Source organism: Rhinopithecus roxellana, chromosome 13 (genome assembly GCF_007565055.1).
Source record: "Rhinopithecus roxellana isolate Shanxi Qingling chromosome 13, ASM756505v1, whole genome shotgun sequence".
NCBI classification, from domain to species: domain Eukaryota; kingdom Metazoa; phylum Chordata; class Mammalia; order Primates; family Cercopithecidae; genus Rhinopithecus; species Rhinopithecus roxellana.
This window is the reverse complement of record NC_044561.1, coordinates 20,485,195-20,722,921: the sequence shown is the minus strand read 5'-3', so window position 1 is coordinate 20,722,921 and position 237,727 is coordinate 20,485,195. Positions and strand designations below refer to the sequence as shown.

The 237,727-nt window shown below is 42.0% G+C and overlaps 1 protein-coding gene, 1 non-coding gene and 1 pseudogene across 7 annotated transcripts; 1 reads left to right on the top strand and 2 right to left on the bottom strand.

The window, feature by feature from the left end:
- Positions 1-46,512: 46,512 nt before the first annotated feature.
- MTMR3 (myotubularin related protein 3) lies at positions 46,513-189,917 on the top strand. Of its 6 annotated transcripts, XM_030914144.1 has the most exons (20): positions 46,535-46,742; positions 115,831-115,883; positions 130,023-130,109; positions 137,468-137,557; positions 137,949-138,065; positions 147,000-147,082; positions 150,026-150,192; positions 157,608-157,704; positions 161,395-161,508; positions 165,636-165,841; positions 166,717-166,848; positions 167,830-167,941; positions 171,463-171,658; positions 172,458-172,643; positions 175,920-176,090; positions 177,341-177,486; positions 178,893-180,297; positions 181,439-181,549; positions 182,013-182,101; positions 185,051-189,917. In XM_030914144.1, the coding sequence occupies exons 3-20, from the start codon at positions 130,107-130,109 to the stop codon at positions 185,220-185,222; spliced, it is 3,597 nt and encodes a 1,198-aa protein (XP_030770004.1). In that variant the 5' UTR covers positions 46,535-46,742; positions 115,831-115,883; positions 130,023-130,106; the 3' UTR covers positions 185,223-189,917. The 6 variants fall into 6 exon arrangements, with proteins under 6 accessions (XP_030770003.1, XP_030770005.1, XP_030770004.1 ...); XM_030914146.1 differs by lacking the exon at positions 181,439-181,549 and having other exon boundaries at positions 46,537-46,742; XM_010359501.2 differs by lacking the exon at positions 115,831-115,883 and having other exon boundaries at positions 46,538-46,742.
- Positions 62,580-62,682, bottom strand: LOC115892977. Its single transcript, XR_004052942.1, has one exon. It is a non-coding gene; the product is annotated as a U6 spliceosomal RNA (small nuclear RNA).
- Positions 189,918-204,682: 14,765 nt separating the features above from the next.
- On the bottom strand, positions 204,683-205,717 carry LOC104659443 (annotated as a pseudogene).
- Between the last annotated feature and the right edge of the window lie 32,010 nt (positions 205,718-237,727).

Sequence of the window (237,727 nt, the reverse complement as noted above, 5' to 3'; positions counted from 1 at the left end):
AGGCTTCTCCAGTGTAAGCAGCCTACTTCATCAAAGCATGAAAGCCTAAAAGTTAACAGGGAAGCCAAGAGTGATGGCACATGCTTGTAGTTCCAGCAGGTTGGGAGGCTGAAGCAGGAGGATTTTTTGCTCCTAGGAGTTCAAATAGAGCCTGAGCAACATAGCAAGACCCAGTCTCTAAAAATAAAAATAAAAAAAAATTCAAAGAAAGCATGAAAAAATTCAAAGAGGCTGGGCACAGTGACTCATGCCTATAATCCCAACCCTTTGGGAGGCTGAGGTAGGAAGATTGCTTGAGCCCAGAAGTTTGAGGCCATCCTAGGCAATATAGCGAGACTTCGTCTCTACAAAAAATAATTAAAAATTAGCCAAGCATGGTGGTGCATGCCTGTAGTCCCAGCTGCTTAGGAGATTGAGGCAGGAGGATTGCTTGAGCCCGGGACTTCGAGGCTGCAGTTAGCCGTGATCACACCACTGTACTCCAGCCTGCACGACAGAGCAAGACCCTGTCTCAAACAAACAAAAGGAGGCAATGGGAGAGTCTACTAGCAAGAGAGAAATTACAATATCATGTAACCTAATCATGAAAGTGACATCACTTTTACCGTGTTCTATTTGTTAGTAGCAAGTCACAGGATTTGCCCACAGGGGATTACACAAGAGCAGGAATACCAAAAGATGTGAATCAATGGAGGCCATTCTAGAGTCTGCCTGCCACAGATACTTAGAGGACACATATCAAGCCCAGGTCTGCAGCAGAGGAAGTAGAGGTGCAGAGAGATAAAGACAATTGTGATAGTAATGATCACATTTGTCAAACCCTTGCTTCATCCCAGGCACTGGAATAAGCATTTAACGTATATTATCTCTTTGACTTTTTTTTTTTTTTTTTAATGAGATGGAATCTCACTCTGTCACCCTGGTTGGAGTGCAGTGGCACGATCTTGGCTCACTGCAACCTCCGCCTCCCAGGTTCAAGCCATCCTCCCTCCTCAGCCTCCCTCGTAGCTGGGACTACAGGCGCATGCCACCACACTGGGCTAATTTTTGTATTTTTAGTAGAGATGGTGTTTTGCCATGTTAGCCAGGCTGGTCGCGAACTCCTGACCTCAGGTGATCTGCCCATCTTGGTCTCCCAAACTGCTGGGTTTACAGGTGTGAGCCACTGAGCCAGGTGCTCCTTGACTCTTTGTAAGAATGATGAGGTAGATGCTATTATTACCCCATTTTAAAGAGAGGTTTAAAGACTAGACCAGAGTCACAGAGCTGGTAAGTGGGTGGAGTGGGGATTTGAATTCAGCCCTGTTTAACCACAGAGCCTATCCTCATAACCTCCCTACCAGGAGCCCTTCCCAAGCTCCAAGAGATCTCAAGTGCCACAAGCTGTGTCAGAACAGTGAATGTTTCCCTTTGTTGCTGTTAGTATTATTATTTTATTTATTTATTTATTTAGAGATAGGGTCTCCCTCTGTCACCCAGGCTGGAGTGCAGTGGCGCGATCATGGCTCATTTCAGCCTCTGCCTCCTGGGCTCAAGCAGTTCTCTTGCCTCAGTCTCCTGAGTAGGTGTGACTACAGGCATGTACCACCGTGCCTGGCTAATTTTTAATTTTTTTGTAGAGATGGTATCTCAATATGTTGCCCAGGCTGGTCTTGAACTCTTGGGCTCAAACAATCCTCCCACCTCAGCCTCCCAAAGTGCTGGGATTACAGCCACCATGACAGCCTGTTGCTGTCATTTTTGGAAAACTGATCTTCTGCTGACATGGAAGGGACAGAAAAAGGTGCCAGAAACTGTGTGTTTTGTTTTGTTTTGTTTTGTTTCTTCTCTGTCATCCACACACACTGGACGCATGGAAAATGCAATCTGTATCCTGGTGACTGGTTGGGAGAAAATCACATACAGCAGTCTTTGGTCCAGGAAAAACTTAAAATAATAGTTCCGGAAAAAATATATGCACTGATTCCATCTTTTCCTATGGGTACAAAGATATTCGTATCACAAAGGTTTTGGAACTAAATAACATGACTGTAAGAAGTCAAAACATCCAATAAGTCACTAACTTCTCCAAATGTATCTGTTTTCTCATCTGTTAAACAAGATAGTTAATATCCACCTCCTCATTAGAAGGCTTAAGGCTGGATGTGGTGACTCGTGCCTGTAATTGCAGCACTTTGAGAGGCTGAAGTGGGAGGATTGCATGAGGCCAAGAGTTCGAGACCAACCGGGCAACACAATGAGACTTAGTCTCTCAAAAAATAAAAATGAAAAAACTAGCTGGGTGTGGTAGCACACACCTGTAGCCCCAGCTACTCTGGAGGCTGAGATGGGAGGATAGTTTGAGCCTGGGAGGTGGAGGCTGCAGTAAGCTATGGTTGTGCCACTGCATTTCAGTGTCAAAACAAAACAAAACAGAAGGCTTAAATGAGATAATATAGACAATGCCAAGAACATAGTAGGTGCTCGAAAAATGTTAGTGAAAAGGAAGGAAGGAAGAAAGGAGACTCCCTATCAGCTGGAGTGTTAACTTTTACATTTCTTTCATCTTTCTCCCTTGCCGAAAGAGCTTAATGAGGAATGTTGGTTTACAAAGGACACATTCTTGTCTCAGCTAATATGTGTCCAACTGAAATTAAATTTAAAAGCCGGGTTAACAGGAGAGGACTCAAATCATGCATAAGTCATTTGCAAACATGCAAATACAGAGTAATTTCTTGGCCTGGCTTCTCCTCTAGATTAAAAGAAAAACAACTAAGAACAACTATTTGGGTTGGCAAAAGAGAGGAGTGTCCGTGGTTCGTATAACCAACAAAGTCTAGGGGTAACTAGGGAGAAAACTGTCAATATTCGGTGCTACAAAATAGACATTGAAATATCTAGGTCTGAGTCTTGCCTGGCCCAGACACTCTGAGTCACCTCAGATGAATCAGTGTTCCCTTCTTTTGCATGTCAGTCCTCCAGCAAGCATGTGTTTGCAGAGCACTCATTGTTGAGATTAGCTGTTGTTTGGCGTCCAGTGTTTATTTCCTCTGTTTTCCTACCAATAGCAACTTGATCACTCCTTAGGGAACCGTCACTCCCATTTCAATATGTATGGAGTGGCATTGACCCTTTACCCAGAGTTTGAATGTCCAAAATTGTATTAGTCATCTAGGGCTATGCAACAAATCATCCCAAAATACAGCAGTTTAAAACAGTAATCCCGGCCGGGCGCGGTGGCTCAAGCCTGTAATCCCAGCACTTTGGGAGGCCGAGGCGGGCGGATCACGAGGTCAGGAGATCGAGACCATCCTGGCTAACACGGTGAAACCCCATCTCTACTAAAAAAATACAAAAAACTAGCCGGGCGAGGTGGCGGGTGCCTGTAGTCCCAGCTACTCTGGAGGCTGAGGCAGGAGAATGGCGTAAACCCGGGAGGCGGAGCTTGCAGTGAGCTGAGATCTGGCCACTGCACTCCAGCCTGGGCGACAGAGCGAGACTCCGTCTCAAAAAAAAAAAAAAAAAAAAAAAAAACACTAATCCCAGCACTTTGGGAGACTGAAGAGGGAGGATTACGAGGTCAGGAGATTGAGACCATCCTGGCTAACATGGTGAAACCCCGTCTCTATTAAAAATACAGAAAAACTAGCCAGGTGTGGTGGCGGGTGCATGTAGTCCTAGCTACTTGCTAGGCTGAGGCAGGAGAATTGCTTGAACCTGGGAGGCAGAGGTTGCAGTGAGCCAAGACCACACCATGCACTCCAGCCTGGGCAACAGAGCAAGACTCCGTCTAAACAAAACAAAACAAAACATTAATAATAGTTTTTTAGGCCAGGTGCAGTGGCACATGCTTGTAATCCCAGCACTTTGGGAGGCCAAGGTGGGAGGATCACTTGGGCCCAGGAGTTCAAGACTAGCCTGGGCAACATAGTGAAACCCCATCTCAATTTAAAAAAATAGTTTATTATCCCATACGGTGTCTGTGGGTTGGGAGTTCCAAAGTGGCTTGGCTGGGTGGTTCTGGCTTAGGGTCTCTCAGGAAGATGCAATCAGATGTCAGCTAGGACTGAAGACTTGATTAGAGCTGAAGGATTCACTTCTGCGGTGGATCGTTTACTCACATGATTGCTGGGTTGGTACTGGCTATTGGCAAGGGGTCTCGGTTCCTCTCTACAGGGCTAGTTGAGTGTCCCCACCACATGGCCCCTGGCATCTCTCAAAGCGAACAATCTAAGAGATCAAAGCAGAAGTACCAATGTCTTTGTGGCCTAGCTTTAGATGTCACAAACTATCACTTCAGCCACATTTCTACTGCTCACATAGGCCAGTCTTGATTCAGTGTGGGAGGGGTCTTACTATACAAGGACATGGATATCAGACGGCAAGATCACTGGGTGCCATCTTGGAAGCTGCCACATCAATCTAATATGAGCCTGGATAAATGGCATGTTCTAAACCCTCAGTCACAGTGATTGGCTCAAGAGTGGATACTTGATGTTCAATTGTTTTTTTTAAGAGACAGGGTCTATATTGCCCAGGCCAGTCTCGAACTCCTGGTCTCAAGTGACCCTCCCACCTCAGCCTCCCAAAGTCCTAGGATTACAGGCATGAGCCATTCCATCCAGTCTACCAAATCTATCCAGTGATACCCAATTTTGGTATCTTTATTTGAAATCAAAAGGAAAGAGAAGCTCTCCCTCTGATGAGATTGTTAGTAGTAAGAATAAACTTATGCTGGCTGGAGGCCACCACCTAGAACCTGAGAATGAAGCCAACTCAGAGAACTGCAGAGCCAAGAAAATGAATGATAAGCAGAGAAAGAATAAAAGAGAGAGATGACATCATTTGAACCCTGGATCTAGGCAAACCTGAATTCAGGTACCCTGAAGCTTTTCTCATGCCTGTTTTGCTTAAGCCATTTTGAGTTGGGCTTCTGTCCTAATACAACTTTTAGATGCTCAGTCCTCCTCCTGTTTAGTTGACCAGCCTTTTCTAAAGATTATGACTGGTACCCACTGGGGCAAGAGGGGTGAGATTGTTAACTGTTCAAGATCATGACCAGAAACAGTGGCTGGCATTTCAAGTTGCTAGATTAGGGATAAGGAGATATTAGCTTCTGGATAGACCAGGTATACCTTGGGTACCCACCAATTGGTATTCTTTTATTAGATCAGTGGTGTTCTGGAGAGGTACATGGTAAAGAGGTAGCTGATGGATTGGTTGTACAGTCTAATGATGTAAGTGTTAAGCCCATTTATATCCCTTAATTACAAGGCAAACTGGACAAGTTGCTTAGCTTATCTAAGCCTCTGTTTCCTTAGCTGTATAATAATGTTTGTTCAACCTACTATAATCACTCAGCAACAAATATTCATTGAGCACCTACCATGTGCCAGTTATCATCAATAAAGTAATGATTCAATTCCAGCCTTCAAGGTTTTCAGAAGTCTTGTCAGAAATATGAATAAAACATAAATTATATAGCACGGTTTAAGAAGTATTGTGATAGGCATATACATAATGTTTTGCGGTCATAACGGAAAAACCTTTTTTTTTTTTGAGACAGAGTTTTGCTCTTGTCACCCAGGCTGAAGTGTAATGGTGCAATCTCGGCTCACTGCAACCTCTGCCTCCCAGGTTCAAGTGATTCTCCTGCCTCAGCCTCCTGAAGTAGCTAGGATTACAGGCACCCACCACCATGCCCTGCTATTTTTTTGTATTTTTAGTTGAGATGGGGTTTCACCATGTTGGCCAGGCTGGTCTTAAACTCCTGACCTCAGGTGATCCACCGGCCTCGGCCCCCCAAAGTGCTGAGATTACAGGCATGAGCCACCGTGCCTGGCCAAAAGTTTTTTTTTTTTTTTTTTTTTTTTTTGAGACAAAGTCTCACTCTGTTTCCTAGGCTGGAGTTCAGCGGCACCATCATTGCTCACTGCAACCTGGGACTCCTAGGCTCAAGTGATCCTTCCACCTCAGGCTCCCAGCTGGTATTGCAGGTGTGAGCCACCACACCCAGCCAGGAAAAGCATCGTATGTAGTAGGATATACATGGACTCTCTGGGGAGGATGCTGTTTAATCTGAGTTTTCAGGAAATCTAGGAACTGACAGGTTAGTAGAACTTAACAAGGAAAGGAGCAAAGACCCAGAGGTGTAAAAGAAGATGGACCATTCAGGTAATTGCAAGTAAATGTGTATAGCTTGAATCTCAGAGTTTAAAGGCATTTTAAGGAGAGGCCAGATTATGGAGGGCTTTGTGGACCATGCTAAGCAACTGATGGTGGGGAAGGTCCTGGAGGGTTTGAATGGAGCTGAGAAATTTTTAGAAAGATAACTCTAGTAGTCAATGGTAGGCAGTCTTGTGAAAAGAATAAAAGAAAAAAAGGTAACTCTAATAGCCATGACAGTGGACAGAATAGATGATAGCAAGAATGGAGCTAGGGCTGGTGCAGTGGTTCACGTCTGTAATCTTGACAGTTTGGGAGGCCAAGATGGGAGAATCACTTGAGCCCAGGACTTTGAGACCAGCCTAGGCAACATAGAGAGGCCCTGTCTCTTCAAAAAAATATAAAAAGTTGGGTGTGGTGGCTCATGCCTCTAGTACCAGCTACTTGGGAAGCTGAGGCAGGAGGATCACTTGACCCCAGGAGGTTGAGGCAGCAGTGAGCCATGATGATGCCACTGCACTCCAGCCTGGGTGACTGGCTGACAGAGCAAGACCTTGACTTAAAAAAAAAATAAAGGAATGGAGCTAGGCCTGTGTCACAGTTATCTGTTGCTGCATAATAAACTACCCCCAAATTTAGTGGCTTATAAAGATGTATTATGTCTCATGATTCTGTGAATTGGCTGGGCTAAGCTGAGTGGTTCTTCTGCTCCACGTAGTGTCAGCTGGTGTTATCATTTGGTTACATTGAGTTGCGTGCTCATTTGAGGCTGGAACGTCCCAGACAGCATCATTCATATGTCTGGCATCTGAGTTGGGGTAGCTGGAATAGCTGGCAGCTGGGTGGGGCTCTCTTGCCACATGGTGTCTCTCATCATTCAGTAGTCTAGTCCAGCAGCTCTCAAGCAGCGGTGATTTTCTCCCACAGGGGACATATGGCAATGTCTGGAGACATTTCTGGTTGTCACTACTAGAGGAACTAGGAATTAGAGGCCAGGGATGCTGCTAAACATCCTGCAATACACAGAACAGCCTCACCACAAAGAACTATCTGACCCAAAGTATTAATAATGATGAGCTTGAGAAATGGTGGTATAGCCGGAGCTTCTGTGTGGTGGTTTAGACCCCAAGAGGGTAAAAAATGGAAAACGTATTTCTTTTCTTTTCCTTCTTTCTTTTCTTTCTTTTTCTTTTGAGACTGAGTTTCACTCTGTTACCCAGGCTGGAGTGCAGTGGCATGATCTCAAGTCACTGCAGCCTCTACCTCCTGGGTTCAAGTGATTCTCCTGCCTCAGCCTCTAGGGTAGCTGAAATTATAGGCACTTGTCAACGCACCCAGCTAATTTTTGTATTTCAGTAGAGATGGGGTTGTACCATGTTGGCCAGTCCTCACCCTCCCAAAGTGCTGAGATTACAGGTATGAGCCACTGTGCCTGGCCTGTTTTTTGTTTTCTTGAGACAGAGTCTCACTTTGTCTGTCACCCAGGCTGGAGTACAGTGGTGCCAACATGACTCACTACAGCCTCGACCTCATGGGCTCAAGCAATTCTCCTGCCTCAGCCCCACCAAGTAGCTGGGACCACAGGCGCATGCCATCATGCCCGACTAATTTTTGTGTTTTGTGTAAATATGGGGTTCTGCCATGTTGCCCATGCTGGTCTTGAACTCCGGGGCTCAAGCAATCTACCTGCCCTGGCCAACCAAATTGCTGGGATTACAGGCAGGAGCCACCATGCCTAGCCAAGAAACTGCCATATTTCTTTTCTTTTCTTTCTTTTTTTTTTTTTTTGAGATGGAGTTTCTCTCTTGTTGCCCAGGCTGGAGTGCATTGGCTCCATCTTGGCTCACTGCAACCTCCACCTCCCATGTTCAAGCGATTCTCCTGCGTCAGCCTCCCAAGTAGCTGGGATTACAGGCATGCACCATCATGCTTGGCTAATTTTGTATTTTTAGTAGAGATGGAATTTCTCCATGTTGGTCAGGCTGGTCTCAAATTCCCAACCTCAGGTGATCCGCCTGACTTGGCCTCCCAAAGTGGTGGGATTATAGGCATGAGCCACGGCATCTGGCCGAAGCTGTCATATTTCTTTTTATGTATGTATGTATGTATGTATGTATGTATGTATGTATGTATCTTTGTAAGACCTCTCAGGGATGAATGAAGCTGCCATTTTTCTCAAGCCCTAGGCTCTGGAACGCCACACTATCAATTCGTCCACATTCTATTGGTCAAAGCAAGTTACAAAGCCAGCTCTGATTCAAGTGGAGAGAAATTAGTCCTTCTCCCCCATTCATGGGCAACTACTGGTCTGTTTTCTGTCTTACAGATCTTTGGTGACCGTTTTAACAGGAAATCAACCACAGCCAGCGAGATCATTTAATAAAAAATATTCATGTGAGAAGTAATAGCGGTGTGAGCTCAACCATTGGCAAAGTGTCCTCATGAGAAAATGAAATAATGGCAGTTGAAATCTCTTTGCAAAGTGTCACATAAATATATTAATTTCATAATCCACACTGTCCTCAGCCAGGAACTGCTGTCCCCAGCAGCTTTCTGTTAAGCCAGGTTTTCTTTCAATAGGCCTCCATTCTGTGTCTGTCCAATCCCCTGGCCTCTGTCGGATTCATCAAAGCTTCTGCTGACTCCAGAAGATTCTAGAGAATGATCACTGCAGTGAAAAGTCTCAAATCATCCTCCAGGGCCCCTAATAACAAAACATCTGCTTGTCATTGTCTCCTACCCCTTTTGGTTTTAGTGAGAAAACAGCGTTAAGTGATGATAATGGTAAACAACTTAAAAACCAGGTCTCCTGGCTTCCAGGAAGAGAGCTTTAATTTGAAGGCAGCTAATTATCCATTCATTATAATTTACAAATAGTGGTTGTCTTGCCTCCTGTCACTGGTCTGTGAACAACAGTCAGAAAGATGAAAAAAAAAGTCAGAGTTAACACGTTTTAGAAATCAGAGGGCAGAGAATCCCCCAAATCGAAGAAAACGCTTACAGAACATGTAATTCAAACCTCTCATTTTATGGATAAGGAAACTGAGGCCCAAAGAGGGAATGGGACCTTTCAGAATTACCTAGCAGTGGGGGAGATGGCAGAATGGGCACCGGAACCAAAGTTTCCATGCTGGCTCTAGCCTAAAGCCCCACCCAGGGAGATGAAAGGGTGGTTCTGTCTGCTTCCATGCAGCCTGGAGACTCTGCACTCAGACCACCCATCAAAGTGGCAGTTGGCATGTTCAGGTCTCTCTATAATCATCAGGGTGGGACAATAAAGCCACAGAACCAGGAGGTAGAAACAATTCCTCAAACGCTGGGACGTGGTTTAAATTCAGAGGGGTTTGGGGCAGAGAGCATTTTGCTTCACGTCAAGATTTAACATTTTTTATTTGGTAGCATCTTGTACATTCTTTTTTTTTTTTTTTTTTGAGACAGGGTCTTGCTCTGTTGCCCAGGCTAAAGTGCAGTGTCAGTGATCACAGCTCACTGAAGCCTTGACCTCCTGGCTCAAGCAATCCTCCTGCCTCAGCCTCCTGAATAGGTGGAATTACAGGTGCAAGTCACTCTGCCCAGCTATTTAAAAAAATTTTTTTCTTAGAGATGAGGTCTTGCTCTGTTGCCCAAGCTGGTTTCAAACTCCTGGACTCAAGCGATCCTCACAGCTCAGCCTCCCAAAGTGTTGGGATTACAGGCGTGAGTCACCATGTCCAGCCACATCTTGTACTTTCCATGCAGGATCTGAAAGGAAGGAATTTCAGGAGGTCTCCGGCTACCCTGGTGATGGGAAAGATTGATACTTGGCAGTTTTGGCCATCAAACCTGGGGTTTCAATCCAGTGGAATATCGCCAGCTCTTCAGATTTCCTTGAGAGAGTTTGAAAAGAAGTTACTGGAAGATTTACCTTGACCATCATGAAAAAAAGGGAACCCTACTTTCTCTTCTTGCTAGGTATCTACTCTCTGGGCTTGCACAGTCCCCAGAGATTTCAGTATGCCGCTGCTCTGACCTAATTCCTTGAGTGCAATGGCCCCTTCACACCTCAGGGAACTAGCCCATGCTGCTTCCTCGGCCTCAAATAACCCCCTGCTCTCCTTGTCAAGGAAAAGCCTCCTCTTCATTTCATCTTTTCCCAGGCTATAATCACTTTCCTGATACACGCATTTCTGGCCAGCTCCCTTCACTTCCCTTGTGTATCACTGGTCACAGCTTATCTCCCTGTATTTATGTGTGGTCAATGAATGATTGACTCCTTCATTAGACTATGTGTTCTGACAAATTAGAGACCTCATCTGTTTTGTTCACCAACCTTATCCCCAGTGCTTGGCTTGGTACCTGGCATCTTATAGTGTGCAATAAATATTTGCTGACTGAATGATTGAATCAAAGTGTTAGGATAATCTAGACCAACTCTTCCAATTCTAAGTAAGAACTGTAGTCCAGAGACGGGCAATGAATTGCCCAGGGTCACATAGAAGGTGTCTAATAGCTCCTTGTTGATTACTGACTTCCTTAAAATACCTTGGCCCTGAGACAGGGCCATTTTGAGGAGAGGCAAGACTGAGAGACTGAGCTGTTTTCCATGCTGTTTTAGTCCATTTGTGTTGTTAATACAGAACACTTGAGATTGAGCTATTTACAAAGATCATCAATTTATTTCTTTTTTTTTTTCTTGATTCAGAGTCTTGCTCTGGTGCAATCTCAGCTCACTGCAAGCTCTGCCTCCCAGGTTCACGCCATTCTCCTGTCTCAGCCTCCCAAGTAGCTGGGACTACAGGCGCCCACCACCAGGCCCAGTAAATTTTTTTGTATTTTTAGTACAGGCGGAATTTCACCATGTTAGCCAGGATGGTCTCGATCTCCTGACCTCGTGATCCGCCCACCTTGGCCTCCCAAAGTGATAGGATTACAGGCGTGAGCCACTGCGCCCAGCCTACAAAGAACATAAATTTATTTCTAACGGTTCAGGAGGCTGGGAAGTCCAAGATTAAAGCACTAGCAGCTTTGGTTGTCTGGTGAGGACTTGCTTTCTTGCTTCCAAGATGGTGCCATGTTGCTATATCCTTCAGAGAGAAGGAACACTGTGTTCTTGCATGGCAGAAGGAGGAAGGGCAAGAGGGTTGAACTTCCTTCATCAAATCCTTTTATGAGGCCGGACATGGTGGCTCATGCCTGTAATCCCAGCACTTTTGGAGGCCGAGGTGGGTGGATCACCTGAGGTCAGGAGTTCAAGAGCAGCCTGGCCAACGTGGTGAAACCCTATCTCTGCTAAAAATACAGAAAATTAGCTGGGCATGGTGGCAGGCGCCAGTAATCCCAGCTCCTTGGGAGGCTGTAGCAGGAGAATTGCTTGAACTCGGGAGGCGGAGATTGCAGTGAGCCAAGATTGTGGCCCTGCGCCCCAGCCTGTGCAACAAGACAAAAAAAAAAAAAAATCCTTTCATGAGGGCGCCTAACTCAATCACCTTGTAAAGGCTCCGCCTTTTAATACTATCACATTGGCAACATCTGAATTTGGAGGCGACCCAGTCAAACCATAGCACACATTCTGAACAACTGTAATTCCTCTCCTTAACAGAAGGCTCCCCATGAGCCACGAATTCTAAACCCAGGTCCATGAAGGGGCTCCCAAGATCTGTGTCCCTCTTGAATTGTACACAGTTGTGTTTGGGGAACATTTTTCAGAAGAGGGGCTGAGAGGCTTCATCTGATCTTCAAAGAAACATCCTCAAAAGGCTAAGAGCCACTCACAGCAGCACCCTGGTGAACTTCTTGTTCCCTTCTAGTTAGAAAAGCCATCTCAAGGCCCAAGAATCTCTGGTGATAGAAACATGGCTTAGTGTGAGGCTGAGAGGCAGGCAGTGATCAGGGCAGTGGTCAGGGGTTAATACATGGAATCAGAAATACATTTTCAGCTTCAATTGGTTAGGGATGTCAGGGAAAGCTTACTGTAGTAGGTGCCAATCAAGCTGGGCTGTAATGGACTGTGAAAGTTCAAGAGGCTGGAAGTGATGTGGGGAGGGAAACACAGTTCAGAATTCCCTTTAGGAAGTCCCAATGTCTTCACCAATGCCCATTCCCAAAAGGGGGGCTTGTTTAAATTGTCCAGTATTGGTGTCATTTTCATCCAGAGATCATCCTGGATGTAGAGTTTCTTTTCCCCTTTCCCTTTATTTTATTTTTTATTTTTTTGAGTTGGATTCCCACTCTCGCTCAAGCTGGAGTGCAGTGGTGTGACCATGGCTCACTGCAGCCTTGAACTCCTGGTCTCATGTGATCTTCTTGCCTCAGCCTGTCAAGTAGCTAAGATTATAGGCATTGGCTATTTTTTTTTTTTTTAAAGAGATGAGATCTTACTATGTTGCCGAGGCAGGTCTCGAACTCCTGGGCTCAAGTGATCCTCCTGCCTTGGCCTCTCAAAGTGCTGGAATTACATTATAGGTGTGAGTTGCTGCACCTAGCCCCTTCTCCCTTTATTTTTTATCATTTTATTTTCTTTTAATTTAATTTAATTTATATTATATTATATATATATATATATATATATATATATATATATATATACTTTTTTTTTTTTTGAGACAGAGTCTTGCTCTGTCACCCAGGCTGGAGTGCAGTGGTGTGATCTCGGCTCACTGCAAGTTCCTCCTCCTGGGTTCATGCCATTCTCCTGCCTCAGCCTCCCGAGTACCTGGGACTACAGGCACCTGCCACCACGCCTGGCTAATTTTTTCGTATCTTCAGTAGAGACGGGGTTTCACCTTGTTAGCCAGGATGGTCTCAATCTCCTGACCTCGTGATCCGCCTGCCTCGGCCTCCCAAAGTGCTGGGATTACAGGCTTGAGCCACCATGCCCGGCTATCTATCTATATATACATATATATATGTGTGTGTGTGTGTATATACAGAGTCTTACTCTGTCACCCAGGCTGGAGTGCAATGGCGCAATCTCGGCTCACTGCACTGCAACCTTCACCTCGAGGGTTCAAGTGATTCTCCTGCCTCAGCCTCCTGAGTAGCTGGGATTACAGGCATGAGTCACCGCACTCAGCTATTTGGCTATTTATTTGTTTTTAATGGAGATGAAGTTTTGCCATGTTGCCAAGGCTGGTCTCTAATTCCTGGGCTCAAGCAACCTTCCCACCTGGGCCTCCAAAAGTGCTGGGATTACAGGTGTGAGCTACTGCGGCTGGCCCATTCTTTCATTTTTTTGAGACAGAGTCTTGCTGTGTCACCCAGGTTGGATGGCAGTGGCACAATCACAGCTCACTGCAGTCTCAGCCTTCCAGGCTGAAGTGATCCTCGATGCTCAGCCTCCCAAATAGCTGGGACTACAGGAGTGTGCCACCATACCTGGCTAATTTTGTATTTTTATTTTATTTCATTTTTTTGAGATGGAGTCTCACTCTGTCACCCAGGCTGGAGTGCAATGGCACGACCTCGGCTCACCACAACCTCCGCTTCCTGGGTTCAACCTGCCTCAGCCTCCCAAGTAGCTGGGGTTACAGACGTGCACCACCACACATGGCTAATTTTTACATTTTTTAGTAAAGACGGAGTTTCGCCATGTTGGCCAGGCTGGTCTTGAACTCCTGACCTTAGGTGATCCACCTGCCTCAGCCTCTCAAAGTGCTGGAATTACAGGCATGAGCTACTGTGCCCAGTCCCCTCTCCCTTTAGAAGAAAACATAGACTGATTTTGTGGTGCCAACCACTGCCAGTGGCCCTTTGTCCTCTCTGCTGAATTATTCATCCTGCAAAATGAATTATTAATTTCCAATTTTGGAGAGCAAATGCCAGGCAAATAGGTAGAAATGGAATTGGGACCTTGGGCATGGAGCCACAGACCTCCCTAGGTCCTCCGAAGCACAGGCCACCAGGGCCAAGAAATGAAGCAGGAATCCACAAGGGGCTCACCCTGGAATGCACTTGATAGAGGGTGAAGTTGGTACAAGATTATGGTGCCCCTGAAGTGGCCGGGCTCCATTACTCCTGAGCTCTCAGACCTCTCTCTTTCCCAAGTCTTAGCTGTAGCCACCCTTTGACTGGCTCTGGCATAGGGATGTATTGCATATTTAGAGTGGGCTCAAGCAGCATTCTGTGGAGTGACTTGGGTTTGAATCTGAGCCTACCATCCAAGTGACCCTGGATTAATCAAGCAGGGTTTCTCAATGTCAGCTGTATTGACATTTTGGTCTGGATAATTCCTTGTTGTGGGAGACTGTTCCATGCATTGTAGGATATTGAGTACCATTTCTGGCTTCTACTCACTAGATGCTAGTACCATAGCTCCCTCCTTCCCCTTCCCCACTCCCAAGTTATGACAACCAAAAATGTCTGTAGACAGTATCAAGTGTACCTGGTCCCCTGGGTTGGAGGGGGGCAAAATTTCTTCTGCTTGAGAACTACTGGGTAGGTGCCATTACTTTTTTGAATCTTTTTTTTTCTCATCTATTAAATGGGGATCCGAATGGTAGTCACCAGTATGAGATGACAATCAAATGAGATCATGGATGTAAAGCCTCAGCTTATTTGCAGTGTCTCTACCCTGTGACTTTTCTTTTATTTATTTATTTTTTGAGACAGGGTCTCCCACTGTTACCCAGGCTGGAGCGCAGTGTCAGGATTTCGGCTCACTTCAGGCTCCACCTCCTGGATTCAAGCAATTCTCCTACCCCAGCCTCCCAAGTAGCTGGGATTACAGGCATGCGCCACCACGTCCAGCCTGGGACCTTTCTATTACATGAACTAATGGTTCTCTTTTAGGTTTAAGTTCAGGCTTGGTTAGGTTTGCATTCAGCTTGCAGGTAACAAAATATCCACCATAAATGGACTTAAACAGTGAAGGGGAATGATTGGTGCACATAAGTGGAGATCCAGAAGTAAGTTGAGCTTCAAGTTTGGCTGATCCAACAACTCACCTGGGTCCTCAGGGACCGGTTTTATCTTTTTGCTCTGCCATATATAGTGAGGTGTTCTACTGAGAATGGTTCACCTTGGGGTCTTAAGATGCCCTCCAACGCCTGTAGTCCCAGCTACTTGGGAGGCTGAGGCAGGAGAATGGCATGAACCTGGGAGGCAGAGCTTGCAGTGAGCCAAGATCGCACCACTGCACTCCAGCCTGGGCGACAGAGTGAGACTCTGTCTCAAAAAAAAAAAAGAAAAAAGATGCCCTCCATCCGCAGCCGGCACCATAGGCTTCCTTCTTCCCTTGAGCACAGAAAGAACACACGTGTTTCAGCATTCCAAGCCAGTCTTTTTTTTTTTTTTGAGACGGAGTCTGGCTCTGTCGCCCGGGCTGGAGTGCAGTGGCCGGATCTCAGCTCACTGCAAACTCCGCCTCCCGGGTTCCCGCCATTCTCCTGCCTCAGCCTCCCGAGTAGCTGGGACTACAGGCGCCCGCCACCTCGCCCGGCTAGTTTTTTTTGTATTTTTAGTAGAGACGGGGTTTCACCGTGTTAGCCAGGATGGTCTTGATCTCCTGACCTCGTGATCCGCCCGTCTCGGCCTCCCAAAGTGCTGGGATTACAGGCTTGAGCCACCGCGCCCGGCCCCAAGCCAGTCTTGAGAGGCAGGCTGGCTGGGCCACTTTGGTCACATGTTCACTCCAAAATTAGTGTCTTCATTCAGTGGAATGGATGTACTTAAACTGGTTAGTTTAAGCCTCTCAGGTCCTATCCATGGGATGGAATTGTATTCCCAAAATACATGGCTGTGTGAATACTCAAATGAAGATCTAAGCACCTACGATCCAAGGACTGGTCCTGAACTAATCATTGTAGCTGGCAGGGAGGAACAGGCTGTGTTGATTGGCTGGAACTGGGACTTGGGCAACCCTTGGAGTTGGTGTCTTGGGAACAAGGAGAGGTTAGCCTCACCCAGTCACAGGGACTGGAATTGAGAGGGTAGTTTCCCAATCCCAAAATAGAGATGCTGTTCCCAGAAATGGAGGGAAGGATGCTGAGCACGTCTTAGTCCATTTTGTACTGCTATAACAGAATACTGAGACTGAGTAAATTTTTTTTTTTTTTTTTGAGATGGACTGTCACTCTGTCGCCAGGCTGGAGTGCAGTGGCGCTGCCTCAGCTGACTGCAACCTCTGCCTCCCAGGTTCAAGCGATTCTTCTGCCTCAGCCTCCCAAGTAGCTAGGAATACAAGTGCGCACCACAGCGCCCAGCGAATTTTGGTATTTTTAGCAGAGACAGGGTTTCACCATATGGGCCAGGATGGTCTCTATCTCTTGACCTCATGATCTGCCCGCGTCGGCCTCCCAAAGTGCTAGTATTACAGGCATGATCCACTGTGCCTAACCAATTTTTTTTTTTTTTTTTTGAGACGGAGTCTCGCTCTGTCGCCCAGGCTGGAGTCTGGAGTGCAGTGGCCGGATCTCAGCTCACTGCAAGCTCCGCCTCCCGGGTTCCCGCCATTCTCCTGCCTCAGCCTCCCGAGTAGCTGGGACTATAGGCGCCCGCCACCGCGCCCGGCTAGTTTTTTGTATTTTTTTAGTAGAGACGGGGTTTCACCGTATTAGCCAGGATGGTCTCGATCTCCTGACCTCGTGATCCGCCCGTCTCGGCCTCCCAAAGTGCTGGGATTACAGGCTTGAGCCACCGCGCCCGGCCTTTTTTTTTTTTTTTTTTTAAAGACAGAGTCACTCTGTTGCCCAGGCTGGAGTGGAGTTGTGACATCTTGGCTCACTGCAACCTCCGCCTCCCGGGTTCAAGCGATTCTCCTGCCTCAGCCTCCCGAGTGGCTGGGACTACAGCCATGTACCACCACACCCAGATAAGTTTTGTATTTTTAGTAGAGACAGGTTTTCGCCATATTGGGCAGGCTGGTCTTGAACTCCTGCCCTCAGATGATCTGCCTGCCTCAGCCTCCCAAAATGCTGGGATTACAGGCATAAGCCACCCTGCCCAGCCTCATACTCTACTTTTAGGGGAATCTAGGATAAGTCAAAGATTTTAGCTGGTCTGAGATTTAGATTTGTCTTTATACTTTTTAGACATGTGAGAAATAAGTACGTTTTGTGTTTTTAAATTGGCCTCCTGCCTGCTGATCAGGAGCTGTGTTCAGAGGACGCTGCACGAAGGGACTGAAAGTCAAGCTTCTGGAATCCCAGTGAGGTCCAGACCTTTCCTGGCAGGAGGCAACAGCCCGCCAGCTGCTGTGCCTGGGGTGTACAGGAGGGTGGCAGAAGCGTCCCAACATGAAGCGTTGCCCAGAGAAGCTGTCAGAGGCTGACTGCAGGACTTGAGAACTTTATCAACCTGTCACCAGCCAAAGAGAGAAGGCGGCTATGCCTCCAGCTGAGCTCATGTGATTCTGACCAATGTATCAGGCTACTACTGATGTGTTCTCAACACCACTCGGTCATTGAGTGTTTCATTGGGGTGGCTTGCCAATGACAAGGCACAAAGCAGCTTTTGCAGTGATAGTAAGAGGAAGCTGGAGAATGGGCTGTCTCCCTGTCTCTAGTGGCCTTGCCGCTTCCCTACTGACTAGAGATAGACATATGTCACAATACGTCTCTGCTCCTCTGGGCTCTGTGCCCTCTATCAATGCCCACGGATAATCCCTGACACTGTTTGGATGAGTGCCTCATTTTCTCAACCCTCTGGCCCCTGTCCAGACACCTGTGTCATCTTCCTAATAGGGCCCTTGGATGCCTCCCCGGGCTGAAATCTTGCTTCTTGTTGATTGCCAATGAGACCAGGAGACCCAGAACTTTTTTTGCCTTTGACAATCCGTTAGCTCCCTATCAGAAAATCAGCAGTGCCAGCAGGGCATGAAAACAGCCCAGTTTATACATATTTGTCAGTATCTCAGTTTATGGTCAGCCATATCTGGGGAATTAAAACAAAATTGAACGGTTACTGACTAGCCCCAGATTGATATTTTGCGATGGTTCTCCATGGCAGTTCAAGGAACTGTGTGGGGTATTTTAACCTCTTAAACTGTATCTTATCTTGTCCCACAAACACCCACAGTTGACTCAACTGTGGCTCCATAACCATCTCACCCCTCTAGCTCCCATGTCTGTATCCCAGCTAGTCCCACTGCAGAGGATGCTCTTCCCACTCCTGTTCCCCTTGTACCTGGTGTACTTAGAATCATCTTTCAGGTCTCAGCTGAGTGCCATGTCCTCCAGGAAGCCCTTCTGACTTTCTCAAACTGAGTAAGGTTCCTCCTGTGAGCTTCCAAGTTGCCTAAAATAAACCTTAGCACATTGCCTTGTACTTGTCTATTGATGTGCTTGTCCCTTGCAGCAGGTGATAAATTCCTAGACATTCAAGTCCTATGTCTAGTTCACCAATCATGTCCTCAGGGCCAAGCCTTGTGTCTGGCACAGAGAAGGTGCTCAGTATTTCTTGAATAAATATTAGTTGGCTTCAAAGTGTCTAATAATTTGAGTTGATGGTATATCTGGAGTTAATGAAATCTCAGGTTTTATATTGTATATGAAAGTGAAAGCCACGTCTATAATTCCAGCTGCTTGGTAGGCCAAGATGGGAAGCCATCTTGAGGCCAGGAGTTTGAGGGTGCAGTGTACTATGATCACACCTGTGAAGAGCAATTGAACTCCAGCCTGGGCAACATAGCGAGACCCTGTCTCTAAAAAAATTAAAAAATGGAAAAATAATTAGTTCATGTGCTATGGTATGTTAATATGGCATGCTAATATTATTATGTTAATACATCAAATATATATTTACATACACAAATATTTTAGACTCATATAACCACAAATTTAAAAATACTGTATTATTAAACATGGAAAGAAAATAAATATGCAACAATCTAACAATATAAGCATTGTTTATTTTCCTCCAGCCCTATATTTTCCCAAGTGGCAGCATATGTTCTTTCTACCCTTTGACTTTTTCTTTTTTTTCTGGAGGCAGTCTCATTCTGTTGCCCAAGCTGGAGTGCACTGGTGTGATCTCAGCTCATTGCAACCTCCGCCTCCTGGGTTCAAGCGATTCTCCTGCCTCAGCCTCCTGAGGAGCCGAGATTACAGGTGCCTGCCACCATGCCAGGCTAATTTTTGTATTTTTAGTAGAGACGGAGTTTCTCCATGTTGCCCAGGCTGGTTTTGCACTCCTGAGCTCAAGTGATCTGCCTGCCTCGGCCTCCCAAGGTGCTGGATTACAGACGTGAGCCACCGTGCCCGGCCTCTATCATTTTACTTAACATTACAACATCAACATTTTTCAAGTTGGAATCATGACATTGGGAACTAAAAAGAATGTTAGAAATGAGCCCATCCATTGGCTTTACTTTAAAGATAAGGAAACTGAGGCTCAGAGCAGTGACTGACTCCAAGTCTCCCAAGAAAATGACCATTCTAATTTCTTAACTTCCTGACCTCTGATGTCATCTTCCTGCCCTGAAGCCTTTGAGATTTTCTTAGACACTTTCTCTACTTTTGCGTTTGAACAGAAAAACACTTTGAAATGAGAATTCTGAAGAACAGATAGATCATAGTTGGACTTGCAGGCAATCATTTGTCAGAGTTTAATGACATAAAATTTTATACTGCCATGGAATTCTCATACACTGGTGGTGGGAGGATAAATCAAATTGATACAAATTGGAAAACTTGTTAGGAACATTTCCCAAAACTGAACATCTACCTACCCTCTTACCAGCAATTCCTTTCCTACATATCAGAAATGGGTGCTTAGGGCTGAGCATGGTGACTCATGCCTGTAATCCCAGCACATTGGGAGGCTGAGGCAAGGGGATCACTTGAGCCCAAGAGTTTGAGGCCAGCCTGGGCAACATGGTGAAATCCTGCCTCTGCAAAACAAAACAAAACAAAACAAAAATTACCTGGTCATCGTGTCTCATGCTTGTGGTCTCAGCTGCTCAGGAGGCTGAGGAAGGAGGATTGCTTGAACCCAGGAGTTCAAAGCTGCAGTGAGCCATGATTGCACCCCTGCGTTTTAGCCTGGGTGACAAAGCAAGACCCTGGGAAGGAAGGAAGGAAGGAAGGAAGGAAGGAAGGAAGGAAGGAGGGAAGGAAGAGAAGAAGAGAGAGAGAGAAAGAGAGAAAGAAAGAGCAGAGAAGAAAGAAAGAAGAAAAAGAAAGAAAGACAAGAAAAAAAAAAGAAAGAAAGAAGAAAGAAAGAAAGAGAAGTAAAGAAAAGAAAGAAAGAAAGAAGAAGAAAGAAAGACAAGAAGAAAGACAGAAAAAATTTTTAGGGAGGAGGGAGAATGAACGTAGAAGGATAACCGTCAAAGGTAGGGGGGGTCGGGATGGAGAGAGGGAAGAGATGAGTGCTTAGGTTCAACAAACAACATGTACACACAACCCCAACATCTATCCACAGTAGAATGGATAAATAATTATGGTCTATTCATATAATAAAATACTGGACAATGAAAAACAATAAACCTCTGCTACATGTCAAATCATGAATGAGTCTAATAGACATAATGTTGAGTGAAAGAAGCCAGGTAGGCTGGCACGGTAGCTCATGCCTGTATTCTCTGCACTTTGGGTGGCTGAGGAGGGAGGATCACTTGAAGCCAGGAGTTCAAGACCAACCTGTGCAACAAAGTGAGACCTGGTTTCTATAAAAAAATAATTTTTTTTGAGACTGGGTCTCACTCTGTCACCAGGCTGGAGTGCAGTGGCATGATCTTGGCTCACTGCAACCTCTGACCCCCAGGCTCAAGCAATCCTCCCACTTCAGCTTCCTGAGTAGCTGAAACCAAAGATACGCACCATTATGCCTGGCTATTTTTTTGTTGTTGTATTTTTAGTAGAGAAGGGTCTCATCATGTTACCCAGGCTGGTCTCAAACTCCTGAGTGCAAGCAATCCACCTACTTTGGCTTAATTTATATATATATGTATATACATTTTTTTTTTTTTTTTTTTTGAGATGAGTCTCGCTCTCTCACCCAAACTGGAGTGCATTAGCACGATCTCAGCTCACTGCAACCTCCACCTCCTGGGTTTAAGTGATACTCCTGCCTCAGCCTCCTGAGTAGCTGGGACTACAGGTGTGCACCACCATGCCCAGCTAATTTTTATATTTTTAGTAGAGACGGGGTTTCACCATGTTGGCCAGGATGGTCTCGATCTCTTGACCTCGTGATCCACCCACCTCGGCTTCCCAAAGTGTTGATATTACAGGCATGAGCCAACGTGCCCAGTCTAAAAAATATTTTAATTAGCTAGACAAAGTGGCACATGCCTGTAGTCCCAGCTACCCAGGAGGCTGAGGCAGGAGGATCACTTGAACCCAGAAGTTTGAGGTAGTAGTGAGCTGATTGAGCCATTGCCCTCCAGCCTGGGCGATAGAGCGAGACCCTGTCTCTAAAAAAATATATATGCGTATATATATATATATATATATATATATATATACACACACACACACAGATATATATATGCCAAAAATAAAAGAGAATATACTGTACGATTCCATTTATATAAAGTTCAAGATAAGGCAAACTAATATACAGCAATAAAAGAATAGTGGACCAGGCAAGGTGGCTCATGCTTATAATCCCAGCATTTTGGGAGGCTGAGGCAGGTGGATAGCTTGAGTCCGAGAGTTTGAGGCCAGCCTAGGCAACATGGCGAGATCCCCATCTCTATAAAAAGTACAAAAATATTAGCTGGGCATGGTGGCACATGCCTGTAGTCCTAGCTACTTGGGAGGCTGAGGTGGAAGATTCACTTGAACCCAGGAGGTCAAGGCTGCAGTGAGCTGTGATCACACCACTGCACTTCAGTCTGGGTGACAGGGCCAGACCCTGTTTCAAAAAAAAAAAAAAAAGAATAACAGTTATGTGGGAAGGCAGTTATTGACTATAGGGAACACGAGGGAGTTGGTAACATTGGGGGCTGATAACATTCTATATCTTGATAGAGATGTTGGTTACATAAATGTTTACATATATAAAACTACATCAGGCTGTACACTTAAGATTTGTGTACTTTATGTGTAAAATAAAATTGTAAACATATATTATGCTTCCTAAACTAGTGTAATCTGAGTAAGTCCGTTGTCTTGTTAATTGCCAATTAATTTCTTGACTTTGGTAATGCACTATAGTTATGTAAGATGTTACCACTGGGGGAAGTTGGATGATGGGTACACAGAATTTCTCTGTACTGTTTTGCAACTTCTTGTGAGTCTATAGTTTTTTCAAAATATGAAGTGAAAAAAATCTTATCCTTCCTATTCTTCATTTAAAAATCAGACAGTTTAAGCATACTGTTCTTTCCATCATAATCCTTCTTGCCTTCAACCAAATTTGTGGATCTAATTAATTTATTTTCTTTTCTAAGTGATTTCAGGCTCGCCCTTCCCTCCCTCCCTCCCTTCCTCCCTCTTTTCCTTCCTTCCTTCCTTCCTTCCTTCTTTCCTTCCTTCCTTCTTTCTTTCCTTCCTCCTTTCCTTCCTTCCTTCCCCCCTTCCTCCCTTCCTTCCTCCCATCCAGACTTTCCTTCTTTCATTCATTCATTCTATTTGCCTGTCATCCATCCATCTATTATTAAATCCTTCCTTCTTTCCTTTTCTCCCTCCTTCCTTTCCTTGAGTATCATTGAATCTGGTCTGTTTCTCCTTTCTGCCTCCTCTAGATCACCCTACCTCAGTGAACACCTGCTCTGAGAGGGCATCTCCACTTTTCTGCCCATAGACTCTTACTGCCCCATGCCTTGGTGAATCTAAGAGCTAGGAAGTCTAGAAGTCTTAATTCCACTACCCTCCCTGCTCTAAACCCTGTTGACCTATGGGCAGGCCTCTAATTTCTCTCTCTTTCTCTCTTTCTCTCTTTCTCTCTTTCTTCTTTCTTTCTTTCTTTCTTTCTTTCTTTCTTTCTTTCTTTCTTTCTTTCTTTCTTTCTCTTCTTTCTTTCTTTCTTTCTTTCTTTCTTTCTTTCTTTCTTTCTTTCTTTCTTTCTTTCTTTCTTTCTTTCTTCTTGCTTTCCTTCCTTCCTTCCTTCCTTCCTTCCTTCCTTCCTTCCTTCCTTCCTTCCTTTCTTTTTTCCTTTCTTTCTTTTTTTTTTTTTCAAGACAGAGTCTTACTCTGTCACCCAGGCTAGAGTGCAGTGGCACGATCTCTGCTCACTGCAGCCTCCACCTCCCAGGTTCCAGCAGTTCTCCTGCTTTAGCCTCCCGGGTAGCTGGGATTACAGGTGCACACCACTATGCCCAGGTAATTTTTATATTTTTAGTAGAGACGGGGTTTCACCATGTTAGCCAGGCTGGTCTTGAACTCCTGACCTCAGGTGATCCACCCGCCTCGTCCTCTCAAAGTGCTAGGATTACAGACGTGAGCCACTGCACCCGGCATAATTTCTAAGTCTGGGTTTACCTGTTTGGAAAATGGGTTGAATAATAGATGTCTCCTTTACAAGGATGTTGAACTTTAATTACTGTTTGCAACGTTGCTTAAGGGAGGAGATGAAAGGCATTTTTCAAGTTCATGTTACTGGCATTAGTAGTAAAGCTGAGGAATTTGTTTGTGAGTTTGTAAGGTTGTTATAACTGGGAAAAGGGTGAAAAAAAGGTTGATTTTATGTGGAAAAACCTTACCCAAAAAACAGCCACAGATTCTGGTTAGTATAAATAGCAAGAACACGTTGTACCTCAAAGTACTTTGCAAATTTCACATTCTTCCATGCCCCTGGAAAGATAGAACCCACAATTCCAAAACTGAAAATAAGAAGTTTACCTGGGGTAAGGCAGGAAATTCAAGAGCTGAGTTTTGGCTGAGACCATTCTGAGTTCTCTTCATAATTTGCAAGAAAAACGCAGTTAAAGCACAGAGTTCTGTATTTTTACCATCAATACTTTTCTTTTTCTTTTTGCATTCTGATCACATTTCTATCAATAATACAGGTCACAAAAACTTTTGGAAATCTACCATTTTGGGGGAGCACTTTATAAAGGCGAGGTTAGGATAAAATAAAAGGCCAAAACTCAGCTCAAGCCTTCAAAGCATTTACCATCAAACCAGAAGATAAATAGGAGTGAGTGGCCTATATTTAGAATTTACTTCACAGTGCCCTGTTATTAATAATAACTGCCCCCTTTGGAGTGTCCAAAGCCCTTTAAAATACATTACTTCATTTGATCCACCGACAGTGCTGGAATTACAAGCTCTGGTTTAAAGAAGAAAGACTGAGGCTCCCACAGAAGTGACTTTTCTAAGGCTACAAAGCCGCCAAGTGATGGCATCGGGACTTAAACTTAGTCTTGGTAATTGGAATGGTCTAGAGGAATCTAGTGGAATGAGGCAGTGTTCTTTCCACTGTACTGCTATCCTAGTAGAACTCAAAGGAGAACCTTGGTGTTTTGTCTTAGGTTCAAAGCTAGTCTGTGCCAAAGATCAATGCCATGTGGCATCTAATCAGAGAGGAGGTATAGTGTAGAGGGTAAGGGTGTGGATTTGGACTCAGAGGCTCTGGTTTTTTTCCTGGCTTTTAATGGCTATAAAGATTGGAGCATATGACTTGACTTTGCTGAGCTTCAGTTTCCTTGTCTGTTAAGTGGGTATATAATAACAATGTTTGCAACTTTACTAGGTTCTATTAACAGAGTTAATCTATGAAGAGCACTTAGCACTGTGCCTGGCAGACATGGGCTTTGCCAAAAACTATGAGGTGATCTTAGTAGACAAATGAATGGCCAGTGCATCTTAAATCCTGAAATGAACCATCTTGGGCCAAAAACTCAAAAGAATTAAAACCTAAACCAAACCAAAACAAAACCAAACCCTTTTATTTTATTTTTAATTTAAGTTTTTTTTTTTTTTTTTTTGAGACGGAGTCTCACTCTGCCACCCAGGCTGGAGTGCAGTGGCACGATCTTGGCTCACTGCAACTTCAGCCTCCCGGGTTCAAGCAATTCTCCTACCTCAGCCTCACACGTAGCTAGGACTACAGGCATGTGCCACCTTGCCCAGCTAATTTTTTGAATTTTAAGTAGAAACAGGGTTTCATTGTGTTAGCCAGGATAGCCTCAATCTCCTGACCTCGTGATCTGCCCACCTTGGCCTCCCAAAGTGTTGGGATTACAGGCATGAGCCACTGTGCCCAGCCTATTTTATTTTATTTATTATTGTTGTTATTATTTTGAGACAGTCTCACTCTGTAGCCCAGGCTGGAGTGCTCACTGCAACCTCTGCTTCCTGGGTTCAAGCGATTCTTATGCCTAGTCACCCGAGTAGCTAGGATTACAAGTGGGCGCCACCACACCAGTTAATTTGTTTGTATTTTTAGTAGAGATGGGGCTTCTCCATGTAGGTCAGGCTGGTCTCAAACTCCTGGCCTCAAGTGATCTGCCTGCCTCGGCCTAACAAAGTGCTGGGGTTACAGATGTGAGCCACCGTGCCCAGTCACAACCCTTTTATTTTGTGATAATTGTAGATCTGTGTGCAGTTGTACGAAAGCATATGGAGAGATCCCCTAGGTCCCTGTGTCTTTTGCCCATTTTCCCCCAATGGTAACATCTTCTATAACTGTAGTATATTATCACAATCAGGAAATTGACATTGATACAATCCATCAACCTTATTTAGATTTCCCCAGTTTTATATTCATTCGTGTGTGTGTGTGTGTGTGTGTGTGTGTATGTATGCCTAGTTCTGTACAATTTTATCATGGGTAGATTTGTTTAACTACCACCCACAGTTTCATCACAAGGATACCTTGTGTAACCCTTTTATAGCCACAGCCTCCTCCCTTCCTCCCTGCCTCCCTAACTCCTGGCAGCTAATCTGTTCTCCATCTCTATAATTTTGTCATTTGAAGAATGTTACATAAATAGAATTACACAGTATGTAGCCTTTTTTTTTTTTTTTAATTTTATAAGTAGAGATGGGGTCTCACTTTGTTGCCCAGGCTCATTTTTGAACTACTGGACTCCAGTGATCCTCCCACCTCAGCCTCTCGAAGTGCTGAAATTATAGGCTTGACTCTATAAACCAAAAGGCCATACTCAGCCTTTTTTTTTTTTTTGAGACAGGGTTTCACTCTGTCACCCAGGCTAAAGTGCAGTAGTGTGATCACGGTTCACTACAGCCTCGACCTCCCCAGGCTTAGGTGATCCTCTCATCTCAGCTTTCTAGGTAGCTGGCACTAGAGGTGCACACCACTACTTTTTTAATTTTTTTGTAGAGACAGAGTTTTGCTGTGTTGCCCAGGCTGGTCTCAAACTCCTGGGCTCAAGTGATCTGCCCACCTTGGCCTCCCAAAGTGCTGGGATTACAGGCATGAGCCACTGGGCCCTGCCCTATGTAGCTCTTTGAGACTGACTTTTTTTTCACTCAACATAATTTCCTTGAGATCCAACAAAGTCGTTGCAGGTGTCAATAGTTCCTTCCTGTTTATTGCTGAGTGGTAGTCCATGATACCATGTACCACTGTTTGTTTTACATTCACCCATTGAAGGTCATTTGGTTGGTTTCCAATTTGGGACTATTACAATAAAGCTGCTATGGATAATCATGTATAGTTTTTTTTTTTTTTTAGATTGAGTCTCACTTTGTTGCCCAGGCTGGAGTGCAGTGGTGCAATCTTGGCTCACAGCAACCTCCACCTCCCAGGTTCAATGGATTTTCCTGCCTCAGCCTCCTAAGTAGCTGGGATTACAGGTGCCCACCACCGTGCCTGGCTTCTTTTTGTATTTTTAGTAGAGATGGGGTTTCACCATATTTACCAGGTTGGTCTCGAACTTCTAACCTCGAGTGATCCATCTGCCCTGGCCTCCCAAAGTGCTGGGATTACAGGCGTCACATACAGATTTTTGTGTGAACATTACGTTTTTCATTTCTCTGGAATAAATGCCCAAGAGTATAACTGCTGGGTATTGGTAAGCATGTGTTTAAATTTTTAAGAAACTGTCATATTTTTTCCACACAGTTTTTGCCATTTTGCATTCCCACCAGCAATGTATGAGTGATCCAATTTCTCTGCATCCTCACCAGCATTTGGTGTTATCATTGTTTTTATTATTTTATTTTATTTTTGAGATAGGGTCTTGCTCTGTCACCCAGGCTGGAGTGCAGTGGCAACGATCATGGTTCACTGCAGCCTCGACCTTTTGGACTCAAGTGATCTTCCTGCCTCAGCCTCTAGAGTAGCTGGGATCACAGGCATGCCCCACCATGTCCAGCTATTTTGTTGTTGTTGTTAAAGACAGGCGCTTGCCATGTTGTGCGGGCTGGTCTCAAACTCCTGGGTTCAAGTGGTCCTCCCACCTTGGACTCCCAAAATGCTGGGATTACAGGCGTGAACCACCTGGTCTATTTTTTATTTTAGCCATTCTGCCAGATGTGTAGTTATATCTCACTGTAGTTTTAATTTGCATTTCCCTAATTACTAATCTGAGCATCTTTTCATGTGTTCATTTTCCATCTGCATATTCTCTCAGTGAAATGTCTGTTCATGTCTTTTGCCCACTTTCTAATTGGATTGTTGGATCTTTACTGTTGGGTTTGTCATTGTTTCAAAGATGGGGTCTAGTTTTATTGCCCAGGCTGAACTTGAACTCCTGGGCTCAAGCAACTCTCTCACTTCAGCCTCCTGAGTAGCTAGGACTATGGGTGTGCACCACTGCGCCTGGCTTACCATTGAGTTTTCATAGTTCTTTGTCAGATATGTAGCCTACAAATATTTTCTCCCAGTCTGTAGCTTGTCTTTTTTTTTTTTTTTTTTTTTGAGACAGAGTCTCCCTCTATCACCCAGGCTGGAGTGCAATGGTGCGATCTTGGCTCACTGTAAGCTCTGCCTCCCACGTTCACACCATTCTCCTGCCTCAACCTCCCGAGTAGTTGGGATTACAGGCACACAGCACCACACCTGGCTAATTTTTCTATTTTTTTTTTTTTTTTTTTGTAGAGACGGGGTTTCACCATGTTGGCCAGGCTGGTCTCGAACTCCTGACCTCATGATCCACCCATCTTGGCTTCCCAAGGTGCTGGGATCACAGGCGTGAGCCACTGCGCTTGGCCTGTAGCTTGTCTTTTCATTTTCTTCACAAGGTCTTTCACAAAGCATCAGTTTTACATTTTGATGTAGTACAATTTATTTATATTTCCTTTTATGGCTTGTGCTTTTGGTGTCAAGTCTGAAAACTTTTTGCCTAATCCTAGCTCCCAAAGATTCTCTCCTATGTATTTTTCTTAAAAGGTTTATAGTTTTATGCTTCACATTTAAGTCTTTGATCCATTTTGAGTTAATTTTTTTTTTTGAGACGGAGTCTCGCTCTGTCATCCAGGCTGGAGTGCAGTGGCCGGATCTCAGCTCACTGCAAGCTCCGCCTCCTGGGTTTACGCCATTCTCCCGCCTCAGCCTCCCGATTAGCTGGGACTACAGGTGCCCGCCACCTCGCCCGGCTAGTTTTTTGTATTTTTAGTAGAGACGGGGTTTCACCGTGTTAGCCAGGATGGTCTCGATCTCCTGACCTCGTGATCCGCCCGTCTCGGCCTCCCAAAGTGCTGGGATTACAGGCTTGAGCCACCGCGCCGGGCCGAGTTAATTTTGTATATCATCCAGGTTATTTTTTTTTCCATGGATGTCCAATTGCTCTGGCATCATTTGTTTAAAATGTGATTTTTCCTCTGTTGAATTGCTTTTGTACCTTTGTTAAAAATCAGCTGGGCATATTTACATGAGCCTACTTCTGAGTCAAGAACTCAAAGGAATTTTGACTCAAATATTGAACTGAGGTGAATAAAACATAAGAAATCAATCCACAGAGAGACTGAATGAACACTAACATGTGAAACATTTATCAAACAATCTAATGCTCTAGTAATAAAGTATGAAATTATAAGAAATTGATTGTGAGTACCCTGATCATTAAAACATAGGCTCAGGGTAGTGGCTCCAATCAGCAGGGTGCATTGGAATAGATACTGACTTTGGGGCAAGGAGACTTGGAAATGGACTGTGATTCCATCATTTATCACCTGAGCGACACTAGGCGGGTAGGTAAGTTAACGAACCTCATGGAGCCTCACCTTCTCCATCACTCACTGGAGATCACATTACTTGCTTGCAGGATTAGTTTGTGGACCAGTGAAATGGGTGCCTACAAAACGGCAGACACTAAGCTTGGTCCACAGTAGCTACAGCAGGGGCAGATCTGAGAAATGGTTTGGAGTTTTTATCTCAAATTCTCTATCGGTCCCCTCCCAATTACTAAAAGTGAATATCCACTGTAAGTAAAAAGTGCATGTGTGGCCAGGCGCGGTGGCTCACGCCTGTAATCCTAGCACTTTGGGAGGTGGAGGCAGGTGGATCACTCGATGTTAGGAGTTTGAGACCAGCTGGCCAACATGGTGAAACCCCGTCTCTGCAAAAAATACAAAAATTAACTGGGTGTGGCAGCAGGTGGCTGTAATCCCAGCTACTCAGTAGGCTGAGGCAGGAGAATTGCTTGAACCCAGGAGGCAAAGGTTGCAGTGAGTCGAGATGGCACCACTGCACCCCAGCCTGGGTGACAGAGGGAGACAGTCTCAAAAAAAAAAAAAAAAAGTGCATGTGCTATACAAATGTGTCCTGCAAAGGCAAATGAACAGTTTCCTAGTCCCTTTTTCCGACCAGACTACTGCTCTTAAACCCTTGTCTTGTCTCATGGAAATTGCAGAGAAGGCAGGGCATGGTGGCTCATGCCTGCGATCTCGGTACTTTGGGAGATTGATGCAGGAGGATCACTTGAGTCCAGGAATTTGAGAGCAGCCTGGGCAACATAGCAAGAACCTGTCTATAAAAACTGAAAAAACTTACCCAGTTTTGGTGGTACACCTGATCACTTGAACCCAGGAAGTTGAGGCTGCAGTGAGTTATGTTCATGCACTCCAGCCTGGATGATAGAGTGAGACACTGTCTCTTTAAAAAGGAAGCAAGAAAGAAACTGTAAAGATGCTACAAGTCTACACCATGGGTTAGGCATCTCTTCTGAGCATCAGAGCCATTGAGTGGCACCTTCCTCTTGGCCATTGAGTGATTCTGCAAATGAGATTTTCCTTTTCTTTCTCTGGACATCAGCTGTTCCCTAGAAAGGAGAAGAAATTTGGTGCCCACCCCCTAAGGTGGCTTAGAAGGACCAAAATGTACAAAATGCAGAATACCTGCTAGATTTCCTCACACTTTATGTGTATGGAACACTGTTGAGCATGGCTTGGCAATCTACAGCTTGGGCCAAAATGCTGCCCCAACTCTTCCCTCCATCCTGTTCTCATGGCCTGACAGCCAAGAATGGTTTTTATATTTTGAGGCATTGTAGAGGTTATTATCAAAAAGATGAAAGGTAAAGTGTTGGCAAGGATGTGGAGAAAGGGAACCTTTGTACACCGTGGGTGTTACTGTAAATTAGTACAGCCCTTATGGAAAACAGTATGGAGGTTCCTTGAAAAACTAAAATTAGAGCTACCATATGATCCAGCAATCTCACTGCTGGGCACATATCCATAGGAATTGAAGTCAGTACGCTGAAGGGATGCCGGCATTCCCATGTTCATTGCAGCACTACTCAACCATAGCCAAGATATGGAAAAAACTTACTAAGTGTCCTTCAGTGGATGAATGTATTTTTTCAAATATGGCATATAGACACAATGGAATACTATTGAGCCTTAAAAACACACGAAAGTCTGTCATTTGCTGTTGCATGGATGAACCTAGAGGATATTATATGAAGTGAAATAAGCCAGGCACAGTGACAAACACTTCTACGTGGAATCTTAAAGTCAAACGCATAGAAGTAGAGGGTAGAGTGGTAGTTCTAGAGGCTGGTGGGGGTGGGGAGATGAGCAGGAATGGGGAGATGTTGGTAAAGGGGGTACAAAGTTATAGTTAGAGGAATAAGTTCTGGTGTCCTATTGCACAGCAAGCTGACGATAGTTAATAGTAATGTATTTGTCTATTTTAAAATAGCTAGAAAAGAGGATTTTAAATTTTCTCACCACAAAGAAATGATACATATTTGTGCTAATTCCCCTGATTTGATCATTCTACAATGTGTGAAACAGCACATTGTATCCCATAAGTATGCACAATTATCTGGTAATTAAAAATAAATTTGAAACAAGATAAAAGAGTTCAAGGAAGGAAGGAAGGAAGGAAGAAAATGCCACAGGGATGTATGTGGCTTCTAAAACATTAAATATTTATTATCTGATTCTTTTTTTTTGAGATGGAGTCATAATCTGTCGCCCAGGCTGGGGTGCAGTGGTGCGATTTCAGCTCACTGCAACCTTTGCCTCCTGGGTTCAAGCGATTCTCCTGCCTCAGCCTCCCAAGTAGCTGAGATTACAGGCACCCACCACCATGCCCAGCTAATTTTTGTATTTTTAGTAGAGACAGGATTTTGCAATGTTGGTCTCAGGATTTTGCAAGACTGGTCTCAAGCTCCTGACCTCAAGTGATCTACCCACCTTGGCCTCCCAAAGTGCTGGGATTACAGGCATGAGCCACCACGCCCAGCCTATTATCTGGTTCTTTTTTTTTTTTTTTTTTTTTTTTTCTGAGATGGAGCCTCGCTCTGTCACCCAGGCTGGAGTGCAGTGGCACGATCTCGGCTCACTGCAACCTCTACCTCTTGGGTTCAAGTGATTCTCGTGCCTCAGCCTCCCAAGCAGCTGAGATTATAGGTGTGCATCACCTTGTCCAGCTAATTTTTGTATTTTTAGTAGAGATGGGGTTTCACCATATGGGCCAGGCTGGTCTCGAACTCCTGACCTCAGGTGATCTGCCTGCCTCGGCCTCCCAAAGTGTTGGGATTACAGGCATGAGCCACCGCGCCCAGCCTATCTGGTTCTTTACAGAGAATGTTTGCTGTCACCTGTTGTACAGGATAAAAATGAAGCTCAAAAAGGGGAGAATATTATTGACTTGAGATCACCCAACAAGTAAATCATCCATCCAAAATAAACAGATTGGGTTCCCTTTATATATAAGGATATAAATACTTACAAGATCATAGAACAGTTAGTGCAGTGTTTCCCAAAGTGAGTTCCATGAACCCCAGATCCCAGAATTGCCCAGTAATGTATTCTCAGCTCAAATGAGTTCTGGAAACTCTGTAAACTCCATAAGCTCTTCCTAGGTAATTATTATGTGCATCAGCATATCAAGACTCTGAGTTCTGCTGCAAAGAATAAAATGGTTTGGTTACCTTGTTGAACTCAGCATGTCCCCATTTATTTTTCAGCTGGGAATCTTTTTTTGTGGTTTATTTTGATGATAGCTATGTAATATCTTTCCTCAGAAATATTCGAGAAATTCTGAAGACATAGGCCAATCACTTGGGTTTGAAAGCCAGTCCAGCCACCTCTTTGCACAGGACCCTGTGCAAGTTGCCCAGTCTCTCTGAGCCTCATTGGTGGGAAGTGGAGACTCATTTCCAGAGACATTTCTGATCCCCTGGTTCCTGCCTTTAGAGCTACATTTCCCCATAGGAGTGTTCACTGGCAACCTTCCACACCACTGGGCTCAGAGTAGAGAATAAGCTTTATTTTTTCTCTCTGGTTGTACATAATTCTGTAATTTACTGGAAAGACTGAGGCCTCCACATCACACTGGGGGCCCTTTTATGCAGTATATGCCCTGATAAGGGAGGACATAGTGGGTCAGATTCTAGAAGACTCGACCTTAAAAAGTCACGAACGTGGGAACCAGGGAGACAGATGGAATATGTACAATAAAAGGATTTGTCAGGCCTGGCATTGTGGCTCACGCCTGTAATCTCAGCACTTTGGGAGGCTGATGCAGGCGGATCACTTGAGGTCAGGAGTTTGAGACCAGCCTGGCTAACATGGTGAAACCCCATCTCTACTGAAAATACAAACATTAGCCAATGTGCTGGCTTGTGCCCGTAATCCCAGATACTTGGGAGGCTGAGGCACGAGAATTGCTTGAACCCAGGAAGCAGAGGTTGCAGTGAGCTGAGATCGTGACATTGCTCTCCAGCCTGGGTGACAGAGCAAGACTTGGTCTCAAAAAAAAAAAAAAAAAAAAAAAAAAAAAAAAAAAAAAGAAGGATTTTTCAACATTCAGAGACTTGTTGGGACAGGGTTGATTATTTCCTAGAGGTGCTGAAAAAGGAATTTGTACTATTAAAAGAATGTAACCATTATGGAATCCAGCCTGCACTCTGCGATTAACAACACAGCATTAGATCATAGAATTTCAGCAGATTCTCTCCTTAGAATGGTGAGCCTGCCTCACAGAAAGATGCCCCAATAAACCCATACCTGTTGGAGGAAGAGGCCGACTCTCTTTTGCTTCTGTGTATTTGCAGGTTCTGAGTCAACTTTTTCTTTGATTTTTGCCCACTTAGCTCCTCCCCTTCCTTCGAGTCTCTGTATCAGTGTTACCTGGACCTTCATAAGTCTGCAGGTTCCGCTGCACAACTGCTGCCATAAATCCTGTATCTTCTCCATTACAGCACTTACCTGGGCTTCTGTTGACTTTGTCTTACCAACTAGACTGTAAGTCTCAGGAGGCCAGGGACTGGTTTTTGTCTTGTTCATGGTTGCATGGGCAGAGCCTGTCCTGGTGCTCAACAAACATTTACAACAAAAAGATTGACTAGGCCAGGCACGGTGGCTCAGGCCTATAATCCCAGCACTTTGGAAGGCTGAGGCGGGCAGATTGCCTGGGCTTAGGAGTTCAAGACTGGCCTGGACAACACGGTGAAAACCCGTCTCTACTAAAATACAAAAAATTAGCCAGGCGTGGCAGCATGTGCCTGAAGTCCCAGCTCCCTGGGAGGCTAAGGCAGAGGTATTGCTTGAACCCAGGAGGCGGAGCTTGCAGTGAGCCGAGATCACATCACTGCACTCCAGCTTGGGCGACAGAGTGAGACTCCGTCTCCAAAAAATAAAAAATAAATAAAATAAAATAAAAGATTGCCTAAGAGAGCATTTGCATTTCTTTGGACTCCTTGGTTCTCAGACACATCGGGGAAACTGAGGCAGCTTGGCCGACTCTGTAGACATGTGGCAGGGCTGGGAATGTAAGATCCTCTGACACCAGGTGTGAGACTCTTTTTCATAGCCCTCAATCACTTCTTAAATTCCTCCCCAGCAGAGCTTCTGTGACCTTATTCTATTTTTTTCTTGTCATCTTTGCAGAGGTTAAGACTGTTTCAGAGAATTACTTTATAACAAATGGGATCCAGAGTAGAAGAAAATTTATCTAACTCTCAGGGGCAGGAGAAATGTGAGCCTTTGGACCTTGAATTTAAATGAGCCAGCAAATCCCTGCTAATTCTCTTCCCTTGCTGGGTCCTGTCTGCTTCCCATTCAGCAGAGGAGAAAGCCAGCCTGTGTCACCCATGATTTATGCCCTGCTGTTTGCTCTCTTTCTCTAGAACATTAAACACCCTGAGCAGAGGAGGAAGAGGTACTCTCAGGAGGCCTGGTTGCCAGACGGATGTCTGGGGGTGGGGAGTTCTCTGCTCTGTTGGGAAAAGGGAGAAGGTTGAGTTAAAAAAAAAAAAAAAGGCCCATGGGGCTTCCACATAAAAGGAACAAGGGAGTCTCTGTGTGCCTTGACCTCTGCAAAAACAATTGGCCTCTGAGCCAAGTGAGACCTGGGTGCTTGATTTACTCGTTTACTAAGTATCTTTAGGCAAGACTTTCCTCTTTCTGGGCCTCAGTTTCCCTGGCTGTCAAAGAAGGGTCTGGATGGTTTGAGCTCCCTACAGCTTTATGGATGTGGAGCTAGTTGGCACAGCGACCTTGCACAGAGAGAGACAGTGTAGCGCAGTGGTTAACCATAGGGACTCCAGTCTGCCTCCAGACTGGAGTCTGGGTGGGTTCTGCCTCCAGCTCCACCTCCTACTTCCCACTATGTGGCCCTGGGAAAGTTCCTCACCTCTCAGTTTCATCTGCATGGTGAGGTTAATAGCCAGGAGCTTCCTCATTGGGTGGCAGGGAACTAAAGCCAGGCTCTTGCAGTGGCGCTGGCACTGACCTAGTACTTTATAATAGAGTCAGCTGTTATTGGGACTGTTGTTCCTGAGATGGTCCCCTAATTATGACCTTGGTGTCCCTCAACCCCAGTTCTCTGCTTGGAGCTTGCTCGGTGTGGGGCAGGGTGTCTTAGTGAGCAATTGGAAGTTCTGGGCAGAAGGGAGGAGGAGCTATTTTCAGTGGGTTCTTGTTCTATTTGTAGCTGGTAAGTTGGCCCAGGCTGCAGGGAAGCTTTGGGCGCAGCACATTGGGCACTGAGAGAGGTGTGTTGTCTTACATTGGAGAGGGGAGGGAAAGGAGAGAGAGGAGACACGGAGGTCAAATGGAGAGGAGAAGGAGGGAAGCCACCCCCCACTCACCCTCCAATACCTTTCTAACCCGTTCTTTCCAATTTCATCTTCTCTATCTTACCTGGGGAAATTCAGAGGGGGCTCTGACCTTTTAAAGGTAGATTTAGTTTGTAACGCAAAGTGATCCATCAACCCGGTTACCACAGTGTTCCCAAACCTATGGCATTGATTTTTTCCAGCTGAAGTGGGACTTGTATCCGCAGCAGAATTTTGGGGTATTTGTTAAGGTAGGTGGTGCCTAAACCACCAAATACTTAAGTCATTTTTCAAAATGAAGAGGAAGCGCTCTCATTTCCCCACTGGATACTGGGGCAGAACCTGCCGACTTCCTCTCCCAGAATGGCCAAGCGAGTTGCTTACCCTCTCTGGCCCTCAGTTCTTCATTCATGCAGTGAGGCAGGGAGACACGTTTGGAGCTCTTGAGTTGTTTCCAGTTGCAATTCTGTGGCTCCCTGATGCAATAATCAAACCAGGCGAGGCTGATCCTTTAATCAAAGGATGGTTGGTAGAACCAGGAGGCTCCAAGGAGAGGATGACATTCTACCCTGTCATTATCTGGATGATAAAACTGAGGTCCTGAAGGTGTGGTCAGATCAGACAGTGAGTCAGTGGCTCAGCTGGGTCAGTAACCCAAGCCTCTTACCTCCCATTGCAGCAAAGCCTCCCTGACACTGGACAGCAGGGTGCCTCTTTCTGGGGGAATGATGGCACCCACATCTACTGAGTCCTATTGTACTATTGTACTTGTGTTAACTGATTTAACTCCCACATTAATCCATTTTCCAGATGAAGATCACCCGTAAAGAAATAAATGGTGACATCAAAAGCTCAATCAAACACTATTTATTTCCCAATGTCCAGTTATTTGGGTATCATCCTCGTGAATTTTTGACATAATTTGCTTAGCACATTTATACTAATATTTACTTCCTACTTTTATTTCTCTCTCTTACTTTTTTATTTTTTGGAGAGAAGGTCTCACTCTGTAACCCAGGTTGGAGTGCTGTGGCATACTCATAGCTCACTGCAACCTTGACCTCCTGGGCCCAAGTGATCCTCTCACTCAGCCTCCCAAGTAGCTGGGACTGCAGGCATCTGCCACCACTTCAGCTAACTTTTGTATTATTTTGTAGAGATGGGGTTCACCATGTTGTCCAGGCTGGTCTCAAACTCCTGGTCTCAAGCAATCCTCTTGCCTCACCCTCCCAAGTAGCTAGGACTACAGGCATGCCACAGGGTCAGTCTTCATCTCTTTGATAATAGCCATTTTTACAAGTGTTATGTGATATCTCATTGTGGTTTTAATTTGCATTTCCCTGATGATTAGTAACCTTCAACAGTTTTTCATACGCCTGTTGGCTATTTGTATGCCTTCTTTTGAGAAATGCCTATTCAGATCTTTTGCCCATTTTTTTCAGTAGGATTATTTATTTGCTTACTATTGAGTTCTTTATACATTTTGTATATTGACCCCTAGTCAGATGTACAGTTTGCTACATATTCTCCCATTCCATAGGTTATCTCATTACTCTGTTGTTTTCTTTGCTGGGCAGAAGCTTTTTAGTTTGATGTAGTCCCATTTGTCTATTTTTGCTTTTGTTGCCTGTGCTTTTGGAGTCATATGCAAAAAACCATTTCTTTCTTTCTTTTTTTTTTTTTTGAGACGGAGTCTTGCTCTGTCATCCAGGCTGGAGTGCGGTGGCCGGATCTCAGCTCACTGCAAGCTCCGCCTCCCGGGTTCACGCCATTCTCCTGCCTCAGCCACCCGAGTAGCTGGGACTACAGGCGCCCGCCACCTCGCCCGGCTAGTTTTTTGTATTTTTAGTAGAGACGGGGTTTCACCGCATTAGCCAGGATGGTCTCGATCTCCTGACCTCGTGATCCGCCCGTCTCGGCCTCCCAAAGTGCTGGGATTACAGGCTTGAGCCACCGCGCCCGGCCGCAAAAAACCATTTCTCAGACCAATGTTATGAAGCTTTTATGTTTTCTTCTAGTAGTTTTAATTTCAGGTCATATATTTAAGTCTTTAATCCATTTTGAGTTGATGTTTGTGTATGGTGTGAGATGAAGGTCTAATTTCATTCTTCTGCATGTGAATATAGTTTTTCCGAGCTTCATTTATTGAAGAGATTGTCTTTTCTCCATTGTGTAGTTGTCATCCTTGTTGAAAATCAATTGACTGTAAATATCTGGATTTACTTGTGGCCTCTCTGTTCTGTTCCATTGGTTTGTATGTCTGTTTTTATGCCAGCACCATGATATTTTGATTACTATAGCTTTGTTATTTTGAAATCAGATAGTGTGATACCTCTGGCTTTGTTCTTTTTGTTCAAGACAGATTTGCCTTTTCAGTCTTTTGTGGTTCATAAGAATTTTAGAATTTTAAAAAAATGTCTGTGAAAATTGTCATTGGAATTTTGATAGGCTAGTATTGAATCTGTAGACTGTTTTGGATAGTATGGATGTTTTAACAATATCAATTCTCTCAATCCATAAACAAGGGATATCTTTCCGTTCATTTGCCTTCTTCAGTTTCTTTCATCAGTGTTTTATAGTTTTTAGTGTACAGATCTTTTACCGCCTTGGTTAAATTTATTCCTAAGTTTTTTTTTTTGGTAGCTATTGTGAATGGAATTGTTTTCTTGATTCCTTTTTTGGATAATTAGTTGTTATGTTGTTAGTATACAGAAATGCTACTAATCTTTGTGTGCTGATTTTCCATCCCGAAACTTAACTGAATTTGTTTATTAGTTCTAATGGTTTTCTGGTGGAGTCTTTAGGGGTTTCCATACATATGATCATGTTGTCCATAAACAGAGACTATTTAATGTCTTCCCTTCTGATTTGGATGCCTTTTATTTCTTTCTCTTGCCTAATTGCTCCGGCTAGGATTTCCTGTACTATATTGAATAGAAGTGGTGAGCTGGGCGCAGTGGCTCACGCCTGTAATCCCAGCACTTTGGGAAGCTGAGGCGGGTGGATCACCTGAGCTCAGGAGTTCAAGACCAGCCTCAACATGGAGAAACTCTGTCTCTACTAAAAATACAAAATTAGCTGGGCACGGTGGTGCATGTCTGTAATCCCACCTACTCGGGAGGCTGAGGCAGGAGAATTGCTTGAACCTGGGAGGCGGAGGTTGCAGTGAGCTGAGATCGCGCCATTGCACTCCAGCCTGGGCAACGAGAGCAAAACTCCGTCTCAAAAAAAAAAAAAAAAAAAAGAAGTGGTGAGAGTGGAGGTCCTTATCTTATTCCTGATCTTAGAGGAAAAGTTTTCAGCTTTGTACCTTTGAGTATGATATTAGCTATGGGCTTGTTATATATGGCCTTTATTATGTTGGGATACATTTCTCCTATACCTAATTTGTTGGGAGTTTTATCATGAAAGGATGTTGAATTTTGTCAAGTGCCCTTTCTGTATCTATTGAGATGATGGGATGGTTTTGTCCTTCACTCTGTTAATGTGGTGTATTACATTTATAGATTTGTGTACGTTGAACCATCCTTGCATCCCGGGGATAAATCCCACTTGATCATGGTGAATGATCTTGTTAATGTGCTGTTGAATTTGGTTTGCTAATAGTTAAAAAATGACGCTATTTTAAAAATATCATTGTAAATCTATGACATGTTAACATAAAAGACATATTTTTATGGAAAAAATCTATATTTTCTCAAACAAAAAATTTCATGAGAAGAATGGCATTGTTTTTAACATGTTTGCAATCTTCATTAAAGTCTGACAATGGAAGAATTCTGCATTCTCGTATCTGCTTCTGCATTTAGTCTGGGGCAATTTGATTTGGTTGAAGTACATGAAGAAAATGCAGACTTATACATTTCAGTTCATTGCGCATATTCTTTCTTGATACTACACCAAAAGTTGGCAGGTAATAGTTTCTTAAAGTTTACTTGCATAAATTCATATCTGCTTTGGGAGGCCGAGACAGGCAGATCACGAGGTCAGGAGATCGAGACCATCCTGGCTAACATGGTGAAACCCCGTCTCTACTAAAAATACAAAAAATTAGCCAGGCATGGTGGCGGGTGCCTGTAGTCCTAGCTACTCGGGAGGCTGAGGCAGCAGAATGGCGTGAACCCAGGAGGCGGAGCTTGCAGTGAGCCAAGATTGTGCCACTGCACTCCAGCCTGGGCAACAGAGCGAGACTCCATCTCAAAAAAAAAAAAAAAAATAAAAAAATTAAAAAAAAATTCATATCAATGAATTTTTCATACACTAAAATCCATTGGTCTACCTTATCCTTTTTTCTTTCTTTATTTTTTTTGAGACAGAGTCTCACTCTCTCACCCAGGTTGGAGTGCAGTGGCACGATCTTGGCTCACTGCAACCTCTGCCTCCTGAGTTCAAGTGATTCTCCTGCCCCAGCCTCCTGAGTAGCTGGGATTACAGTTGTGCACTGCCATGCCCAATAATATCATGCATTGGTCATATGGAAAATATTGGTTCACTATGTAGCTCTTTCAAATGTTGGCACATTTCATTATATGATATAAAATATTCATTTTGCTAATATCACCAACTGTCTCAGCAGATGTATTGGGAAGGTATATTGGGAGGCTGTCAAGCTCATGGTGGGACATTTAAGTTTTCCAAAATTATAAGTAAGCTTGAATTTTATCATTGACAACAAATACTATTAGCTGTCTTACTAGATATGACAAACCTACTTCCTATATTTTTGAGAAAATATCTGCCAAACCCCGAAATCTGAGTAACATGTTAACCATTCTTTCAAGTAAAAATGGTATTTCCTTAAAAAAGAGGCTAGTTCATGTTGCAACTCAAACAATTGCAAAAGTGTTTTTCTTTGAGACCACTGTCCTACTTCTGTACATAGTAAACATGCTTTATGTGTGTGGGAAATAAGTGCTTAATAGGTAGAGGGTTTTATTTTAGAGTGATGAAAATGTTTTGGAATGGGACAGAAGTAGTGGTTGCATAACATTGTGAAAGCACAAAATGTCACTGAATTGTCCACTTGAAATGATTAATTTCATATTATGTGAATTTCACCTCAATTTAAAAAGTGAAAAAAGTGCTTTATGTGTAATTTCCAATCCATTACACAGAATAGTAAAAAGACTTGTATTCAAATATATAGAGACAATAAAACACAATTTTTTTACTGCTTCATCAGTGATTTTCTTAAGTGAAACTGCCATTTTGTTTACTACTAGTGTATGTTGGTGAAGAGTACAATGGCTACTAGTACATATCATATCACTGCCTTGATTTGTGATAAAGTGTCACCAATTTTACTACCACTGCTTTTGCACTATTGGTGCAAATGTCAACACAGTAAAAAGGCAAATAATTTCTTGGTATTATTATTAAAATAGTTTTAATTTTATTTATTTATTTATTTAGAGATGGAGTCTTACTCTGTCGCCCAGGCTGGAGTGTAGTAGTGCGATTTTGGCTCACTGCAACCTCCGCCTCCCAGATTCAAGCGATTCTCCTGCCTCAGCCTCATGAGTAGCTGGGATTACACGCACCCGCCACCATGCCCAGCTAATTTTTGTATTTTTAGTAGAGATGGTGCTTCACTATATTGGCTAGGCTGGTCTCAAACTCCTGACCTCAGGTGATCCGCCTGCCTCGGCCTCCCAAAGTGCTGGGATTATAGGTGTGAGCCACCACTCCTGGCCTATGAAAATAATTTTGACCCAACTAGAACCCTGAAAAAGTCTCAGGAACCTCCAGGGACCTGTGGACTATGCTTTGAGAATCCCTGCTCTAGGCTCAATCAGAGTTGAAATTACCCTCTCCTACAGCAGGGTTGCAGTATGGTGTTTGGAAAATCCCAGGAGATGTTGAATCACAGCGACATGATTCAACTCTAATTTCTGTCTGACCCATGGCAGATTGTTCCTCAAAGTCTGAAAACCACAGTTACTTCTGTCTGCTTCGCTGGATTGGGAGATGAAGGAGACGCTGAAGAGATTATGGGCTAATTCATGCAAAGTGCTCACTGAAATCAGTGACATTTAGAGTTAAGCAGTATTACCCAGTGTTGGGAAGTCTGCATTTTGGGAGGCTGAGGGACCCCTGCCTTCCAGGGGCCCTATATGACTTCAGGAAGCCTCCAACCCCCAATCAGCCTTTTAATCTGTCTTAGGCTATTTCAGAGTCCCGGTGAAGCTGGAAGAACATTTTCAGCTTTGAAGATAGGAGGGGGAGCAAGGCTGAAAGGACAGCAGGAGGAGGAGGACAAGGTCAGGCGGGTAGAGGACCTCACATGAGAAATAGGGCAGCAAGATAAAGCCAGGGTTGGTTCCCCTCTTTCCTTGACCCAGTGCACAAAGCTGGGGCTCTGTCTTCAGCCAAAGCACACAAGGAACCTGTCCACTGATTTGGCTTTAAATAAAATATAAAATGTTCTCAAACCCATTACCTCAAAGAACCCTAACATGTTTCTTTTTTCTTTTCTTTTATTTTTTGAGATGGAGTCTCGCTCTGTCACCAGGCTGGGGTGCAGTGGCATGATCTCGGCTCACTGTAACTTCTGCCTCCTGGGTTCAAGCGATTCTCCTGCCTCAGCCTCCTGAGTAGCTGGGACTACAGGCGTGTGCCACCACACCCGGCTAATTTTTTTATTTTTAGTAGAGACGGGGTTTCACCATATTGGCCAGGATGGTCTCGATCTCCTGACCTCATGATCCACCTGCCTCGGCTTCCCAAGGTGCTGGGATTACAGGCGTGAGCCACGGAGACCGGCCAACATGCTTCTATGAGGTAAGTAGGTTAGTGGTTACCACCCTACAAGGCGATGAGGAAACCGACGCATAGAAAAGGGAAATGAGAAGCAGATATGTGGAGGCGCCAAGAATCAAATTTAAGTCTTTAGACACAGACCAGCTTTCTTTCTGTTGTGTCTCCTTAGGCCCTTCTTCTTGAGGTGAGTTTTCAAGGCCATGCTGCAGTTTTCTCTTTCTTATTTATAAATAATTTACTAAAGTCTGCCTTAAAGGTAAGCAGGTGGGCAGCAGTGGGGATGAGGTATTGTAATGAAGTTGACAAGCATGCACTTGGAATCAAATTGTCTGGTTTCAAATCCTGACCTTTACACTTCCTTATGTGTCAAATGGAGGGCAGTAACAATACCTTCCTATAGTGTTGTTGTAAAGATTACATTATCTTTAAATTTTATTTTATTTATTTTTTGAGAGACGCCACCTTGGCTTACTGCAACCTCTGCCTCCCGGGTTCAAGGAATTTTCCCGAGTAAGCAATTTTCCTCCCTAGTAGCTGGGATTACGGGCACCTGCCACCATGCCCGGCTAATTTTTGTATTTTTAGTAGAGATGGGGTTTCACCATGTTGGCCAGGCTGGTCTTGAACTCCTGACCTTAGGTGATCTGCCCGCCTCAGTCTCCCAAAGTGCCGGGATTACAGGTGTGAGCCACCGCCTGGCCTAAGATTACATTAGATACATGTAAAGTGTTCACATAGCGCCCGCCACAATTGAAAGGTTCAATCCAGTCAGCTGCAGTTGTGAATACCTCTAGACCCAGTAGGGAAGCCGAGGCAGGAGAGTTGCTAGAGCCCAGAATTTGGAGGCTGTAGTGTGCTAATACCTGGTCTGCGAATAGCCACTCACTCCAATTCACGTTAGCTATTATGAAAACGAGAAGGTGCAAATACGGTGATTTCATGGGCATAGAGAAATTCCTCCCATGTCCCAAATACTGGTTGAAAATTCAATTGAAGATTACTTAGCCCAGATTAAAAGGCAAACACGATGACATTCTGTCTAAAAAGAGGCCAAAATTACATGCCATCTCCCTCTCCCACTGTGAATTCCTGGGGAGCTGTGGGATTGGCTGAGTGGATGCTGACTGCCTATTGGCAGAACTCTTTGCCCTGTACTATCTCACTGGGAGCTAGGTAGCCTATGGGTGGGCTGTCCTGGAGTCAGGTGCTAGCTTCAGTCCAATCAGAGGCCACAAACCTGTGGCACTTCACCCTATGGCCTTTCCCTGAGCAGATGACTAGTTAGGGGAATTTCCCTGCAGGAGGTGCTTGGCGGCTGATGAGAACGTTAGCTTATTAAACAATGGGAAAAAACACGTTGGAAAGTCCTTTTTTTTTTCCCCCTTAATTTTTAAAGTTTAAGGCTGGGCGCTGCGTCTCTCCCCTGTAATCCCAGCACTTTGGGTGGCGGAGGCAGATGGATCGTTTGAACTCAGGGGTTTGAGACCAGCCTGGGGAACATAGTGAGACACCGCCCCCAACCCCTGTCTCTATGTAAAGTACAAAAATTAGCCAGGTGTGGTGGAGCACGCCTGTAGTCCCAGCTTCTCAAGGGGCTGAGGTGGGAGGATGGCTCGAGCCCCAGGAGGTAGAGGTTACAGTGAGCAGAGATCGAGCCACTACACTCCAGCCTGGGCAACAGAGTGAGAACTTGTCTGAAAATAAAATAAAATATAAAAATAAAAACAGGCCGGGCGCTGTAGCTCATACCTGTAATCCCAGCACTTTGGGAGGCCGAGATGGGCAGATCACCTGAGGTCGGGAGTTCGAGACCAGTCTGACCAACATGGAGAAACCCCATCCCTGCTAAAAATACAAAAAATTGGCCTGGTGTGGTGGCGCATGCCTGTAATCCCAGCTACTCGGGAGGCTGAGGCAGGAGAGTCGGTTGAACCCGGGAGGCAGAGGTTGCAGGGAGCCGAGTTCCCGCCATTATACTCCAGCCTGGGCAACAAGAGTGAAACTCTGTCTCAAAAATAAAATAAAATAAAAAACTTTAAGTCATTCATCAATTTTATGCATTTACTGTTTCTTCTCCCATTCCATAAAGCCTACAGTCATATAAGGAGAGCCACATATAAATAAAGGTGCAAAGTTAAGGCAGGAGTGGACCTTAAGGGCTAAGAAGAGGTCATTGCTGAGCTTCACATTTAGCCCTGGGCTTTCTGGAAGCCAGAGTGAAAAGAGAGACACAATCAGCAGCATAACAGTTACCGAAAAGCAGGAAGCATACCGGTTTTTCTGGTAGTAAAGCAAGGGCTTTCCAAGCTTTTAATTCAAAGTAATTTATTTTGTTCTTTTTTCTCGCTCTGACACCCAGGTTGGAGTGCAGCGGCACAATCAGGGCTCGCCACAACCTCTGCCTCCCAGGCTCAAGCCATTCTCCCCCTCAGCCTCTCAAATAGCTGGGACTACAGGCGCGCACCGCCACACCTCACCAGTTTTTTGGTATTTTTTGTAGAGATGGGATTTCGCCATGTTGCCTAGACTGGTCTCGAACTCCTGAGCTCAAGCAATCCACCTGCCTTGGCCTCTTAAAGTGCTGGGATTTCAGGCATGAGCCACTGCGTCTGGCCTAAAGTAATTTCTTACTTGAGATTTTATTTCAGGCTACTGTGTCATGCACTGGGCAGTACAGCTGGGTGGGTGAAAGCATAGTGGTTTTTTTTTTTTTTTTTGGTCTGCTGGGTTTGAATTTTGTTTCAATACGTGCAACTTATTCTGTGCGTCACTTTCTTCATCTGTAACATGGAGATAATGGCATCTACCTATTAAAGTTGCGAAGATTCAATTAGATGAGTTGTATGAATAAATGTTAGCTGTTAGTTTTGTTTTTTGAGACGGAGTCTTGCTCTGTTGCCCAGGCTGGAGTGTGGTGGCGCAATCTCGGCTCACCGCAACCTCCACCTCCTAGGTTCAAGTTATTCTCCTGCCTCAGCCTCCCAAGTAGCTGGGATTACAGGCTCCTGCCACCATGCCCGACTAACTTTTGTATTTTTAGTAGATCCAGGGTTTTACCATGTTGGCCAGGCTGGTATTGAACACCTGAGCTCAGGTGATCCACCCACCTCGGCCTCCCAAAGTGCTGGGATTACAGGCGTGAGCCCCCGCGCCCAGTCAGCTGTTAGTTAATCAAGAAATTGGACTGCCTACTACTTACACTGCACAATTCTAGGTGCTGGGAAAACAGTGACAAACAAGACAAGATCCTTGTCTTCAAGTAGCTTTTACATTCTAGTGGAGTAAAAAGACAATGAACATTGAAAATAAATTTCAGAAAGTGCTGTGGAAAAAGTTTACAACAGATGCAGGAATAGATTTCATTTGACTAGTTCCCCCAGACAGTTTACAGAAAAGTCAAGGGTAGAATGTTAAAAGGCAACTCAGAGGAGGTGAATCTGTTAGGGCCTACAGTAATGCAATCCTGGTTTGTGGAATTCTGCAGGCTAGTGTGGGTAGGTTACAATTTTTGGGGGGGGGGGGTTGTTTTTTATTTTGTTTGAAAATTTACTTCTTCCCGCTGAGCTTTTGATTAGGAGCTGAAGTTGAATCAGTTTGAAATTGTATTCTGGACAGGGTGCGGTGGTTCATGCCTGTAATCCCAGCGCTTTGGGAGGCTGAGATAGGTGGATTGCTTGAGCCCAGGAGTTTGAGACCAGTCTGGACGAAATGGCAGAAACCTCGTCTCTACAAAAAATACAAAAATTAGCCGGGCATGACGTGAATCTGTAGTCCCAGCTACTCAGGAGGCTGAGGTGGGAGGATCGCTTGAGCCTAGGAGACAGAGGTTGCAGTGAGCCGAGATGCCACTGGGCGACAGAGCCAGACTCTGTCTCAAAACAAAACAAAACAAACAAACAAAAAATTGTATTCTGAATACAACTTCTAAAACACTATATTTACTTGCATTATATTAAACTGATTTTATCCTGACCATAATTGCAGGTGGAAGATACCACTATTGTTCTATTTTTCTGGTAAGTAGAGAGCCATGTCTTGCCCAGGGTTACAGAGCATGGAAAAGACGTCTCCTAAAAATCTGTAGGACCACCTTTGGTTTTCTTCCAGATTTTTTTTGTCATCTCTTTTCCTCCACCCATTTCCCATCTGTCGAGCCATTCTTCCTCCGCTAGGCTTTTTCGCGAGCCTCTCCCCAGCTGCGGGTATTAGTCTGGGCTGCAGCCTCGCCCATCTCCTGGGGCGTGACCACCTGTCCAGGCCCCGCCCCCGTCCAACCGGCGGAGACCCGCCCCCTTTCCCGGACACCGGGCTCAGCGCCCTAGCGTGCGCGCGCGTCCCCGGTCGTCGCCCGGCTCGGCGTCGGGAGCGCGCTCTGTGTGGCCGCTGCCGCCATGTTGTTGTGGTTGTGAGAAGGCGGCGGCAGCGGCGGAGTAGTAGCAGCCGGACTAGACGTCTCAGCGGCTCAGGCGCTACCCCGCGCCGGCCCTGTCAGGGAGCCTGCTGGGGTGGCGGAGGAGAAGACTGTGCCGTGGCGGGCCTCGCCATGTCCTGCTGCCCGGTAAGAGCCCCATCCCCGTCCTCCGTCTCCTCGGGGGGTGAGGAAGAGCTGGAGGAGGGGCCGGCCTCGGCCCCGGCCAGGCGGCTGTCACCCTCTGAGGAGGCAGCGCCCTGGGAGGGCTGGGGACTGCGTGCGGGGCCCGGGGAGGGGCGTCCCCGGCGGCCGTCGCCGCCAGGGGGAGGCGCTGGGTGTGGGAGTGGGAATGGGAGCTCAGCGGCCGAGCACGGCCCGGACCCTAGGTGCGGGGGAGGCGGGGTCCTGGGCTCGGGCTGCCTTCCCAGACCTGGTGGGGATGGGCCCGTGCGGCTCTGGGTGTGGGACGTAGCCTCGGAGCGCCCGGGGTTATTCCCACGGACTCCTGGGAGGTGGATGTGCGCCCTTCGCCCCCTGCCGGGTCTGTGGCGGTCCATCGTTGCCGGATACTGGAGGTCGGGGGCCATGGGAGCCCCGGGGCGAACTGTACGGGCCTGGGCCTTGTGGAAGGGAGTGACCGCCTGATCATGCAACAGGGCATCCTCCTGACCTGGTAGTACTTAGGTGGGAAGGATGGTTGGGGGCGGTTGGCCTAACTCAGGGAACACTGGTGAGACTGCTCCACAAATGATTACAGTGTTATTTCCCCGGTAGAAATTTTGCTTTATGTATGGCATTTCCGGACCCATAAGATGATATTGTCCGTTGTATTTTGGGCTGGAAAACTTATGTCAAAATTATGGGGTAGATTTTATGGCCACATTAATAGACTCCCCTGGAGTTTGATAATCTCACTTGTGAGTTTTGGACATGGATTACTATTACATATTGATGTTCAAATGTCCTTTCCAGACCCAGGCCTAAATTCTTACAGTTATAGCATCTTGACATCCCCTTTGTTTTCTGACATCTACTTTTCCACAAGCTAGACAAACAAAACAAAACCCCAAAACCATGTACTTTTCTAGTTGAGGTTCAGCTTTCTCATATGTGAATGATAATGCCATGAGAGGCCTGGGTTGAATTACAGGACATGAATTTTTTTTTTTAATGTCAAATGTTTGTGATTTGTCCATGGAGTGGTGGTGGAGACCTTCCCCTTTCAGATTCAGGGCGGTTCAGTAGGACAGGAGACATTGATGGCATGCAGAAAGTCTTCCCTTTATAGGGCCTATGACATGGGTAGGCTAGAAGAGTTTACAGAATGACACCTTTTTTTTCTTTCTTTCTTTCTTTTTTTTTTTAAGACGGAATCTTTGCTCTCCCGCCCAGGCCGGAGTGCAGTAGTGCGATCTCTGCTCACTGCAACCTCCGCCTCCCGGGTTCTAGCAATCCTCCCACCTCAGCCTCCCAAGTAGCTGGGATTACAATTGTGCGCCACCACAGCCGGTTAATTTTTGTATTTTTAGTAGAGATGGGGATTTCACCATGTTGGCCAGTCTGGTGTGGAACTCCTGACCTCAAGTGATTCGCTTGCCTTGGCCTTCCAAAGTATTGGGATTAAAGGCGTGAGCCACCGCCCCGAGCCAGAATGACACTGTTTTGAGTAAACCCAGTATAGTATGTGATATTAAATTTGGAGGATTCTAGAATTTTAGATTGGCTGCCTATGAAGACCTCTGTTGGCTCCAATTACTCCCTCATTTTCAGGTGACTCAGAGAACTTCAAGTGACCAGCACAGTGGTACAATCCCGCTTGTCATTAATGGCCAGCCGTGAAGGAACCTGAGTTTCTCAGCTCATAGGCCAGGTTCTTCAGTGGTTGTCTAGTTTAAGGCTGGTCATTAGAAATATTATGGACTACCTACATTCCTCGAATTCATGCAGGACCTGGTGAATTAAAAATCTCTGAGGATAGAGCCTGGGAATCTATCCTTACAAAGCTCCGTGAATGATTCTGGTCAGTAAGGCATGTGAACTTTTGCTTTAGGTTGGGTATTCCAAAGACGTCCCATTAATTATGACTTCTCAGGGTGCTTTTGTTTATAGAGCTGTAAGAATTTAAGAGGTGGAGAAGAAGGGAAGCATGAGAAAAAGAGATGCAAATTGAGCATCTCTTAAAATATAATGGATTTATGTTGGGGAAACAGATTTGTTGGCAAAAGTTAATTTGTGCACAGGTTATTAGGAACACATTTGATAAAATTAGATACTGATTAATTGGAGATATACTGTACCCAGAGACATATTGAAGAATTCAGAGGAAATAAGCAGGGAAGGAGAGGGAGTAAGTCAGCTTCTGGCTCATAAAGGGGTCCCCTGAAGATGCTTCCCACCATCATGGTTGCTCCTAAACCGTCTGACTCAGATTTCTAGTGGAGGGTAGGATGGGTGTGTTAGCAGTCATTTGAGACCAGAGTTGTGAACCAGGAATGGTTACTGTGGATTGTGAAAACTTCTTGAAATTTGCCGCAGGCCATGAGGAGTGGTAAAGTCAGTTTAAAAATCTGCTATAGTTCTAGTTAACACGTTCACACCTTCTTCAGTAAAGTGGAATGCTGTTACCAAAGGAAGTATTCATGTTTTAGAGGGGGGTGTGGTGAAGGTTCTTACAAGTTTGGAAGAGGTCGAAGAAAATGTTATAGTTGTGTAGAGTAGTGAAGGACTTTGGTAAATATCCTGTCAAATCATAGAGTAGTATTTTTAGAGTTGCACTCAGCTGTCCATTAGAAGAGCCAGAGGCCTTGTCTGTTTTGTTCCCTGGTGTCCCCAGTACCCAGTGCAGTTATCAGCATATTCTGTGCCCTCAGATATTTTTTCAGTAAGTGAATAGTATTGATATGGAAAAAAGAACAGTTATGGTGGTTTATAGCAGTGTTAGTTATTAAAAGCTACTTAATATTTTGCAATGGATTAAAGAGTCAGTTTTTGATCAAGTAGGGCTCTGGATAGGAAGGAAAATGAAAATAAAGAGCCAGCTTTCAGTGCTTGTTGTTTGGAATTTTTGAGATTCCTTTAAGAAATTGTTTTCTAAAGACTGTCGTGAACATTATTGTGTCCCCTAGTTTTTGAGTCTTAGTGGGTCTTAAGTGTTTTAGATATTAGTGACTTTTTTAAGAGCACAGTAAATGCGGAGGTAGTATAGAATAATGGGAAGTTCTGGACTGACAGACATATATTCTGATTCCATCTGTGTCATTTGTTGCTGTTGGGAATGTCACTTAACTTCTCTGGGCATCAGTTTTTCCCATCTATACAATTAAGGGCCTATAGTCTTTGACCTCAAGTGGTTTCTCTAACCTGATTCTGCAAATTTTTAATAATTTCTAATTATGTTATTTGGTATTCATCTCATATAGGTAGACGAACCTTTCTTATTTAAAAGAAACAAGATTCTGTGTTGAGTTCTGCTTTTAGCTTATGGATTTTAGACATTGTCCAAAAGTGCTTCGGAAATTGAATGTATGTTGCAAGTGTTATGTAGAAAGAACATGCTTATGCTGTTGTAATTCGCTTAGTGTTGAAATCAAATCGGGTTTTACATTGGGAACTTCATAAGTTAGTGTGAAGTCACAAGACTTGAGAATGGTTTGGGGGGAGTTTGTGCAATTTATATAGCTAGCTGTTTCTTACCACCCAATTCTGTAATTTTCTGTGGTGAATATATATATAAATTTATAATCAGTGTAACATTGATTTAAGATATAAGATGATATCAGATTCATAGTGGGTTGAACTAGGACTCCCAGTAACTTTAGAGGCTACCAAAGTTATTAACTTGTCATTGCTATTTTTAATCTTAATTTTATGATATCAATACTGATATGCTTTCATCTTTGCTTTTGTATCTAGAAACAATATACCTTTTAAGTTCGTATTTGTATCAGATATTAAAAATGAAAATTGTAGCATGAAAGTGGGTAGATAGTAAATCTTGGGTTCAAGCCTGGGTTGTTACTCTTCATTAGCCATGTTGTTTCTGGCAAGCTACATAACCCCTCTGAGCTCCAATTCCCTCATTAGTGAAAGGAAGAAGAGCAAATTCTCTACTTTTCTAACAGACTGCCGGGGAGGATCAAACAGAATTGCGTATATGAAAAGTATTCTAAAAATGTAAGGGGCTGGTATTAGAATCATATTGTATTAGAATCCTATTTTATGCCTTGGAAGAATTGGCTCGTGGAGCAGTGGTAAACCTAGTCCGTATTATCAAGTTCAGAATTTACCATTATCTGCTTCTGTACTCTGACTGGAGAAACCTTTCAGCACATGTATCCTGTCTGCCAGTCGGAACAGTCACAATGTTGCTGGGACATCAGAGGAACCTGGGTGTCTCACATTTATGCCAAAGTCTGTACTTGGAATAGACTTGGCTGGCTTTCACCTGTTTTCTTATGTTGGAGCAGTGGTAGAAGGTGGTAGGAGCAAGGAGTTTAGTACATTCTGTGTAAAGTTTTAAGGCTGTGTTTTTAAGTAACAGGTGGCAGTGTCATAGGGTAATGAAATCAATGTACTTATTTAAAAAAGCATTTTCAGAAGGAGAATATATCAGTACGTTGCATAAAGTAAAAGTAAATATAGACACAGAGGTATTGTCTTGATGCTGATAACTACAGATACTCAGAATGATTCTGGTATGACAGATGGTAGCAAGCTTTTCTGATTTCACTTATCTGGGGTCTAAATCTAATTTCTTTAGTAGTTAAGACTTTTTTTTCCCTTTTTTTTTTTTTTTGAGACAGAGTCTCGCTCTGTTGCCCAGGCTGGAGTGCAATGGCGCAATGTTGGCTCACTGTAACCTCCGCCTCCTGGGTTCAAGCGATACTCCCTGCCTCAGCTTCCCGAGGTCGTTAATACTTTTGTAACTTAGTTGCGGAAGAGAAATAGAAATTTATTTAGTTTTCAGAATTATTCATGAATTTATACTCTGGCAAAATATAAAGAAATTATAAGTGTGTTGATAAATCATGACGTAACTGGCAAGAATTGGTATAAAGACAAGATGGTTAACTTGAAATAGGGTTGTTATTTATTCTATGCCTATCATTTTTCCATGAGATAAACCAAATATTTAATTGTTTAGACTGATTCCACAAATGACATGGGAAGACAGAGTGTTTATAAAAGAGTTTTGGAAGTGATATAGTACAATAATTTGGAGTTTTAACTTAATATCATTTTAAATTTCAAAATGAAATTATTTGTTATGAAAGCTATAAAACTTTTTTTTTTTTAGATGAAGTCTCGCTCTGTCACCCAGGCTGGAATGCAGTGGCGTGATCTCAGCTCACTGTAACCTCAGCCTCCTGGGTTCCAGCAATTCTGCTGCCTCCGCCTCCCGAGTAGCTGGGATTACAGGTACCTGCCACCACGCCTGGCTAATTTTTGTATTTTTAGTAGAGACAGGGTTTCACCATGTTGGCCAGGCTGATTTCCAACTCCTGACCTCAGGTGATCCGCCTGCCTTGGCCTCCCAAAGTGGTGGTATTACAGGCGTGAGCCACTGTGCCCGGCCCAGAACAGTTTTCATGTTTTTAAAAAAAAGTAGAGATGACCTGTAATCCCATCTGGATGTAATGTTCGGTATTTTTATTTTTTTTATTATACATACCTATTGAAATAATTAAAGAACAACTTTCCATGTAAAATTGATATTCCCTTAATGAACATGTAGTTTTTATAATATGGATGCGTCATAGTTTATAGCAGTTCTGTGTTGTTAATGGATATTGTCAGTTTTTCTCTTAAAGCAATACTGTGATGAACTTGTTTGGACATTGAATTGTCCTATTATTTCCTTAGGATAAATTCTTTTTTTTTTTTTTTTTTTGAGACAGAGTCTCACTCTGTTGCCCAGGCTGGAGTGCAGTGGTGTGATCTTGGCCCACTGCAGCCTCTGCCTCCCAGGTTCAAGTGATTTTCCTGCCTCATCCTCCTGAGAAGCTGGGCGTACAGGCATGCGCCACCACGCCTGGCTAATTTTTTGTATTTTTAGTAGAGATAGGGTTTCACCATGTTGGCCAGGATGGTCTCGATCTCCTGACCTCATGATCTGCCCGCCTCTGCCTCCCAAAGTGCTGGGATTACAGGCCTGAGCCACTGCGCCTGGGCCAGGATAAATTCTTAAAAGTGGGTTTATTAGCCAGGTGTAGTGGCTCATGCATGTAATTCCAGCATTTTGGGAGGCCAGGGCAGGTGGATCACCTGAGGTCAGCAGTTCAAGACCAGGCCGGCCAACATGGTGAAACCCTGTCTCTACTAAAAATACAAAAATTAGTTGGGTGTGGCGGCGGGCATCTTTAATTCCAGCTACTTGGAAGGCTGAGGCACAGAGAATCACTTGAACCCAGGAGGCGGAGGTTTCAGTGAGCCGAGATTAAGCTACTGCACTCCATCCAGCCTGGGTGACAGAGTGAGACTCAGTCTCAAAAAAAAAAAAAAGTGAGATTATTAGGTTAAAGGATATGTGTGTTTTAAATTTGGATATACTCAAGATGCCCTTTAGATAGGATGTCTATATGAAATTCCCATCAACAGCATATTAGTATTCAATTCCATATATTCTTGCTAGTGATTTGTCATCTTTAGCTTGTTGTTGGGAGTTTAAAGTAGTTTGAAACAGTTTTTCTTCTGTTTCTTTTTCAGCATCAGGACTTCCTTCCATAGCTTAACTCTTGGGAGAGAGCTGATAAAAATGAAAGTTCAGTGCAAGGGAGTGATGTAGACCAGCGGTCTTCAAACTTTTTGGTTGCTTACCCCATCACTAAAAAATTTTGAGCATTAAGCAGGTGTGGTACATGGTCCTGTGGTCCCAGCTACTTAGTTGGCTGAGGCCAGAGAATGTTTGAGGCAAGGAGTTCAAGGCTAAAGTTCACTGTGATTGTGCTTATGAATATAGCCACTGTATTCCAGCCTGGGCAACATAGTGAGACCCTGTCTCTTTAAAAAAAAAAATGATGGGATGGGAAGAATGAAGTCAGAAAAAAAAAAAAGATACGACTTCGTGTTGTTGCTTTGAGAAAAGAGAAGAAAAATTGAGCATCAATTCTTAATCCTTAGATATTTAATTTACAAATAATATATGTATAGTAACTGATTATTGTGGACTTTATAAAATACAAACAAAAAATTAACAAGGTTGATAATTAAGAATAAAGTTCAGATATTTTGCTTTTTTACCCTGGGGTGTCTTGGTTACTCCTGGAGGTGTATGTGTGTGTGTATATATAATATATGTATATGTAATATATGTGTATATAATATATGTATAACATATATGTATATATACTGTATGTATATATAATATATATGTATATATAATACATATGTGTGTATGTAATATGTATGTGTATGTATGATATATAACATATATATATATTTTTGAGACAAGAGTCTTTCTCCGTTACCCAGGCTGGTGTGCAGTGGTGCGACCTTGGCTCACTGCAACCTCTGCCTGCTGGGGTGAAGTGATTCTTGTGCCTCAGCCACTTGAGTAGTTGGGATTACAGGTGTGTGCCACCATGCCTGGCTAATTTTTGTATTTTTTAATAGAGAGATGGGATTTTGCCAAGTTGGCCAGGCTGGTCTGGAACTCCTGACCTCAAGTGATCTGCCTGCCTTGGCCTCCCAAAATGCTGGGATTACAGGTGTGAGCCACTGTGCCCGATCTCCTGGAGATATGTTATATTTGCTTTGTGTACTACTGCTTTAGACTCTTTTTTTTTTTTTTTTTTTTTGAGACGGAGTCTTGCTCTGTCGCCCAGGCTGGAGTGCAGTGGCCGGATCTCAGCTCACTGCAAGCTCCGCCTCCCGGGTTCATGCCATTCTCCTGCCTCAGCCTCCCGAGTAGCTGGGACTACAGGCACCCGCCACCTCGCCCGGCTAGTTTTTGGTATTTTTAGTAGAGACGGTGTTTCACCGTGTGAGCAGGATGATCTCGATCTCCTGACCTCGTGATCCGCCCGTCTTGGCCTCCCAAAGTGCTGGGATTACAGGCTTGAGCCACCGCGCCCGGCTGCTTTAGACTCTTAAGGTTTAATATTGGGCATTTATAGATGCTTGTTTTTGGGTATTTCACTGGTTTTGCAGATGGTCCAGTTTAGTTGGATCTTGAATGCCTTTAAAATGTCCCATACTAGGCCGGGCATGGTGGCCCACGCCTATAATCCCAGCACTTTGGGAGGCCGAGGCGGGCAGATCATGAGGTCAGGAGATCGGACCATCCTGGCTAACACGGTGAAACCCGTCTCTACTAAAAATACAAAAAATTAGCCGGGCGTGGTGGCACGTGCCTGTAGTTCCAGCTACTTGGGAGGCTGAGGCAGGATAATCTCTTGAACCTGGGAGGCGAAGGTTGCAGTGAGCTGAGATTGCACCACTGCACTTCAGCCTGGGTGACAGAGTGAGACTCTGTCTCAAAAAAAAAAAGAAAAATAAAAGTCCCATGCTCTTGAGAGTCATATCTGCAATAAGGGCAAAAATAAATTTAAAGCATCAGTTCGATACTTTTTGCATTGTTGAGGTGGCTGAATTTGAAAAGGACAAATCGTAGGATAAGAAGCAATGTAAGTAACCTATTTCTTTTAGATATGAAGAATTAATATTGTGTAGAACATATTTTAAAAAATTATGTTTTTTGGAAAGCAGTTTGGCTATAATATATATCTCCCTGTTTTATAAGAGGTTAGGTCCTAGAGACTGAGTGAAGGGATGAATAATTGCTACTTGCTCTCCTTTGCTTTTAAAGTACCACAATTAACCTGTCACTAACTCTATTTGGATTAGCCCGAGCCTATAAAAAACTTTCCATGATGATGCTTAGATTAAAAGATAACTTTTTTCTTGAGTTAGAGTAAGTTGCTTTTGATCTGTGGCTGCCTGTCCCCCAACCCCTATAAGTTATGAAATCAGAAAACAAGGCTTTTTGTATTAGAAAAAAATGGGGAAATTAATTTCAGTTATTTCATATGGGTCATTGGCAGAGAAAGATAATATTAAAATCTTCGAGACTGTGAAAAGAGATTGTATTAAGCAACTTGAGTGATTATTTTTTTGCCAGTTAAAAGAAATGAGATAATTTATATGGAAGATGATTGCTATATACAGTGCTTTGCACAAAAGGCTACATATCTCTTTTTACTTTAGGTAACATGATTTATAAGCTACTTTTGCATATGTCTTCTTAGATCATCATAAGGATTTGAGATCATCATTTAATCAGGACTGTTGGGAATTGCTGGAGGCCACATGCTTAGTGTTTGACATCATATTTCAAGAAGTAGACTGAAAGTTGTGCAGAAATAGGATTGGTGGCTGTTCTCTCCTTTACTTCCTAGCAGTTAATACATTGCCTGGTACAGAGTAAGCTATCAATATTTATGGACTAACTGTTTAAACTCCTGCATATTTGTTTACGCATGTAAATAAGTTATAGTATTGTAAAACCAACAGTTAAGTTTTCCGTAGTGAGATTGTTCCTTCATCTTACGTGCACAGAAAATATTTTTGTGGAAGAGGTCATGAATTTTAGATCAATGTTTCACATATCCCTTTACTTTCTCTTAAGATACTTTCATGGTGACAAAAAAATACTCTTAATGTCATTCCTTTCACTGTGTGTGTAACTCCTGTGGCAAGACTGTGTATTTGTTTGTATGTATGTATGTATGTATGTATTTGTTTATTTAGTAGGCTGCTATTTATAAAGGAAACATACTCATTTGTTGGCCTTTGCATACATAATGGTTCCCAAAACATGGACTCCATGGTTTGCTGTGAGTGAATGAAAAAGAGCAGGTATGATTCCCCTCACCTTTGTCATTCTCTCTAGTTTCCTGTACATATAGTTGACTTACTCAACTGTAAGTGTAACTTCTTTACACCGAAGGAAATTAGTCTTCCAAAGAACTGGTATGTTACTTCCCCCTTGTTCTGCAGTACTTACAATCCTGTTTGTTAAATGGACTAAGACACTTCTATATACAGAAGATACCCTGGATGGCCATGAATGGAAGTATTAGTAGTGATTAATTTCTGTCTTGGTGGGATAATGTGGCTTTTTTGCTTTTCTTTTAGAGTTTCCCATTTTTCTACAGTGAGCATGTATTACTTTTATAAGTAGGAAAAACTGCTGTTTTATTTTATTTTTTATTTTTTAAGATGGAGTCTCATTCTGTCACCCAGGCTGAAGTGCAGTGGCGTGATCTTAGTTCACTGCAACCTCCGCCTCCTGGGTTCAAGTGATTCTCGTGTCTCAGCCTCCCAAGTAGCTGAGACTACAGGCACAAGCCAGCACAGCCAGCTGATTTTTTTGTATTTTTTAGTAGAGGTGGGATTTTGCCATGTTGGCCAGGCTGGTCTTGAATTCCTGACCTCAGGTGATCCGCCCGTCTTGGCCTTCCAAAGTGTTGGGATTACAGGTGTGAGCCACCATGCTCAGCCAAAAACTGCTGTTTTAAAGTCTTTATTTTTCATTGGATGTCTTGTGAAGGTTTATGTCGCAGTCACCATTGAGAAAGTGGGTGGTTAACTGGCTCCAGTTCCTAAGAGGAGTGGCAGTTATAGGAAGTAGTATGGGAGGAATGGGGCAGGTAAACTGATTTGAACTTTATCATTGTGAAATCCGCTATGACTAAAGACATTCTGGGATTTGATCACAATTAAACACAAGAGGACTGAGCCATCTAGTTTCTTTCTTCTTAATAAGATTGAGAATTATGAAAGACACTTTAAGAAAAATCAGTTTCAGGCCGGGCGCGGTGGCTCAAGCCTGTAATCCCAGCACTTTGGGAGGCCGAGATGGGCGGATCACAAGGTCAGGAGATCGAGACCATCCTGGCTAACACGGTGAAACCCCGTCTCTACTAAAAAAAAAAAAAAATACAAAAAAATACAAAAAAAAAAAAAAAGAAAGAAAAATCAGTTTCTATGAACTCTGTAAACACAGAACTCAGCCCAAACTCCCAAGTTGTATTCGTGTGTGTGTGTGTGTGTGTGTGTCTGTGTATGTTATGTGTGTGGTGTGTTTTAAATATCAAGTGGAGTTGTAGCAATTCAAACGGGATGTGGTTTATATTAATACATCTAATATGAGTTGGAAGATATTTAGGCAAATGATTTTTATTATGACAGTATAGGCTTATTGGAGTTTTGGTGTTAATATACAGCTGGGAGTTGAGCCGTTCTAAGTTTATATAGTCATCTGGTGATATTTTAGGAAGAGCTGTGTCATATATCCTCTAGAGTTTAAGTGATTAGATCTTGTTGGCTTTTGCTATTAGTTTACTGCACACTTGTGTTTTAAATGCTTCTGTGAATGGAGAACATCATTCAAAAAGGTTAGATTTCTGGGTAAAGACATTTGTTATTATCTGCCCTTACTTTATTCTTTTAAAGAGTAAGATTAGGCTGGACACGGTGGCTTGTGCCTATAATCCCAGCACTTTGGGAGGCCAAGGTGGGCAGATGAGGTCAGGAGTTCGAGACCAGCCTGGCCAACATGGCGAAACCCCATCTCTACTAAAAATAAAAAAAATTAACAGGGTGTTGTGGTGGGCATCTGTAATCCCAGCTACTCAGGAGACTGAGGCAGGATAATCACTTGAACTTGGGAGGTGGAGGTTGCAGTGAGCCAAGATAGTGCCACTGCCCTCCAGTCTGAGTGACAGAGGGAGACTCTGTCTCAAAAAAAAAAAAAAAAAAAAAAATTTGAAGAGCAGTTGAGATAATAAATGTAGGTACTGTTAGGTTGGTGTAAAATCAATCGTGGTTTTGGATTGTGAATTTTAAATCATTATAACTAGGCCCAAACAGATCTTTATTTATCAAAATAGGAACCATTACAGTCAACACATTTTTGGCGATGAGAAACAAGTTTGTTTATTCTTGTAGTTTAAAAATCCGTGCTTTGGGATTTGATGAACTTTTGGAAAGCATTTTCTGTATCCTGCTGGTTGTGGAAGCATTTTCCCTGCAAAAAATTTTCTAGATGCTTGGAAAAATGGTAGTCAGTTGGCGAGTGGTCAATTGAATATAGTGGATGAGGCAAAACTTGGTAGCCCAATTCAACTTTTGAAATGTTGGTTGTGCAATGTGTTGTCGGGGAGAAGAATTGAACCCTTTCTGTGTATCAGTGTTGGCTGCAGGCATTGAAGTTCTTGGTGCATCTTATCAGTTTGCTGAGCGTACTTCTCAGATGTGTTGGTTTTACCGGGATTCAGAAAGCTGTAGTGGATCAGACCAGGAGCAGACCACCAAACAGTGACCATGACCTCTATTTGGTGCAAGTTCGGCTTTGGGAAGTGCTTTGGAGCATCTTCTCAGTCCAGCCACTTAGCTGGTCATCACTGTTGTCCTATAAAATCCACTTTTTGTTGCACAATCCAACCAAGAAATGGTTCGTCGTTGTTACATAGACTAAGAGAAGACAACATTTCAAAATGACGATTTTAAAAATTTTTGGTCAGCTCATGAGGCACCCGCTTATCAATCTTTTTCACCTTTTGGCCGGGCATGGTAGCTCACGCCTATAACCCCAGCACTTGGGGAGGCCGAGGTGGGCAGATCACTTGAGGCCAGGAGTTCAAGACCAGCCTGGAAAATGTGGTGAAACCCCATCACTACTAAAAATACAAAAATTAGTTGGGCATGGTGGCGAGCGCCTGTAATCCCAGCAACTAGGGAGGCTGAGGCAGGAGAATCACTTGAACCCGGGAAGTAGAGGTTGCAGTGACCCCAGATTGCACCCACTGCACTCCAGCCTAGGCGACAGAGTAAGACTTCATCTCAAAAAAAACAAAAAACAAACAAACAAAAAAACGTTTTCACCTTTCCAATTGGCTTCAATTGCCAAACAAGCGTAGAAGGTCGACATTGAGTTCTTTGGCAATTTCTCGTGTAGTTGTAAGAGGATCAGCTTCGATGATTGCTCTCAACTGGTCATTGCCAACTTCTGGCTGGCCACGACACTCCTCATCTTCAAGGCTCTCATCTCCTTTGCGACACTTCTTGAACCACCAGTGCACAGTTTCTGGGCCAAATGTGTAGTTGATGTTGTGAGTTGTCTCCACTGCTTTATGACCCATTTTGAACTCAAGAAAATCATTTGAATTTGCTTTTTGTCTAACATAATTTCCGTAGTCTTAAAAAAAAAAAGTAAAAAATACGTTATTAGTAAAAAATGGCAAGAAGTGTGCATTCAAGTGGTGTATAACATAACCACATTTATTCAAGAGTGTATTCCAGTACCAAATGGCAAATTTCAACAGTGCAAAAACTGCAATTACGTTTGCACCAACCTAATAATATGATTTTTTTTTTTTATTTAGAAATTTTATAGTACAGAATAACAGGCTTGTCACACACACACACACACACACACACACAAATCCCATATAGAATCTACAAAGCCTGTCTGTCTCTGAATTCCACAACCTTGGCTTATTTTTTTAAAGTAAAATTTAAATATTTAAAAAATTTAGAAAAATATGGAGAATAATTTAACAAACACCATGTATTAATTCAGTAGGTTTCTTTTCCTTCCTTCCTTCTTTCCTTCCTTCCTTCCTTCCTTCCTTCCTTCCTTCCTTCCTTCCTTCCTTCCTTCCTCCTCTCTCTCTTTCTTTCTCTCTTTTCCTTCCTTCCTTTCTTTCTCTTTCTCTCTCTTTTCTTTCTTTCTCTTTCTTTCTTTTTCTTTCTTTCTTTTCCTTTCTTTCTTTCTCTTTCTTTCTTTCTCTCTCTCTCTCTCCCTCTCCCTCCTTCCTCCCTCCCTTCCTTCTTTTCCTTTCCTTTTTCCTTTCCTTTCCTTTCCTTTCCTTGGAGTCTCGCTCCGTTGCCAGGCTAGAGTGCAGTGGCGCAGTCACTGCTCACTGCACCCTCCGTCTCTCAGGTTCAAGTGATTCTTGTGCCTCCGCCTTTTGAGTAGCTGGGATTACAGGAGCTCCTCACTACACCCAGCTAATTTTTGTATTTTTGGTAGAGACAAGGTTTCACTATGTTGGCCAGGCTGGTCTTGAACTGACCTCAAGTGATCTTGGCCCCCCAAAGTGCTGGGATTACAGGGGTGAGCCACTGTGCCTGGCCTATATTAGTTTTTAAAAATTAAAATATGCATACAGTTGCAGTCCATTTTGTCATCCTCTTAGATCCTATTTTCTTATGCAGAAGTTATTTATCTTTTTAGCTCATGCACTTATATTCTTCTTACAAATATCTATATACATTTTATGTAGTATTGTGTTTCAAATTTATGTGATATTTTAGTACATACTTTCTATAATTTGAAAAATGACATGTCGATATATGTGTATTATTATTATTATTTTTTGAAACAGAATCTTGCTCTGTCACCCAGGCTGTAGTGCAGTGGCGCAATCTTGGCTCACTGCAACTTCCGTCTCCCAGGTTCAAGTGATTCTCGAGCCTCAGCCTCTCGAGTAGCTGAGATAATAAGTGTGAGCCACTGCACTTGCCTTACTTCATTAATTTTAATAGCTGTGTAGTATTCATATGAATGAATAGTACCCAATTTTAGTCCTTTATTGATAGTTGTTTTCAACAAATATACAAAGGTAAACTTTTTCCTCAAATTGGGTCAAGCTACATATGTTGTTCTAAATTAGCTCTTTTTCTCCCAATAATAATAGTGCGCAGGTTTGTTGCATGGGTATATTGCATGAAGTTTGGGGTACAATTGACCCCGTCACCCAGGTAGTAAGCATAGCACCCACTAGATAGTTTTAAGTTTTCTGAGACAGGGTAGGTCTCTGTCCCTCAGGCTGGAGTGCGGTGTTGCGATCACTGGTCACTGCAGTTTTGACCTCTCGGGCTCAGTCCATCCTCCCAGCTCAGCCTCCTGGGTAGCTGAGACTACAGTGGTGCGCCACCATGCCCTGCTAATTTTTGTATTTTTTGTAGAGACTGGGTTTTGCCCTGTTACCCAGGTTGCCTCGAACTCCTGGACTCAAGTGATCCACCCACCTCAGCCTCCCAAAGTGCTGGGATTATAGGTGTGAGCCACCATACCCAGCCCCTAGTAGGTAGTTTTGAACCTCATGCCTTCCCATCCCCTCCTCTCTGTTAGTTCCCTGTATCTGTTTTTCCCATGTTTATGTCCATGTTTACCCATTGTTTAGTTTAGAATGATGATCTCCAGCTGCATCATGTTGGTGCAAAGGGCATGATTTTGTTCTTTTTTATGGCTGCAGCGAACCTTTGGGTAAAGAAAATTTACAAAAATATCTTATACCGGTTTTTTTTTTTTTAAATGAAAGTAAGTAGTAGTAATCCATAGTTCAGATCTACTTTATAAGTGAGTCACTGATAAAGACAGTAGTTACACATTTTATAACATTACCTTGATGGGGCAAATGTTTCTTGTTTTTGTTTTACATGAGTTAATTTGGATGAGACTTTCTTGAATTACTTACATTTATAGCGTTTACCTCCAGTGGGGTTGAGATGAGGAGCCTTCAGTCCAACAAAGTTGTATACATGCATTCATGGAGATGACACTTGGGTTATTAAATCAAGAAACACTCATACTTGTCCACATGTAGATGCTACACATGGAGTTAGTCCTATTCTGGAAATTTTGCTATGTTGCCCATGCTGGTCTTGAACTCCTGAGCCCCAGTGATCCTCCCACCTTGGCCTCCCAGAGTGCTGGGATTATAGACGTGAGCCATTGTGCCCCACCAGAAATGTAATTTTAATTCCATAGTATATAGTATATTTTATTGTGAATAGAGTATATGTTTATTCCTTAAGTAGCAAATTGACTCCTTTAACAGTTTTAATAGTTTTCTAGTTATTTTGTCTTTAGTTTCCCAAATAATGCTGTTGTCTTCAATCACAGTATTGATTAGTTCATCCCATTCTTCATATTGATCGTTTTTTGGATATTAAATAATACCACTGTAATAATTAGGAAAGATGGAAAGCCTCACCAATTTGCATGTCATTCTTGTGCAGGGTCCATGCTAATCTTCTCTGTATTGTTCCAATTTTAGTATATTTGCTGCTGAAGCGAGCACTCCATTTCTGTAAAGCTTGGAAAACGGACAAAACTAACAGATGAGAATGGAAATCAGAATAATGGTTATCTTTGGTTGTGAGAGTGGGAGATTGTAGGTGTGCTGGTAATGTTCTGTGTCTTGATATGGGTCGTGATTTCGTGGTTGTGTTCAGTTTATGAGAATCATTGAGTAGTAGACTTAGGAAATGTGCACTTCTTTGTATGTATATTATACCTCAGTTAAAAACTTTACCTCTCACAAAATTTTAAAGAACATAATCTGCTGAGTTTGTGTTCTTTTAGCTTTTGATGTAACTTTTCCACTATTTCTCTTCATATGTGAATACACTTAATGATAAGCCATTTAACCTTTTTATTATGATATAAAACAAACATTCAGAAGAGTGCACAAATCAAATGTATAGCTTAATGAAATTTTAAAATTATTAAATTGGAGGTTTTGGGGGTGCATTATACCTGTATCTTTGTTAGGAGGGAAGGAGTTGATGGAGGGCTAAAAATTTTGGAGAGGACAAAGTTTTAAGGAATCTCAGAATACCAGAACCTCGCCTTGGCTCTGCCTTCACATTACTGTTTCTTTGGGTAAGTCATTTAACTTATTTAGACCTCATTTTTTTTTATATAAAAGGTATAATACTTAACCTTTCTTTTGCAAACTGAATTAGGTAGGTGCAATTCAGGTAAAATAATAGGAATATAGAGTACTGTTACTAAATAGGTCTTTATTTAGGCCATTGAATTTAGGCCACTTACCTTACAGAGCAGAATTGTGGTATACACAGACTACACAGCTGGTGATTATTGATATCATTCATTTATTATTAGATTAGTATTGAGGCTTAGTTAACTATGCAGGCACTACCCTGTGATTTATTATAATACATGTATTAACTCGTTTAATAGTCTAGGATTATTCCCAGAGGTAGGTAAAATTATCCCAATTTTGCTGGTGAGACAATTGAGGCAAAATTAAGTTAAATAACTTGCCTAGCTGGGTTGAGTTCTTGAGCCCGTGCTTAAAAAAAATTTTTTTTTGAGAGAGGGTCTCACTGTAACCCAGGGTGGAGTGAGTGGCGTGATCTTGGCTCACTGCAGCCTCTGCCTCCAAGGCTCAAGTCATCCTCCTGCCTCATCCCCCTAAGTAGCTGGGACTACAGGTGTGTGCCACCACACCCGGCTAATTTTTTTGTGTATTTTATAGAGACAGGGTTTCGCCACTGGACTCAAGTGAGACACGTCTGCCTTGGCCAAATCCCAAAATGCTGGGATTACAGCTGTGAGCCACTGCGTCCGGCCTAAGCCTGTGCTCTTTTTTTTGTTATACTGCCTAGTTCTGTGAAAACACTTAAAGACTTTTAGGCAAATGTTAAGATTTTATAATAATCTGTTAGAGAGTTTTTGAAGTAAAAATTTTGGTATTTTGAACCAGAATTAGGAGAAGAGTCTCATTTGTTTTGACCATCATGATTCTGAAAAAGATTGATGTTAATATTTATTACTTGGGCTTTATTCCCTTAATTTTCTCCTAAAATGACTAGGATATAAGCACTATGTAGTTTTCTTTAAGTATATATATATATTTTTTAATCTTAAAGGATTTTGTGACTAATTTACAAATATTGTTTAATTTTTAGGCAAAATGTTAATGAAAGGGAGTTTTCAGACTTGGAGGCAGATCAGACCAAAGTTTAGTGTTCTTGCTTTGGTGGTTTAAGCAGCATCTATTTGGTCTTGGTATTAGAGCAATAATTAAGATTCTATCATATATATGGTTGAAAATTATTTTTATTAAGGTATATTTGAGTATGGTTCTGTGAGGTTGGGAAACACATCTAGTTTTGCAACCACCATGATCAAGATACAGAGTAGTTCCTCAAAAAGTTTCCTCATGACCCTTTCTATAGCCAGCCCATTTCCTCACCTCTAGTCTCTGGCAACCACTGATCTGTTTTTTCTCTGTTGTATTGTCTCTTTTTTTCAGAATTCCATGTAAACAAAATCATGCAGTATTTAGCCTTTTTGTTTTAATTTTTGTTTGTTTAATAGAAATGGGAGGTCTTGTTATATTGCCTATGCTGGCTGCAAACTCCTGGCCTCAGGGGATCCTCCTGCTTGACTCAGTATGTGGCTTCTTGAGACTGATGTCTTTTATTTAACCTAATGTATTTTGAGATTCATCTGTGTTTTTATGTATCAGTAATTACTTTCTGTTGCTTAGTAGCATTCCATTGTATGGATGTACAACAGTTTCTGTATTCATTCCCCAGTTCATTTGGCTTGTTTCCAGTTTTTGGTAATTACAAATAAAACTGCCATAAAAGCATTCATGCATACATACATACACATGTGCCCATGTATTTTTTTTATGGTTTAAAAAAATATGGTGCCTAGAACTTTTAAAACTTTATTACAGAACCTGAAAAGGCTGGTGATTTTCACAGAACATTATAAATTGCTTAGGAAACTTCATCCCCAAAAAAGCCCACTCTGGAATGAGAATAATCTGTTTGTGTAAATAATCTTATAGTATAAACTGTAAGTCATTCGAATTTTTTTAAATTAAAGAAGTACACACACATACTTGTTTAATGGGTAAATTTAAATATAGAACTCCTTAGTTTATGTTTTTAGTAGCTTTTAAATTGTGAATCATTGACTTTTTTGTTCTTCTAAGTAGTAGAATGGTTATATAATTGGTTATGACAGTTGGTTTTTTTTTTTTGAGACGGAGTCTCGCTCTGTCACCCAGGCTGGAGTGCAGTGGCACGATCTCCTGCCTCAGCCTCCTGAGTAGCTGGGACTACAGGTGCCCACCACCATGCCCGGCTAATTTTTTTGTATTTTTAGTAGAGATGGGGTTTCACGATATTGGCCAGGCTGATCTTGAACTCCTGACCTTGTGATCCGCCCATCTTGGCCTCCCAAAGTGCTGGGATTTCAGGCGTGAGCCACCGTGCCTGGTCGGTTATGAAAGTTTGTAAGTAAAAAGTATTTGGGAAAAATTTTAGCACTACAGAATTCCTTTTTCTTCTCCTCTCCTCCTCTCTTCTCCCCCAAGATGGCTGGAGGTATTAATATTGATAACCAGAGTTTCATGTGAACAAGACATAAAACTTAGGTTGATTAGCTATGTTAATAAATTATCTTCTTTGTTCCTATGTAGTGAGCTTTCTTTTTGCAGCAATCTGAGGCCAAGAGAAATAGATGAGACCTTTTTACCTTAGAAAAGAGATTGCAGGCTGGATGTAATCCTAGCACTTTGGGAGGCCGAGGAGGGCAGATCGCTTGAGGTCAGGAGTTTGAGGCCAGCCTAGGCAACATGGTGAAACCTCGTCTCTACTAAAAACACAAAAATTATCTGGGCATCATGGCATGCACCTATAATCCTAGCTACTTGGAGGCTGAGGCATGAGAATCACTTGAACCAGGAGGCGGAGGCTGTAGTGAGCCGAGATTGTGCCAGTCCACTTCAGCTTGGGTGACAGAATGAGACTCCATCTCAAAAAAATAAAAATAAATAAAAAAAGAGTTTGCATGCCATTTTTGCAAGTTAATTTTTTGAGGTTCCAGTTCCAACCCTGAGTCAGACTACCGAGGCCATAGGTGGTTTGACATTTCAGAGAATAGTAGAGTGTTTTTGATTTTCTTTTTTTCTTTTTCTGTTCTTTTTTTTTTTTTTTTGAGACAGGGTATTACTGCCACCCAGGCTGGAGTGCAGTGGTACAATCATGGCCCACTGCAGCCTCAACCTCCTGGGCTCAGGTGATCCTCCCAACTTTGCCTCCTGGGTGGTGGGACTATAGGAACATGCCACCACACCTGGCTAATCTTTGTTTTTTTTGTGGGTTTGTGTGTAGAGATGGGGTTGTGTCATGTTGTCCATCTTGAACTCCTGGGCTCGAGATCTGCCTGCCTCAGCCTCCCAATGTGCTGGGATCACAGGTGTTAGCCACCTTGCCCAGCCATTTCTTTTGTGTAGTGTGGAATCTTAGTTTAAGCCCTCAGTATAAATGTATTATATAATTGAGGTGCTAGGTGTACAGAGGTACTAGAACTACAGAGCTTTTCTCATTAATGTACGTTCCTTCTGATGTTGAATATTTAGAAAACTGAATATTGTGTTTGGAACCAAGGGATATTACACTTGAAATATGGTCATTTGGTGAACAGGTATCTCATTTGTAGGCTATCATTATTTTTGGCTATTTCACATTAAAATACCTGCCTGGAAATACCTGCCCAGTTTTACCAGTAATGGCGATTGCAGGTTAACAGTTTGTCTTCTTTATGTCGCTGTCTGATGTGGACAAGACTTGTAGCTCTTTACTTTAACTGAGACAATAATGTTGGTGATCCAAGTCTAGAATTCCAGGATGGGGCTGCCAAAATTAACACCATGGGAGTATGGAGGTAGCAACTATGGGATTAGTAATACAAATAGTTTTAATTAGCTTTATCAGTTGCACACTTAATCTTCTTTGCTACCTTGTGAAGTAGGAATGGCAGGCTATATATTGTTACTCCTAGTTTACAAGTAAGTAAATTGTGTTTCATAGCTGTCAGGACTTACCTGAGGTTGTCCTGCTAGTGAGTAGCTGAAATAGTACTTGAGTCCAGACATCAAGTTGGATGCTGTTTCCACCATGGCAGTTTACTGTCATGAATAAGAGCTCAGGCTTGGGTTTGAATTGTGGTTCTACCACTTACCTCTCTGTGATCTTGGGCAAGTTCTTTAACTTTTCTGAGTCTCAGGTTTAAAATGGGGATAACAATAATACCTCTTAAGGCTCTTGTGAGAATTCAGCAAGTGCTTACGATATATAGATAACCAATAGTAAGCACTCCATATTTGCTAATTGTGGTTGTTGCTACTGTTATTACAGTGATAACACAACAGTTATACATCCTCTTTCACCTAAGGATCTGTGTTAAGAGTTGAAAGACAATACATGTAAGAAGCAAAAATATTCAAAGATGATAGAATAAGTAGCAAGGGGAGTTGATTTTAGCAGGAAGATGGACAGTGTTCAGAGAGAGGTGTGTGTGTGTGTGTGTGTGTGTGTGTGTGTGTGTGTGTCTTGGTTTTAAACATGGAAGCAGTTAGACAATTAAGTTACAAGTGTGTTAGACAGTTGGAGCTTTAGGACAGGTTGAGTAGGAGGACCAGTGTTGGAGGGAAACTTTTTAATCATCATCACAGATGGCATATGGAAATTTACATTTCTACCAAGATTTAAACATACCAATTTGCTATTCTCTATTATGGTTCTTAGAGCTATTGTTAAATCAGAATGGAGTAAGAAGCTTATCATACATTTTTTATTTTTAGTGGTTATACAGAGAATAATACAGAACGTCAGCATATATCCTACTACTGTATATCCTTGGTATACTTGGGGGATGGGTTCCAGGACTCCCACATACACCAAAATCTGGGCATACTTAAGTGCCCCAGTTGCCCCTGTGGAACCTGTCTATATGAAAAGCTAGTCCTCGGCCTGCTGTATTTGTAGGTTTCACATCCCGAGAATACTTTTTCTGTCCACATTTGGTTAAAAGAAATCTGCACGAGTGGACCTGTGCAGTTCAAACCCCTGTTGATTAAAGGACAACTGTGTAAATAAAAGGACGGTCCCTCTCCTTAAAATTTCATAGTTGATATTTGTATCATAGTTGATATATAGGAGTTGATGCTATGAAAATTTCATAGTTGATAAAATTTCATAGTTGAGCCCTTTTACCATGTGTGTAAGTCTTAGGACTAGGGAATTCAGAAGTATAAGTTACGGGGTTATATCATTTGGTGCTTGAGTCCTTTCTTTTGGTTAAGGTACTTCCTTGATGTAAGGTAATGTTCTTTCAGGCATTTTAAATTAAATGAAGTTGTTTGAATTTACTTGTTGGGGAATATCTTGCCTTTAATATAATAGCTGCTGTGTGGAATTATGTATTTCACGTATTCAGTGTTTTTGAACTTGCATCTTTTATTGCTGTATTTTTACAACTTTCCCCCTTTTGGATATTAAAACAATTTTATGGGTTTTTGGTGCATATTTTAAATTTGTGCACTAAACACTTGCAAAAGCATATTTTAAATTATGGCAAGTTTCTTAAACCTGTTAACCTTTTATATATTAGTTGTTATATATTAACTTTTTTCGAAGTTATTATCTATCCTTTTACTGACCAATGTCAAACAAGTTCTGAGCATCTGAAAGTCTAGATTCATCCGGGGCATTTGCTCAGGATGGCATTTTTTTGTTTTTCTTTTGAGATGAAGTTCTCATTGTGTTTTCGAGGCTGGCCTTTAACTCCTTGGGTCAAGCAGTCCTCCTGTCTCAGCCTCCCAGGTAACCAGCACTAGGTGCGTACCACTGTGCCAGGCTTGTTTTCAAAGTTTATAGGAAAAACTTTGGTGTCTTTTCTAAAGAGACCGGTACCACCATACACGAGTATATTTATCTCACATTTATGTATCTGTCTGTCTGTCTGTCTAGCTATCTAAGACCGAGTCTCGCTTTGTCGCCCAGGCTGGAATGCACTGGTGCGATCTTGGCTCACTGCAATCTCCATCTTCTAGTTCAAGCAATTCTCCTGCCTCAGCCTCCCTAGTAGCTGGGATTACAGGCGTGTGCCACCACACCCGGCTAATTTTTTTTTTTTATTTTTAATAGAGACGAGGTTTCACCATGTTGGCCAGGCTGGTCTCCAACTCCTGACCTTAAGTGATCCGTCTCCCTCGGCCTCCTGAAGTGTTGGGATTATAGGGGTAAACCACCACGCCTGGCCTGTCTCACTTTATATACCCTGAAAGCATTATTACTATCCATTATTTTATTCAGAGCTAGGAGCTTTTTCATTCCTGTACTGTGGAACTACTTGAGTTGCCCTATATCCACTCCCCCTTTCCCCATTCTCAACATTGTTTCACCTTATAAAATTTAAAATTATAAACCTTATAAAAATTAAAAATTTGGCCAGTGTGGTGGCTCATCCCTGTATCCCAGCACTTTGGGAGACAGAGGCTGATGGTTCACTTGAGGCCAGAAGTTCGAGACCAGCCTGGCCAACATGGTGAAACCCTGTCTCTACTAAAAACACAAAAATTAGCTAGTCACGGTGGCATGCATCTGTAATCCCAGCTACTTGGGAGGCTGAGGCAGGAGAATTGCTTAAACCAGGAGGCAGAGGTTGCAGTGAGCTGAGATAGCACCACTACACTCCAACCTGGGTGACAGAGTGAGACTTGGTTTTTAAAAAACAAGCAAACAGAAAAACCCAAAGAACTCTCTAAAAATTACAAAATGTTTTATTGATGGGCTCCTCTAAAACCCATTACTAAAGCTGCTTACTAAAGAGTAGATGTTTTACCGCTTCAGTGATAGTTGAAGGATCATCAGAGAATCCTTGGGTATCTCGAGCTTTTACTTAGCTTCAGCGTTCTTACCTGACACAGAAAAGTTGAATTTTCTTTCCTCAAGGGCATAAAACATTTTAAATGTACGCATTTGCATAAAATCTACTCAAAGAAAATTATCAAGTGATTTTATGGGATATTTTTGCATACTTGCACATAAGAGAATCTTTTAACATAGCTACTTAATCTCCTTTGTATTATTCATTCCCTCTCTTACTAAAAACAAGTGAATGGCTCGCTTGGATGTGTATCTATATCTTTTTTTTTGATACACATTTTGAAGGAGTCTTTTGAAATGCAGTGTTTTGGCCACCATTCCAGCTCTACAGGAATATGGTTTCATGATAAAGCCAACAAAGAGCACACTGGCAGCAGTCCAGCAGCTGACTCTCCAAGGAGTAACGATAGACACTTTGAAAGGAGTGACCTAGCTCGGGATCTCACATTTCAAAGCTTCATGCTATGATTACATTGGTAAAAGGCAGCCAAGAAATCTAGATGAGATCTCGCTTGTACCTCCTAAGAGTAATGGTAGGAAGGACTTCCATAGTCAGATGCAAGTAAGATTTTTTTTTCCTAGCAACCTTGTAAAACCCAGGGGTGGGGAACAAGTTGAGGATTCAGAATGGGAGTAACCATGGTGGAAGCTTTCCTTCTACGAACCTGGATGAGAACAGCCTTATAGTGACTGAGGGTGAACTCAAGAAGCTCAATGCCGTATCAGTTTTCTAGAGCTAAGGGAATATACATAGTTTAGTAGTAAGCACAAGTATCATGTTCACGTCAGGCACTGTAGCTACTGCTTCCTACTTGAACAGACCAGAAGAAACCAAAGCAAGACCAGAATCAGTTCAGTTTTGAGGAATAGACCCTTTGCTTACTAGCATTGCACACTTCAGGAGTAAAAATAGAATGAAAGTGGATTTGCTTCAGTACTGTGAAATAGATAGTAACTCTTGATTGTTTTAGTGGATTAGTGATTGCAGCTCTGTTTCTAAATTGAATTTCATGTTCTAGGTGGCAAATTAATCTTCTTTCATCAGTACCACAGATTAATTGTTGGCCCTTTGTGGAAATAGCAGGAATGTGCCTTTTTCATTTTGTTGAAGGTTATCTCAGAGATAAAAATTTACATAATCTGAAAATATTTTTCAGGGATAAGACTAAGTAACTGTATATACCGCAGTGATAGATTGACCCACTTTGATTATTGTAGAACTTTCTGTTTCTCAGTAAAAAGTGCTAAACATGATACAATTATGAAGGATTGCTTTTAGCTATTTGCTGTATTCTTTAAAGCATATTTAGGAATGAAAAGTTAGTTTCCAAAGTGCTATCATTTATTTAATACAGTTTTCTCCAGAATGTGCTTCCCAAAAGTTAAGAGTACTTTTATTTATTTAAGAAATATGTTAATTTTTCTTTTCTTTTCTTTTCTTTCTTTTTTTTTTTTTGAGACAAGTTCTCACTCTGTTACCCAGGCTGGAGTGCAGTGGCACAGTCATGGCTTACTGCATCCTCGACCTTCCAGGCTCCCACGACCCTCCCAGACTCAAGCCATCCTCCCAGTTTAGCCTCTACCATGCTCAGTTGATTTTTTATTTATTGTAGAGACTGTGTATTACCATATTGCCCAGATTGGTCTCAAACTCCTGGGCTTATTGTGCCCGGACCACAAGAAATATGTTACTTTTTTGGAGATTTTTATATAGTTTGAGAACACAGATTATTTACCCTGCTCCCCCAACCCCCAGTGATATAGACGTGGTTTCATTGCACTGAGAGAAAAAAATTAGTTTTTTAATTTATGTTGCTTTTCTGCCTTTTTGAGATTGAGTGCTTTGACTTTTCTCTTGTTTTCGTATTTGCTGTATATGTGTTGTTCCTACTTAATTTCTTATATGGTTTAAACTTGCATCTGTAAATTATTTATTAGCTAGCTTTATGACTTGGGCAAGTTACCTTATCTCTCTGCTCCTTAGTTTCCATCTTTATAAGATGAGAATAATAATATTACCCACTTTGTAGAGTTGTTATAAGATTAATGACTAATAAATGGTTAAGCACTTAGAAGAGTGGTCTATACATGTTGGCTGATAAAATTATAAGCAAGGACCTGGACTTCTCCCTTCCATTATTTGTAGCTCTTCATTTTTATAATTTTTTCATAAATAGTATGTCTCTCAGCATAGAACAGAACTTTGTATTAAGGAATAATAAATATCACCTTGTATATAATTCTTTATTATAAATATAAAGTTGCTTCTTATTAAAAACAGAGTATCATTTTCTTGCCTCAGATTGAGCTTGAAAGAAATTAGTAGAAAGTGGGCCCTTTTCTGTGTTTTATAGGTACCCACACACCACTGAATGTAGGTCATCGTTTAAATTCTGAGTGTACATCCAAATCTAGTGCAGTTATGTAGAACAAAACAGTTTGTATGGAACTAGAAGTGTTACTAGAAAGGTAAACACTGTAGTTGGTAGCAAACTGAAGAGTTAAAGTGATGGATCAGCAAAGATTTGGGGGTTGCTGGTTTTTATTTCACTCAGTTGTTTCAGAGTGATTACTCCTGAAATAGAGTAATTTAGAATATAGATGTGTTAAGAAATTTCATTTTCCTTTCCATTTAAACGTCTTGCGAAAGGAAGCATTTCTTTAGGGATAGTTAGCTATGTGAGTGCTACATGAATTTTAGTCATTACTGTGGCGACTATATGATAACCAAAAGTAGGAGTCTCACACTTTAGTTTCAGATTTGTGCTGTTACTGAGTAAATTTTTAAAATGAGATTGCCCTCTTCCTTGCTAAACTGTCATGTATATAAGTCCATTAAATTGACTTTTATGCCTCTTTTCCTTTTTTTTTTTTAACCTGTTAAGACTTTTTTTTTTCTTTTTTATATTTACCCCAGCCTAAGCAAGACCTCAACTCTCCACGGAAATCTTTAGTACAAGGCAAAAAGATCTATTCATTATTAAGAGAAACCAGAGCATGTGTGACAGGACTTTCTGTAATTGTAAGTTAGTGGTTCAGTGTCAGGGGTTAGATTTTCTTAACTTTTACATTTAGTAGGATTATGGATAATTCCTAAGTTGTATCCTTAAATCATATTTTCTGGACATTCGGGATCTGCTTCCAACACTTAATTATACTAGTAAAAGGAATAGAACATTCACTGGATTTCTCATGAGATAGAAATGGATCCCATGGCACTGTGCCTTTGAGGCCCTGGTCCTGAAGTTTTTTTCCTTGTTTCTAGGCGTCATCTCATTATCCTGTGAGCCATCAAATTCTGATTTTTGGGCTGGGTGTGGTGGCTCACACCTATAATCACAGCACTTTGGGACGCTGAGGCAAGACAATTGCTTGAGCCCAGGAGTTGGAGACCAACCTGGGCAACGTAGGGAGATTTGACTCTACAAAAAATAAAAAAAATTAGCCAGGTGTGGTAGCACACACATCCCAGATACTTGGGATGCTGACATGGGAGGATCCTTTGAGTCTGGAAGGTCAAGGTTGCAGTGAGCCATGATCACGATACTGCACTCTAGCCTGGGTGACAGAGTGAGACTGTGTCTCCAAAAAAAAATTTTTTTTTAAAAATTTTGTGTAAATTAGCTTGAATTGGGTTTTTTTTTTTTTAACTTACAACTGAGAATTTTGACCAGTATATTTAATGTTAGTCTGACCATTTCTCCAGTGCGCTTTGTACGTATTTAAAAATAGTTTGGACTTTAATCTCAGGGTAAACATTAATATACATAGGTACACTCAGTTTATATATGAGATAATATTCAGAATCAGTGGATTGAAAATAGTAAAGTATCTTCCATTTTTTCAATGGCTTAGAGGGAAAAGTGTTTAATGGGTATAGAATAAATCAGTATTCCTTTCCCATTATTTATGCTTATACAGTGTCGACGTTTCCCTTAAAGAACTTGTCACCATAATAAGTACAATAGCAAAGATATAAAGTCAGTACTTTCACTGACTAGGCATAAATATCCTCTTTGTTGTTTTATTACAAAGTAGCTGTTATAACCATATAAAAGAGTCAGAAAGAGGGGGGAGAAAAACTCGATGAAAAGTCAGACAAGAGGAAATGAAGACTTGAGTTATGTATAGTAAGCATTAGTGAACTTGTAGTAATTGCTTTAGGTTCCATGGATTGCCTACTTGTGGATTAAATGTTAGACTTCTGCAAAATGAATTGATGATAGAGATGAAGAAAAGTCTTAATTTGTTTTCTTTATGCTAAAGTTAAAGTTGATGTGGTTAATTAGGTGTTAAGAGCAGTTTTCCTGTCTTTTTATTATGTTTATGACTGAAGAAATAAATGATGAAGTCTTGCTTTGTCACCCAGGCTGGGGTGTAGTGGCATGATCATAGCTCACTGCCACCTCAAACTCTTGAGCTCAAAGGATCGTCCTGCCTCATCCTTGCAAGTAGCTGTGATTATAGGTGTGTGCCACCATGCCTGGCTAATTTTAAAATTTTTAGTAGAGGTGGGTTCCTGCTATGTTGCCCAGGCTGTTCTAGAACTCAAGCAATCCTCCTCTGTCAGCCTTCCAAAGTACTAGGAGGATTGCAGGCATGAGCCACGAAGCCTGGCCTTGTCTTGCTTTTTAGTAAGCTGTTGTCATGATGTTGTCTTTAAAAATCCAGTTCTTCTTTACCACCCCAATTGCTTGGAGGTAACGCATTCAGTGAGAATGAAAGATGAGTACCTAAAAGATTCAGAATTGGAAGCCTTTGTTTAATAGGATCAATGTGTAGGAGCTGCAGGGAATATGGACTTTTAAATGTTCCAGTCCCAAAATAAACTTGACTATTGGCCAAGACTGTGGTAAGCTAAGTATTTGAGATGTCTGTGCTACATCATCCAGCTCTTGGCCTGAGCTGTTTTAGCTGGCTTGCCCATGTAAATTGAAACTTCCTTTAATACTTAACTGTAAGTTAAACATAGTTCTGGAGCTCCTTCGAAAGGGTCTTAGTTGGCCAGGCACAGTGGCTCACACCTGTAATCCCAGCATTCTGGGAAGCCGAGGTGAGAGAATCGCTTGAGGCCTGGAGTTTGAGACCAGTCTGGGCAACATAGGAGACCCCTGGGTCTACAAAATAATAATAATAACAATAATTATCCAGCTGTGGCAGTGCTCACCTGTAGTCCCAGCTACTCAGGAAGCTGAGGTGGGAGAGTTGCTTGAGCCCAGGACATCAAGACAACAATGAGCCATGATTGTACCACTGCACTCTAGCCTGGGTAACAGCGAGACCCGCATCTCAAAACAAACAAAAACAAAGGGTCTTAGTTATACAGATCTTCTTAATCATCCCTAAAGCATACGTTCGAAGTTTATATTTGCAGTAAAGTGATCTATATCCCAGAACAGCTGGAGTGCAGTGGCCGGATCTCAGTTCACTGCAAGCTCCACTTCCCGGGTTTACGCCATTCTCCTGCCTCAGCCTCCCCAGAAGCTGGGACTACAGGTGCCCACCACCTCGCCTGGCTAGTTTTTTTTGTATTTTTTAGTAGAGACAGGGTTTCACCATGTTAGCCAGGATGGTCTCGATCTCCTGACCTCATGATCCGCCCGTCTCGGCCTCCCAAAGTGCTGGGATTACAGGCTTGAGCCACCGCGCTCGGCCGAGTCATTAACTTCTTAGAGCCCTTCTGTAACTAAGAGTTAGGGAAAATACTTGTCTTAACCAGAGCACATATGTATACCTTTGACTTTTTTGCTGCCACATGGTTAAAAAATCAGCCTTAGAGAAGTATAATTTGCACAAATTTTACCTTTTTTCTAGGATATAAATGAAATCATACAGGATGTACTATTTTGTGCCTGTCCTCTTTCATTTTAGCATAATGCTTTGAGAGTCATCCATATTGTTAAAATTAGTAGTTATTCCATTTAATTGCTAAGTAGTAGTCCATTGTATGGATATTCCATAATTCCTTTATTTACTAGTTAATGGATATTGGGTTTTTTTTTTTTTTTTCCCAGGTTTTGGGTTTATTTATGTATTTGAGATGGAGTCTTGCTCTGTTGCCCAGGCTGGAGTGTGGTGGTGAGATCTCTGCTAACTGCAACCTCCGCCTCCTGGGTTAAAGCTATTCTCCTGCCTCAGGGGGCTGAGTAGCTGGGACTACAGCTGCATGCCACCACACCTGGCTAATTTTTTGTATTTTTAGTAGAGATGGGGTTTCACAGTGTTAGCCGGGTTGGTCTCGATCTCTTGAGCTCATGATCCGCCCGCCTCAGCCTCCCAAAGTGCTGGGATTACAGGCATGGGCTACCACACCCTGCCCAGTTTTTGGCTATTATGAATAAAGCTCCTCTGAATATTTGCAACATAGATCTTTGTATGGACATATATTTTCATTTCTCTTGGTTAAAAATCCAGGAGTAGAAATTGCAGGATTGTAGGGTAAGTGTGTTTATAGTTTTTAAAGTAACGGCCTAGTTTGCATTCCCACTGGCAATGCATGAGAATTCCAGGGCTCCAAATCCTTGTTGATGTTTGGTATTGTCAGTCTTACTAACTTAAGTCGTTCTAGTGGGTCTGTAGTGATAAATCATCATGGTTTTAGTTTGTAATTTCCAGATGACTAATGATGATTATCTTTTCATGTGCTTATTTGCCATTTATATAACTTTGGTGAAGTGTTCAAATCTTTTGCTCATTAAAAAAATTAGGTTGTTTTTTGTTTATTGTGAGTTCATAAAGTATTCTGAATATGAGTCCTTTATAACAGGTTTTGCAAATTACATGTTTTGCAAATATGTTCTTGTAATTTGTTGCTTGCCTTTTTTTTTTTTTTTTTTTCTGAGACGGAGTTTCGCTCTGTCGCCCAGGCTGGAGTGCAGTGGCCGGATCTCAGCTCACTGCAAGCTCCGCCTCCCGGGTTCACGCCATTCTCCTGCCTCAGCCTCCTGAGTAGCTGGGACTACAGGCGCCCGCCACCTCGCCCGGCTAGTTTTTTTGTAGTTTTTAGTAGAGACGGGGTTTCACCGTGTTAGCCAGGATGGTCTCGATCTCCTGACCTCGCGATCCGCCTGTCTTGGCCTCCCAAAGTGCTAGGATTACAGGCTTGAGCCACCGCGCCCGGCCTGCCTTTTCATTCTTAATAGTATAGTGTCTTTCAGAGAGCAGAAACTTAATTTTTATGTCGTCAAAGTTATTTTTTTTTCTTTTTGAGTTAATGACCTTTATAGCCTATCTAAGGAATTGTCTCTAAACCTAAGGTCACTAATATTTTCTTAAATTTTATTCTAGAAATTTATAGCTTTGTTTGACATTTAGGTAAGTGAAACACTTCAAATTGAATACTGAGAGAGGTAAGTGTAGGCTTGTCTTTTTGTATGTACTGTGAATATCTGAGTTTTCCTCTGAGCAGTGCTTCAGCTGCAGCTCACAAAATGAGATATTGTGTACTACTATTCAGTTTGAATGTTTTCTAATTTCTCTTTTAATGTCTTTTTTGGCCTATGAATTATAAAAGTATGATGTTTAACTTCCTGTATGTATTTTATTGTTACTAATTTAATTGCATTGTGGTCAGAGAACGTACTCTATAGGATTTCAGTCTTTTTCAGAATTTCAGAATTTGGGATTTGTTTTGTCGTAAGGCATATGGTCTATTGTGGTGAATGTTTTGTGTCTTTGAAAAGACAAATATTTGGTTCTACCAGTTTTGCCTCATATATTTTGAAGTTCTTTTTTAGGTACATACATATTTAGGATTGTTATGTCTTCACAGTAAATTCATTATTTTATGACTTGTCCCACTTTATTTTGATAATATTTGCCATCCCCTAGGCTACTTTAACATGAATATAACTCTTGTAGCTTTATTACTACAGTATTTGCATATTTTTTTCCCATCCTTTTACTTTCAGTCTGTGTATATATTTGCAGTGCATTTCTTGTAATTAGCACATAGTTAGGTCTTGCTTTTTTATTTAGGCTGACAGTTCTCCACCATTCATTCATTCATTCATTCATTGAGACTGAGTCTCGCTCTGCCACCCAGGCGGGAGTGCAGTGGTGCGATCTTGGCTCACTGCAACCTCCACCTCCCGAGTTCAAGTGATTCTCCTGCCTCATCCTCCTGAGGAGCTGGGATTACAGGTGCCTGCCACTATGCCCGGCTAAGTTTTGTATATTTTGTGTTTTGTATATTTACCCCATGTTGGCAAAGCTGGTCTTGAACTCCTGACCTCAGGTGATCTGCCCGCCTCGGCCTCCCAAAGTGCTGGGATTACAGGTGTGAGCCACTGCGCCTGGCTGACAGTCTCCTTTTAATTGTTGTTATTAAATGGTGCTTTACTCTGAGTTTGAGTATCCATATGGTTAGGTTTTAGTCTACCATTTTGCCATTTGTTTTCTATTAATCCCATTTATTCTTTTCTGTCATTTTTTTGAATGAAAGATTTTGTAATATTTCATCTTATCCCCTCTTGTAGTGGAGATATACTTGTTTTATTTTTTTTCTGTGGCTGCTCTACAGTAGAGTAGATACCTTTAACTTTTGACATTCTGCCTTCAAATTATATACTACTTAATGTATAAGAATCCTATGGTGGTATGTCTCCAGTTTCCTATCTTCTGTTCTTTTTGCTATTGTCATACATTTTACTTTTGGATATGTTAGAAAATCCATAATTCAATGTTAGGCTTGTTTTTATTTAAAGCTTTGTTCAGGTGGGCCTGGAGAGGAGCCGTTGCCCTAGGGCTAGTTTAGCCTGTTTATAAAGGTTTCAGCTGAATGACCTGAGTTTAATAAGGTCTCTTTAATCAGTCAGAAGGAGAATGCCTGTGTAAACTCTGGTAGTTATTATCCAGTGGTTGTTCTTTGCCCACCCTCGTGAAAGCTCATCTAATGCATGTGCAGCTAGTTTAGTAAAGATGTAACAGTGCCTCACAAATTACAGCTGCCTCAGCCTTCTGAAACACATTTAAGTTTCTGATTGGGTTTCCACCCTCCCTAGATTCTCAGTTTCTCCCTTTCTGGCTGGAGTCTGGAAACTGCTGCAAAATACAAAGCTTGGACGATCATTAGGGCACAGGTAATTTGCTTGTCTTCTCTCAGGGATCACAGTTCGGTGCTGTCTATTGTCCAGCATCCAAGAATAGCTGTTTTATGTATCTTGTCCAGTTTTTTAGTAGTTTTGGTGGAAGGGCTAGTCTCACGTTACTCCATCATGGTCAGACTAATTTAACTTTTTATAAATAAATATAAAGTTTGCATGATAAAGGCTATTATAGCCTACTTCATAAATTAATACATTGCATTCTGCGGGCAATGTTTTGCACCATTTGTCCTGGCTTAGCTGATATTCATGTTCTGATTGTTCATTACAGGATTTTATGTAAATAAATAAATGTTCAGCATTTGTAATGGGATTGTTAACAGTATCCTGGATCTGCTACTTTACCAATTGCTCCCTACTGCCTACAGTTGATTGCCAGAACTATCTCACTGCCCCCTGTAACTGCAGTAGTTTGAGCTTTAAGATATGTCACTAATTAATTATGGATTATTCTGTTTTTGTTCTATAATATCCCAATATCTTCAGCAAAAGATTCTGTGTTGGCTCTCACCAGCTAGTATTTACTAGAATGTGGAAATAATTCAAACAGGAGGACTGTGCTCTTAAAAGCCTGCTTTAACATTAGAAGAGGAAAGGTGATTGTTAATGGCTATTTTTCATGTAAAGGAAGGATTAAGTTTTCATATCTTAATCCTTGTTTAAAAAAATCTGTAGCCAAAGGTGTCTGTTTTTAGTTGGGTCATTGTTTAGGACTATAGATTTCAGTTTTGCATTCTTAGTAATATTACCCCCTTTACCTCCCCTGATCACCCAGGAAAAGTTTCTTCGTGTAAGATTTTTAAAATTACACTGGAGGAGCCAGGTGGCTCATACCTGTAGTCCCAGCTACTCACTACTCAGAAGGCTGAGATGGGAGGATTGCTTCACCCCAGGAGTTCAAGGCCCAAGGCCAGCCTGGGCAACATAGGGAGAACTCATCTCTTTAAAAAAAAAAATTGCACTGAGATTTGCATTAAAAGTTGCAATACATACCTAGTATGTTTTCTAATCATAATGTGCAATTTTAAAAAAATGTGTAATTTTTACCTGCCTTCTAATTTGAACCTTTATTGTTCACCAGTACATTTATTTCACTGGAACAAGTCTTTGTGCCACATTTGGCATCACCAAAGGAATAGTGCCAGTATTTAAATATTGACAAATGAAGACAAATAGTTTTTCCACATTTTATTGCCATCACTGTTAGCAGGTAAACAGTAGAAGCTTATAAAAATATTGTGCATTTAATACCTTTTTGGTTTCCTTTTATACTTGGTAAAAGTCATTTATACGTAAATTGACATACTGTGTCCATGATATATATGGATAAGTAAGATCTTTTTGTAGCTTGAAGATCTTATGAGTAAATAGCATTTCCTAACAAATGGGATTTGAACAACTGTCAAGGGATTACTTAATACAGAGAAGCTGCTAATTTATTTTGAAATTGTAAAATACATTTCCCCTCTGAAATCACGAAATGCCTCATGTGGCTAATGCAGTGAGTTTAAGTGTTTTAATTTAGAAAATATTAGCAACTGCTGGTGTTACTTGGCATGAGATGAACCTGGAAGGGAAGTGTTGAGGGGCATCATCTGTTTAGAACTTTCTTTAGAGGTGTATAGTGCTTTCTTACACTAGTATTCCAATGTATGCCTGAATAGCACTTTTCTTGTACTGAAAAATAAGTCCATGGTGTTAAGCAGGCATCTCTAAAGTGGCCATCTGATTTAAAATAGCTTCCATAAGTTCTAATTAATTTTGCAAGTTTTAGTGTCTCTTTTTGATAGCAGGTAGTAGCTCTCTGAAGCATTCCTTCTGCCTTGAAATATCTTTCTTCATATCTTTGCCGTTTTCCTTTGTGAGACTTAGGCTTATAATACAATAAATATTTAAGTGCCACCTGTTTACTAGGCACTGTTAAGTTATAGGCTCTGTAGATGTAGTGGTGAACAAGATCTCCGTTGTTACTTAGTTTGTAGACTATGAAGGAAAAGGAATAAGGGTTGGAGAATTACTCATGTGTTAAATATATGTTGCTTTTTGGAGGCAAATTGATAAAATATTTAGAATGGTTAAGACAGTCTTCTGCTTTCTTTGGATTCACTAGGATTTTTATAATGTGTCTCATATCATTTCATATGTTAAGAGTAAAGGGAATTTTAATGAAATATGTTACTACTGGTTGTGGATTCTAAAAGATAGAGGGACAAAATATTATTTGCCTTTAAGAATACAAAGAAAGGATTGTCCGTTTGTATGGTTAGTTGAATTGTCTTATTTCCTATTTATTTTTTTTAATTGCTGAGATCTCACTTTGTTGTCTAGGCTGATTTCTAACTCATTGCCTCAAGTAGTCTCCTGCGTCAGCCTCCCAAAATGCTGGAGTTATAGGCCTGAGCCATTTCACAGCAGCCTATTTTTTATTTCTTATTCTCCCTACAAGGGACATTTTAGTGTAAGGCAAAAATATAAACTTCTCACTCATAATGTTTTTGGGAAAATATCATATGACTACATGGTTTTGTAGTTTTCGTAGCAGTCACTGGGTCATTAAGTTACCTCATTTTTTGCTTCCTGTTCTTCCTTTTTTCTGGGTAAAAGTTTTCTCTAGGTCTCATCTCTTAATTCTTTAGCAAGGCATATTTTTATTCATCATACCATAACTGTATATATACTTAAAAGTAAGTGACATTTTGTCTTACCATGGATTTCTCACATATCTGGTGAAGCGGTTTAAACTGTCCAATTTTAGGTACATTGAAAGCAAAAGCTAGCTGAGAAAGGAAAGTTTTTCTCATCAAGAGGTTGAAATTACTGTTATAAAACAGTGATAAATACTGGATAAGATATGTGATCCTTGAAGTTTAATAAATATTTTTGGACTATTAATTTATATTCACTTTTGGGCTTTTTTTTTTTTTTTTTTTTTGGAGACATGGTCTCTATAGCCCAGGATGGAATGCAGTCATGTAATCATGGCTCATTGCAGCCACTGGGGTCAAGCAATCTTCCCACTTCAGCCTCCTCGGTAGCTAAAACTACAGGCCTGTGCCACCATGCCTAGCTAATTAAAAAAAAAATGTTTTGTAGAGATGGATTCTCACTGTATTGCTCAGGCTAGTCTTGAACTCCTGAGCTCAAGCAGTCCTTCTGCCTCACCCTCCCAAAGTATTGGGATTACAGTCATGAGTCACTGCAGCCAGCCTGGTTTTAATCTTTAGGAAATACTTTTCTAGGTTAAACTCAACACAGTATTTTTACATGTATTTCAGAATCTAAATTTATTAGGATACTGGCTGATGACTCTGTATGTACTTTTTATTTTACACATGCTTTTATTAAGATTTAGGCTTCCAGCACTTTGGGAGGCCGAGGTGGGCGGATCATGAGGTCAAGAGATCGAGACCGTCCTGGCCAACATGGTGAAACCCTGTCTCTACTAAAAATATGAAAATTAGCTGGGCATGGTGGCACGTGCCTATAGTCCCAGCTACTCGGGAGGCTGAGGCAGGAGAATTGCTTGAGCCTGGGAGAGGTTGCAGTTAGCTGAGATTGTGCCACTGCACTGCAGCCAGGGCAACAGAGCAAGACTCCTTCTCAAAAACAAAAAACAAAAAACAAAAAAAAATAGGCAATTTGCTTTAAAAATTAGATACCTCGGCCGGGCGCGGTGGCTCAAGCCTGTAATCCCAGCACTTTGGGAGGCCGAGACGGGCGGATCACGAGGTCAGGAGATCGAAACCATCCTGGCTAACACGGTGAAACCCCGTCTCTACTAAAAATACAAAAAACTAGCCGGGCGAGGTGGCGGCGCCTGTAGTCCCAGCTACTCGGGAGGCTGAGGCAGGAGAATGGCGTGAACCCGGGAGGCGGAGCTTGCAGTGAGCTGAGATCTGGCCACTGTGCTCCAGTCTGGGTGACAGAGCGAGACTCCGTCTCAAAAAAAAAAAAAAAAAAAAAAAAAAAAAAATTAGATACCTCATGAACTCGTTGGTTATTCCTTATTAGCTAAAAAAAATTATTAGACCACTGTATATTATGCTAATTAAATGACTCATTTCTGCTAAACCATCTATAATAGGCTGCAGAACACATTTTGCTGGAGTCTTAGTGTGTAAAACTAAGCCCACCAGGAAGCTTATGGCTAAAATGAAACAGAATCTTGCTAACCTTGTGTGTGTATTCAGTTTTGGTATCTGAAAGATTTGTGGTATTTCGAATATTCGATTGTTGTGTTATATTTGTTTAGATGTTTATATTTTATATTTACATGACAAAAAGGATATGGTTGCTATTTAAACTTTTTGAATGACAGGAAAATAATCTTAGGCACAGGAAATCATGATAAGACCAGTGTTGTAGAACTATGATGATGGATAAAGCTTTTTTTTTTTTTTTAACTTTATGTATAAGTAATTCTCTAGAGCAGAAATTACTCAAGCTTTCAGTGGTATAAATTGCATTTGGCCTAAAGATTGATACTGACCAAATACAAAAGATTTTGTTGTTTCTCCTAATTTTCTTATACCTTTTGATATTCTTTGAAGATATCTAATGGTTATTTAATTTCTTCAGGTTTTACTAAATTTTGTTCATTCTAAAGACTTTTAAAAAGCTTACACATCTAATAAGTCAGAGCTATGACAAAAATGCCAGGTTTTTTGGGGGGCAGGGAGGGTGGCAGAGGTGGTCCTGTAGTAATGCTACAGTATCTTGATGGACATCCTGTTAATACTTTGGGGAGTGTATTAGTTTGTTTTTTATTGCTATGAAGGAATACCCAAGGCTGGGTAGTTTATAAAGAAAAGAGTTTTATTTGGCTCAAAGTTCTGCAGGCTATACAAGAAGCATGGCACCAGTATGTGCTTCTAGTGAGGCCTCAGGAAGCGTCCAGTCATGTTGGAAGGCGAAGGGGGAAGAGGCATGTCATGTAGCGAGAGGGAGCAAAAGAGAGAGGAGGAAGTGTCAGGATCTTTTTAAACCACCAGTTCTCACATGAACTAATAGAGCAAGAACTTATTACTGAGGGGAGGGTACCAAGCCATATTAGGGATCTGCCCTCTTAACCAGATACCTTCTACTAGGCCCTACCTTCAGTGTTTGGGATCACATTTCACTATGAGATTTGGAGGGGACAAACATCTAAACCACGTCAAGGAGTTTCTTTTGGGAGAGCTTAGGATCTTATTTTATTACTTTTTAATGGATGATTCATTTATTTTCTGAAATTCCTATTTTACTTTACTCTGTCTTTTTCAGTTGTACAGTTCTCTGGCATTTAAATACTTTCATATTGTGCAGTGATTACCACCATCCATCTCTAGAACTTTTTCATCTTTCCCAACTGAAACTCTGTACTTACTAAACACTAACTCCCCATTCAATCCTCTTCCTAGTCCTTGGTAATCACCATTCTACTTTCTATCTTTGTGAATTTAACTACAACTCCATATGAGTGGAATCATATAATGTTTGACCTTCTGTGACTTGCTTATTTCACTTAACATAATGTCTTCAAGGTACATCCTTGTCTTTTTTTTTTTTTTTTTTTTTGAGACAGAGTGTCACTCTGTTGCCCAGGCTGGAGTGCAGTGGCGCCATCTTGGTTTGCTGCAACCTCCGTCTCCTGGGTAGAAGCAAATTCTTGTACCTCAGCCTCCCAAGCAGCTGGGACTACAAGTATGCGGCACCATACTAGCTAATTTTTGTATCATGTTTTTTTTTTTTTTTGAGATGGAATTTTGCCCTTGTCACCCAGGCTGCAGTGCAGTGTTGCTATCTGTGCTCACTGCTACCTCTGCCTCCTGGGTTCAAGTGATCCTCCTGCTTCAGCCTCCCCTCCCGAGTAGCTGGGATTACAGGCACCCGCTGCCTTGCCCAGCTAATTTTTAGTAGAGACGGGATTTTGCCGTGTTGGCCAGGCTGGTCTCAAACTCCTGACCTCAGGTGATCCTCCTGCCTTGACCTCCCAAAATGCTGGGATTACAGGTGTGAGCCACCGTGCCCGGCCTGTATCGCGTCTTCTAAAGACTGAAAAATACTCCATTGTGTGTATACTCTACATTTTGTTTATCCATTTATCTATTGATGGATAGTTAAGTTGCTTCTGCTTTTTGGCTGTTGTGAATAATTCTCCTATGAATGTTGGTGTACAAATATCTGTTTAAGTACCCGCTTTTACTTCTTTTGGGTATATACCCAGAATTGGTATTATTTTTGTTTACTCATTTATCTGCTGATAGACAGTTGGGTTGCTTCTACTTTTTAGCTATTGTGAATAATGCTCCTATGGACATTGGTATACAATTATCTGTTCGTCTTTGCTTTTACTCCTTTTGGGTATATACAGAGAAGTGGAATTACTGGATCATATGGTCATTCTCTGTGTTAATTTTTTGAGAAGTCTCTATTTTTCTACAGTAGCTATACCGTTTTACATTCCTACCAGCAATGCACAAGGATCCGCACACCCCAGCCAACACTTAAAAAAGTTTAAAATAGCCATCATAATGGGTGTGAAGTAGTATCTCATTGTAGTTTTGACTCACATTTCCTTAATGACTAGTTTTTTTTTTTTTGTTTGAGACTGGGTCTTACTCTGTCACCCAGACTGGAGTGCAGTGGGGTGATCAGGGCTTATTGCAGCCTCAACCTCCTGGGCTCAATTGGTTCTTCTACCTTAGCCTTCAGAGTGGCTGAGACCACCGGTACACACCACCACATCCAGCAATTTTTTTTTTTTTTTTGAGACAGTCTCGCTCTGTCGCCCAGGCTGGAGTGCAGTGGCACAATCTCAGCTCACTGCAAGCTCCGCCTCCCGGGTTCACGTCATTCTCCTGCCTCAGTCGCCCAAGTAGCTGGGACTACAGGCACGTGTCACCACTCCCAGCTAATTTTTTTTTTTTTTTTTTTAGTGAAGACGGAGTTTCACTGTGTTAGTGATGGTCCTGATCTCCTGACCTTGTGATCTACCCTCCTCAGCCTCCCACAGTGCTGGGATTACAAGCGTGAGCCACCGTGCCTGGCTCGTATTTTTTTTTTATGTAGATACGGAGTTTTGCCATGTTTCCCAGGCTGGTCGCAAACTCCTGTGCTCAAGTGATCTGCCCACCTTGGCGTCCCAAAGTACTGGGACTACAGGGGTGCGCCTGGCTGACTAGGGATGTTGAGTATCTTTTCTTGTATGTATTGGCCTTTTGTGCTTCTTTGGAACAGTGTCTGTTCAAGTCTTTATTAGTTTTGTCAGGCTACCATAACAAAATATCACACTCTGGGTGGCTTAAACAACAGAAATAAATCTGACAGGGTTTGATTTTTGGTGATGGCTTTCTTCCTAGAGTGAACTCTCTGGTGTCTTGTCTTTTAAGGACACTAATCCTATTGGATCAAGGATCCATCTGCATGACCTCATTTAACCTTAATTACATCTTATATATGTAATTAAGGCCCTGTCTTCAAATATAGTCATATTAGGGATTAGGGCTTCAACATTTCAGTTTCAAGGAACCAAAAAGCCCATATCAAAGCCCTTTGCCTACTTGTGAATTGGATTGGTTTTTGTTCTTGAGTTGTAAAAATATATTCTAAATATTCCTTAACAGATACGTGATTTTTCTCCATTCTGTGAGTTGCCTTTTGTACTCTGTTGATAGTGCCCTTTGGTGCACAAAAGGTTTTCATTTGGATAAAGTTAGTTTTTTCTTTTTTAGCCTGTACTTTTGGTGTCTTATCCAAGAAATCATTGCCAGATACCATGTCATGAAGCTTTTCCCCTGTTTTCTTCTAAGAGTCTTACAGTTTTAGCTCTTATAGTTAGGTCTTTGATCCATTTGAGTTAATTTTTAAATTAACTCATGTTAATTAAAAACAGTTAATTACATATGATCTAAGATAAAGGTCCACCCTCATTATTTTGCATATGGATATCCAGTTTTCTCAGTACCATTCAGTGAAAAGACTGTCCTTTTCCCATTGCATGGTCTTGGTATCCTTGTTGAAAATCATTTGACTGTATATGTAAGTGTTTATTTCTGGGCTCTCTACTTCATTCTCTTGGCCTATATATCTATTTTTATGCCAGTTTCCACACTGTTTTGTTTACTGGAGCTTTGTAGTAAGGTTTGCAATCAGTTAGTGTGAGTTCTTCAAGATTGTTCTTTTTAAGTTCATTTTGGCTATTTGGGGTTCTTTGAAATTCCGTATGAATTTTAGACTGAATTTTTCTATTTCTGCGTAAAATACCATTGAGATTTTAATAGGGATTGCGTTAAATCTGTAGATCACTTTGGGTAGTATTGACATCTTCACAATATGAAGTCTTCCAATCTATGAACACATGATATTTTTTCATTTATTTGTGTATTTAATTTCTTTTAGTAGTAATTTGTAGTTTTCAGTATAATAGTCTTTTGCATCCTTGGTTAAGTTTATTTCTAAGTAATTCTTTTTGATGCCATTGTAAATGGAAGTTGTTAATTTCTTTTTTTGGCTGGTTCATTGTTAGTGTATATGTATATTTTTTGTATCTTGAACCAATAATAGAATTGCTAGATTCGACAGTTTGTAATTAATTTGGCTATCCATACTAATATTGGTAATATATTTAATTGTCTAAGCAATAGGCTTTTAAAATGTTTGGCATGAAATAATTTGAGAAGCATTTCCCCTTTAAATTTATTTTGTTTTTTTGGAGACAGAGCAAACTGTCACCCAGGCTAGAGTGCAGGAGCACAATTACTGCTCACTGTAGCTGGTTCCTCCCAGGCTCAAGGGATCCTCCCACCTTATCCTCCCCCAGTAGCTGGGACCAGAGGCGTGCATCACTATGCCTGGCTAATTTTATTATTTTTTGTAGAGATGGAATCTGGCTATGTTACTCAGGTCCGTCTCACACTCCTGGGCTTAAACGGTCCTCCTGCCTCAGCCTCCCAAAGTGTTGGGATTACAGGTGTGAGCTACTGCTCCCAGCCTGAATTTTTTGACGTCAGTGTTAATTTGCGTGTGCTATGTTCTGGGTGTATTGGACTGGTAGCTTGCAAACAGCCTAACCCTTGGAGATAAGTTTATTTAAAATTAAGAGTAATTATAGTAGATAATTGCAGAGGCCCTCAAAAGAGTAAATCTCATTTTTAAAAGAAGGAACCAGGAGTAAGAATGTAAAAATATTACTTACCTTTTTATTTGTTTTCCTTAAAAAAAAAAATAGCTTTGTTGAGCTACAATTCATAGGCCATAAAACTCAATCTTTTAAAGTATACAATTAAGGCCGGGCACAGTGGCTCACGCCTGTAATCCCAGCAATTTGGGAGTCCGAGGTGGGTGGATCACTTGATCAGGAGTTCGATGAGCCTGGCCAACGTGACGAAACCCTGTCTCTACTAAAATCACAAAAAAATAGCTGGGCGTGGTGGTGGGCACCTGTGGTCTCAGCTGTTTGGGAGGCTGAGGCAGGAGAATCTCTTGAACTCGAGAGGCAGAGGTTGCAATGAGCTGAGATCAAGCCACTGCGCTCCAGCCTGGGCCACAGAACAAGACTCAGTCTCAAAAAATAAAATAAAAATAAAGTATACAATTTAATGATTTTTGGCATGTTCAGAGTTACATAGTCATAACTGCTATTTAATTTCAGAATCCCTAACAGAGACCTCATGCCCTGTACCAGTTACTGCACTTTCCCACCCCTCTGTAGTCCTTCGCAACTGCTAGTTGATTTTCTTTCAATGAATTTACCTATTTTTGTTATTTTATTTAAATAGAACTGTACAACATGTGGCGTTTTGTGCTGGCTGCTTTCATTTAGCATGATGTTTTTAAGGGTCATCCGTGTTATAGCACATTATCAGTACTTAATTCCTTTTAATGACTGAATAATACTCCATTGTATGTATGGGTATACCACATATTGTTCATTCATCCATCAGTAATCATTTGGGTTTTTATTATTTTACTATTGTGAATACTAGTGCTTTTAATCTTTACGTACAGAGTTTTGTGGGGACACATGTTTTCAGTTTTCTTGGGTATACACCTAGGAGTGAAATGGCTAAATCATTTGGTAACTGTATGTTTAACTTTTTGAAGAACTACCACACTGTTTCCCACAGTGGAGCTATACCATGTCACATTCCTATCAGCAATATATTAGGATTTTAATTTCTCCACATTCTTGACTACATTGTTATTGTCTGCCCTTTTGATTTTAGTCATGCTAGTGGGTTTAAAGTGGTATCTCATTGTGGCTTTGATTTGTAATTCCTTAATGACTAATGATGCTGGGCATCTTTTGTGTACTTATTGGTCATTTGTGTATCTTCTTTGGAAAAATGTTTATTTAGATTATTTGCCCATTTTTAATTTGGAACTTAAATTGTTGTCATGGGAGTTCTTTGTGTATTCCAGATACAAGTTTCTTATCCTTGGGTTGTCCTGATTGTGCCCCTTAAAGCACAAAGATGTTTAATTTTGGTGAAATCCCATTTATTTCATTTTTCTTTAGCCCCTAAATGCTTTTGGTTTTATATCTCAAACCATTGCCTAATCTAAGGTTATGAAGATTTACTCCTATATTTTCATATAGAAGTTTAATAGTTTTTGCTTTACATTTAGGTCTCAGGTTTATTTTGAGTTAATTTTTGTATATGGTGTGAGGTAGAGGTCTTATTTAATTCTTTGCTAGATAGATATTCAGTTGTCCCACCACTGTTTGTTGAAAAACTGTTCTTTCCTCATTGAGTTGTTCTAGCATCTTTGTTAAATAACATAGATGTTAAATAAATGTTAAATAAATTAACCATCTATGTAAGAGTTTATTTCTGTACTTTAAATTCTGTTCCATTGATCTGTGTGTCTTTATGCTAGTGCCACATTTTCTTGATAATTTCAAACTTACTACTAGGATACACTTGAGAAGTTTGAGTTATTCAGCTTTGTCCTTTTTTCATGGTGGTTTTGGTTATTCTGGGTCCCTTGTATTTCCACATGAATTTTAGGATCAGCTTGTTGGTGCATGCAAAAAAGGTCACTGTTAAAGATTGCATTGAATCTGTAGATGATTTTGTCAGTTTATCTTAAAAAGTTGTCTTTATATCAATGAACAAGAGTGTCTCTGTTTAGGTGGTCTTTAATTTTTTTCAGTAATGTTTCGTAGTTTTAAAACATTTTTGTTTTAAATTCTTGTTATTTTATTTTAATTTTGAGGTGTTCAGCCGATACTTCTATTCTTAGTGGTAGTGGTAGAGGTTTATCAAAAAGAGAACTCAAATACTGATGGGCTTTCTAAAGCAGTGTGTATACAGTAAGGTGCATGCATTGGGCACAGCAACACTTATGAGAAATGATAGTAACATTCCTTGGATGAGACTCTTTAAGGAAGGAAAATGTATTATATTAGTTTCTTGTTTGCATCAGCACCTTCTGGAATTAATTTTTGGTATACAAGTAGGTGAAGAAATGCTCCTTAAAATACTTTTTTCACCGGGTGTGGTGGCTCACGCCTGTAATCCCAGCACTTTGGGAGGCCGAGACGGGTGGATCACTAGGTCAGGAGATCGAGACCATCCTGGCTAACACGGTGAAACCCCATCTCTACTAAAAAAAAATACAAAAAACTAGCCGGGCGAGGTGGCGGCGCCTGTAGTCCCAGCAACTCGGGAGGCTAAGGCAGGAGAATGGTGTAAACCCGGGAGGCAGAGCTTGCAGTGAGCTGAGATCCGGCCACTGCACTCCAGCCTGGGTGACAGAGCCAGACTCCGTCTCAAAAAAAAAAAAAAAAAATAAATAAATAAAAAACATTTTTCTTTTTTTTCAATTTTTTTTTTACCACAATCATGACTACATATCCTTATAAAATATTAAAATATAATGCTAAAATCTCTAGCCTTTTTTTTTTTTTTTTTTGAGACAAAGTCACGCTTTATTGCCCAGGCTGGAATACAGTGGAACCGTCTCGGCTCACTGCAAACTCCACCTCCTGGGTTCAAGCGATTCTCCTGCCTCAGCCACCCAAGTAGCTGGGACTACAGGCGCAAACCACCACGCCTATGTAGCCATCATTTTTAATCCTGTTCTTTTCTCATCCTCTGTATGGGTAATCACTACATTTTTTTTTCTTCTTTTTTTTTTTTTAGACGAAGTCTTGCTCTTGTCCCCCAGGCTGGAGTACAATGGCACGATCTCGGGTCACTGCAGCTTCCGCCTCCCAGGTGGCGATTCTCCTGCCTCAGCCTCCCTAGTAGCTGGGATTGCAGGTGCCTGCCACCTTGTCCAGCTAGTTTTTGTATTTTTAGTAGAGACGGGGTTTCACCATGTTGGCAAGGCTAGTCTCGAACTCCTGCCTCAGGTGATCCATCTGCCTTGGCCTCTCAAAAGTGCTGGGATTACAGACGTGAACCACCACTCCTGGCCACATTTTTTTTCTTGTAGGCTTTTCCCCCAGTGCCCTTAGGTATGTATGTACCACCAAATAATATGTAGCTTTCTTTTTTTCTTTTTAAGTATGCTGTACATTTATTCCATATATTTTTCCCCAATTGATGGATATTTAGCCTGTTTCTAGTTTTTTGTTTTTGCAACCTGTTGGTGTGAAGTTAAAAAAAAATTTTTTTAAATTTTGTTGTTGTTGTTGTTGTTGAGACGGAGTCTCGCTCTGTTGCCCAGGCTGGAGTGCAGTGGCTGGATCTCAGTTCACTGCAAGCTCCGCCTCCCGGGTTTACGCCGTTCTCCTGCCTCAGCCTCCCAAGTAGCTGGGACTACAGGCGCCCGCCACCTCACCCGGCTAGATTTTTTGTATTTTTTTTTTTTAGTGGAGACGGGGTTTCACTGTGTTAGCCAGGATGGTCTCGATCTCCTGACCTCGTGATCCACCTGTCTCGGCCTCCCAAAGTGCTGGGATTACAGGCTTCAGCCACCGTGCCTGGCCTTTTTTTTTTTTTTTTTTTAAAGAGATGAAGTCTCGGCATGTTGCCCAGGCTGATCCTGAACTCCTGGGCTCAAGTGATCGTCTCTCCTTGGCCTCCCAAAGTGCTAGGATTACAGATGTGAGCCACCATTCCTAGCTCAAAGTTTTAAAAACATGCCTCAGGGCATATGTGTGCCGACTTTGTCGAAATACATCAAGAGAAGTAGAGTTGCTTGGCTATATGGAATACATAGTAGTAGTCATAGTATATTGTCAAGATACTCTTCAAAGTAGCTTTAGCAGTTTTACCATTACCAAAAGTGTGTACAGTTACTCACTTTTGGCTGGGCATGGTGGCTCACACCTGTAATCCCAGCACTTTGGGAGGCCAAGGTGGGTTGATCAGCCTGAGGTCGGGAGTTCAAGACTAGTCTGGGCAACATGGTGAAACGCTGTCTCTATTAAAAAAATACAAAAATTAGCTGGGTGCGGCAGCACGTGCCTGTAATCCCAGCTACTTGGGGGGCTAAGGCAGGACAACTGCTTGAGCCTGGGAGGTGGAGGTTGCCGTGAGCCAAGATTGTGCTGTTACACTCCAGTCTGGGTGACAGAGCAAGTCTGTCTCAAAAACAAACAAATGAACAAAAAACACTCATTTTTCTACCAGTGCCAGTACTTGAAATTAAGCAATATCTTTTCTGCCAATCTTTTTGATGGAAAACGATTATTTAATTTGCATTTTTTCTGATTATGAAGTTGAGATGTTTTTGTATGTATGTTGAACATTTTTTCTGTAATTTTTTTTGTCTGTTTTTCAGGTTTTTTCTCATGGATTATAGAATTTTTTTTTTTTTTTTTTTTGGGACAATCTCTCGCTCTGTCACCCAGTCTGGAGTGCAGTGGCACAATCTCCTCTCACTGCAACCTCTGCTGCCTGTGTTCAAGTGATTCTCTTGCCTCAGCCTCCCGAGTAGCTGGGACTATAGGTGCGTGCCACCATGCCAGCTAACTTTTTTTTTGTATTTTTAGTAGAGATGGGATTTCACCGTGTTAGCCAGGATGGTCTCCATCTCCTGACCTTGTGATCCGCCCATCTCAACCTCCCAAAGTGCTGGAATTACAGGCGTGAGCCACCGCGCTCGGCCTTACAGAAGACTTTTTAAATGGAAATAGTCAACTCTTTTTAGATTATTATTCTAACACTTACTGGGAAGGTCTGAATTTTGACTGAACTGTTTATAGCGTTGGACAAGTGTTTGAGAGATGTGAGTGGTGTATGGAAAGAGAATGTGAGTGGAAAGAGATGTGAGTGGTGTACAGCAGGTAAGAAGAGCCCTAGTAACTGGACAGCACATAGATTGGGTTCCAGACACAAAGCCTTTCAATTTTTGTCTTTCAGTTGAATCTATTCAGTGAATTCCTTTCATACGATTTGATTTCCAGATAATTTTTTAAAGCTTTAGGAGTGTTTGTATAATGCTTTTGCTTTTGAAAGTCGATTTATTAAGGTAAATTGTATACAACAAAATTCACTTCGTATGTTTTGGAAAATATATACAGTTATAATACACCACCTGATTAAGATGTAGAATATTTCCATTACTGCAAAAAGAATTCCAGGTGCCTTTTGGCCATTAATTCTCTCTACTGCTCAGTGAACCACTGATCATATCTCCATCACTATGGGTTAGTTTTGCCTCTTGTAGAATTTAATATAAATGGTCATTCTCAGATCTTTTATGTAGACTTCTAAACTTAACATTATATTCACATTAAGAATATGAACTTGGCTGGGCACAGTGGCTCAAGCCTGTAATCCCAGCACTTTGGGAGGCTGAGGCGGGCGGATCACGAGGTCAGGAGATGGAGACCATCCTGGCTAACACGGTGAAACCCCATCTCTACTAAAAATACAAAAAAATTAGCCGGGTGTGGTGGCGGGCACCTGTAGTCCCAGCTACTCAGGAGGCTGAGGCAGGAGAATGGCGTGAACCCGGGAGGCGGAGCTTGCGGTGAGCCGAGATCACACCACTGCACTCCAGCCTGGGCAACAGAGCAAGTACTCTTGTCTCAAAAAAAAAAAATAATAATAATGATATGAACTTGGCCAAGTGCAGTGGCTCATGCCTGTAATCTTAGCACTTTGAGAGGCCGAAGTGGGAGGATTGAAGTGGGAATTCGAGTCCAGTCTGGGCAACATGGCAAAACCCTGTCTTTACAAAAAATTAGCTGAGTGTGGTGGCACATGTGTGTAGTCCCAGCTACCTGGGAGGCTGAGGTGGGAGGATAACTTGAGCCAGTAAGGTCAAGGCTGCAGTGAGCTGTGATTGTGCCACTGCACTCCAGCCTGGGTGACAGAGTGAGACCCTGTCTTGAAAGAGAAAAAAGAATATGAATTTTTGACTGGGTACAGTAGCTCACACTTGTAATTCCATCTCTTTAGGAAACTGGGGCACGAGGATTGCTTGAGCCCAGGTGTTTGAGACCAGCGTGGGCAACATAATGAGACCTGTCTCTACAAAAATGTAAAAATAAAAACAATTAGCTGGTCATGCTGGTGCATGTGAATAATGCCAGCTACTCAGGAGGCGGAAGTGGGAGGATCACTTGAACCTGGGAGGTGGAGGCTGCGGTGAGCTGTGATCACACCACTGCACTCCAGCCTGGGTATCAGGGTGAGACCCTGTCTCAAAAGAAAACAAAAAACAAAAAAAAAAAAAAAAAAAAAAAAAACCTTAAAAATGACCTAACTTTAAGAGTGGTTGGTTTAAAAATCTTGAATTTCTCTAGAGTTGAGGGTTGTTTCTGAATTGATTTGGCAACTTTTTGTCACTATTTAATAAGTAAAATTTTTTGTGTTAAATTCTGCAGTGGAAATACTGACACAACAAGGTTAACAGTACTTGAATCTCTGAAATGAGATATGGTCAGTGGAAGGAAGATAGCAGTTAATCTACCCCTATCTTTTTCCATACTTGCCTCTTAAATGTTAGTTTCATGGTACTGTTAATCATTATATACAATGATTTTTGGTTGTTCTGTACATACATATATTGCTTTGAACAGAGGAGGACAACATCCAAAGTGATAATAGTATTTAGTTTTTGCCAAAGCTGTTTTTTTGTTTTGTTTTGGTTGAGACGGCGTCTTGCTCTGTAGCCCAGGCTGGAGTGCAATGGCACGATCACTGCAACTTTCGCTTCCCGGGTTCAAGCGATTCTTCTGCCTCAGCCTCTCGAGTAGCTGGGACTATAGGCGCATGCCACCATGCCTGGCTAACTTGACCAGGCTGGTCTTGAACTCCTGACCTCGTGATCTGCCCACCTTGGCCTCCCAAAGTGCTGGGATTACAGGCGTGAGCCACCACACCCGGCTGCCAAAGCTATGTTTTAAAAAAATAAAGTCCTCTTAGAAGGGGAGGAGAATCCTTTTTTTTGAAGCAGATTAAGACCATTGGAGGGAAGGAGGATGTCTAACCTGATTCTTAGCCCTTTTTTATAAGACAGCAATGTTATAGGTTTATCAAGATTTCATGTTATTTGATAGGAACTCCTGACAGCCAGCTCTTTATTCTTCTTTGCACATGTGCATTGAAGAATACTGTACACCTTCTATTCAAAATTCTGGAATGGTTTATTCTTAAAAAATTCCCATCTCAGAGATACACTAATGTTGATCAGGATTATAAGGACTGGTTATAAATCTGAATGCCATTGTAATCTATTTCAGTCTATTACATTGTAGATTTTTGACTTGAACCACTAAGTTCTCTGTTCTCTAAGTGCTTCTCTTTTGTTCTTAATTAAAAAAATTGAGACATAATATGCATATAAGGTATAGTAACCCTAAATCAAAGCCTGGTAGCTTTTTACATATGTATAGACCCATGTAACTACACCCATATTAATATACAGAACATTTATAGCTCTCTCCCTACTAAGGTTCCCTTCCATCCTTTCTTAGGCAGTACATACTCTGAGATAATGACTGTCTTGTCCTCTGTCACCAGAGTGCTTTTGTTTTTGTTTTTGGTTTCATAGTAAAAGTTCTTTTCAAAATGTTCCTTTTTTTTGGTAGAAAGTTAACCGGGCACTAAGTTGGTCTAACTAACTTACTAGGAAAGTTATAATCAAAGGTTGCTGGGAAGGCACGGAAGTGATCAAGACTAATTATGAGTCAGATTATTAATAGTATCATTGAAAGATAGTATTAGGCAGCATTCCTCATGGTCAGAGGGTACTTCACTTGGGACTAGAGTACAACATTTTTAAAATTTGGATTTTACCATAAGGAAAATAATGAAAATTTGCTTTTCAATAATGAAGTGATATGATGAATGTTCATGTACCTACAACCTAATTTAACAAATATTTATCCTCGTCATGTTTGTTTCAGATTTTAAAAACGTTGTTATAATTTGAAAATAATAGTTACAGAAATAAGGAACTCCCAATATTCTTCACCAATTGTTTACATTTTGTTTCATGTGCTTTATTATTTCTCCCTTTCTCCGTATTTTTTCCCTGAATCATTTTAGAATAAGTTGGAAGCACTGTGCGCCTTTGTCTCTAAATACTTGAGAGTTTACTCTTTTTAAAATTTCAAAATTTTTATTTTTTGAGATGGAGTCTCACTCCGTTGCCCAGGCTGGAGTGCAGTGGCGCGATCTCGGTTCACTGCCACCTCTATGTCCTGTGTTCAAGCGATTCTCCTGCCTCAGCCTCCTGAGTAGCTGGGACTACAGGTGCATGCCACCACCTCTGGCTAATTTTTTGTATTTTTAGTAGAGATGGGGTTTCACTGTGTTGGCCAGGATGGTCTTGATCTCCTGACTTCATGATCCACCTGCCTCGGCCTCCCAAAGTGCTGGGATTACAGGTGGAGAGTTTATTTCTTGAGAATAAGGACATTATCTTTTTTTTTCTTTTTATTATCCAGGCAAAAAAACTGTGAAGAACATTATTTTACATAACCACAGACAATCCTTCATTGTTTTTTTTTTTTTTTTTTTTTTTTTTAGGCGGAGTCTCGCTCTGGCGCCTGGACTGGAGTGCAGTGGCCGGATCTCAGCTCACTGCAAGCTCCGCCTCCTGGGTTTACGCCATTCTCCTGCCTCAGCCTCCCGAGTAGCTGGGACTACAGGCGCCCACCACCTCGCCTGGCTAGTTTTTGTATTTTTTAGTAGAGACGGGGTTTCACTGTGTTAGCCAGGATGGTCTCGATCTCCTGACCTCGTGATCCGCCCGTCTCGGCCTCCCAAAGTGCTGGGATTACAGGCTTGAGCCACTGCGCCCGGCCCATGGGTTTTTATAGATTAATTTTGAGGATGCTTTTATATCCAAGCTCTTGGATACACGTCACAGTTGACAAAATATTTTGTGTACTATCTCAGATTTGTATACCATCAGAATTTTTAGTATATTTTTAATCTTCTTAACTAAATGCAAATGTAGCTTATTTTACTATCAGTCAAGTTATTTTAAAATTTGAGAATTAAAATGCATCTTGCTGGCTTCATTTGTATTTCACTGGGTGGTTGTCACCAGGTATGCTCCCTTCCATTATCTTCATATAATTTTTGAACTGAGAGGTACTAATCAGACTTGTTGTCAGTGGTAGTCTTGTTCTTTGCACATAAAGATGATAGTATAAACCCAACAGAGCAGTTCTGTGTGTTCCCCCACCCAAGAGACTGGGTCTCACTGTGTTGCCCAGTCTGGACTTGTACTCCTGGACTCAAGCCATCCTTCTGCCCCAGCCTCCCAAGTAGCTGTGCACCATTGTGCCCAGCTAAAGTAGGCATTTTTAGTTTTGCTTTCTTACCACCTCACAATGAGATGATGCACTTGTGCTTGTCCAGCCATACATATTCTTCTACTTATTTCCCTATAATAGTACATGTTTTTAGGATAGTTGATTTATGGATAAAAACATGTTTATATTATGTATAATATCTATGGAAGTGAATAAATTTGCTTATGAAAATTTAACTGGGCACGGTGGCTCACGCCTGTAATTCCAGCACTTCAGGAGGCTGAGGCGAGTGGATCACGAGGTCAGGAGATTGAGACCATCCTGGCTAACACGGTGAAACCCCGTCTCTACTAAAAATACAAAAAATTAGTCGGGCATGGTGGCGGGCACCTGTAGTACCAGCTACTCGGGAGGCTGAGGCAGGAAAATGGCGTGAACCTAGGAGGCGGGGCTTGCAGTGAGCGGAGATTATACCACTGCAGTCCAGCCTGGGTGACAGAACAAGACTCCATCTCAAAAAAAAAAAAAATTAAGCTCTGGACATTAAAGGTGTTAGCACACATCTAATCAAATGAGTAACTGTGTATTAGATTACTTGAAGAAGGTGGTATCGCATTTGGCTATGAACCCGCTTTTTCTTTTATATGTGTAATTTCTGGAGTTTTCTCTTGCCATACTTGCATTTTAATATAAAAATCTATACTAATGTGGTCTCTTTTCCTTAGTATCTAAGTTGTTAATGTCATTATAGATTATAATATTTGGAGAATTTGAAGATTCTATTTTAGGGGAAAACTAGGGCATGCAGGTTGATCTTGTCACATTATGGTGAGTTGTTTGTCCTACCCTATTATATTAGAATCTAGAAACATACTAGCTTTGACCTTGGGCAAGTTATTGAATCCTTGGGAACCTTGAAGTCCTCACTGTTAAGTGGTTTAAGTGGCACCTCCTTCAACAGCTATGAAGATTGAATGAGATAATGCATAAAAAGTACATAGCCCAGTGATTGGCACATAGTTCAGTAATTACTAGCTTTAAAGTATGAAAATAATGGTGTTTATTCAGAGTTTGGTTTTGCTTAACAAAATAATTTATCCATTTAGACTACTTTTATTAAGCATATATTTTTCTATTGTAGTATTTAAGTAGAGCTTTGTGTGTAGTGTATTTTAACTATAGATGTCTTGTGAATTAAGAAATGGGTACTTCTGTAATGAAGACGTTTTAAGAGCTTTTAAGTTGTGTGTTAGTTTGTTCTTTGATAAACCCATGAGATTGTTTTGTCAGGGGAGATAATTCTATTTCTTTTGAGAGGTAAAAACAGCTTGTACTATAGTTATTGATCAATTTACAACAGGACATTAGTGGTAGAGCTAATATGTATGTGATTACTAAATGGCATGTACAGTTCGAAGTGTTTCTGTTTATTAGTTCACTTAATTCTCACAGTAACACTATAAGATACCATTGGGAGTGGAAGCATGAGAAAGAAAAAGTGACTTGCTCAAGATTACAGAACTATTAGATGCCTGAACTGGGTTTTGAGGCAGGGTCAGGCTGACTTTAAAGCTAAGAATGTGTTAAAAACTAACATTTAAAAAAGTGCTAGTGTATGTTTTCAGTTCTAACACACTAGTATTCCTTTTGAAAACCTTGTTTAAAACAGCAGAAACTGAAATGATATGGCAGAGTAAAATGAGGCATCATATTTCTCCACTAGGTCAAAGAGGTAAAGAATAGAAGTAACGCTGCCACAAATTGTGGGGAATGGAATAAAGGAAGGAAAGCAGGAGATCTATTCCTCAGTCCTGACCTTTACAAAATAATTTGCATATCTGATGCGGTTTACTGTCTGGTTGAATGATCTCTTCTCTCTGTGCCCCCTTTTTTTTTTTAATTATTATTTTTTGAGATGGAGTCTTGCTCTGTCTCACTTTGTCGCCCAGGCTAGAGTGCAGTGGTGCAATCTCGGCTCATTGCAAGCTCCACCTCCCAGGTTCGCGCCATTCTCCTGCCTCAGCCTCCCACATGCCTGGCTAATTTTTTGTATTTTTAATAGAGACGGGGTTTCACCATATTAGCCAGGATGGTCTTGATCTCCTGACCTTGTGATCCGCCCACCTCGGCTTCCCAAAGTGCTGGCATTACAGACGTGAGCCACTGCGCCCGGCCTCCATGCCCACTTTTAGGGGAAAAGTTTAGAAGATGGAGACAAAACCAACTATCCATTCTGCTATCTCTATTCTGTAGCCTACAATCGTAATGTAGACCAAGATTAGGCTGAAGAATAAAATATTCCTTAATGTATGTAATATTTTTATAGTACTGAACTCTAACCCCATAATAATTTTTTTTGGGGAAAGTCAGATTATTTGGTTATGCTTGGGAACTTTTAGGTAGTTGCAGCCTCATTAATAAACTGATCACATGGACCAGATTGTCTTATCCGGTCAGCTTTTTGCTTCCTTGTTCTTATATTTGCTCTATTGTGCTGGTGCCCATAACAACATAAACTTACAGCTCAGTAATGCAGGGCAAGTAGACTTCCTTCCTGCTCTGGAGCTTTTTCCTGTACTAGATGCCAGTTCTGAGGATGGTGAGCCTGAGAGTTTAATGGAAAACCTGATTTCTTGATTTTCTGTGGTTAGATTAGATTTGTTTCAGTGCTGAAATAAAGAAACTCTAAGAGTGGGTAGAAAGCAGTGCCTGGCTGGAGGATATTTAAAAAGTGTTCAGCTTTAGAATGAATGCATTTCTTGCTTTGTTAACTTCTTGAAAATGCCAGTGTCTTTAATGATCCAATTTAATAGAGGTAATCTGTAGTAGAACATTATTTAGTGATACCACGTTTTCAATTCATTAGCCATTTATTTGCTTTTGTAAATTCTCTGTATTTTCTCATATTCCCAAAGACTTTCTTCAGTTTTCTAAGTGAATTAATTTCTTTGAGTAATAAAATAGTAGTGTTAAAAAATATGGCCCTTCATGCTATCAACTTGAGTTTTAAGATGGTTAGGTTTTTTTCGTATTACTGACTGGCTAAAAGGAGAATTTGATCCTGGAGAATTTGATCTGAGTTTTGGATTTAAAGGCTTATATTTTATCTCCCTTTTCTTAAATTTTTTTGTCAAGCACCCCCTCTTCTGCAGCTGACAAAACTAAGATACTTCTTAATATTGGATTAAGCTTTGTTATTATGTATTAGTTTTCTGTGTTATCTTTCTAGTCATATCTAGTAGCGTTAAGCTTCATTTTGTCTTGTACTTATTTGGATTTGCAGCTTTAAGATGCTTATCAGCAGGGCTGAATCTTATTTCTCTGGAGGATATGGACTCTTTAAATGGTTACAAAAATAATTTTTTGAGTGCCTACTCGATACCAAGACATTCTCTTCTAGAGACTTCTTTCTTTACCATATACTGTCTACCTTTGGTCACAGCAGTTTTGAGGCTTGGGAGCTATTTGTTCTATTCCTTTTTTTGTGCTTGTTCACTTTTTTCTCTGAAAAAACTTTGCAGATCTTCTTTTTTTTTTTTTTGAGTCGGGGTCTTGCTCTGTTGCCCAGGATGGAGTGCAAACAGCACAATCATAGCTTACTGCAGGCTTGCTCCTGGGGTTAATTAAGATCCTTCCGCCTCAGCTTCCCGAGTAGAGGGGACTATGGGCTACAGGCATGTGCTGCTGCACCCAGACTTGATTTGTTTTATAAAACACTAGTTTTTAGAATATACAGCTTGGTGAATAGTAGTAGCACCATGTATAATTCTTGAGTTTCAAGGAAACACATCAAAATGCGTTTCATGGGGAGTATATATTCAGGGCAACTTGAATCTATGCTCCCAAGAAAAATAAATTTAGAAAACTGACAAAAACCCAAAATACATTTCATAAATTGTAAGAAGATTTGAAGTAATTAAATGATGAAACAAACTTTCACAAGCCTGTTTTTTTAGTTGTTGGTTCCTAATTTGGCATCAGTCTGTACTGAGTTGATGCTTCAGTAGGTTTGAGACAGGAATAATACAGGGTGGTCACAGGAGAACTGAAAATTCCAGGCAGCAGTTTTACATGACTAGCATAAAGGAAACTGTTGAAATAGCTGCATAAACTAGGGACTGACAAGACCTTAAACCAGGATGTGGGCCAAGCTGGCTAAGACTGACCCAGCATGGCACTGGATTTGACCTAGGTTTCACCTAGGACCTCATTATGTGCTCATTAACATACTAAATCACATACCCACCAGCACCATGCAATTCCAGGAACACCCATATTTGGTGTAGAAATGGGTGGCACTACAGTTCTGAGAAATCATCACCGGTTTCCTGGAATCTTCCTGAATATTCCATGCTTTGGCTAAAGAAACCCATAAAGATGGAAGTACCAACCCGCTTGGTACAACCTTCTCTTGAGTATACTCGCACTCCCCTTTCTTGAGTTTATAATTTTCGCTTTGTCATAAATCTCCATACTTTCACTGTTTCTGACTCATTCTTGAATTTCTCCTTGTGATAGTGTCAGGAGCCTGGACACCGGCTGAGGGAGAGGTCTCACTGCTGTTTGGGACTTCCCCCAGCCCACTGGTGTTTAGACCTTTCTGAAATCTGAGTCTCTGATGTGGAACCGTATAGAGATAAATTTTTCTTGGTCATTAGAGTAAAGGTATATGCAAATTCTTTTCTTTTCCATAGACTCTTTGCTCAGGACCAGCTGTATAATTTACAGGACCTCTTTAAGAGGTGATTTAGAAAACTATACATTTTCTTTACTTTTTTTTTTTTTTGAGGCAGAGTCTCACTCTGTCGCCCAGGCTAGAGTGCAGTGTTGTGATCTCAGCTCACTGCAACCTCTGCCTCCCGGGTTCAACCAGTTTCCTGTTTCAGCCTCCTGAGTAGCTGGGACTACAGGCACCCGCCACCACGCCCGGCTAATTTTTGTATTTTTAGTAGAGGCAGGGTTTCACCATATTGGCCAGTCTGGTCTCGAACTCCTGACCTCAAATGGTCCACCCACCTCAGCCTCCCAAAGTGCTGAGATTACAGGAGTGAGCCACTGTGCCTAGCCGAAAACTATACATTTTCTAATTGTGCTGCATAATTGTATATTTTGTGATTTTTATGTGATGAAAATATGTCCACCCTGGAATTTAAAATAAACTGTTTTACAATGGTATTTTTGTTTCCTAACTTAAGATCTGGTTAAGGAGTGTCATGGTTCAAACTGTTTTTATTATAGGTTTAAATAAAATAAAAACATAAAACATTGTAGGTCCAAAAGATGGGAAAGGGACTTTATTGGAGCTGATAGTTTTATTTTCAGACATCAAAATCTTGTAGAGGTAGACTTTTCAAATTAATCCTGAGTTGTTAATTTTAAGCTTTGTGATTATCTCACTCTTGAGATAATCCTGCAAACCTTTTCAGACATAATCATTGAGGTTAGCCAAAACTACTTTTAGCAAAAGCCATATGCTTGTTTTCCCAGTGAGTGAAATTGAGCACTGACTTTTGGAGTCACAATGTTTTAGTGAAAATGCTTAAATTTCAAAGTAGACCTTAGTGACTTTCTATGTATATGAAGGTATTACTTGACTATTTTATAAAATAAGAACAATAATTGGTGTAGACTTTCAGACAAGATTAGGAACATTCAGGGTGGTATGGCCATAGACAGTATGGACTTTCAGATAGCAGCTGTAATTGTTAATAATACGAGTATGACTGTCAGGCCTCTGAGCCCAGGCTAAGCCGTCATATCCCCTGTGACCTGCCCGTGTACATCCAGATGGCCTGAAGCGACTGAAGAACCACAAAAGATGACATTTCACCATTGTGATCTGTTCCTGCCCCACCCTAACTGATCAATTGACTTGATGACAATACACCTTCCCCGCCCTTGCGATAATGTACTTTCTGATATTCCCCCGCCCTTAAGAAGGTACTTTGTAATACTCTCCCTGCCCTTGAGAATGTACTTTGTGAGATCCACTCCCTGCCCACAAAAAATTGTTCCTAACTCCACTGCCTATCCCAAACCTGTAAAAACTAATGATAATCCTACCACCTTTTGCTGACTCCTTTCTCGGACTCAGCCCGCCTGCATCCAGGTGAAATAAACAGCCTTGTTGCTCACACAAAGTCTGTTTAATGGACTCTTCACACGGACACGCGTGACAATGACTATACTTTTAACAGATGAGAGGTTTGATGGGAGTTGAAACTAGAACTTTTTTTTCCTCCCTAGTGGGAAAAATTGGAACATTCTTTAAGGTCCGGCTTTTCTCCCCCTGCCCCACCTTTAAAAAAAAATTGTTGCTTATTGCCAGTAGACTAGCAAGTGGTTGAACAGTTTCCTTGGCAAGAGGTGCCAGGTGACTGACTAATGCCATCATAAAGCACATGCCCTTGATCATATCATATGGACTTGATCTTGGAGGCTAATTATATTTAGGGACATTTTAGTACTTTCGAGGAACCTCAGACTTTGCTGAGGTTGAAAATACTGGTAACCTCCCTCTCTCTTATAACCTCCCAGGTTGTAAGAGAGAGCAGGAGTTCATATGTATTCCTTAAGAAAAATATTTGAAAAATATAACACTGACCTTGGGAGATAAGTGCATATGATCTTGATTTTATGATCTTTTCTAGAGACACTGCAACACTGCTTTTGGATCAGGATCAGTGTTAGAGCCTCTTTGGGATACTATTCTAGGATTTTAAAAGTTAAAATAGAATTTACATGGTGAAATACACAAATGCAAGTGTGCAGTTTGAGTTTCAATAAATGTTTACAGCAGTGCAGCCACCACCTCAATCATGATACAAAACTTTTACATCATAAGAAAGTTCCTTTATGCCCCACTTCTGGTTAGTCTTTCTCTCCCCTAACCCAAACTACTATTCTCTTTCCTATCACTAAAAATTAGTTTCGTCCTTGAACTTCATGTAAATGGAACCATACAGTATTCTTTTCTAACTTGTTGCTTTGAGTCAACATAATGCTTTTGAGACTTATCCATGTTGTGAGTATCAGTAAGTTGTTCATTTTTCTTGCTGAGTATGGCAGTGCATTTTAGAAATATACCACAATTTGTTTATCTGATCACTTATTGGATATTTGGGGTTGTTCCAGTTTGGGGCTATTATGAGTAAAGTTGCTATGAACATTTGTGTCCAAACCTTTTTGTGATTATGTGCTTTCATTTATCTTGGGTGATACCCAGGAGTAGAATTGTTGGGTCATAGGATAAATGTATGCTTAACCTCATAAGCAATTGCCAAACTGTCCTCCAAAGTGGTAATTGCCATTTTACACTTCACGAGCCATGTATGAACTCCAGTTGCTCGACATCCTCACCAACATTTGCTCTTGCCAGTTTCTTTAATTTAGTCCAGTGGATGTAAAAGGGTATCTCATTGTGGTTTTCATTTTGTGTCTCCCTGATGATTGATTTGAGAATACTTCTCCTACATGACTTTCCTTTTCATTTTCTTAATGGTGTCGTGGATAAGTAGATATTTTCAAAATAAAATTTTAATTGTGGGAAAATATGTATAACATTTATTACCATCTTAACCATTTTAAAATGTACAATTCAGTGGCATCTCTACAAAAAAATTAAAAAATTAGCCAGACGTGGTGGTGAGTGCCCGTAATCCTACCTACTTGGGAGGCCATGGTCGGAGGATCCTGTGAACCCCAGGAGTCTGAAATTGCAGTGAGCTATGATTGTGCCACTGCACCCCAGTGTGGGCAACAGAGTGAGACACCATTTCTTAAAAAGAAAAAACAAAACCAAAAACGGTATTTTCTATCTTGAATGCCTTTAGTTTTTGGATATGTTGACCCTTCTGTGACACCTTGGTCCACATAATGTGTGTATTTTTCTTGTCTACATTTGCCACTCTTTTAGTATGTAAGTTTATAAGTTCATAGAAATTTTAGCTAGTTTTTGGAGGAATTGTGTTGGGTAAGGTGAGCTTGTCAGGAAAGGAAGGAATTAGTGTGTTATGACTATTCCAGATCTTCTACTTTGAATCTGTATCCTATGACTTAAAGGATTATTTTGCCATGTCTCATATAGCAAAATGAGACCCTTATAGCCTTAGAACATGATAGACTTTTAGTTTAGGCATTTTGCTTACCCTTCCCCACTCCCAACCCCCCACACCCAACACCACCTCCTTCATGTGCACAACTTTTTTATTTTATTTTTTTCTTGAGACAAGGTCTGGCTGGATTGCCCAGGCTGGCGTGTAGTAGCACAATCATGGCTCATTGCAAACTCTGCCTCCTGGGCTTATGCTATTCTCCCATCTCAGCTGCCCAAGTAGCTGGGACTACAGGTATGCACCACCATGCCTGGCTGATTTTTTTTGTTTTTTTTTTTGTAGAGACAGGATTTTGCCATATTGCCCAGGCTGATCTCGAACTTGTGAGCTCAGGTGATCCTCCCCGCCTTGGCCTCCCAAAGTGGTGGGATTACAGGCGTGAGCCACGGCTTCCGGCCTCCATGTGGACAACTTAAGGCAAGAGCTAGAGGGGTCTTAGAGTCCAGAAGAGCGAGAACAGTGTTTGATGGTTCCTTTTGAGATCTTAATATATTTTAGATTGGTGCAAAAGTAATTGTGGTTTTTGCCATTAAAAGTGATGGCAAAAACTACTATTACGTTTGCACCCATCTAATACTTATCTCCACTACTCTTGTCTACCCCAAGAACTTGTCATTGTCTTAGGGGAGCACTAACTTTTACTTCTTTCTGACTTACATGTTAATTTTGTGATGTTTTATTCTGGATTGAGTATCCTTACTTGAAGTCCTGTTTTTGGTAATAGTAGGGGGAAAAGTCAGACTTTTACTTTTGTCTTTTCTTCCTACCCCCACAAGAAGACAGGAAGTAGATAGAGATCAAATTGAGTTGGAAGAGGATAGTATTTGTGGACTTCCAAACAAATTCTGTTATCCTCAGGACATAAGTAGCTTGGCATGCAGAGGCAGCATGACTTTTGGAAATTAGGTGTCGTTCTTTTTCTTCTGTTACATTTTAAAGTTTTGCAAGCTACTTTGCTCAGTTATCTTTAATGTTGTATGTTAGCCACTTGATTAGTGACTTTTTATTGTGATAAAACTTTATTTGCAGTAGATCTTTGCAAAGTCTGAGATCACAGAACATATAAACTCATTAGAACTGCTATTTTCAATTGATGTATTTCTGATTTAAGTTTTTCTTATTTTTAGAAATGTTTACTTTTATATTTGCTAAATAGATATCATTTCAGTCATCAGTTACAATGAATGAACTATATAAATAGGTTCATTGCTGAAATTGCTGCTGTGTGTGATTTATAATAGCAGATTTCTCCATAATCAAAGTAAATACATTATCCACATTTTATTTCTGGAAATGAATTGTTTAAATATTATTTTTTAGACAGGGTCTCCTCTGTCGCCCAGGCTGGAGTACAGAGGGATGATCACCACTCACTGCACCCTCAACCTCCTGGACGCGGGTGATTCTCTAGCCTCAGCCTTCTAAGTAGCTGGGACCACAGGCAAGCTCCATGAGGCCTGGCGAATTTTTCGTAGAGGTGGGATTTTGCCATGTTGCCCAGGCTGGTCTTGAGCTCCTAGGCTCCAGCCGTTCTCCTGCCTTGCCCTCCTGAAGTGCTGGAATTACAGTTGTGAGCCACTGTGCCCAGCCTAGATATGTAAATAATTATAATGACATGTAGTAAGTGTTATAAATCAAAATAACTATATTGAAATGGCACAGTGAACTCTGCAGGGAAGCTTTTGCAGTAAAAATACTTTTAAGCTGGCCGGGTGCGGTGGCTTACATCTGTAATCTCAACACTTAGGGAGGCCAAGGTGGGCGGATAGCTTGAAGCTAGGAGTTTGACACCAGCCTGGGTAAAGCAAGATCCCTGTCTCTACAAAAAATTAAAAAAAAAAAAAAAAAAAAATGTAGCCGAACATGGTGGCATATGTCTGTGGTCCCAGCTACTTGGGAGGTTGAGACAGTAGGATTGCTTGAGTCTAGGAGCCTGAGCCTGCAGTAAGCTGTGATCCTGCCATTGCATTCCAGCCTGGGCAACAGAGTGAGACTCCTGTCTTTAAAATGGGGTGCGGGGAGGGGGGAAATTTTCAAGCCAAGAATTGAAGGACACATGGGCCTTATCCAGGTGTATAAAGTGGGATGAGGGAATCAGGCAAAGATAATGGTTAAAAAAAATTCATGCATGAAAAAATTTTAAAAGCAGTCTCAACTTGTTTAATTTGGAAATGGAATGTCAGAGGGTTTATTTTTTGGAGAGAAATTTTAGGAAAACTTCTATTGAAGGACTACTACAGGGAGTGTTAAAAGATTTGACCAGAGTAGTTCTGTTACAAAGTCAATTGTAAAACTTGTGTGTGTATGTATATGTTTTTGTGTGTCTAAAGTAATCAAGGTCTAATTAAATTTAAGCAAATGTTTGCCAGTCAATTTGATAGAACAAGTGGCGGTCATACTGATAACATGCAATGGAAAGATGAGAATTAGGCATTTCAAAGAAAGCAGTGAAAATTGGTGTCAGATTTTGTCATTGGAAATAGAGTCAAATGGTTTCTAGACTGGAATACCTAGATCAACTGTGATTCCCAAAGGAGTATTGAGGAGCTGTGGTGGGGAGAAGAGAGAGAGGAGAGGGAGGCAGATGATGGATTCTGTTTAGGATAGAGGTAAAGGTGCTAGATTGACAACCCAGAGGTGATCTGGTCATCTGGTCATCTGTGGTCCTGTGCTAGCAATAGCAGTCAGGGTCGAGGAATATTTGGGGAGCTCTCTGCTAGTAGCTGAGGACTCGAGAGAAAGGCTTATTTCGGTGGGAAGGACTGATCCTATTGCGTGTGCGCCAGGTCAAGCCTGTTCATGAATGGTTTCAGACTGTGAATGGATTGGAAAAATGTCTTATGAAGAAAAAGGAGGGAACAAAGAATCCTGAGGAAATGATTTTTGTAGCAGTTTCTGTATATGAAGAATTTATATTAGTATTAGGGCAGTATCATTCAAACCTTTCATTAATGTACTACCTGCATATTTTTTTTTGCAGTATCTGTATAGATATTATATTATAGTATCTGTGCATCTTAAAGACAATGGCATGTTATAGTTGGAAAAGTTTTTTTTTTTTTTTTCCTAGCGGTGTGTAAATTAATAGTGTGTCCTGAATTTGATGGCATCTCAGATTGAATAAAAGGTAAAATTTTAAAAATGCTCATTAACGGCCGGGCGCGGTAGCTCAAGCCTGTAATCCCAGCACTTTGGGAGGCCGAGACGGGCGGATCACAAGGTCAGGAGATCGAGACCACCCTGGCTAATACGGTGAAACCCCGTCTCTACTAAAGAATACAAAAAACTAGCCAGGCGACGAGGCGGGCACCTGTAGTCCCAGCTACTTGGGAGGCTGAGGCAGGAGAATGGCGTAAACCCAGGAGGCGGAGCTTGCAGTGAGCTGAGATCCGGCCACTGCACTCCAGCCTGGGCGACAGAGCCAGACTCCGTCTCAAAAAAAAAAAAAAGCTCATTAGCCCAAATATAGTTTTTTAAGATACTTGTTTATGTTCTGTTTAATCTCAGATATCACCAATGATAATATATACCTCAGCATGGAAACACTGTTAATAGAGTACTCCCATTGAAAAAATAACTATATGCTTTAGAATATAGGGTTTAGGTTAGATGTAAGGAAACTGTTGAAGATGTAAATCATTAGAAAAGAAAAAGTGTAAGTTCTTCCCAAGGTTCTTACGTTTCCAATATTTTAACGTATATACATGTTTTGACTAAACACAATAGTAGTACAGAATCCGTTATCCAATTACAGGTCTGATTTTACCAGTGAGATTGGATAAACATATTATTTCTTTCTCCTCCTTCGGACATTAGCTCCTTTGACAAATGATTTTTATGTTGGAAAATGCAAGAAAAATAAGTAGCTCAGATTGACTTTGGAAATGTAATATTATTCTTAATTCACAGGCTTGTTGGCAACTTGAGAATTCCAATTACTTGTCGGTGTGGATTGGTTTTTTAAAATGCTGAATTGTATAGTGCTTACGTTTTTGATGTATAAACAATATACTTAGTATACTCCATAATGTATGAGGATAGGTTTCTATTAGGCTGTATGTTTGAGAAAGTTTTTCCTCTTACGAGAAAAGTAATTTAGCCAGTATGCTTTTTTTTTTTTTTTAACAAGCAAACAACCCTGCCTCCCAGTTTTCTGGAGTTAAGTAAAATGATAGTGTAAGAATTTTTTAAATTCAAGGTTTGGTCTGTCTGCATTTTTATGAGTCATTGATTTAAATGCAGTTACTTAAAAGTATACGGGGAGAAATTCCTTTTACTACTTGTTAGCTCTGATTTAACTTGTTACTTTTGCCTTCCTTAAGTAAAGCATGTTGATGAATTCTACTTTTTGGCTTTAGCTGAAAAAGTTCATTTTCTTACTGTGTGTATTTGGATGGCAGTCAAAAAAGCTTTTGCTTTCTCACATTTTGGGGTTTACATCTGGAAAAGCCTATAAATGAAGACAAGTGATTTTTAAGCATTAATCACTAACCTACTGTTTGATTCTGTCTATTGCAGAACTTCTTTTGAAGAATGTATTTAGAACCTTTCCCACATTAAAAAGGTCAATTTATGTAAAAGAATAAACAACATACTCTGTACCTTTACATAATTATATATGATTGATCTTTTGGTCATTGTTAAAAGAGAGTTTTCACTTTTTAATAGTGGGAATTATCTTAAGTGTTGCTGGTTCAAGTGATTTATTACCAGCAAAGGTTGCTTTTTTTTTTTGAGACAGAGTCTTACGCTATCAAGTGGAGTGTCGTGTAGTGGCTCAATGATGGTTCACTGCAACCTCTGCCTCCTGGGCTCAAGTAATCCTCCCACCTCAGCCTTCTAGTAGCTGGGTCTACAGGCATGTGCCACCACGCCCAGCTAATTTTTGTGGGTTTTTTGTAGAGATGATGGTTTTATCATGTTGCCGAGGTTGGTCTCGAACTCCTTGGCTGAAGCCATCTACCTGCCTTGAGTACAGGTTTTTTGATACAGAAATGATTATCACTTGGAGTTCAGCTTGGATTCTGACAACTTCCTAGATTTTCTTCCCCCTGGGGAGAAGACGGTTATTTCTGGCTTAGGAAAGATAATATTTTAGCTGCTTATCTGTGCCCCACGGCTGGCAGAGAAATGCAGTACACTGATCGTGAAGTTGCATCTGGAACCCTGAAAACTCCCAGACCTTAATGTTTCCAAAGAGATGGAAAAGACACATAGCTTCTGGTTTTCGTTTTTTTTTTTTTTTTTTTTTAATTACTTGGAGGTCTCATTGAACCAGGACAGTGACAGAATTTTATATTTACCATTTGTTTTATCTTTTTCAGTGCATGGTAATCAATAGGGGAAAAGTCACACTAGGAGCATTGAGCCCTTTGAGGATATCACAACTGACACTGGAATGGCAATTGTGTAAGGGTAGAAACTTTGTTTTGTTCATTGCTGTATTTCTAGTTCCTAGAATAGTGCCCATCGCTCAGAAAAACATGTTGAATGAACATCCACCACTTACCACAGTAGCTGAATGTAGCCATGCTTTTAACTCTCTCCTTGTCTATTTTCATTTATAGTTGACCTCGGTAACGAAGGTTTTAGAAAACTGGAGCAGGGAGTAAGACTAAGCTATAGTAGTTTTACACAGTGGGTTTTGGTTAATGCTCATGATTAATTTATCTTCCCACCATAGAATGGTCTTACCTAACATGCTACAGAATTCTAGTTTCTGATATGTGAAACGTTAATAGACATAAAGGAAACACTAACAAGCTGAAAAAAATGACCTAAAATTGTGGCAGTTGTAAATCTACTTCTTAAAATTTTGCACCTCTTGAATTTTTAAAATATTGCCTGTATACTCAAATTTTTCTCTGGATCTGTTTCTTAATATTAAATGCATGTGTAAAAAAATCTAACATCAATGAAAGTGAAAAGATTGTTTTAAAATTATTCAGTGTTGCCTTCTTAAGGTTTTGACTCTTAATTATCCTTCATTTGAAAAGTAAGACAGGATGTAGAAAGTATTCTATTGTTTTTTTCAAGTTAACCTGTATCTCAGCCAAAAAAGTGCTGCTTTAGTCCCTAGTACCCCTCAACATTTTAGGAGGCCTGGCCAGAGCCTCTTAGTTTTTCCTCATGAATTTGGTTCAGACTTACTAGTTTTTGTAGCTGGGGTTCTTTTATTATGTAAATGGTACAAATTGGTGTGTCTCTTTGCCCTTGTTGAAGCTGATGTGCTAGGTGGTACACCGATGGTCACATAAACAGTTCTGTGTAGGTGCTAAATATGTCCATTCCTTTTTGGCCTTCTTAGGACCTCTGTGCCCTTCCTTTTAGTCATTACCTCATTATTTTACAGAAAGGGACTTAGAGTATATTGTTAGGTCTCCCTCTCCAGTGAAAGCTGCATGATGGTATCCAATACTGTAGTATTTAATAATTTAGTATATTTTTACTCCCTTTAGGGTTATCTTTTACAATGGAGAAAATCCTATCCATGTGGGACAATATGTGTACCAATATGTGATGGTAAAAGTTTTACCCTCTTATTTCAGGTAACTTCCAGAAAGGTGTATTTATTTATACCCATCTTGGAGATGGAACCTAAGAACCCTGCCCACCCCTCTTCCCTGTTTGTCTGTTCATTAGTGCTTAATGTGTTTTAAGCATCCTTTACTACCTTTTAGGTAATTGCTTAGATTTAACGTAACCACATTACATTCTACTACCTCTACATATACGTGAATGTTCAAGGTTACTCAAATATAACTACTCTTATTCCTTGAGGTAGATATATGACTGGTATCATAGGAGATCTTATGGTACCAGAGAGCTTCTTTCAGACTCACCTCTACTTGGCCCTTTTTTTTCTTTCTTTCAAATAAGTCGTGTGTGTGTGTCTTAAATTTAAAAGAGACAGGGTCTCAATGTCATCCAGGCTGGGAGTATAGCATTGTAATCATAGCTCATTGCAACCTCGGACTCCTGGGCTCAAGCAACCCTCCTGCCTCAGCTGCCTGAGTACCTGTGACTACAAGTGTGTGCCACCATGGCTGGCTAATTTTAAAAAATTGATTTAATTTTATTTATTTATTTATTTTTATTTTATTTTATTTTATTTTATTTTATTTTATTTTGTAGAGATGGGGGTATTTCTTTGTTGTGTAGGCTGGTCTCAAACTTCTGGCTTCAAGCAATCCTCCCACCTTGGCCTCCCAGAGTGTTAAGATTATAGGCATGAGCCACCACACCCTGTCTACATGGCCCTTATCTGACAAATAGTCCTAAGAGGCATAGGCAGTTTTTAATTTTGCTCCCAGTGTTTCACAATGACACACTAGTTTCTAACCAAGCAGAGTTTGATTGTGGCTATTGGGAAGAAGTCTTTGCCAGCATTAAGCCCACCTACCCGAACCCACCTACCCGAACCTTTTTTGTTGACTCTCACTTGTTGTTTGATCCATCTCTTGGAAGTTAATCGGCACCTGTGGAAACTTTACACAAACACTTCTGTATTACAGAAGATGTCTCATCTTTTTGACAGAATAATTTATCGTGTAATTTTTAGAACATGTCAGGTAACTTTTACAGCAGATACAGTGATTTTCCTGAATTAAATCTAGCACCATCAGTTCATTCTTGCCCTTCGACTTGACCTGTCTCTTGAACCATTTCTCCCCTGATTTACCTGTGGGATGTACATCTACTTGGGATGTCACTGTTAAAGCCAGCTTATCATAGCTCGATAACTTCGTTGGAATCTCCCCTTCATTTCTTAATGATGATATCCTTTTTCTAGTTACCATAGGCCTTACAATTTTTCAGTTATTTTTGACAACTTGCTCTGCTTCTTTTTGTCCATTATTTTGTTGTTTGTTGTTGTTGTTGTTGAGACAACCTAGGGTCTTACTTTGTTGGCCAGGCTGGAGTGCAGTGGCACCATTATGGCTCACTGCAGCCTTGACCTCCCGGGCCCAAGCCATCCTCTCATCTCGGCCTCCTGAATAGCTAGGACCACAGGTGTGCATTGCTACACCCAGCTTTTAAAATTTTTGTAGACATGAGGTCTCCGCATGTTGCCTGGACTGATCTTGAACTCCTGGCTCCAGTGATCCTCCTGCCTCAGCCTCCCAAAAATTGGGGTTACAGGTATGAGTCATTGTACCTGGCCAGATAAAATTTTTGAAAAGAAATATAATGTCCTTGCTCTAATACAAAGGAAAAATAAAAAGGAAAATAATAGTATGTATTTCATGCAAATACTCAGGTAGAATTACACTCTTGCAGGAAAAGGTTCTACAGATTTACAAATCCCCCAACTCTCCTGCTGTACTATGTTGTATTTAATACTTAACTAACTTAACAGCAAGAATGGTCTTCATATTAAATACAGTTCATCTTTGAAGTTGCAAATTATGAGTAGCTATTTTCATTGTCATATAGTGTGTGTGAATAATATGGCCTGAGTTATAAAACTTAAAAGTTACTGGGGAGACAAAAATATTATGTGTAAAATGGTTAAGATACTTTATTGTTGCATATTTAGCTTTCCTTTTATGGTTCTTAGTTAATAATGTACCATATTTTACTGACTTTTTTTTTTCTTTTTTGAGACGGAATCTCGCACTGTCGCCCAGGCTGGAGTGCAGTGGTGCAATCTCGGCTCACCACAACCTCCGCCTCCTGGGTTTGAGTGATTCTTGTGCCTCAGCCTCCTGAGTAGCTGGAACTACAGGTGTGCGCCACCACACCCAGCTAATTTTTGTATTTTTAATAGAGCTGGGGTTTTGCTGTGTTGGCCAGGCTGGTCTCGAACTCTTGACCTCAGGTGATCCACCCACCTTGGCCTCCCAAAGTGCTGGGATTACAGGCGTGAGCCACCCCACCTGGCCTTGACTTCTTAATTTCAGAGTTTTAATATTCTGAGCAATCTTGTTCATTTATGTGACTTCGTATCATTTTAACAGTTCAAATGGACGAGTCATGTTTGCACAACTTTAGAGAAATTATCACAAAGGAACCAGGTCGATTAGATATTTTGTGAAGTTCAGATTGTTGCCTAGTGGTGACAAGAATTATTTGTTTTTGTTTTGTGTTTTTGAGACAGAGTCTCGCTCTGTGGCCCAGGTTGGAGTGCAGTGGTGCGATCTCCGCTCACTGAAACCTCCACATCTCATGTTCAAGTGATTGTCCTGCCTCAGCCTCCTGAATAGCTGGGATTACAGTTGCATGCCACCACGCCCATCTAATTTTTGTATTTTTAGTAGAGACGGGGTTTTGCCTTGTTCACCAGGCTGGTCTCTAACTCCTGACTTCAAGTGATCGGCCTGCCTTGGCCTCCCAAAGTGCTGGGATTACAGGTGCGAGCTAGTGTGCCTGGCCAATTCTTTGTTTTTCTACCATATTCTTCTTACCCTTTTTCTTAAAAGGACAGATCCCTTGATAGAAGCCAATTATGTGTACAAAACACCTTAAACTAAGTTCAAGCCTAGAGTGTCTGTGATCTTTTTAGTTTTGTAAAGTACCTGTTCCTGTAGTGGCAATGATTTACCCAAGAAGCCATCAGAAATGATGCTTGTTTGACTGAGGAAAAACTTAAATAAGCCTATCTGTGGGCTTTGGAAAGCTCTGTTCTGTACAATTCTGCAATTTCTGAAGGCATGCTAAGGCTTGACTGGGTTGGTTCTGTGCAATTAAACATTCTAAAATCTGTGGTTGATTAAATACTCCATGTTGCACCAATTTTTAAGAATCTTATTGTCATAGCATTATGACTGGTAGAGAAAGGTCTTGGGAGATCTAAGTGGCTTAAGTTGATTCTTAGGATATTTGTCATTATAAAATTACTGATTTTTCTTTTGCAGACTTCCTTATGAAACCTCCTAGTAGAAAAAGTTCTTGGGACAAACTTCATTTGGTAGGTTTGTTTCTCCCCTCCTGCCACCGCCCCGCCCGCAATACTCTCTCTGCTGTTTCGAGGCAAGGAAAAATTAATTTACAGGTTGATTTTTGAGGATCTGTTTGTCGATGTTCATGATTATTTAGATGAATTTTTCTGTGTTCACTTTAATGTCCTTACATGTGATGGTTTTTTTTCACTAGGACTCATACCAGGTCACTTTTTCTATATATAATTGCACTGTAATAGTGTACTGGAAAACTTGTATTTAAGTTGAGATTTTATGAGTTGCAGCACTAATCATTTGTCTAAAATAAAAAGTTGTCAATCTCCAGTTTTTGTTATTTATTTTATTTATTTTTATCTTTTTTTTTTTTTTTTTGAGACAGTCTTGCTGTGTTTCCCAGGCTGAAGTACAGTTAGGTGATTATAACTCACTGCAGCCCTGAACTCCTGGGCTACAGCAATCCTCCTGCCTCAGCCTCCCAGTTGCTGGGACTACAGGTGTGTGCCATCACGCCTGGCTAGTTTGGAAACTTTTTTTTGTAAAGACAGGAACTTGTTCTGTTGCCCAGGTTTTAAATTCAAACTTGCTTCTTGTTTTGAGTTTTCTTAAATTGGTATAAATCTATATGAAAAATAAGGCCTCTTATTACTAGAGTTAGTTCAGCAGTTCCCCCTTGTCTTCTTTTGCTTTTCAAGGTTTCAGTTATCCAACGTCCAAAAGTACTAAAATATCGAGAGAGAGCAAGAAAGAGAGACACCACACATTCATATAACTTTCATTACAGTGTATTGTTGCTTGTTCTATTTTGTTATTAGTTGTTAATCTCTCACTGTTTCTAATTTATAAATAAAACTTTATCATAGGTACATATATAGAGGAAAAACTATATATATAGTTTTCAGTACTACTTGTAGTTTCAGGAATCCACAGGGGGTCTTGGAACATATTCCCTGAGGATAAGGCAGGGGATTACTGTAGTGCAAATGTGAATTTTAATGAGAAAAACAAGTTCTGAAAAATTTGCGAGTTCTTTCTCCAGTATGGCTGCCAAACCTTGTCCCTTTTCATAGACCTTTGTGTGTCTCTTACTATGTAAATCTTTCACTGCCTCTTGTTTCTGCCACTTGTTTAATTTAGGGAACTATAGTACAGTTTTATTAGAAGACAAGTTATTGCCTTGGTTTTAAGTTCCTAAATCCAGATCATTTTCTTGTTCAGGAACTGTTGCCTTGCCAGTGCCTCTAGAACAAGGATCAAACTCCTTAGCATAACATTTCAGGTTCTTTACAGGTGGGCTTCAAACAGCTTGTCACCTGTTTTCAGTGTGTACCAAGTTCATCTTTTGTAGCCACACTGACCTACCTTCTGTCTCTCAAATACTCTCCAACGTGCTTTTTTGTCTTACTCTGCCGCCATGCCATTCCTGTTCCTCTAGTCTCAGTAGCTCAAAATTTGGCTGGTTCAGTTATTAAAAGCTTGAGTCTTCCAGAAAGTCTTCCTTAAGTGTCCAGCTCAGAATCTTTCTCTGCTTTTTGTATTACCATGGAATTAAATTTCTATATCTTTTAACATACTCTATCTTACTAGTTATATTTGTCTGTCATCCCCACAGGATTGGGAATGCCCTTGAAGGCAAGAACTGTATTCATATTTAAACTGTCAGTTCACAGAAACACTCCTAAAGTCCTGGGATACCAGTGCCTTCTCAGTGTAAATTTTTCTTGACTAGGGTTTTTGTTTTGATAAGAATAGGGGAGGAGAATAGATTGTTTTTAGTAGAGATTGGTCAGCATAATCTTGTTGGTTTAGGTTACTGTTTTTTCCCCACTTTTCTGTATAGTGAAGGATCATAGGGTATATGTAATCTGTGCCCTTGTAGTCCAAATTGCTCAGTATATTATTTGAGGTATTCTTTTTTGCAAGTATAAGTTTTAGTTTTTGAGTAAGGAATTGAGTAATTTTTCTTTAACAGGTGCCTGAAAGATGAGATTCCACGTTCAATAGGAAGATTAAATGTTGCTTTGTTTCTGTAAAGATTTCTGAGAAGTCATATCATGGGGCGGTACTGATGATGGAGCTGAGAGAAGCATGCAGGTTCCAGTTGTCAAATTCTCATATATTAAGAAAAGAAAGATTATTTTACCTTGAGGCTTGGAATAGGAATCTTAATCTTCATTTAGCCTAGGGGGTGGGGGAGTGTTGCAGATTAGATCTGTAGAGAAGGAAATGTCATCCTTTTTAATTAATTAATTAATTTATTTTGAGACAGTCTCATTCTGTCGCCCAGACTGGAGTGTGGTGGTGCGATCTTGGCTCACTGCAACCTCCAGCTGCTGGGTTCAAGCAGTTCTCCTGCCTCAGCCTCCTGAGTAGCTGGGACTACAGGCATGCTCTACTACTCCTGGCTAATTTTTGTGTTTTTAGTAGAGATGGGGTTTCACCATGTTGGCCAGGCTGGTCTCGAACTCCTGATCTCCAGTGATCCACCTGCCTCAGACTCCCAAAGTGCTGGGATTACAGGCGTGTGCCACTGTGCCGACCAGAAATGTAATAACATAGTACTTGGCTCAGTAGCATTTAATATTTGTATTGCCATAATGTAAATTTGTAAAAGTGTTGTTATTATTATTTTTTTTTTTTGACACAGGGCTGACTCTCTTGCCCATGTTGGAATGCAGTGGTGTGATCATGGGTCACTGCAGCCTTGATCTCCTGGGCTCAAGTGATCCTCCCACCTCAGCCTCCTGAGTAAATGGGACTACGGGCATGTCCCACCTTGCTGGGCTAATTAGTTTTTATTTTTCTGTTTGTGGAGACGGGGGTCTCATTATGTTGCTCAGGCTGGTCTTGAACTCCTGGGCTCAAGTGATCCTCCCACCTTAACCTCCCATAGTGTTGGTCTTACTGGCGTAAGCCACTGCCCCAGCCACATTCTTATCTGAAGAAGCAAGATCTAGGTTTGAAGAGAAAGATGTGAATGTATTTAATTTTGATGCCAGGAAACATACTGTTTAATTAATATGTGCCCCAGATTAAAGGAGACTAAAGAGATATAAAAATAGCTTCAATATATGATCCCAGACTAGATCCTTTACCAAAGCGGGGAATATTGCTGTGAAGGATAAAGGATATGATTGGATTCATTGACAAAATTGGAATAGATATGGTAGGTTATTATAGCACTTAAATTTTCTGAAATTGAAACTAGAACTGTGGTTATATAAGAGATTATCTTTCTTAGGAAATGCATACTGAAAGTGTAAGAGTTAGAGATATTTGTATGCAAACCTCTTTTTAAATGGTTCAAAAACAGTGTGCATGTGCATATGCGTGAACAAAAAGAAGACAGCGTTGGAAACTGTCCTATCCAAATTATCTGTAATGAAACATTTAATGAAGTACAGTCTTTATATAACCATGTGTTGTCATATGTATGAATACATGTACATACTAACTTAAAAAGTGCTTATTACATGCCAGTAACTATTCTAAGCATGTTATATGCATTAATATCTTAATTCTCACAACTCTTTGATGCAATGATTGTTCTCTTTGTTTTCTTGATGAAGAAACTGAGACTCAGAGAGGTAGTATGATTTGCTGTCAAGGTCATAGTTAGCATATGGCAGCCCTGAGAGCCATTGCTTTACATTCCTGATTGTTTTTCTTGAGGTTATTGCCTTAACACTCCGAGTTTAAATGAAAATCTTTCATTAAAACTTATTTTGAGTTTTGAGTTTTCTGTTTAAAAGCTTTTTTAAAAGTTTTCTGTAGAAAAATTTGTTATCCTAATTGCAAATGTTTTAAAAGTTTAAAAACTGAAAGTCGCTGCTCCCAATCTCTTCCCTAGAGGGGTAAATTGTTAACAACCATTATATGATTTTTTTGTATGTGTATAAACATACTTCGGAATTAATACAGACAATGCTTAGGCATATTTTTATTTTAACTTCTAAAATTACAGAACACTGAAAACGTATGGCAAGTTGATAAATATGTGTTGGTGTTTTTTTTTTTTTAAATAGAAAAGTATGTATGTACAGTCTTTGGCAATAATCCCTCTGCATCCCCTCCCCCAAATTTATATGCTTTTACCTAGTATATTTTTAAGAATAATTAGGGCTACATAAATAGTGACTTGTGCATACATATGGATAAGGGTGGTTATGGTGGCTTTTTTGGTGGTAATAGAAAAATGGAAACAACCTGAATGTCTCACTAATTGATGGATGGTTAAGTTATGATACATTGGGGTATAATGGAATACCAAACTGCCATATGTATATACTGACATAGGAGAGATCTGTTATATTAATTGAAGAATATATACTGAAGAAACTACAGTATGGCTTCCCCACCCCACCCATTTTGGGGGGTAGATAATGTGTGTCTTTGTACACTCATTTGCCACATAATGACGTTTTGGTTAGCAACAGACCCAAGATACAGTGGTAGTCCCAACAGGCCCAAGATACAGTGGTAGAGATTAAAATGGAGTTGAAAAATAACTATCACCTAATGGAGTTGTAGTTGTCATAATGTCTTAGTACAATTGCTTTATTTTCTTTATAAATTTAGTGTAGCCTAGTTGTACAGTGTTTATAAAGTCTATAGCAGCATACAGTAATGTCCTAGGCCTTCACACATTCACTCACCACTTGCTGACATACCCAGAGCAACTGCCAGTCCTACAAGCACCATTCATGGTAAGCGTTGTCCTATACATGTGTACCATTTTAATCTTTTGTATCATTTTTACTGTATCTTCTCTGCTTATGTATATTTAGATATACAAATAGGCAGCACTGTGTTACAGTTGCCTGTAGTATTCAGTACAGTAACATGCTGTGCAGGTTTGTAGCCTAGGAACAACAGGCTATATACCATATAGCCTAGGTGTGTAGTAGACTGTCCCATCTAGGTTTGTATAAATACCTCTGTGATGTTTGCACAACAGCTAAATCTACTAATGAGGCATTTCTCAGAACATGTCTCCATCTTAGTTAAGCGAAGCTTGACTGTATGTGCATAAACTGTCTGGAGAGACTTATGAAATAGTTAACAGTTGCTTTACTTACATTTAGAGGAATTAAAGGGCAGTAAGGAGTGAAAAGCGAACTTCTGCTTACCAATCTTTTTTTTTTTTTTTTTAAATAAGTTTAACTGAGATATGTTAATATAAAATTAACATACTATACAGTTCACCCATTTAAAGTGTACAGTTCAGTGGCTCAGTATATTCACGAAGTTGTGTAGCCATCACCACAGTCCATTTTAGGACCTTTTTCAGGTCAGGTGTGGTGGCTAATGACTGTAATTCCAGCATTTTGGGAGGCCAAGGCAAGAGGATTGTTTGAGATTGAGAGTTCGAGACCAGCCTGGACAACATGGTGTGAGACTTCCCCTTTCCCCGACAAAAATAAAAGTAAATTAGCCAGGTGTGGTGGCTTGCACCTGTGGTCCTGGCTACTCTGGAGGCTGAGGCAGGAAGATCGCTAGAGCCCAGGAGTTCGAGGCTGCTGTAAACCGTGATCCTGTGATTACAGCACTGCAACTCTAGCCTGGGCAACAGAGCAAGACCTTGTCTCCAAAACAAAACAAAACTTCATGTTCCATAGCTCTCTCCCCTCAATCTCCCCCAGCTCCTGGCCCCCACTAATATACTTTCTAAGATTTTCCTGTTCTGGACATTTCATATAAATGATATCATACAATATGTGGTCTTCTGTGACTGGCTTTATCATTTAGCATAATGTTTTCAAGGTTCATCCACGTTGAAGCATGTATCAGTACTTCATTCCTTTCTCTTTTTTTCTTTTTTTTTTTTTTTTTTTTGAGACAGGGTCTCGCTCTGTTGCCTAGGCTTCTGGTGTCCAGTGGCATGAAGATCTGGGCTCACTGAAACCTCGGCACTGCATCCTGGGCTCAAGTGATCCTCACACTTCAGCCTCCCGAGTGGCTGGAACCACAGGCACATGCCAGCACGTGCAGCTAGTTTTTGTATTTTTTATCTTTTTAAATTTTATTATTATTTTATAGAGTTGGGGTTTTGCCATGTTGCCCGGGCTGGTCCTGAACTCCTGGCCTTGAGTGATCCACCTGCCTGGACCTCCCAAAGTGCTGGGATTACAGGTGTGAGCCACCATTTACGATACCTGGCTCAATTTTTGTGTTTTTTGTAGAGATGGGGTTTCACTATATTGCCCAGGCTGGTCTCAAACACCTGGGTAAAAGTAGTGTGCTGACTACATCTTTTCAAAGTGTTGGGATTATAGGCATGAGCCACTGTGTCTGGCCACTTAATTACTTTTTTTTTTTTGAGACAGAGTCTCGCTCTGTCGCCGGGCTGGAGTGCAGTGGCGCGATTTCTGCTCACTACAGCCTGTGCCTCCTGGGTTCAAGCGATTCTCCTGCCTCAGCCTGCCGAGTAGCTGGGACTATATGTGTGCACCACCACACCCAGCTAATTTTTGTACTTTTAGTAGAGATGGGGTTTTGCCATGTTGGCCAAGGATGGTCTCGATCTTTTGACCTCGTGATCCACCCTCTTCAGCCTCCCAAAATGCTGGGGTTACAGGTGTGAGCCACCATGCCTAGCCTACTTAATTCCTTTCTATGGTCAAATAATTTTACATTGTTTAGATATGCCACATTTTGTTTATTCATCCATCTGTTGATGGACATTTGGTTTCAGTGAGCCAAGATCTTCACGCCACTGCACACCAGCAACCTGTGTGACAAAGAGTGAGACCCTGTCTCAAAAAAGAAAAAGAGGAAATGAAGTACTAATACTTGCTTCAAAATAGCCCATCCCACCTTTGGGCTATTTTGAATAAATCTACTATAAACATGTATTTACAAGATTTTACATGGACATATGTTTTCGTTTTCTTGGATATATACCTAGGAGTAAAATTGTTGAGTCAAACGGTAACTCTGTGTTTAATTGAGCAACTCTCAGGCTATTTTTCAAAGAGGCTGCACTATTTTACATTCTCGCCAGCAGTGTATGATATTACTTGTTTGCTTTTTACACCTGTATCTTAAAAATTCACTGAGCGCATGCATTATTAGTGTAACTAAAAAGTTAAGTATTACACTGCTTATCAGACTAATTAACAGTAATGACTCGATTTCTTCCTTTTGTGCTGTTGGTATAACTACCACTGTGGGGTTTACATTTTGCAAGTCAGGTGCTGTAATGAACCCTGAATATTGGTCACATCTGCTATTTGTAGTGTTTTTTTGTTTGTTGTTTTACATAATACCCAGACTGGTCTAATGCTCTTTCTAGTTTTAAAAGGAACCTTTAGCAAGTACTTAATTCTGAGTGGTTGCACGGTTTCCTGTGATCTCGGCTTTTTCTTATGGATTTGAAATTCCTATAGCAATTTTAACTTTTCTCAGATACTTAAAGCACCTCCTCTTACTTTCAGCTATTTTAACTATTTTCTTATCTCCTCTGGACTGTAAATTCTTTAATCTCCCTTTGCTGCCACATCCAGGCCTCTACCTAAACCTATACACCAGGATATCTTTCACATACTTAGGCTTTTATCTATACTGCCTCCATTCTAAATCAAGCCACTAGTCTCTTACTTTAATTGTCTCCTGGTTCTCTTCTTCATTCTTTTTCTCTTTTAATCCATTCACCCCACATCAACCAGGGTGATCTTAAAATCAAATCATGTCACTCTGCTATTTAAAACCTGTCAGTGGCTCCCTGTTGTATTTGGACTGTATTTTAAACTTACTACTATTCACGTGATCTTTTCCTTGTACATTTCTCCAGCTTCAAGTTGTGCCACTCTTCTTTCTGATTCAGTACAGTTTAGCTACAATGGTTTCCTTCTCTTAGTTCTTCAAAATTATCAAGGTCTTTCCTGTCCGAGGAACACATGCAGTTCTGTATGTTAGAAGCTGGCCTTGCCCCACAGAGTAGTCTTTTCTGATCACTTTATCTGAATTAGGTCTTTGGTACCCCCAAACCCCAGTCCCTGTCTCAGCATCCCATTTGTTTATCACATTTAGCACAATTTGTAATCATTACCATCTTTTTCTGTCTTCTGCAGTGGTATATAAGTCGAATTAATGCAGAGCTAACAGTGTCATACTGTCTAACACATAGTAGATTATTGGTGAATTTTGACTGACTGAAGGGCAGAACATCATTTTACAGAGTCTATTTGTTATAGAAATGGAAGGCCTTATTTCTGGGTGAAGACTTTGTTTAAATTGAGACTTTTAATGCCAAGTGGCAAATCTCTGTCTTGGTATTTCTGTACTCATTAAAAAATTAGAGTAGGCCAGGTGTGGTGGCTCACGCCCTTTCGGAGGCCAATGCAGGCAGATCACTTGAGGCCAGAAATTCAAGACCAGCCTGGCCAACATGGAGAAACCCTGTCTCTACTAAAAATACAAAAATTAGCCGGGCATGGTGGCACATGCGTGTAATCCCAGCTACTTGAGAGGCTGACACCCCAGAATCACTTGAACCCGGGAGGCAGAGGTTGCAGTGAGCTGAGATCGCACCACTACACTCCAGCCTGAGTGGTAGACGAGACTCTGTCTCAAAAACAAAGCGAAACAAATTAGATTTGACTGGGAAGATAGCTTATGTATGTATATAGATAATGTGACTGCAGATTGAGAGTTTATTTTGTAATTGAAATTTGATTTCTAGTTCAGTGTCACTGCAGATGAGTACATTTTAGTTGGGACATCTGGGATGCTTGTGAGTTTTTCTCTGAAAAACTGAAGGACATAGCAGTGCATGTTGATAGGCTTACTGTATAAACAGTGGTTTTATGACAGCTTAAGCTCTGACTCTTTAATTCTTCAATAACTGGAGGTTTTAAGGTAGAAGAATTGCCATTGTGGTTAAAAAAAAACTTTATTATGTGAAAATTTCAAATATATTAAAGTAGAGAAAATCGTTTAATAAATCTCCATTAACTTATCTCACTGGTCTTCGAAAGTTACCAAGTCATGACCCATCTTGTTTCAGAGGTACTCCTACTCATTCTGCCTACTCCTTGGTATATAACTTTATGTATTTTATAGTTAAAAGATAAATTATTTTTAAAAACCCATCACCACACACAAAAACCTATAACCATAGTAACATTGTCAATCATATAGAAAATTAATAACTCCTTAATATCATCAGATATTTAGTATGTGGTCAGATTTCCCTAATAGATATCTCAACTTATACTTTGAATAAGGATCCAAATAAGATCTATATATTGCAGTTGGTTGACGTGGTCACTTATGTCTCTTAATTCTGTAGCTTTTCCTTCTATGTTGACCTTTTGTTTTGCTGTTTACTTAAAGAATAGGGGTTATTTTCCTGTAGTTTTCCATAGACTAGATTATTATTTGCATTTTATATTTCATTAGCAGTTGTAAAATAATACTACCAAATTCTGTCTTCTTTGTATATTAGGTAGAATTCTTCCCTCATCAACTACTTGATTCTATACTAGCTCATTTTGTGTAAGAAAGGCAGGATAAATACTTGATTCTTTTCCCTTACTTGCTAGCTTTCAAAAATAAAGGTTAGTTCCTTAACATCTTCCACTGGTGACTTGTAGGGGAGTGTGTGTATGTGTGTCTGTCTGTGTGTGTGTTTGTGAGAGAGAATATTTCTTCATGAACTCATATTTAAACATACTGAAACCCAATCCATTGCATTTAACCATTTTTGCTTAAATTGTTTCCTTTTTAGCTAGTGAGTCTCCAGATTGACTCCCAATTATTTTTTGACTTACCCTCAGTAGTCTTTTATGTTTCTTACTTTCCAGTTTAATATGATGTTTCAGAATCAAATTGTACATTTTCTGTTCTAGACCTGGAATTGGCTATGTTTTTTTTCAGATGCCCCATCTCCTTTTGAAGTGGGAATTAGTCTTTAGGGACCATAGTCTAGGGGCTTAGAATGCTCATTGCTGCTGGGTTGATACTGTAACTTTTTTGCAGCGTGTTTTTTTTTTTTTTTTAATTTTATGAAGAGTTTGATTATATTGTTACTCTTCACCTTGGGTGTGTGTGTGTGTACGTACGTACGTGCGCACGTGTGCACACACGCATGTGTTTTTTAGAGACATGGTCTTGCTCTGTCACTCAGGCTGGAATGCAGTAGCATAATCATAGTTCACTGCAGCCTTGAACTCCTGGGCTCAAGGGATCCTCCCACATCAGCCTCCCAGGTAGCTAGGACGACATGTGTGTACAACTACCTAATTTTTTTTTTATTTTTTCAGTAGAGACAGCCTTGCTATGTTGCCCAGACTAGCCTTGAACTCTTGGGCTCAAGCTGTCTTCCTGTCCTGGCCTCCCAAAGTGCTACGATTATAAGAGTGAGCCACTGCACATGGCCTCTGTAGTTTTTTTTTTTTTTTTTTTTTCACTATAAGTCACATCACATAAAATCCACCCTTTTAAAGTATACAATTCAGTGATTTTTAATATAGTCATAATGTTGTAGAACCATTACCATTACCTAATTCCAACATTTCATCGTCCTGTTACAAAGGTACCTTGTACCCATTAGCAGCCACTCCCTATTCTTCCCTCAACCTAGCTCCTGGCAACCACTAATCTATTTTCTGTCTTTGTGGATTTACCTTTTCTGGACATCTCATAAAAATGGAATCAAACAATATATGGCCTTTTGTGCCCAAGGTTCTTTCACTTACCATGTTTTCATCCATGTTGTATCATGTATCAGTATTTTATTCCATTTTATTGCTGGATAACTCCATTGTGTATACATTTTGTGTGTGTGTGTGTGTGTGTATTTTTTGTTTATCCATTCACATTGTGTTTGTCCATTCATTGATTGATGCATATTTGGATTGTTTGCACTTTTGGCCATCATGAATAATGCTGTTGTGAACATTTGTGTACAAGTATTTATGTGGACATACATTTTCAGTTCTCTTAGGTATATACCCAGGAGTGGAACTGATGGGACATATGATGACTCTGCAACTTTTTTGGGAACTGCCAAACTTTTCCTCAGAGGTTGTACCACTTTACATTCCTGCCAGCAGCATATGGGGGTTTCACCTTCACATTCCACCTACATCTGACAGTAGTGTCTTCCTCACTGGAGTTATATTTTGTTATTTAATAGTTTTGCAAAATGCATTAAATTTACTTCCATTTAAATTGTTTAAGGTACAGCAGTTTGAGTGTATCTATGATGCTATCTTTAGAAATTTTATTCTAGGCCGGGCGCGGTGGCTCAAGCCTGTAATCCCAGCACTTTGGGAGGCCGAGACGGGCGGAGCACGAGGTCAGGAGATCGAGACCATCCTGGCTAACATGGTGAAACCCCGTCTCTAATAAAAATTACAAAAAACTAGCCGGGCGAGGTGGCGGGCACCTGTAGTCCCAGCTACTCCGGAGGCTGAGGCAGGAGGATGGCGTAAACCCGGGAGGCGGAGCTTGCAGTGAGCTGAGATCCGGCCACTGCACTCCAGCCTGGGTGACAGCGCGAGACTCCGTCTAAAAAAAAAAAAAAAAAAGAAATTTTATTCTAAAACAAATACCTTTTATAAAATATTAGGACAGTTTTTTAAAAATAATTCAGTGTGTTTCTTTTTTGAAAAGGTTCTTTATAACAGTATCTAGTTCTTTTAATAAGGTCATACCCTCAAATTTTCTTTGCCTTTGCCCTTCTCATTTTTAATTAATTCCAACAAGTGCCTTTTTGCACATCTTTACCTATCTAAAATAGCACTTCTGTTACACCATCACCAAACCCTGCTTTATTTTCTTTCCAGCAGTTGCCTGCTGCCTAACATTAGTTATCTGTTTCTAATGAGAAAAACCAAAAATAAAATTAAGTTCCATGAATTTTTGTTGACAATGGTCTCCCCAAAGTCTACAACAGTGCATGGAGTGTAGTAAATATTGAATAATACTGAATACATATTTATTGAAAAGAATGAATAAATAAGATGATTTTACATTAATTTCAGTTCTTGAGCTAGGCCAAATCACAAAAGTTTGGCTTGGTTTGAAGAGGGGTAAGAATGATGACTCCAACTTGGTTTGTTACTGAACCATAAGGTTCTTCCTCATCCTTCCAGCCTCTAAAAAATGGCGTACCCAAAACCCCTGTCCTTAGTCATCTTTAGCCTCTCCATTTATACTTGCTCCTGCGTTTGGCTTTAATGCCATTCACACACTGATGTCTCCCATTTATGTTTATATCTCTAGATTCCATCTTCTTGATCTCCAGTCTGGTTTAACTAGTACTTTACTTGGCATCTTTGTTTCGATATCTGATAGGTTCTCAAACATAATGTGTCTAAAATGGAAACTTTAATTTCTTGTTCCTTGTCCGTGGAGCAGTTTTTCTTACATGAGAAGAATTTTTCTTCTTCTTGGCATGAGAAGAAGCAATTTTTCTTACAGTGCCCTTCATCAGTAAATAGAAAATCTTTGCTTCTGGTTGCTGACACAAAAAGCTTGACTTCTCTTTTTCTGTCCTATTTAATTCATCAACTCAAATCCTATGGGCAGTATTTTCAAAGTATATCCAGAATTAGTGACATCTTACCACTTCTATCTCTACTACCTTTTCATTGCTATATTTTCTCTTGCTGGGATTATTGACGCCTTCTAATTGGTCTTCCTTTACCCCTTACCCCCAATAGCCTTGACTATTCCCTTGCCCAACAGCCAAAATGATTTTTTTGTTTTTGTTTTTTTTTTCGAGACAGAGTCTCACACTGTCGCCTGGGCTAGATGTGCAGTGGTGCGATCTCAGCTCACTGCAACCTCTGCCTCCCAGGTTCATGTTACTCTCCTGCCTTAGCCTCCTGAGTAGCTGGGACTACAGGCACACACCACCATGCCCTGCTAAGTTTTTGTATTTTTAGTAGAGACAGGGCTTCACTATGTTGGCCAAGCTGGTCTCGAACTCCTGACCTCATGATCTGCCTGCCTGGGCCTCCCAAAGTGCTGGGATTACAGGCATGAGCCACTATGCCCAGCCCAAAATGATTCTTTAAGTCATCTCAGCCAGTCCTCTGCTTGAAACACCTCAGCATGATTTGGGCCTGCTACTGCTTTGATGTTCTCTGTTCCCTTGCTTACATTGCCCTTGAAAGAGTTTTATGCTGCACGTTGAAGCCCAAGCTCCCTGAAATATCCTGTTACAGAAGCTTAGCAAACTAGAAATGTTGGTTTTGCATGAGACTGTTCAAAGAAAAGAGCAACTTACTTACTCTTTGTATAAGCCTATCTTTGGGTTTCTCGTTGGGTATTCTTTACTCCTTTTTTGTTCTTTATAAAACCAGATAAAGGTATTAGTACAGATTATAAGTTTTTAGAAGAACATAGAATATATGGGTAATAAGGCAAATTTATTTTTCCTATTTTGCTCATAAGTCAGTTTGGTTTCCTCAGATAAGGGATCCATTTTGAATTTAGAGATAACCACAAAAACATCCTAAAATACTACAAAAATAATGATTTTGCATTTGCAGGTTGACTTTATTTTTTTGAGACAGGGTTTTGCTCTGTTGCCCAGGCTAGACTGCGGTGGTGTAATCACAGCACACTGCAGCCCTGACCTTCCAGGCTCAGTTAATCTCCCACCTCAGCCTCCTGAGTAGCTGGGACTACAGGCATGTGCTGCCATGACCAGCTTTCTAAAATTTATTTATTTATTTAATTTTATTTTTTAGAGACCGAGTTTCACTCTGTTGCCCAGGCTGGTCTTGAATTCCTGAGCTCAGGCCATCTGCCTCAGCCTTCCAAAATGCTGGGATTAGAGGCATAAGCCACCTTGCCTGGCCTACCGGTTGATTTTAATTCTTGCTTTATTCATCAAAGTTTTATGATATTTTTTGTTTTACTGTGAACATTAGGAATGTTAGCCTTTGATACTGTTTTTGCAGAAACAGGTTAAGACTAACAGGATTTTTACAAAGGAATTGTCAAATTGGGATTTGACTAGTAGGAATTGGCTGGGTGATAATCAACTTTTTCTTGGCTGACTCTGATCAGCTGCTTAGGCCTGTGTGTATATATAATACCTTTATTAGGATATGGCCGATTAGGGGAAAAACTATTGCCAATTTTGCCTCCCCCCTCCTTTTTTTTTTCTTTTTTTCCCCCCACCCTCAAAGACCTCACCATAAGGGAAAGAAGAGAGCCTTGTTGGACACTGAAGAAGGAACGGGGATTTCTCCTCCTAATCTGGGCCTCCTGTCATGGTAAGTACAAGGAAATAAGAAAAAAAAAAAAAACCTCTGTCCTGACAGTTAAGTGAACACTAATAAATTCATACCCATTTTTGTTTTTGTAAGAAATTATTTCTTTTTCTTTCCCAGATCTTGTTTCCTTTCTTTTCTTGTTTACTTAGTGGTAATAATTACAGACTACTCCAATATACAGAGCAGTTTCATTTCTATTAACTTTAATCCTGTGAGCTAGATATTGTCTCTTATTTTTCAGTCAGCAAGTAAATGGAATCAAGACTAAAACATACAGTTCTTGGACTCCAGGTTTTTAATTCCTTTTCTAGGAAGTAGCATGTAGTGAAAACTTTGTATATGTGTGTTTGTAGACAAATTGTAAATGGTAATCTGCATATTTATTTTAAAAATGTTTTAAATTGACAAATTATGTATGTATTGTGTAAAACATAATGTTTTGAAATATATATATACCTTGTGGAATGGCTAAATCAAGCTAATTAACATATGTATTACTTCACATAGCATATATGCTTTATGAATTTATGGAAGCAATTCCCTACCTTCCCTGTTCTGTCTCTTTAAGGCAATGTTTTGATCCCATAGTAGGTGGAGCAGCCCTGCACACCCCCTCCTGTATCTTTAACCAGAAAGAGAATTTAATGGACAATTTAATGACTTATGGGTCATTTTGGAGCCCAGCTCAAGCAGAGAAGATGGAGCAACGAGCCAGCCACATTTTCATCAATCCCAAGGAAATGTAAACAGTGCTTCAAGGCTTGAAAAAGAAATGGTCCTCTGTAATATTGTCCTTCTTCTACCTTGTGATGTTTCCTAGATCCAAACTCGGTTTTATGCTGATGCACAGAGAAGGAATTGAAAAGGCTATGTTAATTTCAAGCTTCATTAGGGATGTATGAAAAATGCTTTTCAAAATTAAAAAAACAAACTAGTTGTGCAGAAATGTCATATTAAAAGGAAGAGAAAGGTAACTGCCCTTATCTTAAAGGCATGCCAGTTTTTTCTTAGTTTGTGGGCATTACAACTTTATGATTTATCTTATACCTAAACATTGAACTTTTTCTGTTATTTCTTGATTATACTTTATTTTATTGGTTTTCCCACAGAGTTTTCAATGAATTGAAAAAGTGCTTGTTTAGTATTTCAGCCAGTGCTAATGAATAACAAATGATGGGCTTATGAAAGCAGCTCTGTTCTGTATTGAGGGTTTGTCCTTCATTGTATACCACACAGCTAGTAACAGTGTGGTCCTCTTCCTGGTGCTGCTGGGCTCTCCATGGTGCGTGGCAGAAAGTCTTCCTGGTGTTGTCCCTGGCCTGATGCTGTAGACAACGCTCGGGAGTTGCTTCTGTGTGTACTAGTTGGGGAGTAGCATGGCAATGTATGTATCTTTTGTTTTTGTTTAATTTCTCATAAAGTAACATTGTAACAAGTTTTTACAAATCCTCATTTATAATTCTACCATCAGAACCCATGGTTGTATTCCTTTTTCTTTTCTCTTGAGACAGAGTTGCTCTGTTACCCAGGCTGGAGTGCAGTGGTGCAATATCGGCTCACTGCAACCTCCGCCTACTGGGTTCAAGCGATTCTTGTGCCTCGGCCTCTCAAGTAGCTGGAATTTATAGGCGCCTGCCACCATGCTTGGCTAATTTTTGTATTTTCAGTAGAGATGGGGTTTTGTCATGTTGGCCAGGCTGGTCTCGAACTCTTGACCTCAGGTGATCTGCCCGCCTCAGCCTCCCAAAGTGCTGGGATTACAGGCATGAGCTACCGCACCGCGTCGGTTATATTCCTTTCTAACTAGTTCATGTCTCATATATATGTTTTATATAGTTAGAATGATACAATAATTTTCTATTTTGCTGGTTTCACTTAATGAATTAAACATTCTCCCATGTTGATTCTTTGGATTCCTAATGATCATTTTACTAGCTGTAAAACGTTCTGCAAGTTGTTGGACCATTGATTTTAATTATATACTGTATTGTAGCATTTAGAGTGTATGTCCTTAATCCTTAGTTTTTGTATAGACAATTCAGAAGCATTGAACATTATTTTTGTTTTTAATGTAAACCCCTGTACTAATTTGAGAGTAACATTTCCCCCATCTTTTATACTCTTAAAGGTTCTTAAATGAGATTGGAGTCTGTCTTTGAGAGGTTAAGCATTAGCAAAATATATTTTCATGTTTTGTGGAAAATCTGAAGCCTATGCAGAGAGAAAAGTACAGTGCACTCATATACACATCATTCAGCTGCAGTAATCATAAATTCATGACTATTCTTGTATTTGACTTCTTTTACCCTTACCCCTTGGGCAGTAATCCCAAGCATTTTATCAAGGGAAATGTATTGTTTGTCTTTTAACACCAGTCTTAAGAATATGACTGGAAATGACAGTAGGACTGGTAATTATTTTCACTTCTATGCTTTGCAAACACGAACACTAGATATAAATTCAGTTAGTAGGATTAATTGACTGGTCATCAGTTTCTCCTTCCCATATACTTTATTTTTTTTGAAATGGAGTTTTGCTCTTGTTGTCCAGGCTGGAATGCAATGGCATGATCTTGGCTCACTGCAACCTCCCCCGCCTGGTTACAAGCGATTCTCCTGCCTCAGCCTCCTGAGTAGCTGAGATTACAGGCGCCTGCCACCACGCCCAGCTAATTTTTGTATTTTAGTAGAGGCGGGGTTTCACCGTATTTGTCAGGTGGTCTTGAACTCCTGACCTCAGGTGATCATCTGTCTCAGTCTCCCAAAGTGCTGGGATTGCAGGCGTGAACCACCACACCCGGCCCTTCCCATGTACTTTAAATATTTATCTCTGTGGTTGACTTCTGCTCTGAGGCATGTACTTTCCTCTCCTAGCTGCATAATTTAGCCAGTAGCAGAAACTGGTCTGGAACTGTGGTAATTGGCCCTTTTTCAGTATTTTGTGAGTGACCACTCTGACTTTATGGAGGTGGATGGAGACTACAAAGTGCCAGATGCCACAATGCCTGGTGTTCCTCAGCAGTACCAGGAAATTAATGACATGGAATACATCTCTTTAATAAGTTACTGCTTATAGCCTAGGAGAAATTTGTTTCCAAAACTTACCAGGCCAACATTTCCCAGTTTGTCTCCTTCCAACTTCTCACCTTATTAACCATCTCAAGTTTGGTCTTCTTCACCTATAAAACTCACAGAAACTATAATAAATTCAGGCTAATTCAACTGCTGAATTCAACTGTTCAGCCACATGGGATCACCAGTCCCCTAGATTCAGTGAGTCCTAATGTTATTCCTTTTGGAATAAATGTATTTTTGTGTACAAGGGGAGAAAAGTTCTGAAGTTTTACAGGTAATGTGAACTGAGACAGTAGCTTTTAAAAAGAACATTTGTTTGATTTATGAAAAATAGGTATTTCATTCTTGCCTTGCTGGCCTAATTTTCAGTTGTTTTATGTTGAAAATCATCCATTTTCAGTCTTCAGTAGCTATTTTGGTGATATATATTGGTCTGGATTAGCACCCTGGTGAGTGTTCCAGCAAGAGTGAATAGGTAAATGGCTTCTTTTTGTTCTTTACAAGCCTGCTACGTTATTTCAATTCTGTGCTAAAAGTCAGCAGAAAACTAGGTCAGGGAATCACTTAAAGATTAATAATGGGTACCTCTGTAAAATGACCTTACAGAGAATAAAAGTCTAGGTCTTATGAATTTATGTGAGGTAAAAAGCTAGTTAATGTGATGCTGAGAAGATATGTTAAAAGTATACTTTTATGTAAGATTTTTGTTCCCCTCCATGTTTATATAGCCTTTCCTTACTATCCCATATTGGTTTATGAGAAAAATCTCCCTAAATTCAAGATTCTTCACATCTTTAATTTTGTCTCTTTTTTTGGAAACTGTATCTCACTCTGTCACCCAGGCTGGAGAGCAGTGGTGCAATCATGGCTCATCTTTCATAGATAGCACTAGGAGAATGGTTTTAGGAAAAACCTGACTTTTGGAGTGAAGCAGCTTTAATTGGTATTTAGTATTAGAGTATAGTAGACAAGCAGCTCTGATGGTTTCCAGACCTCTTTTTACATTCGTAAATTATTGAGGTACTCCCAGGAGGGTTTGTTTATGTGGGTTATGTCTATTTATACCGTATTAGAAAATAAAACTGAGAAATCTTTAAAATGCTTATAAATTCATTTAAAAGTAACAAACCAATTATATGGTAGCATAAATAACATTTTTTGATGAAAAATATTTTTTCCTCATCCGAAGATAGTTTTAGCGTTAACATTTTTGCAAATCTCTTTAATATTTGGCTTAATAGATGACAGGTGAATTCTCATATTTACTTCAGCATTTAGTCTGTTACAATGTTTTCTTTGAAATATAGGAAGAAAATACAGTCTCAGGCAGATACATAGTTAGAAAAGTAGTTACAAAAAGGAAGAGTATTTTAAGTTTTCCCAGATAATTTATATTTTTCTTTAATACTTGACAAGTGGTGTGTTTTTTTGTTTGTTTTTGACACAAGGTCTTGCTCTGTTGCCCAGGCTTGAGTGTAGTGGCGCAATCATAGCTCACTGTACTCTCTACCTCCTCAGGTGCAGGTGATCCTCCCACCTCAGCCTCTTCAGTATCTGGGACTACAGGCATGCGCCACTGTGCCCATCTAATTTCTCTGTTTTTTGTAGAGTTGGGGTTTCACCGTGTTGCCCAGGCTGGTCTTGAACTCCTGGGCTCAAGCGATCTGCCCACTGTAGCCCCCCAAAGTGCTGAGATTACAGGTATAAGCCACGGTGCCTGGCCAGTGGTGGTTCTTTAAAGGTTAGTTGCAGTATAGAATCTGAAACCATATCAGTGAACTTTTTGTATTATATTACATTAAAACCGTTGGTCTGTCTTGCACTTCGAGTGAATCTTTATTCACGTATGATTTTTGTAACATCATGCATTGGTCATTAGGAAAATAATGGGTTCATTCATTGAGGCAGATCTTCAAAAGTTGACATATTTTATTATAGTGTGTATGTTTTTTTTAAATCACACTTGGTAGTACCTCCACTTTAAAGATAAAAGTCCTAAGTACTGGGAAGCTATATAAAGTTCATGGTGGGAGATGAGAGGTTTTCCAAAATCTAATTTTTGCACAAAAGCTTTGTTATTGGCAACTAATACTATTTTTTGTTGTTATTGTTTTTTTCCTAATACTGTCTTTTGGAAAAAAGGCCTGCCAAATGTCCAAGTCTGTATTACATAGTTTTTCCATCAGTTGTTCTTCCAATTAAGAATGATATTCAATGAAAAAAATGGCTAGTTCATCTCTTAATTGAAGCATTTGCACAAGTGCTTTACTTCTTGACACCATAATACTGCACCGTGCATCAGAGGTGTTTTACTTGTATTTCCTCTGTAAAAAAGACTTCTACTTAATGGTCAGGATTTAATAAATAGAATTTATAATATTTCCTTGTTTTATCAAGGTCATTCTTATGAAATTGGTACCACTGCCTCAATTGTGCTAAGGTACCAGCAGTTTTACCTACCAGTTATTTTTTGTACTATTAGTATAGATGTCAATACAGTGAAGAAAGGCAATAATATCGTATTATTGGGAAGGTTTTGATCTCACAGGGCCCTTGTAAGCATCTCAGAGTCTGTGGACTTCATTTTGAGAATCTTGCTAGTGTAGAGTATTACCATTTTATGATTATGGTTGCTGTTAGTAAAATCTTAAGTGTTGTTTATAGATAAGAGGAAAAACTTTTTGGGGGAGGATTTACAAAATTATTGGAATCGTGTTAAGTAATATATACAGAAGCAGCCAGTAACCACTGGTTATAATTCTTAATGCTGTCAGTTGAACATGATGTGACTTTTGCTCTTTTAAAAATTGCTGTGTGGGGCTGGGCTTGATGGCTCACACCTGTAATCCCAGCACTTTGGGAGGCTAAGGTGGGAGGATCACTTGAGCCCAGGAGTTTGAGACCAACCTGGGCAACATAACGAGACCTTTTCTCTACTGAAAATAAAATTAGTCTGGCATGGTGGTGGGTGCCTGTGGTCCCAGATACCTGAGAGGCTGAGGCTGGAGGATCACTTGAGCCCAGGAGTTGGAGGTTACAGTTAGCTGTGATTGTGCTACTGCACTCCAACACGAGTGACAGAGCAAAACCCTGACTTAAAAAAAAAAAAAATTGCTGTGTAAACAGATTCTATTATAATTTAGTCAGGCTTTCTAATAGATGACATTTTCCTCATGTCTTCCTATACCATAAAAATTCATAATGCAAAAGATTACTTTTTAATACAAATTATAATTCAATTCACGTGCATCTAGATGAGAATTTATTGCTGCTTCTTTTGAAATTGTCTTATCAGAAATACGTTTTGTCATATAAGGCAGAATAAATGAAGGATAGTCTTTCAAATATTTTCAACTTGGGAAATTCAGTTCTTAAGCTTACTTTTTCTTAGAAATTGTTTTCAAGCTTTCTATTATGAAAATTTCACATATAACCAGAGTAGACACAATGATAGAGATAATGAACTCTCACCCAGTTTCATGAATTATTAATTCAAAGATAGTCCTGTTTCACTTACGTCCCACTTCTTCCTTACTCACGCCCCAATTATTTTGAAGCAAATTTCAAATGTCACCTTTCATTTTTAAATATTTCAGTATGTGTCTCTCAAATAATTTAAGATTGTAACTTAAAGAGAAAAAAAGCGTTATATCTTGGTTTCTCTTAAAAGTAATGTGGGGCTGGGCACAGTGGCTGAGGTCTGTTATCCCAGCACTTTGGGAGGCTGAGGCAGCTCTATCACCCTGAGGCCAGGAGTTGGAGACCAGCCTGACTAACATGGCAAAACCCCATCTCTACAAAAATAGTAGCCAGGTGTTGTGGGGCACACCTGCAGTCCCAACTACTCAAGAAGCTGAGGCAGGAGAATCGCCTGAACCTGGGAGGCCGAGGTTGCAATGAGCCGAGATTACACCACCACACTACCTGTGCACTACACTACCAGTGCACCACTGCCTGGGTGACAGAGTGAGACTCTGTCTTAAAAAAAAAAAAAAAAAAAGGAAGAAGAAATGTATTAATCAACCTGTTAGTGCCTAAAAGAAATATTCTAAACTTTTTGACATGTTTTTTTTTCTTTTTTTGTATCAATGTGCTTTCAGACCAGTTGTACCTAATATAATGGATAAAAAACTTTTTAAGATCAGTATTGTTTCCTCGAGCTTTTCTGCCTGTTCACCTTGGTCTTCGTACTTTCGTTGTGATTATGCTAGCAGACATGGCAGAAAAACCAAATATGGATGATTAGAAGCTTTGAAATTATTTTAAGGTTTTGGACTTTTCCAGGATGAAGAGACTCGGCACAGCCTTGAGTGCATCCAGGCCAATCAGATCTTTCCCAGGAAGCAGCTGATCCGGGAGGATGAGAATCTTCAGGTAATTATAGGCCACTTTTAAATGTAAAATATTTATTTAGCATTAACTGTATAGCAGAGTTAATGGATTGAAGTGTAGTGTGATAGATAGATAGGTAGATAGGTAGATAGAAAGAAATGCAAGCTGGAAAACATCTCATTTTAGCCAGACTTATTTCCTGAGAATCCACTGTTTAAGATGATCTTCTCTGTATCATTCCTTTAGTAGTTCAGAATTTGAATAACTAGATATATTTGAATTCGGTGGGTATAAACCCATCCTCTTTAGGTTCCTTGTCTACTTATGTGCTGTGTTTTCAACTTCAGTGGCAGAGGTTTTATCATCCATTCAGCCAACTAATGTTTGAAGCCTTTTTTTTTTTGAACTGTGAAGGGTTTCTTTCATTTTGAAGGTTCCTTTCCTTGAACTTCATGGAGAGAGCACAGAGTTTGTGGGCCGTGCTGAGGATGCCATCATTGCCCTTTCCAATTACAGACTTCACATCAAGTTCAAGGAGTCTCTTGTTAATGTAAGTGATTACCAACTGTTCTTCCTCTAAGGTAGATGGAGAAAGGAAGCCAAAAAACTTAATGCTCTCAAAGAGAGTAGAGGCATACAGAATTGGGAGTGAAAGCATTAATAGCTCTGCTTTTCTCACTTAATTTAGCACTCAAGGAATACTAGGTCAGCAAGCAACTCTTATGCTTGATTTAAAATGATGTGTGTAGTTGTCAGCTGAGGTGTCCATTGTTTAGTTAACAGTGAATGATTTGCACTAGGTAATGCTGTACCATTAAGCTTTATAAAGGTGTAAAGGCTGAATAGGCTTTTATTCCCCAATCTTTAGTAGTTACCAACTGCCTTAGTTGAGGTAATTCCCTGGGCCTTAATGTCAAATGATGAGATGTACTTTGAGCTCACTGCAGACTCTCATTACAGCATGAAGTTACTCTAATGACTCCTTGGTGGTATAAGTGTAGATGTTAAGTATAATGTTTATTTGCATAATGGACTATGTATTACTGAAGAAAAGGCAAGGCTCTTGATTCTCAAGAGTACATTTACCCTTTTCAGTTATGAATGTCCTCTCAGTGAACTGGTTCTTTCAGTGCTCTGCTACCATTAGTCTTAAATGAAAGCAACAAAGGCCTGAAAATTCGTTTACTTACAGCAAATGCCTTCTTCCTTCTTTACTTGCCAGTGTTGTGGCTTTCTACACTCCACTTCCAGCACAGAGAAGTGTGTATTATGACACGTTAAAACAGCTCAGAACTGTAATTCCATGCAGACTGTGTTTTGGGTTCATTTTGAGATTCTTTGAAATCTATTGGGCCGGGCGCGGTGGCTCAAGCCCGTAATCCCAGCACTTTGGGAGGCCGAGACGGGCGGATCACGAGGTCAGGAGATTGAGACCATCCTGGCTAACACAGTGAAACCCCGTCTCTACTAAAAAAAAAATACAAAAAACTAGCTGGGCGAGGTGGCAGGTGCCTGTAGTCCTAGCTACTTGGGAGGCTGAGGCAGGAGAATGGCTTAAACCCGGGAGGCGGAGCTTGCCGTGAGCTGAGATCCGGCCACTGCACTCCAGCCTGGGCAACAGAGCGAGACTCCGTCTCAACAACAACAACAACAACAAAAAGCTTTTGTTCATTTGTTTTACTCAGTAATTAAAGAAAAGCTCAGTGGCTGTCATTTATTTTTTTTGGTAGTTGACATTTTTTACTTGTTACTATCATTCTTCTTTGTAGTTAAGCATTTATGTCTAAGAGCAGTTTTGGCCTGAATCCCTTCTGGCTTCTAGATTTGGGCCGTGATTATAGCAGTTACATCAGTTTCTGTCAGCTAAAGATACACACCAGATTCATTAAGGAAAGAGCCAATGCTGTTCTTTCATACTATGTAGCACTCTGTTCAGAAGGGTCCACTTGGATTTGAGTAGTCGTAATGGGGAGGGGAAAGGGGTTCTGGAAACACCTATAAAATCCCAGCAACTGAGAATTCCCCACCAGCTACTGTGGAAGTAATGATAGTAATGTTCAGTAGAACTGCCCAATTTAACTCTGTGTTCTTTCAGTGTTTGAATTGCTGGAATTATAATTAAATTGCATGTGAGAATGATAGTTTTATATCATTGCGTTTTCTCATATACTGTATTTATCAGTTTATTGGTTGATGGCCAGGTATTTCAGAGACTATTTTTAGAACTATTTGAGAATAAGGTCTGCCGGAAAGCATGAAACTGATTATGTCATTCATCAGCTTAAAGCCCTTCAGTGTTTCTTCACTGCTTCTGTGATGAAGATCAAATTATTTAGCATGGCATGAAGCTGTTTGTGATCCTTGGTCCCTGCAATGTTGTCAGCTTCCCTCCTTTCCCCATTTTCACGTTTTTTTACTTGTAAAAGCAGCCTCCTTATACTCTTCAGCCATACCTCACATCTCTCTATTCCCTTTTCTGCCCAGAAACTTCTATTCATCTGTCAAAATTCAGTTCAGGTGATAACTTCTGTGAAGCCTTTCTTAGTCCCAGTTCCCTCTATGAACGTTAATTACACTCTTTCTTTACTTTGTCTTTATCTCATACATTCTTTTATAACATTTACCAATTAGGTTGTAATTTTTGGTTAATTGTCTTTGTATCTTTAAGATCCAGCATGTCTCGTGGTGCCACAATATTCAGTAAATATTCAATGAATTGAAGTCAATGTGGGTTTGAAGTGGGCATTAGAACCTTTTCCCCCTTTGGCGTTTAAAGCTTATTTTAAAACAGTACATATCTGTGTGAATAGGCTGTGTCTTAATTGTCTCTAAGGATAGCTGTGTGAGTAGGTTGTTGACTGGAATTGCTGATCCCCATTGTGATTGAGAGATAATGCTTAAGGAAACTTGCCACTGTTCTTTCTTTTGATCCATTTTCTTTACCTGAAAGTGTTTTTTCTGTTAGCATCATAACCCTCTAAAGCATAGAGCCTACATGTTACTTAAAAAGCCCAGGGTAGGCCAGGTGCAGTGATGCACGCCTGTAATCCCAGCACTTTGGGAGGCTGAGGCGGGCAGATCACCTGAGGTTGGGAGTTCGAGACCAGCCTGGCCAAAATGGTGAAACCCTATCTCTACTAAAACTACAAAAATTAGCTGGGCATGGTGGCATGTGCTATTCAGGAAGCTGAGGTAGGAGAATCACTTAAACCCAGGAGGTGAAGGTTGCAATGAGCCGAGATTACGCCACTGCACTCCAGCCTAGATGACAGAGGGAGACTCTGTCAAAAACAACAACAACAACAAAAAAAAAAACCCACAAAAACCCCAAGGTAATGACTTTGTACAGAAAAATGATGGTGTAAAAGTATTTTGGCATTGCAGTGACTTAAAAAATTTCAGATTGAGAGAGACTAGAACTCCTCCATAAAAATAAATTAATTTATCACAACTAGTACTAAGAGATTCCTGAAACCTGAAATCTGGAGGTACTTAGGAAACAAGGATTCCTCCTGCATCAGGTCCTGGGTGGAGATCAGACAGTTGGTAGTGGTGTTGCCCCTCCCTCTTTCCTTTCTCAGCAAATAAGTGTTTCAATAAAATGTTAGATCAGGAGGCTCTCTTTAAAGGTTATTTTATCTATATCAAACACATTTAAACCATCAAAGCCCAAACGTACCAGTATATGTTGTGGCATGCCCCAGTTTGCGTCATTTTGTATGCTTAAATCAAAATACTTAGCACTTTAGAAAATGACTTACCATCATGTTTTAAATAGCTACCTGATATCATGTATTCTCTTTTAATTTCACAGCACATTGAGTAAAATGTGTCTGTAGGTTTTGATACCATAAACATAATTACTTTAATTCACACATTCACTGAATATCAAGTTCCAGTTCCTGTGGTAAAGAATCTCTGTAGTAGTTTATGTGTAGCATTTAAGGTATAAACTGCTTCTATTCTGTGCTTTTCCCAAATTATTACATATTTACAGATGTAGTTCTTTGAAGCTTAGATAATTTATAAACAAGTTAAAGTGTTCAAGTGGAATTCATGAACATTTAAAAGTGTGCGTGTGTGTGTGTGTGTAATTTAATAGACTCTTTCTCAATCTGCTGCTTCTGAAATCCCAGTAAGTAGCATAAAAATTCTAGGCGGTTGCTGCACCTGTGCTTGGAGCTAATTGATTTTGAGTGTTAGATGCTGACTTTGCAAATCAGCAGAATGTTTCCCCTCTGCATGAGTCCTTTTCCTTTTACTGGACCAAATTCTAGTTGTATGCTACTATGAGAACAATTTGTAGGGTAAGGAAAAAGCCCTATAGTTTATACATAAGCAGATGGAATTGTGACCTTCAAAAAAATGTAGAACAAGTTTCTATTAGAAATAATTTGTAAAATCAACACTAGTATTTTTTTCTTTCACTTTGTTTTTGGAGACGGAGTTTCACTCTGTCGCCCAGGCTAGAGTGTGGTAGCACAGTCTAGGCTCAGTGCAGCCTTAGCCTCCTGGGCTCAAGTTATCCTCCCACCTCAGCCTCTCAAAGTGTTGGTACTACAGGCATTAGCCACCACACCCTGCTGCAAAGGAGGTTATTGTTAATACTTAATGCACTTTTATCTAGCATTCATATAATAGTGAGAGCCTCCGAAAGCAGTGCTGGAGGCTTGTAATTTGTCAAAGGTGAACAACAGAGTTTGAGTCTTAAACCAGTGACAGTCTTTTGCTGGTTAGCGGATTTTTGGTTGTTGTTTTTTGAAACAGGGTCTTGCTCTGTCGCCCACGCTGGAGTGCAGTGGCGCCATCATGGCCCACTGCAGCCTCAACTTCCTGTGCTTAGGTGATCCTCCCACCGCAACCTTCTGAGTAGCTGGGTCTACAGACACGTGCCACCATGTTCAGTTAATTTAATTTTATTTTTCGTAGAGATGTCTATGTTGCCCAGGCTGGTCTCAAACTCCTGAGCTCAAGCAGTCCACCCACCTTGACCTCCCAAAGTGCTGGGATTACAGATGTGAGCCGCTGCACCCAATTTTTTGTTTTGTTTTATTATTTTATTTTATTTTTTTATCCTTATTTTTTAATGTTATATTATTGTAGTGACAGGGTTTCACCATGTTGCCCAGGCTGGTCTTTAACTCCTGGGCTCAAGCGATCCTCCTGCCTTAGCCTACCAAAGTGCTGGGATTGTAGGTGTAAGCCGTTGTGCCTGGCCCTGATTAGTTTTTAAATGGAAAGATTTTGCTCCCAGATATTCCACTTTATTACTGATTTTAGATTTAGACCCATTTTTACTCTGTTACTGGCATTTTAACTTCAGGTGTACAAGTACAAGGTTAGTACTTCACATTCAGGCTATAAAAAGGGTGTTTGTTTTTAAAAAGGTAGAAATTATCCCACTCTAAATTCTGGTGTTTAAAAATAATGCACATGTATGCACACACACCCAGAATGAGTTGAGGAGGTAAATATAGTAGGGTATGATGGCATCAGATCCCTCTGAAATGTGACAGTACTTTGGACATAACCTGTGCATGTCTGTTAAGTTTTTAAACTGCCGCTCTTCTGCTTTTGTTTTTGTTTTTTTGGATTGATGCTCTTAAGGGTGTTAGTGTCTGTGATATAACTTTTGGCTTTTTGAGGAATTGGTTGTAGCACTGAATGTGTTTGATGCATTGTTTGAGCCTGAGTTTGGTGAAATTTATATTAGGAAAAGCATTTTAAAGTGAGATTGTGTTACCTGGCAGGTGGAGATAGAGGAGAGAGGAGCAAAAAGAAAATGAGTTGTTACAAGACATTGAATCAGTAGGTTTGAGGGATTTGAAAGTGAGTTTATCTTGCTACTGTGTTACAGAAAGAATTGCATCTGAGGAGTTTTGATTTAAACTCTATTTTTCTCTTGAAGATCCCTGGTGGAGAAGCTACTTATTTGTGCAAGAAAAACTAAAGTACAGCTCATATGGAAGAGAAGTCCAAGTGTAGGGGAGGAAAGAAAGGCACACCATGTGTGGTGGAAGGAGCCCAGGCTGGAGGACAGACACGGATTCTGGTCCTGACTTTACTACTATACTAGCTTATAGTGTAGTAGTTTAACCTTCCTGGGCTGTAAAGTGGACTGGCTCTTGAATCTGTAATTTGCTTTTGAGTTTGAATGTAGGGTATCTCTAGTTATAGAAATGGTAAGAGATCATTTTCTTACATGAGGAAATTTGAACCTAAAGCAATGGAGTGGGCCTTAAGAAAGTAGGGAAACAGTATGTTTTGGATGGAAGTATCAACAGGAGAAGGCCAATTCTGCCTTTTAGAAAAGTCATGATGGACTTGGCGCAGTGGCTCACATCTCTAATCCCAGAACTTTGGGAGGCCGAGGCAGGTGGATCACCTGAGGTCAGGGGTTCAAGACCAGCCTGGCCAAATGGTGAAACCCCATCTCTACTAAAAATACAAAAATTAGCTGGGTGTGGTAGCAGGCGCCTGTAATCTCAGCTACTCAGGAGGCTGAGGCAGGGAGAATAGCTTGAACCTGGGAGGTGGAGGTTGCGGTGGACTGAGATTGCACCATTGCGCTCCAGCCTGGGCAATAGTAACAAGACTGTCTCAAAAAAAAAAGAAAAAAGGCAATCTGTGGACGGAGCGCTGAAGGGAAACACTGGAGTAGAAAGGAGAAGAAAAGGGAGACATTTGTTATAAAAATCATGTGTTTCTCTTTTATAGGTCTCTATTCTTGCTGCATATTAAACTTTCCTGCTTGTGACAATCTGCATGAATATTAAAATCTGTTCTCCATATCTGTGACCTGTATACACATGGTTGATTTTGGTGACTTGCTAGTGTCTGCAATCTGATTTCAACCCATAGAACCAACATTTTAATTCTTCTTTCTTAAATTTATGATGTTAAAATACAGAAAAAAATGTGTGTATATATTGCCTGAATTTTAGGTAGCAAATGTTTTGCATGCTCTGAGATACTTTATTCTATTAAGTTTGGGCACAGGCCATTGGGCTCTGATTTAGTAATAAGGATGTAAAACTTACTTGTTCTTTGTAGCAAAGTAGCAAAGGCTAATCCATTTCCCCCAGCAGCTGCTAAGAGCATTAGCTGGTTTTCATGTCTTCTGTCCATAAAGTCAGTCAGTTGCAGGGGACTTGGGATGCAGGTGACTGACTGCTGCAAGAGCAGCCTCTTCATGTGGATTTCTAAAGCTCACTCTAATCGTATCCGAGACTCTTCCCAGGCCCCATGTCTGAGATTTCCTTAGTTGTGACTGAGGTTCAGAAAGCAGAGGCTGATGGCACATGGGAAGGCTGGAGGCTTGCCCAATGAAGCTGGCAAAATTTTAATTGGTAACATTTTAGAAAATTGAGATTAGAATTCATGCCTCTTAATTGCCGGTCTGCAGCCACATTTTGGGGGGATATATAGGGAGTAAGGTAGTTAGCAGGAGTATATACAAAATAAAAAGCAGTAAGTGTCTGTTACAGGCTACCCAGAGGACTGGCCTCAGGACAAAGCAATGTTGTCTTCTAATCTCTATCTTCTTAATCTCAATATTTCTTCTTTATAGTGTATCTCTGATAAATTGTAGGTTTGTTTTTTTTTTCCCCTTAGATGCACAGGTCTTGGAAGAATTCTTAGTTGCATCAGTTGCAGTTTCTAACAGCACCTTGGGGTTAAGGACGTAAACAAAAACAGAGGGCCAAAAGCTCCTTTTGTTCTCAGAACACAGGCAAGATTTTTTTTTTTTTTTTTTGAGATGGAGTTTCGCTCTTGTTGCCCAGGCTGGCGTGCAATGGCGTGATCTCAGCTTACCGCAGTCTCTGCCTCTGGGATTCAAGTGATTCTCCTGCCTCAGCCTCCGGAGTAGCTGGGATTACAGGCATGTGCCACCACACCCGGATAAGTTTGTATTTTTAGTAGAGATGGGGTTTCTCCGTGTTAATCAGGCTAGTCTCAAACTCCCCACCTCAGGTGATCTGCCCACCTCAGCCTCCCAAAATGTTGGCATTACAGGCGTGAGCCACCGCGTCCAGCCAAGATTTCTTAGTCTTTCTCTGACCCCCAGTCCTATTACATTTGTAAGGGAATTTTTGTAGACTGTAGACTTAAAAGCAAGAAGACTTTAGTCCTAAGGTAGAAACTCCCAGTCATTTATGTGAGTAATATTATTTTGCTTTCTTCTCTTCTTTAACCCCTGCCCCAGTTTGTTTCTTTGTCCATCACTGGGCTTCTTTTTGATCCCTGCATCCTCATTCTGAGAGTTCTCTGCTGACTGGCAGCTCCGTGGTGGGGCAGAGTTTGCAGGAAGCTTGTTCCTGAAACTGGCTCAGCTAACACGAGGGCCAGCCTGTGCAGACAGCACTCTTGTTCCTGTCTGCATTGGAGGAGACTGCCTCCTCTTTGCATACTAAACACAAGTTGTTGGAATGCTATTTGCAACTCCCAGAGCCACATTTTGGCTAGGCTTGATACAGTGTAAGAGGCAAATGGCCCACTCCTTTTTCAAGGAGTGAAAGTATTCACTATTATTTTACCAGGTTTGCCTTGAAAGCCTGGAAATTGCTTTTTGAAGCCAAGGGTTGAATTAGGATGATTTGAGGGATAGGACGACGATCCTCATATTGTCGACGATCCTCATATTGTCCTGAAGATTTGGCACCCTGTCTAGATGCATTTGCTTCTATCTGTCTCCCTTCTATCTGCTGTTATACATAATCCTGTGTCCAGTAGAGTCTGCAGACCAGATTGGCAAGGAGGAACCATTCCAGCTTGTTCAAACCTCAAGCCCCATTTTGCAAACAGGGCTCCTAACTGATCTTTTGAAGCAAATCTGACATAGTTATTATAGTTTTAGCATCTTTGATCACTGTATGGCCTTCTCCCTCCTTTTTGATACCTTTGAATCTATTCTACTTAGTAGAGAGCCTGGCCAGAAGTTATTGTCTTTTCTGTGCAATCCACAGTCAGCTTAGAACTCTAGTCTTTTTCAGGAGCCTCATTGGCTGACACTAAGCCATAAGCCCACTCTGTCATTTGGGGCAAACAGTAGTTTCCCACTGGTGTTCTGATCTGTAGTTCTTTTCTATAAGCAAGAAAAGATTACTGTTCTGGCTCCCTTCAGCTTCTGTGTCATTGCATCATTGCAAATCATAGTCAGTTATAGCATCTAAAAGTAGTACTCTGATCTTGTGAATTCAGTGCCTGAGAGATATATTCTCCCCTTCTTCCAAAGGTGGTGCCACCTCTTTGTTGCCTTCATGCTATGACATGACTTGAGACCACTGATTTAGAGAGAAAGGGAAGTCCTAATTCACTTTGTAGTAAATAACTTGAGTACTGTTGATGCAGATAAGTTTGAAGTTCTATTTTTGTTGCTTTCCCTTATAGATCTTTTTAATTAGTCTTGTTGGACACATTGAAGAACTCCAGGGTCAAAGTCTTTTTGACTAAGAGGACTTCATTTTTTTTTTTTAAATTGCAGGTTCCATTACAGCTTATAGAAAGTGTTGAATGCCGAGATATATTTCAGCTTCATTTGACTTGCAAAGACTGCAAAGTTATCAGGTATGTGGTATGTTTGTGTTGCTGTTTAGTGTGGAAAATATTTTTTAAAGAATGGGTCCATTATTTGGTAACTTAGTAAAATACCTTTTGATGATTAACGTCATTAGGAATATTTTCTGAGTAGTTTTTGCCTGAAATATTTTATCTGTAGGATGTATACTTTGCTATGTTGAAAGATTTTTTTTTTTAATTTGGAAATAATTTTAAATTTACAAAAGTAAAAATACTAAAAAGAACATCAGTACACCATTCACCCAGATTCACTCGTTAACATTTTACCATTTGCTTTATTATTTGCAGAGGCCTGGGGTGTGTGTGTGTGTGTGTGTGTGTGTGTGTGTGTGTGTGTGATTCTTTTTCTGAACAGATTGAGAGTAAGTTACATAATCATGGCTCTTAATCCCAAAATACTTTAGTGTGCTTTCCTAAGAATAGGGATATTTTCTTACATAACCATAGCATCATCAATTTTCAATTTTACATTGATAATACATATATCCAGTCTACTATACATGTTCCAGTTTTGTCAGTTCACCTAATGACCTACTGATATTTTTTTATAGCATTCTCCCTCACCTCATTCAGTACAGGATCCAGTCTAGGTCATATATTGCATTTAGCTGCCATGACTCTGTAGCCTTCTTTAATCTGGAACATTTTGTTTTTGTTTTTGTTTTTGTTTGTTTTTGAGACAGTCTTGCTCTGTCGCTCAGGCTGGAGTGCAGTGGCACGATCTCAGCTCACTGCCTCCGCCTCCTGGGTTCAAGCGATTCTCCTGCCTCAGCCTCCTGAGTAGCTGGGATTATAGGCGTGTGTCACCACACCTGGCTAATTTTTTGTATTTTTAGTAGAGACGTGGTTTCACCATGTTGGCCAGGCTGGTCTTGAACTCTGACCTCGTGATCTGCCCGTTTTGGCTTCCTAAAGTGCTGGGATTACAGGCATGAGCCACCATACCCGCCCAATCTGGAACATTTTCTACAGCCTTACTTTCTTTTATGACGTTCACATTTTGCAAAATATAGTCTTTTGTTTTAATGGAATACTTCTCATTTTGTGTTTGTCCAGTGTTTCCTCAATTGAGGTTATGTTTTCTCAACTGGAATACTGTATATATGATGTCACGTCCTTTTCAGGGTATTGTATTACATCTGGAAGTACCGTGTCCACATATCTTTCACTGGTCATGTTAATTTTGATTATTCCAGTCGAGATGTCACCTGGTTTCTCTAATTTCTGCATTTTCTCTCCGGCAACTAAAAACAGTCTGGGGGGGCACTTTGAAACAATGCAAATGTCCCTGCTTCTCATAAAAATTTCTCCATAAGTTTAGCATTCTTTGATGATTTTTATCTGCTCTTAACTATAATGGTTGCAGGCTGGGTGCGGTGGCTCACGCCTGTAATCCTAGAACTTTGGGAGGCCTAGGCGGGTGGATCACTTGAGGTCAGGAGTTCGAGACCAGCCTGACCAACATGGCAAAGCCCCGTCTCTACTAAAAATACAAAAATTAGCTGGGTGTGGTGGTGCATGCCTGCAGTCCCAGCTATTCGGGAGTCTGAGGCAGAAAAATTGCTTGAACCTGGGAGGCAGAGGTTGCAGTGAGCTGAGATCAAGCCACTGTACTCCAGCCTGGGTGACAGAACAAGACTCCATCTGAAAAACAAAAAACCAAAAACCAACAACGATGCCTGAAATGCATTTTTAAATTTAATAGCTCTAGAGGTCTTAAATTCCACAAGTTTTTACTGCATTCCTCTGACCTTTTCTGGGGTGTCAGTAAACATTATGTGTGGGTATATTGATAAGCCACCGTGATTGGGATGAGGGAGAGGTTTAAGTGACCCCTTGGTTTTAAGACAGGTATTTAAATTGCTTTTTAGTCAGTGAGATTTGGCTTATTTTTGATAGATACTGGCTACACAACTCAGTTAAAGAAGGTAGTTGCTTATTAATTAATTTTTAACATTGCAGTCAAAAAGGCCAAATATTTAAACAAATCTTTATTTTTATTTATTTTCTTGAGACAAGGCCTCACTCTGTTGCCCAAGCTGGAGTGCAGTGGTGTGATCTTGGCTCACTGCAAACTCTACCTCCCTGGTTCAAGCGATTCTTGTGCCTCAGCCTTCTGAGTAGCTGGGATTACAGTTGCATGCCACCACAGCTGGCTAATATTTTTGTATTTTTATTAGAGATGGGAGTTTTGCCATGTTAGCCAGGCTGGTCTCGAACTCCTGACCTCAAGTGATCTGCCCGTTTTGGCCTCCCAAAGTGCTGGGATTACAGGCATGAGCCACTGCACTCAGCCTAAACACATCTTTAATAAATTAGTTTTCAGTAATTATTTTAACTCCTTAGTTGTATATACTGAAAATTGCAGTTGACAATAGAATTGTTTTGTTCTCTACATGGTCATAGTTGAAAGTTTCAGTGTAGTCTGTCTTTTGGATCTGATTTGGCCTAATAGCTAAATATTGAAATTGCTCCCTAACTGGCTAAAAATAATGCTGTGGTTTTTTGTTTGTTTGTTTTAAACTTGTGCTAATATGTTACTACAAAACAAAAAGGATTTTTCTAAACACATTTTTTATTAGGGACAACCATAAAACTTTGATGGAAGAAGTAGAATGAAGCTCCACTCGAAAGAGAATAGCTGCCATTTTTCTGTAATAATTGTCATTAATAAATCTTAGAAGAGATTTCATTAGTCTAAAAAAATAGGTTTTCCACATGGTCAGCTTCCTTTTTTGGACATTTTGGTCCATTGGCTAACATTTGTTTTTCTTATAAGTGAAAATGAGCATGCAAATGACTGCCTGCCTCAGACGCTTTCTTGACTGTGGTTCCCACTTCACTACAAGTGGGCATTCTTGAAGTAATGGCTTTTCTTACATTTCACTTCAACTGTCTGATTACATCCACACTTGTTTGGCTTTACAAAAGGTGTCAGTTTTCAACTTTTGAGCAGTGTCAAGAGTGGCTGAAGAGACTAAACAACGCAATCCGACCACCTGCTAAAATAGAAGATCTCTTCTCATTTGCATACCATGCTTGGTGCATGGAGGTCTATGCCAGTGAAAAAGAGCAACATGGAGACCTGTGCAGACCAGGTATGCCTTTCTGAAATGTGCAAATGGCCAGGGGCTTTATCAAGCTACTGATGGAGGTACTTTTAACATGAAATGGGACACCTAAGCATTGATATATTCAATCAGTGTATATTTTAGGGAGCACCTAGCATGTGCGCAGCATTCTTTTAAGCTTAATAGAACATCTTTTCTGCCTTCCAGGGGAAGGGAAGAACACGAGAAGGCATCGCAATCTATTGGGCCTAAAAACAGCTCAACTATAATAAGGTTTTATGAATATTATGGAAGCCTAATAGAAGGGAGCCATGAGTTTTGTATACATGTGTGGGAAGACTTCACATTTAAACTGGCTTTTGAATCAGCTTTGAAAGTTGAATAGGAGTTCATTGGTGAGAGGTCAGGTGCCTATCAAGAACAAATAGATTGTGGGGTTTTTTTTGTTTTTTCTTTTTTTGAGACGGAGTTTTGCTCTTGTTGCCCAGGCTGGAGAGCAATGGTGCGATCTCAGCTCACTGCAACCTCCACCTCCTGGATTCAAGCAATTCCCCTGCCTCAGCCTCCCGTGTAGCTGGGATTACAGGCATGCGCCAAGCGCCACCATGCCCAGATAATTTTTTATTTTTAGTAGAGAGGCTGGTCTGGAGCTCCCAACGTCAGGTAATACGCCTGCCTCGGCTGCCCACGGTGCTGGGATTATAGGCGTGAGCCATCGCACCTGGCTTAGATTGTGGGTTTTAACATGTGACCCCCACCCCCACCCCCACCCCCAAAAAAAAGAGATATTGAGCCTGTTCTGGAACCCAGGCTTCCTGATTCCTCTGTGGTCTTTGTTCCCTTCACTGTCATTCTCCGTCAGAAATGGCTTTGACCAAGTTCATGTTATTTTTCTGCATGTAGTTTCCTGTAAACTTTATGTGGTCATAGATAGAACTTTGCTGGTCCAACACTGACTTTTAGTGTGTCAGGTTTCGAAGTGAAGTCTTAAATTTCTATGCAGTGAAAAGTTGTGAGCCTCCTTCAAATAAAGTTTACTCTTGGGACTTTTTTCTAGAAACCTGAAATTTTAATCCTGAATCTTCAATCTTATAAGTCTGCCCTGGGTCATTTTAAACATTTGAGGCTAATCTTGCTTTTGTTACTTTGTTCTCTGGCTCCATCACTAATTTTTTTTTTTTTTTTTTTTTTTTTTTTTTTTTTTTTTTTTTTTTTGAGACGGAGTCTCGCTCTGTCGCCCGGGCTGGAGTGCAGTGGCCGGATCTCAGCTCACTGCAAGCTCCGCCTCCCGGGTTTATGCCATTCTCCTGCCTCAGCCTCCGGAGTAGCTGGGACTACAGGCGCCCGCCACCTCGCCCGGCTAGATTTTTGTATTTTTTAGTAGAGACGGGGTTTCACCGTGTTAGCCAGAATGGTCTCGATCTCCTGACCTCGTGATCCACCCGTCTCGGCCTCCCAAAGTGCAGGGATTACAGGCTTGAGCCACCGTGCCCGGCCTCCATCACTAATTGAAGCTTTTGGTTCACATTCTTGTTCTGTTATGTTAAAAGGCTTATAACATTAGCATTATCTTATGTTTAATGATGCTTTGATAAATACTTTTGTTTGATCCTCATGACCTTGTCAAACAGGCAAGATAGGTTGGTGTCTGTTTTGGGAGCCAAAGAAATGGAGGCTCAGAGGTAAAAAGCCTGTTGTCAAGTCCCAGTGCTAATCACTGACCACAGAACTTAAAACTTAAAACCAGTTCTCAGTTATTCAGACCTGACCGTAGGGGGTGCGGTGGATACAGAGTTTGAAAAACAAAAGCACCTGCCCTCGTGGAGCCTCAAGGAAAGCCTCAGAATCCCAGCTTCTCACAAGCGTGTCCAGGCTAGCAGAATCCTGTCACCTACGACAGACCACACCAACCCTGAAGTTTATGAGAATGTGCTTAAACTGTCTCTCACTTCACTCCAATTGTTGCATCTATTTTTTGTCTTTATTGAGATGCCATCACATTTTAAATACTTTTTTAATTTTTTTATAGCTCTTTTCAAATTTGGGGGTTTTTCTTAAAGAGAAAGTTTACAGACAGTGATGTGTACAACTCTTACACGTACATTTTCTGAGTTTTTAACCATTGTATCTTCTTTATTTTTAGTTTCTACCATCTCCTAGGATAATGAACTTAATGAGTGCATCCTACTGCATTATGTTATATAAGAACTTTAATTTGTTTAAGACCCCTGACTCCAAGAGGTATTCCCTAATTTTGGGTTGCCAGCATTTACTAAGCAAGATTTGCTTTCTCCTCTCCTGTTCTCTCACAGCCACAGATGGAAAAGTCCTTATCATTTTAGGAGAACTGTTTTAGTCCCTTGATAATTTTAGTTTCTTTTGGATTTGAGCAAACTCTTAGGATATTCCTGAGAGGTACCTATGTCTAGTCTTTTAATTATGGGTGGCTTTGTCCTGAGGTGGGATGACTTTTGTCCCCAGACCCTTCCCCTTCCTGATGATATCTGATATTCTTTGGCCATCAAGACATAAAGATATCTACAGTGTTCTCTGTCTTTTTGTAGGTTTGTGATGCAAGGGCATGCGAGGGATAAAGTACTGACTTGACTTAGGAATTAGGAAACCTGAATTCAAATGCGTACTCTACAATTTAGTTGAAAAAAAAGAACACTGGGCAAGAATTTATGCTCTCTATGCTTTAGTTTCCTTTGTGCTTTAAACTGGGACATTCATGCTCTTCCTGCCCAGGCTGATCCAGGTATCCTGAAGATCAAATCTGTTAATGCTGCAGAGTTCAATTCAGTAAATGTTTAAGTGCCTCCTATGTGCCATGCTTATGAAAACACTTTAGAAATTATGCAACTACAAGGTAATGCAATCATAACTGTTTGGCGAGAGATTATGAGTAAGGGTTGCATTTTGTTTCTTCTCAGTATATACACAGTCCACACGGATGTTAACCTGCCACCAGTCAGCATGGAATCTTTTATTTCAGTGACTTGGTTGAATGTATGTGTGTGTATGGCTTTTGCCTTTTATGTATATTCACTGTGGAGTACATAGGAAAAACTTGGTTTTAATTAAAAAAACAAACAAAAAAAAACCACCTGGAGGACATCCAGTCAACCTGGTTCTTTTGTCATTACCTAATATTGTGGAGTGGTGGTGGTGTCTATAGCATTACTCATCAAATATTAGCATACCAGACAACCAAATACTTACAAGTCATCTTTAGGATGAGACAACACTTGAGATATTTCAAAGTCATGCCTTTTTATAATCTGCCGCAGTACATGATATCACAAGTGTAGACTCTAAGGGATGGAAGTTAATTTAATCTCATAGCAGTTAATAAAATCTTCTATGGAGTCTTCTCTGCCCAGCTTGCTAGAAGTAGAATGTATCAGAGAGGAGGGAAATGAGAAAATTACATAATTGTCTTAGTATTCATATAAATCTTAGTTTCTGGCTGTTGAACCAGTCATAGTTAAGCCAGCCATACTGTGGTCACAGCTCTAAGGCTTAATCAGCTTTGGAAGAAGTTTCAACATTGCTGTTGGAGTTTACCTGTGAAACCTGCAGAAGCCTTTGCAAATTCTTGACCCTTCTTTTAGCCCCTTAAACACTAAAAAAGAAGTGGGCTTAAAGCTGAAAGCTTCTCTCCCGTGTCCTTAACTTCTTGCTCCTCATTGCAACTGACTTGGTGGTGGTGGTCTATACTAGAGTGTTATTCTGGAGGCCTGACAGATGACTGGGCAGTTTAGCTGCCAGTTTAGTGCCAGTTTAGGCCTACCTCTCTAACCTCTCTCATGTGAAATGTCCATTAAGCCCATCTTGTTTATCCACAAATAGCATATGACTCTGGATCTTAACACTGTTGTGAAGCTGCCTATTTATCTGTCCTCCGGGTTTGAATGCCATCCAGGAAGTTACATCTAGAGGATTTACTGGGACCTTTGTACATAGAAAAGCATAATTCCTTTCTCCATATTTGAAAATCTGGTGAGAGATAGTTCTTACCTTCTCTGACTCGTATTCATCTGCGTCCTCGCCTGCCAGGTAAAGGCCTGTCCCTTCTGTCCCAGGCCTTTTAAGCTGTGTATAATTGTGGGCTTGAATACTCAGGATCAGCCAGGGAGCTAGACTTTTGGGGGAAAACTTTTTAGATCGCTGATTGACACTGTGCTTATGATAAAGGGAGTTAGGGAACTTCATTGCTTTTAAAAAGAAAGTTTTCATTTCCACTAAAATGAAAACTGCTGGATTGTATTATTTTTAGTTTAAGAAATACTAAATGCTGAAAAGGGACAAAGGCAGATAGGAAGGGTTGAAATGGAAATATAAAGCCAAACAAAGACCTTATAAGCCCCAGTATTTAAAGTAAGTTGGGATATCACAATGTATTTAATGTTGAATTGATTGAGACCTGAGAATTCTGAGATGGAAATTTTTAAGGGCAATCCGGCAATAGATGTGTTTGTGCTTATTTTTCTTGCTAAGTAAACATTAGTGAACATCTCACACAGTTCGCAAAAGCTGGTTAAATTCCTGATGTAATGATGTGGTTTTCAAATCCAGTGGTGGGTCATGAAATCTAATTTTAAAGAAATGGAATAGAAAATATCAAATTGTGTCACACAGTAAGAGTGGATATTGTTTTGTGAAATGCTTTCAAAAAAATAATGCATGTTGTATTAGCTGGGCACAGCGTCTACCTGTAGTCCCAGCTATTCAAGAGGCTGAGGTGGGAAGATTGCTTGAGTTTAGGAGTTCAAATCCAGCTTAGGCAACAGAGGGAGACCCGGTCTCTCAAAAAATGAAAAAATTAAAACATGTTTGTTGTATTGTGATATAAAACATAATGCTTATTGTGGGTTGTGATGGTCAGTTTTACAGTTTAGGAAGTCACTGCGTTAGAGGGTATAAAAATAATTAAAACTCATTCTTGTTCTCAAAGAACTCGAAATAACAGATTTTCTATACTTGCTAGTCAGTATATATTTCTGTGTATAGCTCAGAATGTTGTGCTCTGGATGGTGGTTCTAAGTCCTTTGGGAAGTGGTTCTGTGAAGTAAATTGCTAGTGATAGCGATTGTTACTGTTATTATTTTGCCAGTGGTTATTTTTAAATCACAAGATCCTTTTAGGGTATCTATGTGTTTTACCCTAAGATAGAGGTATTAATGTAAAAGACCATTAATGTACAGTTCAGGAAAAGCACAGAAAAAATTAAAAAAAAAATCATTAATGAAATACTTTCACCTCTTGCAAAGACTTGGAGCTATATCCCAGAGTAGGGGGAAAAAATCTCTTAATGAACTGGGAATTTGCCACAGTCTTGCAGCTTTTAAATTGGGATTATGAATTAAAGACTCGTTGTCTTTTTTTTTTTTTCTTTTTTTTTTTTCTGAGACAGGGTATCACTCTGTTGCCCAGGCTGGAGTGCAATGGTGTGATGACGGCTCACTGCAGCCTCAACTTCCCTAGGTTCAGGTGATCCTCCCACCTCAGCCTCTCAAGTAGCTGGGACTGCAGGCATGTACCACCACTACCTAATTTTTGCATTTTTGTAGAGACGGGGTTTCACCATGTTGCCCAGGCTGGTCTTGAACTCCTGGGCTCAAGCAATCTGCCTGCGTCAGCCTCCCAAAGTGCTGGGATTACAGGCGTGAGGCACTGTGTCTGGCCTAGTATTCTTGATGGTCAATATTCCTTGCAATTTGTATATAGATGGCACCCCAGTTCAAATAGTTTTTTCCTGTTTGCAAGCCTGCTATATTGCTTCTAAAAGTTTTCCAGAATGGGATGGATTTAGCTATTATTTCTTCTTGTACCTCTCAACCTCATCTTTTTATAACTCTCCTTCAGGAAACGTATAATACCTACCTTGAGCTCAAGAAAAGCAGTTTAAATGGGAAAGTAGTTTAACAGAATTGTCTTTCATTCAAGTAATTGCTGTTTCCTATTCTGTAGCTCCTCTCCCAGGGAGAACAAAGCTTTATACCTTGATCACCAAAGTGAAGTCTGTTTTGTGCTTTTGTTGTTGTGGTTTCTTCCAGCACTGCTAGCACTTATTTTACAAGCTGCACCACGGTATATTAGAGGTACTGCTTAATATTTTTTAAAATAACATACTGACCTCAGGCTGTGTATGTTTTCAAGGAAGAAAGCTATTTCAGATTTATTGAATTTGTTAGCTTCATTTCTACCTTTGTTTTGCTTTCTTAAGGAAGAGAAAACCAGATTCATTAGGGCAAATATAGCCAGATTATACCAGCTTGGGTGGCTGTTCTTGCAAATAATCAGCACTTAGTAGTATGGTGTTTCCTGAGATTCCTGGCTGGCAGTTATGATTCCATGACCTGTTAACCTGCAATTCCATCATCTAAAAGGCTCTGGAAACCAGAATGTTTTTCATTCACTATTTGGTGTCTTGGCTGGACCTGATCTGAGCTGACATGAGGCTATTTTGTTGCTTTATTTATCCCACCTCGTGTGAATGATACATATCTTTCAGGAAAGAAATATTAATACTTGTTTAAGGAGATCTTGTTAAGCATGTGAGCCTAATGTTATAATATATGCACTGTTTTACCTTTTGAAAGTTTGGAAAACTCTTAGATTCTAAAATTTGAACCAAAGGGTTTTGGGCGAGGAATTATAGATCTGTTTTGCTGCTCGTGGTGATCTTGTTATTGATTTTATTTCTTATTAAGTGTGCTGTCAGTCTGAGTGTGGAAGTAGGCAAGTAGCCAGTGTTGTAGGACAAGAGCATGGGTTTTGGGGCCAGACAGGCCTGCCATAATAACTTCTCTGTTTTAATTTTATCCTTTGTAAAATGAGCTTAGTGATCCTGTTCTCAGAGTTGATTGTAAGGATTAGATGAGATAACATAACTCTTGATCGGAATTAATTTCTTTCCTCTTTATAATCTTCACCTTACAGGGATCTTTCTAAACTAAAACTATATAATATGTTACTTTTATTATTTATAGAATTCCTACGTTTAAAAATATACAGACTGGGCTCAGTGGCTCAGCCTGCAATCCCAGCACTTTCGGAGACCGAGGCGGGCGGATCACATGAGGCCAGGAGTTCGAGACCAGCCTGGCCAATGTGGTGAAATCCCATCTCTACTGAAAGTGCAAAAATTAGCCAGTCATGGTGGCATGCACCTGTAATCCTAGCTATTTGGGTGGCTGAGGCACAAGAATCGCTTGAACCCGGGAGGTGGAAGTTTCAGTGAGCCGAGATCACACCACTGCACTTCAGCCTGGGTGACAGAGTGGAACTCTGTCTCAAAATATATTTATATTTCCATATATGTAAAAAATATATATTTCCATATATGTAAAATATATAATATATATTTGTTTTTATTCCACCTGTTTTGCAAAATGGTATTCATTTCTTCCTTTCTGCTGTTTATCCTTGGCCTCTAGGGGAGCATGTAACTTCAAGGTTTAAAAACGAGGTGGAGAGGATGGGTTTTGATATGAACAACGCCTGGAGGATTTCCAACATCAATGAGAAGTACAAGTGAGTTATATGGGTCCCTGTGGACTATGTTTCACAGCCAGTGCCTTTGCAGAAACCACAATTCTCATGTGGCAGAACATTTGAACTTAGAGTTTTTCTTTGAAATGGTTTTATTTATTAAATTTAAAGGCATATGATCTTCAGAGTATTTATTGAACCTTCTGTTCCCATTGCTATCATTGGAGTGGAAAGTGATCCTTACTTAACAGGATCCTAGAACCTTCCCTTCTACCCCCTTTAGGCCTCTGTTTTTTCTGGTACATGCATGTCTAGATAAAATTGTATTTACCAGTAGGCAGGCAGTTACCATTTTTCTCATCACCACTTGGCATCACATTAGAGATAGGATCAGTGGTCTCATAAACAGTGACAGAACATTTATGAACTAGTTTTTATGACTGTAATTTTACTCCAAGTGCTGTGAAATAGACGTAAGTATAGGTTGAGTATCCCTTATCTGAAATTCTTGGGACTGTAAATATTTCAGATTTTGGATTTTTTTCAGGTTTTGGAGTATTTGCATGAACATAATGAGATTATCTTGGGCCTGAGACCCAAGTCTAAACACAAAATTCTTTGTCTCATACACACATTATACACAAAGCTGGAAGGTAATTTTATACAATATTTTAAATAACTTCACATGATGTTTTGTACAAAAAGTTTTGACTGTGACTTGATTGCAACCCATCGCATGAGGTCAGGTGTGGAATTTTCCACTTGTGGCATTATGTCAGCACTCAAAGTTTCGGATTTTGGAGCATTTCAGATTTTTGGATTAAAGATGCTCAATCTGTATTATTCTGTCCTTTAATATGTTGCTCTAAAACCAACTTCACTGCTATGAACATTTAACCATTAAATATTAATGTAACCATTATTTTACTGGGCATGGTGGCTCACACCTGTAATCCCAGCGCTTTGGGAGGCCAAGGCGGATCAGCTGAGGTCAGGAGTTTGAGACCAGCCTAGCCAACGTGGCAAAACCCTGTCTCTACTAAAAATACAAAAATTAGCTGGGCGTGGTGGTGCACGCCTGTAGTCCCAGCTACTTGGGAGGCTGAGGCAGGAGAATTACTTGAACCTGGGAGGTGGAGGTTGTAGTGAGCTGAGATTGCACCACTGTACTCCAACCTGGGTGATAGAGTGAGACTCTGTCTCCAAAAAAAAAAAAAAAAAAAATTATGTAACCATTTAGCCCATTACCCATTTCCTTAAAATGTGTAAGTGCATTGGTGGGGGAGGACAGTTAACTACTGTGATTTTGGTGATCCAAATTTCTATAAAACAAAAGTGTCCAGGATAGTTAAATATCTTAAATCTTTAAATATATCCTTCTCCTACCTTTCCCTGCATCACTGATCATTCTGTGGTCCTCTTAGCTGTCTCAAATTATGATAGCCATTTTCCTGGTCTATTTGTGGCTAGCTATCAGAGTGTTTCAGTTTTCACTGGAAAAGCTATAGCTAATTGCTGTAGACAGTTCTTAATGTGGACCTTCTCCAGGGAGTTAAGAACCTAGGGTGTTTTGAAGAGTTGGGCGCTGCAGACTTCTTATACTTTTGCCTGTTCTCAGTGACGAGTCAAAGCAAAGAAAGAGGGTGAATACTGGATGAGGGTGCGGCCTCAGAGAGCCTGTGGATGCATTAGGCTTTCCTGAGTGTAACCTGTACTGGAAATTGTTTACCCACAACTAAGTAGGTACTGAAGAACTGACTACTGGGAGTGTAGTACCTATAGGACAGTGAACAGAATGTTTAGAAAATTAGATCAAGTTAAAAAACTGTGAATTAAGACAGAGTTGTTGGAAAATAATCCCTAATTAATATGGATTTTAAAAGTTAACTTCTTGGGAGGCCAAGATAGGAGGATTGATTGAGTCCAGGAGTTTGAGACTAGGCTGGGCAACAGAGTGAGACCTCATCTCTACAGAAAATTTTTTAAAAATTTGGCTGGGCACGGTGGGCTCATGCCTCTAATCCCAGCACTTTGGGAGGCTGAGGTGGGCGGATCACGAGGTCAGGAGATCAAGACCATCCTGGCTAACACGGCGAAACCCCATCTCTACTTAAAAATACAAAAAATTAGCCGGGTGCGGTGGCGGACGCCTGTAGTCCCAGCTACTCGGGAGGCTGAGGCAGGAGAATGACGTGAACCCGGGAGATAGAGCTTGTCGTGAGCCTAGATTATGCCACTGCACTCCAGCGTGGGCGACAGAGCGAGACTCTGTCTCAAAAAAAGAAAAAAAAATTAGCTGGGCATGGTGGTGCATTTCTGTAGTCCCAGCTACTGGGGAGGCTGAAGTGGGAGAGTTGTTTGAGCTCAGAAGGTTGAGGCTACTGTGAGCCATGACCGCTCCACTGCTCTCTAGCCCAGGTAACAGAGCAAAATTGTCCCAAGGAGTTTACCAGTTACACCTCAGAACCAGTCTTTAGGATGTTATCACCACCATAAGTCAAAACGAGGAGGTGGGCGGGTGGGAAACAATAGGATGTTGAAAGTTCTTCCTACTACAAGGGAAGAGTGAGAGCCAAATTTACTCTTGAGTTTAATACATACTAAAGGGAATGAGATTCATGGTTAGATATTAACCGTCATTACTGGGTTCCAGCTTATTTTGAAGAGTTTGTGAATACGTTTGTATGGCTACTCTTAGTCATAGCCATTCTCTTTGTTCAGTGGCTTTTAAATTCCTGAGACTTAATCTTCTGGAAGTTGAGAACAGGAGAGATTTAGTGCAAAATGATCAAAACCCCCAACACCCAAGCCATTTTGTGTTTTTCTGTGCTTTCCCCTATGTATAGGATAGGCTAGGGCAGGGGGTTGGTGATGTTAGTGGAGTTTGTGTGTTTTAGGATTTGGATTAAAGGCCTTATTGCCTTCACTATTGAAAAAAGAAGATTGGATTATCCAGAGAGAGACATTGTCCTGTAAGTAAAAATGTGTCGGAAGTATTGCTTCCCAGGATACTAGCTTGACTGCAGCTAGGATCTTCCCTAATTAAAAGAAAGCTTACCCCCTAGCCCCAAGTATAATTTGTTCTGAAGTATGTTTTATGGAAATTATGATTAATAGCTTAGTCACATTACTAACCTGGTTCAGTGGGACTGAGGCTGTGTATGCAAATAGGCTGGCTTGTATTGGTTTTGCATACCCATAGCTGCACCTGTTACCTATAAGGACGACACCCTCTTTGGTTCAAATCAAAGAATGAGTTAATCCTGCGAAGTCTCTGGAAATGTGAAATTGTGGGCTTTTGTCCTTCCTTGAAGGTCTGGTAGAGCTGACACAGACTCAGTTCTGTAATTGGACTGGGTGCTCATGTATTTAGAAATAATGTGTGTACTTGTTACAGCAGAAGAGTTGTAATGAAGGATAAAGAGACTGACTCTTGACTCCCTTTTATTTTCATTGATAGCCAAAAGGTAGCATCAAGTGGAACAATCCAAAATAGTATCACTTGTTGTATACACATAAGTAAACATTTAAGGCAACAAAACAAAACACAACTTAAGGTAACCCATTCTGTTCAGGAGACCAAAACTCAAATAAAGCACCTCATTGCCTTTAACTGGCTCTGTGGCAGTGAGATCATCATCCTTATGCTGGCTCACCTAGTGTCTCTCTCTCCCCTTTTCTCTCTCCCTCTCATCTCCCCTTGACTCTCCCCACTTCTCATCTTCTCTTTAGATTATGTGGTAGCTATCCTCAAGAGCTCATAGTGCCTGCCTGGATCACTGACAAAGAACTAGAAAGTGTAGCAAGTTTCAGGTCCTGGAAGCGCATCCCTGCCGTCGTCTACAGGTAAGTTAAACTGGACCAGTCCCAGCTTGGGCTGGTGCTGCTGCCTACTGCAGTATGGTCTGCTGCCTCTGCTGCTGCTGCTGCTAACCTGGGAAGGGTGGGGAGGGTGGGGAGGGTTCAGAGAACTTGCTAGGCAAGGCTGTACTTCCTTATTGCTAAAGCTTCTCCAGTAACACATCAGTACTGACTGCATTCAGAATACTAGCTGGTGGTTCATTTGAAACAGCTAAGGAAGTTTTAGTTGGAAAGTGGCTGGACTTGCTATTTCAACATCCTTCTGACATTCTGTGAAGCTAATGTGCTTACTAAGCATTTAGCTTCAGCTATTAGCAGGGCTTTTGGATTGAGAGATGAGTCTCTGAAAGTGATCATTGGGAATATAGAGTTGAGTTAGCTGTGATTGTCTTTGTGGTTGAAACTTTGACATGTGGAAGAACTCTGTTTCAAGAGGAACCATTTAGAGAAGAAGACTGGGGCATGACTAGATAGAAGATTTCAGTGATCAGAGGCATGAGAGCCAAGGGATGCAAGTTCTAGATGGGGATGGTGGCATGTGATGGAGCACAGATTTTGGAGTCACAGGTCTGAGTTCAGGTATATTCTTAACACTCCTTGCTAAGGCACCTTGAATAAATTTCCTAACTGACTTCAGTCTGTTCCTAATGAATACAATGGGAATGATAATTCTTGTTTTGTAGATATGTTCTGGTTCTGAATGAGGGCCTATAAACACTGAGCTTCTGTACCAACATTTGGATTAGGTTATGTCTCTTGAGTGCTGCTTTTATAATTCAGGGAATATCTCAGTTCTCACAGAATCCTATTAAATTTTAAAGAAGTCCTTCCTTCTTATTCTGGAAATGTTTTGGATGTCATCTCTTTGTAATGTTTACGTTCTCCATTTCATTTTCCCAGTTTGCCGGCTTTTTGGACTCTCCCTGAGTTGGGCCAATCCAGTGGCTTACAGTTAGAAACTTCATTCCACTGAAATATTGAGATTGTAGGAAGGGATTTGTCTCCTTGTGGAATTCCTACAGAGGTAACCAGCTTGTTCATTTAGTTTACTAAAGGCAAATTCTGATACCCACTCTGAATGGAGAGAGATGGAAAAGTATTTGCTTTGGCCCAGTGGAACCCATTACGTTTTCAGTCTCAATTCTCATCACTGTTGTTTTCAGACAGTCCTAGAAAAGTCAGTCACCAAATTTACCTGTCATTCAAGTGGTAAGGATGCTACAGGAACTAGAGAGTAGTGAAAGCTGAAGGGATTTATGAGTCTTATCAATGATCAGCTCAGCTGGAATGAGGAAAGCAGCCAGTTGCTGCTCTGGCCAACAGCTGCGTTAGGTCAGCAGCCCTGGCATTTGCGGGGCTTGCTGACTTTGGCCAAAAGGGGTAAAGTACTCTCATTTGCAGAATAAGAGGCTTTAGGTGAATTCTCCCTTTGGGAAGAGAAACTTAAGAGGGCTGGTTGAAGAAAAACTTCTTAGAATGTAATAAAAATGGAAGCCTTTTTTTCCCTTCTAAAATTTATTCTAGAGGGCATGCACCCTAGGTTTTCCCCCCTTTTTCTAGAGACACAAGGGGATATATAAATGAAGATTTTTATTTGCAGTTTTTCAGAGAAGTCTTTCAAAAGATCAGAAGTTAAAGTTCTTGGTGTAGTAATCCATGCAAAATCAGGCAGTTTTCCTGGAACTAGACTCTGTCTCAGAACATGTATCTTGTATTGCTAAGATCCAAACTGGGTTGCTGTATTATTTGGGAGCTTTGTAAGGGGTATGTGGAAGAATGTTTGGGACCCTCCACCATGCTCTCCTTTGCCAGCCTAGGAGGCAGGATGCCTGTGACTCTTGACATCCATTTCCTGGATTTAGTTGTCTGTAGACTGGGTCATGATTCCTGAGGTTGCCAGCAGCAGTTACTTGACAGCACCATGCTGAACCAGTGCTTGATTAGGGCTTTGTCCTACTGTGATGAGAGAGCACTTAATTGGATTTATTACTGAAGGCAGAGATTGCTGTAACAACAGCAAGATGGTGTGAAGGGTGCCCATCTGTAGTGCAGTTCACAACTTTTTCGTTTGTGCATGTGGTGATTATTATAAACTCCTAGTTACCTAAGGGAGCTTGCCTAAATCTAAGTTGGGGTTAAAACAATTATGTTTCTATATAAAACCGAAGCATTCTGGGTTTTAGTAGTGAGGGCTTTATCTGTTGGACATCATAATTTTTATACTTTGCCTGGTTCTGTTAGTGATAGGAATGCATTCCTTCAGTGATTTTTAACTGTAGTGTTTAAGTTATCTTTCATGTAGTCTGAAGCATTTTAGACTGCAGAAAACATAATTGTTTATTGCAATAGCCCAGTTGAAATCTAATAGCTCCTGTAATGCGCAGTGGCCCCTAAAACCCTAGATCCAGGCTGAAGAGCGCCACCTACTGCTCCTCTTGGATACCGCTGGGAAGCATTGAAGAAGAGGATGCTCAGGAAAGGCCCAACCAGCCTCTTGTGCGTGGTTTGGAGTCATTCAGCTCAGTGGTTGCCCAGTGCCTGTTATTTTCTAGGAAGCATTTTATAAAGAATCCTTGAGATTTTTTCTGTTTTGGCCCCATTCAACACGTGAGCCAGTTGAGCATGTTGGCAATACACAAGTACTTATAGCTACTTGTCTCCCAGGGAGGGAGGATTTAAAAACTACAAGCAAACTGGTGATTTCAGTGGAATTTGATTAGTGCCAGATTTAATTTATTTGTGAGCTTTAGGATTAAAAACAAATTGTAGTACATTTTCATCGTCCCAAAAAACCCATTCACAGGGCAACCCAATCACCCGAGCCCTGAATAATTAAGATGTCCAATGGATAAAGCCCCTGCTACTAAAACATAGAGTGCTTCAGTTTTATATAGAAACATAATCGTTATAAGTAACCCCAACTTAGAATTAGGCAAGCTCCCTTAAGTAACTAAGAGTTTATAATAGTCACCACACGCACAAATCTACTTTCGTCTTTATAGATTTGCCTATTCTGGATACTTCATGTAAATTGTCATACAATAAGTTGCCTTTTGTGACTGACTTCTTTCACTTGGCATAACATATTTGAGGTTCATCAGTGTTCTAGCCTGTATCAGAACTTTATTGCTCTTTACTGCCAAGTAATAGAATTTTTCTAACTTTTTATTGGTTAAAATTGCCTAATTAGGAAAAGTCTGGGTTTTAATAGCACCTTAAAGTAGACTGTGATTTCTGGTCTGTCTAATGGAAAAGGATATGTCAGAGTATGGTTTTCTGAGGTTGATGCTCTTCTCTTTCTGTGAGCCCTAGGAAAGGTAGCTGGCTCATTGAGCTATCTGCCTATTATAAGAGCAGTTTGTGACTTATGAAATCTCAGGATTTTTTTTTGTAAAGGATTTTTGTAAAGCAATTCACTGTGGGCCAGGTAAATATTTTATTCCCAGAGGCAGGCTCTTGGTTCAGCATTAAAAAGGTAGCAGATTTCACTATTTGGTAGCAGAATTAGTGTAGTATCTGTAGATTAAGTTACAAATGTTTATTTTTGCTAAGAGTATATATTCTTTTTTTGGCGTTTTTTGGAAATGGGGTCTTGCTCTGTCACCCAAGCTGGAGTGCTGGAGTGCAGTAGCACAATCATAGCTTTCTGCAGCTTCAGCCTTCTGGGTTCAAGGGATCCTTCCACCTCAGCCTCCTGAGTAGCTGCGCATGTGCTACCATGCTCGGCTAATTTGTAAAAACTTTTTTATAAAGATGGGTTCTCACTATGTTGCTCAGGCTGGTCTTGAAACTCCTGGGCTCAAGCAATCCTCCTGCCTCAGCCTGTCAAAGTGCTGGGATTGCAATGTGAGCCTCGCTGCCTGATCCATTAGTCATTTTTTGGTAACTTTACAGGGATCTCTGTGATGTTATGATCATTGAGAAAGACACACAGGTTTTGTTGTTCTTGTTGGTTGTGTAATATTTCTACGCTCTTTAATACTGAGAAGACTTGAAACTGACCTAACGCTTACCTAGAATTAGACTGTTCATTAAGGCACTTAAAATCTATTTTGTGTGAGTACAGAGAGCATCTGAATGGGTACAGTTGTTGTCTCTTATTCCTCACACAGGCACCAGAGCAATGGAGCTGTCATTGCCCGCTGTGGACAGCCAGAGGTTAGCTGGTGGGGCTGGCGAAATGCAGATGATGAGCATCTGGTACAGTCAGTAGCCAAAGCTTGTGCCTCTGACTCCCGATCGAGTGGCAGCAAGCTGTCAACTAGAAACACTTCTCGAGACTTTCTCAATGGGGGAGACCTTTCTGACGTGGAGTTCGGTAAGGTGCTCCCTGGACCCATGGCAATAATTTTTATATCATCTAAGAACCTTTTCTTGAAATGGCCTTTTCCTTACAAAACATAGATTTACTTTTATAGAAGTGAATGTGCAGAGCTTCACTTGATGAGATCGATTGAGGAGTCATGGGTCTTGGTGGAGAATCAGAAAACCCTTTGTTTCAAACCTCAATCAAGATATTAGTGTGTGTGTTGTCTTTCTTGCCATTGTGACAAAAATGGAGTGTGTATGTAATAGGGGACTTGCAGTATCTGCAGACCATGGCAGGAAATGCCAGGCTTCATGAAAGGACGACAGGTGTAGAAATGAAGTTGGCCGGGCACGGTGGCTCACGCCTGTAATCCCAGCACTTTGGGAGGCCAAGGCGGGCGGATCACGAGATCAGAAGATCGAGACCATCCTGGCTAACATGTGAAACCCCGTCTCTACTAAAAATACAAAAAATTAGCCGGGCGCAGTGGCGGGCGCCTGTAGTCCCAGCTGCTTGGGAGGCTGAGGCAGGAAAATGGCGTGAACCCAGGAGGCGGAGCTTGCAGTGAGCTGAGATGGCACCACTGAGCTCCTGCCTGGGCGACAGCGCGAGCCTCCATCTCAAAAAAAAAAAAAGAAGTATAAGAGATTGGACTGTGTGAACCGCATGTGTACCTTGGGAGTCAGTTTTGGAGAATAAATCCTTCTCATCTTTCCTAAGATGACAACATAGAAAATAAACTAAAGAGAAGAGTCCTATGTATCAGGGTTTTGGTTAGGGGATTTCATTTTATTGAGCCTTTCCATAAGATGTGCTTGTGGGTCTAATTCTGCACAGTTCTGGGAGAGACAGGCTCATTTAGTATGCCCCCTCCATGTCCCTAGATTCTTCTCTGTCAAACGCTTCAGGAGCAGAGAGTTTAGCCATCCAACCGCAGAAGCTTTTGATTTTGGATGCTCGCTCCTATGCAGCTGCTGTGGCAAACCGAGCCAAAGGAGGAGGCTGCGAATGCCCAGGTGAGGTGTATGGTGCTTTGTTCCCCATCCTTTCTCCTTGTGACTGCAGCCGTTGCCCATCTGAGACTTAGTTCTCAATTTGAAATAAGTGGCAAGCCATATTCCTCATCCATCCTGTCGTGAGAGTGCCAGAGCTTCTCTCTGGATTAACACTGTATGTTCTTTTCTGAGGAGAAATGGAGGAGGAGGTGCAATGAAGTCACATAATCTTCCTTCCTTGTGCCAACTTTTAGGTGATAAGGAAAGCAGATCTTCCCCATAATAAGGCCTGTTCATGTTTGGAAGCTGCTCCTTTAGTGGGCTCAATTTCTCAGCCGTCTAAAGCTTTTTGTTGCCTTTGACAGAGGGTATGCTCATCACTGGCCTTGTAGCAAATTCCTCAAGGGCCTTTCCTTAGAAAACCTGGGGTGAAAATTGAAGCAGTAAATATAGAACCCTAGTAAGGTACCTCTGTCCTGAGCTGTAACACCATTACTGTTGGAATGCTAGTTTTCACCAAGGAGGGACCCCCCTCAGTGCCTCTGGCACAGGCAGAGTCACCAGGCTCTTTGTTCAGATGTGGTCTAAGCTGGAAATTGAAAGCAGCTGTACCAAGGTGAAATTTGAATGTGAGAACGCATTGTTCTGCTGAGTTCCTTTCAAAGAGATTCCAAAGCCACAAGTTAGATAAGGCCCAAGAAGTAAAGCCAGACTGAGATCGAAGTAGGCCTTTCTTTTAAAAAATAATAGCTTTTATTTTATGTCATTATCTTCTTTACAAATCTAACCTTCCGTTTTCACCCTTTTTGAAAAGATAGCTAAAATTCAGTGTTTTCCTCTTATTATAAAGGATTGGGCTAATACTTAAGCATTTCAAAACATTTCAGTTTCATTAATCAGAAGCTGCAGTGGGTTTGTTTTATAGCCACTTTGCTTTTAGATTTGGCCTTGTGGGCTTTAAATTCAATATATTTGTGTTCTCTTTATTGTTACTCTCTCCAGAGTATTACCCAAACTGTGAAGTTGTGTTTATGGGGATGGCAAACATTCATTCTATTCGGAGGAGTTTTCAGTCTCTGCGGTTGCTGTGCACTCAGATGCCAGATCCGGGAAAGTAAGTCCTTGGCCTTGGCTTTCATTTTGCATTGCTCTTAAATAATTAGTTTTCTTCTTTCCTCGAACTAAGGGGGGGAAAAAAAGAAAAAAAAATTTAATTTGGAGCAGTCTTTCCTTCTGTTTCTTGGTAAACTTCAGTTACCAGTCTCTGTAAGTGTCTCCTTCCTGGGACCAAAATGTGGCAGCACAGAGGAAGAGTTGGGAGAAAATACAGCCATTTGAAAGGTTTTAAAATCTGCAGCACAGAAGAAATCTCAGCATCAAAACAGAAGCATTACCTTACGGTTGGTCCTGGGACCTTTCCCTTCCACATCATTTTTTAGCCCAAAGTAATTTAATTCTTCAGTTTCTGATGTCCCATAGTGATACTTAACCTGTTATGAACTGGGATGTTTTATCATGAAAAGTCAGAATTTAGTCATCATGTTCTAAAGGGGTTAAAACTTGCCATTAGGTCAGTTCCTTTTACATCTGCTTTCAATTTCTAAACTATTCTCATTTACTAAGAACATTGTCATTCTTACTGCTTATTAAATATGAATGGCTGGCATTTGCAGTGAGGAAGGTGAAATAATACCCCCTCCAAGGGTACTGATTGAATACAAGATAAATTAGGAAGAATGCTCTATAAAACAAACATAGACAAATAAATATTTAAAAGTCCTGTTTTACTGTTTCAGGAAGCCAGAGATAGGTGCCAGAGAAGACAGAATTTTCTTTTTTCTGGTATTTGTGCTGGAGCCCATAGTTGTTTCTCTGGGTCCTATTCAGTAGATCTCATGATCCCATCAAGTTTTCCTGCATTCTTTATTTGATTTATTAAATCAGATGCTGCCTAAACCACTTATATTGACTGCCAGTAGCAAATGATTAAATTCACCATAGTTGTCATCAGCCCAGAGGATGAAGCAGTGCCTTTGGGGAAAGCCTGACCGGAGAATTGAGCTTGCTACCTCCTTTGGGGATTAACCATTTGCATTTGCTACACAGTTCCAGGTCCCAGCTAGCAGCACTTTCTTCCCTAGCGTGGTATGTAGAAGGAGCCTGGCTAGGGACCCAGGAGATCGGCCACGAACTGTGTAACCTTGGCCAAGGGGTTAACTACTGTAGATCTCAATTTTCCTGACTATAAGATGAAAGAGATGTAATCAACAATACATGATCTCTAATACCCTCCATATGTTAAAATTCTTAACTATCAGAGTCAAAAAGATATAATTAGCCCTCATCTGGTCCACATAAATGTCTTGGGGATTTTATTAAAAGTAATGCTTTTATGCATTTGGCAGCAAATCGTGCTGCACTGAAGTCTCCCTCATGGATAAAAAGCAGCTGTCGGCCGGGCACGGTGGCTCAAGCCTGTAATCCCAGCACTTTGGGAGGCCGAGACGGGCAGATCACGAGGTCAGGAGATCGAGACCATCCTGGCTAACACAGTGAAACCCCGTCTCTACTAAAAAATACAAAAAAAAAAAACTAGCCGGGCGAGGTGGCGGGCGCCTGTAGTCCCAGCTACTCCGGAGGCTGAGGCAGGAGAATGGCGTAAACCCGGGAGGCGGAGCTTGCAGTGAGCTGAGATCTGGCCACTGCACTCCAGCCCGGGCGACAGAGCGAGACTCCGTCTCAAAAAAAAAAAAAAAAAAAAAAAGCAGCTGTAGCAGTGATGGGCAGCTGTAATTAGGCCCCGTGGCCTGTGTTTGGGGCTGTGGAGGATGAGGGAATGGTAGGCTTCTAGTGCAGGTTGAGAATAGGACAAGGGAATTGGGGAGTCTCCCAGCAGCCCCTCCTTGGCTGGCAGATTTTGGAGTACAGCTTCGTTAGTCACAGACAACACCAACTGGTATTAAATAATAGTTTAGTTAGGTTCAAAAGAACCTCACACTGGTTCTCTTGTTTACCATTTCTTCAGGTGCTAGGAGATAATTTAGTGTTTGTTCTCCTAACCCTTATCTTTTAGTTCCTTTCAAGAATATGTGAGGAATGAAAATAAACAATTGATCCTTCAGGAAAAAAATGTTTCTCGGGTACCTACTAGGAGATAGAAAGTCTTAAGATTGGATTTTTACCAGTAACAGACTTACAATTCATTAAACAGTGGGACTCCCTGCTGTATGCTAGGCACTGTGCTGGGGGTACAGTTATGACTGAGACATAGTGTTAGCCATCTGAGGAGTCACAGTCTGGTTGGTAGTCCAAACAAATCCATATACAACCAGTACTTATGCACTGCATTCTGTTGTCTGCCTGGAAAGACCCTCACCTCCTTAGACTGTGCCAAAAATTCATACTTATTCCACAGGGTTTAGTAGGCCTTTATAGCCTTCCCAGAGTCCCCTGACAGAAGTGTTTGTTTCTTCCTCTGACTCAGTGTTTGAAAGGCTTGACTTGTGATCTTAACTACAAATCTGATCACATTTGGGAAAAATCAGAACTCTTTCTTAGGGATTGGGAGGGGTGAGGGAAAGCACAAGAAACAAAATGTCAACACAGTTTAAAAAGCAAGTGTGATTAGCTTGTGATTACTCCCAAGGGGCAGCAGTTGCTATCTGATGCTCCTAAAATGAGATGGAGTCTCGCTCTGTCCTCCAGGCTGGAATGCAGCGGCCCAATCTCAGCTCACTGCAACCTCCACCTCCCGGGTTCAAGCCATTTCACCTGCCTCAGCCTCCTGAGTAGCTGAGATTATAGGCATGCGCCACTACGCCCAGCTAATATTTGTATTTTTAATAGAGACGGGGTTTTACCATGTTGGCCAGACCGGTCTGGAACTCCTGACCTCAAGTGATCCGCCTACCTCAGCCTCCCAAAGTGCTGGGATTATAGGCATGAGCCATTGCGCCCAGCCCCTAAAGGTCTTTCAAAAAAAAGTTCTAGATCCCTGCTGAATCCAGTCTGTGTTAAGCCCAGCAACAGTGTGTGGCCATTGGTGTACTAATTTGTATGAGAATAAATTATCAGATTGGGCCCGTCTGGTTTTAGTAAACATTAAAGAATTAAACAGTGGTAGGTGTTACAGTCTGGGTCATAGGCAGTGTTGTGTGTACCATTCTTGTATACGGCATCCAGCTTATGTCTCATAGATATTTTTGTATTTTTGAGTTTTTCTTTTTTTTTTGAGAACTTGTTGGGCATAGTTGCTGGTGATTAAATATCGTCTGTTTTACATCTCAGAAGTGGCTACATTTTATTCAGGAGAAGATTCCAGAAAGAGCCACTTTCCTTATACCATGGACTGAAAAATGTCAAATATTTTGTCTGGAAAATCATACATACAGATTTTAGAACAAAAGGTGGTCCTATTAATTGTAGCCCCTATGTCTAAGGCTCTTCTCTATTGTATAGTAGGGCTTGGGCCTCATCCTGAGACATGCTTTATGAACACACAGATTTTTTTTGTTTTGGCAGTGTTGTATTTGGCGAGAGAAATCTTTGGGAATTACTTTTTAATTTGACAATCATTGAGCATGATGCAGTAAATCATAAATATCAGCATTTTCTAATCCTCTCCTGTTTTTATAGTTGGCTATCAGCTCTTGAAAGCACAAAATGGCTCCATCACTTGTCTGTGCTTCTGAAATCAGCGCTTCTGGTAGTGCATGCTGTGGATCAGGATCAGCGGCCGGTGCTAGTGCACTGCTCAGATGGCTGGGACCGCACCCCCCAGATTGTGGCATTGGCTAAGCTCTTGCTGGACCCTTATTACCGAACCATAGAGGTGAGCGCATCCAAATGGGAGGGGTTGGTACTTCAGGATGAGCTGGGGAGACATCTCAGGAGTGATGCCAGTTTTTGGGAGTGGTGATTAGGTTAAAGAAAGTGAAATTTCTGTTTTGATCATTGTTCCTTTATACCATGAGCTAAATTATGGTGGTTCCTCCCACAGTTCTTGCACCTCTTAAAATAGGGCAGATGATGGGTAACAAGGTATTGAGAATATAGACACATTTTCCTTTGCAGTCTGTCTACTTGTAAAAGTTTTTAGCTACCTCAGGAAAATAAGGCGTCTGTAAAAGGATCTTGGCATGCTAGATGTTAACACAGAGTGTTCTGTGGAGAAGCAGCTCTACCTGAAATAACCATCTGTTGGGTTAAAGATGAAAGAAAAATCATAAAGTACCCTAAAATATACGCAAATATTTATTAAACCTGGGGTGTAGAAGGATTTTACAAACTTGACTTTGTAAGTATAACACCAGAGGAAGAAATGTTAAAAGAGAAATTTAGGGGACAAGTGTGGCTTTTATATAGTGAACACAAGAGGCTAAAAATACACATTCAAGAAAGGCTTAAACGCAATCAGTACCATTTCAGTGATCATGGAATGGAGTTCAGAGAATTGGGAAATTTCCCTAAGCATGTGCCTCATCAGGGTTAGAGCCTTCCACCAAAGGGCAAGGCCACGTGGGCTTTCTGGGAGGCTGTTAGAGGGGATTGCTTTCTGTGACACCAGGCTTAGGACTGTCACAGTCTGGATAGTCTAGCACAAATGGTCTCTCCTGGATGCTTCCCTGCAGGGTTTCCAGGTCCTCGTGGAAATGGAGTGGCTGGATTTTGGCCATAAATTTGCTGACCGGTGTGGTCATGGGGAGAACTCGGATGATCTGAATGAACGTTGCCCGGTGTTTCTGCAGTGGCTTGACTGTGTTCATCAGCTTCAGAGGCAATTTCCTTGCTCTTTTGAGTTCAATGAAGCATTCCTTGTGAGTTTCTTCATTTTTGGGGATGTTCTCGATTTGAAGGAGGGTCAGTACAAATGTTAGTGGGCCAGTTCTCACATGAAACTGTGCTGCCTCTTGCAGAATTTAATAGAGGTGATTTTTTTTTCCTGTTACTGTTTTTTTTTGTTTTTTGTTTTTTAATAGTTTTGCTATTTTTCAAAAAGAGAAAATCCAGGTATACCAGGTTTGCATGAAGTCCTTGTGTTATTTTTAAACTTATTTTTAAAGGGATGGTAGAAACCCTAAATAGCAGTTAGAAACAGAAGCAATCAGAATGTCTGGACCGTGCTCCCTCCAGTCTGTCTACCAGACCCCTATGTCTGTCTCACACTCTCTGCACCCTCTCCTTTGTTGGAGGGTTCACTATCCCTGCCCTCTTCCAGCCCCCTCTGTCCATTTGTATACCAGCTCTCATCTCCTCTCATCTGCTGCACTGGCTGGCTCCAGCATTTCTCCTCTCTGCCTTCTGCATCACTGCGTTTCCCTCTCTACCAGACATGGGCTTCGGCTTAAAATGTGTAGTGTGTCTCATTTTTCAAAACCCATTCTTGGTCCTGCATTTACCTCTAACTGTTTACCTCTAGCAATCATCCCATTGCTGTTATTCCCCTTTATAGCAGAGCTCCTCAAGTTTTCTACTCTTGCTATCTCAAATTCCTCTTTCCATTCTCTCTTAAACCCACTTCAATCAGGCATTCACCCTACTGCTTTACCAAAGCTGCTCTTGTTAAAATGACCAGTGACCTTCATGTCACCAATCCAGTGATAAGTTCTCAGTCTTCATCTCTTTGATCCATCATTACCGTTTGGCACAGTTTAACCCCTCCCTTGAAATGCTTTCTTCAGTTGACTTCTAGTACTTCCTTGCTCTTAGTTCTCCTTTTACCTTACTGGGTTGTTTCTGCCTCCTTTGCTGATTCCTCTTAATCCCTCCAGTTCCTTTTTTTTTTTTTTGAGATAGTGTCTCACTGTGTCACCCAGACTGGAGGGCAGCAGTGTGATCATAACTCACTGCATCCTCAAACTCCTGGGATCAAGGGATTCTCCCACCTCAGCCTCCCCAGTAGCTGGGACCACAGGCACATTCCAACATGCCTGGCTAGTTTTTAAAAATTTTTTTGTAAATAGACATGGAGTCTCGCTGTGTTGCTCAGGCTGGTCTCAAACCTCCTGATAAGTGATCCTCCCACCTTGGTTGCCCAAAGAATTACAGGCGTAAGCTTCGACACCCAGCCTCCTCTCCCCAGTTCTAAATGTTGGAATGCCCCATTGCTCAGCCTCCAGGCTGCTTCGCCATCTACACTTCTAAGTATTTCATCCATTCTAGTGGCTTTAATTGCCATCTACAGATGGTGTGCTGAAGAGTCCCACATTTATACACCTTCAGCCTAGACCTCGTCATTTGAGACTCACGTACCTATCTGTGACTACTAGGTGTCTCTACTTGGCTGTCTTAATGTTATTTCAGACTTAATAAATTCAAAACTTGATTCTTCTTTTTGGAGACAGCATCTCACTCTGTCACCCAGGCTGGAGTATAGTGGCGCAAACACAGCTCACTGCAGCCTTGAACTCCCAGGATCAAGTGATCTTCTTGCCTTAGTTTCCTGAGTAGCTGGGACTGCAGGTGTGCACCACTGTGCCTGGCTGATGTTTTTAAATTTTATTTTATTTTTTTCTAAGAGATGGGGTTTTGCTTTGTTGCCCAGGCAGGTCTCAAACACCTGGGCTCAAACAATATCCTCCCACCCCGGCCTCCCAAAATGCTGGTATTACAGGCATGAGTCACCGTGCCTGTCCAAAACTTAATTCTTGATTTCTGTGTTTCCTCACCATAAAACTTGATCTTTCAAACTTGATCTTCCAGAAGTCTTCTCTCTCACCATATGGTATTTCCATCCCTCCTTTTGTTTGGGGCAAAATTCTTTGTCATCATCAAGTCTCCTTCCTCCCTGCCTTCCTCCCTGCCTTCCTCCCTCCCTCCCTGCCTTCCTCCCTCCCTCCCTTCCTCCCTGCCTCCCTTCTTCCTTCCCTCCTTCCCTCCCTCCTTTCCTCCTTCCTTTTCTCCCTCCTTTCTTCCCTCTCTTCCCTCTCTTCATCCTTCCCTCCTTCCCTCCCTCCCTCCCTTCTTCCCTCCCTCCCTCCCTTCTTCCCTCCCTCCCTCCCTTCTTCCTTCCTTCCCTCCCTCCCTCCCTTCCTCCTTCCTTCCCTCCCTCCCTCCCTTCCTCCTTCCCTCCCTGCCTCGCTCCCTCTTTCACATTTAGTCAGATTCTACAGCTCTGCTTTCAAAATATATCTAAAACATGATTATTTATTGCCATCTTTACGGGTATCACACTGGTTGAAGCCACCATCATCTCCTGCCCTAGTTGAGTCATCCCAGCATAGAGAGTCTCTTCTAAAACATAAGACAGCCTGTATCATTCCTTTGCTTAAAAACCTCTAGTTACATTTTACACAAAGTAAAAGCCAAAGTCCTTAAAGTGGCCTTCCAGGGCCTTCCTAGAGGCTACCTCTCTAGGTTTATTTCCTACCATTCTCCCTCTTGTGCAGTCTCGTTTAGTCACACTGGCCTCCTTGCTGTACCTCAGAAATTGCAAGCATGTGCTTACCTCAGAGCCATTGCACATGTGGTTGCCTCTGCCTGGAGTGCTTCCCCTCAGATACCCACATGCCTGCTCTTTCATGTCCATTGGGTACCAGCCAGTGAGGCCATCCTATACTGCCTCATACATGTCCTGTCCATCTCAGTCTGCCTTGTTCTCCATAGCACTGGTAACTCTTCACCTATGACTAGAGCAAGCTCCATCAGGGCAGAAGAATTTGCTGGTCATTGCTGCATGTCTAGCACCTTAGTCATATTTGGGGCATGTGAAATGCTCAATAATTTGTCGAATGAATAAGTAGTTTTACAAGTATACTCTCAGCTCAGACTTGAGTTGTACACGGACGTGCTCCTGTACCCCGTTCATATGCTCTGGCGCTTGTGAGGGTGGCTGTTAATTCAGAATCTCAGACTGTTTATCAGGAAAGCTAAGAGGAATGGGGATACCAACAACCTGTCTGACTCAGGTGGTTGGGTCCTGGAATTGGTGGTGTGAGGAGGAGGAGGCTACTGCATGGCTTACTGGGTTCCCCGTCCTAACAGAGTAAATTGAAGTGTTCTTAGGGATGCCAGGATAAGGTGGCTCGGCTGAGCTGATTTCTCAGAGTATGCATGCCTGATTGCTTAATTTATGCTTTATTGGAATCCCATAGGTGAAACTGGTACAGCATACCTATTCCTGCCTCTTTGGAACATTCCTGTGCAACAATGCCAAGGAGAGAGGGGAGAAGCATACTCAGGAACGGACATGTTCCGTGTGGTCACTTCTTCGGGCTGGCAACAAGGCTTTCAAAAACCTACTGTATTCCTCTCAGTCAGAAGCCGTATGTATCCTTCAGCCTTTCCACTGTGATCAGCAGAAGGAATTTGGGGTTGCATATGAGAGCCTTTTTGAGTAGTGACTGTTTTTGTGAAGGCATCTCTATCTCTGGATGGACTGATTCCATTTTTCCCGTATGATTCTGTCCTGAGGAAGTCCTGCTTCTGATGGTACTCTGACCTGTTTCTGATGACTACTTGCTGAGGGTGGTTCGGTTTAACACAGATCTCTACTTTGCCACCCTAGACACGAATCTTTTTTGGCACTGCCTCCAGAGCTTAATTTCTAGCATGTTCTGTCTTATTTCTAGCATGTTCTGTCTTATGGGAGAGGCACTTAAGTTGCTTCCTGATGCACTGATAGCTCAGAAGGAGCTGCCACCAGGCCCCCAGCACCCTCCCAGTGTCAGTAAACAATGATACCCACCATAGCTTCTCTCAGAACACTAAACTGTGTTTGACATTGGGGTGTGTGTGTGTGTCTGTCTGTCTGTCTGTGTGATTCTCTGCTCACATGAAAAGCTGGCAGGCCCTTTAAGACTTTGTTCCCCGAAGGAATGAATACCTTCTGTTAAGCCGAGAAAAGGAGGCACATAGACATATGTGTCAGTTTCATAGTAATATTGTCTTTGTCAGAATGTATCCTAAACCCTAAAGAAGTCAAAAGGAGGCTAATCAGAGTTTATATTGATTTCCTGGATTATTTATATGGTTCTGATTACATTTAAGTAATCACAGAAAAGATTTAAGCTGACTGCTTGCCTCTCCCCTTCAGTGCGCCTTCTGAGGAAATAACAACACAGCAGAAAAGTTTCCTCCTTTTCACATGATTAATTTAAATGATCCTATAAAATGGGTTTGACAGTGTTTCTTGAAGCCAAGCTTTTGTGCCAGCAGGATGGACAATCAGCATCTAATAGAATGACTCACTTTCTTAGGCAGTAAAAGCAACAAATCAAGCTGATGAAAGTCAGACATTGAAGGTGACCCAAGAAATAACTATAATGAGAAAGGGATCTAAAAAAATATTTTAGATTTTCATGCTCTCAAGAGGCTCTTAGGTGAAAAATAAAAATGTCTAGTCCTGTATTGGTCCTCTTGGGATAGACCTGTATCCATTGGTGCTGCTGCTTTGTGGAGATCTGGTCAGCCCTGTTTGGTATTCCAGCTTGGTGCTTGCTCTTGATCCTCATTTCCAGACATCCTAGAAGACTTATTGGGACCTATTTAAACCTGTGTCCTCCCCCCTCCTCAGGTGCTGTACCCTGTGTGCCATGTGCGTAACCTGATGCTGTGGAGTGCAGTGTACCTGCCCTGCCCATCCCCAACCACCCCTGTGGACGACAGCTGTGCACCATACCCAGCCCCAGGCACCAGCCCTGATGATCCACCCCTGAGCCGGTGAGCCCAGGGTGATGCCACGGGCCTGACAGCCTGTGTGGTGTATTCCTGTGTTGGGACATGTCCAGGGATGGTTAGAGATCATAATGTTATCTGCCTCCACAATATCTTTCTTAGATCTCTGCAGTTTTTTCAGGGAAGTTATAGGGATTTCTGGGTTACAAGGCTGTAAGAGCCTTGTTTCTGGGAGTGAGTTGGGCCCTGTTGCTTCATGTTGTTTTGCATGCACTGAGCAGCTCCTCAGTGATAGAGCAAATCCTCCAGGTTTTCTGTGACCCCTGGTTTGTGTTTTCCCCAGCACTCTGTGCCCCTGCCTATTTGCCATGATTTGTCTTCTGAGGCGTAAAAGGCAGATACTGTCAGATGACAGAAAATTTTGCTTTGGGGCTAGGCTTGGTGGCTCATGCCTGTAATCCCAACACTTTGGGAGGCCAAGGCGGGAGGATCACTTGAGCCTAGGAGTTCCAGACCAGCCTAGGCAACATGGTGAAACCCCGTTTCTACCCAAAATGCAAAAACTAACCAAGCGTGGTGGCACATATCTGTAGTCCCAGCTACTTGGGAGGCTGAGGCAGGAGGATCGCTTGAGCCTGGGAGGTGGAGGTTGCAATGATCCAAGATCCATTGCACTCCAGCCTGGATGACAGGGCAAGACCTGTCTCAGGAAAAAGAAAAGAAAAAATTTGGCTTTGTCACTTGAGCATTAGCTTTATTAAATACAGACTGATAGATAACGCATTAATTTAAAATACTGTAATATCAAGAAACACCAGTGCTACTTTGCCACCCACTGAGAAACACAGCAGCATCATGAAGAATGTCTTTTGGAAATAGCATTTGCAGGCTGGGCACGGTGGCTCACGCCTGTAATCCCAGCACTTTGGGAGGCCAAGGTGGGCAGATCACCTGGGGTAAGGAGTTCAAGACCAGCCTGGCCAAAATGGTGAAACTCCCATCTCTACTAAAAATACAACAAAAATTAGCTGGCTGTGGTGGCAGGCACCTGTAATCCCAGCTACTCAGGAGGCTGAGGCAGAATCGCTTGAACCTGGGAGGAGGAGGTTGTAGTGAGCTGAGATCGCGCCACTGCACTCCAGCCTGGGTGACAGAGTGAGACTCCGTCTCAAAAAAAAAAAAAAAAAAAAAATAACATTTGCTGTTAGCTCATTTGTATGTATGGGGCATGGGGTTGGGGGAGGGTGAAAGGAATCTGCACACTAGGAGGAGGACTTGTTCCGGAGCTTTGCCGCTCCAGCAGTCTGGGCCTCGCTCCAGAGATGCTATAGCTCCATGAGTAGCTGTAACGGACCCAGTTATGAAGCAATTGCTTGTTAAAACCTATTGTCTCCTACGTCCCTCCAGACAGCTTCCAAGATTTTCATTTCCTCCAAATTTCTTTCCTGTAGGCTACCAAAGACTAGATCATATGACAATCTGAGCACAGCCTGTGACAACACAGTGCCTCTAGCCAGCCGGCGCTGCAGCGACCCCAGCCTGAATGAGAAGTGGCAGGAACACCGGCGCTCGCTAGAGCTGAGCAGCCTGGCTGGCCCTGGAGAGGACCCCCTTTCTGCCGACAGCCTAGGGAAGCCCACCAGAGTGCCGGGGGGTGCCGAGCTTTTCGTTGCAGCTGGAGTAGCCGAGGGGCAGATGGAGAACATCTTGCAGGAGGCCACCAAAGAGGAGAGTGGAGTAGAGGAGCCTGCCCACAGGGCAGGCATTGAGATGCAGGAGGGTAAAGAGAATCCTCTCTTAGAAAAGGAGAGCAGGAGGAAGACACCTGAGGCCTCAGCCATTGGACTTCACCAAGACCTAGAACTGGGTGACGCTGCTCTGAGGAGCCATCTGGACATGAGCCGGCCTGTGTTTTCACAGGGTATTTCTGAACAGCAGGGTGGGCTCAGTGTTCTCCTCAGTTCTCTCCAGTTCCCCTCGAGGGATGAGGATTCCCTGGAGGTCCCTGTGGAGCAGTTTCGAATAGAAGAGAAGGCAGAGGGTAGGGAGGAAGCAGTTCTTCCAATCCCAGTAGATGCAAAAGTTGGCTATGGTACCTCACAGTCATGTTCTCTGCTACCTTCCCAAGTCCCTTTTGAGACCAGAGGACCAAATGTGGACAGTTCTACAGACATGTTAGTGGAAGATAAGGTGGAATCAGGAAGTGGGCCCCAAGGCCATCATAGACCTTGCCTTGTTAATAGTGGCAAGGACAGGCTTCCCCAGACCATGGAACCCAGCCCTTCAGAGATAAGCCTGGTTGAGAGGCCCCAAGTGGGGTCTATGGTGCATAGGACTTCCCCTGGCAGCACTCTCAGCCTGACACGTTCCCCTTGTGCCTTGCCTTTAGCCGAATGTAAAGAGGGGCTTGTGTGCAACGGTGCCCCAGAGACTGAAAACAGGGCCTCAGAGCAGCCCCCAGGTCTTAGCACCCTCCAGATGTACCCCACACCCAATGGGCATTTTGCCAATGGGGAGGCTGGTAGGAGCAAGGACTCACTGAGCCGTCAGCTGTCTGCTATGAGCTGCAGCTCTGCCCACTTACACTCAAGGAACTTGCACCATAAGTGGCTGCATAGCCACTCAGGGAGGCCATCTGCAACCAGTAGCCCCGACCAGCCTTCCCGCAGCCACCTGGATGATGATGGCATGTCAGTGTACACGGACACAATCCAACAGCGCCTGCGTCAGATTGAGTCAGGCCACCAGCAGGAAGTAGAAACTTTGAAGAAACAAGTCCAGGAGCTGAAGAGTCGCCTGGAGAGCCAGTACCTGACCAGCTCCCTACACTTTAATGGAGACTTTGGGGATGAGGTGGTGAGTAGGCTGTGGTATTCCTCCATAGCTGCCCAAGGAGACAGGGCACACTAAGGCTGGGTGTCTTTTGTGCCAAGAGCATGGTGATTGGTACAGGTTGTTAAAGGATTGGAAAGGTCCAGAGTAGTAGCCCTGTTAAGAGAGGCTGGAGATGAGCCTCTGCCACAGCGATGGCAGCCTGCCTGTTTTCTGCTTTGCTTACTTTCCACAGATGTCCTATTGAGGCCGTTGGAGAGGAAGAGACTTAGCATGCACTACATGGTTGGTCAGATCTCTCAGACACAGGATCATAAGTCTTCAGAAGGGCTTGAACCCGTGGGCAGAATGACATCTGTAGGGCAATGCCAAGTTATTCCTGTCAGATTTTAGTGCCTGTTCTACCTCAGTAACTGCAAAGTATTAGCCCTTCCAGACATGGGCTATGACTTTGAAGGTTCAGTTCTTTTTAAACAAATATTTATACCCCACCCTGTGGCAGATGCTGGCAATAGAAATGGAGAGAAGGGACTGGTTTCTAGCACTGTTGAGGAGTTAGCTCTGATGGGGGTTGGTGGCTGAAAAGGGGTTCCAGAGGGGAGGTTCTCAAGGAGATTCTTTCTTCGCTGGGTGGAGTTGACTCAGGCAGCTCAAGTACAATTGTGAGCCTGGCTCTCAAGTGGTCAGCGTGCATTAAAGGCGGGCACATCCAATGACTTTCAGTTCAGAGTGACTTGGCTTTTCCTTCATGCTAATGATAGTTTCTCATGTTCCCAGAGAGTCCTTCCAAAAAAAGGAGGGCATCTGGAAAGCACTCAGCTTTAACTAAGTGGCAGGCAGGTTTGGATGGACAGGCCCACTGGAGCAGCTGACATACAGAATTCTCATTCCATTTGGGTCACTTCTCTCTCACTTTCTGGAACCCTGAGGCCTGTCTTTCCACTCCAGAGTCACTGCACACAACCTGTGTATCCATCTCCCAGCTGAGCCCAGGCTCACACTGCACTTCTTCACCCAGTTCTTGATGGCTGATGCATCTGCAGATTCGGCAGTCCTAGCACCCGGCCCCACCCAGAGTCCTCAGTGCTCCCTTCTTCACCAGGCCTTTTCTACTTTTGGGAGGAGACCAGGTTCATTCTGTTCAGCTGTGTTTGTTTGCCAACAGACTTCAATCCCCGACTCGGAAAGCAATCTGGATCAGAACTGTTTGTCTCGCTGCAGCACAGAGATTTTCTCTGAAGCCAGCTGGGAGCAGGTGGATAAACAGGACACGGAGGTACAGGCTCAGCCCCTGCTCTGAGTGCCGTCCATTTAACTGTTTTGTGGTTCTTCACCCCCATTCCCACCCCATACCCCTGGCCAAGGAAGCACCTCACAGCACAGCTAGCCTTGAGCCTCTGGCACCTCAGCTCCTGGGAACCCACATGAAGCCTAGGATTTCTGAGCCAGGGAGACTCAGCAAGCTGGCCCTCCCTCTTCATTGCCTCTATGAACTGGAGCCTTGCCAGCTCTCACAGTGACCCAGGGTGCTGCTGCCTGCTACTTTATCTCAGGGGAGATTGGAGTCCCCTCCAGGGAAACGATTTGGACGCCTTTCTTGTACTGTTGACATCAGATCTGGGCTGGTGCCACTGGAGCCAATGTGGTCCTTGTGACTCTTGCTGCCTCCAGCATGGCTCTGCTGGCTCCAGCTGGATGACCCATCTCCTGTCAGTAACCTGGCCCCATCTGTTTTGCAGATGACCCGTTGGCTTCCTGACCACCTGGCCGCCCACTGCTATGCGTGTGACAGTGCCTTCTGGCTTGCCAGTAGGAAGCACCACTGCAGGTACCATTGAAAGGGGTTTGGTAGGGTGGGCTGGGTGTGGAGGCTGAGGGTTGGCCCACAGAGCCTGCAGAGTAGAGGGTTGTGGGCATCTCAGTGTTCTGTCTGAGGCAGACCCATGGTCTCATCTTCCTGTGCCTCTGAAATTGGTGTTTGCAAAACTGCATTTGGCATCTTTGTTGAAATTGAGAGGAATCACTATTAAATTCTGAAATGTGCAAATGGTAGCATTTGGTTTTGTTTCCCAGATTGGTGGAACAACAGCCACCACCGAAACCACGATTTCTCATTCTCAGCATAACATTTCTTCCCATTCAACATGGCTACTATGAGCAAAACCAGTTTTCCTGTGATGGGGAGGGAACTATTTTCCTATTCCTTTCCTGCTCCCTGACCCCACACTTGTTTTCCCTTGTGCCATTGGTGAGCAGTCATAGCTTGGGCAGTAGTAGGGACAGCTGAGGACAGTCTTCCCATCATTAAGGTTTCTGACTTCTTTTTCCTTCTGGGTTGGGGTAGTGAGTTACTAGGGATGCTTTGTCCCAGCTAGGATGTTGACTGTCTGGCGGATGTTCAGTGTTCTTGGAAGTTTATCTGAATCGTGCCATAGCTCACCCACACGAGTGAACCTGGATTGAAAATGGAACAACCTCTTTGCCTAGCAATGAAGCTTCTAGGACATGTATCTCCCCACCCTGCACCCCAAGCCCAGATAGCTTTGGTTGGCTTCTCTTCTGAGCTTTTTCTCCCCTCCTTGCAGGGACACTGACCGTGTTGATCAAACGTGGTGAGCATTTGCAACAATCTGCCTGTGGTGTCTGCACATCTACAATAACTTCTCCACACTAACTCTTATCATTTCCCCCTCTCTGCACTCACTGGGGTGAAGCCTGGGGCCTGGGGTGCACGGGCAGGCAGAGGTGGACTTGAAGGGGATGGATTCAAAGCAGCTGAGGAGAGGCCATCAAGGGTGGGTCAGGCTATAGCCATGTGCTCCTCTCCTGATCACAGAGGTCAGCCAGGCCGTCTTGCTTGTGACAAGAAGTAGTGCTTCTTGTCTTCTGGTCTTGTAGGGGAGCCAATTGGATTTTCAGAGCTATTTATTTTGGGTCAGTGATTCACTGAGATGCCAGAATAATGCTAGTAATTTCCAGGTCAAACAGCATCACTGCTGCTTTCTCCCTTCCTCCCCCCACCACCCCCGCCACTTTTTTTTTTTTTTTTAAAGAGACCAGAACTGAACAGAGGTGATCTTTCCAGAGAATTGTTTTAGCATGGAAGACGTTAGGGAAATACTCCACTTAGCGTCTTTTAGGGTCCTCTGAAAGAAGTCAGATAGAAAAGCATCAGCCAGGTGCAGTGGCTCACGCCTGTAATTACAGCACTTTGGGAGGCTGAGGTAGGCAGATCACCTGAAGTCAGGAGTTCAAGACCAGCCTGCCCAACATTGTGAAACTCCACCTCTACTAAAAATACAAAATTACCCAGGCATGGTGGTGCATACCTGTCACCTCAGCTTCTTGGGAGGCTGAGGCAGGAGAATCGCCTGAACCTGGGAGGTGGAGGTTGCAGTGAGCCAAGATCACACCATTGCACTCCAGCCTGGGCAATAAGAGCAAAACTCCATCTCAGAAAAGAAAAGCATCAAATTCATGTCAGGCTTTTGAGCTGAACTCCAGCAGGGATGTTAAAGAAGTGTAGCTGTTCAGAAATTTTTCTGTGTAACTACAGGTTTTTGCTGACTCATGCTTTTTAGAACTAGTTATGAAGTACTTACAACATTCTAGAAGATGAATTTTGTGTTTTTCTTTTCTGTCTTTCCATTGCCCCATGTCCCCCCTTTCATTTTGTGGTATTCTTTTGTTCCCAACTGGTCTTCAGTCTTCTCTCCTCCTGTGCCTAAGTGATCCGTAATCCAACAGTGGGTTTGCATTCCGAACAGCATAAATGAAAAGTTAGAGAGTGATCCTGGCTAAGAAGCTGCCTTCCCTCAGTCTTTGGTGGGCTATGTCAGGCTCCTTGGGATTTCTTGTTCTTAGGCTCATTGGGATTGATTTGTACCTCAGGGCCCAGGAAAAGTAGAGTTGTAAGGTGGGCAGAAACTCATTCTTTGCCAGTTCCCTTTCCTGTTGGCTCTGATGGGCATCCGTCTGGGGTTGCAGGCCTGTGCTGCACAGATGCCTCAGAATCCAGCTTTCAGGAGAGGAGGAGAGGGAGGCCTGGGGCCTGAGTGCATTCTGGCCTTCTGGTAGAACTCTGGTTTTCCCTGGAGATGCATGGGTTGGGGAGTGAGCCATAATTGACTGACACGTATCTAATAAGGGGGTGTGTGTGCACGTGTGTTCATCTGTGTTCTTGTCCTCCCATCTCTCCTCTTTCACCCTCTGAGCATGCATCACAGGCTGCTTGTCCCTGGCGTTGCATGCTGCCAGCAGAGCAGTCCAAAATGGCAACAGTCTATCTACCATGTTTCTGCCTTTGATTCTCTGGAGAAGTGGCCGTTGGGCAAGGTTCCTTACTCCCCAGTGAGGCTGGGTAGTTGTTTCTCTTGTTTGAGGAGCCTGGCCTTTGTGATCACAAGCTACACAGAGGGCATTGCCTAGGTTGGTGTGGCCACTGGGTTCTCCTGGATCAGGACTTAACCCATTGTTAGGCCTATGCATTCTCACAGATCTCTCTTGAGCAGCATTCTTCTGTATACCTGGTACCCTTGAGTCAGTGGTGAGGCAGCCAAGTATCCTTGGCCCTGAAGTGAAAATGACATGTGACTCTGCTAGGTAGGGACACCCTCCCTACCCAGCTTGTTCCTGGGCTAGAGAGATGAAAGGTTTGATCTCAAGGAGCTCCAGCACATGCAAATTACACACAGCAAACTTTGTCTTTTGAAGTTGGTTTCCCTACCGCATACCTGCTGGCCAAAACTAACATTGTTCTGTTTCTTCTCATCTCAAGGAATTGTGGAAACGTATTCTGCTCCAGTTGTTGTAACCAGAAGGTTCCAGTTCCCAGCCAGCAGCTCTTTGAACCCAGTCGAGTATGCAAGTCTTGCTATAGCAGCCTACGTCCCACGAGCTCCAGCATTGACCTTGAACTGGATAAGCCCATTGCTGCCACTTCCAACTGAAGCTCAGTGACCTGGGTGGGCAGTGGCCAAGCTGCTGTTCCTATGACAGGCCCACACAGCCTGGGCAGACCAAGAGGCCCGTGCACTTTGGAATGGGGGCATGGAACCACCTGTACAGAGTGACAGAAATTTGGGATGCACCACTGGATTGTAGATTGATTTTTATTTCCTGTCCTTACTACTCTCTCCCTACCTTTTCCATCCTCCTTCTTTGCCTTCAAAAAAGGAATCTCTCCCTTGGTTGTCTTAATTTTTTTTTGATGGAAGACCAGGGGTTGCCAGGCCTGCTTAACTGCCGAGCTGCCTGCTGTCAGGTGACACCGAGGGATGGCTTGTTTCTCCTGGGAGGAGAATTGTCAGAGCCAGGAGTATGGGGATCTGAGACCGTGAGCAGGGAAGAAAGCCAGTGCTAACATGCAACCATTCCTCACGCCACTGCCACATCAGAGCTGGTTGGGAACCCTTTGCTGCTGGGGAGGCTGGAAGCATATTCCCCAAGAGCACTGCCCAGGGCATCATCTCCTTCCTGTGAGGAGCTGAGCCAGTCCTCTCACAGATGGATAAATGAGGCTGATGTTTGGAGGGAGGGGCACACGGTAAATGGCATCCCCTTAGGCCCCTCTTTGGGAAAGGAAAGTGGGTGCTCCTTTGAGGCAGGTGAGGGGCTGAGAGTAGGTAGCCATCATGTTATTCCCCGTGGGATTCCATTTTTAACTTGACCCAGATTGTCTTGGGCCCCCTTTGCTTTCAGGGGGCTGCTTCCCTGGGCCAGGCTGTGTAGCACTTCCCACCCTCAGGCATGAGTACAGACTGGCCAAAATAGTTATGCACTCAAGGCCAAAGCCTGCCCTGAGCCTAGATACACCTGGGTCCCCATTCTGGGGCCTGGTCCCTTAAACAATCTCTTCTTCAGCCAGCACAGGGAAATCCAGACTCAGGGTTCCAGAAATCCCCCGTTCCCAAACCAAACCAATCATGGATCTTCCCTTTAAGGGGTAGAATCAGCCTTTAGAGTTCCCTTTAGGAAAAGGGAGCAGGTCCTCATACAATCAACCTTTCTCCTTCTCTTCTTGGAACAGGAAGAAGGGCTGAGCAGTCCCCCTTCCCCACTCCTGGCTGTCTTGAGTGGGCACTTCTCTGGCTGCTGTCCAGCAGTGAAGGGCCACTTGGTGACTTTGTAGGGTTCCTTAGAGAAGTGACATGGCCTTGAGGAGATTCGGGGCACCTTTCCTCAGTGAGCTTTGATATGGTCCAAAAACAGCCTTAAATCAAGAATATTTGTGGAGGTGGGTGTGGGGAAGGTTGGAGAAGAGGTAGGTTTGTGCTTTGTAATCTTGGCATCCATGTTTTGTGCCTGCCCTCCCTCTTGGGGAGGCCATGCTTGGCTCTGCTGAAAGCTGCTAACTGGTGACAGGGTGGATCATGGTGAGGACTAGGGGTAAGGTCAGGGAATGCTTAAGCTCTGGCCTTGCCCTGTGTTGCTCTTCTCTTTTGGTAGCAGTTCCCTGACCAAGGGCAAGCTGTGTCTCAGGAAGGTGGCTTCTGTGCGTGCCTGGGTGTGTTACGGCGTGGCCCAGAAGGCTTCCCTGGTGTTCTCAGTTCAGGCAAAGCCCAGAGCATCTGAGCATGTCTCTGACTTCCAGTGGCAACAGGTTGCTCAGAGTTTGAGTGTGGTGAAACAGGGTGTAGTTCTTTACCACTTTCTGTGTCATCTGGTCGTGCAGGTAGGGGAAAAGTTGGTCTAATTGAAGATTGTGCAGTTCCTAGTGACAGGTGCCAAGAGGTTATGATACGGGTTTCTTGGGTCTGATGTACAGTGTGAATAAATGCTTGCAGCTCTTAGCTCTTTTTTGATCAATGAAGCACTTTTTTATTAATATTTTCCTTTGTTAAAGGAGGAACCGTAACTCTCCATAGCTGTACATATAACCCTTTTCTCCTAAAGAGGAGTCAGTGCTCCTATATTTTTCATTTTTTGTCAAAGCAAGAAGTAAATACTTTAGAATTGTTAAATATATAAATAAAGTGAATAAAGTTGAGTGTTCCACATGGTAGCATTTGCTAACACTTCCTAATTCTTCACCCTGTGGTTTATCCCCCCCCTCTTCGTCCCTTTTCCCTCTCACACATAAGTGTTTGAGGGCCTGCTGGGAAACGGACCTTTGGCAAAAGAAAGCTACAGATAGCCTTCCGACTCTAGACCTTGGCAAGGAGTCTCACCATGATGTCCAAGCACTGAACGCATTTCCTCAGTGATTTTGCTCCTAAAATCTCCCAGGCTAAAAGAGGGCAAAGCAGTCAGGCGTCTGACCTGGCAGCTGTTCCTTCTCCTCTGAAGAGTGGCACATCAGTAGTCATTACAACTACCTCTCGCCTCTAGGCTCCATTTTTAGCCGCTGCTCTGATTTCAGGGCAGCCAGTACTCTGGCCCCTTTGGTGGGGGAGTGGAAGGAGGTGTGGGGTAGGGGTGAGAAAATGCTTCTGCCTGTTGTTCTTGAAGGGTAGACTATGGGTGGGCAGAGAAAACTGGGGGCAGAAATGGAATTAGATGTGATTGGCTTATGCAGTCAACTAGAGGTCTCCTTCCCACCCTCTCCACACAGAGGAACCTCTGCTCCTTAGCTCTTACAGCAGGGCTGTGGCATCTAGTCACTTCAGTACTAGTTCTTGCTCTTCACAGAGATAGAGTTTTCTATCCCCTACAGCGCTGTTGGGCATCCCTTCCATCACATGGGTCTGTGGGTGAGATATATTATGCTCTTCCTCCCTTGGGAAGGTTGGTATTGAGGGTTGCCTGGCTCCAGAGTCACCAGCCCAGCATCTGTGGTGAGTTGGCTAGGATCCAGAGAGTGGCCTGCTCAGAGCTCCCCAGAGGCCTTCACTCTTTGGGGCAGTCTCTCTAGGGTCACTTTCTGAATGTACCTTCTACCTAAAGAACACAAACACAGAAAGCTAGCTAAGCTGGTTCTAGTATGAAAGCTGTAAGTGCCACCCAGCAGGCATTTGAAAACAAGAAATAATTCTTCTGTGGAAGGAGAAAGTGCCATCTCAGCCACCCTCAGTCCGCCAGGGAGCCCAGTCTGTGCATTCAGATGAAATTGTGAAAAACATGAGTGTGTGCCATGGCCAGCGTGTCTACACACAGCCACTATTGTTCCTGTGGGCTAGCCCCCAGCAAATTAAAACACTGGCACAGCCCAGCAAGGCCGTTATGAGCTCCTAAATGGAAAACTTCTCTGGGAGTAGGAAGATGAAGAGCCAAGATACTGGTGAGGCAGGTGCAGTGAGGATCCAAGGCAAGGAATTGCCCTGAGGGAGGTGGCTGCATATGGAGAAAGGGAGATCTCTGTGGGCAAGGCCGGCTTGCTTGAGGCTGTAGGGGGAATTTGGTCTGAAGCAACAGGGCACGAACTGTGACTTTGAGCTGCCAGGTTGTCTTCATCTCAGAACTTTCCTATCCTGGCACTCTAGTTACCTTTCTTCTATACATTGGCCTCAGTAACTGCAGTCCAAAACAAGTTACAGCTGCCTTAATCCACTGAGATTCTCTGTGAGGGTGTGCAGAAAAGTTTTCCTCTAATTTGCATATATGCAAACTCTTACTTTTCATGTTAGCAAAGAATATTCTATGAGTTAGAATGTTATTGTGGTAGATGTAAAGGAGAATGAACAGAAGGTGCTGGAGGACCTGTTAAATGATCTCTGGCTGTTAAAAAACATCAAGATAAGAATTAAGGGTATATCCTGATATACTTGGCTGCTTGCACATGAGGCTAGGAGATCCCATGCCTGTTGAAGTTAACTCTAGCCCTGACCTCTGTTGATCTTTTAAGAAATGAGGGCTGATTTGAAGGTGCTGTTGCAGGATTTCATTTAGCTGCTCCCGGTTCAAGTGACCTGTCCTGAGGACTGCAGCTGTATCCACCTGATTGCATGAGGTGAGGGCTAACAGCAGAATTTAAAGTGGGCCCTGGGCTGTGGAGCAAAGTGACTATCCATTTGGAGTTTTGTATAACGTGGCAGGAGTCCCAGCTGTTTAATTTCCAAGAAAGTTGTTCTAAGTTGAGGTTTCTGACAAGATTTCTCAAGGGCAGGACCAGATATGTGAGAGACTTCTAGTTCAGAGCTGACCCGTCTAAGCCTCTGACACTTAAACACAAGTCCTGCTGTACCCAGCACACAACTGCACTGAAGCCTCGTTCCTCTCGGCTGTTGTAGAGTTCATCTGCTGCATGCTCTGTGCAGATACCAGTTGCCTCCCTGCTTGAACAGGCCTCTCCTAGGCTAGGCAGGTGTTCACAGGCATGAAGTTCTGGGCAGGGGAAGGGCATCTTCTGAAATGGGAGTTACCAGGTTTTTAAATGCTGCTATCCTTTTATTTACCATTTAAGGTCTTTTCTATCATATCTAAGTTATAGTCAGTTTTTCTTACAGTGCTCATAGCAGTTGTATTTGAATTGTATTTTCAGTGAAATTTGTTTTACATTGGCATTTAAAATTGGCCTTTAACAGCTTCCCAACTGGCTTATAAGATTTTTTTTTAATGAAAACATAACCCATGAGGCTCAGATGCTGTTGAAGAAATAAACAGTATGTTGCTGCTGACAGTAGTGCTTGCCTGTTGTAACAGCATTGATTCTGCTGTAGCCTCGATGAACATTTAAGTTGAATAAATCCATCATTTTCACCCACAAACAGTTGCTGAGCCCCTGGATTTGGGTTGTCACTGTGGTTCTCCTGCCTGTGCTGTAATCCAGTGTCTTGGGTGCAGAGTATAAATCATAAATCAGCTCAGCCTCTTAGGAGAGGGGCTGTCAGTGAGGAGGGGGCAGTGAGGGGGGGTCACTGTCTTCCAGAGGTAGGGTACATGAATTCCTGATGTTTAGAGGTGGAAGGGACCTTAGATATCTACTTCCACGGTTTTCATACTGTCCTGTGGGGCCATCAGCGAGAGGGAGCCTCCAGACCCATTTAAAGCTTTATTAGATTTAAAAGTTAAGATCTGGTATGAAGAAAGGTTTTGTTTCTTAAAATAAAATGTCTGAAAATCACTAATCCAATCTCCTCCTTTTTCATTGAGGAAACTGAGGCTCAGAGAGGGCCAAAGACATCCAGATTACCAATGAGTTAACAGCAAAATTTGAATAAAAGTCATTCTTGGCCAGGCACGGTGGTTGCTGCCTGTAATCCCAGCACTTTGGGAGGCCGAGGTGGGAGGATCACTTGAGCCCAAGAGTTCAAGACCAGCCTGGGCAATGTGTTGAGACCCATCTCTACAAAAAAATATAAAACAAACCTGTCTCTACAAAAAATATGAATAAACCAGCCGAGCATGGTGGTGCACTCCTGCAGTCCCAGCTACTTGGGAGCCTAAGGTGTGAGGATCTCTTGAGCCTAGGAGTTCCAGGCTGTGGTGAGCCATGATTACGCCACTGCACTCCAGCCTGGGCAACAGAGGGAGACCGTCCCCCCCCGTCCCCCCCCCAAAAAAAGGGAAAATACTTTCCCGACTCCTAATCCTCCTCTTGTGCTCTTGGGCCTCCAGAAAGCCTTATGTAAATAGCTGTATTGGTTCTCGTTGAAATCTCGGTGAGGAGCTAAGGTAGTTGCCATCACAAGGCTTGAATTGTGAGCCCTTCTCCCTCTTAATCAAAATGTTGTGAGTCTAATCCAGTGTTTTTGTTTTTAACTTTTCAAATACATAAAAACAAATGATATGTTATTAGCATGAATCATAAAAGTTTGAGTCATAACATCTTAAATCAGTGGGCTCGGGGAGGGAGCATTTTTCATTAGTGCAGATAGGTTCATTGTGAACTGTCCCAGCATCCAATTTATTTCTGGATTTTTAGTTATATAATATGGGGGAGTTTTATTTTTAAAAATTTGAGTTTTATAGGTAAGTGGTTGCAAATGGTAGTAGTCACAGCTTGCCTGCAATCTCTTGTTGACAAAACTGAAGTAGATGCCTGAAAAAAGGGATTAATAGAATATCTAAAACCTGCTTTCAGTCTTTATCATCCATATATCAGATAAGAGACACCCAAGGATTTATAAGCACTAGAATTACTCTATGCTCAGGGCCACCAGGATTGAGTTGGCCCTGGGCCTAATGATCACAGCACTAAGCTGGTGCCCTCTCAGTCAGTGACCCCTGCAAAGGCCACACACACACAGCAATGCAGACTGTACAGTGAAGTCTCAAGCAGCCTCATTGAATGTGTTTTAAGCCTTTGAGTGTATATAGTTTAAAAGATGGTTATTAATACTTATGACGTTATTAATATCAGGACAAATTCTGTGGAAGCACTGCCACAAAAGTTGGTTTGAAAACCACCAGTTTGGTGGAAAGCACCTGTGTTTTAGAGCCCACAGACCTGGAGTGGGATCCTAGCCCTGCAGCAACAGCCAAGTTGCTCGTTGGTGTATGATGAGGAACTCGGAGACATTTCCTCATCTGTAGCAGAGCACTTGGCATATAAATGGAGTGGGAAGGTGGGGGCCTAGCAAATGCTCTCCTCCCCACTGTCCCATGAAATGAGATAGCATTTCTGTCTCTGGCTTCTAGCTGGCATTTGGAACAATCAGAGCCAGGCAGCACTTCCATTCCACTGTGTGTTGAAACTAGACCCTGCTCTGGCTTCCACCTTACAGGGGAAAACATTTGACTTTGAAGCATTCCAATCTGAGTTTTGCACTAAGTTACAAATGCATCACTAGCTGAAGAAGACAAACTAAAGTTCATATATGTGTTTTATTTTTATTTATGTTGAGACAGTGTCTCACTTTGTTACCCAGGCTGGAGTGCAGTGGCGTGATCTGGACTCACTGCAACCTTTGCTTCCCAGATTCAAGTGATTCTCCCACCTCAGCCTCCTAAGTAGCTGGAATTACAGGCACCCGCCATCATGTCCAGCTAATTTTTGTATTTTTGTAGAGACAGGGTTTTACCATGTTGGCCAGGCTGGTTGAACTCCTGACCTCAGGTGATCTGCCCGCCTCAGCCTCTCAAAGTGCTGGGATTACAGGCTTGAACCACTGTGCCTGGCCTCTTATATGTGTTTTGTTTTGAAATTAACATTTTGTAAACAGATGGTGGTCTGCATGTGCACCGATGCTGTACAAGTGTATGGAACCAATGGGAAGGGAGTGTGGAGAGAAACTGTTGGGGTTGAGGCAGCATCTAAGAACGCCTGAGTCCTGCCATGTCAGCAATCCCGCAAAGACAGGGCCTCACTTTGTTAAACTGATGAGTTTCAGTTCATGACTAAAGACGAAGCCAGAAGCTGCAGACTAGCTTCGCAGGCTGAGGAGTGGGGAAGGTGGAGCCAGGTGGACCTCACCTCTGCATCACAGAGGCCTGGGTCCAGGCTATGATGCTCTTAGCATCTCTTTAAGAATAAATCCCAGAGCCCAAAGTTGGAAGAGGAAGTGGAGGCCTTGCAGTTCAGATGGCCCTCCCCACCCTCTCCAATGACAGAGGAGCCCAAGGTTGCCGAACGTATTTAAGACCATGTCGCCTGAGTTCAAATAGACATGAGTTAGTAAGTGGTTGCTGCACTTTGCCAGTTGGAAGATCAAGCCTTAGAACTGGAGGTTCTTTCAAGTCCCCCAGAAAGTGCTGATACCCACTGGCATACACTTTGGAAGTCCCTGTCAGCCCTTGGGACATAACTTGCATCCCCTGGCCCCTTCGGGGTGCTCTGATTCTTTCCATTCTCTTTCATCTGATTCAGTAATGTTAGCTGCTGCCTTATTACTGCCTAACTAGAGTCTCCTAGTGTTGTAAAGACAGTAAGATGTCAGCTTGCCAGCCTCTATTACTGGGATGAGGAGATGGAAATGGAAACCATGAGAATGGTGTGCCTCTCGACAGTTGCCACTGACCCCTGGAGAGGAATCCTAGTTGGGTTGGGAGAAGGGGGGTGGGCTTGAACTCTCTCTGCCCCCTTACTTTTGGAGCAGCAGCATCCCCCCAAAGAGCTGAGAGGTCACTCCCTGGGCTAAGCAGCCTGAGCTAGTGCCTCTCCACAGACAGGATGGTTCACAGCCCACAAAAGGGAGCAGCTGCCTCTGGAAACCATGTACATCCTAAGAGCCCCTCCTGCAGCACCCTCCTTAGGTTGATTCAGGGAGGGAAGCTGTGGGAGGAGTTGGGGAAAAGCCCCGGAGCAGTGCTTCCTCTCTCCTTGCTGCACCAACATCTTGGAAGCTTGGTGGAGGTGGGGACACAACTGTTACCAGTAGTGCTGCTCTTCCTCCTGTCCCACACCCCCACTTTCTCTTCCCCTTTCCAAATAGTTTTAATGTGATCGCCTGGCGTTGGAGACCCTCGGCACCACTGCACATTCAGGCCAGTAAGCAGGTCAGGCCCATGCAGGCACCGGAGGTGGCAATGCCCAAGAGGCCATCCTGCAGGCACTAGCTGGAGATGTCAGTGCTGAATGACTCCAAGGAGATTGTTTCCCTTCTGAAAAAGAAGCACACAGCTGGGCGTGGTGGCTCACACCTGTAATCCTAGCACTTTGGGAGGCCGAGGCAGGGTGGATTGCCCGAGCTCAGGAGTTCGAAACCAGCCTGGGCAACACGGTGAAACTCTGTCACTACTAAAATACAAAAGAAAGCTGTAGCTAGGCGTGGCGGCGTGCACCTGTAGTCCCAGCTACTCAAGAGGCTGAGGCAGGAGAATTGCTTGAACCTGGGAGACGGACACAGTGAGCTGAGATCATGCCACTATACTCCAGCCTGGGCCACAGAGCGAGACTCCGTCAAAAAGAAGAAAAAAGAAAACACCGTTGCTTTTGCTGAAGTGGGCACAGGCCAGACCTCTAGCATCTGAGCGCTTGCAGTGCTGCAGGAAGTGCTCTCCTGGCACTCCCTTGTCCTGCCAAGAAGTGGGGACAGTAAGGGACTTTAAGCAACCCAGTACGTGAACCTCTTCATTTACAGAAGCATTTTGGAGGCTGTTTTCACTATACAAAAGGTTCTATAGAACTTTCCAATTGTATTTTGCATTTTAAAATATACTGTTCATTAACATAATATAAAAATATACACAAGGCCGGGCACAGTGGCTCACGCCTGTAATCCCAGCATTTTGAAAGGCCGAGGGAGGCGGATCACTTTAGGTCAGGAGTTCAAGACCAGCCTGGCCAACATGGCGAAACTCCATCTTTACAAAAAATTAGCCAGGCAAGGTGGTGGCGCCTGTAGTCGGGAGGCTGAGGCAGGAGAATCTTTTGAACCTGGGAGGCGGAGGTTGCAGTGAGCCAAGGTCGTGGCACTGCACTCCAGCCTAGGTGACAGAGCAAGACACCATCTGAAGAAAAAAAAAAGTGTACACAATTACAAGTGAAATTCCCACTTGTGAGAGGTAACTGACTCACCACCTTTAGTGAGTTGTCTTGGTTTTGTTTTTTAAAATACTCTGCAACAAAGCTTTATTTGTTTTTGTTGTCTGTTACAGAGTAAGCCATGGTGTAGGTTCTTCTGCCAGAAATTCTCACACTTTTGAAGTTAGGGAACATAAATGGTTCAGTAAGTGACACAATGACAGCCAGAATAGATGGCCTGGGGCTTTGTCCCACATCCACCATGGCCTCAGCCTTTTTCTTTCAACTTTGTTTGGCTGGCTCCTTCCTCTGTCCCTAAAGGTGTCCAGTCCTCCGCCTGCAAAGCAAATTCTTTCAAGTCTCTGCCTCCAGCAAGTACCCTGTCTTGCTCCTTCCCTTCACTGTGAAACGAATGGAAAGAGTGGCCCCTAGTGCAGGGGTGAACGCTGATGCCAAGTTTGCCCTCCTGTCCCTCAACCCCAAGTAGGAAGTTCACCTCTTATTTCCATATTGTAATTGAATTCCGACACCCCACCAGCCCTTCCTGGGACTGGGGGAAGCTCCATCATCAGTCTATTTATGACACTCAGTCGTAGGAAGCCCTGACCTTGGTTAGACAGGAATGGGCCAGAGCACCCAAAGCCACTGGGCATGGCTTCTGTGTGCTGCCCCAGGTGAAGGCAGAGGGGCCTCTGCCTCTCCTTACCTGGGACTACCAGATCACCCATGCCAGTCACATGTCTTCCGGGTCACCCTGCTGTCCTCCAAGGCACCTCATGCCCTCAGAGGGCCCTGCTGATGCCTGAAAAGCCCAGATCAAGCTGAGAGCAAGAGCCTGGCTGTCTGTTCAGGAATCCTCTGCTCTGTTCTGCCTTGGTACTCTGTCACCCCTCATTGGTGAGGACCGTAACCAATATGTACACAGGGGGTCTTGGCTTCTGACAGCTCTGGATATGCCCTGTGATGCCTTCATGTAGTAAGTCATTGAAGACTAAGTATCTATACAGGCTTCACTGGTGACTCACACATGTTCCCCTCCACCATTCCATGAAATGACATGGCACTTCTGTCTCAGGCACTGTTTGCTCTCAAGAATGTGCTGCCTGTTAGGGAAGAGGATCAGGCAGATAAATACATACCCTCATCCAAAAAGAACAGGACCTGAAAAAGCCTCTTAGAGACAACCCATTGAAAATGGAGACCAGCGTTTCATACAGCACATAGTGAAAAAGGTTTGATCTGAATTTAATCTTGCAAAATGAATATATTATTGAAATAAGTATCTTTTGAATTGACAAAAATTATATATAATATACAGTATGTTTTGAAATATGTATATATTGTGGAACGGTTAAATTGATCTAATTAACATACGCGTTACCTCACATACTTATTTTTTTTATGATGAGAAACACTTAACATCTACCCTCTTAGAGATTTTCAAGAATATAATACATTGTTATTAACTAAGTCACCTTGTGGTACAATAGAGCCCTTTCACCTAATCCTATTTAACTGAAATGTTGTATCCTTTAACCCGTATCTCCCACTGTTTTGTTAAAAAGTATGTTTTAACACAAGGTAATTGCAACTATAGGCTAATTCTTTGTTGTTGTTGTTATTGAGACAGGGTCAGTCTCCCTCTGTCACCAGGCTGGAGTGCAGTGACACGATCTTGGCTCACTACAACCTCCGCCTCCCGGGTTCAAGAGATTCTTGTGCCTCAGCCTCCTGAGTAGCTGGGATTGTAGGCATGTGCCACTATGCCCAGCTAATTTTTGTAGTTTTAGTAGAGGTGGGGTTTTGCCATGCTGGCCAGGCTGGTCTCAAACTTCTCACCTTAAGTGATCCACCTGCCTTGACCTCCCAAAGTGCTGGGATTACAGGCATGAGCCACCACTCCTGACCAGGCTAATTCTTAAAAATAATATTTTAGGTGTATTTCCCTCCCCAAATTATATGATTATACAATAGGACATCATTTCATGTTTGATTTTCTACAGTGTAACCAATCACAGGATCATTTTAGGAAAAGTTAGTCAAGGGCTTCCTCAGTTTCCCTCTTAAATCCTTTAGTCTTTGATATTCACATCGTCCCCCTAGGAAGCACCTAATTGGTTAGACATGTCACCTTCCCCTTCATTTGTTAATGGACCTACTCTCTGAGATCCTTATTTGCCAATGGCTACACTCATCTGAGCATCTGGCCAACAACACATTCACCAACTGTGTGAAATTCTGCATATTTTACAAAACTTAAATTGTACTTTGATACCTGTTTTGTTGTATTTTCAACATCTCACAATCCATAACAGAGAGGAAAGTTGGGCTATAGTGGATGGAGAGTATGTTAAGGAGGGAGAGATGTTTAAGTGGAGAGTGATTTTTCTAAGTGGTTGAGTTGTGTAGAGAATACTTTTCATGTCTGATGATTTTAGCGTTCTCCACAACTAGTGGCCACAGAAACTTGGATACTGACTAGTTGGAGTTATAGCTCAGAGGAAGAAGACAGTACATGCACGTCTGAGCAAGGAACCTGCCCCTGGAGGGATAGCAGTGACATCAACACATGGCAATATGATGAGGTCAAGGTGAGTCAAGACAAGAGGGTGGGTTTCAGGATCTGAGCCAGAGTGCATGGGTTAGTGAACAGGAAAGGCAGGAAATATTTGTTAAAAGCTTAGGCCAAAAAATTCTCCTATGTCAGGCCAAACACTGGTCCCAATTCTATAGGTATTTGAGGTTTCTGAACAGAGAATGGAATGAGATGATAATAGTATTTGTTATGGGCTAGGACTGTTTGAGTACTTTCCATGAATAACACATTTAATTCTCCTGTTAACTTGGCGAGGTACTGTCATAGCCTCATTTGAAACTAATATGACTGAGCCAGTAGAGCTGTTAAGCCCCTTGCCCAAGGTCACCCCGAAAGTTGAAGCAGCAGAGCCATGGTTTTCTGAATCTGGGCCCTCTGCCTCCTGAGATCATGCTTTCAACCGCTGCGCTACCCAGTCTCTCCTGGGCCCAGGCTGACTGGAAATGTGTGCTGGGAGGTGAGGCAAGATGAGGTGGAAAGAGCAGTAAGAGGCCACCTGCATGATAAAAGGCCTAAACCAGGGCAGAGAAGAGTTCAAGAGCAATTCCAAAGAACACTGCATGTTAAAGTACTAGTGCTGTTTCATTGGGTTTACACAGGACTGTTTCTTTCCAAAACTCAGTAAATCATGCATGAAGCAATCACCATTACAAGAAGGAATCAGCTGCTCATTAAAATTCACTGTTTCAGCCGGGCATGGTGGCTCATGCCTGTAATCCCAGCATTTTGGGGGGCTGAGGAAGGTGGATCACCTGGGGTCAGGAGTTCGAGACCAGCCTGACCAACATGGTGAAACCGTGTCCCTACTAAAAATACAAAAATTAGCCGGGCGTGGTGGCAGGCGCCTGTAATCCCAGTTACTCAGGAGGCTGAGGCAGGAGAATTGCTTGAACCCAGGAGGCAGAGGTTGTAGTGAGCAGAGATCGCATCATTACACTCCAGCCTGGGCAACAAGAATGAAACTCTGTCTCAAAAAAATAAAAAATAACATAAAATTCACTGTTTCTCAGGAGGAGCTCCCTCAACTAAACAGCTTCCCTTCTAATGCAGGGACAAATTGGCACTTAAGATAAATTTGCAACAGACACCAGGGGGGTTAATGATCCTGTGACTGATTACACTATAGAAAATCAAACATGAAATGATGAAGCTAGAGCTCAGGGTCTGCCTAGGCAAGTGCCTGCTTGTGCACAGCTCTGTGCCACCCAGCAGACAAAGCCCTGACCCAGTGTTGTGAGACCTGTGTTCTAGCCCTCAATCACTTACGGGGTGGGGATTGACCACTCTACTGTGCTTTAATTTCTCACCTATGGGGATTTTTGTCCAATCTGCCCATGGGACTGTTGAGGATCCAGTGAGGAAGTAGATCATGTTTTCAAAGTCTGGCTGATCTACAGCAGAAAGAATGGTCCTGCCAAAGCTGGCACTTGAACATCTGTGGCTGATTCCCAGCACCTCACCTGCGTTCCAGTGTAGTCTCCATGGGAGGTGGCGGGAACCCTGTTTGTCTGCCACACAACCTGCCAGCTCCAAGGCAACAGCATCTCTCCTCTTACCCATATCTGCCAAACCCAAGAGAAGAGAGAAATATGTCAGGTCTCTCAGAGTGTGGGAAGGACTCTTGGCCATCTCCAGCCAGGACAGTCCCCAAAAAGAAATACTGGGGTTGGGGTGTTGCCAGGGACAGGTTTTCTGGCAAGGATAGGAAGCTCTGCCCTTGGCTGCTGAAGCTCCGAGAGATGGGCTCCATGGGTGGCCTTGCTTCTAGCACAGGCAAGATCTAGGCAAGTGGTCAGCAGTGCAGACCCCCTCCCTTCAGGGCTCCAACCACCTTACCTCCATGTGGGCCAGTGTCTGGATGTGCAGCCAGTGATCCCTGAACTTCCCAAATACGAACCTCTTGATGGATGCCCATCCTGGGAAAGAAGTGACACTAGAGGTTGACTCCCTGGTCAATTTCTAGTGTTTCCTCTGAGCCCCAAGGGCAGTATTCTGCAATAAGCTGTCTTGTCTGGCCTCTCTTGCATATAACTGGTCTATACCCCACAGGGAATTGGGGTCAGGCAGCAGGTCCAGAGGATAGAGGTGCTGTGCCCATGCCTACTAAACATCCCGATTATGGCCTTTTGGGGAGTGTTCCCCGTCCAGTCTCAGAGTAGGAGCACACGTCCAAGGATCCCTCCAGGGCCCTTTCCTCTGTAGTACCCTCAACCCTGCTCTGCACTTCAGTAGTCCTGCTTGACCCACAGATCCCTCCCACCTGCTGTGCCCCCCATGCCCAGGGCTGCTTCTGTTGCTTCCCCCACCTTCCCTTCCAGCCCAGACTCCCACTCCCCTGCAAGCCATCCAGAAGAAGTCTCACACTAAGTCATGGAAAATGCACAAGCCAGAAACAGCACAACTGTCCATCCACAGGGCAAGGAATAAGGAACTTGTGAAAGTTATCCACAAACATCACATAGCAACAAATCAATAAAGTAGTTACATACAGCCCCATGGATGAATCTCACAGAATATTGAGTAGAAAAAAGAATAAAATATATGCTGTATGATTCCATTTTTGAGAAGTTCAAAACCAGGCAAAACGAAACTATTCTTTGGGGGTGTGAGGACATGGTAACTACAAAAGCCGAGGTCCCGGTGGTCTCTAGGTGGATGTGGAGAACAGGTTGGGGAGGATCTGGAGTGCTAGGGATGCTCCAGGTCTTGGAGTAGTGGGTTTATAATTCAGCAACCCCTACAGATATGTTTGATGTGCTTTTCTACTATATGTTATTTCATGAAAAAAAACCCTCGCACCCTGTCCCCCTGCTCTGCCTTGACCGGCTCAGGGCACGAACCCCCTAGTGTGCACACCTCTTACCCTGTTGGCCTCAGTGGCGAGCATTGGATGGGGAGCTTCCAGGGCCTAAGGACAAAGGGTGACCCACCACTCAGGAGTCCCACCTTTATTCCTTCCTCTGGGGTGTCTCCCTGTCCCAGGCTGTCACATCCCGGCCCCAGCCCCACTGTGTTCTCTGGGGAGTTTGGCTGTGTTGACCTGGAGCACCCAGTTTCCTGGCTTCCTTGGGTGGCCTTACCTGACCTAGGTCTGTTTCTTACAGAGGGATCTGCTCTGATGAGCCATTCCAGTGCCCCAGTTTAATGTAATATCTGGTGGGATAGTCTTGGTCTTTGTCATTTGTTTCTGTCACGTGGTCACCTGCTCACTTACTTACAATTAGGGGAAAGCTTACAGGGAGTCCATGCCTGGGAACGTTCGATTCTATGTGAGAATGTCAGTCACACAGCAAGGTGAACTCCTACTCCATGTCAGAGGCACCCTGGCCATGGAAACCAGGCTCCTTGTCCTCATGGAGAGGAGTGCTGAGAGAAGACAGGGAAGTGTGATGAGGGCTGCAGAGCAGGCTGGTGGCCTGTGGGAACCTGCCATGAGCAAGTCAGGAAAGGAAAGAAATGTTTCACTGAAGGCCTGAGGGATGGAGAGGGAACAAGAGGGAAGACGCTCAGCCATGTCTTCATTTCCTTTAGCCCTGACAACATGCTTTGTGATAGGTATTATGATTCTCATTTTACAGAGGTGGGAACTGAGGCACAGAGGGGTAAAGAGCCCAACCTAAGCTCACTCAGCTAACATGTGGCAGAATGAGGACTTACACTCCCGTCTCCATGATTCAGAAGCTGTCAGTGAGGAGGCTGCTGCCACAGCCATGGTCAGGAATTATGGTGATTTCACTGGTTATGGAGCAAAGAGATGTGTGGGCTCAGGAGAGGCACTGATGATAGAATTGATGTTCTATGGACTTGGGGAGGGATCAGAGACAACTCCCAGCTTCAGCCTTGATCAACTAGGTGGACAGTGATTCACATTCACCAAGATGAAGAAATGGGAAAAGCAGATTTGGAGGGAAAAAACATCATTCATCTAAATTTGATACATTCTACTTCAGTAGAAAGAAAAAAACAAAAAAAGAGAAAGAAATGGGTTGATTAAATGAAAACAAGATGATTCCATGCCTAGAACTCCCGCTGTATGCCACCCCTCCTTCAATCCCAGCATTCTCACACCCTTCGCCCTGCTTCCTTCCAGCGTCCTCATGTATACCTGTCCTTTCTGAACCTTGGGCCCTCCAATATCCAATGCCAAGCAGACTGCGTTGGAGAGAACCACCTAGAGGACACTGTCCTTGGCCACACCATTCACCACCTCACCCGTGCTTTCTCCTTCTCGGGGCAGAATTCCCTTCATCTTTCTAGTCCTGAGACCATTCTCTGCGTGCAGAGCTGGCTTTGTAGGTGTGCAGCCTCTGCAGTTACACAGGGCCGCACACTCAGAAGGGCCCACCTTCAGTTTAATGCTCCTCTGTTGCCGTCTTGAAGTTCCTAACATATTAAACAAAGGGCCCCACACTTTCCTTTTGCACTAGGTCCCACAAATTATATAGCCAGTCCTGTACATGTGTCTGTATCATAATGAGGCAAACCAACGTGCGGCAGCCTTTCCCATCCGTGGCAATGAACCTCATTTCCATCTAAGAAGTCCAACTGCTTCAAATCACAGGGAGACAAAGCAAAAAGAGGAGCTCAATTCTTTTGTTTCTATGAAATACAGTTTTATGTGTAGTTTTATGTTTCTTCCTGGATAATAATTTAGGAGGGAACCCTGAGGAACAGGATACAGAGATAACAAATTATGGGCCATTAACTGTGGCTAATTATTTCTTTATGGCTTAGAGTGGAGGCACATCTGAGTCACTCTGGCACTCACAGTTCCGGAAGGGTGGGGCTGCTTAACTACAACATTGGGCCAACATAGGGCCCGCGGGGAGACGAAGGGAGGAGCCATTTAGTGCAGGCTCGGCATCCCCAGTCCAGAACCCGAAAGGTTTTGAGAACCGACATGCTTAAAGGAAATGCTCATTGGAGCATTTTGGATCTCAGATTTTCAGATTAGGGATGCTGAACTATTAAGTATAATGCAAATATTCCAAAATCCAAAAAAATCCAAAATCCAAAACACTTCTGGTCCCAGCATTTTGGATAAGGGACACTCAACCTGTAATCTCAGCCTGGCTTCTGAAGCATAAAAGCATAGCAGCATCCAAACATGCAAATAAACTTATGTCCAACCCAAAGGTCTAGAATCTGGTTTGACTCTGTGGAAGAAAAGGATTTCCTGTTTCACAGAATCCTTTTGTTCCTCGCCCTTTTTACCCAGAGAGAGAGAGCCGCTTAGCATAAGTCGTGGAAGGATGACTGGGGACTGTCAGAACCCTCAAGAGAAAGGTTTGTTAGTCTGGTTTATGCTACATTTAGAAGAAGGCCCAGGACTGTTCCTACAGTCTAGACTGGAACGAGGACTCAGGGTAGGGGTAGGGTGGGTAGTGGATGGAGAAAGAGGAGAGTAACCAGGAAGAAAAATGGGTACCCAGGTATCCTCTGAGGGTGACTCGAAAGAGAGATCAAAAAGCAACTGACTGAAAGTCAAGAAACACTTTTGCCATCACCGTAATCCCTGAATGTTGAAGACTGACTGAGCAGGCTGTTTTCTTTCTGGTAATGGACAGTTCCTTCTAGACGCGGCAGAGTTACAATTCCATACTGTAATATGTTGGATAATGAGCCTTCAACTGGGTCTAAAATTAGGACTTTGACATACAAGAAAAACGTCTTCAGGCTTCAGGTTTTCGTTATCTGGTTTCTTTTGGATACTTTTTGCTCTTCTATCTATCCTCCAGAAAAGACCAAGCTGACCCACTCACTGTCAGCACCAAGAATGCTGTAAGGGTCACTGAAGACAAATTGTGCTGGTTTGGGAATAAGATAAAAGACAAACTCCTCTTTCCACAACTGTGTGCTAGCCCAGAAGTACCCTGGCCGCTTTAGTCATTTATTTTACCTCATTTGACATTGATCTGTGATATGATCAACATGACTCACCGGTGCCTAGAGATTCTCTAACTTGTTTTTCCTGGCCCTGTGCCCTTCTCAATACCCCACACCCCAAACTTCCTCCTCCTCCTTGTTACAGCTGGCTTGTGGGAAATGGGACTGGCCTGGGGCTCTCAAGAGTGGGCGGAGCTACCTCTCTAGCACTGCTCTCGAAAGTGGCTATTGTTTCTGAACTGAGAGCTCTACAATGAGCAGACACTGCATGCACTGTTCTTCTGAAGATTTAATCCATGTATCTGGACATTGCCCAAGAAGGCTCTTCCTTTAGTATGGTTTGTATGCTCATGTTCCAGTCTTCCTATTTCCTACCTGGAGAACTCTTGCTCTTCATTGATCCATTCATTCTTGGTGTGCTAACTTGTGTTTCAGCTGTGCCAAAATTAAGGATTAGGATTATCTTCTAAACAAAAAGGATGACCTCCTTCTCCTGCGTCTAGACCCTAAGGCATTTCCCTGCTCACTAATGGGATCAAGAGTATTTTCATCTGTTTATTGGCCATTGTGAATTTTTCTTTTTTCTTTTTTTTTTCTCTTCTTACAAAGAGGTATTATTGCATTTGGTCCACAGTTGTATTTCACATTATCTCATGGAGCAGGGCCCCTGGGTGTTGGTCCCTGTGCAATACTTGGTGGGGCATGTGGCCGGGGGAGATGCAGCCGTATAGCTGGTCAGGCCAAGAAGGGGAGGAGGGCTGGAGGCTCCTTAAAACCTACTGAGGGGCTGGGCGCAGTGGCTCACGCCTATAATCCCAGCACTTGGGGAGGCCGCGGCGGGCAGATTGCCTGAGGCCAGGAGTTCGAGACCAGCCTGGCCAACATGGCGAAACCCTGTCTCTACTAAAAATACAAAATTTAGCCAGGTGTGGTGGAGCACCTGCAGTCCCAGCTACTTGGGAGGGTGAGGCAGGAGAATCCCTTGAGCCCAGGAGGTGGAGGTGCAGTGAGCCGAGATCACGCCACTGCACTCCAGCCTGAGCAACAACAACAAAACCTACTGAGGCCACAGTGTGGGGAGTTAGCATGGAGAGGGGGTCAAGCTTAGCCCTCATACCTCAGAATTCCACTTCCTTGTACGGGCCTCACTTTCCCCACTGGGCCCCAGGGCAGGTCTGAGGGTCTGAGATCTGTTGGTCTGAGGTTACTAGGGAAATCCAGCCACTTGGGAGTCTGAGATATTTAGCATTGTGGCCAGGCCCCGTTTCCCAAGGGACTCATTTCCCAGCACCCTCTCCACTGTCCCCGCCCCATTCCTGGGGGACGAAAAATATATGTTTCTTTAGTTAATACGTCCTGAAACTTTAGTGGGTACAGAAACCACAAACTGATCAGCTGACAAAAGGGGGAAAAGGTGAGGCAAGCGGAAAACTTTGGGGACCAGTTCCCTCCAAGCCCAGGTCTCTTCTCCCTAGCACAGCTCGGCCCACAGCCTGGAGGTGCCAACAGGGACCCTCACCCAACACTTAGCGGGATACGGCCTTGACCCCTTCCCCCACAGCCGGGTGGGTGGCTCAGTCCTGCGAAGGACCAAGGCAAGGGAGAAAAAAGCCCTGCCGCCTGATCCCATGCCACCACTCACAGACCCTCGGTTGATTGTCAGCACTGAACAGGTTAAGAAAAAAAAGAGATGAAAACACAGAAAAACCCAAAAACCCAGACGGGGAGATGATGTGGGGAGAGAGCATGCTGGGAGACTCAGTAGCCAGCCTCCTCCTGGTAGTAAGGGGGATATTCAGGGACCTCCCCCGGGCCCAGGCAGTCGCCAGCGCCTGAGGGAGCCCCATCCGCCACTGTGCCTTGTGGGCAGTACTTGGGGTCATATATCTGCTGGCCCAGGCCAAGACCTGGCCACTCTGGTTGGCGCCCTGTGTGTAACCCTTCTGCAGGGACATGGAGGAGTTCTCACACTTGTCATTTCCCAGCTTGGGGTCATAGATGTGCCACCGTGTCCCGGGAGCCATCATGCACACCTGGCTGACACACTTGTTTGTACCCATCTGGACACTGATGATCGAGTGGTCCATGGGGGGCAGGATTTAGTTCTTGGGGTCATAGAAATGCCTCCTCGTGCCATATGCAGTCATCCCTGACTGGCTGGCGCATTTGTTGGTGCCCATCTGCAGCCCGAGGATGCACTGGCCAGCCTTCATGGGGGGCTGTTGAAGTTCCGCTCCTGCTTCTCCAGTACTTGATGCCAGTGTCCACCCCGCTCTGCAGCTCCTTAGTCTTGGCCTTCCCTGCCAGGGCAAGAAGAGACACCTGCAGCTGCAACCTCTAACAGGTCGTTGGCCTCGAACAGGTCCACAGGGTTCATGCCGTAGCTGACCATGGTCTTGATGAAGCTGGAGAGGTTTTCTAGCTGGTGCCAGTTCTGCATGGAGTGGTTGAGCTTGGGGACTGAGCCCGGCTGTAGCTTGTTCAAGAGTGTGCATAAGATCATCCCGTCCGTCCTTCCAGCCCTTCTGGAAGTCGGGGCTGATGGAAAGGCTGGTGAGTCCCTCAACCCAGCTGCGGAGCTCTGCCTCCTTCTGGGGGTCATATTTGGACAGAAGCCAGTTCTTGACCTCAGCCAACAGCCCGTATGAGGAGGGGCCCTTGCTGAACTGCGTGGAGCTCATGGCTAGCAGACGCGGCGGTGGGATGGGACTGGACAGGATGGGACAGTATCCGTGAATTTTTCATTCTTATCTACCCACTTTTATTAGGTTGCTTTTTCTTACTGGTTTATAAAAACCATTATATATTGGAGCTTTGAACTTTTTATTAAATGCAATGTAATCATAGGCTGTCACTTGTTTAAACTGAATTTTTTAGTGGCATCTTTGTCAGTTACTAAGCTACTGTCTCTCAGCTTCCAACCCACCTTTCTATATTCAGCTCTGGGATGCTGGAACTGAAACTGCAAAACTACAGTCCTCCTTAGCCAGCTGGCCTTCTGATAGGTCCCGCCAACAAGTGGAGCTAGAGAGAGACTCGAAGCCAGGAGGAGGGTAGAAGGAGTTGCTCCTTCCTGTTTTGCTTGATGCTCTAGTCAGTGTTGTTCTAGCATTGGCTTCTTACCATGAAGGTAGCGCTTGGTTCCAGTTTCCAGCCTCTTGCAGCAGTCCCAGAATGATCCTCATTCCAACCCTTGGTGGTAACAGCCAGGTTATATCTGTGGTAGGCAGAATAATGGCTCTCCAAAGACATCCACATTCTCATTCCTGGAACCTGTTGAATATGTTATCTTAAATTGCAAAAGGGACCTTGCAGATGGGATTAAGATGAGGACTTTGAGATGGGAGATTATCCTAGGTAATCTGGGTAGGACCAATGTCATCACAAGGGTCCTAACAAATGTAAGAGGAGGGCAGAAGGGTCAGTGTCAGAGTGATGTGATGTGTGAAGGATTCAATCAGCCATTAAAGAGGAAAAGAGGAACGATAAGCCAAAGAATGTGGGCAGCCTCTAGAAGCTGGAAAAGGCAAGAAAATGGACTCTCTCCAAGGGCCTCCAGAAAGGCACACAGTCCTGCTGGCACCTTGATTTTGCTTAGTGAGTTCAGCCAAGAATGACTGTTGAGGTGCTGGGGAGCAGTGACCCCAGGGGCCCTGAGTTCTAGTATGATTCTGCCATTAACTAGCTGGCTTTGGAGACAGCATGGTCCCATCCTGAGCCTCAGTTTCCTTACTGTGTGCTGGGCACCATTATCTCACAAAACAAAGTGGGTGTTGATATTTCTCATCCCCGATGGCTTTAAAGAGGGAAATAAAATAATTAGATTTGTACTTCAGAAACATCACTTGGGCTGCAGTATTAAAAAATGGTTGGCTCTTTCAAGGCTTGGTTCACATTTTCCCTCTCCCACAAGTCCCCTCCCCACCCTGCCTAACCTCTTAGTTGGAGTCCTTGTCTACCTGGCGCTCCCCATAAAACAGAGAACTACATATACTGTAAACATCTTGAAATTGGACATCACATGTTTCATCCACATGTGCTCCACCAGACTAGGTCTATGCCAGGACTGATAAATGTGTGCAGAATTATCCTCTGCACTGAAAAACCATTTTCGTGGGACAGAGGAAGAAACAATTGAGCCACTCAATACTTGTTGGGGACTCAAGCCTTCTTTTGATAATGGAGTTTATCTGCAAGCCTCAAGGGGTGTACAATTAAGCACTGCAGGATGTATTTCCCCTAGCTCTGAAAGGTTCTGATCTGCCTTGAGTACTGATGTTGAAAAGGACTGTCTGGGAAACAGGCCCTGAGGCCAGCTTGGTTTATTGTCACTAGGCTTTAATCATATCCTACAAGTTGGAACCTGAGAGGATTCTTTTCACCTTGCACGATACGATGTGAGCTTTGCCGAGCTGCACTATTGATAAATGGGAAAGAGCAATAGTGACCTGCATTTTCTTTTGAGACTTTTGCCCATTAAATATATTCTTCCTTAGATCCAAGCAATTCAGTATTATGGAAATAAAAAGCTTTTGTTGAATACCTGTTCTATAATTTGAAGAGCAGTTCTCCTGTTTTCATAATTTAGAATAACTTGAAGAAAAAAGCCAAAATACCTATTATTATCTATGAAAAGACTGGAAAAGTTTTGTGATTTCTATAGAGTCCATAACCAAGAACAGTAGACCTAAGATATCCAGAGATTTCCCAAATAATTTTTTTTTTTTTTTTTTTGAGACAGGGTCTCACTTTGTCACCTAGGCTTGAGTGCAGTGGCATGACCATGGCTCACCACAGCCTTGACCCCTTGGGCTCAAGTGATCCTCCTGCCTCAGCTTCCCAAGTAGCTGGGACCACAGCTACAGGTGCACACCACCACACCTGGCTAATTAAAAAATTTGTTTTGGTAGAGATGGGGGGTTGCCATGTTGCCCAGGCTGGTCTTGAACTCCTGAGTTCAAGCAGTCCTCCTGCCTTGGCCTCCCAAAGTGCTAGGATTACAGACCTGAGCCACCATGCCTGGTCCCAAATAAATTTAAAAAGAATTTCACTGGGGATTAGTTAAAATATTCTGGGATTAATTTTTATTAATTTATTATTATTATTCTACCACACTGCCTCTGGTGGTATGGTGGGGACAGAGTTTGATTGAAAAGAAACAGGCGCGGTGGCTCACGCCTGTAATCCCAGCACTTTGGGAGGCAGAGGCGGGCAGATCACGAGGTCAGGAGATTGAGACCATCCTGGCTAATATGGTAAAACCCCGTCTCTACTAAAAATACAAAAAATTAGCTGGGCATGGTGGTGGGCACCTGTAGTCCCAGCTACTTAGGAGGCTGAGGCAGGAGAATGGCGTGAATTGAAGAGGCGGAGCTTGCAGTGAGCCAAGATCGCTCCACTGTACTCCAGCCTGGGTGACAGAGCAAGACTCTGTCTCAAAAAAAAAAAAAGAGAGAGAAAGAGAAAAGAAACATGAGAGAACTTTCTGTAGTGACAGTCATATTTTATAATTGGATGCAGGGGCTGGGCAGGGTGGCTCACGGGAGGCCAAGGAGGGCAGATCACCTGAGGTCAGGAGTTCAAGACTAGCTTGGCCAATATGGTGAAACCCTGTCTCTACAAAAAATACAAAAATTAGCCAGGCATGGTGGCGCACACCTGTAATCCCAGCTACTGGGGAAGCTGAGGCAGGAGAATCGCTTGAACCTGGAAGGCGGAGGTTGCAGTGAGCTGAGATTGCGCCATTGCACTACAGCTTGGGCGACAGAGCAAGACCCTGTCTCAAAAAAAAAAAAAAAAAATTGGATGCAAGATACATATGTGAATACATTTGTCAAGACAAAGACTAATTCCAGCAGCAAATTAGGGTGATATTGTATGTAAGCAAGTAGAGAGTGATGGAGGTTACCTTGAAATGGAGCTCAGCCCCTGCCATGCTCACGTGTTCTGTAGCTTTCACTACTGGCCTCTTTATGGCCTCCATTGCAGAGGGCCAGGCTGAGAGGAAAAGATGTTCTGCTCTCTGAGGCTGTTGAACCTGGAAGAAGACACAGAGGAGGCAGAGGTGGAACTGTGGAAAATGAGAAAGGTACTAGGAAGCATATAAAAAATAGTAGCTAACATAAACCCCATTCTATATGTGGGTATTTTATTTCTTTTCTAGAAAAATGCTAAAAAATTAGCCTAGGGGAGCAGATCAGAGCCGCAGTTCCCAATGTGTGGTGAGGAGGGACCCTACAGGCTCTGAGACTCATTCAGACAGTCATGAGGTCTAAATTATTTTAATAATAATAATAGGCCAGGTGCAGTAGCTCACTATTGTATCCCATCACTTTGGGAGGCCGAGGTAGGAGGATCATTTGAGGTCAGAAGTTTGAGACCAGCCTGGCCAACATGATGACACCTCGTCTCTACTCAAAATATGAAAATTAGCCAGGCGTGGTGGCAGGCGCCTGTAGTCCCAGCTACTAGGGAGGCTCAGGCAGGAGAATAGCTTGAACCTGGGAGGCAGAGCTTGCAGTGAACTGAGATGGCACCACTATACTCCAGCCTGGGTGACAGAGCGAGACTCCATGTCAAAAAAAAAAAAAAAAAGGAAAATAATAATAATAATAATAACGGGTTATTTGTCTTTTCACTCATTTTCTCTTTTAAGTATACAGTGGAGTTTCCAAACACTGAGTGACATGTGAGAGCTTAAAAAATTAAATGCAGAAGTTGGTTTAAAAATCCAGCCATCTTCTTTTAAGCCAGATATTAAAGAAATTTGCAAAGATGTAAAACAATGACACTCTTCTCATTATTTTTTTGTTTTTCATTAAAATGTTATGTTAATGTGTAATGAGTTTATTATCATTATTTCTAAATAAGTTAAATATTTTAAAGTTTCTCTATTTTGGGCTAGGTGTGGTGGCTCACGCCTGTAATCCCAGCACGTTGGGAGGCCAAGGTGAGTGTATCACTTGAGGTCAGGAGTTCAAGACCAGCCTGGCCAACATGCGACACCCCGTCTCTACTAAAAATACAAAAATCAGCCAGGTGTGGTGCCACACACCTGTAATCCCAGCTACTTGGAAGGCTGAGGCAGAAGAATTGCTTGAGCCCAGGAGGTGGAGATTGCAGTGAGCCGAGATCGCACTATTGCACTCCAGCCTGGGTGAAAGAGCAAGACTCTATCTCAAAAATAAATAAATAAATAAAAATAAAGTTTGTCCATCTCAATTTATAATATGCTAATTTCTATTTTTTATTTTTTATTTTTTTAGAAACAGGGTCTTACTCTGTCACTCAGGCTAAAGTGCAGTGGTGTGATCAGAGCTCAGTGCAGTCTCAAACCCCTGGGCTCAAATGATTCTCCTGCCTCAGCCTGCTGACTAGCTGGGAGTACAGGCACACACCATCGTGCCTGGCTAATTTTTACATTTTTTGTAAAGATGGGCTTTCACTATGTTGATAGGCTAGTCTGGAATTCCCGGGCTCAAGTGATCCTCCTGCTTCGGCCTCCCAAATTACTGGGATTAGAGGTGTGAGCCACTGTGCCTGGCTAATATGATAAAATTTGATAGCTGTTAAATAAACACAGGATCTTTAGGAGTCCATAGTAATTTTTTAAATTAAAAGTGTTTTAAAAGTGAGGTATAATTTACATACAGTAAAATGCACAAGTCTTTTTTTTTTTTTTTTTTTTTTGAGACAGAGTCTCGCTCTGTCACCAGGCTAGAGTGCAATGGCGCGATCTCGCCTCACTGCAACCTCCACCTCCCAGTTTCAAACCATTCTCCTGCCTCAGCCTCCCAAGTAGCTGGGACCACAGGCGCCCACCACAACACCCAGCTAATTTTTTGTATTTTTAGTAGAGACGGGGTTTCACCATGTTAGCCAAGATGGTCTCGATTTCCTGACCTCGTAATTTGCCCGTCTCGGCCTCCCAAAGTGCTGAGATTACAGGCGTGAGCCACCGCACCCAGTCAAATGCACAAGTCTTACATGTACATATGTATACACCATGAAACCTTCACCCACTTCAACAGATAGACCATTTCCTTCACCCTGGAAGGACCCCTTGCACCTTACTGAATCAATACCTAGTCCACCAGAGGTAACCATTATTCTGATTTCTACCACCATAGATAGTTTTGCTTGACTTTGAATGTCATATGAATGGAATCATATACTTCTCACTTCGTTTGGCTTTTTTTTTAAATCTCAGCATAATGTTTTTGAGATTCATCCATGCTGTTCTGCATATTACTATTTTTTTTACTTTTATTATTGCTGGTGGTATTCCATTGTATGATTATATCCCAAATTGTTTTATGTTTTTCTTGATGGATATTTGGATTTTGTCAAGTTTTTGGCTATAGAAATTAAGTGGCTATGAACATTCTTGTACAAGACTTTTGGTGGACATATAAACTAATTTTTCTTGAGCATATTCCTGGATGTGGAATTGCTGGGTCCTAGAGTTTGGCTTTCTAAGAAACTGCTGGCCAGATACGGTGGCTCACACCTGTAATCCTAGCACTTTGGGAGGCTAAGGCAGGTGGATCACTTGAGCTCAGGAGTTCGAGACCAGCCTGGCAAACATGGTGAAACCCCGTCTCTACTAATGATACAAAAATTAGCTGGACATGGTAGTACGCTCCTGTAATCTCAGCTACTCGAGAGGCTGAGGCACAAGAATCACTTGAACCCAGGAGGTGGAGGTTGCATTAAGCTGAGATTGCGCCACTACACTGCAGCCTGGGTGACGGAGTGAAACTGTGTCTCAAAAAACAAACAAACAAAACAAAACAAAGGCCAGGCGCGGTGGCTCATGCCTGTAATCCCAGCACTTTAGGAGGCTGAGGCGGGCGGATCGCCTGAGGTCAGGAGTTTGAGACCAGCCTGACCAACATGGTGAAACCCCATCTCTACTAACAATGCAAAAATTAGCCGGGTGTGGTAGCACACACCTGTAATCCCAGCTACTTCAGAGGCTGAGGCAGGAGAGTTGCTTAAACCCGGGAGGCAGAGGTTGCAGTGAGCTGAGCTCGTGCTACTGCACTCCAGCCTGGGCAACAGAGTGAGACTCTGTCTTGGAAAAAAAAAGAAAAAGGAAAGATTGATAACACTAAGTGGTGATGAGCATGAGTAACAGTTGGAAATCTCATACATTGCTGGTAGAAACACAAAATGGTAAAGCCATTTGGAAAAACAATAGGCAGTCTCTTACAAACATACTCGTCCATTTGACATAGCAATCCTATTTTTAGGTATTTATCCAAGAGAAATGAAAGCATATCCATACAAACACCCGAATATGAATGCTCATAGTAGCCTAATTCAAAGTAGCCCCAAACTAGAAACAATCCAAATGTCTACCAACTGGTGCATGGACAAACAAACTGTGGCACATCCACATAATGGAAAACTACCCAGCAATGGAAAGGAACAAACAAGTGATCCATGCAACAACATGGATGAATGTCTGAGAAGCACTGTGGTCAGTTGATAAAACAAAAAAGGCAAACACAAAGGAGTACATACCATATGATTCCACTTATACGACATTCTAGAAAAGGCAAAATTATAGGGACAGAAAACAGATCAATGGTTGTCAGGGACTGTGGGTGAAGAGAGGAGACTTGACTATAAAGGAACATGAGGAAACTTTTCAGGGTGACAGAAATGTTCTGTATCTTGACATGGTGGTGATTGTATACACTTGCCAAAACTCACAGAATTATATACTTATAAAGGGTAAATTTTACTATATATAAATTATGCCTCAATAGACCTGATTTTTAAAAACAAACATTTCAAAAATTAAGACAAAACCCCTTCAAAAGTCATTACCTTGCAAACAAATATAATTCCTTTTAAGCATGGCCTGACATAGAATGATGTGTTCGGTGAGAGAAACTGGAAGCAACAAGAAGAAAAGAATACCTCCTAGGTACATGAGGTCCCACTTATATTTTGAACGCTGGAGAGAGACCTATGCCAAGACTATAGCTCAACGCATGAACGTATTTATCTTCAAGTCTTTGTGCTTTCCTAGCACTTAGCAAATGATAAGCATTCATGAAATGTTTGTTTGAATGAACTTTTGTTTTGGCTGCTGAGAGTCATGTGGCCTAATTGCTATAGTGGTTATGACAATTTGGCTAGCTCCATGTGAGTGATTTGAACTATGTCAAGAGTCCCCAAGACCACCCTCAGGTTCAGTAATTCACTAGGAGCCACAGGACTCTGTTAAACTTATGGTTATGGTTTATGATAATGAAAGGATACAGATTCGAATTAGCAAAGGGAAAAGGCATGTAAGGCAAAGCCCAGGAGAAACCGGGCATAAGCTTTCAGCTGTCCTCTACTAGTCTCACAGACAGTGTTGAATGCTCTGAGTAATGATGCGTGACACGTGCAAATTGCTGCCAACCAAGGAAGCTCACCTGAGTCTCGGTGCTCAGGATTTTAACCGAGGCAGTCATACAGGTATGCAGCCCCTGTGTCAATTACCTTAGCTATCAGTCTCCAGCTGCACAGGTCAAATTGATACTGTGTGGCCCAGGATTTCAGACATACAAAAACAGGCACTCACCATAAATCACATTGTTAGCATAATCTACCTGGACACACAGATGCAGTGTGGCCCAAGGCCTCAGGCATACAAAGACATTCTTATCAGGCAGGATATTCCAAGCTTCAGAAGTTATCTCCCAGAAGCTGGTCAAGGGCCAGTCCATTATTTGGAATATGCGGGCTTGAGTAACCCAAGCCTGCTGATTTAATGCTTTATTGCACAGACTGTATCAAGATTTTTAAACCAGGCTTTGTGAATAGCTATATATTCATGTGCATGTGATATATTCCTGTGCATGTGAGGGCATATAATTCTCTCAAAATTCATATCTCATAATTTCTGTTTGTGTATTTTTTCTAGGTAAAAGATGTGTCACAGCTTTTGACAGATTGTCAAATATCCCACAACTCAGAAAGATTAAGAATCTGGAGGGATGTCAGCAAGAGAGTAGAACAGGAAGCTACAGACCTTGGTACTCTAAAGAAACATTGGGGTGGGCATGGCGGTTCACACCTGTAATCCCACAACTTTGAGAGGCTGATGTGGGAGGATTGCTTGAGCCCAGAAGTTCAAGACTGGCCTGGGCAACACAGTGAGACTCATCTCTATAAAAAAATTTAAAAATGAAAAATAAACCAGCCAGGCATGGTGGTGAATACCTGTAGTCCTAGCTATTTGTCAGGCTGAGGGAGGAGAATCGCTTGAGCCCAGGAGTTCGAGGCTGCAGTGAGCTATGATTGTGCCATTGCACTCCAGCCTGGGTGACAGAGTGAGACCCTGTCACTAAAAAATAGACATTACTTAACAATAACATACAGTTTAGAAAGGTTTTATGAGAATTCCAAAAACCAAGTAAGAAGTCACAGAGGCTGGGCACAGTCACTCATACCTGTAATCCTAGCACTTTGGGAGGCTGAGGTGGCTGGATCGCCTGAGGTCAGAAGTGCAAGACCAGCCTGGCTAACATGGCGAAACCCCATCTCTACTAAAAATACAAAAATTAGCTGGGCGTGGTGGCGCATGCCTGTAATCCCAGCTACTCGGGAAGCTGAGGAAGAAGAATCACTTGAACCCAGGAGGTGGAGATTGCAGTGAGCCAAGATCGCGCCACTGTACTCCAGCCTATGCGATGGGAGCGAGACTCCATCTCAAAAAAAAAAGAAAAAAAAAAAAGTCACAGTACCCCATGCAAGTGCAAAGCCAAAAACAGCTGCATGGAAACAGGTAAGAAGCCATTGCCTTCACTCATGATAGTCCTTTCTCCACAAGCCAGCACAGCTCAGTGTAATCATAAAAAAATGCCCAACTCATGGCTTCTCCCATGGGAGGGAATGAAAAGAATGGGATATATATCTAATGTTCCAGTTTTTTGGGGATACTTCCCAAGGGACTGGTTTCTGTTTTGTGTGACTCTGAATGCTGACAGAGAACTAGCATACTTTGGATACATGGGGGCCCTCGAGACAGCTCCACAGCTTGTTGCAGCACCGGAAAACCTGCAGTACTGCAAACACAGTGGAAGCAGCAAGAAATTATGAGCTCCTGATAAAAACCAGCAAACTCTTCTAATTGGGAAATTACATGCACAAGTCCAGAGAGACGCATCCCCAGAGAAGGTCTGAGAGGCCCACAGAATCTCTAGCTGGACTGATTGATGAAGTTCTTCTGCTGTATGAAGTCAGTCTGTAAAGACTGGGAGAAGTTGCTGTTTTTACAAATGCTCAAATTCCAACAAGAATTAATAAAGCATATGAAGAAACAGGGAAACATAGCCCAATCAAAGGATCAAAGTAAATCACCAGAAACTGATCCTAAAGAAATAGAAGCCAGCTATGTGTGGTGGCGCACGCCTATAGCCCCAGCTACCTGAGAGGCTGAGGTGGGAGGATTCCTTGAGCCTGGGAGGCAGAGGTTGCAGTGAGCCAATATCATGCCACTGTACTCCAGCTTGGGCAACAGAGTGAGACTCTGTCTCAAAAAACAAAAAAGATACAATAACTAAAGAAAATAATTCACTAGAAAAGTTCAGCAGCAGACTTGATCAAGCAGAAGCAAGAATCGGCAAAGTTAAACACAGGTTATTTGAAATGATCAAGTGAGAGGAGCAAAAGAGGAAAAGAATAAAGAAAAATGAAGAAAGCCTAAGAAACTTATGGAACACCATCAAGTAGGCCAATATATGCATTATGGAAGTTCCAGAAGGAAAAGGGAGAGAAAAGAGCACAAAGAGCTTATCTGAAGAAATAATGGCCTAAAACTTCCCAAATCTGAGAAAGAAAATGGACATCCAAATTCAAGAAGCTCAGCCAGGTGCAGTGGCTCATACCTGTAATCCCAGCACTTTGGGAGGCCAAGGCAGGCAAGCAGATCACTTGAGCCCAGCAGTTTGAGACCAGCCTGGGCAACATGGTGAAACCCCATCTCTACAAAAAATACAAAAATTAGCCAGGTGTAGTGGTTCACACCTATAGTCCCAGCTACTTGGGAGACTGAGGTGGGAGAATCCCTCAAGCCCAGGAAGTTGAGGCTGCAGTCAGCTGTGATCACATCACTACACTTCAGCCTGGGCAACAGAGCAAGATCCTGTCTCAAAAAAAAAAAAAAAAAATTCAAGAAGCCCAAAATATTCTAATCAGAATGAACCCAAATGGACCCACAAGAGATGTGTTTTAATAAAACTGTTAAAAGTCAAAGACAGAATCTTGAAAGCAGCAAGAGAAAGGCAACTCATCACAATCACATACAAGAGAGCTCCCATAATATTATCAGTGGATTTCTCAGCAGAAACCTTACAGACCAGAAGGGAGTGGATGAATTGGATGACACTTTCCAAGTGCTGAAAGAAAAACACCCAAAAGGGTGGGCATAGTGGCTCGTACCTATAATCCAAGCACTTTGGGAGGCTGAGGTGAGAGGATCATTTGAACCCAGAAGTTCAGGACTAGCTTGGGCAACATATAGGGAGACCCGTCTCTATAAAAAAAAATTTTTTTAAATAAAAATCAGCTGGGCATGTTGGCATGTGCCTGTAGTCCTGACTACTTACGCGACTGAGGCAGGATTGCTTGAGCCTGAGAGGTTGCAGTTGCAATAAGTCATGATTGTGCCACTGCACTCCAATCTGGGTGACAGAGTAAGACCCTGTCTCAAAAAAAGAATAAAAAAGAAAAACTAGTAACCAAGAACACTACATCTAGCAAAACTATTTTTCAAAAATGAAAGGAACTAAAGACCTTCCCAAATAAACAAAAGCTTAGGGAGTACTCACCACTAGGCCTGCCTTATAAGAAATGCTAAAGGGATTCCTTCAAGTTGAAACTAAAGGATACTAGATAGCAACACAAAAACATATAAAAATATAAAGCTGTCTAGTAAATATATAGACAAATACAAAATCCTGTAATACTGCAATGGTGGCATATAAATAACATTTAATTAATAATTATAACTTTAAAACTATATTAATGATACAAATATAAAAAGATGTAATTTATGAAAAAGGGATGTAGGCAGGGGGCGGTGGCTCAAGCCTGTAATCCCAGCACTTTGGGAGGCCGAGACGGGCGGATCACGAGGTCAGGAGATCGAGACCATCCTGGCTAACATGGTGAAACCCCGTCTCTACTAAAAATTACAAAAAAACTAGCCGGTCGAGGTGGCGGGCGCCTGTAGTCCCAGCTACTCGGGAGGCTGAGGCAGGAGAATGGCGTAAACCCGGGAGGCGGAGCTTGCAGTGAGCTGAGATCCGGTCACTGCACTCCAGCCCGGGCGACAAAAAAAAAAAAAAGAAAAAGAAAAAGGGATGTAAAGGAGTAGAGTTTCATATGCAATTGAAGTTGTTATCAGTTTAAAATAGATTGTTATAAGATGTCTTATGTAAAACCTGTGGTAACCACAGAGGAAATACCTATAGACGATTAAAAAAAAAAAAAAAAAAAAAAAAAAAAACTGGCCGGGCGCGGTGGCTTAAGCCTGTAATCCCAGCACTTTGGGAGGCCGAGACGGGCGGATCACGAGGTCAGGAGATTGAGACCATCCTGGCTAACACGGTGAAACCCCGTCTCTACTAAAAAATACAAAAACCTAGCCGGGCGTGGTGGTGGGCGTCTGTAGTCCCAGCTACTCGGGAGGCTGAGGCAGGAGAATGGCGTAATCCTGGGAAGCGGAGCTTGCAGTGAGCTGAAATCCAGCCTGCACTCCAACGTGGGCGACAGAGTGAGACTCCGTCTCAAAAAAAAAAAAAAAAAACTGAGAAAGGAATCTAAGCATGTCACTACAAAAAATTAATGAACCACAAAGGAAGACACCAAGAGAAGAAAAAGGGGACAAATTAACTACAAGACATTAAAAAAGAGAAAGAAACAGCAATAGTCAGTCTTCCTCTATCAGTAACTGTTTTAAATGTATATAGATTAAACTCTCAAATCAACAGATATAGAGTGACTGAATGGATTTAAAAAACAAGATCCAACTATATGCTGTCTACTGGCTCACTTTAGATATAAGGACACACAAAGGCTGAAAATGAAAGGATGGAAAAATATACTCCATACATATAGTAACCAAAAGAGCAAAGGAGCCACACTTACATCCAACAAAATAGACTTTAAGTCAAAAACTGTCACAAGAGACAAAGAAGAACATCATATAATGACAAAGGCATTAATTCACCAAGAAGACGTAACAATTATAAATATATATGTGCGTAACGTAAGCGCATCCAAATATAGCAAACATTAATGGAATTGAAGGAGAAATAGCCAGTAACACAAAAATAGTAGATTTCAATAACCCATATTCAACAATGGGTAGAACCACCAGACACAAGATCAATAAAGAAGTAAAAGATTTGAACAACACTTATACCAATTGGACCTATACAGAACAGTCCACCCAATAACAGTGATAATGATGAATACCCATTTTTCTCAAGCATACAGGAAACATTCTCCAAGACAGATCACTTATTAAGCCACAAAACAAGTCTTAACAAGTTTCAGAAGACTGTAGTCATACCACATATCTTTTCTGACGACAATGAAATAAAACTAGAAATCAATAGCAAAAGGAAAACTGAAAAATTCCTAAGTATGTGAAAATTAAACCACACATTGGAATAACCAATGGATCAAGGAAGCACTCACCAGGGAAATTAGAAAATACCTTGAGACAAATGAAAATAAAAAAGATCAAGAATCTGGCCAACGATTCCAAGGATGACCAAGTTTACTGAAAAGAATGAGATTTGTAATAAGTTGACCTGAGTTTGAATCGCAAACTTTACCACTTACCAGTTGTGTGTCCTTAGACAAATATTTCAAGCTCTCAGCAATTGTTTCCTAGCTGGTTTAAAAATGGGCATAATCATAATTTCCTCATAAGATTGTTGTAGGATCAAGTGAAGTAACACATTAAATGGGACCTTATAAATTGGAAGGCTTGAATTGTCACTATTCTTTGCCCTGTCTGCTGTATTTCAGCTCTCACTGTGACCCTAATTGTGGTTATTGCTCAGGTTCTCTATGTCATATGTTGCAGCTGGAAAACAGAATTTCTTTTTTCTTTTCTTTTTCTTTGAGACAGAGTTTCACTCTTGTTCCTCAGGCTAGAGTGCAATAGCACGATCTCAGCTCACCACAACCTCGGCCTCCCAGGCTCAAGCGATTCTCCTGCCTCAGCCTCCCAAATAGCTGCGATTACAGGCATGCACCACCATGCCAGGCTAATTTTGTATTTTTAGTGGAGACGGGGTTTCTCCAAATTGGTCAGGCTAGTCTGGAACTTCTGACCTCAGGTGATCCCCCCACCTCGGCCTCCCAAAGTGATGGGATTCTAGGCCTGAGCCACTGTGCCTGGCCCAGAAAACAGAATTTCTGTACCCACAAGGACTGTTCTCTTCTTATAGTTAATGCTCATGTTACAAAGAGCAGAACTTAGAACATTAAACCAAGATTGTAAAACTTGATTGAGTCCTGGATTTGCTATACACAATGTGTAGTCTGCACTGGTCCATAAACTTTTTATTTTTATTTTTTTTTTGAGACGGAGTCTTACTCTGTTGCCCAGGCTGGAGTGCAATGGTGCCATCTCGGCTCACCGCAACCTCTGCCTCCCGGGTTCACATGATTCTCCTGCCTCAGCTCCCAAGTAGCTGGGATTATAGGTGCATGCCACCATGTCCAGCTAATTTTTGTATTTTTAGTAGAGACAGGGTTTCACCATGTTGGTGAGGCTGGTCTTGAAATCCTGACCTCGTGATCTGCCTGCCTTGGCCTCCCAAAATGCTGGGATTATAGTCGTGAGCCACCGTGCCCAGCCTGGTCCATAAACTTGTAAGTGTTTTCTCATTTGTGAAAAAGCAAAAGCAGGCTAGGCATGGTGGCTCACACCTGCAATCCTAGCACTTTGGGAGGCCAAGGCAGGCAGATTGCCTGAGGTCAGGAGTTCAAGACCAGCCTGGCCAACATGGTGAAACCCCATCTCTACTAAAAATACAAAAACTAGCTAGGTGTGTTGGTGCATGCTTGTAATCCCAGCTACTTGTGGGGACTGAGGCAGGAGAATCGCGTGAACCCAGGAGGGGAAGGTTGCAGTGAGCCAAGATCACGCCACTGTCCTCCAGACTGGGCAACAGAGCAAGACTCCATCTCAAAAAAAAAAAAAAAAGTAATCTGTGCGTTGCCTGTCTCTGAGGGTGGTTGTGCTGATCATCTAAAAACATGTATGGGAAAGCATGCTTAAAATATGGTTATTATTATTGGCCCATCTGACATGTGGTAGCAAAATAAAGATTTAAAAAATATGTCATAAATATACTTCAGCCTACAAAGATCAACCTTAAGTGGACATCTTCAAACAGAATATGTAGGGGCCAAGGGAAACTTCCCCTTTCCCCTCTGAATGTTTACTGAAAATCAACTGACTAAAGGCAGATTAATAGGAGAAAAGGCAAACAAATCTGTTAGCATGCATCGGGAGAAACACAGAGTGATCACTACACCACGGGAAAGGGAGATGAGGAAGTGTGGATGATGTTGGGGGGATAGTAAATGATTTTTAAGGGACTTCAATGGACTTGAAGAACATATAATAACCTGGAACAAAGTCCGTTGGGCCCACAGAGCATACAATGGTTTGTGACAAAAGTCTGTCCAGCTGTGTTGATAGACTTCAGTCTTTCTTCCTGCAATACAAGTTCAGTTAATGAAAACTCAGGGAAGGGACCAGAGGTAATTATTTTTTTCTTTGGTGGGTCCAGACTTTAGGTAGATAAGGAAACTTTATCCTGTGCTTAGTGAGACAGAAGATTAGGAGACAGCAGTTGGGGGCGGTAGGCCGGGGAGGTAGAAAGAGAGGGGAAGATCAGAGAAACCTTGAGAAATGACTTTTTCAGTTCAACAAGTCAAAGCACCATATTTTAGGTCATCAGTTTCTGAGCACTGGCAGAAAAAAGTTGGTTTCTTTAATGAAGACCAATGTCACTAAGAACTTTAAAGACACAGTGACAATGTTACCTAGAATGTTTCATAAAAGTTCTTACAATCCTTTTAAATTTCCCAAGTGAAAATCTTTCTCATTTTTCTGTGACTATTCTGAAACTACTCTCTCTAAGACTCCAGGATCATACTTAACCCTCTCTGAGCAGATGTCCCCTCTATAAAAGGGGAGATAATATCCTTATACTTTCTCTCTTTCATCTGTCCTATAACACTTATACCATATTAATACATCCTTAACATCTTCAATCTTGTGTCAGAAAATAAAGGCCCTCTAATTGTATACAAGGCAGGTCTTCCTGATCAAAGTCCCTCTTGCTTCCTCTAGGACTTTATGCTCTCAGTTACTCCCCACATTATCCTATATGCAGTCACTCCTTTGAGACAAGGTTTTTCTCAATATACAAATATGGGCAAGTCTCTCCAAACCTAATCAGCCTTGCATTTTTTTTTTTTTTAACTTTACTTGGTTAGGGAGGATACAATAATTAAAATATGCTTAGAAAAAAGTGGTGATATACAGTTTAAATTGGAAAGAGGGAGAGCTAGAAGTGAGTTGGTTGGTTTGGATGCCTCTATAGTAATCAAGGTAAGAAGGAACTAGGATCTGAGTTGGAATGGTGCCAAGAGAATGAAAGGAGAATATTGCAAAAAAAAAAAAAAAAAAGTGTAATTAATACTGACACATCCTGGAAACTAAATGAATGTGGGATAGAAGGAAAAAGAAGAACAAAATGGAATGTTTTTCAAGTAGAGATTTCTATAGCCACACGTAATAAAGAATATAGACTTTACAAAATTAGTTCAGGGAAGTCACTACAGAAACAAATGACAACAACAACAAGCCCTAGAGTGGAAGAATATGATTTTCAGATTATTATATGATTTCCACATTATATTACTTTAATTTTTTTTCTTTTTTTTCTTTTTGAGACAGAGTCTTGCTCTGTTGCCCGGGCTGGAGTGCAGTGGCGCGATCTCAGCTCACTGCAAGCTCCACCTCCCGGGTTCACGCCATTCTCCTGCCTCGGCTTCCTGAGTAGCTGGGACTACAGGCACCTGCCACCACGCCCGGCTAATTTTTTTGTATTTTTAGTAGAGATGGGTTTCACCATGTTAGCCAGGATGGTCTCGATCTCCTGACCTCGTGATCCGCCCGTCTTGGCCTCCCAAAGTGCTGAGATTACAGGCGTGAGCCACCATGCCTGGCCAAATTTTCCAATTTTCAACAAAATTATAAGACATAGGGGGGAAAAAAACCAAGAAAGTATGACCATACACAGAAAAAAAAAGCAGTCAAGAGAAATAATCTCTGATGTTGGACTTGGTAGACAAAGACTTTAAATCAGTTCATATATATATTCAAAGAACTATAGAAAACCATGGGCTAAAAACCTAAAGGAAAATATGAGAATGCTATCTTGCCAAATGTAGAATATCAATAAAGAGAAAGAAATTATTTAAAAAAGAACTAAATAAAAGAAATTATTAAAAAAAGAACTAAATTAAAAAAATGTAAATTCTGGAGTTAAAAAGTATAGTAACTGAAATGAAAAATTCATTTCATTTCAGAGGGGATCAACAGCAGATTTGAACTAACAGAAGAAGGAATCAGTGAATATGAAAATAGATCATTTGAGGTTATACAGTTGAGGAGGAAGAGGTGGAGGACACGATCAACTATATCCATATATATGCACAATGAAAGTTCCAGAAGGAGAGAAGTCAGATAAATAAGAAAGAATATCCAAAGAAATAATGACCAGAAACTTCCCAAATATAAGAAAAGCATTAATTTGCACATCCAGGAAGCTCAGTAAACTTCAAATAGAATAAAATCAGAGACCAATATGTAGATACATCATAATCAAATGATTGATGGTTAAAGACAACAAGAAAATTTAGAAACCAACAAGTGAGAAGCAATTAATCACATACAAAGAATCCTCCATAAGATTAATTCATTTCTCCTTAGAAACCATTTAGGTCAGAAGGCAGTGAGATAGCATATTTGAGGTCCTGAAAAAAAGAAGTACTGTCAATCTAGAATTCTGTATCTTGAAAAACTATCCTTCAAAAACAAAGGAGAAATTAAGACATTCCCAGATAGACAAAACTTGAGAGAATTGGTCACTAGCCGACCTGCTCTACAAGAAATAGTACAGGGAGTCCTTCAGGCTGAAATGAAAGGAAACTAGACAGTAACTGAAATCCACATGAAGAAATAAAGAACACTTTGGTAAAGGTAAATATAAAAGATAACATAAATGTATTTTTTGTTTGTAACTTTTTTCTTCTATCTAATTTGAAAGACAATGGCATAAAGCAATAATGATAAAGTGGTGTTAATGAACTTATAATGTATAAAGAGGTTTACGTATGTTAAGAATTAGCATAAACGGGCTGGGCGTGGTGGCTCACATCCGTAATCCCAGTACTTTGGGAGGCCAAAGTGGGAGGATTGCTTGAATTCAGGAGTTTGAGACCAGCCTGGGCAAAATGGTGACACCCTGTCTCTATTAAAAATAACAAAAATTAGCTGAGTGTGGTGGCACATGCCTGAAATCCCAGTTACTCAGGTGGCTGAAGCATGAGAATGACTTGAATTTGGGAGATGGAGGTTGCAGTGACCTGAGATCATGCTACTGCACTCTAACCTGGGCCATAGAATGAGACCTTATCTCAAAAAAAAAAACAAAAACAAACAAACAAACAAAAAAGATAAAGGAAGGGACAAGGAATGGCACTACATAGAAACAGTTTTTCTATAATAAATTCATTTTGTAAAATAAATTCATTCAGTAAATTGTATTAATCTGAAATAGATTACTACAAATTAAGATGTTAATTGCAATCACTAGGAAACCACTAAGAAAATAACTTTAGGCCAGGTACAGTGGCTCATGCCTGTAATTCCAGTATTTTGGGAGGCTGAAGCAGGAGGATTGCTTGAGGCTAGGAGTGTTTTTGTTTTTGTTTTTGTTTTGTTTTGTTTTTGAGACAGAGTCTTGCTCTGTCACCCAGGCTGGAGTGCAGTGGTGTGATCTCGGCTCGCTGCAACATCTGCCTCCTGGATTCAAATGATTCTCCTGTCTCAGCCTCCTGAGTAGCTGGGATTACAAGCAAGCATGACCGTGCCTAGCTAATGAGGCCAGGAGTTTGAGACCAGCCTGGGCAACATGGCAAGATCCATCTCTACAAAAGTTTTTAAAAATAAAGTTAACTGGTTGGACATGGTGTCTCACACCTATAATCCTAGCATTTTGGGAGGCCGAGACAGGTGAATGGCTTTACCCCAGGGGTTTGAGATGATCCTGGGCAACAAGGTGAAAACCTATCTCTACAAAACACACACACACACACACACACACACACACACACACACACACACTAGCTGGGCATGGTGGTGCATGCCTGTAGTCCCAGCTATTCAGGAGGCTTAGTTGGGAGGATCACTTGAGCCCAAAAGTTCAGGACCACAGTGAGCTATGATTGAGCCACTGCACTCCAGTCTGGGTGACAGAGTAAGACCTTGTCTCCAAAAAATAAAATAAATTGCCCGGCGCAGTGGCTCATGCCTGCAATGCCAGCACTTTAGTAGCCCGAGGCAGGCGGATCAGAAGGTCAGGAGTTTGAGACCAGCCTGACCAACATGGTGAAACCCCGCTGTTACTAAAAATACAAAATTAGCTTGGTGTGGTGGGACGCACGTGTAATTCCAGCTACTTAGGAGGCTGAGGTGGGAGAACTGCTTGAATCCAGGAGGGAGAGGTTGCAGTGAGCCAAGATGGTACCACCACACTCCAGCCTGGGCAACAGAGCGAGACTCTGTCACACACACACAAAATAAATAAATAAATCAATAAATAAGATAAAAAATAAAAATAAAGTAAATTTTCAGTTGGGCGTGGTGGCTCATGCCTGTAATCCCAGCACTTTGGGAGGCCAAGGCAGGTGAATCACTAGAGGTCAGGAGTTTGAGACCAGCCTGGCCAACATGGTAAAACCCTGTCTCTACTAAAAATACAAAAACTAGCCAGGCATGGCGGTGTGCACCTGTAGTCCCAGCTACTTGGGAGGCCGAGGCACCAGAATCACTTGAACCCAGGAGGCAGAAGCTGCAATGAGCTGAAATCATACCACTGCACTCTAGCCTGGGCAAAAGAATGAGACTACGTCTCAAAAATAAAAAATATAAATAAATAAATAAAATAAATCTAAAAAGAAAATACCTTTAGAATATACAGGAAAATAAATGACAAGAAGTTAAAATGGCACATTGGAAAATATCTACAAAAAAAAAGCAGTAAGGGAATAAGAAATAAAAACACATAAGACATATAGAAAACAAATAGCAAAATGACAGACATAAATCTAACCATGTTAGTAATTACATTAAATGTAAACATAAATGGATTAAGCACTTCAATCAAAAGGCAGATACTGAAAAATGGATAAAAACAACATGATCCAACTATATTTATATATATATATAAACTATATCTCTATAAGAGATATAGTTTATTTCATTTATTTTAGTCTTTAGAGATGATTTAATCTTGCTCTGTTGCCCAGCTTGGGTGCAGTGGTGTAATCACAACTCACTGCAACTTTGAACTCTTGGGCTTAAGCAATCCTACCTCAGCCTCCCAAGTAGTTGGGACTAAAGGCACATGCCACCACACCCAGCTAATTTTAAGAAGTTTTTTTAGAGATGGGATCTGTATTGCCCAGACTGGTCTTGAACTCTTGGGCTCAAGGGATCTTTATCTCTCTCCCTACCCCGCCTTTAAAAAAATTAAAAAATAAAAAAAAGAGACATGATCTCACTCTGTCATACAGGCTAGAGTGAAATATCACAATCATAGCCTCAGAATCCTGGGCTGAAGTGATCCTTCCAACTCAGCCTCCTGAGTAGCTGGGACTACAGGTGCGGGCTACCAAACTCAGCTAATTTTCAAGTATTTTTTTTTTCTTTAGAGACAGGGTCTCATTTTGTTGGCCACGCTGGTCTTGAACTTCTGGCCTCAAGAGATCCTCCCACTTCAGCCTCCCAAAATTCTGTGATTACAGGAGTGAGTCACCACTCCTGGCTCATCTGGTGTTTTTATTATTGCCAAAGAAAAGAGCTGGAGTAGCTATACTTGTATCCGACAAAAATAGACTTTAAGATAAAATGTGTTACTAGACACACACAAAAAAGGACATTTAATAATGATTTTAAAAGTCAGTCCATCAAGAAGATACAGGCTGGGCACAGTGGCTCATGCCTATAATCCGAGCACTTTAGGAGGCCGAGGCAGGTGGATCACTTGAGGTCAGGAGTTCAAGACCAACCTGGCCAACATGGTGAAATCCTGTCTCTACTAAAAATACAAAAATTAGCTGGGCATGGTAAGGGGTGCTTATAATCCCAGCTATTCAGGAGGCTGAGGCAGGAGAATCACTTGAACCTGGGAGTTGGAGGTTGCAGTGAGCCAAGATCACACCACTGCACTCCAGCCTGGGCAACAGAACAACAATAACAAAAAGGAAGATACAACAATTATAAACAAATATCCACCTAACAACAAGAACCTCAAAATACATGAAGCAAAAAATAAATAAGGGGAGAAATAAATAATCCAACAGTACTAATTAGAGAAATAATACTTCCCTCTCAAAAATAGGTAGAAAGACTAGACGGAATACCAACAAGGAAATAGAAGACTTGAACAACATTACAAACCAACTAGATCTAAGAAACATCAATAGAACTTTCCACCCCAAACCAGCAGAATATACATTCTTCTCAAGTGCACATGGAAAAGTCTCCAGAATAGACCATGTTAGGCTATAAAACAAGTGTCAATAAATTTAACAGGATTGAAATCATACAATGTATATTGTCTCACCACAAGCAATATCACAATAAATCAACAACTGAAGGACATTTGGGAAATTTACAAATATGTGGAAACCACACAACACGCTCCAAAATACCTATTAGGTCAAAGAAGAAATCACAAGAGATACTAGAAAATACTTTGAAGTGAATGAAAACAAAAACACAATGTAGCAAAATTAGGGCTGGGTACAGTGGCTCAGACCTGTAATCCCAGCACTTTGGGAGGCCGAAGCAGGTAGATCACCTGAGGTCATGAGCTCGAGATCAGCCTGTCCAATATGGTTAAACCCCATTTCTACTAAAATACAAAAATTAGCTGGGTGTGGTGGCATGCACCTGTAATCCCGGCTACTTGGGAGGCTGAGGCATGAGAATTGCTTGAACCTGGGAGGTGGAGGTTGCAGTTAGCTGAGATCGCGCCACTGCACTCCAGCCTGGGTGACAGGGCAAGACTCCATCTCAAAAAAGCAAAAATAAAACAAAACAAAAAAAACCCCACCAAAAACAATGTAGTAAAATTTATGAGATGCGGCTAAAGCACACCTAAGTGGGAAATTTATAGCTGTAAATGCTACATTAAATAAAGACCTGAAATAAATTACTTAATCTTACATTTTCAGAAACTCAAAAAAGAAGAGAAAACGAAATGCTAAGCAAGTAGAAGGAAGGGAATAATACAGATTAGAGTTGAAACAAACAAAATTGAGAATAGAAAAACAATAGAGAAAATCAATAAAACCAAAGGTTGTTTCCTGGAAAAAAAAAAAACAACAAAATTGACAAATCTTTAGCAAGGCAGACTAAGAAAAAAATTAGACTGAAGTTACTAAAATTAGGATTGAAAGAGGTACATTATTACCAACCTTACAGAAATAAAAGGGATTATAAGAGAATTTTATAAATAATTATCTGCCAGCCAGGGGCAGTGGCTCATGCCTGTAATCCCAGCACTTTGGGGGGCCAAGGTGGGCGGATCACTTGAGGCTAGGAGTTTGAGACCAGCCTGGGCAGCATGGCGAAACCCTGTCTTTACCAAAAATACAAAAAAAAGAAAAAAAAAATTAGCCAGGCTTGGTGGTGCATGCCTGCCAGTCCCTGCTAATTGGGAGGCTGAGGCATGAGAATTGCTTGAACTGGAAGGCAGAGGTTGCAGTGAACCGAGATCACACCACAGAACTCCAGCCTGGGTGATAGAGCAAGACTCCGTCTCAAAAAGAAAAAAAAAAAGCAAAACTGTATGCCAACAAGTTAGGTAACCTAGATGGAATGGACAAATTCCTATAAAGACACAAACTACTGAATGACTCAAGAAAATATAGATAACCTGAATAGGCTTATAATAAGCAGAGATTGCATTAGTAGTTACACACACACACACACACACATAAACCTTCCACAAAGAAAAGCCCAGGACCAGATGGCTTCACTGGTGAATTCTACCAGACATATAAAGAAGAATTCACACTCTTCCCAAAAAATAAAAGGGGAGAAAACACTTCCCAACGCCGTCTATGAGACTGGTATACCAAAACCAGATGAAAGAACATCACAAGAACACTACAAATCAATATCCCTTATGAATATAGACACAACACTCCACCCAAATAGTGGCAAACTAAATGCAACCACATATAAAAAGGAATATACACCACAAACCACATGGAATTTCTCCCAGGATTGCAAGGTTGGTTAAATATATAAAAATCAATTTAACATACCATATTGAAAGAATAAAGGATAAAACTCACATGATCAATAGATGTAGAAAAAGCATTAAACAAAATCCAGTATCTTTTTCTTTTTTTTAAGATGGAGTCTCGCTCTGTCACCCAGGCTGGAGTGGCACGATCTCTGCTCACTGCAACCTCTGCCTCCCAGGTTCCAGCGATTCTCCTGCCTCAGCCTCATGAGTAGCTGGGATTATAGGTGCCTGCCACCACGCCCGGCTGATTTATATATTTTTAGCAGAGAAGGGGTTTCACCATGTTGGCCAGGCTGGTCTTGAACTCCTGACTTCAGGTGATCTGCCTGTCTTGGTCTCCCAAAGTGCTGGGATTACAGGTGTGAGCCACTGTGCCTGGTCAAAATCCAATATCTTTTTATGATAAAAAAAAACAAAACAAAACATTCCAGCCGGGTGCGGTGGCTCATGCCTGTAATCCCAGCACTTTGGGAGGCCGAGGCGGGTGGATCACCTGAGGTCGGGGGTTCGAGACCAGCCTGGCCAACATGGAGAAATCATGTCTCTACTAAAAATACAAAATTAGCCGGGCATAAATAAGCAGCACCCAGATTTGAAAGGAAGAATTAAAACTATCTTTATTTGCAGATGACAAAATCTTGTCTATAGAAAATTCACAAAAAATCAGTGAGAACTAATACAAGTTCAGTAAGGATACAGGATCCAAAATTAATATACAAAAAGCAATTATTTTTCTATACACTAGCAATGAACAATCCCAAAATGAGATTAAGAAAACAATTCCATGTATAATAGCATTGTTAAGGACTGAATTATGCCCTCCTCCACCCCAATTCATATGCTGAGGCCCTAACCTCCAATGTTACTATACTTGGAAACAGGACCTTTAAGGAGGTAATTAAGGGTAAATGAGGTCATAAGGGTGGAGTACTAATCCAAGGGGACTGGTGCCCTTATAACAAGAGGAAGAGACATCAAAGACATCTCTCTCTACACATTTGCACAGAGAAAAGACTATGTGAAGACACAGCAAGAAGGAGGCAGTCGCAAGCCAGGAAGCGAGGCCTCACCCAAACCAACTCTGCTGGCACCTTAATCTTGGACTTCCAGCCTCTAGAACTGTAGGAAGATCAGTTTCCATTGTTTAAGCTACACCATTTGTGGTATTCTGTTATTGCAGCCCAAGCAAACTAATATAAGCATAAAAGAAAATAAAAATCTTAGGAATAAATTTAACCAAAGAAGTGTAAGACTTGTACACTGAAAACTATAAACATTGTTGAAATGAATTAAAGAAAACCTATATAAATGGAAATATATCCATATTTGTGGATTGAAAAACAATATTATTCAGATAGCAATACTCCCCAAATTGATCTACAGATTCAATGTAATCCCTATCAAAATCTCAGTTGCTTTTTTGGCAAGAAGTAACAAGCTGATCCTAAAATTCAAATGGAAATGCAAGGGACTCAGAATAGCCAAAACAATCTTGAAAAAGAAACAAGTCAAAAGATACACTTCTTAAATTTCAAAATGGCCAAGAAGCAAATGAAAAGATGTTCAACATCATTAGTCATTAGGAAAATGCCAACCAAAACCACAATGAGATATCATTTCACACCCGGTAGCATGGCTATTTTTTTGAGATGGAGTCTCTGTCACCCAGGCTAGAGTGCAGTGGCGCAAACTCGGCTAACTGTAACCTCCGCCTCCCAGTTTCAAGCGAGTCTCCTGCCTCAGCCTCCCAAGTAGCTGGGATTACAGGTGTCCGCCATCACACTCGGCTAATTTTTGTATTTTTAGTAGAGATGGGGTTTCACCACGTTGGCCGGGCTGGTCTCAAACTCCTGACCTCAGGTGATCCACCAACCTTGGCCTCACAAAGTGCAGGGATTACAGGTGTGAGCCACCATGCCCAACCTATAACTTTTTTTAAAAGGGGAAAATGACAAAGCAAAGATGTGGGAAAATTGGAACCCCTTATATGTTGCTGGTGAATGTAAAACAGTGTAGTTGCTTTGGAAAGAGTTTGGCCATTTCTCAAAAAGGTAAACATAGAGTTACCATGTGATGCAGCAATTCTGCTCCTAGATATATATCCAAGAAAAATGAAAACATATATCCACACATAACTTTGTACATGAATGTTCGTAGAAGTATTATTCTTCACAGCAAAAAGGTGAAAACCTAAATGTCCATCAACTGATAGATGTACAAAATGTGGTAAACATGGAGTACTTTTTAGCCATAAAAAGGAATACATGCCACAATATGAATGATTATACTTTAGTTATTAAGTGAAAGAAGCCAGACACAAAAGGCCATAGTGTATGATTTCATTTATATGAAATATCCAGAACAGACAAATCCATAGAGACAGAAAGTAGATTAATGGTTGACAAGGAATAGGGGAGGAAGGAATGGGGGAATGACTGCTAATAAGCACGGGGCTTCTTTTTGGGGTGATGCAAGTGTTCTGGAATTCGATAGTGGTGATGGTTGCACAACTTTGTGAATATACTAAAATATGCTGATTTGTATATTTTAAAGTGGTGAATTTGATCTATATGTTTAATTAAAAAATACTTTTTTTTAAAGAGACAAGGTTTTGCTCTGTTGCCCAGGCTGGAGTGCAGTGGCACGATCACAGCTCACTGCAGCCTCAACCTCCTGGGCTCAATCAATCCTTTTACCTCAGCCTTCTGAGTAGCTGGGACTACAGGTTCATGCCACGATGCCCAGCTAATTTTTGTATTTTTTATAGAGACAGGGTTTCACCATGTTTCCCAGGCTGGTCTCAAACTCCTGGGCTCAAGCAATCCTCCCTCCACACCCTCCCAAAGTACTGGGATTACAGGCATGAGCCACTGCACCCAGCCCCCAATGCCTCTTAAAACAGTAAATCTTTTTGTGCTGTGCATTAATGTGACTGAGGTTAACGTAGTCCCTGGCACGTTTAAGAACATGGTTTCCACAGAAATCTGGCTTTTTGGGAGGAAGACAGTTTCCTTAGATGTAAGTTCTAGCAAACCTGTAAAGGAGGCCTTCTTCCAAGTCTCTTTCTCCCTTCCATTTTTAGAGCTAGGTAGGTAATTTTCCTGTGATGTCTTACACTTTCCAGATGTTTAACCTTTCTTTTGGCAGGAAGAAATTGGCCTTTGTTTGTTAGTTTAATGAGAAGAGGTGTAAGAAAAGTCTGCCTCAGATTTCTTATATTATTGTGTTCAGTTTATGCAAAGATAATAAGTATTCTGATCTTAAATTTGGGACCTTTGCAATCAGAGATCATTAGTATTTCCAAATTTAATGTATCACGAAGTTAGTATCAACTAAGGGAAGAAAAACAAGCCCCTCATGGGGCTGAGCCTGCAATATGGTCGTATAGGAATTCTAAACCATTTTTTAGGTAACCGTCATTTCCCAAGCACCAGGAAGTGTAGAAAATAAAGGCCCTCAAATGTTAGGCTGTCAATAGTGTGGAGCATTTTGTACATCACCTCATCTAGATCTCTGCGCAGATGTACCAAGTAGCAATCATGGAAAACTAGTTTAAAGTCGATTTCATTCGAAACTTCTATTAAGTGATAATCATTAAGGGGAATAACATCATTTTACACGTCAACAAAACTTCACATTCAGAAGACAGAACCAAGTAGCTAAATAGAACATTTCCACAATGCTTGAGAATTCAATATCTTTCTCAACATCATTTCTTAGTCTAGGCACTCAAGCAGGCAGCAGCTTGTCACTTACAGCCCCGCCATTTCCTGTTCTAGTTCATTAAACCCTAGGCTTTCCCCAGAAACTCACAACCCTCATGGAGATCCTTCTGCCAGTCAGAACAGATTCATTTGAAGGAAGCAGAAATTGATATGCAGCTCTGAGTGAGGATGAAGGCCATAATAAATTGCCACCTACACATGGAATTATATTTTGTAGGATGACAGTGTGTGGGCAGAAGCAGGAGGAGTTATGTTTAGACCTTATAGTTGGGGACTTATTTCATATTGACTGCTTTCTCCTTGGCTGCCAACGGATGGATAAAGTTCAGAAGCTACAGCCAGGTTGGGAACTCTTTACCTTTGCCTTTCTTTCTACAAAATAGCCCAAATAAGCTAGCAATATAGTCAGTTCACATGCAAAGGCTTGAATCAAAACTACAGTTCTCTAAATCATTTTGCTTCTCTTTTCTCAGTGATGCTTAAAATTCTAGAATTTCAGAGTCACGTTCATAACTACATTTATAAGCACCACTGACCACTCCTGGCAATCACATGGCTACTGTATGCTGCAATGGAAACCAGAATAAAATGACATCCCAACATAGAAATGAGCGCTTGAAATAAGGCAGCTGAAAAGAAAAAGTCACATTTAACTTAACCTTACTGAGGAAGGGGACAAAGATGAGGGAGGACTCTCTCTACTCAGCTTTTCTCTTAACCATAAGTGAGACACTTGGAATTGCAAAAGCAACATTTAGCTTTCGGGAGCATGTTGCTGCCAGGAGTGGAAAGAAAGGATCTTACACCTCCTTTTCTCTCCTGGTTCTAAAGTGGTGGGCAAAATGTCTGCTTTTATTGGTTTGAGGTATTCTAACCATTGCCAAAGAACAAGTAAAGAAAATGAGATACACATGCTCTCGTCCTAAAAATGTCACCTCCTTTGTAAAGGTGTCTTGATTCCCAATTCAGAATGTATAGCTTCCTCTCTACATTCTATCATATACTTTATACCTCCATTAGTATCACAGATCTCCCTCTCTCACTAAACTGTAAAATTCACAGTTCAGGGACCAAGTCATTACCTCTGTGATCCCTGCAGTGCAAAGTAGAGTGTTTTATTAATGGTACAAAATAAATGCTTGATGAATGAATGTGGTGGTGTCAACTTCATAACTGGACATTATGTTTTCAGAGTTCTAATAAATGTTGAAAACAAAGAAACTTGGCCGGGCGTGGTGGCTGAAGCCTGTAGTCCCAGCACTTTGGGAGGCCGAGACGGGCGGATCACGAGGTCAGGGGATCGAGACCATCCTGGCTAACCCGGTGAAACCCCGTCTCTACTAAAAAATACAAAAAACTAGCTGGGCGAGGTAGCGGGCCCCTGTAGTCCCAGCTACTTGGGAGGCTGAGTCAGGAGAATGGCCTAAACCCGGGAGGCGGAGCTTGCAGTGAGCTGAGATCCGGCCACTGCACTCCAGCCTGGGAGACAGAGCGAGACTCCGTCTCAAAAAATAAAAATAAATTAAAAAAAAAAAATAAAGAAACTACCTTTCCTACTTAGCTGCTCCCTCCATCCCAATCTTTTTCCCTATATGTGGTATCATGATATTGCACCTTGAAGAGGGAGACACATCTAATAGGAGATATCCTCCTGAGAAGATTTTTTATATTCAATATGTCTATTTTGATAACTCTCCAATAAACCATCTTTTGGGGAAGATTTCCAAGGTTAAACTGAACTTGAAGAGCAGAGTTCCAATCATTTTAGGTAGGCAAAAGATTGCTCTGCTGGCCAGGTGCAGTGGCTCACGCCTGTAAACCCAGCGCTTTGGGAGGCTGAGGTGGGCAGATCACTTGAGGTCAGGATTTCAAGATCAGCCTGGCCAACATGGTGAAACCCCCTGTCTACTAAACATACAAAAATTAGCTGGGTGTGGTGGCGCATGCCTGTAATCCCAGCTATTCAGGAGGCTAAGGCAGGGGAATAGCTTGAACCCGGGAGGCGGAGGGTTGCAGTGAACTGGGATTGCGCCACTGCACTCCAGCCTGGGCGACAGAGTGAGACCCCCCGCCCCCAAAAAAAGCTCTGCTTCCTATGACACAGTGCGCTGTAAGATGCCTCAGAATAAACTATAAGGGTCTAAAAGCTGAAAGCATGACACCGACTCCCCTAACCAGGTGCTGCCTATATGAAATGATCAAGAAGAACAAATAAGAAACCCTGAATTCTTTTTAACTAATTAGGAAAAATGGTCCTTAGCCCTCAAAAAACAAGAGTCAAACTAGAGACTGATTGGTAAAACTGTTTCAGGTACAGAGTCAGGTGACGTAAATGTATCTAAAGAGAAAAAGGTCAAATTTAGCCAATGAAAGTCATCTCAAATAAGATTCTCCCTCTATTTTCACCTGTGTCATGTGTTATTTTACTACTGGAGTTTGGCAAAACCTCAGCTGGAGATTTTTGACCTTTGTCAAAATTCTGGTTATTTGGAAATTTCTAAACAATGATCAAGTTCTACCACAATGCACATTTTCTCCTTGCAAAACAAACAAAATGCTTTGACAGGGACAATTCCCAGTCTCTTATCACTGAAAGGTACAAAGGAAGCTGGAGAGTTGTTTGAATATCATATAGCACTTTTGAGTTCATTACGCCATTATCCCCAGGGTTGGATTTAATCAAGATGAAAAAGCACAGGCTCAAAGCCTTTATAGTTGACAAGAAGCAATTTTTTGGCTTGGGACTTCTGTGTCTGAGTTGTAAGTCAGGTTCACAGAAAAGTAATCAGAAACTAGCCTGACTGGAGACAAGAAGAGTCTTGAAATAAGAGGTGTGCGACCATGGGTTGTATGTGTGACCCAGCCTCTTAAGAAGCTTAGGGACCTTGAGCAAATTACGTATACTCTCATCTGTAAAGGACTCGACTTGGAGGATTTCTAAAGCCCCCGTAACACTATCAATTTTTAATTACCTAATGTTGTTCCTTAAGTAACTGATTGGTTCATTCAACTATTTGAATACCTTCCGTGTTCACTGAGGAACAGTTAATTCAGGTATCTATTTGAATACCTTCAATGAACATAATGAAAGAAGTAAAAATAACAGCTCTTGCCCTCAAGGAGTTGATAAGCCAGCGGGAAAGGTGAAGGCTTTACCCAACAGCTCCTAGCACAGGGCCAGGCACAGGGGCTTATTAATCCATTCCTTTGGTCACAAGGAGCCTGCCAAATGATAAGGAAGGAAAGGAGTAAGAAAAACTCCACAGAAGCTCTTAGGAGGAAGACAGGGTAATTTATAATTTCAGTCCACCAATGTCTATTGAGTACCTACTGTGTCTATCGAGTGCCAACTCAGCCATATTAGGCCTCTGATGACACTTACCTACTTATTCTAGGTGATAGAGAAAAAAACAAGCCGGGCGCGGTGGCTCAAGCCTGTAATCCCAGCACTTTGGGAGGCCGAGACGGGTAGATCACGAGGTCAGGAGATCGAGACCATCCTGGCTAACACGGTGAAACCCCGTCTCTACTAAAAATACAAAAAACTAGCCGGGCGAGGTGGCAGCGCCTGTAGTCCCAGCTACTCGGGAGGCTGAGGCAGGAGAATGGCGTGAACCTGGGAGGCGGAGCTTGCAGTGAGCTGAGATCTGGCCACTGCACTCCAGCCTGGGTGACAGAGCGAGCCTCCGTCTCAAAAAAAAAAAAAAAAAAGAAAAGAAAAAGAAAAAAACAAAACAGGTTATCAAAGAAATGAAATCCAGGGCCAGGCTTGGGGGCTCAAGCCTGTAATCCCAGCACTTTGGGAGGTTGAGGTGGGTGGATCGCTTGAGGTCAGGAGTTCAAGACCAGCCTGGCCAACATGGTGAAACCCCGTCTCTACTAAAAATACAAAAATCAGCCAGGCATGGTGACACATGCCTGTAACCCCAGCTACTTAGGTGGCTGAGGCAGGAGAATCACTTGAGCCCAGGAGGGAGAGGTTGCAGTGAGCCAAGATCACGCCACTGCACTCCAGCTTGGGTGACAGAGTGAGATTCTGTCTCGGAAAAAAAAAAAAAAAAATTTAGATTGAGAGAAATTCTACGAAAGAAACAGAATAACAAATAACTGTGTTTGCTGGTGGGGTGGACTGCCATTAGTATAGGGCAGAGAGGGGTAAGTCTTTGGATATGGTAGTAGTTGACTGAGCTCAGACCTGAAGGCAGAAGAAAATTAGAACAGCCAGCACAGAGGGCCTAGTGATCCAGCCAGAGAGGCTGGTAAATGCAGAGGCTGAGAAGGGCTGGTGCAGACAGACCATCTGTGTGGTTGGAGCTTAAAAAGAAGTTACTTCCAGAAAGTATAGAGTGAACGCAGTAGTTCTAGACAGAGGGCAATTTTGCACACCCCATGGGACATTTGGCAAAGTCTAGAGACATTTTTGGTTGTTATGATGGTGGGGGTGGGGGGAAGGTTGAGAAAACTTGCACTAAAGGAATATATCAGCCCAAATTTCAGTTTTAGTCATTATGTTCTGAACTCATGTTCTCGCCAGCTTGAATAGTTTTTTTTTTTCTTTCCTGCAGAAACAAAATAAGAGCAGGTTTCAGGTGGCTTACTCTTTCATCTACTCTCTTGGGAAATCCCATTGGGGAGGTTCATGGGACTCCAGGAACCTTTGGAAAGCTCCACAGGATATGAAATATCTACCTAAACAGGTGGGAAAGGATCTAAGGAGCCACACCCCCAACTGCTCCCTCAGTTACCAGGGCAGAAAAAAACTGAGATTAGGGGTAGGGCACAAAGGAGAACATATTCATGTTTTATTTGCATAATTACAAATTAATGTTAAAAAGAATATAAAGCCAGGTCCAGGGTAGGGGTGAAGAGGTTGCAGATGCCCTCAAGTATTGGAAAGCTCTGTCCTTCTGGCCTTATGTCTTTTTCTTCTTTTTCTTTTCTTTTCTTTTTTTTTTTTTTTTTTTTTTTTTTCATTTTTGAGACAGGGTCTCCCTCTGTGGCCCAGGCTGGAGTGCAATGGCAAGATCTTGGCTCACTGCAACCTCAAACTCCCGGGCTCAAGTGATCCTCCTATCTCAGCCTCCCAAATAGCTGGGACTACAGGCGTGTGTCAAGATGACCCAACTAATTTTTGTACTTGTAACAAATTTTTTGAGACAGAGTCTTGCTCTGTTGCCCAGGCTGGAGTGCAATGGGGGGATTTTGGCTCACTGCAACCTCAGGCTCCCGGGCTCAAGCGATTCTCCTGCCTCAGCCTCCCAAGTAGCTGGGACTACAGTTGCGCGCCACCACGCCCAGGTAATTTTTGTGTTTTTTA

Bases quoted from the DNA above. Each gene is read 5' to 3' on its own strand.
- MTMR3 (XM_030914143.1), top strand. The intron at 157,705-161,394 runs GTGAGTTATATG...TCTTCTCTTTAG, and splicing joins AACATCAATGAGAAGTACAA to ATTATGTGGTAGCTATCCTC. The intron at 171,659-172,457 runs GTGAGCGCATCC...GCTTCCCTGCAG, and splicing joins CTTATTACCGAACCATAGAG to GGTTTCCAGGTCCTCGTGGA.